This window comes from Rhinatrema bivittatum, chromosome 2 (genome assembly GCF_901001135.1).
Source record: "Rhinatrema bivittatum chromosome 2, aRhiBiv1.1, whole genome shotgun sequence".
NCBI lineage: Eukaryota > Metazoa > Chordata > Amphibia > Gymnophiona > Rhinatrematidae > Rhinatrema > Rhinatrema bivittatum.
The window spans coordinates 54,270,974-54,543,658 of NC_042616.1; the positions used below are offsets into that span (position 1 = coordinate 54,270,974).

The 272,685-nt window shown below is 44.2% G+C and overlaps 1 protein-coding gene across 1 annotated transcript; it reads left to right on the forward strand.

Moving 5' to 3' along the window:
- Window positions 1–6,526: 6,526 nt before the first annotated feature.
- Window positions 6,527–173,827, forward strand: LOC115083973 (zinc finger protein 182-like). The gene is made up of 6 exons (XM_029588154.1): window positions 6,527–6,803; window positions 79,502–79,666; window positions 128,843–128,963; window positions 141,206–141,307; window positions 146,784–146,828; window positions 170,003–173,827. Exons 1-6 carry the CDS (start codon window positions 6,753–6,755, stop codon window positions 171,409–171,411), a joined length of 1,893 nt encoding a protein of 630 aa, XP_029444014.1. The 5' UTR covers window positions 6,527–6,752; the 3' UTR covers window positions 171,412–173,827.
- Window positions 173,828–272,685: the final 98,858 nt, after the last annotated feature.

Sequence of the window (272,685 nt, forward strand, 5' to 3'; positions counted from 1 at the left end):
ACATTGACTCTTCTCTTCATTCACATCCTCTAGACTTTATGGATCCACAGTCTGTTCAATAAACATTAAAATGGGTATGAAACTGTCATTCTGTTTGCGAGTTTTCTTAAAATTACCTTGTGAAGACTACAAGGAGAAATGCAGTTTATTATAAAGACTGTAGATCCTTATTCTGATATAATTTTTCTGTGTGATTCTTATTCAGGCAATATCGGCACGCATAAAATGGGTGCTCACGATTGAGCACGCATAAAACGGGTGCTCATGATTGAGCACCAGCTCTCCTAATGAGTGCCGGTCAACCTCTCCCGGATGCTTGATTTAATATTAAAATGAGCTGCCATGGTAAAAAGGAGGCGCTAGGGGAAATTGTGCATCCTTAGTGTCTCCTTAGCATCGGGCACTCAGGAAAGGTTGCTGCAGGTGTGGGTTAGGAAATGGATGCTCAGTACGTCTGTCCGTTTTCTCCCACTACCAGCACAATATATACCCACAATATACACAGCCTGGACCTTTTATATTGTGGGTTTATATTGGGCACCCAGAAATGTTTTTTTCCGTGACTTTATTTTTTACATGATTCCGCTTTCTGTCATTCCTTCTACTTAGTATCACGACAATACTTGTAGGTGGAATCATAGAAAGCAGGAATTTTTGTTTTTCCCAATGAGCCCTTGAGTGAGGATAGCAAATGAGCCCTTGAGTGAGGATAGCAAATGTAACCCCAATATTTAAAAAGGGCTCCAGGGGCGATCCGGGAAACTACAGACCGGTTAGCCTGACTTCAGTGCCGGGAAAAATAGTGGAAAGTGTTCTAAACATCAAAATCACAGAACATATAGAAAGACATGGTTTAATGGAACAAAGTCAGCATGGCTTTACCCAGGGCAAGTCTTGCCTCACAAATCTGCTTCACTTTTTTGAAGGAGTTAATAAACATGTGGATAAAGGTGAACCGGTAGATATAGTATACTTGGATTTTCAGAAGGCGTTTGACAAAGTTCCTCATGAGAGGCTTCTAGGAAAAGTAAAAAGTCATGGGATAGGTGGCGATGTCCTTTCGTGGATTGCAAACTGGCTAAAAGACAGGAAACAGAGAGTAGGATTAAATGGGCAATTTTCTCAGTGGAAGGGAGTGGACAGTGGAGTGCCTCAGGGATCTGTATTGGGACCCTTACTGTTCAATCCTACCTAATAAACGAAGCTTGACCGACGTGCCGCAAATGCGCAGTAGAGAGCAGCTCTACCGCGCATGCGAGCACGTTGGTCACAGTGTGCCTCTTAAAAATAAAAATGGCGCTGTAGGAGCGGCGGCCCGAAGACCCGGAGCGGCGGCACCGGCCCGAAGACCCGGAGCGGCGGCACCAGCCCGAAGACCCGGAGCGGCGGCCCGAAGACCCGGAGCGGCGGCGGCCCCGGCCCGAAGACCTGGGCAGGAGCGGCGGCAGCGGCGGCCCGGAGCGGCAGGAGCGGCGGCCCGAAGACCCGGAGCGGCGGCAGCATGCGCGCGAGGGAGGGACAGACTTCCAGAAAGTCTGTCCCTCCCTCGAGCGCATGCCGCCGCCGCTCCGGGTCTTCGGCGGAGATCGACTGAAAGGAGGAGGGAGAGAGGAGTGACTGGGGGGAGGGAGGAGGAGGGAAGGGGGAGGGACTGAGGGGAGGAGGGAGGGGGGAGAGAGGAGTGACTCAGGGGAGGAGGGAGGAGTGACTCAGGGGAGGAGGGAGGGAGGAGGAGGGGGGAGTGACTGAGGGGAGGGGGGAGTGACTGGGGGGAGGGAGGAGGGGGAGAGAGTAACTGGGGGGAGGAGGGGGGGAGTGACTGAGGGGAGTGACTGGGGGAGGGGGAGATAGGAGTGACTGAGGGAGGGAGGAGGGGGGAGGGACTGAGGGGGAGGAGGGAGTGGGGGGAGAGAGAGGAGTGACTGAGGGGAGGAGAGAGGTGGGGGAGGTGGGAGGGAGAATGAGGGGGAAGGAAATGATCCAAAAAAAATGTTAATGTAGCCCGTTTTAACGGGCTTAACTGCTTGTATATTATAAATGATCTGGAAAGAAATACGACGAGTGAGATAATCAAATTTGCAGATGACACAAAATTGTTCAGAGTAGTTAAATCACAAGCAGATTGTGATAAATTGCAGGAAGACCTTGTGAGACTGGAAAATTGGGCATCCAAATGGCAGATGAAATTTAATGTGGATAAGTGCAAGGTGATGCATATAGGGAAAAATAACCCATGCTATAATTACACGATGTTGGGTTCCATATTAGGTGCTACAACCCAAGAAAGAGATCTAGGTGTCATAGTGGATAACACATTGAAATCGTCAGTTCAGTGTGCTGCGGCAGTCAAAAAAGCAAACAGAATGTTGGGAATTATTAGAAAAGGAATGATGAATAAAACGGAAAATGTCATAATGCCTCTGTATCGCTCCATGGTGAGACCGCACCTTGAATACTGTGTACAATTCTGGTCGCCGCATCTCAAAAAAGATATAATTGCGATGGAGAAGGTACAGAGAAGGGCTACCAAAATGATAAGGGGAATGGAACAACTTCCCTATGAGGAAAGACTAAAGAGGTTAGGACTTTTCAGCTTGGAGAAGAGACGACTGAGGGGGGATATGATAGAGGTGTTTAAAATCATGAGAGGTCTAGAACGGGTAGATGTGAATCGGTTATTTACTCTTTCGGATAGTAGAAAGACTAGGGGACACTCCATGAAGTTAGCATGGGGCACATTTAAAACTAATCGGAGAAAGTTCTTTTTTACTCAACGCACAATTAAACTCTGGAATTTGTTGCCAGAGAATGTGGTTCGTGCAGTTAGTATTGCTTTGTTTAAAAAAGGATTGGATAAGATCTTGGAGGAGAAGTCCATTACCTGCTATTAAGTTCACTTAGAGAATAGCCACTGCCATTAGCAATGGTTACATGGAATAGACTTAGTTTTTGGGTACTTGCCAGATTCTTATGGCCTGGATTGGCCACTGTTGGAAACAGGATGCTGGGCTTGATGGACCCTTGGTCTGACCCAGTATGGCATTTTCTTATGTTCTTATGCATTAGACCTTTACACCAGTCCTGGGCTGGCGTAAAATTTGCTACATTGCAATGGGTGCATTGGCCGCATAAGAAATTTTATGAATTGCGGGTATTAGCTAATAGCCTCCTCTACATGCACTATACATGTGATAAGCGCTATTCGCTACGCACTCGATTGGATGTGTGTTTTGGACACGATAATCCCCATATTTTGCATTGGGGGTTATGGCGTATGTCCAAAACATGCATCCAATTGCATTAAGCCAGGCTGCAGAACACGGTATTGCATCGGCCTGTCAATGTACACAATTCTAATAAAAAGAAGACATTCTAACTGCAGCAAACTTAGGTGGGGCGGTAACGTTTTCAATCTAATAAAGAAGTAAAAACGGCACCTTGTGATTCCTAATCTAATAGGAAATCAACCCTTGTCACTGCAGGTAAAAGTAAAATGCATTTATGGAGATTCTGCACATGTACTTTTACCCACATACAGGGTGGGCGTATTTTTTTTTTAAAGCACTGTTTATTCTTTGAAATGACTTTAAAATTGACCCTTTTGGTAAATAAATAAATAAATAAATAAATATGTAGTTATCTAAATCAATTGCCCTGGTTGAAAACTATTTCCCTCATAGGGGTTAAAGGCAGACACACACACACATGCTTGCACTTTTAGCCAGATTAAACAGAGCTAACAGCAGGGAGAGGATGAGACTTTTTAGTTCAAAGGAAGGGAAAAAAAGCAGACACTGTGCCACTGCAGCTGCTAGCAGAAACAGCAGGTGCACAGGAGGAAGGCAGTTCCCCTTTGAAAATTAGATACAAGGGGGCCCCTTGAAAATTGACCCCCTCCAATCGTGTCGATGGTTGGTGAGGAGAACGAAGCACGATTTTCGCTAGGAAAACCGAGCAGCTCTGAGGCACAGTAGGCAATCCTTTCCCCAATGCAAGCCTCTCGTTTATGGGTTGTGTGTGTTATAAGGTTGCATACCGCCTTCCTTGGGCATAGGTCCAACCCAAAGCAGTTCGCAAAACAGGGGAAAAAAAAAAAACTACAATTCCTGAAGCAACGTTTTAACGTTTTTAAGCCACCGACGTTACGATGACTTTTAAAAGCGTTGCTACTTCTTTAACCCGTTCCAGAGAAGAAAAAAAAAAAAAGCAACCCAAAACAAAACAAAACAAACCTAAAAGAAAAAAAAAAACCAAAACTAAAAATAAAAACAATAAGCCGGGCAGGCTGGAGCGCCACAGTTGTGTGAATTGCGGTAGGAGGAGGAGGAGGCAGGCGGGCGGGGGGAAGGGTGGGAGGGAAGGAATCGACGGTTAAGCTCAGGAGAGCAGCGGCGGCGGCGGCGGCGGCAGTAATCAGGCTCCACGCTTTTCTTTCTCTTCCGTCCTCTTCCTCCTACTTCGCCACCGGCTCCTCCTCTTCCTTCCCCTCGTCCAGCGAGAGAGAAAGAGAGAATCTCCGAGCTGCTGCTGCTGCAAAATGTCTGGCGCCGGCCCCAGGAAGGTAAGGAGCTGTTTCCCACCACGAGGCCGCCGCCGCTCTTTGTTGTTTTTTTTTTTTTTTTTTAGTTTCCGTTGCCTTTTACGTTTCTGTATTTATTATTTTGTTTTATTACCTCCCCTTCCTTTTCCTCTCCTTCTGTAGAGTCATCGGTCCTTTCCCGCAGGCCTCGGATGAGCTCCGGGCCCGGGAATGGGTCCGGTCGCTTGACTTTGTCTCCTACACCACCCCCTCCCCTCCCGCCCCCGAAAAAAAATAATCGAGGTGAATGGTCGGATTGGGTCGCAGTTGGCAAAATAGCTAATTAAGGGAATATTTATCTTTGTTTTTTTTGTACTTTGTTTCACGCTGGGATCACGTCCTAGTTAAATCAATTTACGATCAAAGACTTTGGCGGGATTGGGGTGGGGTAAATGCTCTTGATTTTTTTTTTTTTTTAACTCTTTCCTCTGCTGTATCTGTTCAGTTGAAACTGTTTAAAAAGAAATCTCCTCGGCTGAATGGCGACTGTGTCCCTAAGAGGAGTTCTGATAGATTAAGAAGAAAAGTAGCCCTGTTCTTGTAACGCGATTTTATTTTTCCAGATTATTGGTCTCAATTGCTGGGGCATGCGTAAGGACCTTCTCTCCCCTCCCCCCCCCCAAAAAAATATATATAAACAGAGAAAATAAGTGAACATTTTTTAATTCATTATAATAAACATAGATAACTCCCTCGAACAAAATTAAAAACTGTAAACAGGAGTCCCCGGGCAAGTGGCTGTAGAAGAGAAAGGGGACCCTAAACAACTTGGTTAAATCATTAGAGCGAGAGAGGGAAAGAAGCAATATAAAGCTTTGTACCTGCCTCAACCATGTTGGTAAAGCAGAAGATAAATGGTGGGGATGGGGATGCGTTCAGCTCTGTGCACAGCATATACAGTGCCAGGAGAGGGAGAGTGCTGCTGTAGCACCACATGGAAATAAAACATGTTCGTATATTTAGATCTTGTATGCAGGTTATTTTGTATTTATATGATTTTAGTATTTTTTTTTTGTAACTTATTTATTGTATTTTGAATTATATAGTCTTGTTAGGCTAAAAAAAAAGGCAGGATATAAAGGGTAGAACAGAAAGAAAACGATCAGAGCTAAATCACAGAGTAAATGGGACTGCTGTATTCCATTTCAGTGGGACTTAATACAATAAAAAGATATTGCCTACAGCTTGTTTGCTCTTGTTTCCATCTCTAACAGAAAAAGGGTAAATTATTTGCCTTGTGTAAAAGATCTTTCTATTCATGTGCTTGGAAATTATGCTCTAGTAGGAAAGCCCTTTATCCAAACATGTCTAATTTTGTTTTTAGTCTTCAGGGCTTTTAGTAATTTTTATTTTATTATTTTTCTGCTTGGGCTATATAGGATGCTGGAAAGGGCTAATTAGATTTAGGAGGCTTTGGTATATTATTCTGACCTTTGTGCTGGTTTGAAAAAATAAAAACATTTCTGTCTGCTGTTTCAAATGTTCAGTAATGATAGAAAGTAATTTTGTGTGGAAAACCGTTATGACGGCTGCGCCGAATGACTGTATATAAAACCGAACAAATACATAAATAAAACAGTTTTGCTGTGTGGTACGGCACAGGATCAGAGCAGCAAGACATTCCATTGAAACAAGACAAAAGTACAAGCCAAAGTCCCAAATCATGGAGGCAATTGGTTGCTCTTGAAAAAACCTGATTAAGCTAATTTTTTCCCCTCCAAACCTGTTACTATGCTCTGGGCTTTCAGATGTGATGTGCAATATAGTTTGAACTTGACTACACACCTGCAAAGTGGTGAGACTTTGCTTAGAAAGAAGTTGTTGCTCCGATAATGGGTTCCTTTAAAGCTGTTAGGAGAGACCGTTGAAGGCATTAGCACCTGAAGGAGATCGGATCACTCAAGTCAAGTCATACTAGTAGCTTCATATTGAGCCTGGTGTCTGTGGTATACCTTTCTCATGAGGATCTTCTCAGGTGCCCTGCATTCAGGCCCCATACTTTATCAAGGTCTGAGTCCCATGGAGGGTCACTCTGTTCTGCCTTATGGCTTGGCCCTCAAGAAGGCAAGGTTGTACAAGCAATATTACTCCAGGGCAATAAACACTGTTGAAAGCTAGAAAGAGTTCTACTTCCCTGGCCTATGACAAGACTGTGGAGGCTTTTCGGTGCTTGATGCCAGGTTTAACAGTTGCACAGCTATCAACAATCTTGGTCTTTCTGCAGGTGAGTCTGGATAAGGGCTTGGCCTTTAATTCTCTGAGCATATAGGGGATGGTATTGACATGTTATAAAGGTCAGTTTTTGAGGAAGTCCTTGGCCTCTCATCTGAATGTGATTCGATTCTTCAGAAGTGAAGCATGTTTGGCCTCCATTTTGGCCACTAGTACCTCCGTGGGATTTCAGATTGGTTCTTAGGGCTATGTCAGTCGCAGCCTATAAATCCTTAAGAAAAGTGACTCTGAAAGATAATTTCCATGTCTTCTGCAAGAAGGATCTCTGAGCCATAGAGTCTTTCTTGTGGGGATCCCTACTTGGTTTTTCTGTAAGGAAAAGGTCACTATCCATCCAGTTCTGTCCTTTCTATCCCAGGTGGTTTTGCACTTTTTCAATTGATAAGCAGGCTGAATTAATTAATTTCATGTGGGTGACATCATCCAGCAGCACCGAATGGATTTGTCTTTACATAGTAGAGCTTTGACTTTTGCTGAGCATGTGCAGTAGTTTACTCGTCAGTCGTCTTGGTCATTTTTTGTCTGAGCACAGCATGGATGTGAATTCTCTTATATTTTTTCTGTTAAAAAAAAAAATATCGATATTGTTACTTCAGTTTTCTTCTTAAGTTGCCTCACTGCCTGGCAGCCCTACAACAGCACCTTTCAGTTCTACACATAGAACCCCCCCCCCCCCCCCAGCATAACGAGGAAGCGTGGCCTTCTCTTCCATCATGTCTGATCAGAAGAAGAAAGGAACTACAATGAGTGGTTTTATAAGTTGTATCTGTGGAAAGATTATATTCCTCACCAATGTAATGAATTGTGTTATTGATGCCTCAGCCTGGAAGAGCTGCTGTGCAGGTGGACAGATGTCCCCACACTTGCAGAGGTCCGGGGCACTTAGCATTAAGAAGCTGCATAAATCTCTTCAGTAGGTCCTCCTCTTGCAGTGCACCCTTGTCTGCCACGCTGGGAAAGGAATTGAGCAGGAGCTTCTCTAAAACTTCCCCATCCTTTCAGGCTGAAGCCATGGGGTTGAGTTCTGCCAGCCACCCTGTGTGGAAGGTAAAGCAGCATCAATCACAGGAGCCATCGCAGCCTGCATTGAAGAAGCATCACCTAAGTGTATCAGTGCCAACAGCATCGGCGACACTTGGTGCATCAACTCGCCAGGCATAATTTCCCCCAATGCCATCAATGCACAGCGCATTGAAGTATTTGATGCTTGGAACTCTGATGCACTTGATGCATTGACATGCTCAGTGCTCTGATGCAGTGTGAATCTGTAGCCTCCATACAAGTCCCAGCAATGCATGGTGCAAGGACCCATGACGCAGCTTTGATGCAATTGACACAATATTGTCAACTTGCACTGGCTTCCTTGATGTGTATCTCTAAAGATTGGTTGAAGCATACCAAAGCATCCAAGTTCAAATACTCTACCCCATCAACAACATTGACACATCCACATTACAGTTTGATTTATCAAGCTTCTTTCTCAACACAGCTCTACACAGCCCATCCTAGATCTGTGAGAGCAGGAGTTAGGTTACTCCTGTTTCTGCCAATAACCAGGGCATTTACTCTGTTTAGACTAGTAGCAAACGTTCTTTGTCTGGAAATTGCAGACCCAGTGACTTCTCACTTCTAACAGGCTGCCTGTCCTGATGCAGGAGAACCTATCCTGGTCTTGCAAGAAGATATCCCACTACCTAGGCCAGGCCAGAGGACACATCAGTTGCTTGACCAGATTGAAGACTTGGTGAGGAGTTTCTTTACCTCTCTGATGGAAGGAACATTCCAGCCTCTCCTTTGCATTATTGTTATGGTGATGCTACAGCCTGGAGTCCGGATATCACCTTTAGGGGTGAACTCATCCATTGCAGTGGATTCTAGCAGATCAGAGGTGTTTTAGATCAAGCTGCTCCTTCTCTGAGTGAACTGGAAGCCCCTCCCAGTTTGCCCTCATTGTCACTGGAGGCCTGGGTAAGCAACCCATACCTTAAAGCTTGGATGAAGATTCTACTGGCATATACCCTCTTCCATATCCTTCAGACCATACCTCATCACCAGAGGATCTTACCTATTTTAAGTTTGTGGAAAAGATGGGTACTGCACTGGGCATTCATGTCTGCAAAGACAAAGATCCCTGCTCTGAGCTCCTTGCACTTCTTCAAATTCTGGACCCTCCAGCCGAACCAGTGGCCCTTCTAGTTCCTCTTTCCCTCCCACATTGTTTGGTGCTACATCAGGATCTATCTCATTTACCACAGTTTCGACTGGAAGTCCAATCACTTCTTCAGGAACAAGCAATAGAGCCAATCCTAGTGTCCCAGCATGCTCTGAGTTTCTTTCCTGATACTTCCTTATTCCCAAGAAAACAGGGATGAAAGGGGACTGTGATCAATTCTCGCCTTGAGATGTCTGAACAAATATACTCCGAGAAATTCAAACTGAGGTCCCTCAGCACGATCCTGCCTTACATACAGAAGGATGAATGGATGTGTGCATTGGATCTAAAGGATGCATATGCTCACATACCCATCCACCTTTCGCACTTGTGCTCCTTCCCTGTAGCATATTTGGGCGAGGAACAGCCAAGGAACACAGAGACTTGACTGATCTATTCTTGTACAAATATTTATTTACAGTGCTTCAAAGAAACAGAAATCAAAATAGCTCACTTTGCTTCAGATGCTGTTATTTAAACATAATCAGTACGGGCATCCGATGAGATCGTAGCAGCTTCCTGGACCCTTCCTGGTCCCTGATTCTTTATCCTACTAAGAAGGGAGCCTTCTGGGGCCCAGAATCCTTTGCGTGTCTGCACCTTAAGATGGACTGGGGAAGATGCCTACAGGCTGCGTGTTAGTGGTTTGAGGGAGTCTCTTGCACATTCCCTCATACTCCCATTCCAAGTGAATACTTCCTACTAATCCAGAGTACTCCCGTTTGGCCTCTCGATAGCCCATAGGGTCTTTACAAAGTGCCTTGAGTGTATTGGCAGCTTATCTCCATTGCCAGGGAATACAAGTGTTCCTGTACCTGACGATTGGCTCATCACAGTGAACTCAAGGGATAAAGTGTTCCGCTCTCTGAACTTGACAATAGGTCTTCTACACTGCTTAGGTTTCCTGATCAGTTTCAAGAAGTTGGGCATGGAGCCCACACATTCTCATTCATTGGAGCTTGGATAGACTTGATACAGGAAAGAATGTTCCTGCTCCTAACAAAGCGAACATCATGACATCACTTTTCCGTCACCTCCCCTCTTCACACTTGTCTGCCAGATGGCTCCTGATCATACTTAGTCACATGACAGCAGCCATCCTTTGACACATTTTTCACATCTGCTACGAACCCAGTGGGATCAACTAACTCAACCACTCTCGTCTCCAGCCACCATGAAATAGAAGTTATGTTGGTGGCTATGCTGCAAGTTCTTGAGGAAGGAACCCCTCATTGTTCACTCCCATATCCAGTGGTGCTAGTGTCTAATGCCTCCACCAAAGAGCAGGGCTCACACACTAGAATCCTTCGAACATAAGGTATCTAGACTCTTCAAGAGAGCTGCTATGAAATCAGTCTTCTAGAATTAAGAACAGTCAGATGCGCAAAGGTTGAATAGAGCGTATCTTAAAGGAAAGAACATCCGGATTCAGATAGACAATCAGGTTGAAATTATTTTACGTCAAGCAAGGAGGAATGGGATCATGGCCTCTTTGCTAGAAGCCCTAAAGATCTAGAATTGGGCAGAAAGAAGTCAAGCTGTTCTACAGGCCACCTCTCTGCCGAGCATCTCAACCTGCTGGCAGATATACATAGCAAAGTATTTCAACCACATGAGTGGTCTCTACAGCAATCAGTAGCTGATAAACTCTTCAGCTTATGGGGTTTACTGCTGATGGACCTCTTCACATCACAGCAGAACATAAAACTGTATCAATTCTGCTCAGGTCTGCTGAGTGATCAAACTAGCTCATGTCCACTTTCCCACTGTTACCACTTATTTTATAACGGTGCAGAAGTTTCTTCATGGCAGCGTTCATCTGATCTTCATAGTCCGCGCTCATCTGATTCTCATAGTCCCAGCATGACCCAGACAGATCTGGTATTCATATCTTGACTGTTCAGCAGTCCTCCCATACATCTGGGACTAGATCCTGTGGTGTTATCTCAGGAAGACAGGATATTGTACCGTCCCAACTTTCAGCTTGGATGGTGAGTGCTCAGTGATTGCCAATCTCCACTTATGTACAGAGATTGTGGACATACTAGCCTCATCTAGGAAACCTTCAACTAAAAGAAACTATGCTTTCAAATTAATTTCCTTAGCGTTCGGGTAGGTCAATCCCAACGAGTGGAGACGATGCAAAAGATGATGTCATGGCTATATAGTTCCACCCCGACATCACCCTACCAATATTCTCCATCTCTAGCAGATGGTAGACTTGCAGTTCCCTTCAGGAGATTGCCTGTGAGTGTGAACAAAAATGGAGAAAAGGAAGTTGGAAAGGAGACTTTCAGGTAGCACTGCTTGCATACTGAGGTGATACCATGTGGTCCCTCCCTCAGTAGAGTGTTTTCAGTCCAGTAGCCTTGACTGGCGTGGACCTGGCTTCCAGTTAGTGGTTGCAGGCCAAGAGAGGCTCAGCAGTGAAGGCTTTAGCCTTTTCTCCCATAGCTGGATCCTGTTCCTGCTCTTGGCCATGGAGAGCTGAGCTCAGGTAAAAGTTTTTAACTTTAAAATAAAAAAAAAAAGTCAGCAACAGGAAGACAGCAGGAGAAGGGTCTGTTTCTCTGTGTTTGGCTATCCTGCTCACGTCTCTAGGGAGTTATGTGAGGAGAGAATGCAGGCATAGCGGATTGAGCAGCCATTTGGCTAGGTCCCGCTCCCAGGCTCCTCCCATTTTGGTGCGTGGTAGGCCATGGGGTAACTGCGCTTTTTTGCTGTAGACCGTCTGTGCATACTTGCGTGTCAGTGTGTGTGCCCATTCTTGTCTGTGCGTGCAATTTGGGCGTACTTCCTTTTGGATGCACATCTTGTGTGCCCAGTTTAGGCGTCTTGTTCTGCGCATCCACTTTGGCATCCAGTAGGACATGTGTCCTAGATGCATGGGCTTGGACTCACAATTTTTGTGCGTCCATATTAGGTGCACTTGTACGCGTGGGAAAGCTAGGCACGAGCCTTCATTGGGCTGTACGCTTACAGCATGGTGCCCGCAGCGAAGAAACCTAAGTGCCTATCTGTCTTTGCTACCTGCCACATCAGAGCCATTAAGCTGGAGCTTTCTTTAAGCCTGTGTCAGTGCTGCTTGGATGCTCAGGGAGATTTGCTGAAGATGGTCCATCTCCTCTGTCTGAGGGAGACACTGCAGGGGTGTATCCTTCTCTGATCGCTCCATGGGTCGAGTCCTCAGGGGACACTGGCTCGCAGGACATCAGGTTTGGGCCTGTGGGATTTGGAATGGACCCAGCCTCCTCCTTCCAGGGATTGCAGACATTTTTACAGGGCTAGTACCCTGTAGTGGCAGTTCCTTCTAAGATAGGTCTAAGTGCTCCTCCGCATATCTCCACGATCAAGTGCCGTAGTGCAGTGCGATCTGACAGAGCTTGAATGCAGGTGGATCAGGATGATACCGATGATGACGGGGCTCTCCTGGTGAGGAAGGGAATATTCCCCCAGATTTGGAGCCATATAGAACTCTTCTATATTTTTTTTTAGAGAGATGAGTTTCCGGGTCTGATATCTCATACCCTGAAGACCCTCAGAGTGACTGGGCCTGACTCCTTGGGGATGCAGAAGAAGGATCCTATTTGGTCACCCTGCGCAAGGCTTCTTGTTTCTTTCCCCTCTTGGATGCAATCCAGGAGTTGATCTGAAATGGAATGTGCCAGAAGCATCCTTTAAAGGAGGATGTGTCTTAGCGGATTTAAACCCCTTGGATCAGTTGGCCAGAGAGCAGCTGCATTTCCCTAAGATGGATACCTTGGTGTGTTCTGTCACGAAGCGTACCACCATCCCGGTAGAGGGATGTGCAGCTCTGAAGGATGCTCAGGATAGGAGGATTGAAGCTATCCTGAAGCAAGCCTTTGAGGCAGTGACAATGAATTTGCAAATTGCTTCTTGTTGCGTCTTGGAAACTAGGGCTACCTTGCGGCTTTGTCAAGAGTCTGGTGGCATTGGGTCCGATTTAGGACCTATGGTAGAACCGGGGGATGCCTTCTTGGCTGATGTGGGCTGTGACAGCTGCCAGAGAAGCTGCTTCAGTTATTGTGGCCAGGCGACAGCTCTGGCTTTGCAACTGATCTGCAGATACTATTTCAAAGTCCAATCTGACTAAGCTGCCTTTCAAAGGCTCACTTTCATTTGGCAGTGAATTGGAAAAATGGCAAGTAAATGGAGAAAGACCCAGGTCCCGCTTTTCCCGGACTTTCGGGCAAGTGGCTGCTCTGACTACCAGCGTTTTCGGCCTTATGAGGGAGGTTATTCCCAGAGATCCCATCCTTTCTGCAGGTCTCAGTCCTTTTACCCCTGAGATCCTCAAAAGGATCCGGGCTCAGGAGGCGGAGCCCCTCTGTCTTCCCAATGAAAGTTTGCGTGCTCATCTGGTTGTGCGATAGATAGGTGGTCGTCATTCAAATTATCTGGGGCTGCGTAGCCCAGATAGTTCAATGAAGGCCGGCACTTCACAAATCATTAACACTTTAAACCTTAATTTTTTACCTTGATATAGAAAACACTCACAGTCTTAGTATTTCTCAATTAGTACTATTTATTATAGTAAACAAAGTAAACAGCCAGAATAAGAATATAGGAAAAGATACAGGTTTTCCTGGGAGTGTCTTATAGCGTCTCAACAATGTCGTATCTGAGTCTTCTCAGTTTCTTAGTTACACATTACCGTCTTTTATATACAGAATTTCGCTGACAGTGTTCTCTGGGATAGCCCCCCTTCTTGCAGTGGAGAATTACTGAAACTTGCTAACACTGGAAAATGCCAGGTGTCCTTATCTCAGTAGCTAGGCCTTGAATTGCAGACACTATGTAAAACTGCTTCTGTTTGTGGTTAGCAGTTTCTCTTACCCAGAATTGTTTTGCCTGCTAACAAAGACAAGTACATTCCATTCTCTTGGGCCAAACTGTTTCATTAATTTCATCATTTAATTATTTTAATCCTTAATTAACTATTTAAATCCCGATTATCATCTTAGTCTATCCCGATTTTATCAGAGGTAGGCTTAGATTACGTTGGATCAATGTGTTCTCAAAATGGTTCGGAACAGCTATGCTCTAGAATTTCTTCGTATTCCTTCGGATGCCTTCATGGCTTCTTCATGCAACTCCCCTCAGAAATGGGTAGAGGTGGAAGCGAATTACAACGGCTGTTGATTCTGAAAGCAGTGATTCCTGTACCCAAATCGCACCGAAATATGGGCTGATGTTACATTTATTTTGTCATGTCCAAGAAAGAAGGGACATTTTGGCCCATACTGGATCTCAAGGGAGTCAGCCAACATCTACGAATCATGCATTTCAGGATGGAAATGGTGTCTGTCATAACAGCGGTTTAAGCAGAGGAATACCTCATGTCTCTGGATCTGATGGCGTATCTGCATATTCCCATCTGGCAGAAACATCAGTGGTTCCTCCAATTTGCCATCCTGGATCGTCATTACCAGTTTCAGGACTTGCCTTTCAGACTAGCCACAGCACCCAGGACCTTTTCTAAGGTCAAGCCGTGGTAGTGGCAGCCCTTCACAAGGAGGGCATTCTAGTTCACCCCGGTTGATTGGTTGATTCGAGCCAAGTTATTGGAAGAGAGTCTTAATTTCCCACAGGTTGGTTTCTTTGCTACAGGAACTAGGCTGGTTGGTGAATTTGGCCAAGAGCAATTTGCAGCCGTCTCAGACCCTGGGGTTCGATTCGATACAAGACAGGGAAGAATCTTTCTGCCAGAGTCCCGGATCCAGTCGTTGATGCGAGTCTGATCCCTGAGGAGCTGTGTTCATCCATTCGTGTAGTCTTATCTACAGGTCCCTGGGTTGATGGCTGCCACATAGAAGTGGTTCCCTGGGCGAGGGCACATATGCACCCTCTTCAGCGTGCCTTGCTTTCCCAATGGAGTCCGCAGTCGCAGAACTATGCAGTGAGGCTGCTCCTTCTGTTAGAGGTGAAATCCTAGTTGAAGTGGTGATTACATGTGGACCATCTCAGGAAGGGAATTTAGCTGATGACACCAGAATGGTTAATAGTCATGACAGATGCGAGCCTCTGGGACTGGAGGGCTCAGCATCAGGAGTTGGTGGAGCAATGGCGCTGGAATGTATTTATTTATTTAAAATTTTTATATACCGACGTTCATCCAGGATATCACATCGGTTCACAGTGTAACGCAAACAGACGCCAGGCTGCCAGGGGAATGGCAGTGGAAAATCAACAGACTGGAGGCAAAAATGGTTCGGTTGGCATACCTGTGGCTCGCCGAGCAGCTAGTGACTAGGATGGTCTGGATAACGTCCAACAATGCGACAATGGTGTCTCACATCAATCAGGATGGAACCAAGAATCGACAGGTGTCGGAGGAGGTAGATGCGCTCATGGCATGGACGGAGCACTGTCTCCTAAGCATAGCCACGTCTCACATTGCTGGAAAGGACAATATCAGAGCCGATTTCCTTAGCAGAAGAAGCTTGGATCCAGGGGAATGGGACTTTTTGGAAGAGGCCTTTCAGCTCCTGGTGGACCGCTGGGGCCTACTGGATTTAGACCTGTTGGGGGTAAGCGCTCTTTAAGGCCCAGACGATATTGAAAGGCTCCCAGTGTGTGTATAATCTAGGTGCTTCTCATGAGGTGAGAAGCTGTAATGAATAGACAGGACTAGGCTCTGGGTTTTAGAGTAATAGTTCACTGATTGGAAATCATTAAAGTCCACTGTCCAGAAGTGTGAATTTACATCTGAATGAAGGAACATGTATGATTTTCCTGTGTAGGTAAGTGTCCTTGTATCAGACCTCTGGGTAGAGCCCCTGGTGATATTTAATGCACTAACTCTTTTAGCGGCTGTCTAGGAATCCTAGTGGATGGGTCCCCAACTTTACTGCAGAAATCTTACCTTAGTTCATCTTCTCCTCGGACACTCAGCTTGTCCTGATCCCTTGGTGTTTGTGAGAATATCCGGTTGGGGTCTCCCAATCTTTTTCTTCCATTCTCAGTTTATTATTATTTCGGGGGGACTTCTCTTGGGGAAAAGTCAGTGGGATCAGGCTAGTTTTTAGCATTGTAATCCCAGTGGTGAAAGCAAATCCAAAAGCCTCCTAACGCTGCTAAAGTCCAAAAAATACTTTAAAGGTTAAACTGGATATGTCTTCTGCCTTCATTGTCTCTTGCAGCAGGATCCATCACTGGTGCTTGTCCGCCAAGAGTTTAGAGTAGGTTCCCAGGTCTTTGGTCCCCTATAGAGAGCGCTTTTGCCCCAAAAGGTATCAGGCTTAAAATTTTAACTCTAAGGGGCCGATGCAATGTGGTGTGCTCAGCCGAGCGCACTCTTAACGAGAAGTTAGACACGTGAAAAATAGGCGCTAATCAATCCCCTAATGCAATAAAGGGATTAGTGCCTGTTTAACACGCGTCTAACGCGGAGTGAATGAGATGGCGCTCATCACATGCAAATGCATGTGAATGAGCCTATTATTTATTTAATTTATTTATTTAGCGATTTTTATATACCGACATACACTGAGAGTATCACATCGGTTTACATTGAAACAAGAACTTAGCTTAAAAATGCTTTACATATAACTCCTTATATATACGTGTAACATGAACTGAATGTAAATGAACTGAATTCATTCCCAAAGCAAAAGATAACTGAGCATCTCAGACGCACATTTATCGCTCAGATATTAACGCCTGCCTGGAGCAAGCGTTAATAACTGAGCACATTGAAAAGAAGTACAGAAAAGCAGAAAAAACTGCTTTTCTGTATTCTTTTTTTAAAGTAAAATAATAATTAAAACAGAGCGTCCGCTCTAACTGCCCCTTTACTGAGCCTGCCTCAGCGCTGTTGCTAGCACGAGCCCCCGGTAAGACGGGCACGGTGGGACTCACATCCTCCACCGTCTGAAACTCATCCATCTTTGACCCCGCTGCTGCCCTCTGCTTCGCTCACACACACAGGTTATGAAAACTGACCAGCCGTCTGCCAGTAATGAAAATGGCTGCCGATTAAACTCAAGGGTCGTTTTCATTACTGGCAATCAGGCAGCCGCGGCGGGTCGCGCTAGGAAGGAGGCGCTAATGTCGCACAAGTGACACTAGTGTCTCCTTCCTAGCGCGACCCTCTAATTTAAATACTACATGGTGCCCTGCGCGCGTTAAGAGAGTGGGCGCGTCTTTATTGCATCGTCCCCTCTGTAACTTAGTAGAAGAAGGACCTTCTGGCAGTGAATGCACAATGAGGTCATTTCTAACAGAAATTTCATCTGGGTGAAGCTGGGAGGCCTTAACAGAATGTGAAACTGAAGCATCCTTACTGTTCAAAGGTTTCCTCAAACTCATCAGAAAGTGTCTTAAAATGACTGGGCTAAATAGTGTTCAGGCATCCAGTACAAATCCTCCAGATGGGAGGGACTGAGGGGTATGAATGGTGCCTTAGAAGAGGGTTCTAATACAGGGACAGTGGCATTTGGTGGCCAGACCGGGAGGGTGTGCCACACGCATCTTTGAGAAGTACCTGTTGAAGATGCATTTTGATCTACTGTTGATATCTTTACGTCACACTATTATCTTGATATCCTCTCAAAGACTTACAGTAAATTTGGACAAGTAGTTTTATTAAATCTAGTCTCACCGTAGTCCACTTTCCACTGTAGGGGTCGTGTTGCAACCCTCTGCTTAGGACTCCTCACATGTAATGGTTAATTCAGCCTACTTATTGATGGAAAAAGCAAGTTTGCTTTATTGTAAATGGTGTTTTCCATAGAGAGCAGGATGAATTAGCCATGGAGTTTCCACCTGCCTCCCTGGAGAATTGACTAGATAGCTCTAGTAGCTCTGGTATAGACTGAGGAGACTCATGAGTCAACTCCCACATGAGAACTCCAGCATATGCTCAGTAGAGCTCAAAGCTGTACTAGCTTGGAGAGATGAGTGCATGCTGCCAGATAATGGCACCCACATGTAATGGCTAAGTCATCCTGCTATCAGCAATGTTTTAGGTTGCCAAACTTGCTTTCATCATAACTAAGTAATTTTTTTTACCAACATTCAAGGCCTCTGAGTGCATTCTGTTAGAATAAACACCTTTAATTCATAGGTATTTGCAAGATGGTGTTGCATTATCTGAATGTCGCTAATCCCTATCAAAACTCCAGCAGACTGTTTTTGTGCTTTTCTATGGGCCACAAAAAAAGGGGAGTTGGCATCCAAGGCTCTATCGCAAATGATTTTCGGATGGTATTGCAGGCTTTGATTCTGCCAAAGTTGGATTATTGCAACGCCTTACTACTGGGTGCTCCAATTTCCACAATTCGACCTTGCAGCTGGTGCAAAATGCCGCAGCACGGCTTCTATCTAATATTAAGAAATTCGATCATGTTTCTCCTGTTTTGATGAATTTACATTGGTTGCCTGTTCAGTTTCGAATTAAGTATAAATGTCTTACTTTAATTCATAAAGCGGTTTATGGTCATAATACTGAATGGCTTAATGCTTCGCATTCATGTCCCACCTCATAATCTTAGATCCTTGGGGCAGGCTCTTTTGACAATACCATCTCCTAAATTAACCCATCTCGCTTCAGTTAGTGAAAGAGCGTTGTCGCTAGCTGGACCGAAGATGTGGAACTCATTGCCAGTCTCCATTTGGACTGAGGAAAATATTAATAGTTTTAAAAAATTGATAAAAACCTGGCTCTTTGAACAGGCTTTTAATCAAGCCGACTGATACTCTTTGGAATTTGTTGCTTCATTTACTTAGCTGATTATTTATATTTTAGTTTTTTATGTTTTTTAAAATTTTTATTTGTTTTATTAGGAGTTTTTTATGACAGTTATTGTTAGTAATGTTTATTATGATACTTGTGTATAATTATGTTTAAATTTTAAATTTAATTTATGACATTTTAATTTTGTTATGAAGATAGTGGTAATTATGATTACCACCTCAGGGTAATAAGTGCTTTTAGGAATTTTTTGATGCCACTGTATGAAATGGATTTTATTGCCTTTTGATTTGTCATTGTAAACTGACTTGATATGAATTTGAATCTCTGTATATAAATTTGACTAAATAAATGTGGATTTGGGAAATGATTGCCTTGTCATGTACAGGGAAGGAGTTAGGAGTTTTGAATAGACTGAGGGCTCACTTGACTAGCCCTCAGGCCTCTTTGTGGGAGGAGTGTAGGTTTGGTCCCCCAGAAGATATTTACAAGACAGCAATTTTGGTCTCATTACTCTCATTCATTAAGCACTATAGGTTACATTACTCCTGGGGGAATTCTACACTACCTTGCAGTGCAGAATTTGTGCAGAATTCTCCTCCTGCACAGAATTTAGACAGCGGCCAGCAACACCCAACATGCCTTGAGCAGAGCCCATCCGTCTCATGGCTGAGGAGCAACAATGGTGCAGTGTTAGATCAGGAAGTTCTCCTGACCGGAGAACATCTCCCTGGTGTAGCAGAAAGTGATCCTGTAGTAAGTACCTGCTCTCCAGGTGATGCATTGTCCTTTCGTACCGAGGACAAGTCTCCCAGGGCTGCTGCCCAGGAGGGAAGGGTTAGGTCGGCCATCATAGTTGGTGATTCAGTTATTAGAAATGTAGATAGCTGGGTGGCTGGTGGATTTGAGGACTTCCTGAAAACCTGCCTATCTGGTGCGAAGGTGGCGGACCTCTAGTGTCACCTAGGTAAGATTTTAGACAGTGCTGGGGAGGAGCTAGCTGTCATGGTATATGTGTATAGCAGTAATGAAGAGGCCCAGACAGCTTTCATGGCAGGCAGGAAGAGAGAAGGCAAAGAGGGTTTGTCCTCCCGAGCCTCTTCCTTTTATTGTACATTCATACAAAGGCAGATGATGTGTCATTACATGATTGGCTACTTTCCCATAGCAACAGAAGAGTCATTACACCATTGGCTTTGGCTCAGGGGGTGTGCATGGATCATATCATTGGCTGCTGAAATCTATACCTCCTGACTTTGTCCTGCCTCTGACTAGGGAAAACCCAGCCCTTCTTTCAGGCTAACAGGATTAATTATAGGCCAGAGAAATACATGAAGTCAGGTATCCTCTCCTAGGCAGAGAGGCTTAAGCACAAGTGATGCTTTTATTCAGGCAAAGGTCAGGGAGAAGGGAAGTTAGTGTTTAAACCCTGATGAAATGGCTTGCTGGCAAGCGCATATTTCCCACATATGTGGGCGCCAGTGTCACAGGAAAATGTGGGAGGGGAGGTTCTAGAAGCCAAATTTAGGATTTTAGGTAAAAAGTTGAAATCCAGAATCTCCAGGGTAGCATTCTCTGAAATGCTCCAGAGTCTCAATATAGGGTAAGACTATGGTGCAAGAAAGAGAGATTCAGTTTTGTAAGGAACTGGGCAACCTTTTCGAGAAGGAGAAATTTTTTCCGAAAGGATGGGCTCCACCTTGACCAGAGTGGAACCAGGCTGCTGGTGCTAACTTTTAAAACGGAGATAGAGCAACGTTTGAACTAGAACAAAGGGGAAAGCCGACAGTTGCTCAGCAGTGCATGATTCAGAGGTAGGTATCGTCAAAGGATACTAATGAAACAGGAGAGTTAGGGCATTCCAACATAGAGGTTCCAATAAAAGCAAAAGTGGTCCATTTGCCTATAAGTAAAGAATCACCGGAGTTAAAGGATTCCAAATTATCCCTATCAACTGGAAGGCAGGTTAATACAAATAAAAAAAAAAAACAACGACTTTGAAATGTCTGTATGCCAATACCAGAAGTCTAAGAAATAAGATGGGAGAGTTAGTGTATAGCAGTGAATGATGAGATAGACATAACTGGCATCCCAGAGACCTAGTTGGAAGGAGGATAACCAAAGTGACAGTGCTATACCAGGTTGCAAATTATATCTTATTGATAGGGAGGATCAACTTGGTGGAGGGGAGGTACTTTATGTCCGGGAGGGAGTAGAATCCAAATCCAACATAAGTATCATAAAAGAGACTAAAAGCACGGGGTAGAAATCCCATGTGTATTGGGTAAGAGAATAGTGATAGGAGTATACTTCTGACCACCTGACCAAAATGAAGAGACGGACGATGAAAAGCTAAGAGAAATCGGGGAAGCTAATCTGGCAGTGCAGTAATGCTAGAGGTAAAATTCCTGGATGGAATAATTGTCTGGTTATGGAGCAATTGGTTCAGGAACCAATGAGAGGGGGAGCTATTTTAGATCTATTCTTAGTGGAAATCAGGATTTGGCAAGGGAGGTAACAGCGGTGGGGCCATTTGGCAGTAGTGATCATAACATGATCAAATTTGAACTAATGACTGGGAGGAGGAATTTATGTAAATCTACAGCTCTAATACTGAACTTTCAAAAGGGAAACTTTCATAAAATGAGGAAAATAGGAAAAAACTGAAAGGTGCAGCTGCAGAGGTTAAGAGTGCACAACAAGCGTGGACATTTGTTTAGAAATACCATCTTAGAAGTGCAATCCAGATGTATTCCATGCATTAAGAAAGGTGGATGAAAGCCAAAAGATTACCAGCATAGGTAAAAGGTGAGGTGAAATAGGCTATTTTAATAAACAAAACCCCCCCCCAACTTCCTTCCAAAACTGGAAGAAGGATCCATCTAAAGAAAATAGGAAAAAGCATAAGCATTTGGGTAGATTTTAAAAGGCCTACGCACATAAAACCCGAGGTTTACGCTCGCAGTTGGGCCTTGCATACGCTGAATGAATTTTCGAAGGGGCCCAGCCACGCGAGAGAACCTCGGTATGCGCATAAGTGCCGGGCCTCTTCGAAGGGGCGAGCCAGGGGGCGTGTTCTGGGCATGCTTGGGAGCTGAAGTAAGTTGTAAAACAAAGGACAAAAAAAAATGTAGGGTTTAGGGGGTGGAGAAGAGGGAAGGAATTTAGGTAGGAGGGTAGGGAAGTTCCCTCCCAGTCCACTCCTTAATTGGAGCAGACTGGGAGGGAACTGGGGAAGGCTTGAATGCATTACCGCGTAGAAATTGTAAAAAGTCCCCCCTCCTTGCGCATGCCGTCCGCACATGCGCATGGATTATAAAATCCGGCATGCATGTGTGCGCGGCCCACTAATTTTCGAACATGCGTAAGCCGGTCCACACATATTGGAAATCGGCACGTCCATGTGTGCGCACCGGGAAGCGCGCGCACATTTGAAAATTTACCCCATTGTCAAGTTAAATGTAAAACATTAAGACACGTTAAGTGAGAATTTGAAATGAAGTTTGCCATAGAGGCAAAAATGCATAACAAAAAGTTTTAAAAATGTATCCAAAGCAGGAAACCTGTGAGGAAGTTGGTAGGACCGTTAGATGATTGAGGAGTTAAAAGGTCTCCTAGGGAAGATAAGGAAAAACTAAATTAATTCTTGAATTCAGTGTTTACTAATGAGGATGTTGGGGAGTTACTTGTTTTGGAGACACACTTCAAGGGTAATGATTCCGATGAACTGAACCAAATCACAGTGAATCTGGAAGATGTAATAGTCCAGAGATCTATAAAATCATGAAAGGACTTGAACGGGTAACTGTGAATCGGTTATTTACTCTTTCAGATAATAGAAGGACTGCGGATACTCCATGAAGTTAGCAAGTAGCAAATTTAAAATAAATTGAAGAAAATTCTTTCACACTCAATACACAATTAAGCTCTGGATGTGGTTAGGGCAGTTAGAGTAGCTGGGTTTAAAAAAGGGTTAGATAAGTTCCTGGAGAAGGCCATAAACTGCTATTAATCAAGTTGACTTATGGACCAGCCACTGATATTATTGGCATTAGTAGCATGGGATCTATTTAATGTTTGGGTACTTGCCAGTTACTTTTAATCTGGATTGGCCACTGTTGTAAACAGGATGCTGTGCTTGATGGCCTGTTGATCTGACCCAGTATGGCAACTTCTTATGTTCTTAAGATACTGGCGGGCCATGAGTGGAGCCCATCTTGCTTGTGGCTGAGGAGCAGCGAAGAGGAGAGAGCCGCAGGCGGAACCCATCCTGCCTGCAGCTGAAATCATCAATCTCATCAAAAAGATGAAACCTGCTAACCATCCTTTGGATGAGATGCCTATTAAGTACCTTAAAACAGTGCAGGATATTATAGCTAAACCTGTGGCTGATATTATAAATATCTCACTCAAAGAGGGATTATTTCCAGATTCACTGACATGTGCTTCAGTGACACCTATTTTGAAAAAAGCTCAGCTAGACCCTGATATTTTAGCAAACTATCGCCCTATTTCAATTCTTCCCTTTCTGGCTAAATTACTTGAAAAGGTAGTGAATCAACAGCTTATGGAGTATTTAGAAGAAAACCATTTGCTATTTCCCTCCCAATATGGTTTCCGGAAGTACCATAATACAGAAACTCTTTTAATCTCATTAGCCGACTCTATTCAAACAGGTTTTGACCAGAATACGTCCTATCTCCTAATACTTTTAGATATTTCAGTGGCATTTGATACAGTCAATCATGAAGCTCTCCTGGTAAGACTTTAAGAAATTGGCCTGGTAGATAAGATCTAAACCAGGCCAATGTCTTATCTTACGAATAGGTCATTTACAGTCAAATTGGGAACAGTAGAATTGGATAGAGTAGATGTTAATACAGGAGTTCCGCAGGGCTCTTCATTGTCCCCAACCCTGTTTAACATCTATACGGCTCCCCTTTGTAGGTTCCTTGCGGGGCTGGGCCTTGTACATTTTTTGTTCGCCGATGATGTTCAAATTCTACTACCTATTAATGATTCTCTTCAGTCTACATTGAAATTATGGGACATTTATCATAAATCTATTAAACAGCTTCTCACTCATACGTCTTTAGCACTTAACAATACTAAAACTGAAATAGTGCTTATCACGAATAAAATTACAGAAAAAATAGTCTGATATCTCAGCTTGTGCTTTATCATACAATATTCGACGAGAAGCAAGAGATTTGGGTTGTGTGCCTGACACAGAGTTAAGTATGAAAGCATCAGTAAAAGCTATCACAAGAGAGGGCTTTTATAAATTACAAATTAAAAAAAAAATGAAGCCGCTTCTACATGCAAATGATTTTCGGACGGTATTGCAGGCCTTGATTTTACCGAAATTAGATTATTGCAATGCCTTATTATTAGGTGTGCCAGTATCTACAACTTGACCTTTGCAGCTGTTGCAAAATGCCGCAGCAAGGCTTCTATCTAATACTAAGAAATTCGACCATGTCTCTCCTGTTTTGATGAAATTGCATTGGTTGCCAGTACAGTTCCGGATTAAGTATAAATGTTTTACCCTAATCCATAAAGCTGTTTACGGTAATAACACTGAGTGGTTGAATGCTTCACTCCGCATTCTTGTTCCATCATGTAACTTGAGATCACTTGGGCAAGCCTTACTGACAATACCATCTCCAAAATTAGTCCATCTTGGTTCGGTTAGGGAAAGATCTCTCTCTCTCTGGCGGGGCCTAAAATGTGGAATTCACTTTCTGTCTATATCTGTACTGAGGCAAATAGCTTTAGGAAATTGATAAAAACCTGGCTGTTCGAACAGGCGTTCAATCAAGCTGACTGATATTTTTCTGAATCTGTGGCCTGGTCTATTCATTTATCCATCTAGACTAGCAATTAAACATTTTATTATTAGGTGGTTTTATTTTATTTTTTTAGGTTGTTTTAGTTTTATTAAGAATTTTATGCTACTGTATTATATTATGATTATTTTAAGTCTAGTTTTATGTTAAGTAATTTTATTATTTTGTTTGATATTTGTTATGCGAGAATTATTGTTTAATGTTAGAGAATTGTGTTTTACTATAATACTGATGTTGCTGTATATTATGTTTTTTGATTGCACTTTGGTTTTGTTATGTTAAATTTTGCTATTGTAAACTGACTTGAAATTAATTTGAATGTCGGTATATAAATTTGACTAAATAAATAAATGATGGTGAGACCTAGAATGAAAGTGCATGAGACAGGGTATGTGTGTCTGTGTATGTGAATAAGAGATTTGGAGCTTGTGCACCTGAGTGAGGGTGTGTGAGAGAGGGATTTTTTTTGTGTGATTGTGTGAAAGAGAGAGGGAACCCGTGTAATGATGTGTGGGGGTGTTTGCAATTCACGCCAGTGGGGGGAAGAATCTATCACTTCAAAGTCCACTGGGCCAAAATAACAGACAAATGGGTCCTGATAGTAGTTCAAAATGGATATCGTCTCAGTTTCAAATGTCAGCCACAGACACCTCATCTGGCATCACTTTTATCAAACTATACTCAAATCTCATTGTTGCAGAAAGAAGAACAAAAACGTCTTCAACAGAATGCCATCAGGGAGCTAGCCCGCTTGGAATACAATCAGGGCTATTCAAAATACTTCCTCGTAGCCAAAGATTGGGTGTTCTATGACCCATTTTGGATCTCAGATTATTCAACAGATTCCTACACTGAGAGAAATTCAAAATGACATCTCTGGGAACAGTCTTGCAATTTATCCAACCACAAGATTCGATGTGTTCTCTAGACCTCAAGGATGGATATGCATATTTCCCTATCCACCCATTTTGTTGGCCTTACCTCTGCTTCACAGTGGGAGATACTCCCTTTTATACTGTCGTCAGCTCCGAGAGTCTTCACCAAATGGCTAGTTGTGGCAGTAGCTCATCTATGTCGTTCAGGGATAAGGATTTTTCCCTATCTAGACAACTGGTTAATAACGGCCCTGCCAAAAACTTGTCTTGGGTCTCACTGAGTCCACCATACTTTGCCTGGAGACTCTAGGCTTCATAATAAATGACCAAAAGTCAAATTTGCTCCCAACCCAGTCTGTCCAATTCATAGGAGCCCAAATAAACTCCATATAATACAAAGTGTTCTTGCCAGAAAACAGAACAATCAAACTGTGACATCTGGCAAACAAAATACTACAGCATCTTTATACATCAGCACATCAAATACTGATGTTATTGAGTCTCATAACTGCAGCTATACATGTAATCCCCTTAACCAGGCTGCAAGTGAGACATCTACAGTGGGACCTATGGACACAGTGGAATCAGTTTCTACAGTCTCTATCGTCTCGGGTAAAAGTTACGAACTTTATGAGAAAAGATGTTAATTGGTGGCTAAATCCTGGGGTACGGGAAACCATCAGATAATACTCACATCGGACGCCTCAACTCTGGGCTGGAGAGCCCACTTCCTTCACTTAAAAATGCAAGGACTCTGGTCACCCCAGGAATCATATAAATTTATTTATTTATTTATTTAATAACTTTTATATACCGACGAATGTTGGGAACATCTCGTCGGTTTACATAGAACAGAACTTAGCAACAGGCTTTACAATTATTGCATAATTAAATAAGGAACATTCAGAACATACAAATAACAGATTAGATTATATAAGTAAAATTATCAAAGTGGGAAACGTGAAAGAGGTTATCTAAACGGGGGGGGGGGGGGGGGAGATTCTGATATATAGGAGGGTATCCACAATTAAAGGAGGTATATATACAGGTGATTGGGAACAAATTTTTATATACAAGTTTTTTATATACAATATGTAGTCCTGATATAATTCACTTTGTGGGGAGGTATGGGGGAAGAGGAAGTTTAAAGTAGAGGGAGGGGGTAAAAAGGAGGTGGAAAATAGGTGGGGGGAGAGGTTAGGAGTTGGAGGGGGTGGGGTGAGAGTGGTTGTGTGAATATTAGGGGTAGGAGTAATTGAAGAGCCAGGTTAGGTGACCCAGGTCTGCGGGTGGGGTGGGGGGGGGGGGTGTGAGAGTGAAAGTGTGAATATTAGGTGTAAGAGTGTTTGAAGAACCAGGTCTTCAGGTTTTGCCTGAATATTTTTGGGCAAGTTTCTTGGCGGAGGGAGGTGGGTAGCTTATTCCAAAGAAGCAGGCCTGCTAGGGATAGGGCCCTTTCGTTTGTGGTGCGGAGTTTAGTAAGCTTAGGTGAGGGGGTGTGTAATGTAGCTAGATATTGTTTAAATAAATTTGTTTAAATTGTTTAAATTTGTTTAAATTGTTTAAATAAATTTGCTAGAACTCAGAGCAGTTTGTTATGCCCTCTAGGTGTTCCAACATTTGCTCAAGAACAAGAATATGATGATTCACACAGACACCTAAGTAGCAATGTTTTACAAAAATGAGCAAGGAGGAACAGATTTTGGATTCTTTGCTAAGAAACTCTGGAGATTTGGCAATGGACCAAATTCAACCAAGCAACTGTACAAGCAGTCTACCTGCCGGGAATTGCAAATACAGAAGCAGACAGACTCAGCAGAATATTCCATCCGCATGAGTGGTCCCTATCGGACACTATAACAGTCTTTTCAGAAATGGGGACTACCATGGATAGACCTTTTTGCAACAGAGAAAAACAGGAAAGTGAACACTTTTTGCTCAGTTCGTCCCAGTCTATACAGAAATGCACCAGATACCTGTCTAATCTCCTGGTCGCAGGGGCTCCTTTATGCCTTTTTCCCTGATAACTCTCATAGCCAAGACAATACAGAAATGCATGAGAGATCGAGCCAGGCTAGTACTAATAGCTCCAAAGTGGCCAAGACAACTGTGGTATGCATATCTCATACAACTACTGTTTGCTTGACATTAAACTTACTGTTTGCTTGACATTAAACTATTGTAAAGCTTGTTGCTATGTTACGTTACAATGTGAACCGGGGTGATGTTTTTAACATGCCCCGGTATATAAAAAAATCTTTAAATAAATAAACTAACAGAAGTCCCTCCTTTCTGACTCTGGGAAAAGGGATTGCTTCTCCATCCCCTTCAATTTTCATTCAATGTAACAGCATGGATGTTGACTGCTCAGTACTAAAGCATTTGCATCTGCATAAAAACATTGAGGACATTATACTTTCTGTTAGAAAGCCATCCACGTGTTGTAACTATGCATCAAAATGGATTTGTTATTCTACATGGTGTAAGGACAAATCCATTGATCCTTTCACATTTCAACCCCAACAGCTACTAGACTACCTCTGTCTTCTTACAAAAAAAGGTCTGGCCATTTTATCAATTCCAATTCACCAAAACACGATAGCAGTTTTATCTTCTTCAGTAGGATAACCCAATATCAGTACACCCCCTTGTTTCTGAATTCATGAAAGGTCTGCTGTGAGTCCTCCCTCAGTTACAAAAATCACTAGTACCTTGGGACCTAAACATTATTCTCGCCACATTGATGAATCTTCCCTCTGAGCCTCTAGAATCGGCCGAGTTAAAGTATTTGACTTGGAAAATAGTCTTCCTGGTAGCGATTACTTTGGCTGGAAGAGCGAGTGAATTGCAAGCGTTTGTTCACTATCCACCATATCTATAATTCTTCTATGACAAAGTGGTCCAATGAAATCACCCTAAATTCTTACCAAAGGTGATATCAGCATTTTACTTGAAGCAATCTGACACGCTTCCTACTTTCTTTCCAAAACTTCACTCACAAGACAGACGTTAACTCTATACCCTGATTGTAACCAGGCGTTAACCTACTATAAACGTAGAAAGCAAAGTCATAGAAAATCCTCCCAGCTATTCGTGTTATAGAATCCTAATAGATTGGGAACAGCAGTTGCAAAACAAACTCCAGTTGGATAACCTCATGCATACAGTGCTGCTACCAGTCCCGGTCTATACCATCATGATACACTGTACAAGCACACCAGGTATGGGCTACAGCAGCTTCATTAGCGCATTTACACAGTATACCAATAGAAGAAATCTGCAAAGCAAATACCTGGTCTTCTGTTCATACCTTCACTACCTAGATAGGTTAGCAGCCGAAGATGGTTCACTAGGAAGAGCAATTTTAAACAAGTTCTCATCCAGATGATCGCAGTCTACGGAGGAGTCTGGGTTGTTTAGAAACACTGGCTTCTACAAATGGCCTCAAGTTTATTTTTAACAACCCTCAGCTTTTGGACTTCCCATGAAGCATGGCTAATTCAGCCTGTTTATCGATGGAAGAAAGCAAGTTTGCTTACCGCCCTCCTCCCTAGACAACTTCTCAAACATCTGGACTTTCATCTCTGCTTAGGAAAGAACTGAGGAGCCTTTTGGAATTTATCCTTCATGCAGGAACCACTGCACATGCCCAGTAGGGCAAACGTTTTGTAACTTTGAGAGACAGCTCAGCCTAATGTGCTGTTCAATGACGACACCCATGATGCATGGCTAATTCATCCTGCTATTTACGGAAAACACTGCTTATGATAAGCAAATTTGCTTTTCCTTAACATTACAAACATATCTAACCAATAAATTTCTTATTTCTTTCTTATTCCTTTCCTTTTTCTCATACATTTTTATTTGTGTCACACCATGGAACCAATCATGGATGGGGTTTATACCTCCAACCTAGATTACACTGATTAATAATCATCTGACATAATGCCCTTTCTTCTTCTTTACTATTTCTTGTTCTCCATTTTAGATCCAAGGAAAAAGTGTCCTTTGGTCCTCCATTTTGGAGAGAATCCATTTGTTGTTTCTCCTTTTCTTTGTTCAAAACATGTTTATCAGAAAGTTAAAAAGGGAATCTTCTGAGTGTGTTGGTGGGTTTGTTAATTCCCTGTAAATATAGAGTGCTGGTAGGTCAATGCAATCACATTTTGGCACAAAGTTAATTCTAAGATCTAACTTTTAAAAAAAATTTGTTTTCATTCTGCTGCTATGAAATAACTCAAGCTTTAGTTTGATATGATGTAGATTATTATACCTATGTTCTAAAACCTGAAACATTCATAAATGCCTTGCCACCAAATCTCCCCTCAGTAACTAGGACAGACATTGACTATCTGGTTATCTGGAATTCATCAATTTCAAAATTCCTAGACTCTAGCTCCAAAAAAATTATGTACCATCACTTCCAAGCCTAAAACTGTCTGGTTCTCACCTACTTTACTTAATATGAAAACCATGTTAAGCCGCCTTGAAAGATGATGCCGTTTTCATTATACTGATCTCTGATGCAATCACATTTTGGCACAAAGTTAATTCTAAGATCTAACTTTAAAAAAAAATTTGTTTTCATTATACTGCTGCTATGAAATAACTGAAGCTTTAGTTTGATATGATGTAGATTATTATAACTATGTTCTAAAACCTGTTATTTATTTGGGTACTCTGTTGCTAATGTCCATGCTTCCTGATCAGGTAATTGCCTTTCCTTTATCTCTTTTTCCTATCACTCAGGCCGGGAGAGCCTCCTTATTGGCGGAAGCGGCAGCTGTCAGCAGGTCTGACAGCCGATGCTTAATTTTACCGGCGTCGGTTGTCAAACCCGCTGACAGCCACGGGTTTGAAACATGGACGCCTGCAAAATTGAGCGTCTGTTTTCCAACCCGCATGCAGATGTTTTTTTTCCTGTCGATAGCAGGGCTGAACTAGCCATGCTGTCTGGGGAGCGTCGCGACCCCCAAGTAGGCAGAGTTTCCTCAGCTAATCACAGAGCTTTGACTCTGTGCAGCTGCATGGTGGTTTTCCTGCGCGATTCCCTCACCTCTTCAGTTTCTTTTTTTCCGTGAGCCAATTGCACGCTGGGTTTTTTCCTGACAGGAATTTTTTCAGCAATTTTTTTTCACAATTTTTTTCTCAATTTTTGCATACCAGATGGCTCCGAAGCCGTCCAGCTTCAAATACTGCCAATGTGGCAAAATTATGCCCATCACTGATGGACATAATCACTGCTACATTTGCTTGGGCCCAGATCATGACCAAGCGTCGTGTAGAGACTGCGGCTGCATGTCTCCGCGGGCCCAGTGTCAGCGGGCAGCCAAGATGGAGCGCCTAAGGACGGGCTCAAATGCCCCACCGGCGAAGAAGGGTAAGGCCCACGCAAAACGGGCTTCCTCCTTGGGCCCCTCTGAATTGAAACGGGTCGACCCCAGTACGGGCCAGAGTTTCACACACCCTTAGGGCCTTCTAAACCAGCTGGGGCTCCAGTGGCGGTACTACTGAAGAAAGGATCGGGAGATGCGTCGTCTGGCTCTCTGGCTTCAGGGTCGGGTCGACCCCATCCTTCAGCATCGACAAAGACGCACGGCTCGGTGCATGGATTGACGCACGGCGCAAAAAAGAAGCACAGTGCGCCACTGAAGCAAGGCGTTGGAGAAAAGCGTCATCATACGATGCATCAAGCACATTCTTCGCACACCTCAAGGAAAAGAGCAGACAAGAGAAAACATTCTCAGAACTCCCCACCAGGGGGAGCCTCTTGAGTGGAGAGAGGGAGAGGCCCCCAGTGTTCCTGGACGTGAACCGGACTGTTTTTCCATCTAAAGCGCCGAGAGAACCGCTGAGCCCCGATTTGAGGGGCGGGGCCAATGACGTCATTGGCAAGTGCCTGGCTTTAAAATCGCCAGGATAGTGGCGCACCGCCGGCGCGTGGCTTTGCCCGGCTTAGCCCGGAGAAGACCGGAAGTCCGGGAGAGCTGCCGGTGAGTTCAAACACTGTTTTTGGATATTGAAGGTTTTTTGTACCTTTAGTACAACCCATATTATGGGGAGGAAAAGAAAAGTCAAAAGCTTTCCTATATCCCCTATAACACCTAAGGGCCCGATGGACAACCACATTTTTAGACGGGTTGAATCGCCATTAGGGGACAGCTCAGGAGGACAGTTCTCAGCCTCCCTGAGCCCCGGCGCTGGACCATCATCCCCACTCCAGCCTTTGCCACTGTTACCAGATGGGTTTCTACACCTAGAATCAGCTAGTCCACCTAAAGGGAGTGATTGTGCAGCTTCTTGTGCTATTGAGACTTTAAATAAATCTGAAGGAGGGACAAAAGGGCCAGATCAATGGCCTATTGACCCACCGGAAGATGTAACATTAAAAGATATTTGGAAAATGATGGCAAAAATGAATGAAATGTCACCCAAATGAACATGTCATTGTCAGCTATTGTGAATTCTAACAAATTGCAAATAGGGGAACAAAAACAGGGTATTTCCAATTTAAAGGACGATTTGGTGAAGGTAACAACTAAAATAAAATTGTTGGAGGATACTGAAACAGCACATATACGAGACAGCCTATCTGTTCATAGGGAATTGGAAAAATTAGAAAACATGATGAGATTTAAAAATCTACGGATAAATAATTTCCCTCAGACTAGGCTACTATCTCCAATAGAAATGTTTAAAAAATATATGAAAGATATACTACAATATGAAGTAAAGATTTGCCACTAGTTTCTAAGATCTTTTATTTTCCGGATAAATTGGGAGAACAGAAAGGGGAGAAAATTGAGACTTCAACTATTGGAGTTTCAACGTTTCTAGAGGAATCTATAGATCTTATTCAGAAAAGAGCTACCCTATTTGTATCCCTACAATTGGAGTCTGACAAAGATAGGTTGTTTAGAGATTTTCTCAAACACAAAGATCTTAATTTTTGTGGTCAGAGAATATTTATGTTTCCTGATGTCTCAAGAGCCACTCAGGCTAAGAGGAGACATTTCCTCTCCTTGAAAAGTAAATTGCTAGCAATTGGTGCTAGCTTTTTCTTAAAATATCCTAGTATATGTCTTGTTACTTTTCAAGGAAATAGATTTAGTTTCTCTGATCCACTACATTTGGAGACGTTCTTACAAGATAAAAATGTAGAAGGTGGTAATTTAGATGGTTAAAAGAAATTAAATACTCTCCCTCCTCTCAATTGTGATTATGATATCTGATTATTTAAATTGATTTCTCCCCCAATTATTGGGTGTAATTGAGATACAAGATGTTTATGTATGTATATTACTTTTATTTTATGTCAATCTTATAGTATTAACATTACTTATGTTATGTTTTTGTTTAAAAACTTTTTGGAATGAAAAATTGAATAAAGAATAAATTGAAAAAAAAAAAAAAGAACTCCCCACCGGTCTCCAATATCTGCCCTGATGTTGATGTGGAAAATCTATCTGTTCTGGAATCCCACCCCTCAGCTCAGACACCAGTGAGTGAGTGCTCCTTTTTAGTCTCTCCTCCATATGTCGGTGCAAGAGAGACTCTCCTTCATTCCAGATCCCATTGACCAAACATTTTTGTCCATCTCCGATCATTCAACCACGGACCCAGCTCAAAAGGACATCACCTGAGGACATTTTGTTGGCTGCTATTTCAACTAAAGCCTCAAAGACTAGGCTTCAAATCCCTCCGCAAGGTACCCTAGCAGCTTCTGTGTTGACTAAGATTTCTGAAGTCCTAAGCTCCTTCTTTAAGGATCTAGAACAGTCAAAACAGTTACCACCAACAATTCCCCTCAAGATTCCCCACCTCCATCACCGGACATTGAACAACTGGACCCAAATATTGAACATACGCTGGTCCGACCAATAAGCCCTGTTTCTCAGATATCGACCTATTCCTCAAACTCTTCAACAAGAATGCCATCTGACCAGAGCCATATTCTCCCCCGGAGGACCTGACCTATGCAAAATTTATTGAAAAAGTAGTTAACCTCCTTCAAGTTGAAATGGGAACGGTTCCTTATCCCAGGACGGAAATAATGGGGATCTTAAAAATCTTTGAAGCTCCTCCTGAGCCCACTGCTTTACCACCGCATTCGGTCTTAGATAACGTTCTGTTAAAAATCTGGAAGACACCTTTTTCAACAACGGCAACCTCCAGGAAAATAGATATCAAATATAAAATGCGCAACTCAACCATTTATGAGACTTCTCAGCTTTCTCATCACTCCATTGTGGTTGAGTCAGCTTTATCAAGGGCAAAGCATATTAAATTACATTCAAACGCCCCACTGGGCCATGAAAATAAATGCCTAGATGACTTTGGAAAGAAAGTATATCACTCCTCCATGTTGGCGACTAGGATTCAGCACCATCAATTCTATACTATGCAGTACCTTTTTGAATATCTTCAAAAGCTTCGCCCAATTTGTTTATCGGAGGACAACACTCTTCTACAACCTTTTCTGGATATAGAAGATGGTCTCCGACAGGAAACAGAGAGTAGGATTAAATGGACAATTTTCTCAGTGGAAGGGAGTGGACAGTGGAGTGCCTCAGGGATCTGTATTGGGACCCTTACTTTTCAATATATTTATAAATGATCTGGAAAGAAATACGACGAGTGTGATAATCAAATTTGCAGATGACACAAAATTGTTCAAAGTAGTTAAATCACAAGCAGATTGTGATAAATTGCAGGAAGACCTTGTGAGACTGGAAAATTGGGCATCCAAATGGCAGATGAAATTTAATGTGGATAAGTGCAAGGTGATGCATATAGGGAAAAATAGCCCATGCTATAGTTACACAATATTGGGTTCCATATTAGGTGCTACAACCAAAGAAAGAGATCTAGGTGTCATAGTGGATAACACATTGAAATCGTCGGTTCAGTGTGCTGCGGCAGTCAAAAAAGCAAACAGAATGTTGGGAATTATTAGAAAGGGAATGGTGAATAAAACGGAAAATGTCATAATGCCTCTGTATCGCTCCATGGTGAGACCGCACCTTGAATACTGTGTACAATTCTGGTCGCCGCATCTCAAAAAAGATATAATTGCGATCGAGAAGGTACAGAGAAGGGCTACCAAAATGATAAGGGGAATGGAACAGCTCCCCTATGAGGAAAGACTAAAGAAGTTCGGACTTTTCAGCTTGGCGAAGAGACGGCTAAGGGGGGATATGATAGAGATGTTTAAAATCATGAGAGGTCTAGAACGGGTAGATGTGAATCTAGACCCGTTATTTACTCTTTCGGATAGTAGAAAGACTAGGGGGCACTCCATGAAGTTAGCATGGGGCACATTTAAAACTAATCAGAGTTCTTTTTTACTCAATGCACAATTAAACTCTGGAATTTGTTGCCAGAGGATGTGGTTAGTGCAGTTAGGATAGCTGTGTTTAAAAAAGGATTGGATAAGTTCTTGGAGGAGAAGTCCGTTACCTGCTATTAAGTTCACTTAGAGAATAGCCACTGCCATTAGCAATGGTAACATGGAATAGACTTAGTTTTTGGGTACTTGCCAGGTTCTTATGGCCTGGCTTGGCCACTGTTGGAAACAGGTTGCTGGGCTTGATGGACCCTTGGTCTGACCCAGTATGGCATTTTTTAATCTCAGATCTATTTATGAATCTTTTGAGTCATCGGCAAGAGCCTCCCCTTCCGCCATAACGGCCAGACGCCCCGCTTGGCTTAAAGTGAGTGCAATTTGGCCTGATGTGCATGAAAAATTGGCCGGGGGTGATAATCTCTTTGGGGATAAATTCAGGGACACAGTTTCTCATTTGAAAGAGCAGCCTGCGGCTGTACTCACCCTTATAACACCCGCAGATACATATACAACCCAGCAGAGGTTTTATCCTTCTTACCGTCGATGGTATTATCCATGACCATACAATAGGCCATGTTCACAATATAGGCCTCAGCCATATGCTCCGCCCAGGAACCCATCCTAAACTGCATCAAGGGGACAGTCTAGACAACAAAAACAAACACCGGAACCTCAACAGAAACAGCCACCGTCTTTTTAAGGACAATACAGCCACCACCACCACCATTCATAGGAGGATGCCTTCAATTTTTCCTAAATACTTAGGAATCCATTACATCAGACCAGTGGGTGATCAACATCATCAAGGACGGTTACCCTCTAAATTTCAGATCCATTCCCTCCCTTCCTCATATTTCTCTGATAAGGACAATACGGTCCCACTCAGCATCCCTCAAAGCAGAGTTAACCAACCTGCAAATACAAAAATCCATACAGATATTCCCTCTTCAGCAACGGCATCAGGGAGTCTATTCCCAATACTTCCTCATTCCAAAGAAGTCGGGAGGGTCTCTGCCCCATTCTGGATTTAAGACTACTCGACAAATATATCCAGAAAGAGAAATTCAAGATGACGTCTCTCAAGAATATCTTGCCACTGATACAACCCAACGATTGGCTATGTTCCATCGACCTGAAGGATGCATGCTCCCATATACCAATTCACCCATCCTCTTGGCGTTACCTCTGTTTTCAAGTTCAGAATACGCACTTCTAATACAAAGTTCTTCCCTTTTGGCCTATCCTCAGCCCCAAGGGTATTCACAAAATGCCTAGCAGTGGTGGTGGCTCACCTCAATCCAAATATTCCCTTAACTGGATGACTGGCTAATATTAGTGTCTGATCCGTCTACACTGAGAGCACATACGTTACGCACAATCAACTGTCTTCAAACATTGGGATTCCTTGTCAACTACGAGAAGTCACCCTTATAACCTACACAACTGCTTCAATTCATAGGAGCTCTCATCAATACGGTAGAGCAGAGAGCCTACCTTCTACGGACAGAATACAGACTCTTACAACGTTGGCTCACAGGCTACTCAACAAAATCCAAGCATCCACACGCCAAGTTCTTCAACTTCTAGGACATATGGCGGCAGCCATCTATGTGGTTCCCCACACCAGACTTCATATGCGGCACTTACAGTGGGGCCTAAAGACCCAGTGGTCTCAATTTCTACAATCCCTCAACTGCAAGGTTCGAATTACCAATGCAATGAAGGAGGACATTCGCTGGTGGCTCTCTCCCAGGAACATATCCGCAGGGGACCCCTTCCGTTTACCCCCTCATCAGCTCACACTTACCACGGATGCCTCCAGGAAGGGTTGGGGAGCCCACATAGGCGACCTGAAAACTCAAGGTCTATGGTCTCCTCAAGAGACTACATACCAAATCAGTCTACTAGAGTTACAGGCCATTTGGAAAGCACTTCAAACATTCTGTGCTCAAATCTGAGGATCAAGTCTAATGGTGTACACCGACAACCAAGTAGCTATGTTTTATATAAACAAGGAAGGAGGGTCGGGTTCCTGGACACTGTGTCTGGAAGCAACTCGAATACTTCATTGGACAATCAAAACCCAGGTATCAATTCAGGCCACTTACCTTCCAGGTCTCGACAATGTAACAGCAGATCGTCTAAGCCGAATTTTTCATCCACACGAATGGACTTTAAACCCAGAGGTTGTGGTAAACGTTTTCCCAACAGTAGGGTTTCCCCGCAATAGACCTCTTTGCCACGGAAGCCAACAGACAAGTTCAAACCTTCTGCTTCATTTATCCCAGCAGCCTACGGTTCACCCCAGATGGCTTTCTCATGTTTGGTACGCGCTCATTCAATACCGACCCAAAAATATCTGTGAAACAAATATTTTATTATAGCAAGAAAGGCAAGTAATACAGAGTTTCTTGCGGAGTAGCAGACTTCACTAGCAAAGAGGGGAAGTCCCAAATCTACTCAGTTCTGCTTCCACGTAGCCTTTACTTATATGTAACATATCTCTACAGTTTCTTTGTTTTGCACTTGTCACGCCTTGGCTGGTTTCGACACCTCTCCAATCACAGGCTGCCAGTTTTCAACTCAGGTTTCTGTATTCGTGCAACTTTCCTCACTTCAGCTCAGGTTAATGTGTATAGGGCGGCTCTCCTGGTTCCAGCTTGTATCATTCTTTATCACAATCGGCGTACAAAATCCAACAGTTCAGTGTCTTTCAGGTTTGCAGCATAAACAGTTATATACATTCCATGGACTCCAGGCTTAATGTATGCATACCCTCCCATTCCACTAATTTCTCGGACAATTCAAAAATGCATTCAAGATGTTGCGGATGTGATAATCATCGCCCCAGCATGGCCGAAACAGCCATGGTATGCGTATCTAATGCGAATTTTCCGTAAGATCACCAATACCGCTGCAAAACCAGCCCCCTTATTAAGGGGGCTCTCTCCTCCATCCAATGCATCAATCGCTTCATCTCACGGCGTGGAGATTGAAAGGCAAATACTAACTCACCTAGGCCTACCTACACAGGTAGAAGATATCCTTATTGCATCCAGGAAACCTTCAACCAGACGCAACTATACTGGTAAATGGCATCGCTATCTGAATTGGTTTAGCCCTAGGAACATAAATCATTTTTCAGCAGCTGCCACTCAACTGCTGCAGTATCTGCACACACTTTACGAGGCAGGTTTAGCCACCACCTCAGTCCGAGTCCATATCAGTGCTATAGCGGTGTTTCATGACCCTCATAATGATCTCCCAATTTCTAATCATCCGTTAATATCCAGATTCATGAAGGGCATGTTACGGCTTCGACCACCGGTGACTAAACCACCAGTACCATGGGACCTAAACGTGGTTTTGGAACAACTAATGCTGCCTCCCTTTGAACCATTGGACTCCAGCCACATAAAATATATGACATGGAAAACAGTCTTTCTGGTGGCTATAACATCCGCGAGAACAGTCAGTGAACTCCAGACCTTGGTTCACTACTCTCCTTTATCTAGAATTCTACCACGACAAGGTGACTCTTCGCCCTCACCCTACTTTACTACCTAAGATGGTCTCGATGTTTCATCTTAATCAAACCATAACTTTGCCCATTTTCATGCCACAATCTCAGGCAAATGAAAGTGAAAGATTTCTACATTCCCTAGACTGTAAAAGAGCTCTGGCTTACTATAAACAAAGGACCCAATCCACTTCAAGACCTTCTCAACTGTTCCTTTCCTTTAATCCAAATGATCCTGGACAGCCTGTCTCAAAAAGGACTATCGCCAGTTGGTTATCGCAATGCATTCTCTTTTGCTACAACAAACGTTCCATTAAGCTTAACAACAAGCTTCAGGCGCACCAAATCCGCGCCACTGCAGCATCAGTTGCCCACTTAAACAAAGTTCTGTTGATTGATATCTGCAAAGCGGCAACATGATCGTCCATCGACACCTTTACATCCTACTGTTGTCTACAACAACAAACTACCTCTGATGCAGCAATGGGCACAGCAGTCTTATCAACTCTTCAACACGTATGAGACTGTCTACTACTCTAAGGGTTGCTGTCCAAACCTTCAAGACCATATACCCACGGACACAACCCAGGAGCTTGGGACTCCCAGACAGCATGGCTAATTCTCAGCCCTGCTATCGACGGGGAAAAAGCAAGTTTGCTTACCGTAAACGGTGTTTCCGTAGATAGCAGGATGAATTAGCCATGTGTTCCCTCCCTCCTCCCTAGATAGTCACACAAGGGACACATACTTATAACTTACCTCTCGCTTGGCTACAAAGAAACTGAAGAGGTGAGGGAATCGCACGGGAACACCACCTGCGCAGCTGCACAGAGTCAAAGCTCTGTGAATAGCTGAAGAAACTCTGCCTACTTGGGTCGCGACGCTCCCCAGACAGCATAGCTAATTCATCCTGCTATCTATGGAAACACCGTTTACAGTAAGCAAACTTGCTTTTTTTTTTTTTAAAAAGATTTTTTATGTTTTTTTTATTTTTGGGGTCTCTGACTCAATATCGCTATGATATTAAGTCGGAGGGTGTACAGAAAAGCATTTTTTTCTGCTTTTCTGTACACTTGCCTGGTGCCGTCTGAAATTTTGCTTTCTGTATTGCGGGTGACTACCTAATAGGCTCATCAACATGCATTTGCATGTGATGAGCGCTATTAGTTTCAGGGGGGTTGGCTGCGCGTTTTCCACACGCTATTACCCCATACTGTATAAGGGGTAATAATAGCGCGTCAAAAATGCGTGGCCAAACGGGCTAACGGTGTTGTATTGGCCTGACTGATGGCACTGTGACTGTTTCCAGGTTTTTTCCTTTGAACTGCCTTTTGAAAGTAAGGGTTAATTCTGTTTCATTTAAACAAGTTTTTCTTTCTTTTCTTTGTATTAAGTATGCAATGTTATTTCTATTTATTTATACAGAAACACTTTAAGCACTTTCATTTAGGTAAATGAATAATAAGATTTGTTTGAAGCAGTATATTTGTATATAATTAGGCAAGATGGTGCCCGAACAAGAATGGGCACCCTTCCTCACTTCAGCGCTCGTGGTTTACATTTTCATTACATGAATGTGAGCTAGGTGCCCTGGGCGGGAGAAAGGCTCCTGGTTTGCATGATATTGTGAATGCTAAGTTGTTGTTTTTTATTTCAGAAAATGTTGAAAAAATGCAAGTACTAAAATGTTTTGCTGAGTTTTTTTTTTACTAACAGTCATTTGGGATAATTCAAGTGGCCATTTTTAGACTAGAAAACCTTGTATAGTATTTCAGAGCAAAAAGGTTAATGTCATCATGGGCATAGCGTCCATAGTGCACCGTATTGCACAGGCACCAACAACTTTTGAAGCGGGGTGTGCCATGCACCACCAATTGCGTGCATACCAGGAGAGTGACAGCGCGAAGAGGAAGGCCACTGGCGAACCCCATCTCGCCACCAGCTGAGATCAGGAAGAGTCCTGGGAGGCTGCTGGCAGTCTCCATTTTGCCAGTGGCCTAGGAAAGAAGAGGTCTGAGAGGCTGCTGCTGGCCAAGAAGAGTAGCAGGTCCGGAAAGCTGCCTGCGGTTGAAGAGAGGAAGAAGCGCATTCTTCTCTGTGTGCCGGCCTTCAAATCTTATGCGGCCAGAATGTACTCTATGCTGATCTTGTGCATCGCAAGATCAGCATAGAGGAAGTGCTAGCCCCGCGAGTCTTGAATAGTGCGGGGCAGGCATGCGAGGAGCAGTGGGAGAATGGGTTTCTTCTGCTGGTGGCCTTCCAGTCCTGCTACTTTTCTTGGCCGGTGGCATCCTTCCGGACCCAATGGGGAGCCTGCCTGTGAATGGTAAACTGCCTGGGTATGTGTAAATAGGAGCCTGCCTGGGAGTGAGTGTGTGAATGGGGGCCTGCTTAGGGGGGGATGTGAATGGGAGCCTTGCCTGACGTGTGTATATGAGTGTGAGAGAGAGAGCATGGGTATGAGCCTGTGTGTGGGGGAGGAGTAGTATGTGGGAATGGGAGCCTGAGTGTGAAAATGAGTCTCTGTGTGTGTGTACATATGTATGGGAATGGGAGTCTGCATGTGAGAGCTTTTGTGGCAATATGAATCTGTGTGAGATGTGTATCTATGGGGGGCATGGGAGCCTGCATGTGAGAGTGAGGCCTGTGTGTATGAGAAAGTGGCAGCTTACATGTGAGTGTGAGCCTGTGTTGTGTATGTATATATGGGAGTGGGAACCTGAATGTAAGAGCTTGTGTGTGTGTGACAGAGCATGTAAAGTGAGAGCCTTTATATGTCTGAGGGGGAATGGGAGCCTGTGTGTGTCAGCATGCGACAGTGAGAGCCTGTGTGTGTTTGTGAGAATGGAAACATGTATAAGAGCATATGAGTATGGGAGCCTGTTTGTGAATGAGAGCATGTAAGAATGAGAGCTTGCCTGTGTAGGTGGGAATGGGAGCTTGTGTGTGACAGCATATGAGAGTGGGAGCCCGTGTGTATATGAGAGAGCATGCAAGAGTGGGATCTTGTGTGAGAGAGCCTGTGTGTATGTATGGAGGAAGGAAAGAAGACAGGAAAAGAAGAGAAGAAACAGAATAAAAGAGACCTTGAAAAAGGAATAAGAAAAAGACAGACAAGGAGAAAAAAAGAGACTGGGACCAACTGATCCTTTCAGCAATTGGAATACGCCATCTTTGGGATTGTGTATTTCTTATATATTTGTATTTTGCTTTTTCTTCAGTATTCCAGAGTTCACAAGAGTCAGGTTTTGCCTGCATATTTCTGTTTCTAATTCATAGTCTTATTCTATATTAGGTAAGAGTCTGTCTGTGATGTGCACGTGTGACAGAGGTGCAGTATTTTGACTAGCATACAGTTTCTCTGTAGGGATTTGTAGCAGTCTGGCTTGTTCTGTTTGCCTGGTAGGTGATGTATTAGTGTTCTAGGGTTTGGTGTGTCACATGCAGGCATGTGGGAAAGAGAGGGAATGTGTGTGAGAACATTGGCAAGTATATGAGAGAGGGAATGTGTGAAAGAATGAATGTTAATATGTGTGTGTGAATGAGAGAGAGTTTTTGTGGTCCTACTCCCCAATCTGTGATAATCTCAGGGTGATTGGAAATCAAAAGGTCCCTGGTATGGCGAGCAGGAAATTTGTTAATCATTTATTATTTTTAATTATTGGGTATAATTTGATGTTTCTATTGTTTTGAAACATTTTATTGTTTTTTGGGGAAATATTAGAACATTTTAATTATTGGATGGTTTTATTCATCAGATGTTTTGAAATATTTTATTGGATGTTTTGGAAATACTAGAACCGATTTATGCAAGATTTTTAAAATTATTGGATGTTCATCGGCTGTGTTGACATTTATTCTTTTTATTATCATGGTTTTAATATTATGAATGCTTTACATCTCTTGATTTTATTGCTTGATGTTGTGTGAGGAATAATAATACAGTCGGGCTTCTGGTTTCCAGAACAGTTTTTGGTGGCTCGTTTCTATTTTGTATTTGGTGAGGGTTTTTTTGTATTTTAAAGGTTCAGTTCTTGTGTAACTTGAATTTTTGCTGTGACAATCATGGTACTTATCAATGGCATTATGGCCCTCTTTTTCATTTCTATTTTAAACAGAAGTTTTCTGTTTATAAATTTCATTTGCATGCTGAAAAATGGTTTTGAATGTTCTTGCAAAAAATGTTTTTCATTCACATTTTATTGTAACTGATGTTAGTAGATTAGATTATTTTAAGGGTTGGCTTTAGCTAATTTTCCCTCTAAGGATTGGGTTGCTGTGAGCATAAAATTGATAGGCTTTTTGCTTCCAAGAAAGTAGCGCTTATGTAGAAAGGGTGCTGTATTGTAGGGCACCTGATGACAGAAAATTTATGGTTCACCACCAACTTCAGCAGTCACCCTATGCCCCTGAATGTCATGAGCTGCAAAATATGGAGTAAAATATCTTGAAGCTGAGCATTGGCTTAGAAGAATGTCCCAGTTGATGTGAGTTGAAGACCACTTTTCACAACAATAAGGAAAATTAGTAGTGGTGGCAAGGCTTTGTAAGAGAATGAGATCAATCCACAGTTCTGTGACATTTTTCACTTATATTGAACATAGCCTATTAAGATTCAGGGCAGCTAATTTAAATAAATAAAGGCTATGCAAACTTTGAGCCTTTTATTGTGTTTAGACAGAGTCATGAATGATGGTAGAGTTTGCATAGGAATACATTTTGGTAACTTATAATGTTGCTTGATTTCGGGGGCTTTATACATCCATTGTTTCGTGGTGTAGCTAGTTGCCTGAGCTGAAAAGAGGGTGATATAAACAAGTAAACAAATCTTTCTTGGAAGGAAGGAGAGTGAACATAAGTTTAATAAAACTATAAGTTTTATTGACGAACTTAAAAGTATGGGTGTCTCACAGAAGTAGGCACCTCCTCACAGCACTGTGCCTTTCAATTTATACATTTTTCAGCCTAAGCAAGCTCCCTCCCTGGCCTACCCCCCTTTCCCTCCCCAATAACTCCCTCTTTGTTTTTACAAATTCCCTTTTTTGGTCATTCCCCTGTTCCCTAGCTTGTCTGTCCAGGTGCTGCTCAGCTCATGCCAACCTCTTTTCTTTACCTCCCCACTTGGTTTCCCGATTGGTTGACCTTATCTTCTCGGGGTCCAGTAGCCAATTACTGAACCCCTTTGACATGCAGCTGACTCGTGCTATGCTTATCTTCCTGACTCTTTCTGCTTGTTCAATCCTGTTCGACTCCCCTCCCTTTTCCCTTGTCAATGTACACATGCCCTTGCTCAATAAGATACTGTTCATGATGCCTTTGTCTACGTGCAGTTTCTAAGTTACGGTTTTCTGTGCAAACGTCCTTGCTAAAGCCAGGTGTGGGGAGGGGTACAGTCTTATCTCTGCTTGCCTCCTTCCAACTGCTAAAGGAGCAACATTCCTCTCTGACAATCCGTTATTCACATGCTCCCTCCCTTGTCTGTACTATATGTGCTACTATAAGCAGATTGTGGTTTCTAATTTGTTCTTATGCCTTATTGTTGCCAAGTAAGGAAGCAGGGGGGTTGCTGGGTTTCTCTTGTAAGTTGCTTGCATGTAGCTAAGCTAGTTTCTAACAGTTTCTAGCAACTTGCAGTTTCTCTCATTAACTCTACTTTTCTTAGCGTGTAGCAGATGGACTCAGGACCATGGGTATAGTGTGCTCCTGATAGCAGTTGGAGACTGAGTCAGATTTCAATCCAGTGCAGGAAGCTCTGCTCGTCAGTATTTCTTAGTCTCCTTAGCAGTTTGGGACTTTACACAAGCTTGCACAGCGTTAGAAAATCTAAACCAAAGAAGAAAATTCAAAAACAAGAAAAAATGCAAAATAAAAACTGAAAAGGGGTACAGTTCTATCCCAGTCTTAACCACTGAAATAGCAACATTAGTAAGCTTTTGCTCACAATTCCCTCCTGTCTCTTGATACCTTTTGTTGCTGTTTCATTCACAGTCCTCCATAAGTTGCTTCCAGGGCCTCAAGCATTTGCTGGGCCCTCTGTACCTCTGATTCCTCTGTTTCGTCTAATAATCGCATTGCATCATCATATGGAGGGAGCTCTAGGGGCATTTTCTTAGTGATTGCTGTTTCAATCAGTCTTTGCACCAATCCTCGCACACACTGGATAATACAACATCCTAATGCCACTAATACTTCCGCAACTACTATGAGGGAGGTGAATATTGACACTGCTAAATTCTTCCACTTCCCGAATTCTATCCCAGAATTTTCTGCTAGTTCGTCTGCTAGTGTTGTGAGACCTTGTAGGGCCCGTGTGATTATTCCATCTGGGGCAGTATTATTGGGTATAAAGAAAGGTACAACATCTTCCTCCCAGCATCACACATACTCCACCCTTTTCGGCTAACATGTCTAAGACCATCCTATTTTCCCAGGCCATTCTACTAGTAGCGTCTAATTGTTCTGCAATCCCTTTTACTGCATCTTGGGTATAATTAATGAACCTCTGCTGATTGTAATATATATAGTTTATCCAATCTACATTCTTATTTATCGTGGCCCACCCTGCTGCTATCTGGTTTTGGGCTTTGAACTCATCAGGGACTCCCCTGGGCACTCCTATAGAGTCTAAATATACCCTTTCATCAAAGGATGTCCCTAAAATGTCCCTTCGCATTCTTTTGTGCTCTATTTTCTCCCCTTTAAATACCAGGGTAAATGGAATTGCCAATTGTACTACCGCACAAGGGCCAGTCCAATTAGTGGGCAGTGTAGGTCTTATTACTCTTCCTCCGCAGTAGCACCATAAGTCTGCTCTGGCTACTCGCAAATTCGAGTAATTTCCAACCTCCAGCAATCCTGTCACATTCCAGGTTACGGTACAGGTATCCAGTTCTCCCACTTGCTAGTCGAACCCTGACCCCTGCCATGAGAGGCAGGCAGTGTGGTTCCCAGGACTTGTGGAAAATACTGGAGGTACTCACCGCCCCTTATGTGGCTTCAGAGCCGGGAATAGGAGGGCTAGAGACTTACAGGTGGCGTTGTTCCAAGCCATTTCATCTTGATATAATGCCAAGACACACTCCAATCCTTCCGGGTTGTCGTTCCAACCAAAAGGAAATGGCACTATCTGTGCTATAGGTTTCCCAGAAGCACAAGCATAACAGTTGCTCTTGTTCAGGGTTTTCACTGTATATTTTATCCATTCCACCCAGGCATTTACCTCCCCATATCCTGTTTCTATCTCTAGGGTCTTTCTTAAATCATTCACGGTTATCACTTTTACTACCTTAGGATCATATAAGGGGGGCTTGAAAGGCTTGGGGCACAGGCATAACTGTGGAAGCTGTCCTTGAGGCAAGTGAATTCTTAAGTATTGTAATACAGCAGTCGGTCAGGTCTTTTCCCTGTGGTGGATATCCCTATCCCAAATTCCCTTTCATTCATTGACTTCTGGACCCTTTTCCCGTTAATCTCTTCATACCATATGGCAATCAGGTCCTTGATTGGGGAGACGATTTGTGTTGTGCACCCATTTGGTTCAGTTGTCCAGAAGACATTGGACCAATAGGGGCAATCCCACTTAGGGCACAAATATTTATCATCTCCTGCATAGAGTCATTGTTCTTCTAGTCCCCCGCAATTTATTAGTGTGCAGGCGTCTATCTTTATAACCTGGGGCCCAGTTGTATCCTCAACATATACCTTAAGTAATGTGTGTGTTGCCTTATTCCCCTCTCCCAAGTAATCCCCCACCCCAGATCGGGATAGTAAATTCTTGCACTCACCCAAGCAGAATCATTCCCCACAGAGTAACCCACAACATCTTCCTTTTCTGTCCCACACAATGTTTCTCTGTAGACTCAGCAAAAGATAATCAGTCCAATAATTAGCAGTGGTACCAATATCCCAATTTCTAATTCCTCTGTCCACATGGGGATCGGAGGACTAATTTTGATTTCTTCAAGGAAAAGGCAGCCTTATGACCCCCAAAGCGGGGATCCCAGAGTTACTTATACAAACTAGCTCAAACAATTTGAGAGTCCTCTCTCCCCTTTTCCTTAAGAAATACCAAGGATACCTTCTATTTCCTAGGCCCTTATAAGTAATGTACCAGAATGTTACCAATTCCCCAGTGGTAGGTCTGGTTAATAATATGTCCCCTTTCTCAACTCTTATCCTCCTTAATCCACAGAAATCCACTGCCCACACGATGAATGTTCCTGGACCCATAGACCATATATCTAGTAATGGTTCACACAGTATATTGAACTTGGTCGCTGGATCCCAAATAGGGTTATCATTGGGGCCGGGATCCCAGCCCAAAAGAGCAATCAAAGTTCTTAGTCTTTTCTAGTGATTCTTATCTTAAGCGGATTGTCTGTGTTTGTCACTTTCCATTGGGAAGGATCTGCCAGCAGTTCCACGGGTCCCTTGACTTGGGAATGATGAGCCCACCCTTTCTCAGCTGTTCACACCACTGTTTCCATGGTCAGAAGGATTTGAAACTGTCCTTCCCACCTTGGCTGTAACTTAGACTCCTTCCACACCTTTATCAACACCCAGTCTCCGGGCCAGAACAAAGTCCAGTGGAGAGGTCTGGGCCAATAGTCCCATTTCCCTTAAATGAGATGAAGAAGGCAGTGCCAGTATATAATTCTTTAGGAATAGGTCTTTTGTTTCGAATACTGGCATTTCTCCAGTTCCCCCCCCACCCCCCCAGATAGGGCAGTTCAAACATCATCTCATAAGGGGATACTCCAAGATCCTTCCTGGAGTGGGTTCTTACCCAGAGCAATGCCAAGGGTAAGCACTTAGTCCCCTGCACCTTGGTTTCTAACATAATTTTGGAAATTTGTTGTTTTAGGGTTTGATTCATCCTCTCTACCCTCCCAGAGGATTGTGGATGCCAGGGAGAATGAAAGTGCCAATTGAGCCCCAGTCCCTCCATTACTCCTTGTAGGACTTTGACTCAGATCAAGGGAGTCATTTCACCTCCAATGTGTCCAACCAGCCCATATCTTGGGATGATTTGTTCCAAGAGCACTTTCATAGCCTCCCCAGCCGTAGAGGATGAAGTCATAGGGAAAGCTTCAACCCATCCAGTGAGGTGATCTACAATTACTAAAAGGAATTTGAGTCGTTTGGATGAGGGCAGTTCAGTGAAATCTACTTGTATACTCTGAAAGAGCCTTAGGCCTGGATCCCTCCCCCCTGGAGCTGCTTTCCTCACAACTTTCCTGTTAATTTTCTGACATATGGAGCTCCTCTCACATATTTGCTTGGCCACAGTGTAAATACCTATGCAACCATATTTCCTAAGGACTGTGTCACAAAGAGCTTGAGTTCCCCAATGGCTCCCCTGGTGGAGGATTGCCATAATTTCCTTTACCAGTGGCTTATTTAGCATCTGGTGCCCATCGGGGAGGATCCAGGCCCCTGCTTCATTCTGAACTGCCCCCATCTCAGTGAGTTTTGCCTGTTCCTCCTGGCTAAACTTTTTGCCATAGTCCTGATCGGGGCCAGGGCTGATACCAGTGTATACAGGCTTATGCAGTCCTTTTGTAACGCTGTCTCCTTAGGAGCCTCATCTGCTAACTGATTCCCCCTGGCTTCCGGGGTGGTAGTTTACTGATGAACCACTGCCACCTCTCTTGGTAACATCAGAAAACGTCGGACCGGACCATGGCTCAGGAATACCAGCATCAATGAAGGATTAATAGTTTCAAGGACAAGCGTGCATATCAGTGCTGTCTACTAGTTTTTGTATTTTTTTTTTTTTTTTTTTTTTTTACATTTCTGACTCTGGTCTCTGTAAAAATAAATACCCTGTTGTGCTTGCAATTTAGATGATTGAACAGCATTTTTCAACACACTCCTGGGCTAACTTATCATTCTAATGTGCCTTCATTTTTTATTTTTTATTTTTATTTTTTTTATTTTTTTTTTTTATTTATTAACTTTTATTTACCGACATTCGTGCAGCACATCATGCCGGTTTACAAAGAACTCAGATGGGCGATACAATAAAACATTAAAACAAAACGATGTATAAAGAATAAAATAAAGTAAAACCATAACAATGTAATCTTGGAGCAACATACTATTTCATAAAGCTATTCCCTTGTCTCTCTTGTAATGCCTCTAGAAGGCACTGCCACAAGTTGTGGTGTGATAACTGCTCTCCATCTAATTAAATAACTCATATCTTCGATCTATTTTCTTCTCTTATGCATTACCATGCCATAACTCACTCCATCTGAAATACGTACTCTTCCCTTCCAATAACTTGCTAGTAACCCTCTGTTCAAATAAACAAATTCTTCCCAAAAGGAGAGCTCTTTCAATTCATTTTTAAAATCCTTAAACCTTGTATGAATTTAAGATGTCTGAGAAATAGTTTATATTAGTGCTTTGTAACATGAAATTAAAACAATAACATGAAATTAAAACCATAACAATGTAATCTTGGAGCAACATACTATTTCATAAAGCTATTCCCTTGTCTCTCTTGTAATGCCTCTAGAAGGCACTGCCACAAGTTGTGGTGTGATAACTGCTCTCCATCTAATTAAATAACTCATATCTTTGATCTATTTTCTTCTCTTATGCATTACCATGCCATAACTCACTCCATCTGAAATACGTACTCTTCCCTTCCAATAACTTGCTAGTAACCCTCTGTTCAAATAAACAAATTCTTCCCAAAAGGAGAGCTCTTTCAATTCATTTTTAAAATCCTTAAACCTTGTATGAATTTAAGATGTCTGAGAAATAGTTTATATTAGTGCTTTGTAACATGAAATTAAAACAAATTGTTGCTGGATAGGGTAACAAAGGCTCTATTCCCCTCTTCAGAATGATTTTTGTGTAGCTCTTCATATTTAAGATAACCAAATGGATGCATTTTAACTTTTACCAGAATAAACTTAACTTTTTCGTACTCAGGAAAAAAAACAACTTTCTGCAGAGAGGAGTGAATTCCTGAGGGTGGGCCTACTCCTACTGCTACAGTAAATCAAACTTTCTTAGGCAGAAGTAACTCAAAGCTGATCAACATATTTCACTTTACACTGCAATCAGTTTATTTATTGACAAAACACTTTCCTGATTGAGATGTAAATGGATGGCATGGAGCTAGGGCTAGCAGCAGCTCCTGTAACTACTAAAAAAAACAAATCCTACCTTTAAATTTATCAAGGGCTCTCTGTAGGACTTTAGCACTTGTAGCCCCTGACACTCTTATTCGTTCCTGAACGGCCGGAGAGAAAGTTATCTCCTCTTACTGTATCCGGGGGCACTCCCTTTTAAAGTGTCCTACTTGTCCGCATTCAAAACTCCCCGCTTGATTAGGGTTCCATCCTCCTCTGACCCCAGGCTTGTTCTGACCCCTGCCTCTCTGCCCTCGGCCCCTTCCCCTCGGCCAACTTTCTCTAGCCCTTCCTCTGCCACTTTCTTTTTCCATTTCCTGCGCTCTCTTCTTAAATATCTCATTCACGGTAGTCGTCATAATTTTAGCTTTTTGCTTCTGCTTTTCTTCTTCCCTTCTTACAAACACTTTTTGGGCTTCCTTTAATAATTCCTCAGTTGATTTTTCATGCCAACCCTCTATTTCTGTAATTTCTTTTGAATATTAGGCCAGGATTTGGTGACAAAATTAATTTTCAACAAACCCTGGTTTACTGGGTCGTCCGGGGGTAAGCCAGAATACTGTCTCATCCTTCCCCGTTCCAAGAATGCTGAAGGGGTTTCTTCACGCTCTTGCTGTATTTCAAAAGTTTTTGCTACATTCTGGTTCCTAGGTACTGCTTCCCTAACTCCCCTTAAAATGAGATTCCGTAAGACACTTATATGAGCTCTGTCTGCTGCCTCATTATCATCCCATCGGGGGTCTGTGTTAGGGTACTTTTTGTTCTGCGGGGACTGCCGCCCCTGCATTCCCAGGTGGGTGCTCTTTCCCATATCCTCATACCTGCCACTCTAATCATAGCTCGTTCTCCAGTAAATAAGATGCTGAGTATTGACATCAGTTCTGCCCACGTAAATATATTAGGGCCCAGAAACTGATCTAACTGATCTGCTAACCCACTGGGATCGTCTAACAGGGATTTAATTTCCCTGTTAAAGTTTCTCACTTCCCCACTATTGAGAGGACCACTCACGTATCCAATATTACCACCCCTCAGTGGATACAGAGGGGTCCGGTTTCTCTGGTCTTTTATCTTCTAGCTCCAGGTCCTGGTGGATCTGGGAGCAGATATTGCTCTGTATACTTTATTAATTGTTTTAATTCCTTATCTAGTCCTGAGGCACGGTGCAGGTGCCTTTGTTCTTCTCGCCTTGGTTCTTCCATCTGTGCCCTGGCTGCCGCTTCTTCTACTGCACCCCAATCTACTCTGGGATCAACAGGTTCCCCACGAACCCCTTTAAATATTTTCCTACCTAGGTGTTCGTCTAATCCCTCGGCACCTTTGCTTTCATATGGCAGGACGGGGAGGGGCCCTATGGAGTGCAGGCACCAGCTCAAATGGTGGCAATTGATCCAGGGGGTCCCATTTCTTTCCCTCTATCTCCCAGGGAGGATCATTTTTAGGAACTGTCTTAGGTTCTGGTATTTTTATGGGCAACATTGTTTCCCTGTTGCCTATCCAACAGGCGGCATATTCCACCTCTTCCTGACAAAACGGTGTTTTCCTATTTACATACATATTTAATGTCTGACATAACCACTTCTCATCTGCCCCATATGTTGGCAAAAAAACCCTGCTGGCTGTTTTATTCTCTGTCTGGGCCATTCAAAACAATATTTTATCATTTTATATTTATTTTTATTTCTTGTACAAGACCTGTCCTCCCAGGACCCTTAACATCCTCCCCATAGGACTATCTGGAGGAATGTCTGAGGGGTCTTTCCAAGTCCGCTCCCCCTTTCTTCTTATCTCTGGCCATTTTATTTCCCATTGTGAACTCTCTGAAGCCCTCTAATCTCCACTCCCGTCGTAGCTATCTCTGGCTTTGGTCCCTGTGTCCTCGACACCTCTCAAATCCCTTCATCCTTCAAGGTTCACAATCCCAACCACCGAGGCAATATTTACTAGTCAATTTTCTTACCTTGGTCCGTGCACGGAGTTGCCTGGTTACAGCTGTGCCTATTTGATCTGAGACTGTTTCACTAAGTTCATCGCCTCAGGATCCCTTGTCAGTCGCGACATTGACCCCCAGTGTTGAGTTAAGGATTGTTGAAATTAACAGGAAGCGTCTTCCTTTCCTGTCACCGGTTCCCGGTGTCTACGATGAAGTGAATCCCGGACAGGCCCCCAGCTGATATAAACAAGTAAACAAATACTTCTTGGAAGGAAGGAGAGTGAACACACGTTTAGTGAAACAGTATAACTTTTATTCATGAACTTGCAAGTATGGGTGTCTCACAAAGTAGGCACCCCCTCACAGCATTGTGCCTTTCAATTTATATATTTTTCAGCCTAAGCTAACTCCCTCTGTGTGTTTTTACAAATTCCCTTTTTTTGGTCATTCCCCTGTTCCCTAGCTTGTCTGTCCAGGTGCTACTCAACTCATGCCAACTTCTTTTCTTTACCTCCCCCCTTGTTTCCCAATTGGTTATACCCTTATCTTCTCGGGGTCCAGTAGCCAATTACTGTACCCCTTTGTCCATGCAGCTGACTCGTGCTGGATTCATGCTGTGCTTATCTCCCTGACTCCTTCTGCTTGTTCAATCCTGTTCCTGACTCCCCTCCCTTTTCCCTTGTGTATGTGCAAATGCCCTTGCCCAATAAGATACTGTTCATGATGCCTTGTCTACATGCAGTTTCTAAGTTACTGTTTTCTATGCAAAAGTCCTTCCTAAAGCCAGATGTGGGGAGGGGTACAGTCTTTTATCTCTGCTTGCCTCCTTCCAACTGCTAAAGAAGCAACATTGCTCGCTCTCTCTCTCTGATAATCTGTTATTCACATGCTTCCTCCCCTGTCTGTACTATATGTGCTACTCTAAGCAGATTGTCGTTTCTAGTTTGTTCTTATGCATTATTTTTGCCAAGTAAGAAAGCACGGGGGTGCTGGGTTTATCTTGTAAGTTGCTTGCATGCAGCTAAGCTAGTTTCTATCAGTTTCTAGCAACTTGCAGTTTCTCTCATTAACTCTACTTTATAAAAAGTAAAATAAAATGCAAAATAAAAAAGGAAAAGGGGTACAGTTCTATCCCAGTCTTAACCACTGAAATAGCAATTAGGGATGTGAATCGTTTTAGGACGATTAAAATTATCGTCCGATAATTTTAATATCGTCTTAAACCGTTATGGAACACAATACAATACAGATTCTAACGATTTATCGTTATAAATCGTTAGAATCGTGAGCCGGCACACTAAAACCCCCTAAAACCCACCCCCGACCCTTTAAATTAAATCCCCCACCCTCCCGAACCCCCCCCCCAATAACTTAAATAACCTGCGGGTCCAGCGGCGGTCCGGAACGGCAGCGGTCCGGAACGGGCTCCTGCTCCTGAATCTTGTCGTCTTCAGCCGGCGCCATTTTCCAAAATGGCGCCGAAAAATGGCGGCGGCCATAGACGAAAAAGATTGGACGGCAGGAGGTCCTTCCGGACCCCCGCTGGACTTTTGGCAAGTCTCGTGGGGGTCAGGAGGCCCCCCACAAGCTGGCCAAAAGTTCCTGGAGGTCCAGCGGGGGTCAGGGAGCGATTTCCCGCCGCGAATCGTTTTCGTACGGAAAATGGCGCCGGCAGGAGATCGACTGCAGGAGGTCGTTCAGCGAGGGTTCCGGCGCCTCGCTGAACGACCTCCTGCAGTCGATCTCCTGCCGGCGCCATTTTCCGTACGAAAACGATTCGCGGCGGGAAATCGCTCCCTGACCCCCGCTGGACCTCCAGGAACTTTTGGCCAGCTTGTGGGGGGCCTCCTGACCCCCACGAGACTTGCCAAAAGTCCAGCGGGGGGCCGGAAGGACCTCCTGCCGTCCAATCTTTTTCGTCTATGGCCGCCGCCATTTTTCGGCGCCATTTTGGAAAATGGCGCCGGCTGAAGACAAGATTCAGGAGCAGGAGCCCGTTCCGGACCGCTGCCGTTCCGGACCGCCGCTGGACCCGCAGGTTATTTAAGTTATTTGGGGGGGGGTTCGGGAGGGTGGGGGATTTAATTTAAAGGGTCGGGGGTGGGTTTTAGGGGGTTTTAATGTGCCGGTTTTCGATTTTTTCGATTTTTAACGATTTTTCACGATATTTTACCCCCCCAAACGGCAACAATACGATTCCCTCCCCCTCCCAGCCGAAATCGATCGTTAAGACGATCGAGGACACGATTCACATCCCTAATAGCAATATTAGTAAGCCTTTGCTCACAAGGGGGAGGATGATATAGTGAAGGGTAGCATATAAATTGAAAATGTAATGTAATAGAAATCTGTTTGATTTATGGTTATGAATAAATGATTCTGATTTGGCCCACTCTATGAGAATCTCAAAGGGACATCTCGCTATCTTCACCTCCAAAGTCACATATGGCTGTGTAAACGATTGTCTGTGATGGTTTTTCTAGAAAGAGAGAGCCCAGTGTTTATGATAATGACTATTTTGTTTTTGTTTGTTTTTTATAATTGAAATTTTATTGATCCGTTCAACAAATATACAGAACCAACAGGCTATTGAAAAAGTACAAAGGTAACAAAATTACATTCAAACCATCTCTGCATTGTACAGAATAATAAAATGTAAACACAAACCTGTGTGTGTCTTGTTTTTCAGTTTATACCTCCCTGACCCCCTCCCCACCCCCAGTTAGCGGGATATAAACCAGCACATGGGTATTACGAAAAGAATGATACATACATGGTTTCTTAACCATCAAAGTTGGGCATACTTTCAGATTTCCATCTTAGGTATGGTGACCAAGTTTCCCTATGATGTGCTAGCCTGTCGGTGCGGACTGCCATGAGTTTGCTCATGTAGTATACCCTGTCTATTCTAAACTGTATGGTTCCTATGGTTGGGACCCCCGGTTTGTGCCACCATAGAGCTATTTCACATTTAACAAAGAAAACTACTTGTTGAATCCAGCATTGAGCATGCCTGGTTTCTGTTATGGTTTGAGGTGTTTGAGTGGATTCTTGGGTAATATGGCAGATGACCATGCCCTCAGGGAGGAGCCCTGCGGGGAGCCACAGTACTGGGCTAGACTCAGGATGTACAAACACAGAGTTTTCTTTTATTGTACAGCTGATGTATACCACCAGAGGTAGTAGTCCAGGGACCCTCGGCAGAGGAGACCCGTCTCACCAAGATGGTATAGGGATATCCAAGTGAAGGTTTCCCAGCACGGCAGAGCTGTAGATGAGACAGACTGAGAATTAGATTACTCACTAGATGGTAGCTGTAAGGTTGACTATTCCACCAGGCAGAAGTAGATGGTAACAGGCATCGAGGCAGGGAGAGCAGGCCCTCGAGGAGCGAGTACCTGATCCCAGTAAGGCACCTGAAAGAAAGCAGAGGGCCCCCTAGGAGCGGGTACCCAGGTTAGAAAATACCCCGAAGGGCAGAGAGAGAGCTTCCAGTGGCAGCACGGAAGCGGCAGAGTAGCTTAGACCGGAAGAGTCCAATCCATACGATCCGTATCACGATCCTTGCTAACTCAATGAGCTAGCAAACAAGCGTAAGCTAAATACCCGGATGGCGTGACGTCACTCGAGGAGGACGCCCCCGAAGTTCCCGCTATGATGTGGATAAAGACGTGGGTGGCATGTGCACCCTAAGAGGCCCTTAGGAGAAACATGGTGTGAGGCTTTGCCATAGCCGTTCTGGGGACGCCGGAGAATGCGGCTTGCAGAAGCGGCAGTAGCCATCTTCCCAAGGCTAGCGGGGAGAGCAGAGAAAAAGGTGAGGCAAAAGGTTGAAGCCGTCTGAGACCGGACGCAACAATTTCTTGGTGCGGAAAGATATTAAGCAGACAGATTTTTGGGTCCCTAGGGATTCGAAGGTGTAATACTGAGAAGATAAAGTCAAGAACGGCTTCCCAGAGGTGACCTATACTCTGGCATTCCCACCGCTGATGGTAGAATATTCCAATAGCGCCACAGCCCTTCCAGCAAAGATTACTGCCTCTCCCACCAAACTTGCTCAATCTGTCAGGGATGCGATACCATCTATATAGCACTTTATACACATTTTCTTTTATCGCCGCAGATACCGAGCATCTGCTGGTGGTAAGGAAAGATGGATCCCAGTCACTATCTTCAATATCTCGTTCCCATGCTATTTGAAATGTAAGCTTGCCTTGAGGGATTCCTTTAATAAGAGCCATAATTTTGGAAATAGGTTTGAAGACCTTGTCTGCGTGCGAACAGAAGTTTCCAAATAGGGATTTACCCTGTTTTAGGGCTCTCCCAATTTGGGCTGTGGAGAAAAACGGAAGGATTTGATTGTAAGCAAATAGCTCCTTGTCTGATAGGTGATGTGTGTGTTGTAGATCATGAAAAGGTAAAAGATTCTGGCCATTCCATAAATGCTCCCAAGTATATAACTCTCTCCCTTGCCATAGCCTAATCATGTTTGAATGTATGCCTGGGGTAAAGGATTTATCATAAAGGAATGATGTTAGATAATAGGCTTTTTTTCGCCAGCCAACTTAGACTGCTATTTCCCCCACATGGTTAAAATCAGTCAGGAGAAGGGGGACAAGCCTGCAACATCTATCCTTCCCCTTTGCCAGGCCCTAACATGTAAAGGAGGGTCACCTGCATCTGCAGAGGCTATTCTGACCCAGGGTTTTGGGGCCCCTCGGAGGTGCCATTGAATAAGTGTACTAATCTGGGAAGCACTAAAATACCAAGCCAAATTTGGTATTTGGAGGCCACCCCGAGACTTATCCTGGTATAAGGTAAATCGGGCCATCCTAGGTGGCCTGCGCCTCCAGATAAACAAAAAATGTTTGCGCTGCCATAAAGATAGTAGAGTGTCTGGAACTAATACTGGCAAGGTCTGAAAAAAATGGCATAGGTGGAGTAGGATATTCATTTTAACTATAGCTATTTTCCTAAACCAGGAGAAATCCCTTCGATCCCCAGCGATCCATATCTTTTAGAATGCTAGTGAAAAGCGGGCCGTAGTTCAGGCAAAATAGCTTATAGTGCTCAGGACCAATCTTAACACCCAGATATTTAACCCAATCTTTTGAAATGCAAAACGGCAGGGTAGCCTTGATAGTTTCAAAATTACCTGGTGTCATTGATATATTAAGAAGTTCTGACTTATCCTCATTTACTTTAAAGCCAGAGACTTTACCATAGGCTCGCATCTCCTGTAGCAAGAGCTGGAGGGAGGAGTTTGGGGTCATCACTGTGAAAAGGAGATCACCTGCAAACATAGACATTTTGTAAACAGAGGACCCAACCTGCAATCCTTGGTTTGAGGGATTAGATCTCACTAGGGGCCGCAAACGGTTCCAAGGATAATGCAAACAGAAGTAGTGATAGCAGTCACCCCTGTCTGGTTCCGGCTTCACCGGGAATGGCTGAGTGTATTCTCCGTTGATTTTTAGGCATCCCCTAGGGTTTTCATATAAACATTGAACCCATCTGATATAACTGGTGCCCAAGTTGAATTTTCTAAGGACTTTGAAAAGGTATGGCCAGTGGACCTTGTCAAATGCCTTTTCAGCATCCACTCCCAAGAGCACCAGGGGTATGTTCTCCTGCTTTGCCCTCCAAATGAGTTCTAACACTCTATGCACATTCAGGCCGATACAGTACAGTGCGCTCCAGCAGAGCGCACTGTTAACCCACGTTTAGACGCGCATTTTCGATGCACTAGCCTCCTGAAAAAGTAATTTCCTATTTGTTGGGGAATTTAGGCCCTTTACATTTATAGAAATTATACGTAGCCCTGCCATCTAGAGTCAGTAAAGCATATATATAATCTACCCCTGTTGGTCAGCCCCCTAGCTTGAATTGAGAGTCCTTCTACACACCCTTGCTGATCCAGAAATAATGCCCAACTATATACCTGTGATAAGTTCTCCCCCATTTTGTCCACCCCCCCCCCCCTTCCTGGAATTCCCTGATCATCGACCCATATCCCTCTGTGATGGGCCCACTCCTCCTGGAGGTATGAAGTCATCGGTGTTTCTGGCCCCTTCCTCAAAGGGTGCCGCCCCCCCCCCCCCCCCCGACTATAATGTGCTTCTAAGATAAAAGCAATGTAGTCTTGCCTCCTCTTTAAACTGAGAACAGAGAAGTCCGGCAAAAAGCAATGTCATAGTAAAGTCATCTCACTTGTGCCAAACATGACCTCGCTCACTATGAAAGAGAAAGGAGAATGTCGTGGCTTGTAACTCAGGGTGGTCATAGAACTGAAGAGATCCACTGAAGTGTTGCCGCAGGCGTCTGCCTCCCTTCTCGACGCGTTGCCATCACTTTGGGTTCTGGTAATGGTACGCAATTCAGAGGTGTCCCCTGTCGATGCAAGAGGCATGCCAGCTGCTTGTAAAATATCCGCTGCTTCCTCTATTGTAGATACCCATGAGGTTACTCTGGCGATGATGAAGCTCAGTCCAAATGGGAACAGCCATCGGTATTTGATGATATTGGTCTGAAGGATGGTGGTGGCTTTGCGAAATCCTCTCCATCTGCGGATGGTTGTCTGTGCTAAATCCTGGAAGATCTCCACTTTATGGTTCCCTCATTGTATAGAACCAAGCTTACGTGACAGCAATGCGATATCTTCTTTTTGGGAGTAGCTGTGGAAGCAGGCTATAATGTCCCTGGGTCTGTTGGAGCGATTAGCCCCCAGAGAGCGATGTGCCTGTTCTTTTTTTAATCGTTGCCGCTTCTACTGTCACGGATTTGGAGCTGAGAATTTGGGGCAGATGCTGCCAACCACTTGCTTGTAGTTGCTAAATTCCTGAGATTCAGTTATTCCCCGAAACCTGAGATTAGCTCTCCTGGACCTGTTCTCCAGGTCTTCAATCCTGTTCATGAGATCGTCATTTGCTTTTGTAAGTTTGTCCTGGGCCAGTTTGCAGTTTGAGAGTTCAGAGGCTTAGTCTTCCAGGCGAACCTCCGAGTCGGCGACTCTATGCCCCAGTGCTGTGACATCCTTTTGTAATTCGGCCATGACCTCTTGTAATTCTTTTTTTTAGCCCTTCCATGTCACCGTGGAGCTCCCCAAGCCACTGGATGAAATCAGTGCGGCTCAGCGGTGTTGCCCCAACAGTGCTGAACTTGCTCACCTCTACAGCCACGTGTGCGGCCTGCCCTGCGCTGTCCGAGCCAGCCTCCAATTGTGCTGCAGCTGTGGTGAAAGAAAATCATTGGGCTGCTATTTTGGTAGTTTGGCAGCCTTTAGCAGTGTTTTTGGGTTTTTTTTCCCGGGGATTACCCGATGAGGGCGGATTATTCGTGGTTGGGTCGGGAGCTCCCGATTCAGGTGGCCATTGCCAGCAGTGATGTTACTTCCTCCCCCATTGCCAGTGGTGATGTCACTTCCTCCCGATAGTGACTATTTTGTAGGGGGCAGGAGCCTAAGAAACAGGAGTCTATACCTGAAGCCAGAGACGCAGAAGTATTGAATCGGAATGCATGTCTTTGGATTATGGAGTGAGTCAGATTCAAGATGGGAGACATAGTAGCAGCCTACTGTGAGTGCTTCTCTGTCCAATGCTGTTATTTTGTTTCTCTTTACAATTTCTGTGTGGCCTTTACTATAATCAAAAGGAAAGTAAACAACTTTTCTTCTAGATCCTCAATTGAAAATTCCCTGAGACTGTCAATAATGTTGAAGCATCTAATTCACTTTCCTTTTACCTCCTCATTGCTGGACTTGCATGCTGGGGTGAGTATGGAGATAGCTCCTGACTTGACTCAGACGTTTGTTGAAACCTGGTGAGAGAACCATACCATCAGCTCTGAGGAGTTGATTTGGTGCTGTTCTGTGAGACATGCTGTCGCCGGGAAGTGATGGTGGTTTGGGATTGGGAGAGTGCTCTGCAAGAAAAACACTAGAGAGTTTAGCGCCAGAAAGGGAGAATATTTTGAATTCATCTTTACAGTGGAAGGATTGGATATCAGCGGGGGAAGAGGAGAGAGTTGCTGCAGCTTCAATTCTTGAGCAGCGTTGGTTGATATAAAAGTACAATCTGCCCTTGAATGCCCTCCTGTTATTACCTTGGGCCCTATTGGACAATTTTGGTCTCTGTATAGAAGTCAATTTCCACTCAGATGAATGTTTCTTCAAATGTTCTTACTCAGGTGCAGTGGCAGCTACTGCCTTGAAGGAAAGTGATGAGGACTGAGATTCTTGAACAACACGTTTTCCAAATGTCTGCAATTCAATTGGGACTTATTCAAGATAAGAACAAATTGAGAGCCTTGAATCTGCAATTATTGAATTGTCCTCAGACCTCTTGAATTTGAATGAGGTTTAGGGGAGTACAAGACTACTCCATGCCTTCAATAAGTAAAATCTTTTTCCTTCCATCTGGAAGGAAGGAAGGAAGACTTGGAGATGTGATTATTGCTGAGAATTTATGAGCGGACAGTTTAGATCTTAAATTCAGTTACAAAAGAGACTAGAACTACATTATTGGTATTCCTTGTCTTTCCTCATGATAGACAACATCTTATACCTGTACTTTTGCAAGTGTAATACTTTATTTCTGGGTCAAAAAATGTTTGTTTTTTTCTGGAACTCTGTAAGGCTACTCTGGCCCAGAGGAAAAAGTTGATATTTGTGATGAGGCCCAGTCTGTTGGTGCCTTTTTCTAATAAAACTTCCTTGTAAATGTTTTGTTTAAATGTGATGAAGCGAAAATATTTTTGGTTTTTTTTTTTTTAAACTCTTTCAATTGCACTGTTTTTTTATTGTAAGAAATGTTATACAGGAGTGGGTGGGTGGGGGGGGGGGGAGGATTTTGTTAATCCATATTCTACCAGGGTTATTATTGTATTAGAAGGGTTTGTTGAGTGATGATTTTCTCTTCTCTGTTTACATTATTATTGACTGCCTTGTTTTTTATTCTTGGATCCTCTCTTTGATGGACTCTATTTTAATTTCGTTTTCTTTTTTTTCTTATTGGCATTAATTACTGGATTGTTTGTTCAAGTTTATTTTTGATTATATAATGATAAAATGCAAATAAAAAGAAAATAAAAAAAATTATGTTGGTGTGCTTTGTAATATTTGCGTTGTATCAAAGAAAATCCTTTTTGATCTCATAAGGTTTAATATATACAGGCACCATATTAAGGCACACTTGAAAATTTTTTTGATGAGACTGATGGTGCTTAAGACATTTGAGACTATATCATTAGAGAAGTACCTTACTGCTTGAAAAATACATGTGCATGTATTGGACACCTACGGGCGGATTTTAAAAGCCCTGCTCGCGTAAATCCGCCTGGATTTACGCGAGCAGGGCCTTGCGCGTCGGTGCGCCTATTTTGCATAGGCCGCCGGCACGCGCAGAGCCCTGGGACGCGCGTAGGTCCCGGGATGTTTTGAAGGGGGCGTGTCGGGGGCGGGACCAGATGACGTGGCGTTTCGGGGGCGGGACCGGGGGCGTGGTCCAGCCCTCCGGACCAGCCCCTGGGTCTGAAGACGGCGCGCCAGCGGACTGCTGGCGCGCGTAGATTTACATCTGCTTCTCGCAGGCGTAAATCTAGGGACAAAGGTAAGGGGGGGGGTTTAGGTAGTGGAAGGGAGGGGGAAGGTGAGGGGAGGGCGAAAGAAAGTTCCCTCCGAGGCCGCTCCGATTTCGGAGCGGCCTCGGAGGGAATGGAGGCAGCCTTGCGTGCGCCGATCCAGGATTTTAGAGGATACGCGCGGCTATGCGCGTAGCTTATAAAATCCAGCGTACTTTTGTATGCGATTGCGCCTTTTTAAAAAATCTACCCCCTAGTGAGAAATGCTCACAATAGGATGTGTTCAGGTTGGTTGTTGCTGGTTATTATGTTAAGGACCCTATTTTATTTCTTCTGTTTGTGATGGTTATGTCTTTTTACTTGTGATTTCCGTACAATTTTTTTTTTTTTTTTTTACTGTAATCCTCAGGAAGAATGTTTCATGGACCTGCAGAATATGAATTTTTTGCTTGAATAAAAAAAGCAGCACTAAATTAACATGTTTTAAAACTTGTGAACCATGATGACTGATGCCACTATTCACAAGTTTCAAACTAGTACTAATTTAGCCTCTCTTAGTGTTCCTTAGTACTTGGTTATTCTTCTAAATGACATTAAAGTTTCACAGCATAGTCAGCCAGAGGTCTTTAGCTGACAGCACCCCCCCAAAGGTCAGGTGTGGCCTGTGCACAGACAGGGTGAGACTGGAGGGTTCTAATTGGAAAAGGGGCAGGGTATCTTCTGCCAATAATGGCCATGTACCCCTCAGGTTGAACCTTAAGGTGCTGGCTGCCGGCAGGACTAGACTTGGGCTTGAAACAAAGGCATAATTTAAGGCAATGTAGAACCCATACCTGGCGACATGAAGGCACCCACAGAAGCAGGGCAAGACCACTGAACGAAAACCTGGAGACACTAAGGTGCTCACAGAAGCAATGTAGGACCACTGGATGCATGAAGTAGTCTAGGACAAAAAAGGATTAAGAAATATAGGACTAAATCTAGGACCAAGCTCTGTCAGAGGGCAGGGTGTGAGCCTGGAATATAACTGTATCTAGACAGGAACAAGATGGTTGCCAATAGGAAGTGTGGGACATAGTGCTGGGAAGACTAAACAAAAAAAATCTGAGGCCCACCAAGGCCCTTTGCTGGTGAGAGGCAAGAACTGCCCGAAGGGCCTCACAATACTCCCCCCCCCCCCTCTAAAAGGGTAAACTCCAGATGCCCTCAAGGACCTCCAGGATTCCAGACCCACCTCAAGGAGGCAAAATCTTATTTGCAGATGCGATCAGAATCAGATCAAGACATGGCTGGCATAAAGTCAGGGACAGTTGAAATTAAAGTTTCTAAAACTGTTGACACCTGGCGCTGGACCTAGTGTCACTAACCTGACATGAGTGGGATCTGGAGTTGGAGAGATGGGCAGAGCTGACTTAAAGCTGGGTTGGAATCCTGATGACTAGGATAGGTTCCTTCAGGATTGCCAAATATAGTCCTGGAGGATGTCTATTAAGGTTTTCACAGGATCCACTTTGTTGGAGTAGCTAAACAGCTGGAGCAGGATTCCCCGGCACAGGAACTGGCCTAAATGCTGATAAAGTCAGAGCTGTGTGGGTAGCTGGATCTGGGTTCACCAGTACAGGAACAGGAGCTGTATAGACAACTGGTACTAGATTCACCAGTGCAGGAACTAGAGCTGATAAACCAGCTAGGAATGGATTTGGAATCACTAAAACAGATGGGGCTGGAACGACCTGAATTGGAGCAGCTGGAACTGGATTCACTGGTGCAGGAACTGGTTCTGCTGGAATTGGAGTAGGTAGGAATGGAGTTAGAATCACTGGAACTGGTGTTTGAAAGGTACAATTTGCCCTAGTTTCCACACTTCTCAAAAGGCATTATTTACAGTCCCAAAACTGTCCAATAAATACAGGTGGATGAGTGGCAACTTTTATGGAATAACTCGTATTTGGACAAAGATACTGGCAAACCACACAAATGGTAGCTGTGTTACTCTTAAAGCAAATATCACAGTTTCATGCCCCTCATTTCTTAATGAACTGAAATCCAAAATCGAGGCTTCCAGTAGTGGAATAATTTTTTCTATTCTGACGTTCTTTCGAATTTGCAAAACTTTGACCTGATATATATCTGGACATGCACGGGTTGAAGTCAATAAAATTCAGGCCACCTTCTTTGGGGTCCATTTGGCCAGAGCTTTATGTGATGGTGTAGTTGGCTGAAGGTGCCACTCCTGGCTTTGGGATCACTTGTGCACAGACAAGGTGAGACTGGCTGGCAGGATTTGGACAGGAAAATAGAAAACACAAGGCATACACTAAAGTGATATTGAACCCAAATCTGGAGACTTGAAGATGCCCATAGAAACAGTGTAGGAACACTAGATTACACAAAGCAATCTAGGCAGTGGCGTAGCTAGACAATTTGGCGCCTGGGGCAAGAGACTTCTTCGGCGCCCCCTCCCTCCATCAATGGTTTGCATTGAAATCGGTGCTATTTCTCTGCACTCATTTTTATGAGCGCGCGTGCGGCAAGAACAGGCGGCTCCGCGGGATGTATTTTATTTTTTATTTTCCAGCAGAGGGATTCTTAAAATTTAGTAATTTCATCTTTCATCCAACTTTTCAACAAAATCAGCACAAAAGTTGAGGTATATGTATTATCACACTTCATTTTTTTAAACTGGCAGATTCCTTTTTCACATACACATCACAATCAGAAGCTCCATTCCTTTCTTACATATACATCACATCACATACACATACACACACACACACACACACACACACACAGAGAAAGAAGATCGGCGCAGCCGGTCTAGCTGATCATGTGGCCGAAGAAAGGAAGATCGGTGCAGCCGGAGACCAGCCGCCGAGACTTAAGGGGCGCCGCGGCAGGCAGCCAGCCCCCGACTCTCCCTGCCTCCCCCCCAGTGCCACCCTCCCGACGCCCCCCCCCCTGGTGGTCCAGCGGAGGGCCCGGGAGCGATCTGCCGCTCCCGGGGCCTCGGCTGCCACTAAGCAAAATGGCACCGGTGGCCTTCAGCCCCTGACACATGGTAGGGGCTAAAGGTCACCGGCGCCATTTTGCTTAGTGGCAGCGGAGGCCCCAGGAGCGGCAGATTGCTCCCGGGACCTCCGCTGGACCACTAGGGGGGTGTCGGGAGGGTGACACTGGCGGGGCGGCAGGGCGAGTCGGGAGCTGGCTGCCTGCCGCGGCGCCCCCTAAGTCTCGGCGCCCTAGGCACAGGCCTAGCTCGCCTAGTGGTTCCGCCGGCCCTGAGGCAGAGCCAGGCGTTTTGGCGCCCCCTTAGACCCGGTGCCCGGGGCGGCCACCCACCCCTCGCTACGCCACTGAATCTAGGACAACAAGCACATGAAACATAGGACAAAGGGTAGGAGTGAACCTGGGACCAAGCTCTGGCAAAGTGCATACCGTGAGCCTGGAACAAAATGGCTACCAGCAGGAAGTCTGGGCCTTGGAACTGGGAGGATTAAACAGTCCAAGAGGCCTTAAATGCTGGTGGGAGGCAAGAACTACCCAAGAGAGCCTCAGAAACACAAGCTGGAAAGATTGTGGTTAATTTGTTTCTCTGGAATTAAGGCTAAATCCATAGCCCAAGGAGTTTATAAGAATAGTCAATGGCTTTAATATCAGACAGAACTAGAATGGTGATGGGGAATATTGGTAAATTTCTTACTAAATCTGTTTCATAGTAATTTTCTGTGGTTCCAGTATCACAAAAAAGGTACGATAAGTAAATGACAGCAAAGATTTAACGGGTATTAATATGTTTATTATCAGCTTACATTAGACTGAAAAACTACGGACCAAATGTAGTACCGGGTTTTTCCCAATTTGTCTATGGGGCCACTAAGCTACCATGCAGCTGAAAGCAATACTTGTTTGAACTTTCTTACTGACACTAGAATACCTTCTGCATATAGTCCCTTTCCCTTTTGTCAGTCAGTTCATCAGCTTGTATTTCTTAGCTTCTTTGTTTCATCTTTTATACCCAATTTTACCTCAGATATTTCTCCAGCATTTTCAGTCTGGTATGAAAGTGGAGTTACTGATAGGTAATTTTAAAGATATGCAGTTGTCAGTTTACTTTTCATACATCATTACTCATGTTTTTCCTTTGGAATGCTTTTGTGCTTTATGTTTAATCCCTTATATCCAAATGTCCTATTTAGAGGACAGCTTCTTAAAAAACAATTTGGGACGTAATGGGTTAATGCTTCTCTGAACCTGAAACATTGTTGACTGTATAAGTAACAACATATCAGTAAGTTGGCCCTCTTGAGAATGACTCTCTTGCCATAAGATCATTGTATTCTACAATTCTTGATACATAAAATGTTTTTTATGTTAAGCCCCCTCCTTTTTTCCTGTTTTCTCCTGAGTTTGTTTTATTAATGTATCAGAATGTGCTGATGCGGAACCGCTCTGGGGTTGTTCCAAGCATATCTTCTCTGAGGGAGAGTGTCCCCTTTTTTGCAGGGATCCTGGTTTTTCAGCAATTAGAAGTTGGTGGGGAAGTCTCTGGCACCTTGCGGGCTTGGAGAGTCTGGAAAGTTATCTGGCTTCTGGAGAAGTGTGGCCCCTAGAGAATCTGGAGATGGAAAAGGAATGGGGAGCTGGTGTTTTCATAGGCTGAGGGCTTATCAATCCTCAAGCTCTTCAGGAAGGAGGAATTAGCCTCCTTAATTTCCAGGTGATGAAGGTCTTAAGGATTTTGGAGCAACAGCTGGAAGAGTCTGGCAAATGTGATCGCATCTTGGAGGGGACTTGTAAGTCCCTTAGATCAGGGGTAGGCAACTCTGGTCCTGGAATGTCACAAACAGGTCTGGTTTTCAGGAGATCCACATGATTGTGCTTGAGATATATATTTGCATAGAGTGGAAGCAGTGCATGCACTGCTTCCTAGATATTTATTGTGGATATCTTGAAAATTAGACTTGTTCCTGGCAACTCCAGGATCAGAGTTGCCTACCCCTGCCCTAGATCCATCCCTTTCATAGGGCTATCAAGAAAGTGGAGATGACTGAGTGGAAGTAGATTGAGGCAAGATTCTGGGTGGGGAAGACAATGAAGAAGGTGTACCCACTCCTGGGAGAAGACATGAAGTTCTTGTGTACCCATAAAGTAGTTGCCCTGGTATCGGTGGTGAGGTGCAAGACCCCAATTCCAGTAAAAGGTGGAATGGCTCTCTGGGATTCCCATGACCAAAAGATTGAGGTTGTCTTCTAACAGTTCTTTTGAGGTTGCAGCCTTTTATTGCAGGCTTTGTTGTGTGGAGATTTTATGGTGAGAGCCCTTTTGTGCTGGATCCAACGGTTTCCAGAATAATTGGATGGTAGTGATGCACAAAATATATTACAAGTGGTTGCACATATGGAATCAGGAATGGTATTCCAAGTGGATGCCTAGTATGCCCTTATTCTGACTTTTTTCAGGAGCATGGCTTTTGTGGTTTTGGCTAAGAGGTTGCTATGGCTCAGTCATTGATTAGCAGACAGTGCCTTTAAGACATGTTTAGGTAAATTTCCCTTTAAGGGGAAACATCTGTTTGGTGAAGACTTTGGTTAAAGATTTGGCTGTGGCATCTGGCAAAAGATAAGTACCATGGCAGTCTGGTAATCAGCATTTCCAGGAGTCCTAGAAGTATTATGCTGGTAGGTCACATACCTCTCAAAAGTCACATGAGCTGGGTTGGAGCCAGTCCTTTCATGGAGGAAGAAAGAGGCCTAGTAATGATTCAGCCAGTTTTTCGGGTGGAGCCCACACTGTACAGTGTTGATCTGCAGGTCCCCTTTGGGGTAATTTTGGTAGACATTCAGCTTACCTGGTTTTATTGGGAATGGACCCAGATCACCTTGGACATTGTGAGGAATGGGTATGCTTGGGAATGGGCTTGCAGATGCCTTTAAAGTCTCCCCTTTCTTCTTGATTTCAAAATAGGTGATGGTAGAGTATGCTGTATGCAAGTTTATTCAGTTAAAGGCGGTGGGCTCAGTACCTGAGGCAGAGTTGGGGTTAGTACTGCCATGTCTTTTATGATCTCAAGATAGTCTAATCTTTTCATATGAAGATTGTGTTTGCTGATAGTGGTAGTCTGGTGGATTGAGTTCCTGACCTTGCAAAATCTATCAAAAGCCCATCTTCATATCCCCATCAGGCAAGATCATTAGAGATTACTATGTTTTATAGTTTTGGGGCAGAATTTCCAATTCAGGGCTCTTCCATTTGATTTGGCCACGGTTCTAAGAACCTTTTCCAAAGAGACCTGGTCAACTTAAAAGGAGAGACATACATTCTCTGGTCCCACAATTGAAAGCTTATAATTCATAGTCTGGGTTATACAGACCAATTATGCATCCATCTCAGTTTGTGATGTCACTTCCTCCTTGAACCTTTTCCAAAGTAATGGTGGTGGTAGTGGTGATAGCTACCTCTCTGCAGAAGGAGAGGATCCTAGTTGATCTCTTTCTGCAGAGTAATCAATCAAAGTCAGGTCGGAACAAGAATGTTACTAGTCCATCTATAGAGTTCAATTGCTGGACAGTGTTTGCAAGAGCAAGCTGATGCCCTCTCAGTCACTGGAATATCTGGGGGTTCTGTTTGACACCCAAGTGGGTAAAGTGTTTCTGATTCAGGAGAGGGTCAACAAGTTGCATACCCATATTCAGGGGCTCTTGAGTTTGAGTTCTCAGGGCATGGGATTATCTTGAAGTCCTTGAGTTGATGGCATCCACAATAGAGGTGGTCCCTTGAGTGAAAGCTCATATGTGCCTCTTACAGCGCTCTTTTCTGAGCAGGTGATTCCCCAAGATGCAGGATTTCGAGGAACATCTGCCTATACTGCCAGTAGCCAGAGTTTTGATTCTGACAACCTAACCAAGGGGATAAATTTAGACTCCCTGGTGTGAACAACGATTACCACAGATGGAAGTCTAGAGGGATGGGGGTGTCCATTGCCAGGACAAGATAACTGGAAGCTTGTGGTCCAGGAAGACAGCATTATGGTCGATGGGTGGAGACCAGGGCTATACAGCTGGCTCTTCTTCCTTTTTTTCCATTGATTCAAGGGGTGGCGAGCAGAGTGCTTTCCAACAATGCAACATTATCTGACAGCAGGCTTGGGGGTGCAGTGAGGAGGAGAAACAGGAGTCCAGGGGTAGCCTGGGAAGAGCGTATCCTCTTGCAATGGGCCGAATGTCATGTTTGGGCTCTGTTAGCATCTCACATTGCTAGTGTAGATAATATGCAGGTTGATTTTCTCAGCAGAAATGTACTAGATCTGGGGGAGTGGGAGCTTTTAAAAAAAGGCTTTTCAGCTCATTGTGGAGAGATGGGGCTTGCCACAGTAGCACCTCATAGTGGAAGGAAGGAATGCCAAAGTGGACAAGACTTCAGTTAAAGAAAAGTTCAGAGGTTGAGCAGAATAGATGCTGCTGTATGTTTTTCCCCTGTTGTCACTCATCATGAGAGTGGTACAGAAGGAAGAGATTTTACGTGCTGCATGGTACTTATCACTAAAGATTGGCTGAGAGGCCATGATTTGTTGATATTGTGCATCTCAAGAAGGGCGATCTGTTATATCTGTCGATTTTGAGGGGTCTTCTACAACAGGGGCCAATTCTCATGGAGGAGCCAGCTCCATTTTGTCTTATGGTCTGGCTCTTGAGAGGGTGGGGCTTTTCTGCTTCTGTTATTGCAATGATGTTAAAGGCTCAAAAATGGTCAACTTCCTTAGTTTACAGGTTTGGGGGCTGTTTGATGTCTGGTGTTAGGACAGTGGAATGAACTCCTTTAAGGCATCTATTTCAAGTATTCTGATCTTTCTTCAGTGGGGGTTGTTTAAAGGTTTAGCCACCCTGACTTGCTGCAGGGGCTGGATCCAGGGTTTTTCAGCACCAGATAATCTGGATGTGGTAAGGTTTGTTTTTTTTCTGAGAGACATTAAGTACATCTGTCCTCAAGTGAAAGTTGCAGTACTGCCCTAGGCTCTCAGTTTGGTATTAAATGTTTTGGGCCACTCAAAGCATCTTCCTTGAAGGCTCTGACCCTGATGGCTTTTTTTCTGGTTGCAGTTATTCCACAAAGCATATTTCTGAACTACAGGCTCTTTCCTGCAGGGAGCTTTGTTTGGTCATTTCGGAAGAGAAAGTTACTTTTTGGCCAGTACCTTCCTTCTTGAAGAAGATGTCTATTTTATTTATTTAAAAGGTTTTTATATACCGCGAAATGGCCAGGATCTGGCCATCTAGGCGGTTTACAAGAAACAACATAGTTTAAAATATCAAACAAATAGTGTACATTAAATCAAAATGTTCACCAAAACTGCTCCTGAATTGCCCTTGCTGATAATTGTAGTATCCTGTATTATCTCAGCTGCTGTTAAGCATTTCTTTACAGTCCACAACACATCACTTACCCTTCTGCTCAGTGGGACATTGGAGTCCTGCTGGAATGAGCTCTCAGGGCCTCCAGTACCGAAAATTCTCTTACAGATATATGTGGAAGCCACCACTTCCTTGATCCAATGAACAATGGAAGCTTTTGCAGCAGCCTCTCCTTTCTGTGGGCCACTGAACACCACAAAGTATTTGTACAGACATCATCATCTGGAGGTCTGGAGGATGTATTGTTAAGCTACATGGTTCACAAATGAATTTTGTATGTCTGTACAAATACTTTGTGGTGTTCAGTGGCCCACAGAAAGGAGAGGCTGCTGCAAAATCTTCCATTGTTCATTGGATCAAGGAAGTGGTGGCTTCCACATATATCTGTAAGAGAATTTTCGGTACTGGAGGCCCTGAGAGCTCATTCCAGCAGGACTCCAATGTCCCACTGAGCAGAAGGGTAAGTGATGTGTTGTGGACTGTAAAGAAATGCTTAACAGCAGCTGAGATAATACAGGATACTACAATTATCAGCAAGGGCAATTCAGGAGCAGTTTTGGTGAACATCGGTGATTCAATAGGTTAAATAGGTTACCGCCTCTAATTTGCATACCAGTAAGTTAGCTTCTTAGTTAACATAACATTTTCCAAATTGGCTGGTTTTATAATTTTATCTCATATATGCTAATTAGATAGCATTCTTGTAAGTCATGCGATTTCTTGAAGGCAGAAATAAAACTCAGTGCTGACACTTAATATACTTTTTGTCCTTTTAGATACTTTTCAGCATTTCAGCAGCTTTGGATACTTTTACAAATCTAATCAGTGTCAGGTCGATACAGTAACGTTGAGTTAAAGATTCCCGGTCTGTAATGTGCTGGGAGCGCACAATACAGACGAGTAAGGCCATCCAGCGATACAGTCTCCAGTTTCACGCGTCCTTAGCGCTTCCTAAACCCTTTCCTAAACCCTTTCCGCACCCAGCATGTAAATGAACGAAAAAGCTGTATAATGAAGGAATTAGCTATTCCCCTGCGATACTGTAACGGGCGCTGATATTATCTCCTCTGTAACCCGCTGTTCTGCCGCGGCCTTAACCTGCTAGTTTACCGCCTCCCCCTAGTAGGAGTTAGTGTAGTGTAGTGTAGTGTAAAAACATTGCTTACCCGCCCTGGTCCCGTCCGGTCTCCTGCAGCCCCGTCCGGTCCCCTCCTCCCGAAGCAAAAAAAAAACAAACGAAAAAGTAGCAAGGCTCGGGCCTGCTATGGTAAGTGTAAAAAGTGTAAAACGTGTTAAAAACAAAAAACCTGTGTGTTATATAAAAAAATAAAACAATTTTAAATACCTGTCGGAGGGCCGTGGGTCCAGGCGGCCGGTGGGCGGCGGGCAGCCATCAGCGGCATCCGGTAGTCCCTTCTCCCTTCCTCCCTCCCTCCCTCCCCTGCCTGGATGAGCGCCAAAATCGCACGGGCGGGTCGGCAGCGGGGGGGGGGGGGGCGGCAGCAGGATCCGGGAGCGGCGGGGGGGCAGCGGCAGCGGGGTCCGGGGGGGCAGCGGCAGCAGGATCCAGGGGCGGCAGCGAGATCCGGGGAGCGAGTAGTGGCAGCGTGTTCGATCGGGCAGGCAGATAGGTGGCAAAATAAAGATGGCCGCCTGCACGGGAAAATCGTGCAATTGGCCGCTGAAGACGTGACGTCACGACGTTTGGCGTCACGGGGTGTGACGTCACGTCTTCAGCGGCCAATTGCACGATTTTCCCGTGCAGGCGGCCATCTTTATTTTGCCACCTACCTGCCTGCCCGATCGAACACGCTGCCGCTACTCGCTCCCCGGATCTCGCTGCCGCCCCTGGATCCTGCTGCCGCTGCCCCCCCCGGACCCCGCTGCTGCCTACCCGCCGCTCCCGGATCCTGCTGCCGCCCCCCCCCCCCCGCCGCCGACCCACCCGTGCGATTTTGGCGCTCATCCAGGCAGGGAGAAGGGACTACCGGATGCCGCTGATGGCTGCCCGCCGCCCACCGGCCGCCTGGACCCACAGCCCTCCGACAGGTATTTAAAATTGTTTTATTTTTTTATATAACACACAGGTTTTTTGTTTTTAACACTTTTTACACTTTTTTACACTTCCTGGTGCCTGTCATTTCAAATGTCATTTGAAATGACAGGTACCAGCGCACCCAGGTTACTGTATAGGCGCTGTTACAGCGCCTATACAGTAAAATGGGTTGCGCGGGCATAACCCTTCCCTAACGCTTCACAGCCGCGGCATGCATTTGCATGCGATTAGAAGAGAGAATCAGGCATTAGGTCAGGAGAACTGTGCGTGCGGGGAGGAAGGGTGCGCCTGACACTGCCGCACTGTTTTTACCGCGGCCTTACTGTATCGAGCCGTGTATGTGCTACCAGCAGGTAAGATGAGCCTAGAGCTAAGATGGGATGAAGGCATTGACCTTTGGCAAAAGGTGTGTCCAAACACTCAAATTCATTTATAGACAAAACATGTCTTCAATGCATATAGTTTTTTTTAATGCATATAGTAATTTTAATGTTCATATATAGTACAGAATAGTCAGGCAGTCGTATCTGTAAAACTTAACATTCACAATTAGTCACAGCACTGTCTGTCCCCCGACATGGGTAGTGTCTTGCAGTGGCTGCATCAGGAGGCACAGAAAATGAGACAAAAAAGATCTTCAAATCAGTAATATAGAATCTTCAAGCAGGTGCAAAATGCTCTAAGGACTATCTCCTTTGGTAAATTTCAGCATTTCCAAGTACTTTTTCTACAGTGAATGTGCAGGACTAGTCTTCTTAGACATTCCGTTAGCAAAAATTTGATACAATCAATAAGAGTACTAACTTTTACTGTGGCTTGCCTTTGCCTTGTATCTCTGCCTCTTCACCACTTTTACAGGTATATTTTTCACAATAACTTTGCAGAGCACCCTTACAGATGTGCCTAGAAATTTACAGGGCAGCTACTTAGGCCTCCATGCATTCTTTCTCTAGACTTATTTATTTATTTAAAAGTTTGATGTGCCACACACTTCAAAGAAAATTGCTCTACGGGTAGGATGTGCAAGTGAGGTGGGGGCTGATTTTGGAGTAAGAATCTTGAGAGCAATCTGGTTCTCTTTCTGCTCAATCCAGGGGGGCTTGGGTTTTTCCCATGCATTGGTACTGGTCTTGCTGGATAAGGAAGGTGAAATTTAATCTTAACTGTTAATTTCCTTTATTTGAATCCTGCTAGATTAGTCCTGTTTCCCACACATGTAGGCAGACTCTTTTGGAAGTTGAGGTCTAAGTGTTTTCCCTTAGGGGATGTTTGATCAGCCTTCCAAGGTTTTGGAGTTGCTTCCTGTTAATTTTTTCTCTTTTGGATTTCCTCTTTAGCCTGGTTGAAGCCTAGGGAAGAGAGATCAGTGGGGGTATTTTTGGACTGTTCAGTTGGCAAATATGGTTCATATTAACTAAGGTTTTTCCCGTCGATAGCAGGCTGAATTAGCCATGCTGTCGTGGGATCTGTCAATCAGGTCCAGGAGGCGGAGCTACCAAAGTGATGTCAGAGCTTTGCTCTGAGGCTGCGCGTGGTTTCCGGCACTCGGATCGACTCTCCTCAGTCTATTTGATCCGCGCGCGGCAAGGTGATGTCCAGAACAGACGACCACGACAAGTGCTACAGGTGTCTGGGCCCAGCCACCTGATGGCATCTTGTCCACACTGCAGTAAGATGTCCCCGCGGGTGCGTCGACAGTGGATGGAGAAGATGGAGGCCCTAAAACTAGGCCGCATGGGCTCTTTTGCCCCACCGTCCGAGGCACAGTCGTCTCTGGGGCCGGCTTCCAGAGCGCTGTCCAGCAGTGTCGAGCTGCCTCGGTCAAGCCGTCCACGTCCAGGGCAGCTGTAAGGGAGGCGCATCCAATGCCATCCAGTGGCCGAGACGCCACTTGGGACCGAGTGAGGGACAGGCTGGAGCCACCTGCGTCGATGACGCGGCCATCACTGGAGCACGGGGCTCACAGACCGAAGACGCACAAATCTAAGATGCGTCCTGCATCGGGCGCCCGACGCGACGCAGCCGACACAAGTGATGCCTCCGCGTTCACTGACGCAGTCCTCGATGCAGATGAATCGCGCTGGGAGTCGACACTGACGCATCGCTCGACGCGTCCTACATCGAAGCAATCGCCGAGGCGCCCATCGACGCAATCGATGCATCTGCCAGAACAGGCGCATCAGCGCAAACATAAGACATCGGCATTACCTTCTGTAAAAGGCACGACACAAGGGGCGACATCTGATGTGTCCTCGTGCATGTCTAGAGACGGCTTGAAAAGGCGCGAGGGCAGGGACATCTCATCTCCCACGTACCATAAGCCTCACCAGTACATCTCTCTGAGGACTCCAGTGAGGATCTCGAACAGGCACACACCCCACGCTCTCTCTCTTCGTCCTCTTCATCTCTTAGAGCCTACTCAGACCTGTTCTCTGTCTCCAAGACGCGCTCACCTTGCTTCAGAAAGGCTTATTACCAGCGACGGCCTTACAGGCCATACCCAGCCTATCGTCCGCTGGTTTTTCAGCAGAGCCAACCACAGTCGCAGCAACAGCAGCAGAACCGTGGCAGGCAGCGGGGCCAGCATTAGCAGCGTCTACTGCAGAGCAACAATGCTAAGCCCCAACAGGGTTAGAGATAACCTGGGCCATTCCTATCACAGAGAGTGGGGGGCAGAGTGTCCTCCTTTTACCATTCCTGGGCAGCAATTGCCTCTGACTGTTGGGTTCTGAACATTGTCAGAGAGGGTTATCCCTTGAACTTCAAGAGCATCCCAGGTCTTCCGCACCTAGTGCGGCCTCATCAGCCCTGCATAGAAGATGGGCATTTGCTGCTGGAGGAATTCAACAACTTATTTCACCAATGATCAATTCAACAGATTCCTCACAACCAGCTGAACAAGGGATTATATTCCCAATTCTTCCTCATCCCCAAAAAGTCAGGGGGGGCTCTGCCCGATCCTGGACCTGCTGGCTCTCAAAAAATTTCTGTACAGGGAGAAGTTCAAGATGACACCTCTTAAGTCAATTTTACCTTTCTACAACTCAAAGATTGGATGTGTTCACTAGATCTCAATGATAAATCCTCGCATATCTCAATGCACCGCGTATTCTGGCACTACCTTTGTTTCCAAGTCAACATGTGCCATTATCAGTACAAAGTTCTACCCTTTGGTCTATCGTCTGCTCTGAGTGTCTTCACGCAGTGTTTAGCGGTAGTAGTGGCCCATCTCAGAAAGAAAGGAATCCAGCTGTTCCCCTACCTGGACGACTTGTTGATAGTGGCCCCACAACCAGCAACTCTACAGAGCAGCTTGGAAACAATGATCTATTGCCTAGAAGGTCTCAGTTTCATCATTAACTATGAGAAATCCAGTCTACAGCCCACACAGAATCTACAGTGTATTGGAGCACAAATAAGTTCTATGTTGGGAAAAGCATTCTTGCCAGTGGACAGAGCCCACACGCTTTGCACGCTGGCTGTCCAAATGAAGAGTTGCGGGCACACTTCGGCCAGTTGGATTCTGATTCTGCTGGGCCACATGGCGGCAGCAATATATGTTGTGCTATGCACTCATTTACACATGCGACGCCTGCAGTGGGGGTTAAAGGCACAGTGGACTCAATTCTCCCAACCACTTTCCAGAAGAATAAGTCTGACCCGATCATGCAGGGAGACCTGGAGTGATGGTTGCACTCTGCAGCTCTCTCCATTGGAGCGCCATTCTGCCCCCCAGCTCACCAAGCAGTCCTTACCACGGACGCCTCAACCAAGGGGTAGGGAGCCCACTTGCTGCATGTGCAGATGCAAGGACTCTGGTCCAGCTGGGAGAGAGGACCGTGAATAATCCTCTTGGAGCTCCAGGCGATAAGGAATGCCTTGAGCACGTTTGAAAACTTCCTACAGGGGTGGACTGTCATGATTCACACTGACAACCAGGTCAACATGTTCTACATAAACAAGGAAGGTTCTTGAATGTTAAGACGACTGAGGGGGGATATGATAGAGGTGTTTAAAATCATGAGAGGTCTAGAACGGGTAGATGTGAATCGGTTATTTACTCTTTCGGATAGTAGAAAGACTAGGGGACACTCCATGAAGTTAGCATGGGGCACATTTAAAACTAATCGGAGAAAGTTCTTTTTTACTCAATGCACAATTAAACTCTGGAATTTGTTGCCAGAGAATGTGGTTCGTGCAGTTAGTATAGCTGTGTTTAAAAAAGGATTGGATAAGTTCTTGGAGGAGAAGTCCATTACCTGCTATTAAGTTCACTTAGAGAATAGCCACTGCCATTAGCAATGGTTACATGGAATAGACTTAGTTTTTGGGTACTTGCCAGGTTCTTATGGCCTGGATTGGCCACTGTTGGAAACAGGATGCTGGGCTTGATGGACCCTTGGTCTGACCCAGTATGGCATTTTCTTATGTTCTTATGTTCTTAAGCAGGGAAGCGGGCCACATCCTGGAGTGGGCGGAGGAGTGTTCCATCACCCTCCACGTGACCTATCTGCCGGGTGTAGCAAACACCACAGTCAAAAGATTGAGCAGACTATTCCATCTGCATGAATGGAAACTTCACAAGGAGGTGGCGGACGAGCTGTTTACAACGTGGGGCTTTCTGCACATGGATCTCTTCACTACGGAACACAACAGGAAGGTGGAAAACTTCTGCTCCGTGTACGCCAGCAGGAGATGGATCGTGCAGGATGCATTCCTCATACCGTGGGCAGAGGGGCTTCTCTGTGCCTATCCCCCAATCCCACTCATCTCTAGGATGTATAGAAGTGTGTCATGGACGTGGCAGACCTCGTTCTAATTGCTCCAGCTCGACCCAGGCAACCGTGGTACGCCTATCTAGTGCGACTCTCCATCGCCCACCTATTCCCTTGGGTAACAGTGTGGATCTCCTGACATAGGAGAGCGGCGCACTCCTTACTACATTTCACTGCGTGGAGGTTGAAAGGACAGTATTAAGCCACTTGCAGTTGTCGACGGAAATCCAAGAGGTCCCGGTGTCATCCAGGAAGTATTCTACCTGGAAAAATTATCGAGGCAAGTAGCACCGATACTCGGCCTGGTATTGAGACAGGGACATAGACCCTTTCTTTTGCTCCCTGGAATTGTTGCTAAATTATCTCCATTCCCTGTATCTAGCAGGACTGGTGACGGCTTCAGTACGAGTCCATTTGAGTGACATCGCCTATCATCACCTATCATCGCCTCCTGGTGTCCCCTGGTCTCCCGGTTCATGAAAGGGATATTGCAGTTAAGACCACTGGTGCTGAAACCACTTGTACCGTGGGACCTCAGCCTAGTACTGGAGCAGTTTATGCTGCCCCGCTTCAAACCATTGGAGAGCAGCCACATGGAAGGTACTTTTCTTGGTAGTAGTAACCTCTGCAAGAAGAGTCAGCGAGTTGCAGGCATTGGTTCATTACTCCCCATATCTGCAATTTCACCAGGACAGTTACCTTGCAAACACATCCCTCATTTTTACCCAAGGTGATTTCGACTTTCTGCCTTAGTCAAACAATCACATTGCCAACTTTTGTCCCGAAGCCACACAAGACTGACAGTGAACGCCGGCTCCACACACTGGACTGTAAAAGAGCCGTAGGGTATTATAAGCGTAGAACGCATTCGGAAAACAGGGTTTCTCAGCTGTTTGTTTCCTTCAACCCGAAAGCCCCATGACTCTGTGTCCAAGCGAACTCTATCAAATTGGATTTCACAGTGCATTCACTTCTGCTACAATAAGAGATCAGCAAACCTTGCTAGTTTGTCAGAGGCTTACCAAGTAAGAGCAGTGACAGCTTCAGTGGTTCATCTCTGCAAGATTCCTTTTCTAGACATCTGTAAAGCTGCCACGTGGTCATCACTATACACTTTCACATCTCATTACTGTCTTGACCAGCAAGCCACATCGGATACAGCGCTGGACAGGGTGGTAATACAATCAGTGACCAGATAAAGAGACTGTCCGCAACTCAAGTAGGTTGGGCGCATAGCAATATTGTGGAATGGGGCACTACTCTCCTTCCACCCAGGAGTCTGACTGCGCGCTCAACCTTCAGCTGGGGACTCTCAGACAGCATGGCTAATTCAGCCTGCTTATCTGTGGGGAAAAAAGCAACTTTGCTTATTGTAAGTGGTGTTTTCCATAGATAGCAGGATGAATTAGCTATGCTGACCTATCCACCTGCCTGGACAGTCTCCACAATCAAGCTTCACAGAGACACTACTATATAGCGTGAGGAGAATCATGGAACTGTGCGGGAAAGGATGCGCAGCTGCACATAGAGCAAAGCTCTGTGATCTTTGAGAAGCTCTGCCTCGGCTGCCCCGGAGGGACATCACAGCAGCATGGCTAATTCATCCTGCTATCTAAGGAAAACACCGTTTACAGTAAGCAGACTTGCTTTTCAGGTTAGCAGGTTGCCAGAAAGTTAGAACTGGAGAAGCAGAGAATATTTTTCTTTCAGTGATTGTAGGTTTTTAATGATTTTTCTTAGCTTTTCTAGATCCAGTCGTATACAGAGAGTTCCTGCTCCACAATTCTCCTCTCCTTGTACGATAGAACAATTTTCCTGAATGTTTTAAGTAATGATGCAGTTTTCTTGGAGATTATTTTGCGCCAATAGCCTTTTCATTTGAAGGATTCAGTTAGAATTTTGAGGTATTTAGCCATTTCTTTTGGGTCAGAGCACATATGATGGTACCATGTAGCCTGGGTATGTATAATGAACTTTTTTGTTTGCCAGGAATAAAAACTAAAGCTGTGATGTTCTGTCAGGTGGTTTTCTGCAGACAAATCTAATTTAATCTTGGATTTATTTCACGCCTTTCTACAAAATATAAATATATCTTTAAAATGAAAATACATTGTAAAAATCACACAGTAATTATAGTATAGGAGCAATGCGGTCTTTACTGTCAATCACATGTGAAGACTATGTCTACAGAATGACAGATTACCCATCCTTTTTTATCTTTAGAAAATTGACTGTTTATTAACAGCACCATAGAAAGTTCTGGGCTTCCATAATACTGCTTATGAATTCAGTACTGACTTCATGTATATGGAGGGGAGCACTCCGTCAGAAGGTCTTCTGTCATGCACATTTCACGCAGCAATGAGATGTTAACTTGAAATTACAATTTTTCCAGACTTGCTGAAAACCATCTTCTCCTTTGTATAACCACAAGGTCAGTAGACATCTCATTGCTGGGTGCGATGTGATAATACAGGTAACTGCTCAGATGTCCAAACCCAGCAAGGTTTGCAAGCATAAAAACAGTGTAACTGAAAGGAGCTAAGATTTTAAAGTTTGTCAGTCAACATCAGCTACAGACCACCAGACACTTGCATCAGCCATTGGATAGGCATGGTGGTCAAATTAGCAAGGATTCTGGGTTTGATTCCCTTGACTAGACCTTCTTTGACCTAGGTAGGCATGACTAAGCACGCTTGAGATCATGGCCTATTGTAAGTCTGCCTGTTGTATAGAGGAAGAAGGAACTGTGCTGAAATTATTCTGCAAATAGCAGCTTGGTGGCTAAATTGTGTTAGTGATGTAGTTGGCACTTAGATGCATAACATAAGAATTTGCACGTGTAAATTGACTCTGTGTGTAATATATATTTTCAACAGCCTTAAAATATACATATAATTTGAGTCCATGGTTGCAGTTTTCCAGAAGGAATCCTGGTGCATGATCCTTGGCTGGGGACTGCCACAGCAATGAGTAGGCTAAGTGCACGGGAAGGAATGTATATGAGAAAAACCCCATGGAAGCTATGAATGAAGACTCAATAGTGCTGGATCCTATCCCCAGTTCTGATTGGACAGGAGGCCCAATGTAGAAGAGAAAGACCTTTGTATATCCTTGTACAGTGGTATTCTACAATGTAAGGCCTATAGGTCACTGATAGCTTCCAGGGACTCCTAGATCGGTTCCTGTTCAGGATCACTTGTTTTATTTTTTTCTTTTTAAGGTCATTGTCTGCTGCACTGGCTGATCACATTTTCTTTTTTTTTTTTTTGTTTAAGGCTGGAAGGAGGCGGGGTCGGCATGCACCCAGTGCCACACCAGGAGCAGTTCAACCAGGGCCAAAGACGCGTGCTGCCAAGGCCCTACCTCCATTTTCCAATGAGACCTGTGAACAGAAGAAGAGTGCCATGATCATCTCTAGCTCTCGATGTGGGACTGAAGAGGTGCTGCTTCCTTCATCATCCTCTTCCCACCTCCCCCCCACCTCTCTCTCATGGACAGCTCTTCTAAACTGTTCTGCAGCCACTGGCCCCTCGCCCCTCCTGCATAGGACTGAGAGTATCCGGTAGCAGCGGGAATGGGTTAAAAGCATTAGACCAGCAATCCTGTCCTTCAAGCTGGGCCAGATTTAGAGGGAAAGGAATAGAGTCCCAGGAAGCAGGAGGAGCAGCTTGAAGCTCCCAGGGAAGAGTGGGAACTTGGGGAAGGGGGCAAAAGCAGGGATTGGGTTGGAGAAGAGCTGGGACTGAGGGAGTAAGTGGGCACTCAGGTTGTGTGTTTACTGCCCCAAACTGTGTTGTCCTCTTGTAGCGCTGCCTCACAATTCCTTCCCTTTCTCCAACCCCACGTGAGGCAGGGACTTCAGCAGAAAATCAAGCATGGCCTGTCAACCCTTACCCGACAATATTTATTTATTTATGTGTTGGTTTTTATATACCGACATTCGTCGGAACATCGTGCCGGTTTACATTGTAACAAATGAACAAGAGAGTGAAATACAATAAACAGGGATGGGGAAGGGGGAGCAGCAGTAGGAAGGATAGAGAAAGAGAGATGTTATAGGAACATTTGAAATATAATTTAACAATAAACAATATATGTACAGGTGGATATTTGAAAAAAATATAAATTAACCATAGACAATATATGTATAGGTGGGCTGGTAGGTACCAGACCATTGATGTCAGTGAAAGGGATAGAAGGTGGGGGGGGAGGGAGGGATAGGGAAGGGTAAGCTAAGGGTGGAGGAGGGGAACTAATAACACGGTATTTACGGGTCTTTGCTAGGGGGAAGAAACACTGTATTTTGGAGACTTTGCTTGGGGGGGAAGAAAAGGGGAAAAAGAGGAGAGGCAGATAGGAGGAGGGGAAGGTGAGAGGGCTGAGGGGTTAGAGTGCAAGCTAAGTTTGGTCAACATCTGGATACGCTAATGTAAAGAGCCAGGTTTTGAGCCCTTCTTTAATTTTAGAAAGGTTAGGTTCTAGGCGGAGGGCCGTGGGCAGGGTGTTCCAGAGGGAAGGGCCGGCAATGGAGAAAGCCCTTTCTCAGGTTGAGGTGTGGTGAGCAGTTTTTAGGGAGGGGGTGTATAGAGTTCCAGCAAGGTTGGATCTGGAGAGGCGGGTTGATGATCAGAAAAATGGTGCATTCTCGAGCCAAGTGTGATTTTGATTGTACAATAGATTGTGGAGAATGGTGAGTGTTTTGTATTTTATGCGGGAGGCTATAGGTAACCAGTGGAGGTCTTTTAGGATAGGGGTAATATGATTGGATTTTACGTGTGTTTGTGAGAATTCTGGCCATGGCATTCTGTAATAGTTGGAGGGGTTTGATAGTAGAGAGAGGAAGGCCCAGAAAAAAAGAATTGCAGTAGTCCAGTTTAGTTAAGATACTTGCCTGTAGGACTGTACGGAGGTCTTGGGTATATAGCAGGGGTTTAAGTTTCTTTAGGATGTGCAATTTGAAAAAGCCTGTTTTTATGGTATTGTGGATGTGAGATTTGAAATTTAAATGTTCGTCAAGATAGACACCGAGATCTCTCACATTGCAGCTGAATGCATCGGGAGGAGGGTTGGTGTTGCTTAAGGCAGGGAGCGAGCGAGCTGGGGGATTGGAGATTGTGAGGAGCTCCATTTTAGTTACATTTAAAGCGAGATGTAGCTTTGAGAGGAGGGTGTTGATTGAAGTAAGGCAAGAATCCCAAAATTGTAATGTTTTGGGGAGGGATTCTTGAAGCGGGATGAGGATTTGAACGTCGTCAGCGTACATGAAGAACTTTAGGCCAAGATCAGAGAGGAGATAGCAGAGGGGAAGGAGATAGTTATTGAAGAGCGTGGAAGAGAGGGAGGAACCCTGTGGGACACCCTGTGTGAGGGGGATGTGGGATGATTCGCAGTTGGCTATTTTTACGGTGTAATTTCTGTTGTTGAGATATGACGAGAACCATTGCAACGCAGAACCTGTGACACCGATTTCAGCAAGGCAGGTGAGGAGTATGGTATGATTGACAGTGTCAAAGGCAGCAGATATGTCAAGTAGGGTCAGTATGTATGATTGACCGTGGTCCAATCCCTTGAGTATAGTGTCAGAAAGGGTAAGAAGGAGGCTTTCAGTGTTACGGGCTTTACGAAAACCAAATTGAGCCGGGTGAAGGGTGTTGTGCTCTTCAAGGAATTCGGTGAGCTGGATATTGACTATTTTCTCCATTATTTTTGCTATGAAAGGCAAGTTAGAAATAGGGCGATAATTAGCTGGGATACTGGGGTCAAGGTTAGGTTTTTTTTAGGAGGGGTTTAACTACTGCATGTTTAAGGGGGGTCGCGTACTTTGCCATGTGAGAGGGAGCAGTTTATTATGTCAGCCAGGAGTTTTGAAATGGTGGCAGGGATGGAAAGAAGAGTCTTAGTAGGGATTGTATCTGATGAATGAGTGGCAGGTTTAGCCTTTTGGAGGATTCGTTCAATCTGTTTAGGAGAGGCGAGTTCAAGGGACTCGAGGTTAGCACTTGAATTTTTGGGAAGGGAGTTGACAGGGGAGAGACCTCAAAGAAACAATGAGAGCAGGAGCCACTGCTGCTGACAGGGAAGGAGGAGACCAGTGGGAGAAATGGGGGCTTTTAGGCAGGTAAGGCAGGGAAGAGAGAATGAGTGAGTCTGGGTTGTGGTGGACAGGGTGGAGGTGAAGAGAAACAGAGGAAAGTTGAAGAGGGGATGGAAGGGTATGCTAGGCAGAAGGTTTCTCCTACCATCGATTTGGCCATAACATTGGTAGGTGAGTCCCCCTTATCCAACCCCTACCCCTACCCGGCTCCAGCCCCATTATATCTAACGTGGTCTCCACTTAAAATACAAAGAACTTATCCTCACAGTAGCCACTGAATTTATAAACAATTAGTGAATGTAAATGCAAGAGTTTTAAAATTATGACATGCTGCCTTTGAAGAGCAGCATGTGAATGTGACAAATGAGGTTTTGCTGTTGGAGATTTTTGACCAGTTTCAGACTATGACTTTAAGCCCATAAAGAACCTGTTTGAGTCCTCATCAGTAACTTATTCACACTTATTTAGGACTTTTCATCCAAATAAAATCTCAATGTGCTTTACAATTTTACTTGCATTCAGGGGCGCATAGGAAAAAGAATAGACAGACCCTTTCTGCAAAACCCTCTTTCACTCTCTCTCAGGCTCTCCTTCACCCGACCAGACAGCTTTATTTTCTAAGTCCCAGGATTCCAGTATGGGGACGACGAATAGTTCTTATTCCCAATTCCTTTTTACAATAAGCCCTTTCCCTTGTGCACAGCACTGATAACTGTCACACAAATGAGAAGGGTGGTTTGCAACTCCTTTACTGTTAGTTGATTAGATGTTGAATAATTATAGCTTCAATTTGTTTCTTGATTAAAGTCAATAAATAATGAGACAGCAGAAAGATTTAATAAACTTGACTCCACTTTTTTTTTTTTTTTTTTTTTTAGTAAAGTCTGGACTTTTCATGGAAAGCACTTAATTTATATTGAATTCCTTCCCCTTACTCCATTTCTCAATTTAACAAATTGCAATTAGTTCAATCCTTCTTCTTCCTTAGATTAACTTTCCAACTTTTCCCACTGAAGATGGTTAGAATAACAGTCCTAATAGTTCATCAGAACTTAGTCCCAGATTTAACTCTTCCTAAATTCTCTTGAATACTTCAGCTCCATGTGCAGCACCTGATAGACACCTTACTCTCTCCTTACTTCATATAGCAGCAACAAAGTTCTTGTTACCTTTACTTTGTATCCTTTAGTTTCCTTCCTTTAGTGCCATTAGCTGGGATCTTTTCCTCCACTCTTCTGTTTCTTTCAGAATTTATTTATTCTATCTATCTATCTATCTATTTATTTATTTAGATTTCTATTCCGCTTTTTGCGCTTTTTGCAGCACTTCAGAGTGGATTACATTCAGGTACTGTAGGTATTTCCCTATCCCCAGAGGGCTTACAATCTAAGTTTGTACCTGAGGCAATGGAGGACTCCACTCTCCTAAATGGTTTGGTTACTGAGTCCCGGGTACCAAGGGCCATCGGCTCTGTGGGAAATAAAGCACTATTCCCTCTCGGGAATGATAAGACTGTGAACAGAAAAGCTTCAGTGAAAGAAATCTTTATGTAACATTTGTAAATGGGTGCTGACACCGAATGCAAGCAAGCACACTTTTTTGGACAGACACTGGCTTCTTATACTTTTCTAAGTCCCTCCTTTTAGCTTTTGTGGTTAGCACATCTTGATATTTTTCCTATCTTATTCCTGCCACCTGTGACATACTTATTTTTTTCTGTTTCTGCTACAAGCTTGTGCAAGGGGGGTGTGAGTGGGCGAGGGGGGTTTGTGGTTGCCCTTTCTGTACTTATCTATATTTGGCCTGAACATAGGGGTATCTCTTAACTTGACGATCTACACCTGATTCCTTGGAACACAGGAAGGGGGGGTCCATGTAGAGGGGGCTTCTTTCAGCATTGCTTTTCTTAAGATATATATATATATATATATATATATATATATATATATATATATATATATATATATATATAAAACGAGGAACAGAAAGGGAGTTGCTTAATATAGCTAACTGCCTCTGCAGAAGGAGGTGATGTCACAAGAGCTGTTCAGGCAAATATGTACTTTGGTTCTGTGTCTCTTGCTTCTCTGCTTGTAGAGGCCTGTCATAGTTTTTATGACATGGAGGGATTTATTCAGGTTTTGTGTTTCTAAGAAGGGGTTTTGGGGAAAGGTGTTCTGGTTTTGTTTTCTGCTAGGATGAGGCTTCCAGCAGCAGCTCTGCACAGCCTGTTAGTTTCCTCTTTTCTGCAAAGGCTGGGTCAGATGTGATAAATGATTTCTAAAAGCAAGGATTATTCTTTCTTTCTTAATTTCTAAGCAAAAGCTACAATTTAAACATTTTCTTTTAATTCTATCTACTGTGTTTAGCAAAGCCACAAAGATATTCTTAGCAGTCAGTCCTTTCCCACCCAATTCCTAGCAGCATTCTGATTTATAGCAGCATAGAGGAGGCCTTTTTAATAACAAACACATAAAGCAGCTTATATCGGTCATTTCTGTTATTTTCTATGTAATAGCAACATTTAAGCCTCGTTTCTCACAATCCCTACTTTTTATTTTTATGCTTTTGTTACGACGAGTGAGGTCATCAAATTTACGGATGATACAAAATTATTCAGAGTAGTTAAATCACAAGAAGATTGTGATACATTACAGGAGAACCTTGCAAGACTGGAAGATTGGGCATCCAAATGGCAGATGAAATTTAATGTGGACAAGTGCAATGTGTTGCATATAGGGAAAAATAACCCTTGCTGTAGTTATACGATGTTAGATTCCATAATAGGAGCTACCACCCAGGAAAAAGATCTAGGCATCATAGTGGATAATACTTTGAAATCGTCGGCTCAGTGTGCTGCAGCAGTCAAAAAAGTAAACAGAATGGTAGGAATTATTAGGAAGGGAATGGTTAATAAAACGGAAAATGTCATAATGCCTCTGTATCGCTCCATGGTGAGACCGCACCGTGAATACTGTGTACAATTCTGGTTGCCGCATCTCAAAAAAGATATAGTTGCGATGGAGAAAGTACAGAGAAGGGCAACCAAAATGATAAAGGGAATGGAACAGCTCCCCTATGAGGAAAGGCTGAAGAAGTTGGGGCTGTTCAGTTTGGAGAAGAGACGGCTGAGGGGGGGATATGATAGAGGTCTTTAAGATCATGAGAGGTCTTGAACAAGTAGATGTGAATTGGTTAATTACACTTTCAGATAATAGAAGGACCAAGGGGCATTCCATGAAATTAGCAAGTAGCACATTTAAGACTAATCGGAGAAAATTCTTTTTCACTCAACACACAGTTAAGCTCTGGAATTTGTTGTCAGAGGACATGGTTAGTGCAGTTAGTGTAGCTGGGTTTAAAAAAGGTTTGGATAAGTTCTTGGAGGAGAAGTCCATTAACTGCTATTAATCGAGTTTACTTAGCTAATAGCCACTGCTATTAATTGCATCAGTTCACCAACTTTGAGCATATAAGGGAATACTTATTTGGTGGTTGTCTTGTACGGAGGTTTGTGATGAGGATAACCGATTTGCAGTTATCCTTTTCTTAACCTCCGTCTATTACTTTTTTTATTTAATTCAAAAAGTGTTTGTGAGGGTATTCAATTTTTTCTTGAGTTTTTCCAATTTTTCTTTAAATCCCTTCTCCCCTACTGCTTTTCCGACCCACTTCAGTTTCTATTTCATACTTATCTAGGTCGTCGCCTTTACTGATGTTTCACGGGTATGGAGCTGCACGTCCGACACGGGCCATGTTTCGGCACTGTGTGCCTGCTTCAGGGACTATGGGAGAATCTACTGTGTCCTGTGTAGGGTTCACAGCATTCAATTTACCTTCAATGTGTGAAAATATTAATGTAAACATAAAAAGCATTATTGCATAATAAATTCATAATAAATTCACCCTTGGATCTATTACCCACCTTGTGATTAAAAAACTTACTTTTCCAAGCTTCTTATGTCTAGCGTGCGACGCCTTCTGTGCTTGCCTGGGCGTCTAGTCTACTCTGACTCTTTTTATATGCCTGCCTAGGGAGTTCACCTCCTACTCGAAGTCAGATCAAGGCTATCTCAGGTGTCTGTAGTTAAGCTTATTTCAAACTCTATTAGCTTATATTTGCTTTCAGATATCTAAATGTGTCTGAAATTGATCAACCTACATTCTTGCATTGTGTAATGTGATAATTCTGTATGCTACCATACGAAAACCTAGCGATTTTTATTATTTTTCTATTTTCAAAATCGGCGGACCTAATGGTGGACTCCATCTAATTAATGTCATTTCCTTTATTCATGTCATGCGGACCTGGTAGAGAACCGGTCCGTACCACGTCCGCTGAACTTACTTATTGCTGGATTGACGTCATTGGTGAACAACGGGGGCGTTTCCCAGGCGGGGCTCGGAGCCGCGCCTAACTATAGATTAGCTATTCAATCGGCGCTCTCATTAAAGTTTCTACTCACTGCAATCAAGTATCTCGCGTTTTATGTATCTGCTACCAATAAATTTTGTCACTATTCTAATCGTTACTTGCTACTACTCTGTGTTTTATTTAACGGACCTGATAGAGGACTGCATGTCCGCATGGTCCGTACATTACTAAACCCTATTAGCTAGATCTTAATGAACTACCATCTTTCAATGAATATTGTGATTATGATCCCTGAGATTTGCACCAATTGATAATTTCAGTAAAATGTTCTTTCTTTCTTTTAGCATTGCTAATTGTTTGGGGGGGGAACATTTCAGAGATTGCCGACTGAATAGAGTACTGACAGATAGGCGCGGTTTTAAGCCCGCCTGGAAACGCCCCCAGAAACAATTAGCAATGCTAAAAGAAAGAAAGAACATTTTACTGAAATTATCAATTGGTGCAAATCTCAGGGATCATAATCACAATATTCATTGAAAGATGGTAGTTCATTAAGATCTAGCTAATAGGGTTTAGTAATGTACGGACCATGCGGACATGTAGTCCTCTATCAGGTCCGTTAAATAAAACACAGAGTAGTAGCAAGTAACGATTAGAATAGTGACAAAATTTATTGGTAGCAGATACATAAAACGCGAGATACTGACGTGATGCGGTGAGCCGGGTAAGACGCACTTGCCGGAGCTCTGTGGGTTCCCCCCCAACAACCTTGCTCGTAACGCGACCAAACTAGCCCCAGCATTAGCAGCATAGATCCTACCAGTTTGAGGAGACAACAGCAGTCTTGCAGGTGCGGCAGGCACGGGTCTCCACCGCGAAAAATATCCTCTAAAGCGCCTAGAAAAGGACAAGGCAAAACCGGCGGGTGGAGAAGATAAAATGGCGGACGCTGCTAGTACGCCGGAACCCTCAGCCCTTGATGATCGGGATATAGCGAAATTGACTTCAGCGGTTGTGGCCGCGTTAGATCATAAATTTGAGGGTATTTCAGAAAATATAGCGGCCGTGAAGGAATCTATGGGAGATATTGGACGCAGAATCGACATCGCGGAGGGCCGGATTGCCCTGGTCGAAGAGGACAACATGGCAGTTAATACAAAGATCGCAGCACTAACGGCGGCCTGCAAAGCGGCAGAGGAAAAGATTGAAGACCTGGAAAACAGGTCTAGAAGAAACAACATCAAATTCCTGGGCCTTCCTGAAACGGTGCAAGAAGGGGACTTACGAAAAACCCTGGAAGAGTGGCTACCCGCAGCACTTCAGCTTCCTGACCTGGTTGGTAAACTGCACATTGAGCGAGTACACCGGCTGGGGCCACGCCGCGATGCAGATACGAGGCCTAGGCTGGTTATAGCACGATTTCTTGACTGGGGCCAACGGGCAGCGGTCTTGGCAGCGTTCAGGAAGGCTAGAACTTTAAAATTCCAAGATAACCAGATTATCCTTTTTCAAGATTATTCGGCAGCTGTAGCAGCTAAAAGGAAGTTGTTTTCTAAAACATGCCAGGAGCTCTACAATCAAAACACCCGTTTTGCCTTGCATTATCCGGCGATCCTGAAGGTATGGAAGGATGGCAAAATCCACTCCTTCGAATCACCAAGCTCTGCTGATGACTGGCTGAAAAAAGTGAGAGGGGATGCCTGACGGATTGGACAGAACCATGGGTGTCAGTGCAGACTGGCAGTGGATATCTGTGAGTCTGTGAGCTTTTGAGTACAACCAGACTCAATCTGGGGAGCAGATAGGTTAAACGGTTGGCAAAGTTGTTAAGTTGCTGTGTGTTATGTGTCCGGCAGTTCACTAAACGGATATCTTCTGGGACTCTGTTGGGAGCAAACATTGGTCCGAATGCTTTAAAAATGTTTTTAAAATGTTCTGTTATGCCAGTATGTACAGGCAGGAGTTATTTACCTAACTGTGAGGGGGGAACCCACAAGCGCACATATTGCGGACCTCTACCCCAGTATATGGGGGTGTATGGGAGTTTTTGGGGCACTGGAGCCCTACAGTGGGACGGGGATGGGACTGCAGCATCGGGAGGGGGAGGCAGGGGATCTGGGAAGAGGGGGGGGAGGGGGGGACCTTTGAGAAACTCGGGGGCTGCAAACTTATGGCGGGAAAACAAAGGGGGTACCGACAGAAACAGCGGCAATGATCTGGGGGTCCAGGCTGGGGGACCTCTAGATTGCCTGAAGTTGGAAATGTATCAAGTGACGGGCAGTATAAATACGTTACGATGACTACACTGAGGGTTGGCTCATGGAACGTGGGAGGGATTGGCTCACCTATAAAAAGGCAAAAAATTTTGAGTGCCTTAGCGAGGAAAAAGATGGGATTAGTTAGCCTACAAGAAACCAGATTGAATGCTGAGGAGAACAAAAAATTGCAGAAGGGTTGGGTGGGACAGTGTTTCTACTCCCCAGCTTTCCAAAGGAAGGCAGGAGTAACGCTACTGCTTCATAAAAATAATCCGATGGAGGTTCACCAGCAGGTAACGGACGAGGAGGGCAGGTACCTTATCCTGGTGGGGAAAATTAGAGGTAGGGACTACACTCTGTGTGCTGTGTATGGCCCAAACTCCTATACGCATTCGTTCTATCAGACTTTGGCAGCCAAACTGATAGCGGTGAGGACGGGTCAGTTAATCCTTATGGGGGATCTCAATTGTGTACATGACATCCTACTGGACGCATCCGGTATGGGAACAAGAAAGGATGGAGGAATAGGCAGGGGGGTGGACTATTTGGCCACAGAGCTGGGTCTGCTAGACATTTGGCGCACTCTACATCCGACAGAGCGTGATTATACGCACGTGTCTAGGGCACATGCCACCCTCTCTAGAATAGACTACATACTCACCGCTGCTCCGCTACTTCCACAGGTCTTGAAAGCCGAAATAGGGCCTATTGAGATATCTGATCATGCCATCATATGGATTGATATCAAGGCTATGGATGAGGACACGGGCCCTAGGATGTGGAAATTTCCAGGTTATATGACAGGGGATAAAAAATTTCAAGAATTCTTAAAGGAAAAATGGAGGGAATATGAAAGTAATAATAGACAACACAAGGACGACCCGATTTTGTACTGGGAAGCCGGTAAGGCAGTGATGAGGGGGGAAATACTGGGATATATGAGTGCTCGAGCTAAAAATATGCACAAGAAAATTATACTGTTAGAAGGGCGGCTTAAAGATGCTAAATTGCAAATGTTGTCCCAAAATACTGCACAAAAGAGAGCTGAATACCATGCCATTCTGCACACCCTCAATGAGTTACTACACACGAAAGCTCAACAAGCCTTATTTTATGGGGAACATAAGTTCTTTCGTTATGGCAACAAGGCGGGGCGCCTACTTGCTAACTTAACTAGAGCAATAAGGGGCAAGTCCTACATAGCAAAGCTACGGGATAGGCAAGGTAATCCCATTCAGAAAGGACGGGACGTTTGCGCTGCTTTCCGAGACTTTTATATGAAACTCTATACAGATGATTGTGAGGGAGGACGGGAACAGGAGGTTGAATTTTTCAAGGACCTCCCCATACCGCAGATCACCCATGAGCAGCTGGCCCAGCTTAATCACCCAATACAATTATTGGAAATCGTTGGGGTCATACAAACGAGTAAACGAGGAAAGGCGCCAGGTCCCGACGGCTTTAGTGCGGAATATTACAAAAGTTTACTTCACCAAATTGCTCCGGACCTGCTGAACTTTTTTGCCTGTGCGCAAAATAAAGGAGCTTTTCCGGGGGATTTCACGAGGGCCTACATCACAGTCCTGGAGAAACCGGGTAAGGACCTGGCACTCACAGCCTCTTATAGACCCATTTCTCTATTAAACTATGAGGCCAAAGTATTTGCAAAAATAATGGCGGATAGACTGGGGCAGGTATTCCCCTCCATAATAGCCCATACACAAGTAGGATTTGTAAAGGGGAGATCGGTGTGCTCAAATATGACTAAGTTGCTTATTGCCCTAGAGGAGAGCGCAGCGAGGGACACCTCAGCGCTGGTCGTCGGGTTTGACTCGGAGAAGGCCTTCGACCGGGTGTCGTGGGCTTATTTATTCTCCGTATTGGCTAGATATGGCTTTCATGGCGCCATAGTCAATAGTATTAAACTGTTATACCAATCCCCAAAATCAGCCATTGTGGCGAGTGGCCATGTGTCGGAGGACTTCCAGTTACACAGAGGTACCCGGCAGGGATGCCCGCTGTCGCCCCTGTTGTATATCCTAACCATTGACCCCCTTCTTAGAAAAATTGAGCTGGATGAGCGGATAACTGGTTATAAAGGGCGAACGTTAGAATTTAAGGTGTCGGCCTTTGCAGACGACGTATTGGTCTTCCTGACTACACCGCAACAGTCGCTGCGACAGGTGCTAGCACATCAAGCTCTGTTTGGGACGTTTGCAGGTCTTAAAATAAACGTGGATAAATCAGAGGCTCTTGACATAGGACCGAAGGTACAAGATCACTGGGAAGGGGACTTTCCCCTAAAATGGGCGGGTAAGACGATGAGATACTTAGGAATCCAGCTGACCAGGAAGGTGGACCAACTCAAGGGTGCGAACATAGGAGAGCTCCTAAAGAGTATGGAACGTAGGCTAGGGGTTTGGTCGCGGTTACCTCTGTCTTTGATGGGGAAAATCAATCTCTTAAAGATGATTGAGCTGCCCCGCTGGCTATATGTGTTACAAAACCTTCCATTATGGCTGACTAACGTGGAAATGCAGCAGATCCATAGGATTTTAAACAAGTATATATGGGGGGGTAGGAGGGCCAGAGTCTCCCTGCGGTCTTTGATGCATCCGTACGAGCAGGGGGGACTGGCTTGTCCGCATTGGAGGGATTATAATTTGGTGTGCTCCTTACGACATATGCAGGACTGGTTCCAAGGTACGTCCTTATACTCCCCGCGGAAGTATATCAGAGACTGGCTGACCCCATTCCACCCAGAAAATCTCTTGCATATTAGGCCAAGAGACGTCCCGAGCCAATACCGGCACAGTATGTTGCTTCAATCATGTAGGAGAGCGTGGGCCTATCTGTGTAGATCTAGGTTACAGATTGCAGGTACGATCCTACCTTATGTCACTTTGCGGGGTAATCCGCAGTTTGAGGGGGGGAGGACCAGTGGTGTTTTTCACAAATGGGAGCAAAAGGGTCTTGTTAGGGTGCACCAGTTTTGGGATGTGCAACTTGGGCAAGTACAAAGTTTTCAAGCCCTGCAAGACCAATACACTTTAGACTCCAAGGACTTTTATGCCTACCTGCAGACAAGGCATTATGTGGAGTCCCTGGTTAAAAGGGAAGATCCAGGGGGACTCCAATTTAAAAAGCTACTTGGGTTCTTCACCCCGGTAGGGAAGAAACAGAACTCATGCTCAGTCTTCTCGCGGGCCCTCAGAGATCTGCCATCTCCTACAGTTTTGACTGAGATTCAGGGCAAGTGGGAGAAGCATGCGGGGCTACATTTGACCTTAAAGCACATAGCCCAAGTATTGCAGGATGTGGTAGGCATTACAGAAAACATTACCTTACGAGAAACGGGTTAAAAGTATTACGATGTATATACATATCCCGTGCCAGGGGGTTTAGAATTAAGTTATGTGACAATGATGTATGTCTCAAATGTAATCAAGAAGCAGGAACGCTTTATCATTCTCTATGGGGTTGTCTGAAGGTAGCACGGTATTGGGAGGGGGTCGTGAACTTTCTGACTCACATTTTGCAAACGGACATACCGAAAACACCAGAACTATGTCTGTTGAGACTTCTTACAGGACCGACGACACACTTACCGGAGTTCGACCGCGTATTTCTCCAAAAAGCGTTATTGGTGGCTCTGCAGCCCATACTCAAGGAATGGATTTCGAAGGACCCTCCACAACTAGACATGTGGAAGCACAGACTGTATAAAGTCTTCCGCTTTGATTATATGACAGCACAGCAAAACTCACCAGGAGCTAAGGTCAAGTGTAAGGCCATATGGAGCAGTTATTGGAACTCACTTTCGCCCACCATGCAGACATGTGCGATGGATAATTCGGCTTGAGCTGTGAGCGATAAGCCTTTCCTGGATGGACTACCTCAGTTGGCCTTTCGAGTGACTCTTTTCAGACTCTTTTCAGCCTCTTTGCAGATGGGGGAGGGGGGGCAGGGAGGGGTGAGGGATGGGAGGGAAGACAGAGGGTGGATATGTTTTTGGTTACGAATGTAGGGGACAGAGAACGGTGAGAGAGCATTCTAATGTGGGTGAATTTTATGGTACTGTCCTCTATTAGCTTGGTCTCCTAAGCGGGCAACAGCCCATATGTATACTGTTTCTTTGCACCATAACTATTGGAGTTACTTATGCCTTTTATCTGAAAAACTCAATAAACATATTTTCAAAAAAAAAAAAAAAAAAACGCGAGATACTTGATTGCAGTGAGTAGAAACTTTAATGAGAGCGCCGATTGAATAGCTAATCTATAGTTAGGCACGGCTCCGAGCCCCGCCTGGGAAACGCCCCCGTTGTTCACCAATGACGTCAATCCAGCAATAAGTAAGTTCAGCGGACGTGGTACGGACCGGTTCTCTACCAGGTCCGCATGACATGAATAAAGGAAATGACATTAATTAGATGGAGTCCACCATTAGGTCCGCCGATTTTGAAAATAGAAAAATAATAAAAATCGCTAGGTTTTTGTATGGTAGCTACAGAATTATCACATTACACAATGCAAGAATGTAGGTTGATCAATTTCAGACACATTTAGATATCTGAAAGCAAATATAAGCTAATAGAGTTTGAAATAAGCTTAACTACTGAGATAGCCTCACTCTGACTTCGAGTAGGAGGTGAACTCCCTAGGCAGGCATAAAAAAAGAGTCAGAGTAGACTAGACGCCCAGGCAAGCACAGAAGGCGTCGCACGCTAGACATAAAAAGCTTGGAAAAGTAAGTTTTTTTCTCACAGGACAAGCAGGATGGTAGTCCTCACAAATGGGTGACATCATCAGGATGGAGCCCTGTACGGAAAACTTTTCTGTCAAAGTTTCAACAAGCTTTGACTGACACTGGCATACTGGGTGCACTGAGCATGCCCAGCCTGCAATTATCCCTGTGAGCCACAGGTGTCTCCCTCAGTCTTCTTTTTTCCGCTCTGCAGTCAGCATAGCGGTTGGAGCTCTGTGAGGATTTTTTAACTAATTACCTCATGGAAACACTTAACTTTTCACTTCAAAAAACACTTTTCCCTGCACAGGTCTCCCTCCGTGTACGTTTTTACGACGCTCGGTGAGTACTAATTCTTATTTTTTTTGGTCGGTTTCTGTCACTATCTTAAGGCTGTTAACTGACTGAAGCCTTCCCTTCCCCCATTTTTCAGTTAGCTTTAAACAGCTTGCGAGTATCTCTGTGACACTCTGCTTGCTTATGCTAGTGGGGTAGGGATTTTTTCCTTAACTTTAGGACCTCTGTAGCTTCAAGTCCTTCGTTCCCTGGTACCCTCATGCAGTCGATACCCTATCGCTACACCGGTACCCTCCTAAACCGCCCTGGGCTTTTATATGTCATCAGCGCCCCTCCCCCCACGGTGCCCTGATGCCTTTATCCATGTTTTTTGCTTTTCAGTGCTACCAGGCTTTTTTCCTCCTATGCACTGTTTTTTTTCCTTGGGCTTCCTCGGTGCCGTCCCTACCCGGATGCATGCCATTGACGCACACGCTGTTAGTCGCTGCCATGCATATTCGGGTCGCCACCACCGTTGCCCAAGACACTTTTTAATGATCCCAGGGTCACTTCATGGATGCCACCCCCCTTTTTGGGGATGCCATCGATGCCCCATCCTCCCCACCGATGTCCAGCCCTTTTCCATCGGTGGGCATCGGTGCCACATCGATTTCGTCGGTGGGCATCGATGCCGGATGGTCCCCATCGATGGACATCGATGCCGGATGGCTTGTCCGTCGATGGCATCGGTGCCGGATGGCTTGTCCGTCGATGGCATCGGTGCCAGGTCCTTTTGCATCGATGGACACCGATGCCCAGGTGTTTCATCCATGGGCATCTGTTAGAATGCATCCATCGAGGGCAGTCGATGCCAGGCTGCTCCCATCGGTGAAATTCGATGCCCAGGTGGGTCCCATCGGTGGGTATCCATGCCGGCTCGATTCCGTGGATGGGCGTTGATGCCGGGATGGAATTCATCGACTGGGAGATCCATGCCATCGATTCCATACGTGCCCATATCGATGCCACCGACACACATGTCTGGGGCACCGATACCATGTATACTTGGAAATCTGAGTCTGTCCAAATCGATACCGTCAACGTCTGTGGCCCTATAGTTGATGCCCGTGGCCATGCCACAAAAGGCATAAATGCCCGCCTCCATGCATCGATGCCCTCGACACCTACGTTTTCCTTCGGTGTCCTTGACGCCCTATCGATTCGACTTCGACTCAGTCGATGCCAGTATCTTTTTCAATAACGGCAATGTTTTTCGATTATTCGATTCCACATCGTTTCAAAGATACCTATGCCAGTGCTGTCAGTGCCCGTCACTGTCATCATTCTCCTGGCCAGTCATCGATGATTTTTCATACCCATTTTGATGATATCCTCGAAGCCCCTTAGGTTGCCTTCAATATCGTCAATACCGACATAGCACCGCCACATAATACCCTCGCCTCCTCACATTGCTCCACGCTTTGGGTTCTTTTTTAAGCCCCGTATTAGCTTAAGACACTCCATTGTGTCAGGAGCAGAGCAGGCGTGCTGACAGTTCGTCATCGATCGCCTTCCAGGACGACGAGGGCTTCCATCTCGGCGCTGGAGAAAGACCGGGCCGAGCACCGTGGCACCCATCATCGCCGACATCGTGATTGTCCGCCGCTGACGCCATCCAGCACGTCGATGCCATCCTTCTCCAGGCTGGACAACGCTCGGGCAGAGCAACATCACCACTGCCATCAGCACTGTTCCTACAGTTTTGGCAGTCCTTGGTGATCCAGAACTTCCGGATCCAGGTCCGACGGCTTCTGCATTGGCGTCACGACACATTGAGCCGCTGCGACGAGGGAAGGGAACATGAGTTCCGTAATGGGCTCCCCTGTTCCTGGCGTGCCCCACCGTCAAGTGGTGTGGGACTGTGGCCATCTGTTACACTTAGCAGTCTAAGCGCCAATCACGCCTGGCCTGTCTCCTCTGTACCTGTGCCACCATACCGGGTTTCAGTGTGAGATGGACGTTTACGTCCCTGGCCTTCCCCTCGAGGACTCCGGAGACCGACGGAGTCAACAGTCTTCACCGGCTCGTCTTGCGGCGATCCACGTCGGATGGTAAGTACCCGCTTCGGCGGCATTCCCATAGAGTTGTGTTCTCCCATTCGGACCGTGGTTCGAAAAGTTCTGGGTCATGTGCCTTAGGAGCTGTATTAGTGTCACATATCGCTATGTTAGCTATGTTAGCCACAATACCAGGAGAACCCCTCTATCTTCTTGGGATTGCAGCAGGGCTTCTTCTCTTGTCAGTAACAAGTCCCTGTGCCGACCAATGCTCTGACTCTTGGTTCCCTCCCAACCAAAGTTCCAGCTGCATTGGCTGATCTGCTAAACATGAGATTCAGCAACCATTGCCCCATGTACAAGTCCACCTTGAAGCCTGGCCACAGGTCTCAGTGTCTCCTTGTACAGCATACAGAAATGCGGGTACCACTTACCGCTCACACTCCTGCGGGAGCCTACATGATATCCTCCATTGGGACACCTCCTGGTCTCCCATCTGGTCAGATATCAGAGCGGCCACCCCACCTTGTACCAAAGTCCCGGTACACTCCCCCAGGCGCTACGAAGTGCAGAGGGGAGAAGGGAGGGGGGTTGGGGAGTTTTAATTGCACTATTTTTTCTTTTAACAGAAAATAGTTACTCTCCGCACATCCTGGACCTAAGCAACTCCAACTTTCTTTAGAAGTCACAGGTACAATGGTATCTTTGGTTACCATCACTCCACATTGCAGTAAGTACATTATTTTAATGTTTCTATGTGCTTTATGGTGAGTCAACATTACAACCCCAAGCTCTGCCGTTGGCACCAGCTTCGGTAAGTGAACTGTCTCTTGCATCATGGTGAATGCTGTTTTCTCTGCGGAGTGTAACATCATTCACTTTCCTTGCATAGACTACTGCTAACCACTTTCAGTACATGCAATGAGCTCTCACTTTTTTCATGACTCACTATACATTTACTAACTGGGATTACTGTCACTGCCATAAATCCCTTCTGTAACACTTCTGGACACCACAGTCTTAAGACCCTCTTGTCCAGCATGCGCACAGACATTCTGATACATTCGTATATGTCCCTGTGCATATTTTCCATAACCTCAGCCCTTCAACTTTTTATGGTTGGGCTATGGGGTTTCTTCCCACTATGCATTTTTCTCATAATTCAAAACTGCTATGGGTTCTATTCAGTGACATTCTATACTCAATGGACCTAAGTGGTTTCATTGCTTTCGTCCCTGATTCTTATCCCAGTTCGAACTAGGACCTAGTCTCCTTCGACTCATGCTCGCAATTCCTTAGGGTTATAAAGTTTTTCCTGAAAGCTTTCAACCCATTATGCGTCTATTGCACTCCAGCATAGTTTCTCATAAACGTCCTGGACGTTGCACCCATGAGTTATGCCCTTATGCCTTCCAATACTGCTTTTGCAACAATTCTTTGTGCATACAGACAGACAGCATAGGGACAATGTGCTTTCCAACTCATAAGCACGCATTACCTCTTAGCTGCTCTGCTAGACAGCTGCGCAGCTCTACCCTTGGCCCTTGTTCACTTCATGCGTCCTTGGGCCACATATCTAAGAGATTTAATGAACGCTCTATCAGACCTTCTCCATGTAGGTTCTATCCTCTCGAATGGTCTCAATTACATGTGTACAGGGAAAATCTTTTAACGCTGAGTTAATTAAACTTTCCTCTGCGTCTGCATCATTCCATACGATGCACAGGTTCTGCTCCCTACACATGTTTCCTATGCGTTCCCTTAGATGCCTTTTCTTCCATCAAAGGCCTCTTCAATATATCTCTTCTGCTGCCTCTCGTAGCCAGCATTTTTTCTAATGTTGAACTGGGATGGGGTTCAGTATTCTTTTCCCCACTCCCTGACTGAGATCAGTATGCTTCCCATACTTCTCAATCCATCATATCAGTAACCTTTTATTCTCTCACCAGTCAGTCCCAAATCATAGACTTACTGATGTTCTTAGGTTCTGGTAGCGTCACAAAACCTTCTAAACATAAATCTTGCCGTTTAACATGGCAGGCTTTACCTCCTGACGCTAAAAAAAAAAAAAAAAGAGAGGTATTACTCCTTTTACTTTTCCACCATTTTTTCTTACTCCCTCGGATTCTGTTCTCCAGACATCCTCCACATAGTTACACCTTTCTCGTAGTAGGTGTATCGTTTTGGGAGTTGGGTTCCCGTTTTCGGTAATCCTCTCTGAGTCGGCTTACCATGGATTATCCACTGATCAAGCCGCCTCTATTTCTCTAATCACGGAATTAACATATATATTCTCCTTATAAGTCTCATACATTCTACGTTTGAGCCTTTCCATTCCTCTCTTCCACAGTTTGGCAAGGGAACTTCTTTCCCTCTTAATGTCATTCCTGCCAGCAGGGTCCGTGAGTTATGCACTCTTTCCATACTCACCTGACTCGTTCCTCCGTCACTGAGTGGTTCTATGCATTCATCTTTCTATCCTTTTCAGGTAGATGTTGCATCTCTCTTTACTCAGGAAATACTCTGCCAATTTTTCCTAGCCTCTCTCTCTCGCCCTAGGGAGAGAGTGGGTTTTCCACATTCCTGGACAGTAATGCTGCGCTTACATTCTATCTACATTGCACTGCATTCCATGTGAATTCCACTTGACTCTTTCCTCCATGCAAGAGTCAAGCTGCGACTTCCAGTGGCCACACAGATCTAATCCTTCTGACTAAGTGGTCTGTATTTCCTTTGTTACCAACAAGCAGACATTTCACTACAACACTGTGGGTATCCACATACTGTTGTTTCCGTCCTAGCCTTAACAGCTTCCCTTTGGATACTGCTGCTTGTACTTTTTTATCAGGCTGCAGCCTGGAGTCCTCTCCATACCTTCGCAGCCTATTATTGCTTACATTGACTAGCCGGCATGCTCCATGTTTGGCCAGTCCGCCTACTCTTACCTTTTTCAATTCACTACCCAACATCCTTCCACGAACCCATTATGGTGTTGCGGATGCCCTCCGTTCCCATTTCCACCTCCGTCATTACGCTTTCGCGTGTCTGCGGTGTATCTGGTGCATTCTCGGGCATCCTCAGCTCGGTACTCACCCATTTGTGAGGACTACCATCCTGCTTGTCCTGTGAGAAAGCAAATGTTGCTTACCTGATGTAACAGGTGTTCTCACAGGACAGCAGGATGTTAGTCCTCACGAAACCCGCCCGCCACCCCGCAGAGTTGGGTCTGTATACTTTTATTTTAGTTTCGCTTGCGCTTTTTAGCTATAAGACGAGACTGAGGGAGACACCTGTGGCTCACAGGGATAATTGCAGGCTGGGCATGCTCAGTGCACCCAGTATGCCAGTGTCAGTCAAAAGCTTGTTGAAACTTTGACAGAAAAGTTTTCCGTACAGGGCTCCATCCTGATGATGTCACCCATTTGTGAGGACTAACATCCTGCTGTCCTGTGAGAACACCTGTTACATCAGGTAAGCAACATTTGCTTAATCACAAGGTGGGTAATAGATCCAAGGGTGAATTTATTATGAATTTATTATGCAATAATGCTTTTTATGTTTACATTAATATTTTCACACATTGAAGGTAAATTGAATGCTGTGAACCCTACACAGGACACAGTAGATTCTCCCATAGTCCCTGAAGCAGGCACACAGTGCCGAAACATGGCCCGTGTCGGACGTGCAGCTCCGTACCCGTGAAACATCAGTAAAGGCGACGACCTAGATAAGTATGAAATAGAAACTGAAGTGGGTCGGAAAAGCAGTAGGGGAGAAGGGATTTTAAGAAAAATTGAATACCCTCACAAACACTTTTTGAATTAAATAAAAAAAAGTAATAGACGGAGGTTAAGAAAAGGATAACTGCAAATCGGTTATCCTCATCACAAACCTCCGTACAAGACAACCACCAAATAAGTATTCCCTTATATGCTCAAAGTTGGTGAATTGTTTAAAAGGGAAAGAGGTTGGTTAGTGACTAATTAATTGCATCAGTAGCATGGGATCTTCTTGATGTTTGCATACTTGCCAGGTTCTTGTGACCTGGTTTGGCCTCTGTTGGAAACAGGATACTGGGCTTGATGGACCCTTGGTCTGACCCAGCATGGCAATTTCTTATGTTCTTATTTCACACATACCTTTCAGGACCCACTTCCAGGGTTCCTGACATCACCTGGTACATGATCTCTTCCCTCGCCAGTTCCCAGTAAACCTTCTGCTTTCCCACCAACTCCTGATATATCTCTTGTTCTATATCCCTTTCCATGTTTTCCTCCAGCAATCTCATTGCATCTGAATAAGAGGGCGGACCTAGGGGCATCTTTTTGGCGAGTGCTGTCTCAATCAATCTCTGTGTTAATCCTCTCACACACGGAATTGTACAACAACCCACAGCAACTAGGACCCCTGCTACTATTCCCAAGGTGTTCAATATTTGCACTACCACATGTTTCCATTTCCCAAACACACTTTCAAACCATCCTGTCACAGGGGAGCCCTCGTGATTCATCCATCTGGGGCCGTATTGTTGGGGATATATATACAACACTCTCCTCTCAACATTACATATACCCTTCCTTTATCTGCTGATATCTTGTCCAGGACCATCCTATTTTATTTATTTATTTATTATTTATTTATTTTTAATTTTTATATACCGAAGTTCTTGTAGGGACTACAAATCACTCCGGTTTACATAAAACGAAGAACTGCTCAACAGAGAGCTGAGCTTTACATGGAACAGTAGAACATATGGAACAGTATAACTGGTTGACAATTTAACATAGAGCTAAATAAAGAAATAATAGTTTAACTGGTAATAAATAGTAATAAGTAAAGAAACATAATATATTATATAAGCAGTATAACTATTTAACGTAGCAATAAATATAAATATAAGCAATGCCAAATATATATATGAAATAAAGTAAATTTTTGATCTCAAAGATAATTGTCCAGTTGTAGATATTTTAGAATTAGTACTGGATACAGTGACCATAATTAGGGTAATTAGGATACTTAGTAATTAGGGAGTCTGTCTGTCACTTAAGCGTCTGGGAAAGCTTGTTGGAAGAGAAAAGTCTTCAGTCTTTTTTTGAATTCTTGATGACTGGGTTCTAGTCTAAGATCTGGGGGAAGCGTGTTCCATAGGTGTGGGCCTGCTGAAGATAGCGCTCGTTTGCTCAATGATGATTTTATTTGTGGAGCAAGCAGTGTTCCTCTGTATGCGCTTCTGATTGGTCTGGAGGAAGTGTGTAGTTGTAGTTGCGAGCTTAATGTGATGGGAGCTAGTTTGTTTGTCGCTTTATGGATGATAGTGAGTACCTTATAGAGTATCCTTTGTTTAATGGGTAGCCAATGTAAGTTCCGGAGGATTGGGGTGATATGATCTTTTTTGTTAGTGCTAGTTAGAATTCTAGCCGCTGAATTCTGAACCATCTGTAATGGTTTGATGGTGTTGGCGGGTATACCAAGTAGCAGGGAATTGCAATAGTCTAGCTTAGAAAGAATGATGGATTGTAGTACTAGCCTGAAGTCGGCGAAGTGAAGGAGGGGTTTAAGTTTTTTGAGGACTTGCAGTTTGTAAAAGCAGTCCTTTGTGGTATTGTTTACGAACTTTTTTAGGTTTAGATGATTATCAAGCCATGCTTGATAATCATCTAAACCTAGGTCATTCTACTAGTGGCATCCAGCTGTTCAACTATGCCACGGATAGCGTTTCTCGAATGATTGATAAACCTTTGCTGATTGTAATATACTTTATTTATCCCGTCTACATTTTTATTTACTGTGATCCATGGAAGGATAGACTCAAATCCGGCAGCTATCGGATTCCTTGCCTTAAATTCATCAGGGACCCCGCTCGGGACTCCTATTGCATCTAGATATATCCCATCATCAATCGATCCCTTCACTTTATTGTCCCCTCCTCTAGGTGTTAGCTCATCTATTATGGCTTGGCCACTGATGCTTCTTGTCTTTCTAACCCCACCTTTCTCTATGTCTGTTTTGAATGCCAGGGTGAAGGGAATTGCCAGTTGTACCACTGCGCATGCGCCGGCCCATTGGTGGGGGGTAACGTTACCCACAGCCTTCTTCCTCCGCAGTACCACCACAAGTCTATTCGGCCCACTTGTAGATTAGAGTAAGTCTTTCTCTCCTTTGCCTCTGACAAATTTCGCACAGCACTACAAGTACCCAGTTCTCCTAAGTGCTGGGAATGCAATACTACCTGCCTTGAGATGCAAGCAGCATGCTTTCCTGAGCTTGGGCAGAAAACTGGAGGTGTTTGCCGCTGCTGTGGTTTCAGGGCAGGGAACCGGAGAGCCATCTGGGTGCATTTGGTGTCATTCTAAGCTGTCTCCTCTTGGTACAGGGCCAGGATGCATGTCATGTCTTCAGGGCTGTTATCCCACCCAAAGGAAACCAGGACAATCTGGGCAATGGGTTTTCCTGCTGCACACACAAAGCAGTCACTTTTATTCAGGGATTTCACGGTATATTTCACCCACTCCATCCAAACATTCAATTCTCCATATCCTGGCTCTATCTCTAGAGTTTTGCTTAGCTCGTCTACTGATAGGGTCCTCACTATCTTAGGATCATTTAGAATAGCCTTTAAATGCCTTACTCTCTGTCGCCTCTTCTAGGGTATCTGTCTTGTTCAGAGTCAGGATTCTGAACCTCCCCCTCAATCCTCTTTCTGATGTGGCTACCCCTAAGCCATATACCCCTTCCACCCACTCACAGAGCGTTCCTATCTGCGCTTTGGCTGTGATTTGAGCTTTTATGTCCCAGATTTCCGGTTTAATTTTAGTATAAGGGGGTTACACTTTAGATGTCCACATGCAGGCTTAGTCTTTCCTCGGATTAAACTCATGGCCCTTTTCAGGGGTTCGCCTATGTTTTCTTCACCTTGAGAGAAAACATACTGAAATCATTCAAACACAGATAACCCTAAGAAATAACCAAAAAATTGAGCTAGCCGAAAAAGTAAGGAATCTGGGAGTAATAATGGACCCAGAAATCAACCTGAAGCAACACATATCTATAAAAGTAAGAGAAGGCTACACAAAACCTATGGTTCTCAGAAAATTGAAACCATTACTCACACCTGCCCACTTCAGAACAGTATTGCAAACACTTATCTTTTCCAGCACTGACTACTGCAATGCACTCTTACTAGGACTCCCAAGCACATCGATAAGACCACTCCAGATACTTCAAAATACTGCAGCCAGAATACTGACGGGAAAAAAGAGGAGGGACCATATAACCGAAACTCTAGCAGACTTACATTGGTTACCTATTGAATACAGGATAAAATACAAGGCCTTATGCACCATACACAAACTAATATATGATAAAAAAGCAGACTGGCTAAACACAGCCTTACGAGTACACGTTCCACAAAAAAACCTCCGCTCAGCAAACAAAGCACTACTAACAATCCCTTCAGTAAAGTCAGCAAAATTAACCCAAGTGAGAGAAAGGGCTTTATCATTGGCTGGGCCCATACTATGGAACACGATGCCCCCTGAACTCAGATTACAGAATAATCTCAAAACTTTTAAGAAAAATGTAAAAACATGGCTCTTTAAAAAAGCCTTCACTAAAGGGTGTGGAGGGTAGAGAATGAAAGTACAGGGTAATGCAGATGAGAATGAATTTACTCAATCCTACTTTTAAGAAGTAATATCTTAAAGAGATAGTAACTCAATAATATACCTGGACTTGACCAACATTACTCAAATAATGATTGTATTTATGAAATTGTAACCAAACTTTATTAGCACCTGTTAGAATGTACGATAACCTACATTTACTTACCTCAGTCTATGTGCCTATTTATAAACCGTTGCGATGGTATATAACTTAGCGACGATATAAAAAAGTTTTTAAATAAATAAATACTTTCAAGTCCCTTGGGTCCAGTGCTCCACCAACTAATCCTTTCCCTTGAACAAGGCGGGTCTTAAGACTGCCACTGTATTGTTTCTTCTGAACACATATATAGATCAAAAAGGGCCATCACTCTCTGATTCTTTAGAGAATCACAATTCAGTATTTGGCAGGCATCAAACATCAGAGTAAATGGTGCATCACTTCTTGTCACATTTATTTTATTTTATTTTATTTTATTTAATGGCTTTTATATACCGACGAACGTTGGGAACATCTCATCGGTTTACAGATAACAAAAATTTAGCAACAGGCTTTACAATTATTGCATGATTATATGAAGAACAGTTAAACCATTAGTTTTTACATATAACAAATTAGTCTTTACAAGTAACAAATATCTAAGGAGGTTATGTAATTAAGGTTAGCCTCATTGGTTACGTAATTAAGGTTAGCCTCATTGAACCATTGGTTTACCGGGTAACCTCCTTCTTCAAGGAACTTATCCTGGGCTCTGTAAGTCTCCAGATGCTGGAGGCGGTAATACGTCCAGGTGGGTATCCAGCACAACAGTGGTACAAGAATCTCCAGTATCCACACTTTCCTCGTCGTCTTTTTCTTTTATTTCTCCTGACCACCCCTATTTTTAAAAGCACCAGAAAATTTGAGGCCCTATGATTAATAATACTACTACTGACAAGACTATTACCGCTATTTCCAACCCTTCCCGGTCCCACATGGGTTCATCAACAAATTCTCCTGCCAGCTTTTACTCAAATATTCTACTAAATGTTCCTAAAAGATGTGAATCTCCCATATGAATTATTTCAAAGAATTCAATCACCCTCGTCCCCCGTTTTCTTAAGAAATACCAAGGGTGTCTCCTGCCGTCTGTACTTGTGCATGTGATGTACCAGAATGTTACTAATTCCCCTGTTCCTGATTTTGTTAGTGGTGTTGCCCCTCTATCTATTCTAATTGTTTCTGCTTCAAAATTCCCCTGCCATACAGTATATAAGGGCCCAATCAACCACCCATTAATCAAAGGTGCACATATAGCATCAAACCTGGTTACGGGGTCCCAGGTAGGATTGTCGTCTGGACCGGGATCCCAAGTTAAGAGTCTCTAGCAAATTATCATCCATATATAAATGAGTAGTTCTTTCAGTCTTTCTTGGCAATCTTTAACTTGAGCGGGTCATCTGTATTTTCCACAATCCAACGAGGAGGACATGCAATTTTGGAGCTGTTCACTTTTGACTCAGAGGTTTCAGGAGGCGGTTCCACGGGTCCCTTGGCACGAGGGTGATGTGTCCACCCTTTTTCCTCCATTCGGATGGCAGTTTCTGTGGTCAGCAGGACTTGGAATGGACCTTCCCACTTAGGTTATAACTTGGATTCTTTCCACACTTTTTCAGTATCCAGTCGCCTGGTTGAAACCGGTGCACCATGAAGTCCAATGGAGGGTCTGTGCCAATAGTCCTTTGTGCCTTAGATAGGATAAAGGAGAGGATAGTGCCAGTATATAGTTTCTCAAAAACAGATCCTTAGTTTAAAAGGTGGGGATCTCCCCCTTTCCCCCTAGATATTGTAACCCAAACATCATTTCATAGGGAAATGCTCCTATATCTTTCCTGGGGTGGGTCCTTACCCTTAGCAAAGCCAGGGCCAAGCACTTAGTCCAGGGCAATTTGGTTTCCAGCATTAATTTGGAAATTTGTTGTTTCAGGGTCTGATTCGTTCTTTCCACTTTTCCCGATGATTGGGGATGCCAGGGTGTATGTTAGTGCCAGTTGAGTCCTAGCCCTTCCATGACTCCCTGCAAAACCTTGGAAGTGAAATGACTCCCTTGATCTGAGTCAGTATTTTCCACCAAACCATACCGTGGGATAATTTGTTCCAGGAAGACTTTTATAACCCCTTGGGCCATGGCTGACGGCATGGGAAAAGCCTCCACCCATCCCGTAAGGTGATCCACTATCACCAGCAAGAACTTAACTCTCTGAGAAGGGGGCAGTTCAGTAAAATCTACCTGCACGCTTTGAAAGGGCCTTAGGCCAGGTTCTCTCCCTCCTGGCAAAGTCTTTCTTAAGATTTTCTTGTTAAACCTTTGACACACTGAACATCTTTCACATATCTGTTTTGCCACTGTATAGATTCCTATACAGCCATATTTCCTTAGAATCATATCACAAAGGGCCTGGGCTCCCCAATGGCTCCCCTGATGAAGAATAGCCATCATTTCTCATATGATCTGCTTATTCAACATCTGGCGTCCATCTGGAAGGAGCCAAGCTCCTGCTTCATTCTGAATTGCCCCCATCTCACTGAGTTTGGTCTGTTCTTCTTCACTAAATATTGGCATGGTTTTAACAGGAATCAGGGCAGGTACCAATGTACAGACTTATGCACTCTTTTCGCTCTAACGCTTTTCGTCTGCCAATCTATTCCCTCTTGCTTCTGGGGTGGTAGACTTCTGATGCCCTGGTACATGAACAATTGCCACCTCCTTTGGCAGCATTAAATGCTCTAGCACTTGGGTGACTAATTCTTCGTGTACCAGCTCCTTGCCTCGGCTGTTTATCAGCCCTCTTTCTTTCCAAATTTTTCCAAAAGTATGCCCTATACCAAAGGCATATTGCGAGTCTGTGTATATTGTTCCCTCCCCTTTTTCCATCAGCTGAATTGCTCGGTCTAGAGCATACAGCTCACAGGTTTGAGCTGACCAGGTGTTAGGCAATCTTCCTGATTCTACTATCTCCAAAGTTTCCCCATCTACCACTGCATACCTGCTATGTCGTTTTCCCTGAATGCACCTGGATGAGCCATCCACAAACAGCTTCCTTCCTGCGTGTAAGGCAGAGCTTTCCAAACTTTTCATGTTGGTGACACACTTTTTAGACAAACATAATTTCGGGACACAGTAATTCAGTCTACTAGCAAACCAGAGGTTAAAGTTTAACGAACGAAATGTATTTCGACAATTTATGTATGTTTCCTTAAATATATACATAATAAAATGTTTCATGACACAACCTATCTTGTGAAAACCTTTCATTTATATTAAAAATATATAATATTCCAAGATTAATGTTATTGTTATAATTTATGAGTAACAATAATAAAACAAAGTTATTGTGTTATTCAATTTACCTCTTTAATGAGATATATGAGCTTGATGGGATGAACACAGCTTTTGAATATTTGTTGTTAATAAGAAAGTCCAAAGGGTCTTCTGCGTAATTTTAAAAAGCTGGCCAGTTTCACACTTCTAGTAAAACTACTATAAAATTATTTGATAGCCTCATTCAACTAATTCTATATGGCTATGAGAGTGAAGTCTGGAATTTATAGGAAGGGACAGAATGTCAATATAAATCCTGCACCTCCAGTTCTGTAACTCTGTGCATCCACTGAAATTCCCCCAAACAATGGAGCTTGAATTGTTTCCCTTACAGCTCATCATACTAAAAGATATTTTTAAATTCTGGTGTCACCTCACAGTAACAGCAGCACAAACACCTTCCACTGCCAGGCACATTGTGAACGAAAATTAAACCTCGCAAAAAAAAGACACTCAAAATCTATACTGCAATCCTATCATAACATAACAGTAATAACACCAAGGACTCAAACAACAATAACCCTACCTGTGAAAAAGCAAGGGTAAATATTATACTAGGTCCTAGAATACCAATACACCACCTACTGAGGAAACAAAACAAACCAGATTGCTATAGATCCCTATGCTAGCAAATTTCTCATCATGGTCACACACACAGAGCAGAGACAGACCCTCACCAAATACAGAATACAAAATAAAGGAGCACAAATTAGACAAAAACTGAAATGGAAACCCCAAGAAGCCAGACTCTGTGTATTAATAATGGAAAAACAGAACCACCATTCCTCATAAAACAAATAAAATCAAGAAACATAAAGCATCAGTTATAATAGTAAAACCATACTAATAAAAGAATATTTTAAAACTACTGATAAATAGAATTTCTATTCATTAAAATCCTATACATTTTTTACAATTTCCCAAACACCAATAAAATATTTCAAAACAGCACATATATCAAATAACACCCAATAATTAAAACTAATAAGGATTTTAAAAAGCCCCTGCTGTCCATACGTGGGAGCTCTGGATTTCCAGTCACCCTGATATTGTCAAGGATTAGGAGGTTATCCTCTCTCTCTCACACATACTCACATTTCCATTCTCTCTCACACATACACTGTCACATTTTTTATTTATTTATTTTATTTATTAACTTTTATTTACCGACATTCGTGCAGCACATCATGCCGGTTTACAAAGAACTCAGGTGGGCGATACAATAAAACAATGAAACAATGTACAAAGAATAAAATAAAAGTAAAACCATAACAATGTAACCTTAGAACAAAATACTATTTCTTACAAAAGGACACATTAACCGATCATGATCAAAAAGAGATAAATTAAGCAGTAACATACACATTCATTCTCTTATACCCACCATAACCTCTCGCTCTCACAGACACTGACACACTCTCAAGCTCTAAGACACTCTCTCTCCCTCCACACACACCCCCCACACAAACTCTTACTCCCCTGGATTTTCTCATACACACTCTCTCTGGCTCCCTCACATACACACAAACACACACACCCAGGCAAGTTCCCAAACATTCTCACACAAACACACACCCAGGCAAGCACCCAGTCATTCTCACACACTGAAACTGACCCCCAGGCAGGCTTCCATTCATTTTCACACCACTCCCTCACCATCCCCCAGGCATGCACACATTCATTCTCACACACACAGACCCCCAGGCAGGCACCAATTCATTCTCACACACACACACACATACACCACACACAAGCCGGCATCTATTCTCACACATACAAACCCCAGGAAGACACCCATACATTCTCATGCACTGACACACCCTCAGGCAGGCACCCATGCATTCACACACATACACCCCCAGGCAGACTCCCATTCATACACATGCACACACTAAAGGCAGACCCCCTCTCTTTCTTTTGCCAGCAACCTCGGAGCCTCTCTCATTCCTCTGTTGCCACTGTCACTGATGCCGCATGGCTACTGGGGTGGCGCTGATTGCTGCTATTGGCACTGAAGCCCATTCTGCTGCCTCCTCTGTGCAGGCCCCGTGGGTTTCCACTTCCTCCATGTTGATCTCGTACATTGTGGGATCCGCATAGAGAAAGTGCTACTCTTGCACATTACCAAAGATTACATGTGCTAATCAGTAAAAAGTAATTTATTTCTTTTTTTTACCTTTGCTGTCTGATCTTATTTTTCTAGTCGGTTGGTCACAGGCTTTTTTGTTCCACCACCCCTTTCTTATTTTTTTGCCAATTCCTTTCATATTGTCTTTTTTTCTATTTCTTTTCTCTCCATCTATCTTCTTCCCTCAAACATTCAGTCAGGTTCTCATTCTCACATGCTTTCTCTCTCACACACACACACACACACACACACAGGCTCTCACTCTCACAGGCTCTCTCTCATACAATCATTCATTCAGTCTCTCTCTTGCACATGCTGTCTGACTCTCACACACCCAGGCTCTCTCTCACTCCCACATGCTGTCTTGCCCAAGCACAGGCTCTCACTGTCACATGCTCTCTGTCATACAATCATTCATACACACAGGCTCTCACTGTCACATGCTGTCTCTCTCACATGCTGTCTCTGCAAACATTCAGGTCCTCACTCCCACACACAATCTCTCAACTCACCTCATACACGCACACAATCGCTCAACTCACCTCATACATGCACACAATCGCTCAACTCACCTCATACACGCACTCTACGGGCCCTCAGCCTCTCTCTTACCTCTGGGCCTCCTCTTCACGGGTCGCTGCAGGATGGGCTCTGCAGCAGCCCTGATCTTCTAGGGCCGATCGCGGCGACAGCAGCGGCCCTGATCTTCTAGGGCCGATCCGCGGTGGGGACCCTACTATCGGGCCTCCTCCTCTTCTCGCCCGCTGCAACAACGCTGCTGCTCCTCTTCTGCACGCGCTGACGCTCCTCCCCTTTCTGCCCGTGCAGCTCCGGCAACATTTTTCTTCCGGGGCCGCATGGGCAGGAAGGAGGAGGAGCACCTGCACGTATAGACATGACCTTTTTCTTCTTCGGGCCATGGTGATGTGAGCTCCACCACGGCCCTGCCGATCTTCCTGCTGTGTGTCTCCGGCACACAGCACAGCGATATTTCACTGCTCAGCCGCCAGTGGGATGAGCTCTACCGGTGGCTGCATTGGCTCCCACTTGCCGGTGTGTCACGTGCACCGGGCTTGCGCGACACACCGGCACACTGCAGGCGACACACTAAAGTGTCACGACACACACTTTGGAAAGCTCTGGTGTAAGGGCTTATCAGACAGGTCCATTCTTACTTTAGTCTGGTATTCAGTTATATCCAGACAATCATATGCTATATCTGTCTCCCCTCCCTCCTCTCTCAAGAGGAATTCTGCGGGGTGTATGCATGCATCTGTGGTTAAAACCAAATCATCTTTTTCCATTAAAATCATTTCATACTTCAGTATCCTAGAATCTGTGAGCCACCTATGAGCCCGCTGTGTTAGAATGGACCTGACTGAATGTGGAGTGCTTACTACCAGTGCTCCTCCAAAGGTGAGCTTTCTGCCCTCTTCTACTTGCAGAACTGTTGCAGCTATGGCTTGCACACACACTGGCCACCCTCGTGAAACTGGATCTAGTAGTTTAGAGAGAAATGCTACCGGATGTTTCTTCCCTCCCCACGTCTGTGTGAAGACTCCTAGTGCTGCTCCCTCATCTATTGTTACGAATAAATGAAAAAGGCTTTGCGAATGATGGCAATGCTCACACCGGGGCAGTGATTAAATCTCTTTTTAAATCTTCCAGTATTTGTTCCTCCTCTTTTGTCCACTGTAAACTGTTTCCATCCCCTATTAGCTTGGCATAAAGGGGCTTTGTTTTCTGAGCATATGAGTCTATCCACAGTCTACAATATCCTACCAGCCCCAAGAATTTCCTCAATCCCTTCTTGGTATTTGGCACTGGTTGTTCTGTTATTCCCTGTATTCGTTCAGGATTTGTTCTCCTCTGTCCTTCATTAATCAAGTGCCCTAAATACTTCACTTCATTCTCTACGTACTGCAGTTTTGTTTTAGATACCCGCAGACCTTGCCTGCCCAGGAAATTGAGCAGCAGGTTTGTGATTTCCCTCACATTTTCCTTCTTTTTCCCTGAAACCAATAAATCATCCACATACTGCAATAGATGCATCCCCCGGGGTAAGAGGAATGCTTCGAGAACCTGTTCTAAAACCTGCTTTTCTGTACACCCTCCAACTTAATATCATAGCGATATTAAGTCGGAGACCCCAAAAAAAAAAAAAAATTAAAAAATCTGCCCACGGGTTGTAAAAAGGATGCTCAATTTTGCTGGTGTCCATTTTCCGAACCCATGGCTGTCAGCGGTGGCTGACAGCCGCCGCTTCTGTCAAAAAGGAAGGCACTAGGTACGCGCTAGTGTCCCTAGCGCCTCCTTTTTACCGTGGGCCCTAATTTGCATACCTTTCCTTAGTGAATTGCGCGCCCAGGAGAGTGGCCTGGGTGTGCGTCGGGAAAGCGAGTGCTCGCCGGCTCTCCCGCGCAGTTTACTATATCAGCGCGTTACGGATTAAGCATTATTTTTGCTTTTTGCTTCTGTCTCTCTTCTTCCCTCCTCACATACACTTTCTGAGCCTCCTTTAATAGCTCCTCTATGGGCTTCTCATTCCACCCCTCCAACTTCTGTAGCTTCTTTTGAATATCCGGCCAGGACTTTGTGACAAAATTTATTTTTAATAATCCCTGACTGAGGAGATCATCAGCTGGTAGGCCAGAATACTGCCTCATCCTGGCCCTGACCGTTTCCGGGAACACGAAGGGGTCTCGTCGTTGGATCTCGTACGCTTTCGCAACGTTTTGGTTCCTAGGCACTGCTTCTTTTATACCTCTTACTATTAAATTTCGTAAATCACTCGTGTCCCCTATCTACCTGTTGATTCTGATTCCACTCTGGATTCTGAAGGGGATATTTCTGTTCTCCCCGGGGGTCTCCATCTCCTTGGTGTTCCCGTTCCCATATTTTCATTCCGGCTGCTCTAATCGTAGCCTTTTTTTTCTGCCGTAAATAAGATTCCCAAGATGGATGTTAATTCCCCCTACGTATAAACATTAGGGCCGAGCAACTGGTCTATCTGTTCTGCTAGCCCTGCCGGGTTCTCCAGTAAGGACTTCATTTCTTTCTGGAAGCTTCTGACTTCTGCACTAGTAAGGGGCTACTAACATACCCTATATCCCTCCCTCTACCGGTACCTCCCTGAGGGGGCACATAGTCTCGGGCTTCTCAAGTTTTTCCAATTTCCTATTTTTCCTTCTTGAATCTGAATCTGAAGGTCTGGGAATGGGGAAATGTTTCACATCTTCCTGCAATCATTTTACCTCCTTTTTCAACACTAAGGGGGATTCTTCTTCTCTTTCCCTTTCCCTTTCCCTTCGCTCCTCCTCTTCTTCCTCTTCTCACTCTGCCTCAGCTGCCGCTTTTCTTATTTCATCCCACATATCAGGATTGTGGTCCAGGTCACCCTGCCCTCCCAGTATCAATTCGCCTTCCCCTTGTCATGGTCCTGGCACTATTACCTGCGCATCTACTCGTGCCTGTGCGTCCGCTTCATAAGCAGGGGGTAGAGGAGGGGCATTAGCGGGTAGATTCCCATTAACTATTGCGTCAAATGGTAGCAGGTGCTCTAGGGGATCCCACCTCTTCATTCCCATCTCCTCCCATAATTTATTACGGTGTTGTTGGTTCTTAACTCCGGGCTCCTTTACCCGAACTGGTAGCATTGTTTCCATGCCACCTGTCCAATAGGAGGCATAGGCTGACTCCTGGGAAACCGTGTTTTCCCATTTACATATAGATTAAATGTTTGGCATAGACAGTTTTCGTCTGCTCCATACCTAGGCCAATAAAAGGCCGGTGGCATTATACACTGCTTGGACCATTCAAAGCAGCAATATTTTATCATCTTTTTCTTATCTTTCCCTTTTGTGCAGGGCCTGTCATCCCACAATTTTAACATCCTTCCCATCGGGCTATCTGGAGGGATATAATCGGGACTGTCCTTCTCCCATTCCTTAGGTACCCTGTTCCCCATTTGTGAATTTACTGGAATTTGTCACACTCACTCAAATGTCCATATGCTTTGTCCCTCACTGACCCAGCTCCTCGCGGAGGTAGGGAAATGCAAATTAGGAATCCCAAGTCGCTTCGTACCTGGGGTATGTCTCAATCACCATTCACACCTTCCAGTTTCACAACTCCACCCACCACAGGTAAACCCTTAATAGCCAATAGGCTTACAGTGATGCCGATCGGAGATACTTCCTTATTGCGGCCATGCCTGCTTAGACTTGTTTCACTGAGTTCACCGGTCTCGGGATCTATCAGGCTGGACACGAACCTCTGATGGAGAAGTCGGGACCATTGAAATACAATGGGACGCGTCTTTCCAGTTTTCTGGCGTTAGATGCCCATATCCTGGAAGATATCAAATCCCGGACGAGCCCCCATCTGTGGGAAATAAAGCACTATTCCCTCTCGGGAATGATAAGACTATGAACAGAAAAGCTTCAGTGAAAGAAATCTTTATTGTAACATTTGCAAATGGGTGCTGACAGCGAATGCAAGCAAGCACACTTTTTTGGACAGACACTGGCTTCTTATACTTTTCTAAGTCCCTCCTTTTAGCTTTGTGGTTAGCACATCTTGATGTTTTTCCTATCTTATTCCTGCCACCTGTGACAGGCTTATTTTTTTCTGTTTTTGCTACAAGCTTGGGCGAGGGGGGGGTTTGTGATTGCCCTTTCTGTACTTATCTATATTCCACCTGAACACAGGGGTATCTCTTAACTTGACGATCTGCACCTGTTTCCTTGGAACACAGGAAGGGGGGGGGGGTCCATGAAAAGGGGGCTGCAATCAGCATTGCTTTTCTCATATATATATATAGATATATATGTATGTATATATATATATATATATATATATAACAAGGAACAGAAAGAGAGTTAGTGCCTCAGCAGAAGGAGGTGATGTCACAAGAGCTGTGCAGGCAAATATGTAACTTTGGTTCTGTGTCTCTTGCTTCTCTGCTTGCAGAGGCCTGTCATAGTTTTTATGACATGGAGGGATTTATTCAGGTTTTGTGTTTTTAAGAAGGGGTTTTGGGGAAAGGTGTTCTGGTTTTGTTTTCTGCTAGGATGAGGCCTCCTTGGTTGGCCAGCTTCCAGCAGCAGCTCTGCACAGCCTGTTAGTTTCCTCTTTTCTGCAGAGGCTGGGTCAGATGTGATAAATGATTTCTAAAAGCAAGGATTATTCTTTCTTTCTTAACTTCTAAGCAAAAGCTACAATTTAAACATTTTCTTTTAATTCTATCTACTGTGTTTAGCAAAGCCACAAAGATATTCTTAGCAGTCAGTCCTTTCCCACCCAATTCCTAGCAGCATTCTGATTTATAGCAGCATAGAGTAGGCCTTTTTAATATCAAACACATAAAGCAACTTGTATTGGTCAATTCTCTAATTTTCTATGTAATAGCAACATTTAAGCCTCATTTCTCACAGTTCCAAGTGGAACAAAAATAGCCTTTACATTCAAATAGGGGAAAAATCAAGCAGGAAGGGTGGAATAAAACTTTCTTACCTCAAACAGATAATGCAAAAAGACAGTTACATCAAAAATATAACTCCTCTGCATTAAGTAACTGTCAGCTCTGTCTTCTGAAGGAGAGATAGCACACTATAGGTCTTCCTTACCCCAGATCGGGTCTTGAATACAGGGACTCCCCAATCAACTACAATAAAGGGGACTGGTTCTCACAGGGAATTCTCAAAAATTGGCTTAAAAGTATCCAAAGCAAGCATAAAGGCCCAATAGACAAGTCAATGGGAGGCTGACCCCTAAATGGGAAAACTTCCTTATTCTTTTCCCATAACTCAGAAAAAAAAATTAGCAAGCAGGAGACAGAGGGCTTTTGTCAGCTTGAAACTGTAACTAAAACTCCACGAGGATAGATGGTGCTTTGGGATGATAAACAGCTAGGACAGCTGCTGTTCCCATATGGGGAAGCAAAACCCAAACCTCTTACTGATTTCTACACAGAACCTCCGCAATCAATTGATACACTCCTTTTTGTTCAGGAAACAAAAGGTTCCCTACATTAACATAAAGCTTAATTTAGCATGCAAAGTCTGATAAAATTGCACAGAAAAGAAGCAGAAATCATCCACACAATACAACCAGAATAAGAAAAAGAAAAAGTTAGTGAGAGAATTTTAAACTCTGGAATTTGTTGCCAGGGAATGTGGTTAATGCAGTTAGTGTAGCTGGGTTTCAAAAAGGTTTGGATAAGTTCTTGGAGGAGAAGTCCATTACCTGCTATTAATCAAGTTGACTTAGAAAATAGCCACTGCTATTAATAGCATCAGTAGCATGGAATATACTTAGTTTTTGAGTACTTGCCAGGTACTTGTATCCTGGATTGGTCACTGTTGGAAACAGGATGCTGAGCTTGATGGACCCTTGGTCTGACCCAGAATTTGTTAACCTCCAGCAGATATCATATATTATGTAAAATGCACTATGAGTGCTTATAACCATATACCAAAGTTCAACTTTAATGTAAAAATGTGACTTTTTTTTTCCATCGATAAGCAGAGCTGAATTAGCCATGATGTTGGTGACATCATCTGGCAGCACTGAATGAACTTCTCTCATTGCTTTAGTTCTACTGAGCATGTGCCGGAATTCCCGTGCAAGCATTGCCTTGTGAGCCTCCTCAAAGTAATTTTTTTGTTCTAGGACAGCATGGATGTGTATTCAGTTTCTCTGTATTTTTTCTCTCAATCCTTATATTTTTATTCAAATTTCTACTTATTTTCACTTCTCAGTTGCCTCGCTGTCACAGCAATACCCACAATTAAGAACCTCAAATCCCAAATAGTCTTGTGTCAAACAATAAACCAAAACAGGATCCAAAGCACTCGATGAACAGCACACAATTATAAGATCTATGATAAAGGGTTTCAGCAAGCCAGGAAAGCAGTCCATCATCCACCCATAGGAAAGTCACAAAGGGGTGCAAAGAGAAAATATATTTTTTTGTCTTTTTTTGAAATACATATAAAATCACATAATGATCTCTAGTCTAAAAGATGAGCAACAGCTCTTATTCAGTCTAGCAGAAACATGCCCTATGAAGGTGTAAAGCAACACTCTATAGCAGACAAAGCAAAACCCCGACATCAGCTGGCATTTCGTTTTCCCTGCATCAGAGGGACTTATCTGGTAATGAAGATTTCAATCACAATTCAGCCTGCTTCTATACGATCTCCCAATCTTATTCATCTTTGTAGAAAGCGGCATAAACCCGATCAGATCCCAAGCTGATATTTAAAGATGGTGGCAGTGGTGCAGGGATGCTGCATCCTAAGTGTGACATTAGAACCTACAAAAAATGAACTTTATTTAACACAGACAAGATTAAAAGAAAAAAGCATAACCAGATGATATTTAAAGGAAAACTGTGAAATCTAATTCTGAATTTAATCCTGTAGATGCTAAAGTTTGTAAATGATAGATCCGCTTCTGCTCTTATTGTAACAGCTGATGGGAGAAGTCTCCTCCCTACCACAATTCAGTCAACTAGAGATAAACACACAAAAATGGAGTTCTTCAAATGCATGTCCCAATGCTAAACAATGTTCAACTAGGGGTGCTGAAAGATGTTTCTTCTCAGGCAACTACGATATTCAATCATGCAGTTACAGACTTTATGGGTAGTTTTGCCCACGTAAAACACCCTTCTGGGCATTGTTCTGTATGGCATGAATACAGCTATTTTGGAAGTAACATATTTAGGTCGTGTGTTTCGGCTTTACCATACTACCACCTGTTAATCATATGGGGTAGTATATTTAATCAAGTGCCCTTCTTGCATCAAAAAAAGTGGCGTCACTCTGTGGAGCCAGTGGAGCAACCATGGACACATGGCATTTCGTCACATGGTGCCCCGGCACCATTGACATGGTGCCAGTACCCCATCAATGCATGGAACTCTGGTGATGTCAATATTGACACAATTGAGATAGGACAGAGGTTGCAAACCAGGGCGGTTCCCCTTTTAGATGTCAGAAGGACCCCTCCCCTTCCCCGATTCTCCATTTTCATCTGGCATCCTAGAGTAGTGTTCCCACACTCCTGGGGTCAGAAGAGGGGTCGACAGGAATACACTATGACCCATTCCAGAAGACTGGCCTTATTTAAAATTTTTAGATAAATTCGGAAAAACACTGAATGTGCACAGAGAATAATGATCCTCAGAGAGAAGTCTTTGGTCTCTGTCAAATTTTAGACATTCTCTCAGAACCAGCAGTTATCCCAGCTGATATCTTGCATCAGCTGCAAATGAGAATATGGGAAATCACTATCTCTTGCACCCCTACGGCAAGAAAGTTAGATCTCAAGTACAGTGTGCAAAAATCGCCAGGATTTAGACTAGTTCAGTTACCTCATCAATCTGTTGTGGAATCTGCCCTAGAAAAAGCAAAGAAAACAAGAATTTATTCAATATGCCTTCACGGAAGATCCCAGTCTGCATGAACTAAGTGCATGAATTTCTTCTCACCAGTTTTACATGGTGCAGTACCTACGTGACTGAATACAAAAGTTTAAACTTTTTCTTCACTCAACTGAAGGCAGAAATTATCATCTGCAGCTGCTTCTGGACGAGGAATAGAGCATGCATCACCATCTTAGATTGGTCTGATACTGTCTCACATTCCTCAACAACTACTATAGGAGCACAACACATGGCTTGGTTGAGAGCCAGCAGCATATATGACGATAATCATGGTGAACTCCCTTTTGGAGAAAAGCTGAGAGAAATGGTTCTGCAGATAAAAGCAGAATGTAGTGATCCAATCACTCTCCACAGGATCTGCTCCTACACTTTCAAGAGGCCTTACTTACGGAGACATCCTTCTGGCCTTTTCAAAGATACCTGGTCCTACCCCTTCTTTTTCAGCAATAACAGCAACTTCTGGCTTGTGGGCAGCCGAAAGCGACACAAGTAGTTCAACGCAAACCTAAACCTAGTTTTTAATCGTTGCATGTTGACCAGTAGCTCTCTGCAGTAGGGGAGAGAATCCATTCTTCCTGGAGGAGTGGCACAAGATAACCAAAGATTACTGAGTTCTCAAGATCATGGAATGTGGATATTGTTTGCGTTTCTCCCAACTACCATCTCATCCTCATTGTTCAACCTTTAGTCCGGGGATCTGTCTCAGTTGATGCAATGCCATCTGGACATGGAATCACTTCTTTAACAGTGAGTGATAGAACTGGTCCTTAGATGAACACAAGAACATAAGAAAATGCCATGCTGGGTCAGACCAAGGGTCCATCAAGCCCAGCATCCTGTTTCCAACAGTGGCCAATCCAGGCCATAAGAACCTGGCAGGTACCCAGGGATTCTACTTCTGGTAATTCCTCATCCTAAAAAAACATTTGGTAGACTTATATCTGTTCTGGATCTTAGAAACCTGAACAAGCATCTGCTCCAGGATAAATTAAAAATGAATTCCCTCCACACAGTTCTTCCCTACATCCAGAAAAGGGAATGGATGTGCAAGTGCAAACTCAAGGATACACATTTCCACATCCCACCCACTGGCATTATATTAATTTCAAGATGAATTATTCTCATCAATAAAGAGTACCCTCCTTTGGACAGTCAGCAGCTATGAGAATTTTCACCAAGTGCCTGGCTGTAGTAGCAGCAGCACATTTATGGAATCAGGGAGTCAAAGTTTTCCCATACCTAGATGATTGGTTTGTCATGGCCATATCCCAAGAAGGCATATGAATATCCATACAAAAGTCAATTCATTTGCATTTTCTGGTAAATTTCAAGAAGTTGGGATTTGGATAGACTCCATGAAGGAAAGAGCTTTCTTCCTGATGGAGCAGGCAGACACTTTGAGAGTGCTCATTCACAAGCCATTGAACATGCAGCACTTATTGGCCAGAGAAATCCTGGTTGTTTAGGTCATAGGCAGGGTCCATTCATGTAGTTCCACTAACCCGCCTTCATATCAGTCACCTGTAATGGGGTCTATACTGACAATGGGACTAGCTAACTCAACCTTCAAAAACCAAAGTACAATTTCAAGGGAAATGCAACTGAAATTACTCTGGTGGCTAAACCCCTGCACTCTTTAGGAAGGAGTGCCACTCCATGGGCTCCCTCATCAAGTAGCCTTAGCAATGGATGCCTCCATAAAAGGTTGGAGCATCCATACTGGATAGTTTTGAACCCAGGGAAATTGGTCCCTCGTAGAAAAATATTGTCAATCTTTTAGAACTGGGAGTCATCAGATACACTTTGTCGACTTTCATGCATCTTCTCCAGGGGAAGAGCATTCTAATTCAGACCAACAACCAAGTGGCCATGATTTTTATGAAAAAAACAGGGAAACATAGGGTCATGGCCACTGCCAAAAAGTGATGCAGAGATATGGGAATGGGCATGCAAACATCAAGCGGTCTTGCAAGCCATCTATTTTCTAGGGATCTTCAGCACATTAGTGGCCTTATCTCAGCAGAGAGTTCCGTCCACACAAGTGGTCTCTGCAATAATAGGCACTGACACTATTCAAATTATGGGGTCTTCCAACAATTTTTCAGAAAACTGGAGTGTTTTTTGCTCAGTTCTGCCCAACAAACTCAGGTTAGCTCAGGATGCTTTCCAGCTTGATTAGAATGCAGATCTCATGCATGCTTTTCCACTGATCCACTAATAGCCAGAACAGTGCAAAAAGTGCTAAAGGATCAGGCTTGGCTAATCTTCTTAGCTCCAGCATAGCCACTAGGCCCACATCGACAGCTGGCGAAAGCGCCCTGCGGTGGGACAGGTTGGAGCTTCAACTATACCAGCTGCCGCCTCCTGCAGGCTGGCAGGATTTAGGTGAATCCCTAGGGCGGTCAGGCAGAAGAGAGTTCAGGGACCGACCAAGGTCAGGGCTTGCAGCAGACAGGAGATACCAGAAATAGTAGTTTTGACTATGGGAAGTAGATGATTTGGCTACTTCCCATAGTCTGATCTTTAATATTGCTGGGCCCATTTTATGGAATGAACTTTGAGTTAATTAGATCATAAAATGATTGGCTTTATTTTCGTAAGTCACTTAAAACTTGCTTCTTTAAACAAGCTTTTCCAGGTGGCTCATGATCTAGTTAGTCTTGGTCCATGATATCCATGTTTGAGTTGCTTATTGTTTAATACAGTATTTTAAGTTTATGAATTGTGTTAATTCTGGTTTATTTGTATAATGATAACAACGTGTTCTTGATGTAGTCTTGTATTTTGTTATGCATGTGATTTTCCAACCCTGGAGTAAATTGTGGATTTCTCTGTATGGAGATATATGTAGTTAACCTGTGTGAGAGACATTCCAATTTCACAAAAGAGCTGATGCCTGGTGGCATGATTTAACAATTAACAAATCTTTTATGTCGCTGGGAACATCGTGATCTTCAACCTGAATCAATGCATTTAAAGAGATAGGACCTATTTAATCTTGCAAGGACTCTGTTGGTGAGTAAAATGAGGTGTCAAACAACCAGTCAACAACATGTCACAGCATACAGGCTAAATTATGATTGTAGATTGGGACAATTTGCTTCTCTTTGTTTGACTGGTTTCATCAAAGCTTCCAAACGAATTTTGGCTTTTTCCCCTTTCCATGTTCTTAATCTGTTTGTTAAATTCTCTAATATCCTTGTTTTATAACCAAAGTGGAAGCATTTGTAGCATATAAAGCCACCCAGGAGTGATCATCATATTTAACATTTGCACTCTACCTAACAAGGATAGAGGGAGTGCTCTCCATTTGCATAAAGACCTGAACATATTCTGCAATAATGGAGAAATGTTATGACTCTCTTGTATTTAATTTAATACCCTCTTCGGGCCTTTTTCTTCCAGCTGTTTAAGCTTCCAAGTTTACGGTCCTCGTTAAATGTAACTTTTTGTTTCTTCTGATTATAAAAAAGTTGTTCCTTCCGTTATAGTTATCTATCCCTGTTCGATGTAAACCGATCTGATATGATATTTAACCATGAAGGTCGGTATAGAAAAACGCTAAATAAATAAATAAATGTTGACCACATAAATTTGATCAGCTTCCTTAGGAATCCCCAAATATTTCAATTCACCTTCCACCCATTTCAAAGGAAATCAGATCACCGCTAATTTCCAAGGTTTCAGATTTGTATTGATTGATTGTAAGACCAGTAAATTCTCCAAACTGCCATTGGTAGTATAAAACCTTCAATAAGGATTTTTGAGGTTCTGTTAAAAGAAAACCATAACATTATCTGCAAAAGCAGCAGTTTTAAAAGAATGATTCTTTCCCACAAAGCCTCTGATTGTGGCATAATTATCTATCTTCCTCAACAGGGGTTCTATAGAAAGAATACAGTTGAAAGGAGAGAGAGGACAGCCTTGGCAAACCCCTCTGTTTACCAAAAAAATCACATGATTTATCCATAAGTAGATCACCCAAGAACCCTTAGCACTTCAGGATGGAGTGCTTGTATGGCCAGGAAACCCTGTTGAAGGCTTTTTCAGAATCAAAGCTAACAGCCATCGCTGAAATATTATTTCACTAACAAAAAGACATGGCTGTTATCAGTTTCACTATAAGGGAGCTTTTACAAAACCTACTTGATTTAGTGAAACAATAGATGGAAAACCAGGCTTAACCTATCTGCAAGAACTTTGGCAATTATCTTTAAATCACAATTTAACAGAGACTGGTCTATATGAAGTAGGTAAAGTAGGATCTTCCCCTGGCTTAGCTAAAGCTAAAATGTAGGCTTTGTTAAAATTTGTAGAGAAAGCTTTATGTCGAAACGCCTCAAGAAAAATATTGTTTAGGGGTTCAACAATTTGCTGACTCAAGATCTTATAATAATCATAAATGAAACCATCTGGACCAGGAGTCTTACAAGATTTACTAGTCTTGATAACTTTCATATCCTCATAAGCCTGGATAGGTCTATGTAAGAATTCTAATTGCTGGTCAGTGACTTTTGTGGCAGGTTAAGGTCCTGAAAGAAGCTGTCTTCCTCTTTTGGACCTCCAGTTCTGTCGTCTGAGTACAGTTTCCCATAAAAGTTTCACAGAACTTCACAAATGTCTGTCCCTTTTGTGACAAGTGCACCAGAACTATTTTTTTAACCTCTCAATGAAAGTTTTCTGTCTCCAGACCTTCACTGCATTTGCTAAATGTTTCCACCCTTTATTACCAAAGTGGAAGAAATTGTGTTCTGAGAGTTGTAGTGCACGCTGAACTGGTGACTATAAGAATTAAGAATCTATAAAGTATTAACAAATTCCTCCTTACGTTTGCTAGTGTGAAATGCTTCTAATCTTTTCTTTGCAATTTTAAGTTGATCTTCCAACTGGAGAATTGTTTTATGTAATCTAGCATTTCTCCCCAGAACATAAGAAATTATATCTCCTCTTACAACTGCTTTGGGCGTGTCTATATTGCTCATTACTATCTATAAAATTGGTCCATTTTTTACATAGAAAGACCTAGAAATCAATATCTCCTCTCAAATAATTTGGGAGCCTCCAAAGCTTTTCCCCTCTCCATTCATTGGACACTCTAAAATCGACCCATATTAGGGAATGGTCAGAATTTATGGGGAGACCAGTTTCTGCTCTTAAGTCCTGTGGAAAGAAATTTTGAGAAACTAGAATATAGTATATCCTTGACAGAGACGTATGAGCCCTAGAAACATGGGTGTGCTCCTTAACCTCGGGATTCAAGGTTCTCCAAATATCACATAAATGCAGTTCTTGACAGAGATAAGCAAACCCTTTCCCTTCAGACTTCCACAAGTGCTTGACTTGTGGAAGTCTGAAGTATATGAACTGTGTATATGATCCAGTAACGGATCATATACACAGTTGTAATCCCCTGTCATAAAGTACCACTCTAATTAACAAGAACAATGTTGACCAATTTAGTGAAAAAAGAGTGGGCATATTTGGGAGCATAGAGATTGCAAGTAGTGATGTCCCTCCCTTGAATTTTCCCATTGATGATAGTGAATCTATCTTCTCCATCATGGAACTCCTGTAATAGCTGAAAAGAGATATTTTAATGCAGGAGTATCGCTATTCCTGCTTTTTTCCCTTTCGCTGAAGAAAAATAACATAATTTTCACACATTTCCTGGTCAATTCTTTTACTTTCTAGTTCACAGAGATGTGTTTCCTGCAAACAGGCTATGAAAACTTTGTGCCTATTTAATGTTCGTAGAATCTTCTTCCTTTTTTTTCAGAGACCCTAGCCCAGTCACATTCCAGGAGATAAGACAAAGAATTAGCCATGGACTTTATAAGAGGCTAATAAAAAGGATGAAAAAAAAATAGGTGGAAGAAGTAAGGACACTCTCTAACAACCACAGGCGGTCCTGAGAACATTAACCCCTCCCACCCTCCCCCAACTCCCAACCAAGTAAACCCAAACTTCCCAACCCCTTAGGGTAACCCAACAAACCCAAAAGGAACAAAGCTGGAGCCCACCCCTGTGGGAACCTAATTCTGACTGAGGGCCCAGCCGTAGTGCATCCACCCCCAAATCCCAATTATCCCCCCTTCCCCACCCACCAAACTCTTTTCAAGGAACCCTTGGCACACCACCCCAATGCCCTTAGTGAAGCATCAAAAAGTACAACAGACTGTTCAGACTCAAAGCGGTACAAAAATACAGCGAAACATCCACATGGTAGCCTCGGCATGGCCAGGAAAAAGCAACAGATTTCGAACCAAATTCTCAGCACACTGGAATGGTGAAAAACAGCGGCTCTGATGCAGTTCAAGAAGTGATCAATCTTCAACCAGGGCTAGTAACAAGCTGGAAACAAGTTGTAAAAACATGAAAGAAGTGCGCCGAGAGAGCTATTGCAGAGGGTCCTGTTCTCTCAAAAATAAGCATGCTGGCAAGAGACAAATAGAGAAGGGGTCCAAACAAACAACTGGTGGTAATCTTCGTGCCAAAAGGCGCCATCAAAAGGTGTGAGCTAGAGTTCAGCATGGGGCAGCCAGGCAACTTTGCACAGTATACTGCCAAAACATGAAATGCTAATAAAAAGAGAACTCCGGTTAGCAACAACTTAGTTCAACTGAGCCTGCTAGCCTCACTCATGCAGGGCTTAAGCAGGATTGCGGTTGGCAATAAGTAAAGCCTCTGCGCAGTCATGGCGCGGCCAGGGGCTTAGTGCGGCATTTCACTTCATAGAGCAACTGTTCCGCATATTGTAAGGTAGAACACACACCCGTTTATTATCAATGGTGACCTTAACCTTGGTGGGATAGAGCATCGTGAATGGAACACCCATATTTCCGAACTCCCACTTCACTGCCCTGAAGGCCTGGCGATGTTTCTGCAACTCTGGTGAAAAGTCTCTGAAGATCATAATTTTTGCCCATGCAAGGATGCGCTGCTTGACCTGAAAATTATGAAGACGCACTATCAAGGCTTGTGTTGTCCCCCTCCAGGCCGGCATCAGTGCAGTTATACGGTGTACCCGATCAATTTTGATGGCGCCGTCTTTGCAGGGGATGTCAAGCAGCTGGGGAAGCCATCGTGTTACAAAGGCAATGGTATTGCTTCCCTCAGTTTTCTCCGGGAGGCCTATTACCCAGATATTATTACACCTTGACCAGTTTTCTAAATCATCCATTTTGTGACTGACCGTGGTTTGCTGACATTCCATTTTCTCTACCTTGGCACTCAGCAATGTCAACATATTTTCCAAGTCAGAAATGTGGGTCTCTGCTTCTTCCAGCCGCCTCAAGTGATCTCGCACAGTGTCCATAAGCTCGGCCATTTTGTTTACCACAATACCCAACCGGCTGTCCAGGTGCGAGGTAATTTTAGCTATAAATGCCTCCAGGAGGCCCTCAACTTTATCCTGGCCATTCGCAGTAGCCACAGGGACCTCGTTCGGCTCCTCATCAGATATGGGTGCCACCAGCTCTCTGTCCCACTCCAGCAGTTTGCCCCTTGCAAGTTTTTTAGGTGGTTTCGATCTCCGGTGTGCCCACAGCACTAGCAAAGAACCTTGGGAGGTGTCCATACTCATTGCCTCTAAAGAGAAATCAGCAAAAGGTATAAGGATTTTAGCAGGTGAGTACAAGTAGGCTCCGCAGGGGGAGCTCAGCAACACATGTCCGATTCTCTCAGAGCATAACTGGAAATCCCCTAAATGGTCTGTTTTCACAGTGGAAAAAGGTAAACAGTGGAGTGCCTCTGGGATCTGTACTTGGACCGGTGCTTTTAAATATATTTATTAAATGATCTGAAAAGGGGTATGACAAATGAGGTGATCAAATCTGCAGATGACACAAAATTATGCAGAGTAGTTAAATCTCAAGCGGATTGTGATAAACTGCAGGAGGACCTGGTGAGGCTGGAAGATTGAGTGTCTAAATGGCAGATGAAATTTAATGTGGACAAGTGCAAGGTGATGCATATAGGGAAAAATAACCCTTGCTGTAGTTACACAATCAGGCCGATTCAGTAAAAGTCGTTTGTCCGCTCTCCTGTGCGCGCGATTCAGGGGGGAAGAATATGCTAATGAAGGGCCGCGGTAAAAAGGCGCTAGGGACAAGTCGATGCTCAGTTTTGCCAGCGTCTGTTCTCGGACCCGCTGACAGCTACGGGTTCGGAAAAAGGACACCGGCATAATTGAGCGTCCATCTTCCAACCCACGGACCACCGGCCGATTTAAAATTTATTTATTTTTTTTTAATTTTTAATTTTTTTTTAATTTTGGTGCCTCCAACTTAATAGCGCTATGATATAAAGTCAGAGGGTGTACAGAAAAGCAGTTTTTTCTGCTTTTCTGTACACTTTCCCGGTGCCGGCAGAAATTAACACCAGCCTTTGGGCAGGCGTTAATTTCTGGAAGTAAAATGTGTGGCTTGGCTGCACATTTTACTTTCTGTATCGCGCAGGAATAACTAATAGGGCCATCAACATGCATTTGCATGTTGCGGGCGCTATTAGTTTCCGGGGGGGGGGGGGGGGGTTGGACTTGCGTTTTTGGCGCGCTATTACCACATACTGTATAAGGGGTAAAGCTAGCGCGTCCAAACATGATTCAACTCTTTCATTCAGAGCACAGATTAGATCTGTTGTGAAATTGGGTTTTTTCAAACTGAGACTTTTAGCAGGATTAAGACATCTTTTGTATGAAACTGATTTTTTGATGGTCGTACGGGCCATAATCTTTCCTCATCTTGACTATTGTAATAGTCTCTATATTGGTTTACCTAAAAATTCAATTCGTTCGCTTCAACTTCTGATGAATTCAGCAGCCAGGCTAGTGTCATCTTCTAAACGGCGTGATCATATCACACCAGTTTTAAGCCGACTTCAATGGCTCCCTATGGCAGAACGTATAATCTTTAAGATAGGTATGACCATCTTTAAATTACGTGCGGCCTCTTCTGATTTTTGGTTTAACGCTCTTCTTCGAATTCATAAGCCAGCCAGAGCACTAAGGTCCTCACAACTTGATTTACTTGAAGTTCCATCAGTAAAACTAGCCCGTTTACATTACACAGGAGAAACTTCCTTCTCAATAGCGGCTCCTAATTGCTGGAACATGATTCCTTTTGATGTACGATCTATCGAGGATGTCAAAAAATTCAAAGCTATGTTCAAAGATTATTTGCTGAAGCGTGTTTATAATTATTAACAATGTACCTGTTTAAGTCAGCGTATATGGCAACTAACGTTTGACAATTTTTCATGAGCCAGTCTTTACGAAGTTGTTTATATGTAGTTGTTTTTTTGTGTTAGTTTTTTATTATGTATGTAAATTTTTGTATATCGCTTAGACCTAACAGTGTAAAGCGATCAATAAATTTTATAAATGAAAAAAATGAAACATGGGCTAACAGTGCGCTCCACTGGAGCGCGCTGTACTGTATCGGCCTGAATGTTAGCTTTTATTTAGGAGTTACCACCCAGGAAGGAAATCTATTCATAATAGTGGATAAAACATTGAAATCATTGGCTCAGTTATGCTGTGGCCTTCAAAAAAGCAAACAATGTTAGGAATTATTAAGAAGGGAATGGCGAATAAAACTGAGGATGTCAAAATGCTGCTGTATCGCTCTATGGAGAGACTGTATCTTGAATACTGTGTGCAGTTCTGGTTGCCGCATCTCAAAAAAGATATAATTGCCCTGGAGAATGTTAAAGAAGGGTGACCAAAATGATAAAGCGGATGGAATGGCTCCCCTGAAAGGCTAAAGAGGTTAGGGCTGTTCAGCTTGGAGAAAAGATGGCTGAGAGGAGGATATGATAGAAGTCTACAAAATCATGTAAGGACTTAAACAGGTAAATGTAAATCGGTTATTTACTCTGTCAGACAATAAAAGGACTAGGGGGCACTCCATGAAATTAGCAAGTAGTTCATTTAAAACAAATTGGAGAAAATTCTTTATCACTCAGCGCATAATTAAGCTGTGTAATTCATTATCAGAGGATGTGGTTACAGCAGTTAGTGTAACTGAATTAAGTCCATAAACTGCTATTAAATCAATAAAGAATAGTAGTTTGGGATCTATTTAATGTTTGGGTACTTGCCAGGTACTTGTGACTTGGATTGACCACTGTTGGAAACAGGATGCTTGGCTTGATGGATCCTTGGTCTGACCCAGGATGTCATGACCTATGTTCTTATGTTATATCCAATTTTTGTTCTTATGTCATTTTATCGCTATGAATTCTGTACCAAGTTATGGCAGGGGTTGTTATTTCTTAGTGTTATGGATAATGGATTTGGGAGACGGAGAGACGTAGCCCAGCCAGCACTATCGTTGCGGCTGCTAGAGTTAATTATTCTTGGGCTGAATTTTTTGTACTTTTGATGAGGTTTCCTTATTGTGATTTCAACTGATTTTTCCTCATCTATCTCAATGTTTTCTCCAGCCAGACTTACCTGGATAAATTTAGCTGGATAGTGCTCAATATCCACACTATTTCTGGAATGCCTCTTTTTAGCTAACATTTACTCAGTTAAAAGTTTGCCAGTCAGCGGGGCAGAAAATTGAAATCTTGGGGGTTTTCTGAGTAACTTGTTACTAGGGCAAATCCGTTTCAATATTGACCTGTAGGTGGGGTAATTTTCAAAATCATTTAAGGGCATAAAACGTAAATGGGCTTTTTTTATATTATCCCATGGGTTGTTCATGTAAAAGTACACAAACGATTTTGTACATGCTTTTACATGTACTGAAAAGAGGTGTTCCCGAGGGCGGAGTTGGGGCAGGAAAATCATTTATGTGTGTACTTTCAAAAGTATACATACAAATGTATGCATTGATATTTACACCTGCTGTCTAGCAGTGTAAATGTGCATGATTATGCTGCACTAAAGTTTGCATGGTCCCACTAATTTTCAAAGCAGACTTGCATGTGTAAGTCCGCCTTGAAAATTCTGGCCGAAGTCAATGTGGAAATCGGCCCTACGCGTTGTTAGAAATTACATATTATACATGTTATTTTGTCTTACTGTTTTGTATTGTTGTCTTGTTTACTTTTAATATTTTTGTATATTTATTATGTTTTTTTGTATCTCTGCTATAGCTCTTAAAGTACATATTTTGTGTATTGATGAGTAATGTTTTAATAAATTTGTAGTTCTTAGATTGAAGCTAAAGTTAATGTGCACGTGATACTTCTCATTTCAGGCAACATTTGATGATGTGGCGATCTATTTCTCCTCGGAGGAGTGGAACCAATTAGATGAGGATCAGAAGACCATTTATAAGGATGTGATGACGGACAATTATGAAATAATGGTTTCGCTGGGTATGCATTAATTATAAATCACTAGGAATGGTGTCATCTCCGAAAGTGTTGCAATAAATTTCAGCATTGACTGGAGCATGTCCTGGAAGTACTGCAGTATCAATTGATTCATTCGCTGACCAGAGGAGATGGCATTTGCACTCTTCTGCATCCAGAAAGGCCTGCTGATAGCCTTCTGGCTCACTGTTGAGAGACTCTACCACAGGCTTCAGCTTGTATCATGTGGGTTGCACAGTAATTTCAGCATTGACTGGAGCATGCCCTGCAAGTATTCCCCTCTGAGACGATTAAGGTCCCTGCCTGATCGCCATCGGGTTCATGGGTTAGATTCCCTCCATCTTTCAGTTCAGAGGACAGGTCTACAAGAATCCTATCAGATCCTGAACCTGACCTACCAGAGCTTTCATCTCCACCAGAAGACCTCTTATATTCTAAATTCCTGGATTAGCTGGGTAAGGTGATAGAAGTAGACATCCATAGGAACAAAGATCCCTGTGCCAAGGTCTTCAGAATATTTTGGATTCTGGAAAAGCTTTCGAACCTGCACCAATCATGATCCTTCAATCCTGCAGAAACTCCAAATAAGATGAGTTCATCGTCCTGCCACCCAGTAGCCAGGAAATTGGATCTTAAATACAGAGTTCAACAGTCTCCTGGGTTTGGGGTGGTTCAACTACCACACTAGTTGGTGGTTGTTCAATTGACGTTGAAATGGGCCAAAAAGACCACATTCTTTTTCAACATCTCACAAGGGTAAAGATTTTGGGAACAAAGTCTTCTAGAGCTCAGTGCTCAACTCCCCCATTGCAACCCACATGATACAAGCTGAAGCCTGTGGTAGAGTCTCTCAACAGTGAGCCAGAAGGCTATCAGCAGGCCTTTCTGGATGCAGAAGAGTGCAAATGCCATCTCCTCTGGTCAGCGAATGAATCAATTGATACTGCGGTAAGATCTTCTGTGGCGGCAGTTGGTGCACACCAGATACCCTGGTTGAGAGCCAGTAGGCTGTGTGAGGATGTTCATGACAGGTTGGCCAATGTCCCATGTTTGGGTGACAATCTCTTCGGAAATAAAATCGGGGAAACTGTTGCTCAGATTATATAAAACCCACCCAAAATATTAAAATATACAAATCACCCAAAACCCCTATATAATGTATTGTATATTTTAATATTTTGGGTGGGTTTTATATGTGTATATGGTATATTTGATGTGTGTTGTTAAAGTGATTAAATATAATGTGACATGAGTGTATGTGGGATATCTGTATGAAGTTTGTGTCACATATTGTTTACCTTCGTTGTCCTTACCGTATTGGACCTAATTTTTGACAAGACTCAACCCTTAAAGGAAGGGGAGGATTTACCTGTTCCTTGAAGAGTGTCAGAAAATCACCAAGGATTGTTGGTCCTCAAAATTGTTGAATTTGGGTAGTGTTTGTGCTTTTCCTGTCCCCCAGCACTGCCCTAATGTTTAGCCTTTAATTCTGATCTGTTTCACTCAACCCAGCTCTGTCTCGAGGTGGTGTTGCTTCTTAGCCAGCGGGCAATAGACTTGACCGTTCCAAAGGTCATGGCAAGGGGCTATTTTCCTGCTGTTTTCTTATCCCCAAGAAGTCAGGGGGATTGAGTCCCATTCTGGATTTACAAAGATTGAAGTGGAGCTTACTTCGGAAGAAGTTCAAAATGAACTCCTTCATACCATCCTTCTCTTTATTCAAGAGTGAGATTAAATATGTGCCCTGGATCTGAAAGATGTGTATGCTCACATATCTATCCATTAGTCTAATTGGAAATACATCAGGTTAATGATGGATTGCTTTTATTACCAATACAACATTCTTCCTTTCAGGCTTTCCGTGGCCCTAAGGGTCTTCATGAAATACCTAGCAGTAGTGGCAGCACACCTTTGTCGCCAGGAGATTTGTCTTTCCTTACTTGAATGTCTGGCTGGCAATGGGACCTTCCCAAACAGAATACAATCCAGCTCCTTCACTGCTGAGATTCATAATTAACTTTGCCAAGATGAATCTTATTCTTAATCTCGAATCAAGTTCGTCAGGGCATGAATAGATTCCTTAGAGGAGAAAGCATTCCTCCCATTAGATTTAGCATGCTGTCTTCAAGCACTGGTCAAGAATTTACTACAGTCGGATCAAGTCCCAGCCCAGGCAATACTGGTTGTCTTCAAGTATATGGCAGCAGCTGTGCATGAGGTCCCCGTGCCTCATTGTGGAGAGTCCTTTATTGGTGCCTCCACTCCCCGTGGGATCATCTGCTTTTGCCATTGTCGCACCCAGTAAAGGTTAACAACCTTTGGTGTTAGATCCATAGGTCCTGAAAATAAGAGTTCCTCTTTGAAAGCTTCTTCATCAGGTAATGCTGGCAGTGGATGCAACTGCCAGGGGTTGGGATGATCACACAGGATCTTTCCTAACTCAAGGGATATGGTCAGTGGTGGGGACGTCTATTTCACATCAGTATCTTGGAGCTACACACCATTTAACATGTGTTGAGGGTGTTCTCGCATCTCTTTCAGGGAAAGATAATTCTGATCCAAACCGGCAACCAAGTGGTAATGTTTTACATGAACAAGGAAGGAGGCACAGGGTCTTGGACCCTCTGCCAGGAAACTTTGAGAATTTGGGAGTGGGCTCACAGTCGCAAAGCTTTTCTTGAAGCAACTTACCTTGCCAGAATTTCCAAAATGCTGGTAGATCGTCTCATCAGGGTTTTTTTGCTCCAACAAGTGGTTTCTGGACTAGGAAATGGCAGACAGGCTATTTGACCTCTGGGGTTATCCATCAATCGACTTATTCACATCATAGGACAACAGGAAAGTTATTAGATTTTGCTTCATTCTTCAAAGCAAGTTCATATCCTCTCTAAATTTCTGTTCAGTGGGAAACAGATGTGTTGTATGCCTTTCCTCTATTTCTGTTGGTGGTGAGGACAGTGCAGAAGGGGTACTATGGTATCATCATCCATATTTTGTAGCAAACAGGATTTGTTTCGCATATTTAGCCTTCTCCTGTTGAATTTTTTGGTGCTATAATGTGCTCCATCAGAAATTCATGATGCATACAACCTGAATCTGGCAGCTATGTGTTGCTATCATGTGATAGGGGTCTATTAGTATTGTCACAGTTTCCCTAGGGAGGCTTGGGAATTGGACTCAGATCTCTTGTAGGGCTGCTCTGGAACTGAGCCACTCTGAGTTCTGTTGCATAACCACTCTTTGCCCAGTTAACTTTCTGTTTTATGCTTGCACATAATCTGTTTATTTAAAATACTTATTTTCTGCCTTTATCAGACCAGCTATGCTAAGTGGATTACATTAATCAAACAAAAATTATAAAATCAAACCAAGCATATACATAGAACATATCCCTTATACATAGCTGACAACAACCCACAAAATTCACCAATCTCAAAAGCTTCCTGATATAGTAAAGTTTTTAATTGCTTACAGTATTGTAAAGATTCAGGTAAACTATTCCATTATGTTGGTCCTAGGACTGAGAAAACTTGTTTCCTAATTTCAGTTAAGTGACCAAATTTAATTGGAGAAATAGCGAGTAACCTCTTACCTTGACAACAAAGAACCCAGGAAGAGTTATAATCAGTAAGTAAAATGGACAAATAAGAAAGTTCACCCATTTCCAGGGCTTTAAATACCAAAATAAGTACCTTAAATTTAACCCATTATGGAATGGGGAGCCAATGTAATTGGTGAAGCAGAGGCGTTAAGTGTTCCCAAGGTCTGCTCCTTAAAATGAGGCAGGCAGCCAAGTTCTGAAGGACCTGCATAGAACTGATAAAGGGAGTCCAGCTTATAATGAATTACAGTAATCTAAGGTTGTAAGAGCAAAAGCCTGCATAATAGTATATAAATTTTTCTGATCTAGAACATATTGTAAATATTCTAACAACCATAGCTTAAAATCTCCTGACCATAAAAGTAAGTAAATGTCTATGTTAAATGGGAAACAAATTGAAAGCCTAAATTACAGGCAACATCTTTACTTTGAATCACTATACCATCAGTGGATAAAAAAAGATTACTAAACTAGGTTGGCAAGACAGAGAACCTCACGTTTTGAGAGATTGAGAAGTAATGAGTTAGAAGATATCAAAGTATTGATGATTGTTAAACAAATTGAAACATGAGAGACTTCAGAGGTCAGAGAATTCTTCACAGGGAAATATTTGTATGTCATCTGCATATAACATAAAATCAGTTTTTAATTGTTCTAATAAAAAACAAAGACCCCCTTAAATAAATGTTATAAGGTACAACTGACAATACAGATCCCTGAGGGGGGACCCCATGCTGTAGAGGAAATTATATCTTTTCCAGAATTTCCGCAAGGTTAGAGATGGGATGGTAAATGGAGGGTTAGAGATGGGATGGTAAATGGAGGGGAAATCTGCAGATAGGTTTGCTCATTTCAATATAGGTTGTACTAAGGCCTGTTTTAATTTATTAGGTACTGTACCCTCATATAAAAATAAATTGACTGTCTAGTCTGTTATCAGAAGTTTTACTAACATGAAATAGGCAACATTGAGTCATTAGCCTGGTCATCTCATCAAAATATTCAGTTGTTTGATAAGACACTCCCACTTCTGCCTGCCTCTTTATGAAATACCAAAAAGAATAAACCACAACTGGGTGATTAGTAAACAATACCAATATACAAAATATAATCACCCTCAATAACTACTACAAAAACTAAATAGCTCAACAGGCTAACAGTCGCTCCCCTTCTTGACTAGCAGACTTCAAACTACAATCTTGTAAGAGAGCATTTCAATAAACTGTATTATAAATATTTAAGGAGGGTGGCGGTTGGTTTCATACGATTACATCACCCCATGGTAATGTATCTGCAATATGTGTAATCATTAACCACTGCCTTCCTTCCATATTAATTTTTTTATATTATTATTTCATTATTTGAAGTGCTGTAATTGCTCTATATTTTCAGTTGCTGAGTCTAAAGTTACGAAAAGCTACGAAAAGCAGAGAGACGGTCCAGCTTCCACAAGTCTCTATAAATGTTGCAGCACCATTAAATAAATCTAACAAGAAAACAGGATCCTTTCCTCCCTATATGGCCATGTTTCAGACTCGCCGTCTTTCCTCAGGGGATGTTAGAAAGTGAATGACCCACTGTTTCCCGTGGTCTGTTCGTATCTTCGTGAATCGATGATTACTTTTACGCCAGCAAATTTGTCAATTGCACGGACTCTCTCCATTTAAATACTAACTCTGAAGTCTGTATACCAACCAATCAATGCTGCCGACAAAGCTGTCAGATGTCCACCAATCAGGCACTGCCATCGCCTGTCAGTCATTAAAACAACCACCCACCAAAACGGTTCCTGTACATTATGTGAGGGTTAACCAATTTATTTCATCATTTAACCCATTAGGAGTTGAAGGTTTTAATATGTAGATCCAAAAAGCTTCCCATTGATCTAACTGGGCTACTAGATTACCTCCATGGGCCAAAGGATAGTTTTGTTCAACTATTGTCCATTTTAATGAGAATAATTGTGATTAGCGTCCATCGGTGCCGTTACTTTGTATGTTTTATAACGCGGTTTGGTTTTGTCAGCCACAACTTTACTGGACGTCTGGTGCGCCCGATATAGATCTTAGAACACGGGCAGATGACTGCATAGATGACATTTGCTGAAAGACAATTCGTGGCTGCTTTTCTGTTGATCTTATATAATGTTCCTGGTGCCTGCCACTCTCTCCCAGTAATCACATACTCGCACCACTCACACTGTCCACATACTGAATGTCCTGGATCTCCCATAACTGTAATATGATTATTATTATTATTTTTATTTATATACCGACATTTGATCTCAATTGAGATATCACACCGGTTTTACATTCAGATACTGTAGGTATTTCTCTATCCCCAGAGGGCTTACAATCTAAGTTTTTGTACCTGAGGCAATTGTGCATGTACCACTTTGTCCCAAATATTTCTTCCTCTAGAGGTCGCAATCAGTGGTGGTTCTTTAAAAATCCCATGAAGGGACAACACATGCCAATGCCTTTTAATCGCAGCTGCTATAGCTGAAACACCCGTGGATTGTTTTAAAAAACACGTGATACGTGTTTGGTCTTTCACCAGTTTATATTGTGACAGTGGCTGTCTATAATTGTATTTGACACGTTTATACGCCCACTGAATTGCCTTCAATGGATACCCCCTGCTCTGAAAACGCTCCTTTAAGATATCTGCTTGTTTTTCAAATTCCACATTGGTGGAGCATATTCTCCTGATCCTAAAAAATTGACTTACAGGACGACCCATTTTAAAGCTTCTAGCATGATGACTGTGAAATCTCAATAAATTGTTTCTGTCGGTCGTCTTATGGTATACAGTCATTTCAATCCGGCTTTTGTTAAACGTGACTTCAACATCCAAAAGGTTAGCTTTACTACCTGAGTAATGAGCTGTAAATTGTAGATGTATATCTACTGTGTTGATCCATGTAATAAATTGTTCCAAAACGGTTTCCGAACCTACCCATAAGAAATATGAAGATGTCATCTATATACTAGTGCCATGCTTTGATGTATCGCCAGCATTTGGAACCATAAATGTGATGTTGCTCAAAGTGCGCTACATACAAATTTGCCACTGCTGGAGCCAATGGAGAACCCCATAGGTATACCGTGTATTTGATAGTAAAATTGTTGACTGAACAGGAAATAGTTATTAAAAAGAACCATGTCCGTTAGAGATACTAGAAACTCAGAAGGGATACGCTGTATAAAGGATCTTGTAAAACATTCACATACGATCTGTAAAGCACTTGAGGTATATTAGTATAAAGAGAGTTGATATCTAGTGTTACTAACCACACTGTCTTGTCTACAATTTGCAAATTTTGTAATATAGACAGGAAATGGGCGGTATCCTTTTATATGCGACGGCACCTGTTGTACATACAGTTGTAAGAACTGATCCACAAAGGACGCTGGTGCTTCCAATACTGACCCATTTAAAGAAACTATGGGTCTGATGGGAGGATGTAAAATATTTTTATGTATTTTGGGAACTGATTATATATCTGGAATACGCGGGTGTGCTGTCATTAAAATTTTTTTTTTCTTTTGCTGTCAATTCCAAACAGTTCTTTATGAGCTCTGATATTTTCTGTTTTAAATCACTGGTGGGATCGGCTCTTAACGGCACATAATAACTCTGATCGTTAAGGTGTCCCAACATCGTGTCAATATACTGGCATCTGTCCTGCACCACTACCGCACCCCCCTTATCAGCAAGTTTTATGATAAGTTCCTCTGAGTTTGCCAATGTCTCCAATGCTGAACGCTGCTGGGGAGTGAGATTATGGGGACCACCTGATGTGTTGAGCTTCAAACTGTTTGAAGTCTTGTAAAACTAATTGATGAAACGTTTGAATGAAAGGGTCAACTGGACCTGGAGGATTCCAGTTAGAGTGGGTATAAATGACAGACTCATCTATTACATTACTAGGATGTTTATGAAAATACAACCTCAAGCTCAACTTACGGATGAATCTTTGGATAGCAATTCTACTTTCAAATTCTGAATGGTGAGTGGTAGGCACGAAAGTCAGACCTTGGTTCAATACGTCCAATTGATCACTAGTTAATTCAATAGAAGATAAATTAACAACCTCAGATGTATCCACATTAGTGGTGCTGCTCACGTCACCAAAATTTATAGTGGTTGTTTGGACTGCTGGTATGTTATTCGAATTGGATCGACCCCCTCTATCATTTCTGCCTTTTGATACCTGCCTCTGTAATTCTGGTGAGGTCCTCGTCTGCCCGAATGGTTGTCTAAAAAAGTTTTCCGGGAGTGTCCACCCACTCTGCATTCATCCATCTGTGGGTCATCAGAACCACTAGAATTTTCGTCAGAGGAAAACGTGAATCTGACACATTTACCTTGATCTTTTTTATTGGTCCAGTTATATAACTGGTCTAGCTTATAATCTGACTGATCTCTCTTTATCAATTTTTGCATTCTTAATAGTGGTCTTAAACTGTTCTAACATCATTTGAGCTTCACTTAATTTATCTTCATAAACCTTCATGTCCATTGCCTTTTTAATGTTCTCCATGATGTCATCGTGTTGCGTTCGTGCCTCTTCTCGCTCCACCCTCTCTACCTGGGATGCGACTCCCTTCGGCTCTGACGGACAGTTGCAGCCGTGGCTTCTCTCTGCCTCTTGGTCCCAGTTCCCCCGGGCTGGCCTGACGCTATGGATCCGCCATGTTCCTGATGACATAAGAGCGCGCGCTCCAGAGTTTGTACCAGCAAGGGCGCGAACCTTGGAGGCGTCCCCCCGTAGTGACGTCATCCATTTGCACTTTAAAAGGTCTTTGTTTGCTAACCTCTAACGAGTTAGCAAGGAACTCCAACAGGACTTGCTTCGGCAGTCCACGATACTTGCAACAACGATCCGAGTCAGCGAGGGGAATCCTTCTCCACTACTCGGTCTTTTCAAACTTACCAGGAGAACCCGCTCCACGGGGGCTCCGCTCTCTCTTCTTGATTTCAGATTGCCAGAACACTTGGAAGACTCCTCATTGCCTGGAAGCGATTGTGGACATGAACACAGTGAGTTCTATTACATAGGAATCTGTACTCGCTCCACGAGGGCCTACATTCCTATTGCTCTGAAGACTCCCTTCCTTCCAAGACGTTATCACAGGTACAGAGATCAAGAGTTACATTGGCAAGATTGCAGATAGGAACCGGTACTCACTCCACGAGGGCCCATGTTCCTAGAATCTTTTACAGACTCTCTTCTGCTCTAGAAGCCATTTCATATACAGCAATTGTGAGTTCATATTACAGACTGTGGGAACCAGTGCTCGCCTACGGCTCCTGTTCCTGAATGTACTGAAAACTCTCTGTGGCATAGAGACCATTGCAGACATCTACTATTGTGAGTGTATCATCTTGTATCCAGTATACCCTGTCTACTCACTACTTCGTCTCTTTCTACACATCAGCGACCCAGAGATTATATTCCAGTATCAGAAGGACTTCAGCCTTGCCGGACACAGCGACTTACTACTGCCACCTCTGGTGATCCAGCTTCCAGTCTAATAAAGAACTATTGTGTTTATCTCATATTCTAGCCTAGCCAGTGGTTCCTCTCAGGATCTCCTCCTGGGGGCGCTGTCATCTGCCATCGGCCCAGGGATTCACCATTTCTTCCAAGTGGTCATTCCTTTCCCTATTGTCACTCTGTGGGAGCCAACCACTACAGACCACTAACTCCGCTCACGGAAGTATTATATAGACAGCTACTCCTCTTTCTCTGAGACTTGCCAGCAGCTTATATATACAGACTGCTACTTCGTAGCGGAGGCATGATAGATTGCTATCTCAGTAGCAAAGTACAATATACCTATTGTTAGTTCCTCTCCTCAGAAGAGTGTTCTTATACAAGATTGCCAACTCCTCTTCCTTGGAGAGTTGATCCATAACAGATTGCTACTCCTTAACAGATTGGTATCAGAGTGCTACTTCCTTTCCTTGCAGGAGCATCTAACAGCAGTTCGCTAGCAGATCTACAGATAGCTAACTCCTCCCCTCTGGAGGAACAGGTCATGTCATATCGCTACTTCTTCCCCTTTCAGGAGAACAGCTTGCTAACTCCACCCTCCTGGTGGGGTGAGCGACAGCAGATTGCTAACTCCTCCCCTCTGGAGGAGGAGAGCGTAACACATGGATTTGTGTGGTCAACTCTTCTACACATTTTTTCACTCGCCCCACTATCAAATTTAAATCAGTGGAGCATTTATTTAATATAGCTGTCCAGATATGCATAAACTCCGGGTCCTCGCTGAACAGCATTGGTTCTTTTTGGATCAATTAATCTGGGGGATTAATGTTTAATATACTCTACCAGGGTGGCACCGTGTAACTCGGCTCGTATATGTGTTTATTTGACGGTGCCGTAACATTTATAGAGACTTGTGGAAACTGGACTGTCTCTCTGCTTTTCGTAGCTTTTTGTAACTTTATACTCATCAACTGAAAATATAGAGCACATCAAATAATGAAATAATATAAAAAAAACTCGTGTGGCAGGAAGGCAGTGGTTAATAATTATACATATTGCAGATACATTGCCATGGGGTGATGTAATCGTATGAAACTACCACCACCCTCCTTAAATATTTATAATACAGTTTATTGAAATGCTCTCTTACAAGATTGTAGTTTGAAGTTTGTTAGTCAAGAAGAGGAGCGACTGTTCGCCCGTTGAGCTATTTAGTTTTTGTAGTAGTTGCTGACGGTGTTTATATTTTGTATATTGGTACCTCTTTATGAAGCCGTGTTGTCTATGAGCCTGTATGCCCTACCAGTTATAAGCCATTGCTTAGTCCTGAGAGTGAGCAACAAGAAATAGATCTACTTTTTGGGATCTCCTAGGTACTTGGGATTTGAACTGGCCATTGCTAAGACAGAATGCTGGGCTTGGCGGACCTTGATCTGACCCAGCATAACATTTCTTATGTTCTTATGATATGCTGGAGGACACTTCCAAAGCCCAATGTTAAATAACTTTTTATAAAAACAAAGTATGCCTCGCTAAGTTGGTGAGAGTCTCTTGTTAAGAACTGGCAGCACACCCTTTTTCTTTAGTTGTATTTCATAACTTGGCCCTCTGCTGAAGTTGGGCTGGCAGACCTGTAGTAACCTGCCTCTTCCTTATTTCCACTTTTGTGGTGTGGGACTATATTTGTTCACTCATCTCTTGGAATCTTTCCTGTCTCTTGAAGACTAATTGAACAGAACAGTGAAGGGTGCAGTCAGCACTTAAGCTTTTTCAGTAGCCTGTAGCATACTCTGTTAAGTGCCATAGCCCTATTTCTTTTCAGTTATGTTATTACCTTATTTACTTCCTCCTCTGTAAATGGATTTGTGACCATTTCACAATTATTTGTCGCTGTTTCCTGCCTTTAACACAACTCCTCCTCCTTCCTCTGTGTGTGCCAAGCAAAAAGAACATTTTTATTACTGTCAGAATTGCTGGGTATGTGTAACTTGTGGAGTGTAATAGGCCACCATTAGAGTCCATGTTTCCTCTTTCCTCACAGCAGCATCTGCACAAAACCTAGCCAAAATCTGCACAGACAAACATAAAAAAATGAAACTGAGGGAGAAATCATGAATCATTCTTTTCCTTCATTCATGCTTCAAGCTGAAAAAAAAGGCAGCTGGACTGGCAGATAAGAACAAATGTAAAGACAACCAGCAGAAAAGTTAGGAAAGCTGCAGGCTACAAGTCCAAGCTATACAGAATATCAGAGTAGGATCAGTCCCAACTGGTCTTCATTGTTAATAAAAAGGAGTGGTTACAGCAGCAGGCTATGAACCGGCATTTTTAAAGGAAGAAATACATTTATCATATGTTATAAAAGAAACACATTTTTTTACATTTTTTGTTTATTTTATTTATTTATATTCCACTTTTCAGCACTTCAAAGCAGATTACATTCAGGTACTGTAGTTATTTTGATTGAAAATTGCTTTGCCACTTTAACGGTGCCCAAGGCAAGCTCACAACAATATATAAGCAAAACAAAATCTCACAATAGCAATAAAACATAGTGCAAGCAGCCAAAAATAACATCAGCATGTCCATACAGTAAATAATAACAATAATACTAACAAAAACAAATCATACATTACCAATGAAATTAGTACTAAAAGTTAAACAATAATACATTAAGATGGCATTTAGCAAGATAACCCATCAGATTATGTTAAGTAGAACTATTCCTCTGTGATATTAGTAACAGAGCCAATGCGTTTACCCTAACTGATATTACCTAAAGTGCCAAAACCTTGGAATAATCACAGCTGTTATCACCAATAAATCTTCTACTCAATGTGTTAACTTAAAAAATATTTAAGCTCAAATTTTCTATTTTCCCAGAAAGTGTACATTTTTGCTCCTTTTAAGTAGGCATTCTCCCATTGAGTTTGAGCTTTTGCATCTCCTACTGAAGTCATTATGGACCAGAATGCCACTAATGGTGGCTGGGATACCTTGCAAGCTTAGTGCCCCTTTCTTTCTCTGCAGCATAACCTAATCCAGCTAGTAATGAAAGAAGCAGACACCTTTATTACTTTTTTTTTTAAAGAGAATGATGAGTGTTAGCTTTGTGTAATTCTGTCCATTTTAAACACTCAGGTTATGATATTCCAAAACCTGAAGTCCTGGTATTGATGGAACAAGGGCGAGATCCCTGTATTGGGGATTCAGCAGGCGAGAGTATTGATATTGTGCTCATAGGTAAGTGTGTGACGTAAGTATTAAATACAAATAGCCCACATGATGAAGAAGATATACTCTGTGCTTTTAGTCAGGTTTATACTGGAAGCTGAATATTATCAGCTAAGAGATTTGCAAAGAATAAACACACAGTGGATTTCAGGGGTTGAATTTTATTTTTTTCACCCAGTAGTTTTCTTTTACTCCTCTATACCTCCTGCTCAATTGGAACCAAATGTATATTCTAGTCTAGTGCCATGAGCCGCCTTCGTTTGTAACTACCCAAGATTTTTCCCATATTATATATTCCCTCCCAACATAAGTTTAGTCCAGGCATTGCAATGACATTCCTGGGCTGGAGGCCAGGCACTAAGACTCCATCCAGAATCTTGCATTCGTGGGCCCTGAATTTGACCACCAAGTGTTGCCCTTAAACAATGGTCATAACTGACTTCCTCCTACTTCAGGGACTGTGAAAACTGCCTCCACAGTATCCCCAGCTGACCTAGAGGAGGGGAAGAAATGGCCTGAGGATTGAACTGGGAACTTTCTGCATGGCAGTGCACTGCATTTGCTGGGGGTTGAATTTTAGTCAAATCTTTTACAGGAAGTCAGGCCAGCAAGGGTAACCAAGGTATACAAGAGTACATGAAAAAGTGGCAGCCTACTTGAATGAAATTGTAACAAGGTGAATGACAATAACTGGTTTTGGATCATAGCAATGAAGTTTAGTTGCACAATCCATTATTTTCAATTAAAAATAGTGATTGGTGCTTATAATTTTAGAATTTTACCTACAGGAAACAAAATTGAGGTCTATATTCAAAAGCCATTTATATACATATACATATATATATATATATATATATATATATATATATAAACATTTTTAATTTATATTCTCATTTGTCTCTTGAACTCCATGGTATCCTTCCTTTCTAATCACTGTTCCTGGCCCCTGCCATCAGAGATACACACATGCAAGCAGCAAGTATCATTCCTATATGTCTCTTTCCATATGTCTGATTGGAATCATGATATACAGTTCCTTCAGTACTCGAAAAGAAAAATTTCAGTGAAGGTGATGCAAAGAGACTGAATTACAGACATGTCACACAGATAAATCCAAAAGTGTAGAATTAAAAGAATATTGGAAATACAACTAGCTGTATCAGCATTGCAGAAGCAGGTAAAGTGCAAAATGAGGTAATAGAGCAAGCCATGCTAATAAAGTACAATTAAATAGCTATTTTCTTTTAAGAATTAGGAAAGTGAATTTGAAAAGGCATTGCCTCGTGAGCCTCTTCAGTCATTTATTTTGTCTGAGCTAAAGCATGGACTTAGTCTCTCCTCTTCATATTTTTTCAAAATTAAAATTTTGGGGGCAAAATCAGATTTTGCCTTGCCTCTCTGTTTCTGCAGCCCCACAACAGCACTTCTAAGTGCTAACAAAAAGAACAATTTTTTGTCAAGTAAAGAGAGTTTGCATCGAAGGAAATGGGCCAGAAGAAAAAATCCACAACAGTAAGTGGTTTTAAGAACTGACCTGCAACAAGATAATGTCCCTCACCGGCCATGATTTGTTGTCAGTGCCTCAGGCTGGACCATGACCAGCAGAACTGTTAAGCTTATGGACGGATTCCCCCACGCTTACAGTGCTCCAGGGCCTTGCATATGGAAGAACTGTGTAAATCTGTTTAGAGTCACAATAGGTCTTTCTCCCAAAGTGCGGCGTCATCTGCCTCCTCAGATAAGGGCTTGCACAGCAGTTAATCTAAAACACTCCCATCTGCTCAGGCTGAGACCACGGTGTTGAGTTCGCCCAGCTTAGTGGTTAGAGCAGCAGGCTATGAACCAGGATGTTATGTTCTAGTATGGTCGTGAACCCTGGATCTTAGTGAGAGCTGACTCCACGCACAGGGAGGAGCCCTGTGGGGACTCACCACGATACGTGTGGTCCCAGCAGAGAAGGACACAGCTAGTAAAGAGACTTTATTGTACTGGAACGTAGATGAAATGCCCACCGAGTGGGAAGTAAGACACAGTCCAGAGTAGCAAGGTTGCCCTGCGATGATATCCCTGGTAGTGGCCCACAGAGCGGGGTATGCCGGGGAATTCCTCCTCCAGATGACACACCTTGTAAAGTAGATCTGGTAGTGGCCCGCAGCGCGGGGTACACCAAGAATCTGCACGGTCATTGGTAGCAAAGGTGAAGGAGGCCAGCAGAGCTGGGTAGATGATGGTACTCACTCCGAAATGTAGAAGATGGTTTGCTGAGGTGAGCACGGTAGTGGCCCGAGGCATGGGGTACACCGGAGGTTCCGTCAGCAAGATGGTAGTAAACGAGAAGCGTACTCACAAGGCTGAGCCCCAAGCGAGAGTAGATAGGTTCTCCAGGCAGGAAGGCCCTCCGAGGAGCGGATAGCCAGGACGCAACAAGGCCCCCGAGGAGCGGGTACCTATAGCGTCCAAGTCCCGGAGCACAGGAACGCAGTTCAGAGTAGCGAAGCAAAGTGTCTCCAAAGTAGAGTGGAATTCAGCAGGAAGGAAGTCCTTGCTAACTCGTAGGAAGCATAGGACGAATTGCTTAAATACACTGGTGAGTGATGTCATGCGAAGGGGATGCCCCCGAGGTTCCTGCCATGACATGTATAAGAGAGGGCCTGGGCTTGCCCTAGGTAATCCCTGATTCAAGATGGCGAACGGGATCACCGGGGAAGGCGAAGTTTGCAGGCAGAGGTCTCCATTCTTCCAAGAATTGCTGGTGCAGGGAAAAAAAGAGGTGAGCATCAGAGGTCGCAGCTGTCTGCGACCGGGCGCAACACAGGAAGGTCAGGGATCAAATCCACTGCCAGCCCTTGTAACCTTGGGCAAGTCACTTGACTCTCCATTGCCTCAGGTACAATTAGATTGTGAGTGTTTGAGGACAAGAAAATACCTACAATACCTGAATGTAAATCTGCTTTGAAGAGGCTGAAAGGTGGAATCTAAATTAAATAAATTCTTAGAACTGGCCCTACCTTCTGCAAAGAAACATTAAGGATTGAAGCAGCTGTGCATTGGCACTGGTGCAGTCAGACTATCCCTCTTCAGTACCGGTAGCACATGGAACATCCTTACAACAGATGCTTCTACCAAGGGTTAGGATATTTGTGGGATCCTTCCACACGCAAGAAACTTGATCCTTTCATAAGAGACTTTTTTCAAATCAATCTTTTGGAGTTAAGGGCAATGTGGCATATCCTCATCACATTCACACACCTCCTCCAAGAGAGGAACATTTTAATTCAAATGGACAATCAGGTCACTATGTTCTATATCAACAAACAAGGGGGAATGGGATCATGGCCTCTCTGTCGAGAAGCACTGAAGATATGGAGCTGGGCAGAACGCCATGTGGCAACCCTTCAGGCTATCTACCTACTGGGCATCTCCAACATTCTAGCAGAGTGCCTCAGCAGAGTATTTCGACATCATGAGTGGTCAAAGCAGCAATTGGTAGTAAAAAAAACAAAAACATTCGACTTCTGAGGTCTACCAACAGTGGATTTGTTTTCATCTCAATGCTCATTTCTACCAAGAGGCCGCAGACTAGCACAGGACACTTTCCTAATCTATTAAGGTCAAAGCCTCATGTTTGTTTTTCCGCTGATACCCCTCATTGACAAAAACAGTGCAGAAAGCCCTTTAAGACCATACCCATCTAATCCTAATTGCACTGGTGTGACCCAGACAGATTTGGTATGCATATCTCATCAAGCTTTCCAACAGTCCTCCCATACCGCTGCTCTTCTAACTCAGGATGACAAGACATTCTTTCATCCCAATCTCTGAGCCCTCCATGCATGCAGTGATAGCATAACTAAAATTGCCATCAGAAATTGAAGATGTATTAGTTTCATGTAGGAAACCTTCAACCAGAAAAAGCTATGCCTTCAAATGGAGATGATGATTCCTATCCTTTTTTCATGCAAGCCTTCACAACTCTTGTAATGCTTGCTTCACCTCTCTAACCCAAGCCTCGCCACTTTCTCAGTGAGAGTTGTTCTGAGCGCCATCTCAATATACCATGCCTTCTTAGACAACAAACCAATGTCGATTCACCCGCTCATATCTCTTTTTATGAAAGGGCTCTTGCACATCAAAACCCCGATACCGAAGCCTCCTGTTCTGTGGGATCTCAGTGTGTTCCTTACTTGCAGTCACTTCGACAAGAAGGGTTAACAAACTCCAAGTTTTCATCCATTATCCTTTGTATCTATAGTTTTACCACAACAGATTGGTTCTTCAAACCCAAAATTTCTACCAAAAATGGATTCAGCTTTCCATATCGATCAATCCATTGTTCTGCTTATATTCTTCCCAAAGCCTCGTGTGCATGAGGGCGAGAAAGCCCATCGTACTCTTGACTGGAAATGTGCCCTAGCATATTATGAGAGATGCACTCAACCTCATCGTCAAGCCAACCAGCTCTGTCTCCTATGAACCTAACCGTTTGGGGATACCAATAGCTAAGCAAACTTTACCCAGCTGGTTAGCTGAGTGCTTTCCTCATTGCTACAACTTGCCAGGATTACAGATTATGGACTCAATTAAAGCCCATCAGGTACTAGCCATGGCTTCTGCGGAAAGTACCAGTTGCTTACATATGCAAAGCTGAAATATGGGCTTCAGTCCACACATTTACATTCCATACTGCTTTGGTAGCATTTCGAGAATAGAGAGCAAGTTTGGACAAGCAGTTTTGTGCAATCTATTCTCACTGTAATCCACTCTCCATGGTGGAGTCTGGGCTGCTTATCAAGTATTGATCTGCTCTAACCCTTAGCTTGGGACTCCCCATGTATAATGGCTAATTCAGCCTGCTTATTGACGGAAAAAAATGTGTTTACCATAAATGGTATTCTCCATGGATAGGATGAATTAGCCAGGGTATACCCGCCCACCTTCCTGGACAGCTGACTGCATAGCTAGATTCAGCTCTGATACTGACTGAAGAGGCTCATGAGGCAATGCATGGGCAGGAACGCCCACACATGCTCAGTAGAGCTCAGAGCTCTACAAGCTTGGAGAGAGAAGTCCTTATGGTGCTGCTGAATGACATCACCCACAAGTAAAGGCTGTTCATCTATGGAAAAAGCTGATTACAGTATGTAAACTTGCTTTACAAACTGTTACTGCTGTGTTGCATAAACAGACTGTTCAAATTAGTAAAATGCAGGCGTCAGGAGGGGAGCAGAAAGAGGTAAAAACATGAAAACCACTCTGAAGCATCCTTTAAGTACAGTAAGAACATTTAAATAAAGGAAATACTCCCCAAGTTTTCTATCCTTCAGAAACCACTTCCAAAAGTTCATCCCCTATCCCTTTCCCAACCAAATGTGTTATTGTCCATGTCAAAATGAGAGGATGCTGTAAGTTAAAATGGATACTACTGTGCCTACAGAATGATCTCTGACAATGGATGCAACTTTTTTTTTTCTTTTGGGTGATTCAGATGAAGATGACGGGAAGGATCCCACGGAGGCAAATTTGTTTGAAGGTAAGTTCCTTTCTGAGTTTGTCATCAGGTAAGGACTTGTTCCCAGAACAATGCTTCTTAAAACTCACAATCACGTATAGATGATCAAATTAAATATTTGAGGACCTGGCAGTTTTCTCCTGCTTCATATTTATATTATTTTTATTGAAGTTTTAACATCAGTAAAACACACAAATGCTTAATATAATCTTCTTTAATCAAGCATTACAGTAAATTAAAGGGGTAAAGTAAAAGATAGAACAAGAGAGGGCAAGAGACCCACATACCTGGATCTCATATTCCATTATTCTTTCATCTGTCATCACCCATATATTTTCACTGTGACACCAACAGGACTGGCAACCATGTTCTGTGGAAGATTCGCTTAGCATAAAATTACTATAGGTGAAACACAAATATTTTTAAATAGTTTGTCATCTTGTTTGTAGATCAGTTGTTCATAAGAAACTAGTTTAGTCATTTCTTTCTACCAGTTACTTTTGGAGGCAATAAAGTATTCCAGAATCTTAGAATAAAACCTTTGATGCATATTGCAGCTAGTATAGGGTAGTTTCTTTTAAGTTTATCTAATTTCTTGAGATCAAAGTAGTCAGAGAAAAATAGCTGTAGGTTCCTGTAACTCTTCTTCCCATCTCATGTGCTTTTTATGTCCCAGAAGTTTGCGTCTGCTTCTTTGTACCTTCAGCTCAATTGGAACCAGGGCTGGGATCTAGCGCTGAGAACTTTTATTCTATCTGGGGAATTTCCTTTCTATTATATATCACTTTCCCCTGCTGAAGTACCTAGTCTGGTCATTGCAAATAAAGAGATTCAGTAATCTAGTCTATAGCTAAGCATATTCTGCTTGTTTATTAATTACCAGATTAATTACCCCTTACTGAATAAGGGGTAAAAATAGCACGCTGAAAACGCGTGGCCAAACCGGGGCTAAAGGTGCGCTCGGCCGAGCGCACCATACTGAATCGGCCTGATTATGAGCACAGAGAAGCCAGGCAAAATTACTAGCTGCTCAGATTAAAAAGCAGCAAGATCCTCTTTTATTCCTGTTACTGCTGTACTCTGTTTCCTATTATCCGAAGGTTTTACTAGTCTGTTTTAGTTGCCTGCCTGATCTTCTCATTCTGTAGATTGTCTGCACTTTGCTTCTCATTGTATAATTTATGTGCATTCTCAGATACTTCTCCAGTGATGGAATCAGGATTGTGTCAGCCCCAATGATATCACATGGGGGAACAGTATACTTTCTCCAATAATTTGATTGCCTGATCATTTTCCTGAATGTTTTTTTTCCTCCCCTGTCCAAGAAATCTAACATCTCAAAAGAATAGCCCTTAATGCAGACCTATTTCCCTACATCGTTGCCAATCTAGGGTAAAAGTTTCTCTCTCTGTTTTGCAACCTCTAATTCAGGATTTTACTAATAAAATACTAGTTCTGGTCTCCATTTCATTGACTTCTTACTTCTGGGTTTTCTCAATAACTCTTCTCTGTCTTTCCAGTTGAGGAGCCATCCAGTCCATGCACATTAAAGTTTCTCTTAGTCTGGATGGGATCTCAAGGCTAGGTGTGCCTGCTCAGTTACTTTATGGCACGCTGCTATAAGGACCACATTAATCAGTAAATCAAGTACAAACTGTATTGCTGCAATGCTTTATTCTAGTATGCTATGTATATGAATATGGTTAGATCCACAATCCAATAGGAGGACTGAAAGGAGAGGATCACCTTGCTGGTGGCTCAAAAGAATCAGTAAGTACTGCTTGGGGAAATTTATAAAACTTAAAAGTATTGGGGAGATGTAACACTATTGGGGTATATTTAGTGTGTTTGTATGTCTGTATTGAATAGCTAGTCAGAGGGCAGGCAAAAACCAGGAGTTTTGTGTATTTTGTATCAAATAGGTAGCCGAAAAGGCAGGCAAAAAACCAGAAGTTTGTGTGTTTATATTTACCAACCCTCCCATCCCTCTCCCTCCCACCCCTAACTCATCCTTTAATTTACAGGCAGGTGACACTTTCACACTAAAAAAAATAAAAATAAAAAACTTAATCAGCCTTTTAACTTAAATTCAGAAATTCCCTACACCTTATCAAGAGTTTGATCATTTCCTTGTAGGTCACTACCAGAATATATTGGTGAATACAACAAAACATTTAAAGGACCCTAATTGTACGCAGTCCTACTCCTGTAGCAACCTAAAACTTAACTAAGAACTGAATAAAATTTAAGATGAAGATAGCAGTCCATCAGCAAGAGGGAAGCTTCCCAGTCTTCTGCATCGAGTGTCATATGTATGATTTTTTTTACCCGCCGGTGAGAAATTATACATGTGCATCCAATGCAAGGAGCTCCTGTCTCTCAGAGAACAAGTCCGATCTCTGGAGGCTAGAGTGCCAGACCTGGAGGAGATGAGGCAGACAGAGGTATATAGATGAGACCTTCAGGGACATTGTAGCCAAGTTCCAACTCCAATCTGGCAGTTCTGGTGCTGCCTTGGAGGAGGAAGGTCTCGTGATTGGAGAGCATCAACCTGGTGCAGCAGGAAATGATCCTGTAGCAAGGACCTGCTCTCCAGGTGGTGCATTGTCCTGTTGCACTAAGGATGTGTCTCCCAGGGCTACTGCACAGGAGGGAAGGGTTAGGTCAGCCACCATAGCTGGTGATTCGATTATTAGGATTATAGACAGCTGGTTGGCAGGAGGGTGTGAGGATCGCCTGGTAACATGCCTACCTGGTGCGAAGGTGACGGACCTCACAAGTTACCTAGACAGGATTTTAGACAGTGCTGGGGAGGAGCCGGCTGTCATGGTACATGTGGGCACCAATGACATAAGAAAATATGGGAGGGAGGTTCTGGAAGCCAAATTTAGGCTCTTAGGTAGAAAGCTGAAATCCAGAATCTCCAGTGTAGCATTCTCTGAATTGCTCCCCGTTCCATGCGCAGGTCTCCAGAGGCAGGCAGAGCTCCGGAGTCTCAATGCATGGATGAGACGATGGTGCAAGAAAGAGGGATTCAGTTTTGTTAGGAACTGGGGAACCTTTTGGGGAAGGGGGGGCGGGGGACTCTTTTCCGAAGGGATGGACTCCAATTTAACCAGGATGGAACCAGGCTGGTCACCGCATCTCAAAAAAGATATAATTGCGATGGAGAAGGTACAGAGAAGGGCGATCAAAATGATAAAGGGAATGGAACATCTCCCCTATGAGGAAAGACTAAAGAGGTTAGGACTTTTCAGCTTGGAGAAGAGACGGCTGAGGGGGGATATGATAGAGGTGTTTAAAATCATGAGAGGTCTAGAAAGGGTAGATGTGAATCGGTTATTTACTCTTTCGGATAATAGAAAGATTAGGGGGCACTCCATGAAGTTAGCAAGGGGCACATTTAAAACTAATCGGAGAAAGTTCTTTTCACTCAACGCACAATTAAACTCTGGAATTTGTTGCCTGAGGATGTGGTTAGTGCAGTAAGTATAGCTGTGTTTAAAAAAGGATTGGATACGTTCTTGGAGGAGAAGTCCATTACTTGCTATTAATTGAGTTGACTTAGAAAATAGCCACTGCTATTACTAGCAACGGTAACATGGAATAGACTTAGTTTTTGGGTACTTGCCAGGTTCTTATGGCCTGGATTGGCCACTGTTGGAAACAGGATGCTGGGCTTGATGGATCCTTGGTCTGACCCAGTATGGCATGTTTTATGTTCCTAGGCTGCTGGCACTAACCTTTAAAAAGGAGAGAGAGCAGCTTTTAAACTAAATCAACAGTTGCTCAGCAGCGCATGGTTCGGAGGGAGGTACCTTTGAAGGATACTAATGATGCATTAGAATTAGGGCATCCTAACAGAGAGGTTCCAATAATAAAAAAAAAAAAGTAGTCCGAGTGCTATAATTAAAAGCTCATCTGAGCTAAAAGATTCCAATTTATCCCTGTGAACTTAAAAGCAGAATGTTAATTCAAATAAAAAACACACTTTGAAATGTTTTTATGCTAATGACAGAAGTTTAAAAAGTAAGATGGGAGAATTAGGGGTAGATTTTAAAAGCTTGCGCGCAAGCATCCATGTGCATGTGCTACCCGGTGCGCGCACATGGACGTGTGATTTTATAGCAGGCGCGCGCATGTTATAAAATCGGGGGTCGGCGTGCACAAGGGGGTGCACAATTGTGCACCTTGCACGCACACCGAGCCGCGTTGCCTTCCTCCGTTCCCTCCCCCAACCTAACCTTGTCACCCCTTCCCCTAACCTTTCCCCCCACTAGCCCTACTCTAATCTCCCCCCAAAATGTTTATCCTACCTTTTGCGCCGGCAGCCTGCGATCCTTACACACGTCCCGGGGCTTTACGCATTTCGCCGGGCCTTTTTAAAATAGGCCCAGCGCACGTAAATCCTCTGAAAATCTAGCCCTTAGTGTATAGCAGTGAATGATGACATAGACTTAATAGGCATCTCAGAGACATGGTGGAGAAAGGATAACCAGGGTACAAATTATATACAAACAGTCTAACTTCAGTTAGTCAGCCAGAGTGACTCACTGCTCTCTTGATTAACAAATGTTGGTACCTAATCAAACCAAATCACATTACCTTAACACCTTTCCAAGGTGAGTAACTGAACTGAACTTTTCAACCTTTTTACTTAGGTATACACTGCTCCTAGCTTATTTCTAGCTTCTGGCTTTTTTTTTGGGGGGGGGGTTTACTATACAAGCACTCTAACTTCTGCTTACTAGCTGCCTTATTGACTGACTATTTAAAAATACAAACAGTCTAACTTCTGTTTATTCACTGCCTTTACTGACTTTGAAAAGCACAAACACACAATATTCCCAAATAGTTAACTTTGCCCCAATACTTTTAACAAAGAAAATGTCCCAAGCAAAAACTTACTGTTTCCTTTCAGCCACCAGCAAGGTGATCCTCTGCTCTCAGTGCGCTGAGCCTTCTGTTCTACCTGGATCCAGCACAGTCTAGAGTGTTGTCTTTCTTATCCGTGCAGAGTATTTCAGTGCAGTCTAGAACATAATCCCCCTGGTACTGAGTAAGACAGCACAGTCAATGTTGTTGAAATAGAGGGGGTAACGCCTTGGAGTGCCAGTGTTTCTACATGAATTAGAAGGGGAAGTGGGTGGGATCAACTCATTCCAAGTTCCTACCAGTTCTCTCCCCTTCTGATCAGCAGAGGTCTCCTCTGTGTTCTTCCTCTTCATTGTCAGGGTCTTGGCTGAGCATCCCTCCATGGTCAGGTGAAGATTCTATGCGGATTTCTTCAAGTCACTTGATGGATATTTTCCCGAGGATATGTCATCCTCGAAAGATCTCAGCTACTCATGATTTCTGGAAGATGATATCCATCAATGTGAGGAAGCAGTAGGACCTAAGAATGGATATTTTTGGCTTGTTGCATTTCCTTCAGCCTCTGGTAGATTCCACATCCACCCCGAAACATAATCTACTCAAGGATCTGCAAATGAGGATATAGCAGGTTCTGATTATCATATATTCAAGAAGCTTGAAAAATTGATTTGAAGTACAGAATCTAGGCCTCACCAGGGTCTGATGTAATTTGATGTAGTGCAGCTACCTCTCTACTCAGATGTGGTGGAGTCAGCGTTGAAGTAGGTGACGCTCGCTAGGGATCACACTAATACACCACCCAGAAAGGATCCGAAGGTGTTGGATACGTTTTGAAAGGAAGGTCTTCCAGGATTTCATTCTTAGCATTCTGATTGCGGCTCATCGATTGTTCATGGTGCAGTATTTATACAAGAATGTGCAAAAGCTGAAGCATTTCATGGAATTGTCAGACCCTGAATATGTGAAATTTCACCAAGCTGTAGAGGATGCAGAGGAGTGTGAGAAGCATCTCATTCGCTGTATGCACGAGACTTTAAACACTAAACTAGAACCCAACTATCTCTACAAGAACCCGGAGACTTAAACATGGTTGTGAATGAGAAATCTTTGTGAAAATATACACAGCCACATAGTGAATATGCCCTGCATGTGGGAAAACATTTTCAAACACAAGGTGCAGGAGACTGTGGTTCTGATTAAGGAGCATCAGTTCACTTTACAGTGGCTGTCTGCAGCAGTGGGAGATCAGCCTGATCCTCCTAGACACCAATACTTCACCTACAAGCGCTCATTTATTCATAGGTACCCCTTCTAGCATTTTGCATATCATCAAACTCTTCCTCCTCCTCTGCCACAGCAGATGCCTACTAGAAGGAAAGGCATAGCAGCAGTCACAGCCTAAGCCCAGAATAAGTTTTAGTCATTTCTGAGATTGCCTCTTCATCTCCTCTGGTGGGGTTAAGGGTCCAGTGCTTCCTTCTGGAATGAGTCTATATCACCAAGGACAAGTGGATCCTGCTAATTTTGGACTGTGGCTTTCGCTTAAGCTTCTCACCCTCCTCCAACCCAAATCAAACTTTGGTTTGGATCCCTCCAATCAGCTCAGCTGCAGCTGGAAATAACATTTCTTCCTCAACAGAAGGTGATAGAGCATGTCGCTCTTCAGGAATGTAGTCGTGGTTCTATTTCTTATACTACTTAATCTCCAAGAAGTCAAGGGGTTTTAAGGCTCATCCAGGATCTGTGGAAGATGAACATATCACTAGTCTGAGAGAGGTTCAAGATGAACTCCCTATACAATTCTGCCTTTCATTCAGCCAAGGAATTGTTTGTGGACTTTGGATCTTAAAGAAGCTTATGCACACACATACCCCACCCCATGGGAAGTTTATCAGGTAATGGTGGAGGGTGTGGACACTGTCAATATAAAGTGCTTCTATTTGGCCTCTTGGCCACTCCAAAAACGTTCATGATGTTTCTCACGCTAGTGGCTGCTCCGCTTCACCAGCAGGGAATCTATGTTTTAAGTGCCTGGATGATTGAAATGGGCACATCTCCAGAGGGCATTCTCGAGGTCCTACAAACAACCATCTAACTTCTTCCGTCCCTGGGATTCCTGGTCAGTTTTCCAAAGTCCAACTTGGCACCATCCAAAAGGATTGAATTCATAGGGACATAGACTCATTTCAGGAAAAGGAATTCCTCCTGTCTGAAAAGAATGGAGTTTTGATGAGCTCGTGAAGTTCTTTCTACAACAGATTGAGACATTCGTAGGCCTTCTGAGTCATATGGCTGCAGGAGTGCATGTAGTTCCTCTAATTTGTCTACACATGGGTGGTCTTCAGTGAGCTGTATGAAATTAGTGGGATCAGCTGTTTGAGCCACTATCTCACCAGATATTGGTGACTTTCAAGATGCAAACTGCCCTCCAGTAATGGACAAACCCATAGGTTCTAGTGCTAATTCTCTCAATGCGCATCCTGACACATCCTGATTCCTCCACCAGAGTTGTCAGGCACACACTGGTGATGCTTGGATACAAGGGATATGTTTCCAAGCATAATGTCACTTACAAATCAATCTTTTGGAGCTGAAAGCCATCTGTTATGTGCTAAAGACCTTCTACCACCTACTCTTAAGTCAAGAGAATCTTGATCCAGGCAAGAGAATCTTGATCCAGACAATCAGCTGGCCATGTTCTGCTTCAACAAATTAGGAGGAACGGGTTCATACGCCATCTGTGAAGAAGACCTTTGAATCTGATCATGGGCCAGTCATCACAATGTGCAGGAATGTACGCTATCTGAGAAGAGGCCCTTCGAATCTGGCTATGGGCCAGTCATCGCAATATCCATCTCTAGGCAACCTACCTACCAGAGTCCAAAATTCTGTGGCAGACTATCTCAGCAGAGTTCTATGATGACAAGAGCGGTCCTTATATTAAGAGGTTGTGCATGACTTGCTTCATCATTTGGGAATGCCAGTATTCAACTTGAATACCTCCAGATTGGAGTTTTGCTCCATGCATCCAAGTGACAACATATCAGTTCCTGATTCTTTTGTGCTAAACTAGAACATCTGTCTACTCTTGTGCATACATGTGAATTCCTCTTATCACCAGGATTGTCTGGAAGGTCCTTCAGGTCAAGGGGAGACCATCTAAAACCCACTAATTGAGAATGGACTATGGGGTAAAACAGCTATACAGAAATGCTCGTCAATTATCTTGTTTCCCTGGGTCATGCTATCCAGACAGTAATGGAAGCAGCCCTGAGATGAACCACTGAAGTTGCCATGGCTCTCATTTGATGAACCTTAACAGAGTCTGTAATCTTAGTTTCAAATGAAGGAAGTTCTCTACTTTGTGTGGAATCAGTTACTGGATCCTTTCTCCTGTGGCCTGAGGAGAAAGGATACAGTTGACCAATTCCTGGCTGAAAACAGCACTTGCTTCACCTACTTAGGAAGTTGTAAAGATAATGGTGGCTGTCGATGGCTGGTGGGCACCAAATGTACTGCCACCCTGGGGGATCAACTATGAAAGAAAAGTTACCGTAAATGCTGAAAAATCTAAGATTCTCAGTGACTTCCCTGTGACTGGATGTCTCCATGCTCCCAAAAGTCCAGGTCCTGGAAAATGGAGGAACTACATAAGTCTCTCAACTACAGTCTACTCTCTTCCTGGAGGAGAACAGAATCTCATCTGGCTCCCCTGATGTCAAGTTGAGCAGGAGATCTTTAAGAATTCTCCCACTGAGTCCTCTGGGTTGAGCAAAAGAAAAAGACATGGGGTGCAATAAAGAAGAATCTGCACCATTTTGTAGAGTTTGTGGTGAATCCAGTATCGAAAAAACATCCAGTCTCTGCAAATGGTGTACCAGTACCATTGATGCATCAGATTCGGGTGCTATTAACACATTAAGAGTGTTATGATTCAAAGAATTGGTGAACCCTTTGGGCCACAATGACAAGGTGTGAAAGGCTTACCCTGATTCCTTGTTGGCGGGAGATGGACCTCTGGGTAGACAGTCGTCGAACGAAGTCCACGGGTGTGCAGAGAAGACGACAAACCGGAGTCGGGCAGGTGGCGATGAGACAAGGTCCAGTATTCGAAGCAGGGATCAAGGCATGTGGCAGGCAAAGCAAAGTCCAGTATCCGAAGCAAGGTTCAAGGCAGGCGGCAGGCAAAGCAAAGTCCAGTATCCGAAGCAAGGTTCAAGGCAGGTGGCAGGCAAAGCAAAGTCCAGTATCCGAAGCAAGGTTCAAGGCAGGCCAGCAAGGCAGGACAACACACCAAGCAGGACCTATTGCAAGGCACTGGAGAATCTCCGAAGCCTCCTTAAATAGTCCTGGAGAGGAAGTGGTTCCTGGAGCCTAAGACGACTTCCTGCTGCAGCTCCTTTAAGAAGGGGGAGGAACCAAGCGCCTGTGTCTGGCTGAGGCTAAGGCTGGCCTTGCTGAAGCCATGCTGCTGACTTCCTGCCGTCTCTGCTGCCGAGGAAAGCAGCGCAGGGAGCATCGAGGAGAGCTGCGTCTGCCACTTCCTGCAGCCATCAGCTGGACCCAAGGAGAGCCGAAACAGCCGCGATGCAAGGGCTGGGACACCGGCTCCCTACCATGGCCATCGCTGCTGGTGAGTGCGGTCGGCGGTGAAGGTCGGCCCCTGCCGATCGCAACAGTACCCCCTCCTTTAAGGCCTCTTCCAGGAGGCCTAGGCTTCTCCGGATGATTGGTATGAAAATCCACAAGGAGTGATTTATCAAGTATATTCTTCATGGGTTCCCAGGAATCTTCCTTTGGGCCGTACCCCTCCCAGGCTATGAGGTACTCCCAATGCCTCTTATGACGGCGGACATTCAGGATCTCTCTTACTTGATATGTCTCCTCCTCCTCAGTGGAGATCTGGGGAGCAGGCGGCTTTCGTGCAGGCCAGGACAGGATCACTGGTTTCAAAAGGGAAATATGGAAAACGTTATGGATTTTGAATGATGGAGGAAGACGTAGTTGATAGGTGACAGGAGTGACCTGTCTCAGGACTGGAAAAGGACCCACATAACAGGGGCAAACCTCATGGAAAGCACACGTAAATGCAAGTTGCGGGTGCTAAGCCAAATGTTTTCTCCAACCTTAAATTGCGGTGCTGGCCGCCGATGTTTATCTGCAGTAATCTTTGTTCTTTGGGCAGCTTTGCTGATCATAGTTTCAATCTGAGTCCATAGTGCATGGAGATCCTGAGCTGTCATCTGAGCTGCAGGGTAGGGCACGGATTGGAAGAGGAGGAAGCGGATGTCTCCCATAAATGCAGAGAAAGGGTGAGGATCCCGTACTGCGTTGGCATGTCTGTTATGGGAGAATTCTGCCCATGGGAGAAGGTCAGCCTAATCATCCTGACGCTCATTCACAAAAGCTCTTAAAAAGGGTCTTTAATGTGCGGTTTGTCCGTTCAGTTTGCCCTTTGGCCTGGGGGTGGTAAGCTGTAGTGAAATCCAATTTCACCCCAAATTTGCTGCACAATGACAGCCAATATTTGGCCGTGAACTGGGATCCCCGATCTGACACAATATGGCGAGGTAGTCCATGTAATTGAAAGATGTGAGTTGTGAACAACTTGGCCAGTTCTGATGCGGAGGGTAGTGCTGGAAGGGCAGTAAAGTGGGCCATTTTAGAAAACTGGTCAATGACCACCCAAATTACCCGATTACCATTGGAAATAGGTAATTCTACCACAAAATCTGTAGCAATATGAGCCAAGGCTGCTTGGGTGCCGGCAGAGGCTGTAACAAACCTCAAGGACGTCCTACTGGAGTTTTCTGCCATGCGCAGGTTGGGCACAAGTCTACATAGGCTTTCACATCCCGGAACATCTGTGGCCACCAATAATATCTTTGGAGGAGCGAGAGAGTTCGAGCTTGGCCTGGATGTCCCTCTACTTTAGAATTATGTGCCCATTCCAATAAGCATTGGTGTAACCGGGTTAGAACGACAGTCTTCCCAGGGGGAACTACATGGGTAGTGGCCAATAGAATACGTGCTGGATCGATAACGAATCCTGGTGGATCTGGATGATCTTCAGCCTTGGAGGCATGAGAAAGGGCGTCTGCTCTGATGTTCTTGGCGGCTGACCTGTACTTTACCAGAAAATCAAAACGGTTAAAAAATAAAGACCAGCACGCTTGATGGGGGTTAAGACGTTGGGCTTGACGAAGGTGTTCTAAATTCTTATGATCAGTATAGACCGTAATGGTATGCTGAGCTCCTTCCAACCATTGTCGCCAGGCTTCAAAGGCCAGTTTTATGGCCAGGAGTTCCTTATCTCCAATCCCATATCCTTTTTCGGCAGCGGAGAATTTGCAAGAAAAATAAGAACAAGGATGAAAAACAGCTTTACTGGAGATTTGACCCAAGACAGCCCCAACAGCAGTTGAGGAGGCATCCACTTCTAAAACAAAAGGACGTGCAGGATCCGGATGGTAGAGGCAGGTTTCAGCGAGAAAGGCCTTCTTAAGCCTGGAAAAAGCATCTAGTGCCTCCACTGACCACTCCCTGGTGTTGGCACCCTTATTAGTTAAAGCGGTTAATGGGACCACTAATGATGTTATCACGAATGCCGGTATAGAAAAAATCAAAATAAATAAATAAATAAATAAATAAATAATTGGGAGTAATGAGGAATGAAATGTCAATAGAAATTGGAAAAACCCAAAAATCGTTGTAGGGAGCGCAAACCGGAGGGCTGGGGCCATTCTTGAATGCAGGCCACTTTATCAGGGGCCATTTGGAATCTAGTATTGGAAATAATATATCCCAAAAACGGCAAAGATTTGGCTTCAAAGATGCATTTCTCTAGTTTTACATAAAGCTTGGGAGCTCGCAGGCGTTGTAGTACTTGTTGGACCTCTAATTGGCCCCCAGTTCAAATTCTACAGAACCCAGAAGATGAACAAGGAGATTCCATACTGATATCTGAAGATGATGTTTCATCTCCCACACTCCTGCACTTCAGCCCTTGGACAAGATGAGAAGCTGTTAAAAACTTTATTTACCTCTCTAGTGGCTAAGGATAAGGAGAGTAATTGTTAACTTCTCCTTTCCAAAATATCAGATATACTCCCACAGGATTTCATATGCCATCCTATTCATTCCATTTATGAAACGTTTGATATGACAGCCCACATCTCTTCAGCATCAATTGGAACACGCTAGATGGTTTTATAGAGAGCCAGTAGCTTGCATGATTTATTTATTTATTTAACACTTTTCTATACCGACCTTCATGAATAGATTCATATCAAATCGGTTTACATGAAACATAGGGACTAACCATTTAACAAGAGGCAAAAGTTACATATAACAAGGAGAAAGAACTTGGGGGGCTAGGGTAGCCGGAACATGAAAGGACAGCATAACTAGGATGAAAACATAACACTAAGACTAGGCGGGGGGTCTAGTCAGGTGAACGGAGTCTGATTGGGTGGTATATTGACGGTTTAATCTACTACTATCTACTAGATAGTAGATACAGCTTATTGTGATGACTATCACAACAAGCTAGTAGATGACCCCTATCTAGGAGGACATCTGTTTGGGGGGGGAACTCGAGGAAACAGTTGCTCAAAATAAAACAACAACATATGGTAGTTCAGTCCCTCTCCACAAGCTTGGAGTAACATTCCACTTCAAAGCAGCCCTACTATGCTTTAAAAAGTTTGTACTTCCAAAATGCTCCTTTTGGCAGTTTCAGCAGTATCGAATCCTGCGCCTGCTTTCACAGCAGCAATAGAACTTGTTCTGCCCCATCAGCATGGCCAGGAGTTCTACTCTTGCTACTTTGTTATCCCCAAGAAAATCAAGGCATTTATGCGCATATACCTATCTATTCCTCCCACTGGCACTGTTTAAGCTTTGTGGTGAATTCTCCCTAGCAGTACCGAGTACCCCCTGTAATCTATCAGTGGCAAAAGGGTCTTTACCAAGTGCCTAGCTGTAGTAGCAATGCATGTTCGGTATCAGGGAATTCGGGTCTCACCTTACTGAGACTTATAACGGTAACTTCCCGGGAGTCTGTGCTAACTTCCCTGCAGAAATCAATTCAACTCCTACAATCATTGGGATTCCTGGTGAATTTTGAGATATCAACTATGAATACCACCCAGAAAATCAAATTCATTGGAGCATTTATAGATTCTCCGCGAGAGAGAGCTTTCCTTCTGTCAGATCAGGCAAACACTCTCAGGATCCTGGTTTATAGGCTGCTGAACACAGATCAAGTGTTACGTTTCAGTCACTGGCCCACTTAACCCCGAATGCTGCCGAGGTCATCGCTCTTCTCTGCGGCAGGATACCACTAGGCCGTGCCTCTCTAGGCACATGCATACCACACTTCCTACCTTTTAAAGGCCCCGTGGCAGGAAGGTTGTCGGCAGTGCTGCCTGACTGTCATTCCTTCAGCTCTATATAAGGGCATTCCAGTCTGTGCTTCTTCATCTCAGCAAACGGGTCCTTGCCTTGTCCAGCCTGCCCTCCAGCCTTGCCATGTTTGTCTCCTCGCCTTGTCTGTCCATCTTACCCTTGTCTTCAGAGTCTGCTATTCCTTGTCTCTTGGTCTTGTCCTGTCTGTTCCCCTGTGTCCTCTTGCCTTGTCCAGCCTGCCAAGCCAAGCCTGCCTCATCCAGCTTGCCGAGCCTCGCCTGCCTCGTCCAGCCTGCCCTCCAGCCTTGCCATGTTTGTCTCCTCGCCTTGTCTGTCCATCTTACCCTTGTCTTCAGAGTCTGCTGTTCCTTGTCTCTTGGTCTTGTCCTGTCTGTTCCCCTGTATTCTCTCTCTTCTGGCCAGCTTCTCTAGTTCTGACCTCAGCCTTGTACTTTAACATACCCTTTGCTTGCCGCCTGGACCTAACCCTAGCCTTGAACCTGGACTGCACCTTGCCTGCCAACAGCCCTGACTCGAGCTGCCTCTGGATTCTGTCTAGCTCCTTGTAGCTTCCAGTCCTGCTGGCAACTGGATCCCAAAGGCCCAACCTGCAGGGGAGGCAGCTGGTTCAGGTGAAGCCTTAGCCTGTACCAAAGCATGTTCTCCAGCTATCAGCACGGGCCTTGAGGGTCCACCTGCAAAGCAGCATCAACTGTGCTTCAGCAAGAAGGGCTCATGCTCAAGCCATTCCTTACATCAAGTAATGGGCAGGGGATTTCTGGTTGTTCAGGGCTGCATGGCAGCAGCTATTCGCATATTTCCACTAACCCATCTTTATTTAAGTTCTTGCTCTCCTTTTCTTCCACCTGTCTAAGCACCTCATTAGTGAGAGTACATCTCAGTGCCATAGCAGCCTAGCATGCTTAAATTGAGAATAGACCAATCTCCACTCATTCATTGGTGTTCAAATTCATGAGAGGTTTATGGCATACTAATCCTCCAATTGTAAAGCCACCTTTATCATGGGACCTGAACATGGTTGTCACACAACTGATGAAGCCTCCCTTTGAACCACTGGAGTTGGCTTCTCTCAGATTTCTCACATGGAAAGTATTATTTCTTGTGGCAATCACTTCAGCCAGAAGAGTCAGTGAGCTCCAGAGTTTGGTTCACTATTCTTATAGCTCCTCCTCAGCTCAACCATCCCTTATTTCCGCCTTTTTACTTCCTACATATTTATGCTGTTGATAGCAGCCTTGACAGATAAGATGTTTATAGATGTACAAGCCGTTAAGCCCGTTAAAACGGGCTACATCCCTCTGTCTCTCACCTCCCCCTCATTCTCTCTCCCCTCACTCTTCACCACCCCCTACCTCCCTCCCTCTCACCCACTCCTCCCTCTCCTCTCACTCAGTCCCTCCCCCCTCTCTCCCTCCCTCTCACTCACACTCAGTCCCACTCACTCTCCCTCAGTCCCACTCCCTCCCCCTCCCCCTCAGTCTCACTCACTCCCTCCCCCCTCTCTCCCTCCCTCTCACTCACACTCAGTCTCACTCACTCTCCCTCAGTCCCACTCCCTCCCCCTCTCCCTCAGTCCCACTCCCTCCCTCTCTCAGTCCCCCTCTCTCAGTCCCACTCCCTCCCTCCCACTCTCTCTGTCCCACTCCCTCCCTCCCTCTCTCTCCCTCCCTCTCTCTCCCCTCTCACTCAGTCCCCCCTCTCACTCAGTCCCACTCCCTCCCTCTCACTCAGTCCCACTCCCTCTCTCTCCTCCCCTCTCACTCAGTCCCTCCCTCTCTCTCTCCTCCCTCGCTGCCGCCGCTGCCATCCGATGCCGCTGCTGCCACCCGCTACCACCGGACGCCGCTGCCTCCCGACGCCGCCGCTGCCACTGGACGCCGCTGCCACTCGACGCCGCCATTTTTTTTCTTTTTTTCTGGCTCAGACCGATGTGCTCGCCCGCACATGCGCGGTAGAGCTGGTCTCTACTGCGCATTTGCAGCACGTCGGTCATCCTTCGTTTATTAGGTAGGATATAGTTCCTATTTCATTCAGTTCCTATCTGGTACGCAGTTCCTATTGTATTCAGTTCATTATTGCTTTCCATCTCCTTCCTTTATTTCCACCTTTATCTCCTTCCCCCATCCCTCATCTCCCTTTTCTTGCCTGCCCAATCTCCCCTCCCCTTGTTTATTGTAATTTTCCTCCTTTTCAGTTCATTGTAAACCAGCATGATGTGTTTTACGAATGTCGGTAAAGAAAAGCTCATAAATAAATAAATAAATAATTCCCTGTACGTACCAGGATCATTCCAGACGGTGGGTTATGTCCCCTGTCCAGCAGATGGAGTCAGAACAGACTTCGAGGGGCGTTACCAAAATAATCAGTGCACCCTCTGCTGGAGCTCCACTAACTGGATAGTGCACTGGAGCAGCACTATCTGCTGGAGTCTTTCTGACTCCAGCAGATGAGAGTTGGGGAACCAGCGGCTTCCCCAGGGTGGCAGGGTTTTCAATTTTTCTTCTTTCTTTCCTATCCTGTCACTCCAATTTTGGATCAAGTTTTTGAGTTTTTAAAAAAAAAAAGTCTGTCAATTTTTGGGGAGGCGTGGCTAGCTCAAGTCTGTTCTGCCTCCTCTCTGGCTGTTCTTAGCTCCTTCCCTGGCTGGGGTAAGTGAGGGGTTGTTTGTTTTCCTTCGCAGGATTTTCCTTTTTAGATATTTTCTCTTTTCTCAGGCTTCATCACAGGTGCCCCGCGGAAGCCGGTGGGGCCGGCCTCTCCGTGCGTTAGGCGCCATCCCGCGGTCCCGGAGCGATTTGTTTCCTCGGGCCCGCTGCCGCTGGGAGATCAATTCCCCGGCACGCAGGGACCTCCTCGGCGGGTTGTGCTGGCCGTTTCGGGCCCCCCCCCGCCGCACCTCTTGCTCCTCTGGGCCCCCCCCCCCCCCGTGGCCTTAGTTTTCTCCCCCGGCTGCTGTCATGCCGTGGCCGTCCCGATGCGCGGCCTGCGGCGAGCCAGGGTCGAGAATATCGAGGGAGGGAATTTGCTCTAGGTGCCTCCCAGGTGGGGAAGGCACCTCGCGGCCACCTAGCGCCTTTTCTTTTCTTCCCTCCCCACGGCCAGGGCGGCACGGGCCGGCCACTTCGCCGCCAGTGGCGGGAACGGCGGCCATTTTGGATCCCCAGCGAGATGCTGCCACGTTTTCTGAGCAGGAGCATGGGGATTTTCGGGAGGTTCCGCCTCCAATTTTATCCCCGGAGGGGGGCTTGCCGGCCCAGGGGGCTTCTGAAGTTCCTGCCCCAGGGCACCCCCCCAGCATGCCGAGATTTTCACCGGAGTTTATACTCCTCATGCACAGTGCCTACTTACAGGGCCTGAAGGCCCCCGGGGGTTCACCCTCGGGTCCCCCTCCGTCTAAGACTCCTAGGATTGCCACCGCTCCGCATGGGCCCCCCCCTGACCTGGTGGGTTCTGGGTCGGGGGCCACGGGTCTGCCGACCCGGGTATGTACTACCCTGAGTGGGGCAGGGGTCCCTGCGCCCTCGGGGGAGGACCCCCTGGGCCCGCCGGACCCTTTGCAGCCGGACACGCAGTCAGAAGGGGACCCCCGCGTGCTCAGGATTTTCCAACGGGAAGAACTGGATGACCTCATTCCTCAGATTCTCTTGGAGTTGGATCTTGATCCACTGCTGGACCCGCCAGCACCAGTTGCTCCCGCCGTCGCCACGTCATCCAAGAAGGGGGATCCAGTCTTCGCCGCCCTCCGGCCTAGAGCTCGGGCTTTTCCCACTCATGATTCTTTTCTGCAGCTACTCACCAGGGAGTGGGACGCGCCAGAAGCGCCTCTGAAGGTCACTCGTGCCATGGAAAAATTGTATCCCCTGCCAGAGGATTTCCTGGAGCTTATTAAGGTTCCCAAGGTGGACTCTGCAGTGTCGGCGGTCACTAAGAGGACGACGATTCCTGTCACGGGCGGAACGGCCCTGCGGGACACCCAGGACCGCAAGCTGGAAATTTTCCTCAAAAGGGTCTTTGAGGTCTCCGCTCTGGGGATGCGAGCTGTCATGTGTAGCTCGCTCGGGCAAAGGGCCAGTCTTCGCTGGGTTCAGCAACTCCTTACCTCGCAGGACATACCACCCGAGGAGACTGCCCAGGCGGACCGCCTGGAGTCGGCCATAGCCTATGGGGCTGATGCTCTTTATGATCTCTTCAGGGTGCTGGCGCGGTCCATGGTGTCGGTAGTAGCGGCTCGGCGACTACTGTGGCTGCGTAACTGGGCGGTGGATGCCTCCTCCAAGTCAAGCCTGGGCTCTTTGCCCTTCCGGGGCAAGTTTCTTTTTGGAGAAGATTTGGATCAAATCATCAAGTCCCTGGGCGAAAATGCAGTCCACCGGCTACCCGAGGACAGGCAGCGGTCTTCCCGGTCCTTTGCCTCTTCCAGAGCGCAGCAGCGCTACAGGGCTTATAGGCAGCCTGGGCATCGGCAAGCCGCCACCAGATCCCAGTCCTGGCCGCGGTCCTTTCGTCCCGCGGGACGGGGTGGGGCAGGGAAACTCCACCCCAAAGTCTAACCAATGATGCCAGAGTCGCCCACTCCTCCACTCCCAGAATTGGGGGTCGGGTAGCGGACTTCTACGAGGAGTGGGTGCGAATCTCCGCAGACCAGTGGGTCCTGGACACCATAAGGAATGGCTACGCATTGGAGTTTGTCCGCCCTCCGAGAGACAGATTTCTCTTTTCACCCTGCGGCTCGGATCTCAAAAGGGCGGCGGTGCAGCAAACACTGGACAGGTTGCTGGATATAGCAGCCATCTCTCACGTCCCTTTCGGCGAGGTGGGCTTGGGCCACTATTCCATCTACTTCGTGGTGCCCAAAAAGGACGGTTCTTTCCGGCCCATCCTGGATTTGAAGGAGGTCAACAAATCCCTGCGTGTCAGCAGGTTCCGCATGGAGACACTACGCTCTGTGATTGCAGCAGTACACCAGGGGGGGTATCTCGCCTCCCTGGATTTGACGGAAGCCTATCTGCACATTCCAATCCTTCCAGCTCACCGCCGGTTCCTTCGCTTCAAGGTTCTGGGTCAGCACTTCCAATTCAAGGCACTACCCTTCAGCTTGGCAACTGCCCCCCGCACCTTCACCAAGATAATGGTGGTGGTAGCGGCGGCCCTACGGAGGGAGGGCATTCTTGTACACCCCTATCTGGACGACTGGCTGATTCGTGCGAAGTCCTTCTCTCACGGCCAATCCTCGGTAGCCAGGGTAGTCCAGGTCCTCCGCTCCCTGGGATGTGTGGTGAACTTCTCCAAAAGCTCCCTCGTGCCTTCTCAACGCTTGGACTTCTTGGGGGCGAGCTTCGACACGCGCCAAGGCAAGGTGTTTTTGCGCCCGGACAAGGCTCAATCTTTGCGGGACCATGTACGTCGGTTTTCTGCGTTGTCAGAACCCACCTCCTGGGATTACCTTCAGCTGTTGGGAGTGATGGCCTCCACCATCGATATGGTACCCTGGGCATTTGCGCATCTGCGTCCTCTACAGGCGGCTCTTCTTTCCCGATGGAAACCTGTCTCTCAGGATTATCAAGTGGTTCTACCCCTCCCACCGACGGCCAGGGACAGTCTGAGTTGGTGGTTGGACCCGTCTCACCTGGCTCACGGCGTCTCTCTCAAGGCCCCCAATTGGGTGGTGATCACCACCGATGCCAGTCTCGTGGGATGGGGCGCTGTCTGCGATCGAAGCGCTACGCAGGGGACTTGGTCGCCAGTGGAGGCGACGTGGCCGATCAACCGTCTGGAAACCAGAGCGGTCCGCCTAGCACTATATCACTTCCTTCCGCTGGTGAAAGACCGAGAGGTAAGGATTCTCTCCGACAACGCCTCCACCGTGGCCTACATCAATCGACAAGGAGGAACAAGGAGCAAACATGTCTCACTCGAGTCGACGCCCCTGATGGCATGGGCGGAAACTCATCTCGCCCGGATCGTGGCTTCACATATCGCCGGGGTGGACAACATTCAGGCGGACTACCTGATCGTCAGCAGCTAGACCCCGGAGAATGGTCTCTCTCCGACGATGCGATGCACCTTCTGATCCGCCGATGGGGTGCGCCGCACGTGGACTTGATGGCGACCGCCCTCAACACCAAGGCCCCCGCTTCTTCAGTCGCAGGAGAGAGCGGGGCGCGGAAGGGGTAGATGCTCTAGCTCTGCCTTGGCCGACACACCAGCTGCTTTACGTCTTCCCACCCTGGCCCTTAGTGGGCAAAATTCTTCGCGGAATAGAAAACCACCAGGGTCCCGTGATCCTTGTCGCCCCGGAATGGCCCCGCCGACCTTGGTTCGCAGACCTGCTACATCTGGCGGTAGACGGTCCGGTTCGATTGGGACATCTTCAGCGCCTACTGCACCAGGGTCCGGTATTTTTCGAGCAGGCAGAACTCTTCTGTCTTGCGGCATGGCTTTTGAACGGCGTCGCCTGCGACACAGAGGCTACCCCAAGGCGGTAATCTCTACTATGCTGCGGGCCCGCAAGCCTTCTACCTCGGTGGCTTATGTCCGAGTTTGGAGGGTCTTCGAGTTATGGTGTTCCAATCAAGGGGCTCAGGCCACGGAGGCGTCGGTACCTTTGATCTTATGGTTCCTTCAGGATGGTCTGGACAAGGGCCTCGCCTATAATTCCCTTCGGGTCCAGGTGGCAGCCCTGAGTTCTCTTGTACAGAAGGAAGGTTCTCTCCTCCTCCAGCCGGATATCTCACGCTTTCTCAAGGGCGTCAAGCACTTACGACCTCCGGTCAGGGATCCTTGCCCCTCTTGGAATCTCAATCTGGTACTGCGTGCCTTGTCAGGCCCACCCTTCGAACCGCTCCGTGGAGCGACGATTAAGGATCTCACGCTCAAGACGGTATTCCTTGTGGCCATCTACTCTGCATGACGCATCTCGGAGCTTCAAGCATTGTCCTGTAGAGAACCTTACCTCCGATTTACAGGCTCGGGAGTTTCCCTTCGCACTGTTCCTCCATTTCTCCCGAAGGTGGTTTCTTCTTTCCACTTGAATCAGACAGTGGAACTTCCTGCTTTTGCTCCAGACGAACCCCTGTCACTTCGTCGTTTGGATGTCAAGCGCGCTTTGCTCCATTACTTGGAGGCCACTAATGACTCTTTTCGTACTCTGGTTGGGTCAGAAGAAGGGGTCACAAGCCTCGAAGACGACAATTGCGCGCTGGCTAAAGGAAGCCATTTCCGTATCCTACATTGGAGTGGGACAGGTCCCGCCTCAAGGCGTCATAGCTCACTCGACTCGTTCGTAGGCGGCGTCCTGGGCGGAGGTCCGCTCCGTCTCCACACAGGAAATTTGCCGGGCAGCAACATGGAAATCGCTTCACACTTTCTCGAGGCATTATCAACTACACCTAGTGTCGCCAACCTCTAGGCATTTTGGCGATCAGGTTCTCCGAGCAGGTCTTTCAGGGACCCACCCGATTTAGGGAAGCTTGGGTACATCCCACCATCTGGAATGATCCTGGTACGTACAGGGAAAAGAAAATTATTCCTTACCTGCTAATTTTCGTTCCTGTAGTACCATGGATCATTCCAGAAGCCCACTACTCTGGGATTCTTGCTGTTCCTGCTCGGGTGCTTTACTGTCGATGTCCTCTGTCTGTTTTCCATTTCTTCCCTATGTTCACAGCTCCCTACAAGTTGTCCGTTTTTTGCCGATAGTTGGCTGTTTGAATTTTCATTCATGTTATTTAAACTTGATCCAGACTGTTATTGTTCTACTGGGGCTTTGCTATACGTTATACTGAGCTCCAGCAGAGGGTGCACTGGTTATTATGGTAACGCCCCTCGAAGTCTGTTCTGACTCCATCTGCTGGACGGGGGACATAACCCACCGTCTGGAATGATCCATGGTACTACAGGAACGAAAATTAGCAGGTAAGGAATAATTTTCTTATATGCAATTCTTCTACAATAGAGTGGTACTCCGCACTCATCCAAAGTATCTACCAAAGCTGGTCTCGGTTTTCTATATAAATCGGGCCATTGTCTTACCTACATTATTTTGGAGACCACATTGCATGTGAGGGTGAAAATGCCCTCCTTTCGTTAGACTGTAAAAAAGCTTTAGTTTACTACAGAAAAATAATTCAGCTCCATCCTCTGGCCTTGCAACTATTTGTCTCTTATGATCCTAACTAACTGGGCATAGCAGTTGCCAAACGTACATTGTTCAACTGGCTAGCAGACTGTATTGCACATTCAGGCTGATGCAATACAGACGCGCTAAAAACGTGCATCCAAACTGGACGCACTTTTTTTAACGCGCACACAGTCACCTCCTGGGCACTTAATGCAATAGGCAATGAGCCGCCATGCTAAAAAGAAACGCTAGGGATAAATTGTGCATCCCTAGCGCGTCCATGGCATTAGGCGTCCAGGAGAAGTGGTTGTGCGTGGGTTAGGAAAACAGACACATCCGTTTTCCTAAACCTCCACGATATTAAGTCTGAGGAACTACAGAAAAGCAGTATTTTCTGCTTTTCTGTAAACTTTTGGGGCTCCTCAAGACTTAACATCAGCTCCTGGACTGGTATTAATTTTTGAGAGTAAAAATGTGCACGTCGGGAGCACATTTATTTTTTATATAAGGGGGGTACTAGCTAATAATCTCATCAACATAGCATTTACATGTGATGAGCTCTGTTAGCTATGCACTGATCCTCTTATTACAGAACTGGTTATGGACGTGCATCCAAAACACGCATTCAACTGCAGGTTAACCTGTGCGCTAGCCTGAGTGCATGGTAGTGCGTCGGCCTGATTATGTGCTAGCAGGCCTACAGATTGCAGATTCTATTAAAGCTGATTAAGTTAAGAGTCATGGCTGCATCAGTAGCTCATCTGCAAGCTGCACCTCTCAGACATCTGCTAACTTACAACTTGGTCATTAGTGCACATTTTTACATCCCATTACTGTATCGACAATCTTTAAAAGAGTGACAGTAAATTCAGACAAGCAGCTTTGCATAGCTTGTTCACCCAGTAGTCTATTCTTCACAATGGGGTCTGGATTGCTTTTTAAGTAAGTGCTGTGCTGCAACCCTCAGCTTAGGACTAATGTGGGGACATGTCATGGCAAATTCAACCCTGCTTGTTGACAAAGCAAACTGTGTTCCAACTACTTTGCTAAATTTAACTCTAAAATTGACTGAGCAGGGTCTTGAAGCAACACCTGAGCAGGATTTCCCACACATGCTCAATAGGGCATAAGTTCCATGAACTTAGAGAGAAGGGCCCACTTGATGCCATCTAATGATATCACCCACATGTCGAGGCTAATTCATTCTGTCTACAAAGAGCACTGTTTACAATAAGAAAACTTGCTTTTCCTTTCAGATTTTGTTTCTTTGCAGGTTTGTTACTTTATTGGACCACTGAAAATGTATACAGATACTGCAAGTGATCTTTTGAGATCACACAGGTTCCTTCTTCAGGTTTCATTATATACAGCAAGATCTCTGGATAACTGCAGAATTTGAAAGTATTGCACTGAGGCTATATTTAAAGCTGATCCTTGGAAAGGTTCATGTTTAAAAATGTGTGTATCTGTGTAATTTTAAAACTTAGGGCTGAACTTATATTCAGTTACTGAGCTTGAGGGGGCAGAAAATCAAACTCTGCCCTGATTGAATTAGGTAGTTTGAGTGAGTACATGGCCCTGCTATTTTAATAATACTGGATACCTATATTTAGTGACTTCAGTCAGAGACCTTTACCACAGAGACACATTCAGTATAGGAAGTTCTCCATACATATCGCATGCTTATTTTGAGTATATTAAAATTTGGGGGGGTGTTAGGCCATACATAACAAAATATATATATTTTTTTTTTTTTTTATTTTATCTTTAGTGTCTGATTGCCCAAAGGAAAGCAATCAAGTGGAATTTGAGAACACCCATCCTGAAGTACAGAACTTCAAAACTAAGGAAAGTCTGTTGACACTGAAAAGAAAAGAAAATGCCCTACAGCAGTCCACTGGTAGGAAGCAATGGAACGATGATGGGCGAGACTTAAGTCAGAGGGAAGTGGTTGATGGGCATAATGAAAACTTCAACCAGCCGTCCAACTCTGCAGAGCATCTGTTAATCCACCAAGAGAAGAGAAAGAAAGAAGTGATAGAGTGTGAAAAGAAGGTTGATGATCAAACAAAACTTGCCTTAGGTCAGAGAGATCATAAAGGAGAAACCATAAATCAGTTCCATATAGATGGGAAAACCTTCATAGTACGTTCAATTCTTGCGGAAAAGCAGAGAAGCGAGGACCACTACAAGTGCCAGAAATGTGAGAGAAGCTTTAGCAAGGAGTTACACCTGACGGCACATGAAAGAACTCATCGAAAAGAAAAAATATACCAGTGTACAGACTGTGAGAAGAGTTTCCATCATAAGTCTGGTATCTTGGCACACCAAAGAATCCACTCTGGTGCCACACCCCATCAGTGTGCAGAATGTCAGCAGTCTTTCAGTTATAAGTCCGCACTTATTGTTCATCGTAAAATTCACAGCAAGAAGCCAGTGCAGACACCCCAGCTGATTCAGAAGCTACAGCTAGTGCAGATGCTACAGCCACTAGATAAAACGAATCCCCAACCTGTAATCCAAATAGGAGATAAGCCACACAAGTGCTCCTCCTGTGAGAAAAGATTCAATGACCCAGCTCTCCTTGTTGCTCACCAAAAGGTTCATGCAGAGGACATGCCCCATCGATGCAGCCAGTGTCCTAAAGAATTTGAGAATGCGGCTCTCCTTGTTGTTCATCTGAGAACTCATATGCCCGATAAGCCACACAAGTGTGACCAATGTGATAAAAGCTTCAATAACCCATTACTCCTGGTCAATCACAAAAGAACCCACACTGACGAAAGCCAGCATCCATGCAACCAGTGCACGAAAACCTTCAATGACCAGGCATTACTTTTGGCTCACAAAAAAATCCACATAGAAAAGAAGCCCCAGTGTGGACAAGGCAAGGAGAGTGGTGGTACGCCCATTCAAGAGAAGCCTACTACAGTAAAACTGCCCTACAAGTGCAACCAGTGTGACAAAAGCTTTAGTTACCAGACAATGCTAAATGAGCATCTGAAAGTCCATGTAGGAGATAAACCACACAAGTGTGATAAATGTGAGAAAAGCTTCAATGACCCAGCCCTCCTTGTTGCTCATCGAAAAACACACACGGACTTGAAGTATTTGAATGCAAAACCTGTGCAGACACCTCCACAAGGCAGTCAGCCCTCAATCACAAGTCAGAAGACTTAGGAGTGGAGCTTTCTCTTGTTCAAATACTTCATATGGCTCATATTTTGTTTAGTGTTAAAACTCAAATGCAGTGGTTTGATTACATTGTTTAGCATTGGCTATCTTGCTGCATCTATATACTGTTCATAACCTCAGCAACAGCAAGATACGCACTTTTTTTCCTCTAGAACACTGGAAGCTTTTGTCTGCAGGACTCTTAAATTATGTCATTTCTGCTGCACAAATAATGTTTTTTTTCAAATCCAAAAGTAAACCAGTCACAATTTTAAAATTGTGATTTTACGCAAGCTCAGACACCCAGGGAAAAGGGAAATTAAGATATTAGAAAAAAATACTTATTTGGAAAAGAAAATGCATGTAGAAAAAAGTCTGTCATATTTACTTCAAATTGCAAACATGTCTTTTCACTGGTTTTGTTTTTCCCCTTACTGTTGTTCACAGTTCTTCCTTTATTTAAAACAATTTCTTATGTTCTGGAACAACTATAGATGTGTAACAAAAAAAAATACAAGGAATATGGACATAGTTTCCTCTGGTGCTGCTGTTCAGATGTTTATACTGTGCTTATATTCTCTGACTTTAGTTATCTGATGATAAACAGCACAGATGCACCCTGATTTTTTTTTTTGTGAGGGGGATCTAATTATGGGAGTACCACAGGAGAAAGAGCTTTTAAGAACATACTTTTTACTTTTGCTTTGTTTTTGTTCATGCTGCTTGCCAAATGATTTGTTTGGTAGTACTGTCGATTCAAAGACCAGGCCTATGAATATAAATAATATCTTAAATGTAGAACTTAAAATCAGGGGATTTTATTATTTTGCAAGGCTCAGGGCTGATAAGGGCTCTGAGTTACTAATGCCACTGAGTTCGTGATTTCAGTGGTTGGGTCAGCACTGTAGTTTCCGTAGCTTTCATATCAATCTGAAAATAGTGGAAACCACAGTGTGTTACGTTTCTGTTTAACTTCTATGAAGAGCATGGAATCCCGCCAGTATTGTGACTGCAGAGTTCAGAGGATGAGCCTGCAAAGGCATAAAATGGTGCTGGCTAGCCCTCCTTAAAATAGCTATAAACTTTATTAAACTAAAACCTAAAGGAGCGGGATTAAATCATAATGCATTCCAGAATGTCAGAATCCTTGGAAGTCTTCCTTCAGATATTTAGAAAGTTTACCGAAAAATTTAGGTTTCCTGTAATTTGTTGGAAAAAGGACTGTAAATTTATTTTCTTTTTCTGTTGGATCTGAGGGTAGTTTGTCTACCTTCCCTATGTAGTCCAGCACCATTTTGTTGAAAGGATTTCCCTATTGTTGATAATTTATAATCAGTTTGCAGCAACAAAGCTACAGGGATATTGTTTTGTATCACAGGTATATAGCGAGAAACCTTTATAGCATCCCAATATGTCAGTTTTCTGACTATTTCCTTTCTCAGCTAGCATGTCCATGATTTCATCTTTTAAATATTTTTTTTAGTATCTTATTGCACCAAATAGTATTGACATTTCACTTTCCTTTTTTGACTGACATTCATTATCCTCCAGTAAAGCATGATGCGCCATAATCTGGCATGCGGCCTTGAAGAGCAAGATGGAAGTCAACCAATTTCCAGTTCTTTCTTTATTTTCCATCCTTTCCCTTTCCTCCCCCCAATTTTCCCCCAGTGGTCTTTGAAACTCTCCTCTCCCCAAGACGCATGCCTGAGTGACGCAGAGGACTGGCCCAGATGTTAGAGGGGCATTTCCTTCAATGTGCACCCTCAATGCATGGTAGCAGTAGTCGTCTTCCCTTCCTCAGCACACCACTATCACCACATCCTAAGCCAAACTGGTCCCACAGGACAGGATTCAAGCCTAGATCCACTGCAGCATATAGTGCTTTGGCTTGAGCCATACCCACGTTTCAGGATTTTTTATTTTTTAAATAATTTTTCCATCAAAACGCCAGAAAATTATACAAATACCTAAATCCCACCCAAAAAGAAGGTGACGTTTTTTTTATCTTTTGCAGACACTCCCTAGTTTTGCAGAAGTGCATTTTTCTTACCTAATTGTTAACTGAGTGGCGTGATGCTGGTTTTCTGAATTTAGATATTCTTCTGTAGCCATATTGAACTTTAATTGTTTTATACATTTACAGTTTGCAGAAGCATCCAAACACCATTTTTTATTTTAAATATATCTAAAACTCTGGAGAAAAACACATTTGTCAAAAATGTATATAAACTCACTAGATGGCATAGTTATCATTGATGGGATGTTTCTGACCTTTTTGTGTTATAAAGACTTCTGGGTAATGAACCATGGTCAGAAAAGTTGAGGATGATCATTCCCTCATTTTACTGTTGGAATTTTTTATGAAAATAACATGTATTTTACAGGTTACTTAATAAAAGCATGACAACTTTATCTTGAAGAATCTTGGTACTTATGGACAGTCACAACGTTACTAATCAATGTGAGTTCTAAATTGGTATTCTAAAGTAAACCAAACAGAAATAGAGGCTATATTAATGTTTTGGCTTATTTTGTTTTTCCACGGCTTTGTGATTTGGGGCATAGCAGTTTCATTCTGATGCTTTAGGTTTCAAGCGCAGTCAGAACTGGTCTTTACAGGGGAAATGGTGCTGTGATCCTTCATGTTCAGCTACCCAGGAGAGGGGAGGAGAGTTAATCACATTTGTACCCTGTCCCATCTTGAAACCAGCCATACAAACAATCTTTCTCTGATTGAGAAACAGATCACAGTTCCCTCAAGAACTCCACATAAGGTCTCTTTTACCCCTAGATTCATCAAAATGCTATAATTTTCCCATGGATAACTCCCCTGATAAGAAAAAGGAGTGTGGCTATGTTAATTTTAGAATTACCACACCGTTAGTGCTTCGCATAGGTAGTTTATCGTGGGGTGCTTTAAAGTGTTCACACCCCGCGTTACTTGTACTTCGCTACTCGCAAAGTGTCGAGAGAGACTTTATAAGGCCTTCATTGTAGTCAATTATTTATATCACTTACAGGCTGATACAGTACAGTACAGTGCGCTCCGGCAGAGCTCACTGTTAACCCGCGTTTGGACGTGCGTTTTCGACGCGTTAGCTTTACCCCTTATTCAGTAAGGGATAATAGCGCATCGAAAACGCGCGTCCAAACCCCCCAAAACTAATAGCGCCCACAACATGCAAATGCATGTTGATGGCCCTATTAGTTATTCCCACACGATACAGAAAGTAAAATGTACAGCCAAGCCGCACATTTTACTTTCAGAAATTAGCGCCTATCCAAAGGTAGGAGTTAATTTCTCAGAGGACAAGCAGGATGGTAGTCCCCTCATATGGGTGGCATCACAGGATGGAGCCCTGTACGGAAAACTTTTCTGTCAAAGTTTCTACAAAGCTTTGGCTGACACTGGCGCACTGAGCATGCTCAGCCTGCAATTATTCCTGTGAGCCACAGGTGTCTCCCTCAGTCTTCTTTTTTCTGCTCTGCAGTAAGCATAGCGGTTAGGAACTCTGTGAGAAATTCTAACACTTTTTCCACACGGAAACACTTAAACTTTTAATTCACAAACACTTTTCCCTGCACAAGTCTCCCTTCGCGTACGTTTATTCGACGCTCGGTGAGTACTATGCCCTGTTTTTTCGGTCAGTTCCTGTCACCTTCCTGGCCTGCCAACCGACTGCGGCCTTCCCTTGCCTATGATTTCAGTTAGCCACACATAGCCTGCGAGTGTCCCTCTGTGACACTCTGCCTGGTTATTAGCGCTAGTAGGACAGGGACTTCCACAGTTTCCGTTGCTGCCAGGGCCCCTGTTGATTCAGGTCCTTTGATTCTTCGGTACCCTCGCGCAGTCAATGCCCCATCGCTACCGTTGGTACCCCCTTCAGACCGTCCTGGATTCTTAGATGCCACCCCCCTGCGGTACACTAATGCCATCGGTCCCTGCATCGTTTCTATCAGTGCCATCCATGTTTTTCATCCATGGCACTGATTTTTCCTTGGGTTTAATCGGTGCCATCATTGCCCAGATGGATGTCATCAACGTACACCTTGTCTCATCGGTGCCATCCATGCCCGGGTTGATGCCACCGTTGCCTGGGGCACTTCCGTCAATGCCAGGGTCATTTACATCGATGCCATCCTTTATTTTATTGATGCCATCGATGCCCAGGTCCATTCCATTGATGCCCAGGTCCATTCCATCGGTGCCCATGTCGGTGCCATGGATGCCATTGGTGCCAGAGTCGATTCAATCGATACCGTCTATGCCCATGGCCATGCCGTTGATGCTCGTGGCCATGCCACTGATGCCGTCGGCGCCCGCCTCCATACATCGATGCCCTCGACCGTCCGCCACTGACGCCATCCAGCACATTGGTGCTATCCTCAATGCTGGACAATGCTCGGGTCGAGCAACATCACCACTGCCATTGACACTGTTCCGCACAGTATTGGCAGTCCTTGGTGCTCCAGAAACACCGGAACGAGTTCCGAAGAATTCTGCACTGGCTTCACGAGACATCGAGCCGCTGCGACTTGGGCTGGGTTCACGAGCTGTTAATCGGCTCCCCTGTTCCTGAGGCGTGCCCCACCGACATCGGTGGGGGATTGTGGCCCTCCACAAAATACTACCATGGTAGCGCCAGCCAGCTCAGCCTGTCTCCTCTCTACCTGCGCCACCATACCAGGCATCAGAATTGAGACGGGCGTCTACTCCCTCGATGACTCCTGAAATCCATGGAGCCAGCAATCTTCACCGGCTTGTCCTTCGGCGATCCATGTTGGATGGTAAGTACTCGCTTCTGCGGCATTCCCATTGAGATGTGTTCTCTAATTCGAGCCACATGGTTTGAAACGTTCTAGGTCATGTACCTTCCAAGAACCGTATTAGTGTCACATATCGCTATGCCAGCTATGTCAGCCACAATACCAAGAGAACCTCTCTATCATTTCTTTGGGATTGCATCAGGGCATCCTCCCTTCTTCAGCAACGAGGCTCTGTACTGATTAATGCTCTGGCTTCTGGTTCCTGCTTCAGAACCAAAGTTCCAGGTGCATTCGCTGATCTGCTAAACATGAGATCCAGCAAATACTGCCTCAAGTGCAAGTCCACCTCGAAGCCTGATGACAGGTCTCGATGTCTCCTTGTACAGCACACAGAAATGCGGGTAAGACTTTACCGCTCACGCTTTCGTGGGAGGTTACATGATATCCAGATTACATCAGCCCCTCCAGTTAGACACCACCTGGTCTTCCACTGGCCGGATATAAGAGCAGCCACCCCTCCTTGTACCAAAGTTCCCTGTACACTCCCCCAGATGCTACAAAGCGCAGAGGGAAGAGGGGAAGTTGGGGAGTTTTAATTACACTATTCTTTCTTTCAACAGAAAGTAGTTACTCTCCGCCCATCCTGGACCTCAGAAATACCAACTTTCTTCAGAAGGCACAGGTAAAATGGTATCTCTTGTCACCATGCTTCCATATCACAGTAAGTACATTACCTCTAATCTTTCTATGTGCTTCATGGTGAGTCAACAATATTACAATCCCAAGCTCTGCCGGTTGCACCAGCTTCAGCAACTGGGGTATTCATTGAATCACTATCGGTGACTGCTGTTTCTCTGCGGAGTGCAACATCATTCACGCTTTTCCTTGCATGGACAGCTGCATAACCACAGTCAGTCCACGCAAGGAGCTCTAACTTCTTCATGACTCACTATACATTTACTAACTGGGATTACTGTCACTGCCATAAATCCCTTATATAACACTTCTGGACACCACAGTCATAATGACCTTCCTGTCCAGCATACGCGCAGACATTCTAATAAATTCTTACATGTCCCTGCGTGCCTGTTCCATAACCTCAGCCCCTCAATTCTTCATTGTCGGGCCATGGGGTTTTTTCACCATGCACTTTCCTCATAGATCTAAAACTGCTATGGGTTAGATTCAGTGAAATTCCATTATCAGTGGGTCTAAGCTGTTCAACCGCTTTTGACCCTCATCTATATTGCAGATCTAGAACCAAAATCCTAGTCTGATCCTGCTCATGCTCGCATTTACTCAGGGTTGTAAGTTTGACCTAAAATCTTCTCAACCCAATATGCGTCTACTCCGCTCCAGGCACAGTTTCACATAAACTTCCTGGATCTTGTAGCCATGAGTTATACCCTTATGCCTTCCAATACTGCCTCTGCAACAAATCTTTGTGCATACAGACAGACAGCACAGGGTCAATGTGCTTTCCAACACACAAGCACGCACAACATCTTAGCTGCTCTGCAAGGAAGATGCGCAGCTCTACACTTGGCCCTTGCTCACTCTACGCATCCTCGGGCCACTTATCTAAGAGACTTACTGAACGCACTAACAGACCTTCTCCATATAGGTTCCATCCTCTCGAATGGTCTCGGACTACATGTGTGGCAAGAAAAATCTTCTGGTGCTGAAACATACGGTGCACAGATTCTACTCCCTACACATGTTTCCAATGTGTTCCCATAGACCCCTTTCTTCCATCAAGGGCCTCTTAAAAGTCTCTTCCGCTGCCTCTCATAGCTAGCACTCTTCTAATGCTGAACCGGGACGGGATTCACTGTTCCTCAGACCCACATCCTGGCCAAGACCAGTATGCTTCCCATACTTCTCAATCTATCACACCAGTAACCAATTCACCTTCTCACCAGTCAGTCACAAATCGTAGACTCACTGATGTTCTCAAGTACTGGTAGCGTCACAAAACCTTCCATATATAAATCCTACCATTCAAAATGGCATGATTTACCACATGACGCATACAAAAGGGTATTACCCTTTTTTCTTTTTTCTACACCACTCTTTTCTCTTGCTCCATTGGATTCTGCTCCCCAGACATCCTCCACATAGGTACACCTCTGTTCCAGTTGGTGTATCGTTTGGGAGTGGGGATACCCGCTTAACGGTAAACCCCTTCTGAGTCAACTTATCATGGATTATCCACTGATCAAGCTGCCTCTATTTTCACTAGTCACGGAATGGAACGCATATTTCGTGCTTACAAGTCTCATACGTTCTCTGTTCGAGCCTTTCCATTCCTCTCATTTCACAGTATGACATGGGAAATTCTTTCCCTCATAAATGTCATTTCAGCCAACAGGGTCAGTGAGTTACACACCTTGTTACATACTCATTAGACCCTGCGTTTCTTCGTGACCGAGTGGTTTTACGTATTCAACTTCATATCCTTCTTAAAGGTAGACTTTGCATCTCACCTTACTCAGAATATACTCTGCCCATTTTTCCCAACACCTCTCTCTCACCAAAGCGAGAGGGCTTTTTCCATTCCTTGGACAGTAATAGTGTACTTGCATTCTATCTAGATCGCACTACACTCCATAGGAATTCCACCTAATCCTTCTGTAGCAAGAGTCAACCTGTGAGTTCCACTGGGCAAACAGACCTATTCCTCCTAATTGACGGTCTGTATCTCTTTTCCTACCAACAAGCAGGCATTTCACTACAACACTGTGTGTAACCACACTCTGTTGCGTCCGTCCCAGCCTCAATAACTTCCCCTCGGCCGCTGCTGCTTGTACATATTTATCAGGCTGCAACCTGGAGCTCTCTCCATACCTTCGCAGCCCATTATTGCTTAGATACGACTAGCTGGCATGCTTCATGTTTGGCCAGTCTGTCTACTCTTATTCTTTTCGGTTTAACTACCCAACATCCTTCCACCAACCCGTTACGGGATTCAGGATGCCCTCCATTCCAAATTCCACCCCATCATTGTGCCTTTTGCGCGTCGTGGGTGCATTTGGTGCACTCTCGGGCATCCTCAGCTCAGTACCCACCCATATGTGAGGACTACCATCCTGCTTGTCCTGTGAGAAAGCAAGTGTTGCTTACCTGTAACAGGTGTTCTCACAGGACAGCAGGATGTTAGTCCTCACGAAACCCACCTGCCACCCCGCGGAGTTGGGTCTCTATACGTTTTTACTTTTATTTTAGTTCCGCTTGCGCTTTTAGCTATAAGACTAGACTGAGGGAGACACCTGTGGCTCACAGGGATAATTGCAGGCTGAGCATGCTCAGTGCACTCAGTATGCCAGTGTCAGTCAAAGCTTTGTAGAAACTTTGACAGAAAAGTTTTCTGTACAGGGCTCCATCCTGTGATGTCACCCATATGTGAGGACTAACATCCTGCTGTCCTGTGAGAACACCTGTTACAGGTAAGCAACACTTGCTTTCTCTCTGCACCGGAAAAGTGTACAGAAAAGCAGTAAAAACTGCTTTTCTGTACACCCTCCGACTTAATATCATGGCGATATTAAGTCGGAGGTCCCAAAAGTTAAAAATAATCAAAAATTTTAAAAAAATAAAATTTTAAATCAGCCCGCGGCTCACGGGTTGAAAACCGGACGCTCAAATTTGCCGGCGTCCGGTTTCCAAACCTGTGTCTGTCAGCGGGTTTGAGAACCGACGCCGGCAAAATTGAGCGTCTGCTGTCAAACCCGTTGACAGCCACCGCTCCTGTCCAAAAAGAGGCGTTATGGACGCGCTAGTGTCCCTAGCACCTCTTTTTACCGCGGGCCCTAATTTGAATAATTTTTTTTCTGAATCGCGTGCACAGGAGAGTGTGCAAACTTTACTGTATCGGCCTGTATAGGAGGGCCAGCTAGTAACTCAAGGTGAGGTTTTAGTGGTGGTGTAGGATTTTGGAGACAGTTTTACATGCAGAGGGGCCGATGCAATACGGTGTGCTGAGCCGAGCGCACTATGTAACTTGCAGTCGGACGTGGGTAGAATAGGTGCTAATCAATCCCCTAATGCAATAAGGGGATTAGCGCATATTCAACGCGCATCCAACGTGGAGTGAATCTAATAGCACTCATCGCATGCAAATGCATGTGAATGAGGCTATTAGGCACTTCACGCCCGATGCAAAAAAAAAAGTGCGTCTTGGATGCACATTTAACTGTCATCTATTAATGCCTGCCAAGAGCAGGCGTTAATAGCTGTGCGTATCCAAAAAAGATGAAAAATAAAAGGAAAAAAACAAACTGACTGTCTGACCCATCAGGAAAACTGATGCTTAGTTTATCGGCCTTGGTTTACTTTACCTGTGGATAACCATGAAATCAGACGCCGATAAACTCGGCGTTGTTTTTTGTGACAACTTGTGTCCATCGGTTCCCGACACCCTCTCTCTACCCTTACCTCTTTGGCGACTCCCTCTTCGACCGCAAGAAGATTGGCTGCCACGGTGTCCTTCTGCCGAAGTCTTCCGGCGTCCCCGAACCGGCTAGTCGCTGCAACCCGCCATGTTTCCTGGAGGCCAAGGGGCGCGCGGGCGGCCCCAACTGAAGTACCGGCGATGGCGCGAACCTCATGGGTGTCCCCCTTAGATGACATCACCCGCGACGGATATTAAAGGTCTTAGGATTTGCTAACAGTTTGAGTTAGCAAAGGTTACTCTACCTAAGCTACTCTGCCTCCTCGGACTTACCAGGGGTACCCGCTCCTCGGGGGCTTCGCTCTCTCCTTTGTTTTTCAGGTTACAGTCTGGAACCGGTACTCGCTCCTCAAGGGCCCTCGTTCCCAGACTTGCTCCGTATTCTCTTCTACCTGGAAGTCATCACTACCAACTGCATCAGTGAGTTACCATCGCTCTCTCAGAGCTTTCCCTGGAACCAGGTACTCGCTCCTCGAGGGCCTATACATTCCAGCTCCTGGGCTTCCATGAGACCATTGTGTGAGTGTTACCATCAGGTTCGGTACATGAACTCTGCATACCCTGCCTACTCACTATTTTCAGTTTCTCTACAGCTCAGCTTCCAGGGATCGCTATTCCAGTATCTGAGGGACTACAGCCCAGCTGGGCATTCCAACTCACTACTGCCACCTCTGGTGGTTCAGTATACTGTCTAATAAAAGAACTAGTGTGTGTCTGTCTCCATACTCTGAGCCTGACTGGTGGTCCCTCTCAGGATCCTTCCCCCGGGGCCGTGGTCATCTGCCACTGGTCCAAGGATCTACCCACAACTCTCCTAAACAACTCCCTAGCAGACCGCTAACTCCTAACAAATTGCTAACTCCTAACACAACTGTTCGCTGCTGAAAACCAACACTGAGTTTATCTGCATCTGTTTTCGTGGCTGTTCGCCGGTAAGGAAAACTGACGCCGATAAACCCGGTGTTGGTTTTCGTGACTACCGTTCGCCGCTAAAAACCCCTAGCGCATCCTTGCTAATGCGACCCCCTAATTTTAATATTGCACGGCGCCCCCCCCCCCTCCCTTGGGAGTGCCATGCTCGCATTGAGAGTGGGCGCTGACTGTTCAGCACCTGCTTTCTACACGACTTTATTGCATCGGCCCCAGAGTGAGATATACAAACAGCACAGTACACCTCGATGAAGATTTGATATCATTTGGAGTGAGGAAGTCACACAAAGATGAGACTTCTATAATGTTCTCTCGCCCTAGCTTGATGGCCTCTGTACCAGGGTACTATCAAGCTAGGGTGAGAAAACATTATAGAAATCTCATATTTGTGACTTTCCTCACCCTAAATGATGTCAAATCTTCACCGAGGTGTACTGTGCTGTTCGTACGTCACACTCTGCTTGTAAGTCTGTCCCCAAAAAAGAGCACAATTTAAGCTCGGGAATCTAAACCAGATACTATTAATAGATTTTATTTATTTAGTTACTTTTTTTTATTCTGGCCTTACAAAAAGATTGAAATGGAGTGCAAATATACATAAAAAAATAAAAGTATAAAAACACTGAGTGACAAATCACAAACATACAAAATATTAAATTAGTCTTGATCAGCCAGGGCATCACTTAAATGTAAACTAATGAAATCCAGAAACTTTTAACTGTTGCATTTCTTGGTTTGATAAGTGATGGATTATTAAATTGATTGCCCATAAATTACATGGAAATACCGGCCTGGTCCCCAGAATTGCCTGTACTGGTAGTAGATTTAGAAATATACATGAGATTAGTTTGCGACTCCCTACCCCCACCCCAAATCACCAGTGTTTTCCTTAGTATGGGAGATGCAATATAAATTGATGTAGCTATAACCCTGCCTAGAAAGAATTTGCTGGTACCAAGGAACCATTTGGATGTACAACCCAAGGAGGTTCTTTTCAGAAGGATTTATACACTGAACCCGAGTTTTACATGTAATCTGCTTTGTAGTGCTGAAAAGCAAAATATAACAAAAATGTGTAAATGCACTTTTGAAAATTGCTGCAGTATATTGCATTGAATTGTCAATAGGTTTACATGCATAAGAGCACTTTAATTGCATAAACAGGCTTTTGAAAATTGTTCCAATAATCAGTTATATTTACACATGTAACTCCTTTGAATACTCACTGTGGAGCAAATTAGATGAAAACCTTAAAATCTCCACGGTTTCAAAGTCTCCAATAGCATACAGGTCTCCATTCATCCAAGTTTGTCACTTAGAACATTTCCATTAGAAAGCCAGTCTTCATTTTTGTAAATAAAAAAAAAATCAGAATTTACAGAAAAAAAAAGCCAAAAACACAAGCTACATACATTGAGAAAGTATCTTATAAACTTAAGTATACCTATTTTCTGTAACCCTGCAACCTCTTGAAAATCGAACAGCTGACGCCAGGACTCTCTCCCTGGGCTGGAGCCCAGCCGTTTTCCAAGCGCAGCTCTTTTCCTCCATCAGCTGGCCCATGCAGGTCTTCTTCCTTCCTTTATTCATTTATTTGATTTACTAGCCGTTAAGCCCGTTAACAACGGGCTACATTTTAAAAAAAAATTTTCGGTCCATTTCCTTCCCACTCCCTCCCCCTCGTTCTCCCTCCTCCCTCTAGTCTTCCTCCCTCTCCCCTCTTCCTCCCTCTCCCCTTCCTTCCCCCTCCTCCCTCACTCTCTCCTCCCCCCTTCCCTTCACCCCTCTCCCCTTCCTCACCCCCCCTGTCCCCTTCACTCTCTCCTCCCCCTCACTCTCTCCTCCCCTTCCCCTCTCTCTCCCCCTCCCCCTCACTCTCTCCTCCCCCCCTCCCCCTCATTCTCTCCTCCCTCTCCTCAGTCACTCCCTCTCTCTCAATCCCCTCCCCTTTCAGATCATCCACAACCGGCAGACGGAAGATCTCCGGGGGGGGGTCCCTCCCGCGCGCGTGCGGCGCCGCTACTGCTCCTCCCACTCCTCCTCGCCGCCGCTCCTGCGGCCCCAGCACCATTTTTTTTTTCGTCGCTGCCGCCGCTCCTACTCCTCCCACTCCTGCTTCTCGCCGCCACCACTCCTGCTCCTCGCCGCCCGCTCCTGCTTCTGCTTCTCACCGCTGCCGCTCCTGCGGCCCCAGCGCCATTTTTATTTTTCGGGCACGCTCGGCTCTGACCAACGTGCTCGCCGGCGCATGCGCGGTAGAGCTGCTCTCTACTGTGCATTTGCAGGCCGTCGGTCAGAGCCCATTTATTTATTTATTTATTTTCTTTATTGAATTCTTAAATTTATAACAAGCATTAAATACATGCCATTAAATTTCAGATAGTACATCGCAATAAAGCAAATACGGATATTCACTGATAATAAGGGAGAAAATACAAAAAAACCCAGCAAAATTCTGAGTTACCCATAAACTTCCTAAACATATATTTTCACATGCAAACCTCCATCTACTATCTGATTTAACCATGCAATTTGGGAGAACAAAATAAAGTAAACAGAGCAGCATTTACTAAATATATATTAACAAATTATAAATAGAGAGTGGTAGGTAACCTAATTTATACCTGTACTACTCGATGGAACTGGGAGAGATTCACTTTTCGAATCTAGAAAAATTCCTAATTGGTCAGGCTCCATAAACACATATCTATTATTTTCAAAACTCAGGATACATTTGCAAGGAAATTTTATCATAATTTTAGCTCCAATTTGCCGGGCTCTCGGACAAAGAGAAAGAAATTTCTTCCTATGGATTTGTGTGGTTTTTATTATATCTGGAAAAACCCAGATCTTCTCTCCAAGATATAGCTTATTTCTATTTCTATAATAAGCTTTTAATATCATATCTCTATCCTCCGCATAAACAAATTTTGCAAACAATATCTCTCTTTCCTCAATTTGTTCTTCCTGAGTTGTCTCAAGAAAACCCGTCAGGTCTTCTAATGGCGAGGAAGTCTCTGGACGCCTGTTCTGATGATCATTGTCCCCTTTCTCTCCGCCATTTTCCTTTTTTTTGAGGCCTTGTTACAAAATAAGCTTTTTGAATCTACGGTATTTCTCCACTAGAGATAGTGATTCTTGAAAGAAATTTTTTAATTGTTCTTTGGGTGAGATTAGCTTACATTTTGGAAAGTTAATTAATCTCAGATTATTATATCTGAGATTATTCTCCAGGAATTCCATTCTTTTCTCCAGTCTGGAGTCCCCTTGAATTAATTCAGTTTGTACCTGTTTAATTTGGTGGATTTGTAGATCCATTTCTTGTATTTTAGTTGTATTTGACAAGACAATTGGATTCACTACATTAAATTGTTCCTGAAATCCTTTTACCATTGTTGTAAGTGAAATAATATCTTTTTCTAAAGTAGCTATTCCAGTCCATAACGAATCTAGGGTTACATTTTCAGGTTTATTTACGAGCTTAGACTCAATAGAGATTACCGGTATGTCCAAGTGTTGTCTCGTACCCTCAGAGTCCATCTGCTTCCTTCCAGCGGCGGTATTCAACGGCAGAGAACTGCCCAAACCGCTCGCCGTGCCGGTGTTCAATTCTCTCAGAGCATCTAAGATCCTCTCACTCTGAGATTGCCCGGTCACGTCTGCTGGAAACTCCACCTCAATCGATTTCTCCACATGCTGCACTTCTGGCTGCAGTGGGTTCATCGGGTCCAGCGCGTCTCCTCGGGCAGGGTGGGAAGGAGTATCCGGTGCGCCAGGGCTCAGCGATATTTCGTCGATTGACACTGAAGCCTGCTCCAGCTCCTGTGCCACAGCTGACTCTCCTGGCGTTGCGCCTACCGCGCCAAAGAATTCCTGGATCCTCGTCTGAACAGGAGTATGTCCAAGGGGGGTTGAGGTTCCCTCCCTTAGTTTCCCCTTTCTTTTCGTGTGGGGCATTTCAGAGGTAATTATTTCTCATGAGGCCGGAGCTCAATTTGACGCGTCCTCTCTCTACGACGCCATTTTGTTCTCCTGCTCCAGAGCCCATTTATAAGATAGCTAGCTCCTCTTCTTGACCAGGGAAAAGTACAGTAAGATAAAAATATGTAATAAAATCCAAAATAAGCATAAAACAATGATTCGTAAAATAAAAGAAATATGATCAATCAAATCAGTGCAGCCCGAAATGAGTTAAACAGCTGACAACTTCAGCAAACCAAAATGGAGCTAACTCTGATAGATGATCCTAGTATCTTACTAGTTGCAACAAATCTAATAAAACGCTAAACAGAAACATGTTTTCAGGCTTTTTCTAAAAATAATATTGGGTGAAAACCAAACTTCCTTTGGAAGTGAATTCCCAAGAACAGGTGCTGCACCAGAAAAAGCCCTCTCATTGGTTTATTTATATTTAGCTCATGCCTTTTCATTTGCTTCCAAGCAAGAGGGTCACCTGTGCCTCCATTAGAGGCTGCTCTCCGTCTCAGGTATCCTGTTCCCACTAAAAGTAGCAACATTCAAGCAACATGTGTACATAACCAAGATCATCAAGTGAGTAACATTGAAAATAATATGACTACAGTGTAACCATCAATAAACCTTGCCACTAACCATGAGGTAAAAATGTTTTTTATACATGTAACTGAGAAAAGGAGAAAAACAAAACAATGGAATTGGGTGGGAATGCCATCCGTACTGCAAATATGGAGGATGCCGCTCAGGGAAGTCTTGCCTCACAAATTTGCTACATTTTTTTGAGGGCATAAATAAATGTGAATAAAGGTGAGCCAGTTGATTATAGTGTCTCTGGATTTCCAGATAGCATTTGAGAAAGTCCCTCATGAGAGACTTCTTAGGAAATCAAAAAGTCATGGGATAGGGGGCAGTGGCCTATTATGGATTGTCAACTGGTTGAAAGAAAACAAAATTATTGGGGTAAGATTGTGTGCTACTTGCGGCAGCTTTTGAATATTAATCTACCACTTTCTCCTTATATGCTCTTATTTGATTGCATTCCCCGACCTCTGGTCCGAGGTGCAGGCATAAGACTATTTTTGAAGAAAGCAGCAGCCGTGGGGAAGAAGGTTATATTACTTAGTTGGCGGGAGCTAGAGCCCCCTTCTATTTGGATTTGGCGGATTCATCTCCATCGCATGATGCAAATGGACAATTTGGACTCGAAAGCCTGTCTACAACGCCTTCGTCGGTTCCTGCAGATTTGGGTTGCCTACCTACAGGCTCTGCCACATCGTTCCAGAAGCTTGGTGCTTAATGATTGTAGTTTGTATGGACTGACCTGCTTGCTCGTGGATGCTCGATGAGAGCGACTGGATGATATATACTGAAGTGGCCTTTGGGAAGAGGGTGGGGGGGAGGGGGGACAGTTATAGGTAGAGGGGTAGGGGTGGGAGAGAGAGACCTGCAAGCATTGAGGGAAGGGGGGAGATGGGGGTTGGGTCCTTAATCTGGGCCTCAGTACTACGACTGGGGCTATATGAGAACGGTTCCCTTCTTGGTTAATGTTTTTGTTTCTTAAGGTGTCTTGGGTTAATAGGATTGTCGGAAGGCCAAAGAAGGATACAGATGGGCTTGGAGGGAGGGAGGGAGGGCGATTGTGTATGTTTATAAATGAGCTAAGATCTGACTGTTAAGTGAAATCGGCTCCGGAGCTGTGAAAGTGTCCACAAGGCTCAGGTGGCATGTATTTCATTGTTGCTCAATAAAAAAATCATTTGAACATAAAAGATAGAAAACACAGAGTAGGGCTAAATGGTAAATCTTCCCAATGGAAAAAGGTGAATAGTGGAGTGACGCAGGAATCTGGTTTTTGGTCTACTGCTTTTTAATATATTTAAAAAGTGGCCTGGAAATGGAAACAAGTGAGGTGATCAAATTTGCTGATGACAAAATTATTCAAAGTTGTTAAATAACAAGAGGATTGTGAGAAATTGTAAGAGGGCATTGCAAAAGTGGGAGACTGGGCATGCAAATAGCAAATTTAATTTAATGTGGAGAACTGCAAAGAGATGCACTTAGAGAAGAGTAACCCAAATTATGGCTACACAATGCAAGGTTCCATAATAGGAGTCACCACGCAGGAAAAGGATCTAGGTGTTATCATTGATAATACATTGAAATTTTCTACGCAATGTGTAGCAGCAACCAAGAAAGCAACTAGAATGCTAGGGATTATTAGGAAAGAGAATATCATAATGCCTCTATATCCCTCTATTGTGGGACCTCATTTCAAGTGTTGTGTGCAGTTCTGGTCACCCCATCTCAAAACAAAATTTAGCAGAATTAGAAAAGGTACAGAGAAGGGCAACCAAAATGATAAAAGGGTTGGAATAGTTCCCCTATAAAGAAAAGCTAAAGAGAGTAGGACGCTTCAGCTTAGAGAAGAGATGGCTAAGGGGAGATATAGAAGTCTATAAAATGATGAGTGGAATGGAATAAGTAAGTGTTAATCAGTTGTTTATTCTTTCGAAAAGTACAAAGATCCAGGGGCCACACAATGAAGTTACTAGGCAATACATCTGAAACTAATAAATGTGCCTAATTAAGCTCTGGAAGTTGTTGCCAGAGGATGTGGTGAAAGCTATTAGTGTAGCTGAGTTTTAAAAGATTTTTGACAAGCTCTTGAAGAAAATGTCAATTAACCATATTAAGGCAGAAATTCACTGTTTATTCTTGGGATAAACAGCTGGGAATCTATCCCTTGGGATCCTGCTAGGTACTTAAGATTAGGATTGGCCACTGTTGAAAGCAGGATACTGGGCTTGATGGACCTTTGGTCTGACCCAGTATGTCAAGTCTTACATTCTTAACATGTAAAACTTAAAAGCCCATGTACATTGTCGTAGTGTGACCCCTTCCCAGACCTGGCTGGTCCTTGCTTCCTTTACTGACATTACTCAGGATCAGGACAGGGGGGGGATGCACGAGGAAAGTTTGCAGCATGTTTGAATGGGAGGCTGGGCCTGACATGCGATGCCATATTAACAAGCTGATACAGTACGGTGTGCTTGGTTGCACATTTTACTTTCAGTATCCCAGGTGACTAACTAATAGGCTCATCAACATCAAGTTGGAGGAACCACAAATTTAAAAAAAAAAAAAAATCTGCCCATCAGTCAGCGGGTTAGAAAAACGGACACTCGATTTTACCTGCATCCATTTTCCTAACCATGGCTGTCAGCAGGTTCAAAAAAGGGTGCTGGTAAAATTGAGCATTGGTTGTCTGATCTACTGACAGCCACTTCTACCGCTAATAAGGAGGTGCTAGGGACGCGCTATTGTCCCTAGCGCCTCCTTATTAGTGCGATACCTCATTTAAATAGAGAATCGCGCACCCAGGAGAGGTGCCTGGGTGTGCGACGGGAGAGCAGGCGCTCAACACAGAGCGCTGGCTCTCCTGCATTTTTTTTATAGTATCAGCCTGTAAGTGAGGGCTTCCGGGCCCTGTGTCTCCATTAAAGATTGCACCCTAGCTTGCATGCTCCACCACAGGCATGAGATAGGGAGGGCCTTAAGCTTTCATGCAGCTATCTTCAGCTTTCATGTTTACTGACAAAATATGTTCTCTGAAGTCCCCTGCAGTGCATAATTAAGAAGATTATACCCAATGTCTGACAGATATATTCTGCCCGGTCTATACAGACATTTGCATTTATTGCCCATTCATAAAAAAATTTGCCAATTCTCCCATCTTTGAACCCAAGCACCAATCTGACAATTCACTTTTTTATTTCCTCATTTCCATAACTTCAGGTTGCTCCATTTAATATGTGGAATGGTGTCTGACCATAGCAAATATATGTGGGTGAAAAAGGAAGCTAACTCCACCACATTTATTTTCATCAGTTGTATCAATTACCTACATGGGAAATTCCTGAAGTCATTGGCACCAAGGGGTATTATTATAGCATCAGGTCTGGCAGCTATATCCTTTCTATGTCTTAAAACTGGAAACAGTTGTTCCCCTCAAATGCTGCATTTTCCCATCCATGAGATACGAAGTCCATGGAACTCTAGTGCATAAGTACAGTCTTGCTGAAGGAATGTCCCACAATCCAGACCATCCTTCATCCATGGGCAGATCTGCAATGAAAGTTCAATTGTCATAAGTAGGAATTAAGTGCGGAAGACTTCCATCTCCCTATTCTTTATACCATATCTGTGTGGAGATCTGCTTGAGTCGTGCAATTGACTGCCCCTATGCTAAAGGAGTGGGTACCAAATTTGTTAGCATCCAATCCCAACCTCGTCAGAGCTATTCTAAAAATCATGGAGAACTGGTTCCTGGTAAGGGGAACTGGAGCCTAATTTATTAGTAGATACCTTTAGTTCAGGTAAATATGTAAATTCTTCATGGGGCAAGTAACCTGAGATTCCATCAGCGCTAGGCAGTTTGTGGCACCCTGACCTGCTTGATCCATTTTCAGTCTGTGGATGACAGTGTGGAGTGACTGACTTGTAGTTGCATGTTTTGCATAAGTATGCTATTGTAACACATGTCCTCCTTAGATGTGGCCACCAGCTTGCTCCCAGCACCGTGAAAAAGGCCAGAGAATGCTAAACAAAACAATATAGTTTCAAAATCAGATTTGCATATAGATGGTAACATATGCCATATTTTAACTAATAGGTCATGTGTTATAGGATGCCTTGAGTCCTTCATGGACCCAACTTTTCTTGTCCAATCTGTCAACATCTTTTTTTTTACCATGAAAGAAGGCTAGTCCTGCCAACTGATTAGTAACAAAACCCCTGGATGACCCTTTGTTGTTTGCAAAGAGGTATATTCAATAATGAAATCATCAGCAATGGGCCCTGTGTCCCATCTGTGATCAGTCAAGAAATTGTGCATGTGTTCATAGCCCTTACAGTATTTTACATCAGGTAGCTGAGACTACTGATCTCTGCAGAAGGCCCTTGGTTTTTGCACTCCAATCTTCCATAGATGGGCCAAGTCTGGGATTCCTATCTTCATCTGCCTCAGGGATCTGTTTTCAAAACAAATCCCACTTAGCATGAGATAGAGAGTCTTCAGTACTATTATTGATGCCTGGGATGTTACATGTATGTATTATCGTATTAAGTCTTAAGCAAATGCGACCACTTAACCACCCAAGGGCACCTGGCAGATTCTGTTGATGATCTCTACTAAAGCCTGATTGTCGCACCAGAAGATTATGGGTTTGTTTCGTAAACTATTTGTACAGACAACCAGCATGACGAGGATTGTAAATAATTCAAGGAATGTAATATTTCCAGTTATCTCCACTTCCACTCGTTACAGGCCATGACATGATGCACTAAAAGCCCTGACAGTAAAGCCCCAACACCTGGAGTCATCCAAGTGTATGTCCAAATCTTAACTGGATGCTGGTGGTTCCTGCCACATGGAAATATTTATTTATTTATTTATTTAAGTTTTTCTATACCGGCATTCGCGATAAAAATCGCATCATGTCGGTTTACAATTAACAAGTAGATAGGGAACAAAAGGCAATAAATAACATTGATCTAAGTAATAATAATAATAAAATAATAGTAATAGTAGTAAAAAACATTAAACAAGAGAAGGCTAAGGAATGCAGTTACAATAAAACAAGGGAGTAATATAACTTGGATCAGAGAAAAGAAGCAGGGGTTTAAATATATATAACATATATGCCAGTCAATGTGCTTATAGCGTTGAAGAATTGCCCTTATGAGGTAGGGATATTAATTACTATGATTAAGGCAAAGTCTGAGCGAATAGGTAATAATGGAATAGGTTTAGTTTAGTTCAGGAAAGGAAATATTAAATTCATTGAGAATGGCCAAATCATCCTTAAGGGGTCTCAAAATCCTAATGAAATGATGAGTTCAGGTGGTGGGTGAGATTCTTGTGGCCAGTGTGTTTGCCTGATAAAAAGAAACGGAAGGTACCTGATTAGCTTTGAAATGGTGTGAATGAAATGTGATTGATTTGACTAGGTATCAAAATTAAACAGGAACAATAGCAGAGGATCCCTCTGGCAAACTAATTGGTGTGTATCATCAAAGGGGTTTGTTAATAATAAATTGCCTTTGAAGCTCAAGATTATATAGCAGGGGAAAAGCTTGGTAACCCTCAAAGCTGAGGGAGTATTGAGCACAGAAAAAGATTTTGCTGGTGGCTGAAAAGGATTGGTGAGTATCGCTTTACTGGGTAATTTTGGGATTTAAAGTTTGGGGGAGAATGAGATTGCAGAGTAAACTAATCTTTAGTTTGCATCATTAAAAAGGAAAGGTATCAAAATTAAACAGGAACATGGCTTTTTGAACACCAAGCCCATGCATTACAAGAGGCCTAATTCCATATGGGTTCCAAGTGTCTTTTTTGCAGGGTTTTCTGGTTGGCACACAATAGTTTCGGTAAATATACATCTTGATATTTTTACCTCAGAAATCTGTACTTTGTCCTTTATCATATAAAATCTTATAAATGCATAATTTTTAATTGTGTGTGGACTGGGCTGGGGGGCAGAGGGGAGGAAGCCAAGGTCAGGGCTGAGGGGTTAGGGGTGCAATGCTGTAAGGTTTGCTTAGGGCACCTAAAAGCCTTGCACCAGCCCTGATGGAGGAACTGGGAATTCCATTTTAGGTGGGCTGAGAAATGTTTTAAATATTTAGGGATGAAGATAACGATAGATAGAAATCAGTTATTGTAGGTGAATTACTCCCAGTTGCTTCACTCTATATTTAAAGATCTTTCATTGTGGACAAACCAGGATAATCTCCTGGTTAGGGCAGGTAATGGTGATAAAAATTAAAGTTTTACTTCAACTCTGTTGCCTTTTTTAGACACTGCCTATTGAAATTCCTAGGGTTATGCTTAATAGGATATGAATCAAATGATCAATTATTTGTCATTAACATGATAATAGCATATTCGGAAACACTGGATTACTTGTTAAGAGGAATGATTTTTATAATATGAGCAGCTCAGAGATCTAATATATAGGGCCCCCAGTCTCTTTTGAAAGGCTGCAGAATCTGGCTCTCACCATATAAGATGGGGGGCCAGGTTGAGTAGCAGCAGCACTGGCCCGCATACCCCTCCCCCACCCCACCAGCTGCCAATCTGGGCTTGGTAATCTGATGACAGCAGTGAAAACATCTTGGGATGCGTTCTTTTCCTAGCCTAGGGCTAGAGTGTCGCAATTTACCCGCACAGTGCAAAACATGTCAGCGTGACACGCTGGCTCCAAGGAACAGGGGATAAGGAAGCAGCTCAAGGCAAAGCCGCAACTGTCCTCAGGTCACCGAACCTGAATTGGTGAAGGATCAAAGCAAAGAGAGAGAATCGGTAATGGTGACAGAATGGGGATGGGCGAGAGAGGGAGAGCAGATTGGCAGTGGAAACTTAAGGTATTTAAGGTGTGCGTGTGTGTGTGTGTGTGTGTGTGTGTTTGTGTAAAAGATGGGCTTGGCAGGATCCCTCGCTCTTTCTCTTCCCCCATTCCTCTCCTCCATCCTGCTTACCTCTCTTCACCTTGCATTGATCACTGAGGCTTTCCAATACAGTCCCAAGTGAGGCATAGCGTGAAAGAGAGGAGCAAGAGCAGTGCCATACATGGAAATGACAGGAAGGAAAGAGAATAATGAGCACTACTGGAGAGCTATGAGATCTCTGGGACTTTTCATAGTGAGAAGACTCTGAAGTGGGCTCCTGATATTGGGAAAAGGTTTACACTTTCTTCAGATCTGAATACATGGAAAAGGGAAGTTAAATTATCAAGGAACTGGCTATTATATATATTCTGAAGATATTTACTAGAAGAGTAAGGTCATGAATTCATTGCATCTCTCAATGATGTGCATCAATTTTCTTTAACATCAAAGGGCTGTCAACAAATTTCACCCCTTTGATCAACTATCAGTAAAGGCAGTTGGAAACCGTTCAACTTCCAGAGTATTTACTGCTGTCATAGACTTAAGAGCTTGTCAGTGCTGTTTACAAAAGGGCGTAAGGGGACGTGAAACTGTGATGCGTGCAAAAGGGTCTGGAAGCTGTACTTCCCCCAACAGGGAGCCCTGGACCACTCTGAAGTTAAGCTATCCATGGAGAACTGGGCAATAGGGCCTATTTTATTTTTATGTGCCCAGGATTTTAACACACCCAGAGGTTACGTGCAAAATTGATCTTTAATATACTGTATAAACCTATATCAATGTATGTGAGCACAGCACTAAAACTCTATAAGCCTACATGGTCTTTAAAATCTTGTGGCTATAATCTGCTAGAACAGATGTTCCTTCGATGTGCTATGTCAGGCCTGCTGAATCCTGGGAGAGAATGTTTTTGCAGGTTCAGGCCCCTCTTCTTTGGAATGATTTATTGCATGAGCTGAGAGCTGAACCTTCTGTTTGATTTTTCAGGAAACAAATAAAAGCTTTGGTATTTCTTCCGGTCTTGGTTACCTTAGAAGAATAGTTGCTATGTACTCTACAGAAGAGAATAGATAAGTAGATCTGTTTTCGCAGAGGGTAATTCTGAAAGTATACCTTTTGCAGTGAGAGCTGACGATTAAAAGAGCTGATTCCATTTTGTCTGTATTTAAATGGTTAGGTTTTGATAGGTGTGAGAAATGAGATTTTATGTTTGTACCTGTATATAATAAAGAGAATGACACAGGCAATTAAACAAGGATAAGCAGCATAGAGCACACAGCGCTTAATTACCTAATTTTAACTGTAACCAACCATCAGGATGAATTGCCACCAAACTCAATTCCCCATGTGAATTTCTTTAAATGAAAATGCCTTATCATATACCATATTATTCATAATATTATTTGTTACCGAATATTAATGGCACCACCTATGTAAATTATGATCCACTTTTTTCTTTGATATAGGTGCCCTATTGTAAACCGTTATGATGGTAAATAACTTAATGACGGTATATAAAAACTCTTAAATAAATAAATAAATAAATAAATAAATAAATTTATTCCGAATTAACTGTTACCTGCCTAGAATGGCAGATAGAGCAAGCCATTCATTTTTTAAATAAATAAAATGTACCATAGAATTGCCACATAATTTCAGAAACTTTGCTATAGATTTTTCTGATATTGACACAGAATCTACCTTTTAGTTGCTAAAACGGTGCTGATTTTTAACTAAATGGAAATATTTATTATCGTGGGTATTTCTGGGGGGGAAGTTTGGACTGGGGGGGGAGGAGTCTTCTACATTTAGAATAAAAGGACTTTGAGTGCGTTCTCTTTTTAAATACACTTACTTTGATGAGAGACGCAAAACCAATTTGTTTCCATCAGCTTGTGCTCTACAGGACACATCTTTGGCCATTTCCGCATCTTCTTTTTTAATCAATGACCATTTCTCCCTACCGTTCCCCGATGGGGAGAAGAACATTAGGGAAAAATCAGGGCCAGCTTTAAGATTTTAGAGCCCATAAGCAGGTCTGGGGGCAGGCGGGAGGAAGGGAGGAGTAAGATGGGTGTGTGTGTCGTCTTCCCCCCCCCCCCCCCAAAGATTGGAAAGAGAGAAAGGGGAGGCCAGAATGCTATAGTAACACCTCTTTGGCGGTGCTGGTACATGGCCCTAAATCAAGCAGGAGAAGGCCTTTTTCCACCAGGGTATTTGGCTCCTTAAAAATCTGACACCTAGGCATGTTTCCTATGCCTAAATCCGGGCCTGGGAATAATGGCGGCACATAGGAAGCTTATGTGTCCTAGACACATATAATATGACAGCAGATAAGGACTGGAAGGCTCCAACCTGCTTCTTTTTGCAAAGCCCCAGAGATCCCAGTTCATCTCTGACATTCCTTTTACATCAATGCAGTTCAAAGCACTGGGGCTCTGACAGGCAATGGGAAGACACAACAAAGCCAATGGCCAAAGAGCTGAAGTCAGAAGATGGAATAAGGCTCAGGAATAAAAATGTTTTCAAGCATTGTTCATCTTTTTGGTTGTAAAAATAAGATCAATCCAATTTTATTAAAAAAAAAAAATAAAAATAAAAAAATATATATATATCTCCCTCTAGAAAATTCCCCAATTACAAGAATTTATACATATAAATAAACCACTATCAAACAGAATTTTATATTATACCCCAAAATCTTTTTAAACAGAATTCTAAAAAAAATGTTTTCCCCATAACTTACTAAAAGCCACTTCCACTCTCACCAGCATATGCACTCACACACACACACACACACATACACATCACTCTTAAAATCTCATGACTCAAGTACTGAAACTTGAAGCTCACCATCATACACACACAAAAATTCAAAAACAGTATTCCCAAAATGTCAAAATGTGTAACAAAGCAACAAAACTGAACACCAAAAAATATTCAATACTTCTTTACTGCAACTATTGAGAAAGTAATGGGGACAAACCAGGTGTGGCGGTCAATTCATTGCTGCATAAAAATGAAAGTGGATGCTCTGGAGTGATATGTAAACCACCCTGGTGAGCAGGGCCGGCGGAAGCACTAGGCAAACTAGGCCTAGGACCCCGAGCATTAGGGGGCGCGAGCAGGGAACTACTACTGTGCTGTGTGCCAGACACACACAGCAGGAAGATCAGCAGGGCCATGGTGGAGCTTATCTCACCTCGGCCTGAAGAAAAACGTCACGTTCAAACCTGCAGGTGCTCCTCCTCCTTCCTGCCTGCGCGGCCCTGGAAGAAAAACGTTGCCAGAGCTGCGTGGGCAGGATGGAGGAGGAGCATCGGCAATGTACAGAAGAAGAGCAGCGTTAATGGGCCACTGCATATCCCACGTCATAGAAATTTGAGAAGAGGAGGAAACCCAGTAGCAAGGCCGCTGTGGATCCCACATCGCGGGTGGCCAGATAAGATCAGGGCCGCTGCAGAGCCCATCTTGCGGCAACCCGTGCAGAGGAGGCCCAGTGGTGAGAGGCAGGCTGAGGGCCTGTAGAGTGTGTGTGTATGTGTGTGTGTATGAGATGAGTTGAGAGACTGTGTATGGGAGTGAGGGCCTGAATGTTTGGAGAGACAGCATGTGAAAGCCTCTGTGTGAGAGGGACAGCATGTGACAGTGAAAGCCTGTGCTTGAGCAAGACAGCATATGGGAGTGAGAGAGCCTGTGTGTGTGAGAGTGAGACAGCATGTGCTCGAGAGAGACAGTGTGTATGTATGCATGAGAGAGAACATGTGAGTGAGACCTGTGGATGCGTGAGACTGCATGTGAGTGTGAGAGCCTGTGTGTGTGTCTATGAATGTGTGTGTATGTATGAGATAGACAGAGTGTGAGAATGAGAACCTGATTGTGTGTTTGAGGGAAGAAGACAGATGGAGAGAAAAGAAATAGAAAAAAAAGACCCTGTAAAAAGAATTGGCAAAAAAACAAGAAAGGGAAGGTGGAAAAAAAAAGCCTGTGACCAATCGATTAGAAAACTAAGATCAGACAGCAAAGGTAAAATAAATTACTTTTTAGTGATTGGCATATGTTATCTTTGGGAATGTGCAAGAGTAGCACTTTCTCTATGCCGATCTCGCAATGTACGAGATCGGCATAGAGAAAGTGGAAGCCCACGAGGCCTGCACAGAGGAGGCAGCAGAATGGGCTTCAGTGCCAGTAGCAGCAATCAGTGCCTCCCCAATAGCCATGTGGCATCAGTGACAGTGGCAGCAGAGGAATGAGAGAGGCTCCGAGGTTGCTGGCAAAAGAAAGAGAGGGGGTCTGCCTTCAGTGTGTGCATGTGTATCAGGTGCCTTTAAGTAAAGTGCAGAAAATGCAGAAAGATTCCAAATTACCCCTGCGAATTAATGAGCAGGTTTTTAATACAAACAAGAAACACACATTGAAATGTCTGTATACAAATGATAGAAGTCTAAAAAAATAAGATGGGAGAGTTAGAGTATATAGCACTGAATAAAGAGGTAGATATAAATGGATACTAGGAACTGGTAGAAGGAGGATAACCAATGGGACCTGTGATATCAGGGCAAAATGATATTGAAAAGATAGGATGGATCAAATTTGTGGAGGGGTGACACTAAATGTTAAAGAGAGCATTGAGTCAAACAGGATAAAAGATCTGCAGGAAACAAAATGCAATGTCGAATCTTTATGGATAGAAATTCCAAAAAGAGAATAAAATAGTAATGGGGACGTATTACTGCCCACCTCGCCAGAATGAAGCAACAGACAATGAAATGCTACGAGAAATTAGAGAAGCTAACAAAATCAGCAGCACAGTAATAATGAGTGCTTTCAATTGCCCCAGTATAGACTGAGTGAATGTTATATCAGGACATTCTAGAGAAGTAAAATTCCAAGATGAAATAAATGACTGCTTCATGGAGCAACTGGTACAAGAACCAACAAGAGGGGAAACTGTTTCAGACCTAGTCCTTAGTGGAAAACAGGATTTGGTGCAAGAGGTAACAATGTTGAAGCCACTTGGCAATAGTGATCAAATTATCAAATTTAACTTAACTGGAGGGAGTGCAAAAAAGAAATCTACTGCAACAGCATTTAACTGGAAGGTTGCCAACGTAATGCCAATTTTTAAAAAAGGAATCAAGGGGTGATCCAGGAAATTACAGACCAGTGAGTCTGACGACTGTGCCAGGCAAAATGGTAGAAACTATCATAAAGAACAAAATTGCTAAACATATAGATATTTAGATGAGCATAGTTTAATGGGACAAAGCCAAGAAGGATTTAGCCAAGGGAAGTCTTGCCTCTCAAATTTGCTACATTTTTATGAAGGCGTAAATAAACATGTGGATAAAGGTGAGCCAGATGATTTAGTGTATCTGGATTTCCAGAAAGCATTTGACAAAGTCCCTCATGAGAGACTTCTTAGGAAATTAGAAAGTCATGGGATAGGGGGCAGTGTCCTATTGTGGATTGCCAACTGGTTAAAAGATAGAAAACAGAGAGCAGGGCTAAATGGTAAATTTTCCCAATGAAAAAAGGTGAATACTGGAGTGCCCCAGGGATCTGTTCTGGGACTGATGCTTTTTAATATATTTATAAATGACCTGGAAACGGGAACAAGTGAGGTAATCAAATTTGCTGACACAAAATTATTCAAAGTTGTCAAATCACAAGAGGACTGTGAGAAACTGCAAGAGGATACTGCACAACTGGGAGAAGGGCATGCAAATGGCAAATGAAATTTAATGTAGACAAGTGCAAAGTGATGCACTTAGGGAGGAGAAACTCAAATTATAGCTGCAAAATGCAAGGCTCCACATTTAGAAGGGCAACCAAAATGATAAGGGGAATGGAACAGCTCCCCTATGAGGAAAGACTAAAGAGGTTAGGGCTTTTCAGCTTGGAGAAGAGACGACTGAAAGGGGATATGATAGAGGTGTTTAAAATCATGAGAGGTCTAGAACGGGGAGATGTGAATCGGTTATTTACTCTTTCAGATAATAGAAGGACTAGGGGGCACTCCATGAAGTTATCATGAGGCACATTTAAAACTAATCGGAGAAAGTTCTTTTTCACTCAACGCACAATTAAACTCTGGAATTTGTTGCCAGGGGATGTGGTTAGTGCAGTTAGTGTAGCTGGGTTTAAAAAAGGATTGGATAAGTTCTTGGAGGAGAAGTCCATTACCTGCTATTAATTAACTTAGAAAATAGCCACTGCTATTACTAGCAACAGTAACATGGAATAGACTTAGTTTTTGGGAACTTGCCAGGTTCTTATGGCCTGGATTGGCCACTGTTGGAGACAGGATGCTGGGCTTGATGGACCCTTGGTCTGACCCAGTATGGCATGTTCTTATGAATAGGAGTCTGCCTGGGGGTGTATATGTGTGAATGTATGTGTTGCGATTCCGGGTCGGCCCCGGAATCGCCGCTCACCTCGGGGCAGCCCCGGTTCCTGGCCGCCTTCCCCGCGCCTCCGGGGGCCTCTGCCACCGCAGGCCCGGCGCGTTTCCATCTCGCCCGGGCCTGCAGGCTCCCCTGCCGTCGAGTCCTCGCTTCGGCGGAGCAGCCGGCGTCTCTCCACGGCTGGCTCCGCCCCCTAGACGCGCGCGCGGCTGAGCTCCCTTCTTAAAGGGGCCAGCGCGGGAGAAGCTGGGGACGGCCTCCGATGACGTCAGACGCTGCAGGGAGAGAATCCAGGGGCGTGAGAGCTTGTATGTGGGGGGGGGGGGGGGGGGGGGAGAGAGGGTCTTAGAGCCTGAAAGGATGTCAACATCTGTGAGAGAGAGGGAGGTTATGGTGGGTATAAGAGCATGTAGGTGTGTGTATGTGACAGTGTATGTCTGAGAAAGAATGAACATGTGAGTATGTATGAGAGAGAGGATAAGGTTTGTGCGCTCCCCTAACCTTATCCTCGACAATTTCAGAGTGACTGGAAATCAAGAGTTCCCAGGTATGGACAGCAGGGGCTTTTTAAAATCCTTATTAGTTTTAATTACTGGGTGTTATTTGTTATGTATGCTCTTTTGAAATATATTATTGGTGCTTGGGAATTTAAAAAAAATGTATTTGATTTTTATTAATAGAAATTATTCTATTTATCAGTAGTTTTAAAATATTCTTTTATTAGAATGGTTTTACTATTATAACTGATGCTTTATATTTCTTGATTTTATTTATTAGGAATGGTGGTTCTGTTTTTTCATTGTTACACTCAGAATCTGACTTCTTGGGGTTTCCATTTCAGTTTGTTTAATTTGTGCTCCTTTATTTTGTATTCTGTATTTGGTGAGGGTCTGTCTCTGCTCTGTGTGTATGACCGTGATGAGAGATTCTGCTAGCATGTAGTGTCTGTGTAGGGATCTATAGCAATCTGGTTTGTTTTGTTTCCTCAGTAGGTGGTGTATTGGTATTCTAGTACCCAGTGTAATATTTACCCATGCTTATTCACAGGTAGGGTTATTGTTGTTTGAGTCCTTGGTGTTATTACTGTTATGTTACGATGGGATTGCAGTATAGATTTTGAGTGTCTTTTTTCGCGGGGTTTTGTGTTAGTTCACAATGTGTCTGGCAGTGGAAGGTGTTTGTGTTGCTATTACTGTGAGGTGATACCAGAATTTGAAAATAGTTTTTTGTTTGATGAGTTGTTGGATGAATTTCCATGGATGCACAGCATGTTACAGAAATGGAGGTGCAGGATTGATATTGACATTCTTTTCCTTCCTGTATACTTTCCAGACTGTCAAGAAGGGGGGTGTTTAGTGTGCCCTTGGGCCTCAGCCCGACCCCAGACGGATCCAGGACCGAACCGAGGGTTGACGGCATGTTCCAGCATGGCTGACGGGCTTACCCTCTGCCAGGCCTGCAAGCTCCCAAGGCCAACAACATGATGATGTTGGAATGTGAATGGTCCTCTGACCATTCCGAGCCCTTTCGGACTTGCCGCTTGGATCGGCATGGAGCAGCAGGCCTGGCCTGAGGATGAGGGCAGACGGGCCTTGACATGAAGACATAACACTAAGGTCGATGCTACGGCATCGCAGACAAAGACATGACACCAAGGCTGATGCGGACGGCATCAGAGATGAGGGCTGGCACAAGACATGACACCAAGGTAGTTGAAGAATTGACACCAAGGCTGAGGCGAAGACATCACGGACCAATGGTCGATGCGATGGCATCCCGGACCAGGGTCGATGCGACGACATCAGGAATAAGATGTTGACATGATACCAAGACTGATGTAACAGCATCCAGGACGAGATGAGGAACTTGACTGGTCGCGGACCACCCTGTCCCACTGCGCGCCCTACACAGCCCGAGGAGGCTGGTCACGGACCACACTGAGAACGGGACGAGCGCAGGGAAGAATCCAGTAGAAGTGGGACTCTGACGACAGAGCCAGATGTCGCCCGGAGCACCACAAAGGCTGGCAGGACATGACGGCTCAGGAGGACAGGACACCAGTCCACCTGCCGGCCACTCCACGCTCGGGAAAGACGTCATCCGAGGGAGTCGGGCCTGACAGGACCAGAAGGCTCAGGAGCGCTGAAGCAAACACCAAGAAGGGCAGAACATCAAGAAACCTGGGACATCAGGAAGCAGAAGATCAAGACGAGACACCAGGACACCTGGACGGGGACCTCAGGCACGATCATGACTTGACATGACGAGACAAAATGAAGAGGAGCTCCACGAAGAAGACCTGATGGAGCTCTGGCAGGCAGGAGCCTCCAGAGTGAAGCAACTCTGATGCAAGGCGAAGACTGAAGTGACGGAGCAGCCCTTTATAGGGCTGGAGCAGGACGTCCAATCATAGGTGGGGCCAGCACACTTCCTGTTTCTGGCCCTTTAAATCCTGTAGAGAGGCGCGCACCGGCGCCTAAGGAAGGAAGCAGGAGCTTGTGCAGGACCGCGGACAGCGGCCTGCACCGACGTCTTCGACGCAGGAGGCAGGGCTGGCCTGAGAGGCAGGCCTTGATGACGGCAGCGGCTCCAGCCGCTGCAGGAAGCCCTGGGGGCGGCTCCAGCCGCCACTCGAGCCCGGGGACGCGGCCTCCGTGCCGCGAAGAGGAGATGACGTCGGCAGTGGCTTCCAGCCGTGAAGAGGAAGAAAGTCCGCGGCTCGGGCCACAATAAAGGCAGGCGATACGGGCGGCATCCGGGCCGCAAAGGGCAACAAAGTCCGCGGCTCTGACGGCGCTGGAAGGTCCGACGTCGGCGGCATCCATGCCGCGTCGGGTGAAGAGAGGTGAGCAGTGCCTGCTCGCGGGGGGACCCACGGGCAGGGTTCCATAACACAGACTTCACTCTCATAGCCATATAGAATTAGTTGAATGAGGCTATCAAATAATTTTAATAGTAGTTTTACTAGAAGTGTGAAACTGGCCAGCTTTTTAAAATTACACAGAAGACCCTTTGGTCTTTCTTATTAAGACTTTTTTTATAGCCAATTTTAAAGCAGGGGGCTATGTTATGGAGGTGGGTGTGATGAGGAAATGCTATTTTGGTTCTCTCCCCCCCCCCCCCCCAAATTCTTCTGTCTAGAGATGCCACTGATTTTCTGTGGCCTTAAGCAATAGTACAAGAAGGATTGGGGGGTGCTTGAGATGCACACAAATGCATTAGCTCCTGGGTGCCGGAGACCCTTGGTGCGCCACTGGGCGCGAGTCATATGAGGCCGCAAGCGGCAGCAAAGAGGAGTGGAGGCAACGAGCAGCGCCCAACCTGCTCGCAGCCCAGAAAACCACACACTCAGCGGGCACAATCGAGAATGAGGTAGGAGTTGGGGCCGAGACCATGGGGTGGCGGCGTGACCGGGAGTGGGGTTGGAGGCACAAGGCAGAAGGTTCGCCTAGGCTGCCTAATCCCTTTGCACTGGTCCTGCTAGTGAGATGGGATCCTCTCCTGCTATCTGTTAGGTGTCCTTAGCCGAGTGATACACTTGGGTTTCCTTGATGTTACACACTAGGGGTCACTTCCAGAAGCCCCCTCTCCAATTAGGTATAAACAGAAAGGCCCGTAGCCCACCCAATCTAGTCTCCCGGTGGTAGGGAGGGAGAGCGGGGATAAAGAAAGGGTAAGGGAATGGATTAAAACTAATAAATTCACTATACCAGATATTCTATCCAGTGTGTGTTATTTTTATTACACTTAAATCACACGAACAATTTCTAATACTTAACTTCTTGTCATTGTTTTTTTCTAGAACTGGTTATCTATCAACTACTGCTGAGAAAACATCAGATAGTACAATATTTTTTATTTATTTATTTTCAATAAACCTATTTTTTTAAATACTACTAATATCTTATGCTATATAAGAAATTGTCAAATTGAGTCTTTGTGCTTTCTTTGTTATGCTCAGGCTTGTGGACCCTTGGGCCGATGGGAGGATGGTGTACCTTAGGAGGAAGATCCATAGGTTCTCCCGTTGGGTGGTGTGGCAGGAACAGAAGATGTGACCAGCTGACCCTCGGCACTGGAGATTGAGGCGACTGTGGAGGCAGACGAAGGGTCGTGACGTCGAGGAAAGGAACTGTGTATTCGCCACTGGAATCCCACGGTCCCCCCAGGAGGAGCCCGCAGGGACCCGGACCGCTGGGACTTAGATGGATCTTTGAGAGGTCAAGGAGTCGAGCATTCGGTGCAAGGGCTAACTGGAGCTTCACCCCTGGAAGCCCGCGGTCCCCCCAGGAGGAGCCCGTAGGGACCCAGGCCGCTGGGACTTAGGTGGGCCCTTGGAGACGATGGTCAAGAAGAAGTCCAAGGTCAAGTGCCAGAGGGTCGCCGTTTACCAGTCCGAGGTCGTATACCAAGGGATCGCCACTTGCCAGTCCGAAGTCACACACCAGGAATCACCGCTTGCCAATCCGAAGTCAGGAACCAGGAATACCAAGACAAGACAGGAACAAGGATCCGAAGTACAAGAACTCACCAAGGCAAGCAGACCTGACTAAGTGGGACGTTGCCAAGTCGAAGAATGGGCAGAGGAAGCTTCCCTTTATACTTCCTCTACTCTGGCCCATTAGAGACAGCTGTGAGTAGTTAAGGGGCCTGGCCCCTTTAAATCTGTGGAGGAGGCGCGGCCTTGCGCCTAAAGATGGCGGTGGCCATCTTGGATTTCCTCCGCGGAGGAAAGACTGCAGAATGCCACGAGGGAGGAGCAGGGATGGCTCCCCATCCAGCAGCCAGACCGGGGACCTGCGCCGGAGCGACGGGCACTGGCCCAGGGGAATAACTAGGAATTGCTGTGGCGAGTCGCCGCCACGGGTAAGGTAGGGGGCCGCGCCCGTGGCCGTCCACGGGCACGGAACACAACATTCTTTATATTTTTCAGGTAAGCAGGACCTTTGGAGTTTATCTTGGTACGAATATCACATGCATTTCTTTCTCCTCTTTTCTTTCAGTCTTTTCCTATTATGTACTTTACTGTCCTTTACTGTCTCTTTAATATCTATTTGTCTTTATTCTATTCTTTATATATTTTTTTCTTCTGTATAGTGATGGTGTGTGCACACACTTATCTGGCTGCTGTTTCTTCTTCTTTCCTATCTTCTTTTTCCTTTCATTCGATGTCTCTTTTGTTGTCTTCTTCTTTAGTTACTGCGCTATACTATAAATAACATAACAAGAGAAACTACCTCCCTGTGACCAACCATCTTCCGCAAGCTATGAAGCAGTGGGTTCCCTAGGTGAATGTGTCCACGACGTCTTATTGTTGACCGAGACTATCTAAATAAATAAATAAGTAAAGAAATAAATGATAATTACAATTGCCCTATCTATGGATAAAGGCAGGTCCCTAATTGAAGTTTCTTGCACTCGCTGCACAAGCTTACCATATTTGACTGTCTCTGGTAAGTGTTTCTTTATTCAATTTGAAGTATTCTCTATTATAACATCTCAGTTCCACAATACTGAGTGTCTCTTGGTGCAAAGGTTCCTTTTGTCCACCCTGTATAACTCCTTGTCATATGGAATTCAGCCACACTAATAGGATTTTATTTGGGTTAACTTATAAATAAGCTTAACTCCTTAGTAAGCTGTCATATCTTTGTGGCACTTTTTTTTTTTCTTTAAGGTTACTAGGAAACAACGTGCCTTCTCCTTCTTAGGATATTCTTTTGCAAAGTCTCTACCTTCATACATACATCAGCCTGTCTCAGCTGACGATAATGTCGCGGGTCAGCCACTTATTAACTGTCTCAAATTTAATTTCTTACCCTGACTGGAACTTACATTAAAAATTATATTTCACGCATACATTCACTCATTCTCTTGCTTCCTCGCTGCCCCTTGTCCATATAATTGTGTCTTTGCAACTTTTTAAGCCCTAGTGACGAGACCCAGAGATGTGCTCCTGCTCTCATGCAATCTCACGGGTTTCTCCTTCTCTAAATTCTAAACTGGCACAGCTCTGAAGGAAAATGACTGTGTCCCCTCTCTGATGATGCCACTGGGCTCATAGCGCCCGAGCCATCCTGGTTCCCTAGGAGGCCACAGTTTCATCCTTTCTTGTTCCGGCTATTCAGAGCACTGAGCGGCGCTGCTAATCCCTTACTACTAAAAATCACTGTTTAACTTGCAGTTCCTGCCAGAGGGTCCCACCGCTGTCTGCCTCTCTCGTCCAGTTGCAGGAGGCCAGCGCAGTTCCCACTCCAAGTCACTGACAAGCTCAGGACTCAGGTAATTGTAAAACTTATTTATTATTAATTTTTTTTTAGCACCCCTTTACATTCCCTCCTGCTTTGAACTGAATGTTGACCTCAGCATTCATCATCTATCTGTTATACGTATCATTCACATGATACTCACTCTCCTCAGTCAAGGTAAGTATTAAAACTTATAGTTGAATATTCATACTAAACATTTTCATACACTTAAGAGTAGTTCTCTCAACCTTGATTTGTTGGGAAAACTTTACAATCACTTGATCTCATTTTTCTAGCTTCTCTCTCTCCTTATTTATTGCCAAGGATACGAAGTATTTAGCTTTTAACACAATACTTTACTTAATATATCTGGTAATGTGTGTGTAAAAACTGAGGTATCTTTCCCTTATTCTCTCTTTGGGACCTACATATAACATTGTTCTCTTCCGTTTCTGTATTTTCATTCCCTATTATGTCACAGTTAGAGGGACATTCTTCTAATTCTAGGGACTCTATTATTTCAGTTTGTCATGGTTTATGGCCTAGTATGTCTTTGTCAATTCTAACAGAAACACCACAAAGAGCTGAAGTCAGTCCTGCATACAAAATGCCAAAACACAAACAAAAGGACTGTCTCAATCAGATTAATAATCCTGCTGGGACCCCACGGATGTAAAAAATATATATTAGATATGTTCAAACCGCATCAGCAAGCCTGACGGCGTGCTTTAATATAATCAAAGCCGCCCGGACCTTTCAATCATTTGCGGTTATAAGGGAACACCACTGTGCTTCAAAAAGGTGTGTACAAAAATGTATTTGATAATAAATTCTCTGTCTATGACCATGAATAGTCTTATTGTAGTGGACCCGACAACGGCCGGTGTTTCGCAACAAACAGTTGCTTCTTCAGGAGTCACTACATAGGAAGAAGTAGCCTTATGCCCAAAAAAGTTGTAACAATGTCTCTGCAATTCTCTTCTTTTGGACGCCTAGTCAGGGACTTTTGAAATTTTCAGAGACTAGGCGTCCGAAAGAAGAGAATTGCAGAGACATTGTTACAACGTTTTTGGGCATAAGACTACTTCTTCCTATGTAGTGACTCCTGAAGAAGCAACTGTTTGTTGCGAAACACCAGCCGTTGTCGGGTCCACTACAATAAGACTATTCATGGGCATAGACAGAGAATTTATTATCAAACACATTTTTGTACACACCTTTTTGAAACACAGTGGTGTTCCCTTATAACCGCAAATGATTGAAAGGTCCGGGCAGCTTTGATTATATTAAAGCACGCCGTCAGGCTTGCTGATGCGGTTTGAACATATCTAATATATATTCTTTTACATCGTGGGGTCCCAGCAGGTTTGTCAATTCTAAACCATAAGGTTTCTCTTGCTCCTCAGGTTCATTCTCTGTAGTTATTACTTCTTCATTAAAATTCCCTTCCCTTTCTTGACTTAATACTATTGGGAATGGACAAATTCTTAAATCACTCCTATGTACCAGAAACCGAAACCAGAACCAGAAACTGAAATCAAATCTTTTGGTTTTAATATTTTTATTACTGTATAAGGGTCAGATTCCCAAGTATTCTTAATTTTAGATCTTCCTCTGTGTCTATGGTTCATAAGCAGTACCGCATCACCCACATGAATCAGCGCACCCCTTGCTCTTCTATTAAAGTGTCTTTTCCTAATTTGGAATTTTTTATTTGATTGTTCGGCTGCAATTTGACAAACCCTCCCTAGTCTGTCGTGATGAGCTTCTACACAACCATCCAGCATGGAATACTTTTCTGTTTCCTCGGTTGGTGTCTCTACTCCCTTCCAAACATCTGTTAAATGGAGCATATCTCGTGGATCCATATATATGACTATTAGAGATGTGCATTTGTTTTTTCCAAATTGGAAAATTGCAACGAAATTGTCCAATTCGGCATGTTTCAGGGAGCCCGAAAAAAATCAGGATTTTCCCGTTTTTCGCAAAAATTCGTTTTTCCGATTAGTGCGCACTAATGGGAGTCAGTGCGTGCTAACTCCCTGTTAGTGTGCACTAACAAAAAGTAACAAAAAGTAACAAAATCTAACGGTTTTTGTTAGTGCGCATTAACGGGGAGTTAGCGCGCACTAATGGGGAGTTAGCGCGCACTAACTAAAAATCGATTTTTCGCGAAAAAAAAGACCTGAACCGAAAAAAACCGACAATTTCCATGGCGGCCGAAAAACGAAGAACGACACGAACACAAAAAACGATGCACATCTCTAATGACTATTGTAGGCTAATGTCAACTCTGGTAGATATTCTGGGCACTTATTTTTCTTTTTCTCTGATAAAGTTTTAAGCATCTCATGCATAGTGGTGTTTGTTGTGGTTACGTGTGTTTTGTTGGATCCTTTGGTGCTATGGAGATGAGCAGGCCCACGGGGAAGAGCCCCATGAGGAGCCACAGCACTGGGCTAGACTCGTACTACACAAAACTCAAGATAGTTCTTTATTAGACAGCTTGAAGAGAGCCACCAGAGGTGGCAGTAGTGAGGCAGTCTCAGGGACCTCGGCAGAGGGAGCCCTTCTCTCCTTGATGACGTCAGGAGGTTCCGCAGCAGGTCTCCCAGCGAGGAGATACTGTGGATGAGATAGACTGAGAGTTAGAGTACTCATTAGGTGGTTGCTGTTGGTATTCGATTCCACCAGGTATGTTGTAGAAGGTACAGGCAGGGAGAGCAGGGGAGAGCAGGTTCTCGAGGAGCGAGTACCTGTTCCCTGTAAGGCACCTGAATAAAGCAGAGGGCCCCCGAGGAGCAGGTACCCAAGTTAGCAGTTACCCCGAAGGGCAGAGAGAGCGCTTCCTGCGTCAGCACGGATGCAGCAGAGTAGTGTAGACAGGAACGGATTTGAGTCCTTGCTAACTCAATGAGCTAGCAAACTAGTGAAGGTAATATACCCGGATGGCGTGACGTCAGCATGAGGGAACGCCCTCGAGGTTCGCGCCAAGGGTGGTACAAAGTTGTGGGTTGCATGCACGCGTGCACCCTAGTAGATACCTGGGAGGAGCAATGGCAGGAGGCCAGAGAAGTCTGCTTGTAGACGCAGCGGTAGCCATCTTTCCCAGGTAAGCGGGAGGAGCCGTGAATAAGGTGAGGCAAATGGAGCGAAGCTGTCTAGGACTGATGGACGCAACACGGTTGAAGCGTTCACATTGTGAATTGCCCTGTGGATAAAGTGTGGTTCTTGTTTTCTTAATACCATATATTTGACACAACTCTTTAATTATTAAGGATTCAAAATTTCGTCCTTGGACCGAGTGTAATTGGGCTGGACTCCCATAATAGATTATCCACTGCTGAGAGATTATTTTAGCTACTGTATTAGCTGTCTAATTACATGTTGGAATTTACATCGTGTATCTGGTAAATATATCGTTAGTACCAAAACGTGTTAAATTTCATTTGTACTTGGTTCAAGCATAGTGAAATCTACTGCAAGTCCAATGGATATTGTGCCTCAAAGTATTGTAATTCAGCCCTCTCTATTGGGTATCTTTGACATTCTTTTATCCATTTTCTTCTATCTCTATTCATCTCAGGCCAATCATAGCTCTTTTTTAAACTTTTCATGGTGTTTTTCTCTCCAAAATGTCCCGCTAGATCATGTTTTGATTCATATATTTCTTTCTGAATTTTCAATGGTACTATAAATTGATAAACTGTAGCACCATCTCTTGGATTTTGGATTTGCCAATACCATAACCCTTCCTTACAAATGAGCTTGTTTCTTTCCTGCCAAAGTTTCTTCTGTGACTCTGACCAGGTACTTTTGTCAATGTTCTCTTTGTTTCCTCTCATTCTTAATGCCAAATATAAATCAGAGTCTTTATTCTGCAACATTTTACAGACTAGCTACTGAGCAGTCTGTGATCATCTGGTGTTTAATTCATCTAATCTTTACTTTTTCAGTGTTCTGTTTTGTCCACAATAATTCTTGTACTTTATCTGGTTTAATCACAAGGAAATCTTTTTTCCAAATCTTCAGTCTCAGGTTCATGTGTCTGTCTCTGGCATCCTTCAGAGTGCATCCAACGATTCCTCAATTTGAGGTAAACGGTATGCATTCTTTACTGTCACCTGGTTTAATTTCATATAATCACAACAGAACCTTACACTGCCATTTTTTTTTTCTAATGACTACTGCTGGTGCAGCCCAGGGGCTTTTGCTTTCCTTTAGAATTCTATTGGCTACTAAAGGGTAGATTTTCAGACATGTGCGCGTGCATCCATGTGCGCACGCTACCAGGTGCACACACATGGATGCCCAATTTTATAACATGCGCACGTTATAAAAAATGGGGTCGGCACACACAAGGGGATGCACATTTGTGCAACTTGCGCCTGCCGACGCCCATGGCTTTCCCCAGTTCCCTATTCTAACCTTCCTATCCCTTCCCCTAACCTTCCCATCCCCTAGCCCTAACCTAACTCATCCAAACGTTTTGTTGTACCCCTTGAGCCTGCCTCGGGGCAGGTGCAGGTTGCGTGTGCCTGCACCCTGCGGCACGTGATCCTCCAACACAGCAAATGCCGCAGTGCCAGTGGCCTCTAGTACCAAACTCCTGCAGCAGTAACAACCTACCCAGCCCTTCCATGACAAGCAACCACAGCCCCCCTCCCTGTGAGTGATAGAGGCACATTGGAGTACGGAGCACAGTGTTATGGTTAAGCGGTGTTTGGGTGGATTCTTGGGTACTGTGGCAGATGACCACGCCCACAGGGAGGGGCCCTGTGGGGAGCCACAGTACTGGGCTAGACTCAGGATGCACAAACACAGAATTAGATCTTTTATTGTACAGCTTGAGGTATACCACCAGAGGTGGCAGTAGTGAGGTAGTCTGGATGTAGCAGTCTCGGGACCCTTGGCAGAGGGGACCCTTCTCACCGCGTTGGTATAGGGGAATTCCGGTGTAGGTTTCCCAGCAAGCAATGCTGCGGAGGAGACAGACTGAGAGTTAGATTACTCACTAGATGGTAGCTGTAGGTATGCGATTCCACCAGGCTGAAGTAGATGGTACTGGCACCGAGTCAGGGAGAGCAGCCCTCAAGGAGCGAGTACCTGATCCATGAAAGGCACCTGAAATAAAGCAGAGGGCCCCCGAGGAGCGGGTACCCAAGTTAGTCAATACCCCGAAGGGCAGAGGAAGAGCTTCCAGCGGCAGCATGGAAGCGGCAGAGTAGCTTAGACAGGACGAATCCGAGTCTTTGCTAACTCAGTGAGTTAGCAATTGAATACAGGCTAAATACCCGGATGGCGTGATGTCACTAGAGGGGGACGCCCCCGAGGTTTGCGCCAATGCTGGAATAAAACCGTGGGTGGTGCGCGCACCCTAGTAGGACCTTGGGAGGAGCATGGCGGGAGGCAGCACCATAGCCACTCCGGAGACGCCGGAGAGGGAGGCTTGTAGACGCGGCAGTAGCCATTTTCCCAAGGTAAGCAGGAGGAGCCGTGAACAAGGTGAGGCAAACAGGGCGAAGCCGTCTAGGATCGATGGACGCAACACACAGAGCACAGCAGGGACAGCAACAAGGGATGCTGGGATACTCTCTGCTACTCGGCTATATGAGAGAGGGTCCTGGAGAGAAAGATGAATCTCAGTAAGCAAGTCCATGTAGCCCCTGGGAAAAATAGTTTAAAATAAATGCTGGGTATTGGAGTAACCAGTGCTAGTCCCCATCACTTGTGCAAGGCTGATTTGGTGTATTTATGTGGCCAGGGAAAGCCCCTGTGCTGGGACTCCAGTCTAAGCAAGAATCCAATTCAGGATTTCACTGTGACTTCCATGCTGAGATTCAGGCTTGGCAGCTTGCCAAGTAATTAGAAATTCCATAAGGTGTTCTCCATATGAGAAAATTCAATGAAGCGACAAGTAGAAGGATACCCTATTTTCTGCAGTGCTTCAGTTTAATTAAGGTTACTGAAAGTTATTTAAATGATCTACACTGAGCCAAAAATGATCATTCCTGCTGGCTGTTGTAAGCAGGAGGAAAGGGAAAGGATGTTGTAATTGTACAGGCTACCCCTGTGGACCCCAGGTACTATTTTCTCTGATGACATCAGTAGAGGATGGGTACCCAGGTCAGAAAAAAAGGGTCTGGTTACATGTGCTGTTACCAGAAAGAAGGTAGTATCTGAGAAGCAAGGCAGCAGTTGAAGCAGGCTGGAGAAAGAAAGAAGCAGAGAGAAAGAAAGCAAAGAAGGAAAAGCAGCTGGAACAGGACATAGGCAAAAGCATTGGTCTGCCATTCCACAGAACCTGCTTCAGTGCCAAAAAGAAGAAGATACTACAAAACAGTGAGTATATTTGGTTTATTGCTTATGCTGAGTACAGAAGATAAAAATCAAGAATTAGTTAATGGTAATTGCCCAGCTGAAGACACGTGATTTTTCAAATTCATCGTATTAAGACAGAACTGTATAATCTTTATTGTTGAAGAATTTGAAAGTGAATATTTATTTAATATCATCAGTTCTGTTGAGAGAACCAAGTTAATTTGTAGGAGTTTCTTAAAGAACTCACTATTGTTGTTACTCCTGAATAATTTAAGAATTTATCTCTGAGACTGTGTGAGATTGAGTTTTACTACAGCCAGTCATATTTATAAATGATCTGGAAAGGCTGGAGCAACCTGCAACCTCAGAGACTGTTAAACTTTACCCAGGACAGTCTCTGAGGTAATTTGATAACCCTAAGCAAAGGAAATCTACGTTAACTGCAGAACCAGCAAAGGTACTTTTTTCCCAGTTATTGTGCAAGGGAAGGAATATGCTGTAGACACAAACATTGTGAATGTTACAGCCTGTGCAATTGCTGTAAAAGACACTAACCATCTTTTTATTCTTTCCCACACACAGGCCGATGCAGTATGGAATGCTAAAAACGCACCCATCCACCTTTCCTGGGCACGTGATGATATATGCAAATGAACAGCTGCATTAAAAAGGATGCACTGGGGAAATTGTGCATTCCTAGCATGCCTTTGGCATCGGGCACCCAGGAGATGTGGCACAAAGCCATGGGTTAGAAAAACGAACACTGGTAAATTGAGCATCTGTTTCTTGCTGCCGTGAAGACTTTTATTTTTCATGTTGCTGCTTTCTGTGGTTCCTCCTACTTAATATCGTAATGATATTAATATCGTAATGATATTAAGTCGGAGGAACTACAGAAAAGCAGTATTGTCTGCTTTTCTGTTGATGACTTTGGACAACTTAACGCCAGCTCTAGGGCTGGTGTCAGTGGCGGATTGGCCTATCCGGTCTTCAGGCATGCTCCAGTGGGCCAGTCAGGCCAGTCACGTGACACTGGTGTTGATCACAATGGCCCCTATACCTGCGGAACAGCTGCGATTAACATCCGGCCCACCACAGCTGTTCTGGCAAAACGGTAGCCTCCACCAAGGCTTTCCACTCATTTCTGTTTTTGTTTTGGGTTTTTTTCTTTTCCTGCGGCTGCAGCCACGGTTCCATGGCTTTTCATTTCTTTTTCGTCTCCACAGTTGCAGCGTGGCTCTATAGGCCTGCATTTTTGTTTTGTTTTTTCATTTCCATGGCATTGCTGAGCTCTGTGGGATTGCTTCCTGCCCCTTCCTTCATCACTGTGGCAGTAGGAAACGTTACCAAGGACTTTCCTCACACACTCCCCCCCCCCCCCCCCCCCCATCGCCTTCTTTCTCTTGCAAGGCTACCAACAGACCAGACCTCTTGCTGTTGCCTCACCAAGGCCTCAGGCTCTGACTGATGGCCTCTCTTATGTTGAGGCCTCGGCAAAAAATAACTCCACCCCACTACATTGGGCCTTTCTACCTACCTCTTCCTGCAGCAAGGCCATCAGCTGGTAGCCCTGCCTGGATCCATCCTGCCTTGCAATGTAAGCAATTTTTTTTTCACATATTCAGAAGCGGGCAGGGTAAAAGAGAGTGGGAGTGTGCGAGGGAGCATGCATGTGTGCATATGTGTCAGTTGGTGCAAGGCAGTGTATGTATGTCAGCGGGTGTGACGGAGCGCATGTTAGTGTGACTGACGTGTATGTATCAGTGGATGCGTGCATGTGTGTGTGTGTGAGTGAGTAAAATGTGTCATGGGGGTGCGAGGAAGTTTGTTTGAATGTATAATGTGTGTGTAAATAGCATTCGACGTGAGGGAAGAGAAAGTTTGTGTGCTCCCTCATACCCACTAATCCAGAACAATCTCAGGATGACTGGAAAATATAGAAAGCGAGAGATTTTTACAATTATTATTGGTTTTAATTATTGGGTATTATCTATCTGCTTTTTTAAATATTTTATTGATTTTTGGGAAATTTTTAAAAGTTTTATGAGTTTAATTATTGCATGTTCAACTGTTTTCAAATATTTATTATTTTTATTAGTAAGGCTTTACTATTGCTGTTTTATATTTCTTTATTTGATATTTTATGAGGAATGCTAATATTTCTCTTTTTCCATTGTTGCACTGCATACAGGATCTTGTTTATTGTGGTTTCCAATTCAGTTTTTATCTGCACATTTCTATTTATGCTTTATGGTCTCTACTCTGTATTTAGAGAGGATCAATCTATGTTCTGCATTTGTGACAGAGGCAGGGGTGGCTCAAAGCAATCTGCTGCCTGAGGCGAGGGATGAGATGGCGCCCCCTCACCCCACCCCCTCTCCCTTTTCCACACACATCCGTACAAGCATACCCACATATATACTCATTCACTTCTCTCCCTCTTCCATACACACACACATACAAGTTTCCTCGCTCATGTGGAGCCTCTTCTCATTCTTCGGCCCAGTAAGCTTGGCCTCTGCAGCATCCCTCCTCTCTTCAGTTACCGCCAGCCCGGCCTCCAGTGGCAGTCTGCAGCAGTGTCCCTCCTCTCTTCAGCTGCCACCGGCTTGGCTTCCAGCGGCGCGACTCGCAGCTTCACTCCTCTCTTCCGGTGGTGGCCTGTGATGTCATTCCTCTCTTCAGTGGCCGCCGGCCCGGGTCAGCAGCCGTGGAAGGGGCAGGCAGTGTAAGGCATACTCCACAGTGGCGTTCTAAGAGAGGCATTTTTTTGCCACCTCAAAATTCTGCCACCCTGAAGCGGCCGCCTAACCCTGCCTCTTTATAGAACCGCACCCCTGGACAGAGGTGAAGTATTCTGCTGGCATGTAGTTCTGTGTACGGACCTAGAGTAGCTTAGCTTGCTCTGGTTTCCAAATTGGTGGTTTAGGCCATGGTTGTGTAACATTTGTAGCATTGCCTTCTCATAGATAGAGTGTCACTGTTTGAATGCTGGTGTTATTGCTGTTTTGGTATTGGAGTTTTATTATTTTAATTGTAATTCAGTTTACCCAAGGCTTTCTGAGAGCCGAAGCACCATACCCAACATGTCTATATATGCAATATGGGATCCAAAGTGTCTCTTTATTTTTTATGTTGCAGAGTTTCTGGTGGCACCACCAGCAATGCATGTACAATATAATGTACCTGCTGTAAGTGGATACTTTTACTTCATAAGACTGTACTTTGAATGTCCTTTTTAATGTAAAAACAGTTATCAATGCATAATTATTAATTGTGTGTGGGGAGGAGGGGCTGGGGGGTTCAAGGCTGTATGGTTTATCTATGTCACCTAATACCCGTGTACCAGCTCTGGCTGCATGGATCCACATGGAAAAGCAGGAATCTGGACTGTACTGCTTTGGGGGGCCTGTGGCTTTTTTCCTAGTCCTAGCCAGGGCTTCATTTTTTCTTTTTAAGCCCTAGAGGAACAGACTTACGTCTGCTCTCCCTGCCCCTCCCCTGGTGTAGGTAGGCACTGAAGAACCTGGGGAACCATAAAAGCAGCAGACTGGGTAGCACTTAAGTCAATGAGAATGCGCTGGAATGGTGGTGGGGACAGGGAGAAGTGGAGGCAAGCTACAGTCCCAAAAAAAAGGGATGGGGTGTAAGTGCCTGCGCAGTGTTGGGAAGGCCTCTGTAGGCTGGCCTTTCCTTCTGAAAGGGTTAACTTAGCTGTGAAACCAGTGAATCTCCCAGAGTGGGGGTGCCAAGAAGGGTGGAGGTGGGAATGAGAAAGGAAGAGGATTGCTGCAGGCTGACAGCAAACAAAAAACCTTTTACAAGACACCTATACACACTCTTTCTTTATGACACACCCTTACACCAAGTGCGAGAGTGTGTGTGTGTGGGTGTCTTTGTGTCAGAGAGAGACACCCACACATACTCTCTCTCAGACTCAAAGAGGGTGTCTGAAAGTACCGTACGTGTGAGCGTCTTTGTGTCAGAGAGAGACACCCACACACATACTCTCTCTCAGACTCAAAGAGGGTGTCTGAAAGTACCGTACGTGTGAGCGTCTTTGTGTCAGAGAGAGACACCCACACACATACTCTCTCTCAGACTCAAAGAGGGTGTCTGAAAGAATGTGTGGGAATTTGTGTCTGAGAGAGTTACTTGGCAACTGGTTCAAGAGCTAATTGGTTGGCAAGAGACTTTAATAGCAGCCGAGGAATCCAAGCTATATGTGGAGAGATGTAACTAGACTTGGGGGCAGATGGCAATCGATTGCATGGATGGAAGAGGGTGTGTTCTACTACTTAGTTATTTAGGAAAAAATGTGAAATTTTTGTAGGAGCTGTTTTGGCTCAATTCGGCCAGGTTCCAGGTCACGATGTACCTGTGAAGGGATAGTTTGGTGTGCTTTTGGGAACTGTTGAAACACATCCTGCAGGGAAAGCGCACAAGGGAGTCAGACAGTTTTGAAAAAAATCCCCCAGGCTGATATTTTCCTGCAGTCCACCCCTGGCTGGTGTTAATTTTTGAGGGTTAAAAAGTGCACCCCGGGCGCATAGTGATTTTTTACATGGGGGGTACTAGCTAATAGACTCAGCAACATGACATTTACAATGGCATCACAATGAGCGCTACTAGCTACGCACAGGTTTGGACAGGTGTTTCGGTCACTCTAATCCCATTAAGAACATAAGGACATAAGAAATTGCCATGCTGGGTCAGACAAAGGGTCCATCAGCCCAGCATCCTGTTTCCAACAGAGGCCAAACCAGGCCACAAGAACCTGGCAATTACCCAAACACCAAGAAGATCCCATGCTACTGATGCAATTAATAGCAGTGGCTATTGCATCGGGAGTTATTCTACTATGTCCAAAACGTGCATCAAGTTGTGTGCTAGGCTGAGCATACTATAATTGCACCAGCCCCACAGAGAATAGGGAAAAAGTGCTTATCCTTTTATTTGTACCTTTAGCTAGAAATACAGTACCAACAAGTCTTTAGGGTCACAATGAGATAACACTGCTTTTAAGTACACCTTCGGAAGATTGTCATGGAGAGGTAGTGAGTCCCCTTCCCCTCCCATTTTATTTAAAGTAAAACATAGGTAACTCATTGAAGAACGAAGATCTAAACATCACAGATCCAGTATCCACATCGACCTGCAGGGATCTGGAGAGAAGCAAAATACAGGATCAGGATACCAGGCACCAGCTACAAGGAAACCAAGCTACAGACTTTGAGCTAAGTATATTTGCACCACCGCCTACAGAGTAGCTAGACCAACTCACAGGAAAGATACAGGCTCAAACAAAGAGTGTACACTTGCATAGACAAAGCAAGAGACAGCTACAAGACAACTCTGAGTAGAAAAGGTTTAATGAAGGAAAACACAAATAAGACACGACTACAGTCTTAAAGTAAAAGATACTTACCTTTTTGCTATTGCCTGGTAGCAGGAACAGGGACACCTGTAAAAAAGGACAGTGAATACAAAGTATTAAATTATAGAACCTCCTGTTCATACTTTGGGTTAATACTTAAAGTACTTACAGAATACTTATCTGACAGTTATTCTTGAACAGTCATTCTTGATTGAAGGATAGTGATCATACTACCATCTCGGAGATAGTTGTATCTTTAATGCATATAAAAACATCTTGTATATAAAAGAAATTTTCAGTTTCGTTATCAACATTGTTTATGGTTCTTTGCATTTTATTGCTGTTCTTGCTAATAAATCTTGTTTACCTTACAGCAAAAGAAATCCAGTCATTCAGTACCTTTCCCCTTTTCCCCCTGCTCTCCCTCCCTACCTGCGGGAGATGATATTGGGTGAGGTCCAGTCCCCTCACTTGCAACACCCAATTGGAGAGAGGGCTTCTGAGAGTGTCCCCCTGCCCAGCTTCATCGTAAGTCTCTGCCTTATATACCCTCGGCCCCACATACAGGACACCTAGCAGAAGAGACTTCCCCTGGCAGGGCGGTTTACAAGTGTTATCTTGTAATCCCAACTGAACAGATACTAGGAAGGTGCGGAATAAAAGATTTTTAAATAAATACAATAAATAGACCTGGTAGATGGCCCATGTTTAAGGCTTCAACAATACAGAGGGTAATACACTTAAAATTTTCCCTAAACTGATACAATAACCCACCCACAGAGAAAGTACAATCTTGTATGAGAGGGTGAAACAGAGATTTCTATGTTTTAGACAACGAATTAAGGAAAGAGCACGCTGATATTTGGTGATCAATTTTAGGACATGATATTTGATAAGCTTTGCCATATATATTTATATGTTTAGGAAATTTGGTATAGAGGTAACTGTTAAATCATATTATAAATATTTATAGTTGATTGGATATATTTTTTTAACTTGTGTGTATGTATGGAGTAGTGTGAATGTGATAGTTTCTATTTGTAGAGATAGGAATTTGTGTACTGCATAAATAAACAATTATTATCAATATTTAAGATTGTATTTTCTCCGTGGGAGGGTTATTGCACCATGTTTAAGGCTGGCAGACTTCATGATCCCAGTCAAATTGAATGAAGTCCCCACCCAAGCTTTGATAGACTCAGGGTGTGGCAAGACACTGGTGAGGGAAGACATAAGTAAAAGATTAGGGGTTAGCCATAAGAGAAGCAAATCCTTACCTGTGTCCACGGGGATCAACAACAGTATCCCACTGGTCAGCTGATACTGATGTGGGTGCTAAGGGCCCTATTACAGTCAAGCTTGTGATGGAGAGCAGTGGTGAGGCAGTGAAACACTTTTTGGCATGCCACACAAGGCGTCACGAGTCTTGTTCTTCTAAGTTTTTGACCATAAGTAGCATTATAATTATTCATAGGCTTGTGCATTGCTTTTGCTAGACAGGCAGACATCACAGAAGAGAATATGCTAGACAAAATGCTGCATAAACTAGAAAATGTACTGCATTATATTATGGCCTAGCTGCAAGCTCATCCTACACATAGATAATATTTGCATACGGAATGATAAAAATGTACATATAGCCAGCCAGTCGGATTAATTGTTTAAATTAATATAGCCAGTCATAGAAATATTTTCACAATTGTGTAACCCAGTTATTGGTTTGGGGTTGGAGGTGAGATGAGGTGTAATTCCTTTATAATGCTGGTATCGGTAAATCATCTCTGAGAGAGCTCTGTACTGGTCTTGCATAGCATTCTGATACTCTCCATACGGTATATCTTATATTTGTAGCATTTAATTTAAAAAAAACCAAAACATTTTTTCTCCTCAGTTGCTGGCTCTAAGCGTTTCTTCAACCACAACAGTTGGCGACCCGATGAAATCTGGCAGAGGGTGAGTGGGAGCTTGCCTGCTTAGCTGCCCTGTTTAAGGGAATTGGAGACACAATTTTTTTCCTTGCCTTTGTTCTCCCTCCACTGCTAAACTGGCCTTTTCTCACCTCCTCCCAGGTAGGGGAACCCATCTGATCTGGGCTTTTGTCTTCCCAGAGGTCAATACTGAGCATGGTCCAGACGTGGTCAAAGCCAGAGGTCAGTCCAACAAGGCAAGGAAGGGACCAGGAATGGATCAGGAACAGGAACCAGGAACGGAATCAGGATCAGGAACGTAGACAGGATCAGGAACCAGGAACATAGACAGGATCAAGCAATGAGCACACAAGAAGTGTGGAGACCTGTTGCCAAGGCAGGGAACCAGTGGCGGACCCTGCCTTAAATAGCAGGGCCCGGCGACATCATCATCCAGGGCGGCGGGTTGGATTCCCACCGCGGCCCCTTTAAAACCTGGCAAGGCGCACGCGCATGGAGGACAGCAGGGCACTTGATGGTGGCGTCTCCCTGCGGTACACGTGGGAGGCCCACCGGGTGGCAGAGACGTCTGCAGAGGAGCTGGGGACGGCAGAGGAGGATCGGGAGCGTAGGCGGCTGCCCACAGCCACGAAGGAGGACAGACCAGGACCGGGAGCTGGGCGCCGAGGGTAAGTGGGCCCAGACACGGGCCTGCCGCAGACGGGACACGCAACAGTAGTGTCCTGGGAGGCTGGACTCCTCCTGACCCTGACTCTTCGTCTCAAGTTCTGAGCCTTCCGCGTCTGCTGAGTCTTCGTCCGAGTTCCATGTCATGCCATGTCCTGTCCTCAGCCTTCGTCTGTCCTGACGCACAAGCTGTTCCCAAGTGGCAGGTCCGAAAGGGCTATCCAGTGGCCGAAGGGCTACCCCAGAGACCAGCATTGCATTCTTGGGTCTCACTCTGTGCGTTCAGGCTCAGTGGAGGATCGAGTGAGCTACGTTCCAAGCCCAGCCCATGCCCGAACCGCTCGCCTCCCACAGTGCCTTCCTTGGAGCCCTGTCCTGAGGTTGCGCCATGGTTCAAGGGCTCACTCTCTCTCGAGCAAGTGACCCGCATTCCCCGCGCCTGCAACAGAGATGAGGAGGGCCAAAGTGATTAGAAAATGTCCAGACAACAAAAGTAGCAAAAAATCATTTTATTTTCAGGTTAATGATTGTCAGTTTTGGGAATGTGCATGTAATGACATCTTTGTATTTTGCAGAGTACAGGAAGAGATGCGTTTCTGGTTCCAGATCTCTGGCGTTACACTGCATGCAGATTCTGGCTTCTTCATATTTTTGTTTGTCTGCTTCTGTTTTTATCTTGTGGTTATGTATTCTCTATTTGTGGATATCATCTGGGTTTACAAGTACATTCCCTCCTTTCTCAACCCCTACTGCTTAATAAGGTGTAAGGGACATACTTGTGTCTTTTTATGGTGAAATCTGAATCTGTAGAGTCTTACCTATCAAAGGGGATTCTCTAACTGGGTCTGGGTGCTTAAAATAGACAAGTGAACTGTAATTCCTAACTATTCCTTGCTTTGTTTCAAGGCATTTGCACCTCACAATCTGGGGAAGTCTGCACAGTTGGGGGTCTTCTCCCTTAAAATCTTTTTTTTTTTTAAATCTACATGTGAGCAGGTCATTTGGTTCTTTATCTGGACTGACCTCTAGTGACACTTATTTTGTTATAGTTTGATCTCTACTGGCTACCAGGAAAATAGCACCGGATTTTTTTTTTTTTATTATTTCAGTATTGCTGTGACCTCTGGTGGTTGGATAAAATATTTCAACCTATTGTGCATTTGTTGTAATATATTGAAAATGAAAATGATTTGCTTAATTTTTGTTTTTTTATACTGCTTGCATGCTTTTATATCTTATAAATAAATATCCTAATTTACTTGAATATTGCACAATATATTTTCTGCACGTTGATGAAGAGTGCTCACAGTGTTGAATGTATTAGAAATTGTTTTGCTCTAGCAGCATTTCTGGTACTCTAGCAAGAGGGGGGTAGAGGCAGTGTTGGGGCTAATTGTGATAAATAGCAGATCAGTTGCAGAACAGAATCCAGGACCTGTGGCATTGATGAGAGGAGTGTGGTGAGGAGCGTGGTGTTAGAAAGCAGGAGAGTGCAACAGGGCTACACGTGACCTGGGAGTCTTGTTGAAACAAAATCAGACATTGACATTTTTTGAAACACTTACAGTGCATCTTTCTCAGCAATGCTGTTCAAGGCAAATTACCTTATCTTATAATCAGGAGGAGGAGGAGCTTTTTTGGCCCAAGAGAAGCGAACCCTAGGGAACATGTCTGTGTAGCCCCTGCACAGTAAAACGAAGTGCTCCATTAATTATGGGACCTCCCTCCCCCAGCTTTCCCTCTTCTACCCTGACCCCAGCGTCAACTCTCTCCTTGGCTTTTTTTCTCTCTCTCTTTCTCTCTGCCCCCACCCAGGTTCAAAACCCCTTTCTAGCCCAAGCTTTCTCTTGTTCCTCTCACCCCCTCAGCAAGTTCCTCAACTCTTTTCTCTCCTCATCCCCCCACCAGTTAGATCCTTCCCAGCTCTCTGCTTCCCCTACCCTCTGCAAGTCCTCCCGCTCTCTCTCTCATTCTCTTTCTCCTCCGCCAGAGCTGCTCTCTCCCAGGCTCCACCCCCACTGCTTCCTCTTCCATCTTCTGCCTCCCCCCCATCCCCCAGCTGCCACTGATGTTCCTTCCATTTTTTGGTGGCGTGTGCCAACATTGCCACAGATGCCCCCATGTCTTTTGACCCATGTGGTGGCAACAGCTACCTCTTATTTGCTGGCTGGTGCAACTTACATTGCCACTGAAAACTTCTGTCTTCCAAGCCTCCTGTGCTATAACTTTGGTGGCTCCTGGTCCCCTACGCCAAATTCTTCACACCGGAGGAGAATTCTGTGTAAATTCTGTACTATGCAGCTGTGCAGAACCCGTACAGGAGTAATATGGAGTGCAGCCAAAGTGTTTCCATTTTACAGCCTCATGTCTGTGACCTGTGACCTTATACAGGACTTCCACTTAACACAATTGCTTCACTATAAGCGGAATATACCGTAGGTTCTAGTAAATAAATAAATATTGGACTTGGTTTGGGGAATCTCATTCTGAGAAATCTCGGGCTCAAATTGCCATTTATTTATTTATTTATTTATTTAAAAAAATTTATATACCGTTTTATAAAAATAAATTTTGTCAAAACGGTTTACATTGAATAAAAATGAAGTGCCTTCCACAAATTGATTTGCATTGGCACAAAAACCAGGATAGGGCTCTGTTTTACTTTGATACTGACACGAAACAGAAACAACTCTTTAAAAACTGGGTTTGATCTCTGCTTTATCTTTTGTATCCAGAATGGCAGAAATCTGGATACCTGGAAACTGCAAAGGGGGGGGGCTGTTATGCAGACTCTATCTTCCTCCTCCCATCTCTATGGCAATACATTTTTGTTAATACACTCTACCTGACGAACTATCCTGTCTCTGGCTCGATTTTCTGGATCAGCATCTCTTTTTTTCTCATTCTCTGCCCTTAACTCTGTTCCTAAGTTTTCTGTCTTCTTTGTACTTTTCTGCTTCCAATCTCTCTCTTAGAAATATAGAAATGACGGCAAAAAAGGACCAGATAATGCACCCAGTCTACCCAGCAAGCTTATGCCAGTATCTGCCGCACTGTGCAAGTTACCCTCATGCTTATCAGTTTCCCAGACTTTAAAATTCAGGGCCCTCGGAAGCCATCCAAATCCAGTTTTCTCCAACCCCTGCCGTGGAAGCAGAAAGCAATGATGGAGTCGCTGCCGTGTTTACTAATGAGGATGTTGGGGAGATACCAGTTCCGGAGATGGTTTTCAGGGGTGATGAGTCAGACGAACTTAACGAAGTCACTGTGAACCTAGAAGATGTAGTAGGCCAGATAGACAAACTAAAGAGTAGCAAATCACCTGGACCGGATGGTATGCATCCTAGGGTACTGAAGGAACTAAAAAATGAAATTTCTGAACTAATAGTTAAAATTTGTATCCTATCATTAAAATCATCCATTGTACCTGAAGACTGGAGGGTGGCCAATGTAACCCCAATATTTAAAAAAAGCTGCAGGGACAATCCGGGTACCTATAGACCAGTGAGTATGACTTCAGTGCCGGGAAAAATAGTGGAAACTATTCTCAAGATCAAAATCGTAGAGCATATAGAAAGACATGGTTTAATGGAACACAGTCAACATGGATTTACCCAAGGGAAGTCTTGCCTAACAAATCTGCTACTTTTTTTTGAAGGGGTTAATAAACATGTGGATAAAGTTGAACCGGTAGATGTAGTGTATTTGGATTTTCAGAAGGCGTTTGACAAAGTCCCTCATGAGAGGCTTCTAAGAAAACTAAAAAGTCATGGAATTGGAGGCGATGTCCTTTCGTGGATTACAAACTGGTTAAAAGACAGAAAACAGAGAGTAGGATTAAATGGTCAATTTTCACAGTGGAAAAGGGTAAACAGTGGAGTGCCTCAGGGATCTGTACTTGGACAGGTGCTTTTCAATATATACATAAATGATCTGGAAAGGAATACGACAAGTGAGGTTATCAAATTTGCAGATAATTCAAAATTATTCAGAGTAATTAAATCACAAGCGGATTGTGATACATTGCAGGAGGACCTTGCAAGACTGGAAGATTGGGCATCCAAATGACAGGTGAAATTTAATGTGGACAAGTGCAAGGTGTTGCATATAGAGAAAAATAACCCTTGATGTAGTTACACGATGATAGGTTCCATATTAGGAGCTACCACCCAGGAAAAAGATCTAGGCATCATAGTGGATAATACTTAAAAATCGTCGACTCAGAGTACTGCAGCAATCAAAAAAGCAAACAATGTTAGGAATTATTAGGAAGGGAATGGTTAATAAAACAGAAAATGTCATAATGCCTCTATATCGCTCCAGGGTGAGACCGCACCTGGAATACTGTGTACAATTCTGGTCGCCACATCTCAAAAAAGATATAGTTGCGATGGAGAAGGTACAGAGAAGGGCAACCAAAATGATAAAGGGGATGGAACAGCTCCCCTATGAGGAAAGGCTGAAGAGGTTAGGGCTGTTCAGCTTGGAGAAGAGACGGCTGAGGGGGGATATGATAGAGGTGTTTAAGATCATGAGAGGTCTTGAATGAGTAGATGTGACTCGGTTATTTACACTTTCGAATAATAGAAGGACAAGGGGGCATTCCATGAAGTTAGCAAGTAGCACATTTAAGTCTAATTGGAGAAAATTCTTTTTCACTCAATGCACAATAAAGCTCTGGAATTTGTTGCCAGAGGATGTGATTAGAGCATTTAGTGTAGCTGGGTTTAAAAAAAGGTTTGGATAAGTTCTTGGAAGAGAAGTCCATTAACTGCTATTAATCAAGTTTACTTAGGGAATAGCCACTGCTATTAATTGCATCAGTAGCATGGGATCTTCTTAGTGTTTGGGTAATTGCCAGGTTCTTGTGGCCTGGTTTGGCCTCTGTTGGAAACAGGATGCTGGGCTTGATGGACCCTTGGTCTGACCCAGCATGGCAATTTCTTATGTTCTTAAAAGTATCAGGTTTAATGATTAAGGGTAGTAAAAGCCACATCAGCAAGTTACCCCCATGTTTATTTGTTCCCCAAACCGTAAAAGTCGGGGTCCTCATTGGTTGCTGACTGAATCCAATTCCCCTTTTCCCACTGCTGTTGAAACAGAGAGCAATGATGGAGTTACAATAAACCTTGATACTGTTATTTATTAAAGGTAACAACTGCACACCAGCAAGTTACCCCCATGCCCTCTTTCCTTTAATTCTGTCCTCTAGCCTTTAGGGATCTACAGTGTTTATCCCATGCCTCTGTGAATTCCTTCACTGTTTTGTTTTCACCACCTCTTCCGGAAGGGCATTCCAGGCATTCACCATCCTCTCCGTGAAGAAATATTTCCTGATGTTGGTTCTCAGTTGTTCTCCCTGGAGTTTCATTTCATGACCTCTAATTCTATTGATTTCTTTCCAACAGAAAAGGTTTGACAATTGTGCATCATTAAAACCTTTCAGATATCTGAAGGTCTGTATCCTATCTCCCCTGCACCTCCTCTCTTCCAGGGTATACATATTCATATCCTTCAGTCTCTCCTCATAAGTCTTCCAATGCTGACCCCTCACCAATTTGGTTGCCCTTCTTTGGACCGCCTCTATCCTGTCTTTATCCTTTTTGAGATATGGGCACCGTACTGAACACTACTCCAGGTGAGGCCTTGCCAAGGACCTGTACAAGGGCATTATCACCTCTTTTTTCCTACTAGTTATTCCTATCTTTATGCAGCCCAGCATTCTTCTGGCTTTAGCTATTGCCTTGTCACATTGCTTTGCCGCCTTCAGATCATCAGACACTATCACACCAAGGTCCCTCTCCTAGTCCATGCACATCAGTCTTTCACCGTCCATCACATACAGCTCTTTTGGATTGCCGCATCCCAGCTGCATAACGCTGCACTTCTTGGCATTGAATCCCAGCTGCCAAATCTTTGACCACTCTTCAAGCTTCCTTAAATCACTTTTCATTCTCTCTACTCCTTCAAACGTGTCCACTCTGTTACAGATCTTAGTATCATCCGCAAATAGACAAACTTTACCTTCTATCCCTTCCACCAGGTCGCTCACAAAGATATTGAACAGAGCCGGTCCCAAAACCGATCCCTGTGGCACTCCACTTAACACCGTTCTTTCTTCAGAGTAGGTTCCATTTACCATTACACACTGTCTCCTGTCAGTCAACCAGTTTGCAATCCACCTTGGCACCCACTCCCAAGCTTTTCATTTTGTTCAGGACTATCCTATGCCGGACCGCATCAAAAACTTTACTAAAATCCAAATAAATCACATCCAGCGTTCTTCCCTGATCCAATTCTCTAGTCACTCAATCAAAAAAATTAATCAGATTTGTCTGACAGGACCTTCCCCTGGTGAATCCATGCTGCCTCGGGTCAAGCAACCTACTGGATAGTAGATAGTTCACTATCCTTTCCTTCAGCAGAATCTCCATTAATTTTCCCATCACTGAGGTGAAGCTAACAGGCCTGTCATTTCAAGCCTCCTCTCTGCTCCCACTCTTGTGAAGCGGGACAACCCCTGTTCTTCTCCAGTCTTGTGGCACCACTCCCGTTACTAGGGATCTATGAACAGGTTCTTCAGTGGACCCTGACAGCACATCTCTGAGCTCTCTCAGAATCCTAGGGTGTATCTCATCTGACCCCATGGCCTTGTCCACTTTCATTTTCCTAGCTCTTCCCATACATTCTCTTCTGTAAACGGAGTATTGTCTATTCCACCCCATCTACAGTCTTGTCAATTAGTGACGGTCCTTCTCCAGGGTCTTCTTTAGTGAATACCGAACTGAAGTATTTGTTTAATATTTCGGCCATTTCTTCATCTCTCTCCACACATTAATCTTTGTCATCTTTCAATTTCACTGTACCACTTTGGACCTTTCTCTGATATATCTGAAAAAAGTTTTGTTACCTCACTTTACCTCTTTGGCAATCCTTTCTTCCACCTGACTTTTTGCTTTCTTGATTTCTTTCTTCGTCTCCCTCAGTTTCAGCAGATATTCTTCCCTGTGTTCCTCTTTTTGGGATCCTTTATATTTCTTGAATGCTGCTTTTTTGCCTTTATTTTATCAGCCACAATCTTTGAGAACCAGATTGGTTTCTTATTTCTCTCACTTTTGTTTACTTTTCTAACATATAGATTTGTTGCTTTTGTAATTGCTCCTTTTAGTTTGGCCCACTGGTGTTCCACCTCTCTCATTTTCTCCGTCTTCTAGTTCTACCTCCAGATACATCCCCTTTTGACAAAGTCCGTATTTTGAAATTCAAAACTCTGGTCTTTGTGTGACCTCTCTGTATCCTATTTGCGATATCAAACTATATCGTTTGATGATCACTGGTGCTCAAGAGGGCACCCACCTGGACATTAGAGACATTATCCCTGTTAGTGAGCACTAGGTCGAGTATAAGTCCCTCCCTCGGGGGTTCCATTACCATTTGCTTGAATAGAGCCCCTTGCAGGGCATCCACTATCTCTCTACTTCTGGTAGATTCTGCAGAAGGCATTCTCCAGTCTACATCCAGCAGATTAAAATCGCTAACAATCAACACTTCTCTCTTCTTTCCCACCTTTTGGCTGTCTTCAACCAGATCTCTGTCTAGTTCTTCCATTTGAGTCAGAAGCCTGTAAACCACTCCAGTAAAAATGGATGCACCATCTTTTTTTTAGGACGACTCATAATGCTTCTTCTCTACCCCACAATTCTTGCAGTTCAGTTGCTTGGATATAGTTTTTGACATAAAGACTAACTCCTTCCCCATTTCTGTCCTGTCTGTCCTTCCTTAACAAGATATAGCCTGTTATGGCCATATCCCAATCATGAGACTCAGTGAACCAGGTCTATGTAACAGCAACTATGTCCAAGTCTGCTTCCACCATTAAGACCTGCAGGTCTGGTATTTTATTGCCCAGACTACGAGCATTTGTGTTCATAGCTTTCCAGCTCGTCTCCCTAGAATTGCTGCTCTTCTTAGTCATCTTTTCTGCTATTTTGTTGTTTTCTTCTCCCAATTCCTGTCTTACTTGGGGGTGACATGGCAATTTCATTGGCCACCTCCTGCTGCCTGCACCTGCTAGTTTAATGCCTCATAGTATATGCTCTGAATTTCTCACTTACCATCTTCTTTCCAGCCAAGGACAAATGTAGACCATCCTTACAGTATAACCTTTTACTGTTCCATACATGGCCCCCATCCACCAATGTAACCAAAACCACTTGATTTACAGCATGCTTGTTATTAAAGCTCTGTTGTTAAAGCTGGGAATTAGCAATCTGATATTAACGGAGTTGCTGGAGATAGCAATCTGTTATTATTTAGAATAGTTGTGGGTGGATCCTTGGACCAGTGGCAGGTGACCACGCCCACGGGGGAGATCCTGAGAGGGACCACTGGTCAGGCTTAGTGTAGGAGACAGACACACACTAGTTCTTTTATTAGACAATATATTAAACCACCAGAGGTGGCAGTAGTGAGCTGGAAGCGCCTGGCTGGGCTGTAGTCCCTCAGGTATTGGAACAGCGATCCCAAGGTGGCTGAGCTGTAGAGAAACTAAGAAAGTGAGTAGATAGGATATGCAGAGTTCTGGAACAAGTCCTTGATGATAACACTCATGCCATAGTCTCTTGAGGCAGCCCAGGAGTTGGAATGCATTAGGCCCTCGAGGAGCGAGTACCTGATTGCAGGGAAAGCTCTGAGAGATAGATGGAAACTCACTAATGTTGTAAGCAGTGATGACGTCTTAGCAGAAGTGGTATTCAGGAGTTGGTCCAGGACGTGGGCCCTCGAGGAGCGAGTACCGGTTTCGGACTGCGACCTGAAAAGAAAAAGAAAGAGTGAGACCCCCGAGGAGCAGGTACCTCTAGTGAAGTCCAAGGAGGCAGAGTTGTGGAGAGCGAATCCCATCCGCAGCGACCTGGAAGAAGCTAGGTAAACCTATCCCTTGCTAATTCATCTTGTTAGCGAAAACTGAGACCTTAAATATCTGGAGCTGATGACGTCATCTCAGGGGGACGCCCCTGAGGTTCATGCCAATGCCGGCACATCAGTCGGGTGGCGCGCGCGCTCTTAGGCATCTGATCAACATGGCGGCTTGCAGCGTTGAGCCGGTCTGGGGACGTCGGAGGAGGATGGCCTGGAGACGCCGCAGCAGCTAGCCTTCCATCAACCCCGGAGAGAGTCACCAACAAGGTAAGGTGGGCAGAGCAGAGACATCGGACAGCGATGGACACAACAATGCTTTAAGGCAAACATTGAAGTTATCTATATGGCAGAACCTTTCCTTCCCCTTTCCATTCATAGGTAATAATTCTGAAAAGGCAGTGGTCTTTGCCATGTGTCTAATCTTCGTCCCTAGGTTTTGGAAATCTTTCTGCAAGGATACCATGTCTAGCAAGGTCATTGGTCCCCAGATGTATGATAACATTGATATTGGAGTCTCTACTTGTGTCTGTAATTGCGTTGACTATCTGGATGGCATTTCTACTAGCTGAGGATCCTAGAAGGTATTTAACTGTTGTGTCCCCATCAAAATTATTACTCAAATTGGTTTCTCTGATGACTGAGTCTCCCAGCAGAAGAAACTTCCTTTTATGACCTTTGATAATTTTTAAGGGTTTCTGGGTGTTCAAGGTAACTACTTTCCTTTCAGATATCACCTCATTTTCTATTCCTGGAGCTTCTTCGTTATCCAATGTGAAAAGGTTTTATGTAAGAGTAACGGTCCCTCCTTCTTTGTCTCTTTTCTTCAGCAGCAGATATTTTAATACTTTCTCTTCTTTTTTTTTCTTTCATCCTTGTCTTCTTTTCCTATTCTTTCTGCCTGGGCTCAGGCCCACTTTTACCTATGGGCAAGAAGGGCAGCTGCCCAGATCCTGCATAGCAGGAGGCCCATTGCATGAGCACACAAGCTCTCCTTCAATGACTTTATTGGTCACTGTCCCAAATTTCAAGTAGAAGAGAACAGTCCTTGCTTCCTCCCCTCCCAGACAGCTCCAAGGAACAGGAGAGGAGGAAGGGAGCCTGTAGCAGACAAAACAGAGCAAAGAAGAGCCATATGCTCCCTAATTCAGCCCAGCCTATCCGGTCATTCAGGGAAAGGAGAGATGGAGATGAGCCTGGAGTAGACACAGCAGAGAATCTCTGCTCCCTAATCCAGCCCACTTTGATTTTTAATCCTCATCCCCCTCCTGTCTACAGGGATCAGGAAAGGGAGGAGTTAAGATGGAGTGGACAGCATAACAAAGAATAATTCAATTTTTGTCTGCATATTTCTAATTTCTGGTCACTTATTCTGTATGCAACACCAACTAGGACACACAAAATAAAATCAGGTACAAAGGAGTATTCTTCTGTAGCACTGGTGAGTGGGTTCAAAAGGTTGTTGAGTAGCTGTTGAAATGGACCTAGCTCAGACTATTTCTGTGAGAGTAGTTCCTTACTGGATCAGCAAAAATATGAATTTCCCTTCTGTGACTCTATATAAAGTCCCCCAAAGTGGATCCCAGGGTTAATCAAACCATAACCCTGTGATTAAGGAGAGGTGTCCTTACACAGATTTTTGGTCCAAACGAGTTGAAATGTGTTAATAGTCCAATCAAAGTGAAAAACACAACCTAGCAGGAAACAGCAGAGAAAACAGTAGTCACAGACTCCTCAGTAGGAAAAAAAAAAACATAAAAAGCAAGCAACAAGTCCAAAAAGCCCAGTACAGTCCCTTCCTGTGGTTCAAAACTCCATATGGAAAAAAATCATGGACTTCCCAAATAATGGACAAAAATTGAAAAAATAAGGTGAAATTTCAACAAGATGATGCATCTACTATGGAATCTATTGTTCCTCCTAGGGCTCCACGAGTAGAAACTTGGCAATAGCATCTAGGGTTAGCTTTCTGGACCTCCAGTACCGATGATAGAGCATAGGCCACTTTTAGATTTTGGCAACCCAAAGGCTTGGACTGGAAGACTCCCTATAAGATGACAAAAGGAGTGGGCAATGGAGTGCCTCAGGGATCTGTATTGGGACCCGTACTTTTCAATATATTTATAAATGATCTGGAAAGAAATACGACGAGTGAGGAAATCAAATTTGCAGATGATACAAAATTGTTCAGAGTAGTTAAATCACAAGCAGATTGTGATAAATGGCAGGAAGACCTTGTGAGACTGGAAAATTGGGCATCCAAATGGCAGATGAAATTTAATGTGGATAAGTGCAAGGTGATACATATAGGGAAAAATAATCCATGCTGTTACATAATGTTGGGTTCCATTAGGTACTACCACCCAAGAAAGAGATCTAGGCGTCATAGTGGATAACTCATTGAAATCGTCGGTTCAGTGTGCTGCGGCAGTCAAAAAAGCAAACAGAATGTTGGGAATTATTAGAAAGGGAATGGTGAATAAAACGGAAAATGTCATAATGCCTCTGTATCGCTCCATGGTGAGACCGCATCTTGAATACTGTGTACAATTCTGGTCACTGCATCTCAAAAAAGATATAATTGCGATGGAGAAGGTACAGAGAAGGGCGACCAAAATGATAAAGGGAATGGAACAGCTCCTCTATGAGGAAAGACTAAAGAGGTTAAGACTTTTCAGCTTGGAGAAGAGATGGCTGAGGGGGGATATGATAGAGGTGTTTAAAATCATGAGAAGTCTAGAACATTTAGATGTAAATCGATTATTTACTCTTTCGGATAATAGAAAGACTAGGGGGCACTCCATGAAATTAGCATGTGGCACATTTAAAACTAATCGGAGAAAGTTCTTTTTTACTCAACGCACAATTAAACTCTGGAATTTGTTGCCAGAGGATGTGGTTAGTGCAGTTAGTATAGCTGGGTTTACAAAAGGATTGGATAAGTTCTTTGAGAAGTCCATTACCTGCTATTAATTAAGTTGACTTAGAAAATAGCCACTGCTATTACTAGCAACAGTAATATGGGTAGACTTAGTTTTTGGGTACTTGCCAGGTTCTTATGGCCTGGATTGGCCACTGTTGGAAACAGGATGCTGGGCTTAATGGACCCTTGGTCTGACCCAGTATGGCATGTTCTTATTTTGGCTCCTGTGTTGCCTCAGTCTCATGTGTGCTGGTCCCTTGCTCTTTTCTTTTAATTTCTGCTTTTTCTCTACTAAAGAAAATACACTCTAATACTGGAGCCTTCTTCCATCCCTCTCCCTTCTTCTTCTCCCCCAATCCTGGAGCCTTCATCCCTCTCCCTTCTTTGCACTTAACCTATACACTGCCCCCCCCCCCCCCATTCTGGACACTTCCTACATCTGATCCTAGAACAGACTTCCCTCCCTCCATCTTCTCTCTTCTCCCTCCAATCCTGAAAACTCCCTCCCTGCCTCACTCCCCTCACCTTATCTTGAAGTCTCCCACCCTTTCTCTTCCTTCTCTTCCCCCTCCTTCCCCCAATCCTGTAATATTCCTTCCTCTCTCTCTCTCCTTCTCCCCTCCTCCCCATTCCAGATTCTGGGACCTTCTGCGTTTCTTCCCTCCTTTCCCCCCAATCTAGGTACATCCTACTCCCCCCACCCCATCCCAGAACTTTCCTTCCTCCCTTCCTCCTTTTCCATTTTTCAATTGCCTCCTGCTCCCGTATTCTCCCCATAATCCCAGAATTTCTCTTCTCTTCTCCCCACCCCCAATCTTAGAACTTTTCTTTCTCATCCTCCTCTCAGAACTTCCATCCTGATTCTAGAACCTGTCTCCCTCTTCACCCCCCATATCCAGTCTCAGAATCTTTTTCCCTCCCTTCCTTCCTCTCTCCATTCTTTTCTACCCCAATCACAGAATTTTCCTCCCTCCCACTCTGATATTGGAACCTCCATTCTCTCCACCCCCTCAGAACTTTCCTCTAGCCCTTCTTCCCACCCCCAAATCCTGGAACTTCTTTTTCTCCTTTCTTTCCATCTTTCGATTCTGGAGTTTATCTGCCTCTCCATCCTCTCGCTTCCCACTTTGTCATCTCCCGCCATCCCTGATATCCATCTTCCTCTCTAGCTCCCTGTTCCCAAGATCCCCCTTTATGCAGATTTTCTCCCCTTCCTTCTCCACACTGATACCTGAGATTCTTCTTCCAACCCCACCCCCTGCCATAAAACCAACAAAGGAACAAAATTAATTATGCATAGTAGATGATGGCAGAAAAAGACCAGAAGTTCCATTCAGTTTGATCAGATATTCGCACAAGCAAGATTTGAAAAATGCATTATTTTTACATTGGAAAACAGAAGTCTATATTCAGACACAGTCCAGATAACAAAATTAGCTGGATAAACTTTTCTGGCTAACTTTGGAAGCATATTCAACAGTCCAGCCACACTATTATCAAAATGCGATGTGGTCTTATTGCGTGCATTAGGGCCTTATTGCATTCAATAATGCCCTACCGCACGTGATAACTGATGCCTCGTGGCGGTATTATTTAAATGAGGGGAAGGGGAGGAGTGTGGGCGGAGTTTGGGCGTGGTTATGGCCCGGCAGCGATGTGGGCGATAATGTTTTCCACATTATCGTCGGCAGCACCGCAGGAAATAACTACACCTTTTCCCATGGCGCTATGGGTGCAAAAGTGCGCGGCCCGCCTGCAACTGTAGTGTGCAAAATGAACCTCCGCAATGCGGCCAGCTGCACATTCTCACCCCCCTTTTTTTTTTACCTCGGCCCATCAATCCGCTGTACTCATCGTGGAATGATGAATCCCAGGGCTAATTAGTTAAGCCCGATAACTATAGCCGGCTAACTTCAGGACAGCTCTTTGACTCGATAAGATTTAGCTGGCTAAGTCATCCGGCTAACTCTGAATATTGGAGTTAGCCGGTTAACTTAGCCAGCGAACTCAACTCCTCCCAGTTACACCGCCGGACCACCCTTAACTTATCTGGCTACTTTCTAGCCTCCTATCTTATTAGCTGGCTCCAATTTAGCCGGATAAAGGCTGAATTTAGCCAGTTAAGCCATTTAGATGGATAATTATTACACTGCCCGTCTAAATGGCTTTTGAATGTGGACCTCAATCTGTATATTTAATATGTGAAATGATTCAAATGTATACAATTGCCTCAGAATATTGGGAGCTTTGCTGCCAAAATCTACCCCTAAGCTGCTGCAAGGTATCTTGGGGGCTGTCACTTTAAGCAAACAGGATGCTTTGCCAGTTGCACATATGAACTTGCAGTCCTTCCTATGAATAGGAACAAACAGAGCTGGTGCGGCCTGACATTTAATGTCTTGGATACATCTAGCAAACCGGGAAGGGACAAAAAAATGAAAAATATATTAAGTATTTTTGCACTAGGGTCCCTTACTGTCTTGCTGCCATATTGATTTACATTGCGCCAGATCCTCAGAGCATTATCAGAAGATCTGTCATATGTAACTTTTTATAGAGAGTTGATAAAAAAAAACCAAACAAACAGATTTTTCCTAGGGGATAAAGGCGGCCCATAAATAATGACAGACAAGCCTAAGTTTACATTGCTGACTTCAAAGAGACTGGAGGAGGGAGGGAGGGAGGCAAGAACAGGAAGAACAAGTCTAGAATTGTATGACAGCTTAAGAGAGCATGTTTTATGACACCATAACCTGCATGTGCCTGTTACAATTGCTTCAAGTGTGTGGACTTTGCAGTTTCTCCAAATAGGGTAAGATGTGAGTCTGTGTGTGTGTGTGTGTGTGTATGGATTAGGAGGTAGATGGGGGAGAGGGGGGGGAGGGTATGGATAAGGAAGTAGATTTACCGCTGAAGTGTCTTGCAGTGTCACCCACGCTCCTACTCCATCCGCACACACCCCGTCCTCCATCAGGTCTGCCTCGTCTGCCCCGCTATTCCGAACACTGGCTCCTCCTTCTCTTCAGCTGCTGGGGCCTGGGGAACCCCACCAACCCCAGCCTCTCCTGACACTGGATCCTTTTCCTCTTTAGCTGCCCGGGCCTGGGCACCCTGCTGCTTCCTACTCTTTGACAGGTATAGCCTGATGATTTCCACCAGTGGATCCTCCCCCTAGTTCTTATACAGGACCCCTTTAAGATCCCTACTAACCAGTCTGCCCTTGTAGAAGGGTCATGCAATGCAATGTACATTACAGGAATGTACTATTTTTGCCATAGCATTCCCATGGGAGTCTGCTGTAATGGTTTACTCCATGACACCTTGTCTCTGTATAGATTTTTCAGTTGAAGTTTAAGGGAGCATCTCCTGTTCCTCGTTACTTGCTTTTGTAGGCCCGAAGTCTTGACTTAGAAAATAGCCACTGCTATTACTAGCATCAGTAGCATGGGATAGACTTAGTTTTTGGGTACTTGCCAGGTTCTTATGGCCTGGATTGGCCACTGTTGGAAACAGGATGCTGGGCTTGATGGACCCTTGGTCTGACCCAGTATGACAGGGGTGGGCAATTCCGGTCCTCGAGGGCCGCAAACCAGTCAGGTTTTCAGGATACCCCTAATGAATATGCATAATGGAGATTTGCATACAGCTGAGGCAGAGTGCATACAAATCTCTTTTATGCATATTCATTAGGGATATCCTGAAAACCTGACTGGTTTGTGGCCCTCGAGGACCGGAATTGCCCACCCCTGCAGTATGACATGTTCTTATCGAGCGTTGAACGTGCTTTAAATATTGGGCCCCTAATGTTTTGTGGCTGTGCCAGAGTCTTTAGTTTCCTGCTTTGGGTTAGACACTATTTTAAAATGCTCAATTGTTTTCTTATCCCCAACAGTGACAGACAGAGCAGAGTGAACTGCTGTCTCATGCAATGTGCTTACTCCCCTTACATCGCAGCGACCTAATCCCACTTTTAAGAAAAATTGAAAAAAAAAAAATTAGCTTTAAAATTGGATTTGAATATCTGAGAAAGCCCTGCATTACTGGTGTCCATTCTGGCATTCAGAATAAAAATGTTTTCTTTTTTTTTTTTAAACAAACTTTCCTCAGTGCAAACAGAAGAAAGCACCAATACTGAGTAAAGGAAAATACAGAGATTCTTCTTCTGTGCCAACAGGCCCAGCAAGCTTTTCATTTGTGGTTTTCTCTATTTTTACCAGTGACGGATTTAGGATTTTGCCACCTCTAGGCACTGTTGGTGCTTTCGCCCCTAACCCCCCCCCCCCCCCAGGTCAGCCAATAGGAAATAGAAGGTTTAAGACGCAGCAACACAGTTTCCTGTGGCAACTCAGGGGTAGATTCTGTCGCAAACTGTTTAAAATTCTGAAGCACATTGACAAATATTTCCAGATTTTATTTTACATCATAAACATACATGTGATGGACCCTAGAATCACGTCACCATTAAGACCTGGTTGAGTCCCTGTTTCAGCTAGAGAGAGAAGGTTAGAGTAGAGGGAGGAACAATTCTAATGCAGCTCTTCCTCCTGTGGAGTCTGGAACGCCCGTCCCCCTGGAAGTCTGCTTAGGAGCGCGCCAGAGTGAGCTGGGAAGGCAGACCCGTTCTGTTAGCACAGAGTGCAGAGGTGTTAGGAGTTTAACTTTTGTTGTTTTACAGGCCCAGTCACTAAAGGCAGGCTAACCCGGTCTCTTGGTCCTGACCAGGGTCTTCCTTCCAGTCTACTCACAAGCTGGTTGGGATATTCCTCTGGGTCTAGGTTTAGGGGTTTTTTTGAGATTTTTATTAGGAGCCTCACTGGACACCCAGGCCTGTCTTGCACGCAGGGATTGGGGAACCTGTGTGTGAACCGCTCAGGGATAGAGAAGATACACCCCTGACGTGGTGGTGACCTGCTGTGAGGGGGGGACTCTGCAGTTAGTTTCTGTTCCTTTTTGTGGAAAGAATACTTTTGTTAGAAGATCCAGGAGGAAGGTTTTTTGGCTGCCCCTTCCTTCCTGCCAGAAGCAAGAGAACTGCTTGTTTCAAAGAGGGTCCCTTACATCAAGGATCCAGAGAATGTACTAAAGTTCTGCATGCCAAGGTCTTCTTGGCCAATCTGGGGCTACTGGCACAATCAGATGTTTTTCTTTTCTAGTCTTCTCAAGATCCTCCCTATCAGAGGCCAGGGAGAAAGCGCATACACTAAATCCCCTCTGGGCCACTGTTGAACCAGGTTGTCTGTCCCTTCAATTTTGAACTCCTTGCCTTGGTTGAAGAATCAGAGAGCCTTAGCATTCTTGCAAGTCACCATCAGATCTATGTAAAGAGTGCCCCATCATTCCACTATCCCCTGAACAGTTTCTTGGCTGAGTTCCCACTCACCTGGATCCAGAAGATTTCTGCTGAGAAAGTCAGCTTGAACATTCTCCAGCTGTGCAATATGTGCCACTGAGAGCTGCTGGAGATTCTGTTCCACCCAATGAAACAGAAGATCAATCTCTTCAGCTCCAGTTATCTCCTTACCTGTTCAAATAAATCACTGTTTTTGCATTGTAGGAAAGAACCTGGACTGTCATTCCCTTTACCAAGGGTAGAAAATGTAACAGGGCTAGTCTTATAGCTGTCTCCAACGTGTTAATGGAGCAAAAGGCCTCCTTCAGAAACCAGAGCCCGTGAGCTACCTGATCCTGACACTGCACTCCTTACCCTGACAAACTTGCATCCATGATAATGAGAATCCATGAGGGATGTACCAGGTTCACACTCTTCTCCGAATTCTGAGGCATTGGCTACCAGGAAAGACTCTGTTTCAGTGGACCCAGGATGAGCAGTTGCCATTCATAATCCTAAAACTGAGGAGACCATTGAGAGAGAAGGAAAGACTGCAAAGGCCACATGTGGGCTCCAGTCCAAGGCACTAGATCTAAGGTGGCTGCCGTATTGCCTAGCAGTTGAAGATAATCCCAAGCTCTGGAGGCCCCCTGGGCAGAAACTTATCTGGTTACCCTATAATTTTGGCCACCCAATCTGACATCAGAAAAACACAGCCTTTCTTCATATTGAACTGAGATCCCAGGTATTCTGGATCTTGGGAAGGAATAAGCTTGCTCTTTGTAAAACTGATGTTCTAGCCCAAGACTTCTAAAATCTGAGCAACTCTGTTGGAAGCTGTGATGCATTCTTGATAGGATTTGACCCTGATTAGCCAATAATCTAAAATAGGGATTAGCCATGATTCCCTCTTTTCTCAAAAGACAGCTACAACCACCATTACTTTGGTGAAAGTTCTTGGAGCCATGGCAAGCTCAAAGGGAAGAGCTCTGAACTTAAAATGCTTCCCCAGAATATGAAAACTAAGAAACCTCTGCTGGTCCTTTCTGATGGGAATATGAAAATATGTCTCTGAGAGATCCAGAGACAAGAGAAACTTGCCCTCTTGAAATGCCACAAATGAAGAACCTCCATATGGAAATGAGAGACGTGAAAACTGCCGTTTACTTCTTCAGACTGAGAATTGGTCTGAAAGCTCCATCCATGACCTTGCTGCTTGTGTGGTACTAGACTCAATTCCTTTAAGAATTGAAGTTTTTGAGCCTTTACTGAATTGCCAACCTTCTGGTGAGAGAAACACAAAGAGAAACAAAGGCATCAGGGACCAGAATGGCAAATTCTAGGGTGTATCCATACTATATGACATCTAAGATCTACTGATCTAAGGTTATGTGGGTCCACTCCTGGTAAAACTGCTGAAGGAAACTCCCCATGGAAAGTACCAAGGGGGAGGACCTGCTCTCCTTCGTTGGGCAGCATGACTGCCCCTGCTGATCCAGCTAACTTGGTCCTAGGCTTTTTTTTTAATTTTTAATTTATCACCTTTTCATATTACATAATCAAGAAGTTCTTGATATCTTTATATCATATGGGTTAAACAAAATTCTCTATATAGAAGAAATAAGACAAAAAACAAAGAAATTATACTTAACCATAGTTTCCAAAGTCCTCAATAGAAGGAGTAGATCATATGCATTTGAAGGTTATATAATCATAGAGTATATCGAAGAAATTACCACGCAATCCTACCTAGGGAGTTTAATTACTAATTTATGAGAACATCCGTAAATCGCTAAACCAGAAATTTCATCCTTAGTTCTCTCTGTTATGAATTTTGTCAATTGTGAGGGTTGGAAAAAGCAATACTTGATATTTTGATAAGATACACAACATTTACATGGAAACCTTAACTTGAACAAGGCTCCCATCTGCAATAATTTTGGCCTCATTATAAAAAACTGTCTTCTTCTTTTTTGTGTTTCTTTAGTTACGTCAGGAAATATTCTCACATTTAACTGGTAGAATTTCTCTTTAATATTTCTAAAGTAGAGCCTTAAGACACAATCTCTATCAGTATTTAACAACACGGAAATAATCAACGTGGCCGGTTGGGCCTCCCCAATATTAGATGATTCCATTCAAAGCAGCTATTTCTTGAAAACCTTGGGCCTCCCCAATATTAGATGATTCCATTCAAAGCAGCTATTTCTTGGGCCTCCCCAATATTAGATGATTCCATTCAAAGCAGCTATTTCTTGAAAACCTTGATCCTTTTCCGCCTTCTTCCAGCAGGGAAGGTAATAGATTTGATTCAAAGGTGGTAAAGCTTGCTGTGGAATTTTCAAAAATTTTATTGCAAATTTATTCCACATTTCTTTTGCAGAAATAGTTGGCAATTTGGGAAAATTGACCAATCTTAAGTTTTTATTTCGGATCTGGTTTTCAAGATTCTCCATTTTTCTTACTACATATTGATTTTCTTTAATTAACATTGCATTCTGTTCTGCCAATTTCCTCATATCTACCTTAATTGATTCAATAGCTTGATCTCTTTTAATATCATCGGATATCACCTTATTAACTTTAGTATCAACATTTTCTATTCCTTTTGCCAAAAGCAGATGTAAGGCAGATGTAAAATTTTTATTTATCACAACTAAGGTTTCCCAGATAGATTCTAAAGTAAAGACCAGCGGTCTAGTTATAGGCACAATATCAATTTCACATCCTAAAGGCTCATATTAAACATTTTCTACTTGGTGTAGCATCTGCCCCTCATTTACATTACCATCTGAACCTCCAGGAGGAGACCCTCCCTCCATGTCTAATATCGTTGATGTCCTGGGATTTCCCTCTGTCACCATCAATGGTGACGGGATCTCCACATTAGATATTGTTCTTATTGTCGCGGGATTTTCAGGTGGTGTTCTCACAACCGGGGATAAAGAGATTATAGAGTCATGAAAGGAGTCCACACCTTCCTGGTTCCCTTCAAGCGACACCTCACCCGGCAACATCACTCCCCTGGGCCTAGGCTTTTTAGTTCCCTGAAAGAACTGGCTTCTTCCTTTGAATCTGAATGGTTAATGTTAACTGTTTCCCCAGTCTATATCTTCTAGAACTTTGAAATTGACCACGGCCCCCGTTAGACTGTTTAAAGGACCTGTCCTTGTCATCAGGGAGCCACGGAGGCTTTAGCTCTTCTAATCTTTAACCAACTTCTCAAATTCTCAACTTCCCCAAATAACAATTTCTTTTAAACAAGAGAGCAGTGCTGGAGCTGCATAAAAGTGAAGTATCAAGCCTAATTGGTTAGGGGTTGTAACCACCTCAATAAGCAAGCTACTCCCACGCTTTTTTATTTACCCAGACTATGCAACTCAGTCCTTGTTGGTAGTTGTCTGAATGTACATCCTCTTACCTTCATTCCCCCCTGCCGTTGAAGCAGTGAGCTGCGCTATATATGTATTCAAAGTGAAGTATCAGGCTTAATTGGTTTGGGGTAGTAACCGCCGCAACAAGCAAGCTACTCCCATGCTTATTTGAGAATGCAAAACCTTTGGCCCACATTTCCTCTTGCCGTTGAAGCATAGAGCAATGTTGGAGTCGCATTAACTGTGTGTATGTTTATTGAATAAGGGTATTAATCACCAGGTAGTAGCCATCATTCCCACAAGCCACCCCCATGCCTCTTCTCTGCTAGAGTCTTTTTTGACCAGAAATTCTACAACATCAACCAAACCCCAACACTCCATTAAGCATTTTAATTGAATCCTGTACATCTTGACCATTATTCCAGTCCGGTTGAATTACCTGTTGTGGGCATGGATACTTAGGCCGAGGTGTAGTTGACACTATCTGCAGAAAGGAGCACGGCAAGGCCCCCATTGTTGGCTGGCGGAGCTGGCTGTGGCAGAGACCCAACTGGAGTTTCACTTATACCAGCCCTCGTTCCCCTTAGGTTGAGCCCTTGGGTGCCAGGGCCGACAGGACTCAGGCGCAGGCCTTTCTGATGACAAGGTGAAGATCTATAGTGGAGTCACAAGCCAGGGTCCAGGGCAGGCTGAATACAGGCAGAGTTAGAATCAGGCAGCGGTCAGGGCAGACGGCATTCAGGTTGATCAGTCAGATAGTGGTCAGAGGCAGGCAGAGTTCGATGGTAGACAATTCAGACAGTGGTCAGTGGCATGCAGAGTTCTATCGTGAACAAGAAGCAGGCAGTGGTCAGTGGTAGACAGAGTTCAATCAGAGTCAATGTTGTGTTCCGCGGCCATGAATGTCCACGACCGCGGCCCCCTACCTTGCCCGCCGCAGCAGCACCGGGGAAGGCTCCTGAATCCGTGCTCGTCGCTCCAGCGTGGGTTCCCGGGATGGCCGCCGGGTGGAGAGTCGTCCCTGCTCCTCCCTCGCGGCATCAGGCAGCATTTCCTCCGTGGAGGAAATCCAAGATGGCCACCCCCATCTTAGGCGCGAGGCCGTACCTCCTTGCTAGATTTAAAGGGACCTCATCCTTTAACTACACTCAGCTGTTCTCAATGAGCCAGAGCAGAGGAAGTATATAAGGAGACTTCCTCTTCTCATTCCTTGACTTGGCAACGTCTCTTGTAGCGCTGTTTAAGTCTGCTTGCTTCGGTGAGTCTTCTAGTCCTTTGAATCCTTGTTCCTGGTTCCTGTCTCGTCTTGGTGTTCCTGGTTCCTGACTTCGGATTGGCAAGCGGTGATTCCTGGTGTGTGACTTCAGACTGGCAAGCGGTGATTCCTGGTGTGTGACTTCGGACTGGCAAGCAGCGATCCCTTGGCATGTGACCTCGGACTGGTAAGCGACGACACTCTGGCACTTGACCTTGGACTTCTTCTGGACCATCGTCTCCAAGGGCCCACCTAAGTCCCAGTGGCCTGGGTCCCTATGGGCTCCTCCTGGGGGGACCATGGGCTTCCAGGGATGAAGCTCCAGTTAGCCCTTGCTCCAAACTCTCGACTCTTTGACCTCTCAAAGGTCCACCTTAGTCCCAGCGGCCCGGGTCCCTACGGGCTCCTCCTGGGTGGACTGTGGGCTTCCAGTGGTGAAGACACAGTTCCTCTCCTCGACGTCACGACTCTTCGTCTGCCTCCACAGTCGCCTCAGCCTCCAGTGCCAAGGGTCAGCTGGTCACTTCCTCTGTTCTGCCTCGCCACCAGACGGGAGAACCTATGGATCCACTTCCTAAGGTATACCATCCTCCCATCAGTCCAAGGGTTCACAAGCCTGAGCATAACAGTCAATGTCAAGCAAGCCGAAGTCAGAACCAGAAATTCATCCGAAGGGAGTCAGGACGGATAGGCAGACAAGGAGGCGAGGAACAGCATAGGCAGGTAGGAGAAGACACTGAAGAACCAAGACTGACCACAAGAACAAAGACAAAGAACTGAAGACTGACCACAGGACTGAACGGAAGAACTCGAGGATGAAGACCAGAAGCTGACAAGACAATGTCTAGGAACACAGGATTGAAGAGAAGGAACTCAGGAATGAAGACCAGGAAAATGCTGGGGCAACTTGCTTCTTCCAAGGTAGTTACCTATTGCCGAGGCAAGGAGCAAGTGCTGGAGTGGCCTTTTATGCCCAGGATGGTCTTGTGAGGCAAGATTTCCCTTGGGTAAATCCATGTCTGTTTATATCTTCTGTGATTTTATTCATTATAATTGTTTCCACAACTTTTCCCAACACTGAAGGCAGGCTCAACAGTCTATAGTTTCTCGGATCATCTCTGCAGCTCATTTTATATATCACCTTCCAGTCTTCAGGTACAATGGATGATTTTAATGATAGGTTACAAATTACTTGTAATAGGTCTGAAATTTCATTTTGGAGTTCCTTCAGTACCCTAGGATGCATACCATCCGGTCCAGGTGATTTGCTACTCTTCAGTTTGCATGTGTGACCAAGGCTAGAGATTCTTTTAGCATGTAGGCTCTATGTAGGGATCTATAGCAATAGGTTTGTTTCATTTCTTGCATTGGTATTCTGGGACTCAATGTAATATTTACAGTGCTGCTTTTTCACAGGTAGAGTTCTTGTTGTTTGAGAACTTGGTATTACTAGTTATACTATGATAGATTTACTGATTAAATCTTAAGTGCCTTTTTTGCAGGGTTTTGTGTTAGTTCACAATGTGCCTGGCAGTGTAAAGTGTTTGTGCTACTGTTACTGTAAGGCGACATCAGAATTTGAAAATATTTTTTTGTATGATGAGCTATAAGGGAAACATCCAAGCTCCAGTGTTGGGGGAATTTTTGTGGATGAGGAGTGTGTTACAGAACTGGAGGTGCAGGATTTATATTGACATTCTGTTCCTTCCTGTATATATTCCAGACTTCACCCTCATAACCATATAGAATTAGTTGAATGAGGCTATCAAACCATTTTAATAGTAGTTTTATTAAAAGGGTGAAACTGGCCAACTTTATAAAATTACACAAAAGAACCTTGGGACTTTCTTATTGAAACTTTTCTTTAAGCCAATTTTAAGGCAGGGGACCATTTATTTATTTATTTATTTATTTATTTAGAGTTTTTATATACCGGCAATCATGAAAACATATCTTGCTGGTTTACATGGAACGGGGGTGCAATAAATACAAAAAATGATAATAAATACATGGAACTAGAACTGTGGTGACAGAAGGTACAGTTACATTTAACAAGGGAAGCCGAACTTGGAAGGAAGAAGAGAGGAGAGACTAGTTAACAAAATACAATATAAATGTAGTATAGAATAAATATTAAATACAAACGGCAAGGTGTTTTATGACATTTTCACACATCACATCCACCACCATGCTATGGAGGTGGATGTGATGTGTGAAAATGTCACTTTGGCTCCTTCCCCCCGTTACCCACCCCAAATTCTAGTCACACTACTGATTTTCTGTGACCTTAAGTATTAGTAGAAGAAAAATGGTGGGGGGAGGGGGAGCGCTGGAAAGACGCACAAATGCATTGGCCCCAGGGCTGCCGGAGATCCTTGGTATATGCCACTGTTGTTAAATAATAAAGACATCCTTCAGCAGACAGAGTCTGATATATATTAGAATATCTGAGCATAAATGACACTGCTGACACGATTCTGATAATCCTTTTGGATTGTTTAAAAGTATCTGTCGGGCAAGGGTTAATCTCGTGCTGCTTTCCTGAATAAAAGAAAAGGAGAAGCATAAATTGGCTTTATTCAATTCTATTAGTATTATGAAAAGTGAGCACAAGGCTAATCCCACTCCTAAATTATTGGCAAAGTTGGAGGTGGATAGAAATGATTACTTTCAGCTAAGGAAATCTCTTTTAATTTGGATTTTACTAAGCAAACCTATTTGGTAACAAAGCTGGCAAACTACTGGCTCAGTAACTTAAAGTTAAAGTTACTCGAGGTCAGATTATTAAAATCAAGGATCATTTGGGCGATTTACTCTTTGATACCGATTGGGCCTGCTTCATCTTTGCCATGACCAGAACAGGCTCTACTCATGGCACACAATGCTTCTCTCTGAATTCTGCGCAAAAACTGGAAATTCTGCACAAATTCTGCACTCCACAGTAGCACAGAATTCCTCCAGGAGTATAGAAGACACAGGGATAGAGGGAGCTGGAGAGCAGATTAGGGATGGGAGAATGAAGAAGGAGAGAGGACTCAAGGTGGCAGAAAACAGAGGCTGGAGCTAGTGGCAAGGGTGAGTGACAGGAAAGGCACGAGTTGGTGAGGGGTAGAGAGGCAGAAGAATGTAGATGGGGGCAAGTATTAAGTATGGAAACGGGGGAAAAGGAAATGGATGAAAGAAAGGGAAAACAGGAGATGAGAGGGAGTGAGAATGGGGGAAATAGCAGATGAGAGGGGAGAACATCAGTAGCATGGGTTCTTCTTAGTGTTTGGGTGATTGCCAGGTTCTTATGGCCTGGTTTTGGCCTCTGTTGGAAACAGAATGCTGGGCTTGATGGACCCTTGGTCTGACCCAGCATGGCAATTTCTCATGTTCTTATGTTCTTATGATTAGGGAAACATCCCTAGGTTGGATGTTGAGACAGTATTTGAATGGGACAATAACATTTCAGGAGGTTGTCAAAATCATTAAAGATCTGAAACCTGGGAAGGACCTGAGCCTTGATGGATATTCTGCCAAATTTTATAAGACTTTCTGTCCTTTGCTGGCAGCAGCTCTGGCTCATAAGGGTTTTTTGGGTTTTTTTTTTAAATATTATCTTTATTGTTTTCAGTATCAGCAAACAGATCAGGTAACAGAAACATGTAGATTAGTACTCTTGCTTCCAGTAAGTACCAAAATAGAATAGAAAACGTTAGAATTCTGACATTAATAATCAATACAGAAAAAGCTCTTGTCACCACGCAGTGGGTAACATGTACACCAACCCAAAACTGATTCCTAATTCCATCCAACCCACCCTCCACCGCTTTCCCTAACTGGGAGAAATTGCCACTATTCCCCACTTCTGTTGTATGAAAATTGTGCCTAAACAAAGATCAGTAGCATCTAGGTGTGGGATTAGCCAATCTTCTCTCTCAAATCTGCAGGTAAAGGGAAAAAATAGAGCTCCCAAACACTGCGGAAGCCATGAAGAGAATTTGGATGCAAAGGATCCACAGACTTATATTCTAGTAAGAGTAAATCCAGCATAGTCAGTTTCCACACATCTAACATCAATCCAGCTTTTAACCAGTAGGAGTTTTCTGTTTCTTCATAGGGCATCAGATTTATCAGAATGTCCCAAGATACAAAACTGGTGTGACCACTTAATGTTTGGTATGGATAATGATGTAAAAAAGTCTCCAATATCCTTCCAAAAGACTTGAATATAAGGGCAGCTCCATAAGCCATGAAGAAAAGTTACGTCAAGTTCACTGCCTTTTTGGACATGCAAAAGACATTGAAATTCCGGCTTTAAATGCTTTAAGTGACCAGAAGTACAACCAGTGCAAAATTATATATTGTATTTCTCACAAAGTTATACTTGTACTGCTTTATTTGTAAGTGATGTGCATGCAAGAATATCCTCTGTGATTTCAGTCTCCAAGTCTTTACTCCAGACATCAGCAAGACAGTTTAATAAGTTATAGACTGTGACAGAATATAAATATTTATAAAACATTGATAAAAAAAAGGTTTCCTCTTCTGATATAAATGGCTTAAACATTGAAATGGACCAGAAGTATACAGTCTATATTGCGCAAGACCTTTATCTAAGTAACTTTTTAATTGAAAGTAACGAAAAATATCTATATGTTGCATCAGAGAATTTGAAACCAAATGTGAAAAAGGATACACTTGTTAGTCATAAGGCCAATACATTTTTTTTTTTACCACAACTCTGCCTGTATCTCATAGTTTTGTGAACAGGAAGTACATATTACCTGGGGAAAAATCCAAATTACCAGCCAGGGAGGGTATAAGGGGAGAATACACAAGTGAGATTCAATAAACGTCAGATGTATTTCCAAGAGACTCTTACAGATTTTACCAGAATGCAATGCGCTACATGACTCGGCAAATGCTGCCTTTTGGAATACAGATCAAATCCTGTATCGAGGGGTGCAACAAAATGTTTTTCATAGAATAGACTATGAAAATTATGCTTACCCCCAACCATTCCCTGACAGATAATAGATTACATAATATATTATAATATTTCAAATTAGAAACCCTCAGGCCACCCTCCTCCCTTGGAGCCATTAAATTAGATAAAATCAAGCTAGGTTTCTGCCCTTTCCATAGGAATTTGGTAAATAACTGAAAAATCAAATGAAGATCCCTCCGAAGGAGAAGTAAAGGGGTCATTTGAAACAAATATTTAATTTTGGAAACTAAAATCATCTTCACTGAAGCTACACGGCCCATTAGAGATAGTGGAAAATGTAGTCATGACTCCAGTCACCTCCTGAATTCACCAATGCATGGCTTAAAATTACTTTTATACCAACGTGAGGGGTCTGGGTGTATTAAAATACCCAGAAAGCGAATAGAATTGGTAGCCTACATCAATGGGAAAGATTGCCAATGAGATTGGAGTTGATCACTAACATCCAATCCTTCTCACTTACCCAGATTTAATTTCAGTCCTGAAAATCTCCCAAATACTTCAATGGTATGTAAGACTATTGGGAGGAATAACCTGGTGTTTGTCAGAATCATGAGCATGTCGTCCGCAAATAATAATATCTTTGAAGTCTCAGAACAAACCTTCATTCCTTGAACCCTTATGTCCCTTGTAATTTCCGAATAAAGGGTTCTAAAGTTAATATTAACAAAAGAGGGGATGGGGACAACCCTGTCATGTGCCAAGGGATAACCCAAATGGAAGGGAATTTGTCCCATTATCATTAATTAAAGCGGTCAGGTTGGAGTACAATAAAGTTCTGAAGGAACTAAAAAATGAAATTTCAGACCTATTAGTAAAAATTTGTAACTTATCATTAAAATCATCCATTGTACCTGAAGACTGGAGGATAGCTAATGTAACCCCAATATTTAAAAAGGGCTCCAGGGGTGATCCGGGAAACTACAGACCGGTTAGCCTGACTTCAGTGCCAGGAAAAATAGTGGAAAGTGTTCTAAACATCAAAATCACAGAACATATAGAAAGACATGGTTTAATGGAACAAAGTCAGCATGGCTTTACCCAGGGCAAGTCTTGCCTCACAAATCTGCTTCACTTATTTGAAGGAGTTAATAAACATGTGGATAAAGGTGAACCGGTAGATATAGTATACTTGGATTTTCAGAAGGCGTTTGACAAAGTTCCTCATGAGAGGCTTCTAGGAAAAGTAAAAAGTCATGGGATAGGTGGCGATGTCCTTTCGTGGATTGCAAACTGGCTAAAAGACAGGAAACAGAGAGTAGGATTAAATGGGCAATTTTCTCAGTGGAAGGGAGTGGACAGTGGAGTGCCTCAGGGATCTGTATTGGGACCCTTACTGTTCAATATATTTATAAATGATCTGGAAAGAAATACGACGAGTGAGATAATCAAATTTGTAGATGACACAAAATTGTTCAGAGTAGTTAAATCACAAGCAGATTGTGATAAATTGCAGGAAGACCTTGTGAGACTGGAAAATTGGGCATCCAAATGGCAGATGAAATTTAATGTGGATAAGTGCAAGGTGATGCATATAGGGAAAAATAACCCATGCTATAATTACACAATGTTGGGTTCCATATTAGGTGCTACAACCCAAGAAAGAGATCTAGGTGTCATAGTGGATAACACATTGAAATCGTCGGTGCAGTGTGCTGCGGCAGTCAAAAAAGCAAACAGAATGTTGGGAATTATTAGAAAAGGAATGATGAATAAAACAGAAAATGTCATAATGCCTCTGTATCGCTCCATGGTGAGACCGCACCTTGAATACTGTGTACAATTCTGGTCGCCGCATCTCAAAAAAGATATAATTGCGATGGAGAAGGTACAGAGAAGGGCTACCAAAATGATAAGGGGAATGGAACAACTCCCCTATGAGGAAAGACTAAAGAGGTTAGGACTTTTCAGCTTGGAGAAGAGATGACTGAGGGGGGATATGATAGAGGTGTTTAAAATCATGAGAGGTCTAGAACGGGTAGATGTGAATCGGTTATTTACTCTTTCGGATAGTAGAAAGACTAGGGGGCACTCCATGAAGTTAGCATGGGGCACATTTAAAACTAATCAGAGAAAGTTCTTTTTTACTCAACACACAATTAAACTCTGGAATTTGTTGCCAGAGAATGTGGTTAGTGCAGTTAGTATAGCTGTGTTTAAAAAAGGATTGGATAAGTTCTTGGAGGAGAAGTCCATTACCTGCTATTAAGTTCACTTAGAGAATAGCCACTGCCATTAGCAACGGTTACATGGAATAGACTTAGTTTTTGGGTACTTGCCAGGTTCTTATGGCCTGGATTGGCGCCACTGTTGGAAACAGGATGCTGGGCTTGATGGACCCTTGGTCTGACCCAGTATGGCATGTTCTTATGTTCTTATGTTCTTATATACCTAGCGAAACCATAAGGAGTTAAAACATAACGTAAGAATTTCCATGACACCCTGTGTCAAACATTTTTTCAGCGTCAAAGCTTACGACTAGTGGGTCCAAATTTTGAAGTTGCTGATAATCTAATTTACATAAACAGAGAGAGGACATGAATAGTGAACAGGTGTCCTTGTCTTCAGTTTCTGCTATATAGAGGTTTAAGTAAAATTCTCTAAATGTTGCCGCAATGGCTTGTGGGCTAGTACAATTTTCATAAGCCATAGACTTCACGTCATTCACGAATTGCGACCCTCTCTGTGCTCTAGACAAATTTGGCTAACATGTGCTCAGAATGATTATCATTAGCGAAAAAATGTATGCTTTAATGCAAACAAAGAAGCAGTGGCTCTCTTATGAAGCAAATCATGTAACAACTTCTGGGTAGATTGATATTTTAATTTTGCTTCAGAAGACCAAGAACCATCTGCTTTTACTTCATTGGCATTCAATTGCCTTTCCAAGGCTAAGATATCCTTATTAATCATCTTTCTGTCATGACCTACAAAACTAATAATCTCTCCTCACATAATTACTTTCGCTGTTTCCCAATAAAGAATGGGATCTGAGTAATGTTGTGCATTGGATTCCACAAATCTTAATCACTTTTCTTCCAAACAGGCTTTAAATGTCACATCAGTGGTTAACCAGGGAGGCATGTTCCAAGATGACAAAGCTTTGGATATATTTGGTGGATAAAAAGAACAAATAACTGGACTATGGTCTGAAATCAGTAAGGGACCATAATTGTTTCTGTAATATTTGAAAACAGAAATTCGGAAACTAAAATATAATCAATTCTGGAGCATGAATCGTGGGCCCTGGCATGGTGAGTGAATTCCTTAGACCCAGGATTAAGGGTTCTTCAAATGTCTATAAGTTTCAAATTATTACATAAAAACCCCACTCCTTTTTAATTATGGACATTGGTCATCACATGGGTCCCTTATCTTATCTAAGCAGGGGTCAACCTCACTGTTTAAATTGCCTCCCAGTATAAGAGGGGCTGAGCCCATTGCAAGTATATCAGAGAGTAATCTAACAAAAAACGTGATGGTTATATTGATTGGGAGCGTAGATAGAAGCCTATTCCACTTGTCTACCAAATAACTTATCGCTAACTATGACATATCGGCCCTCTGGGTCTGTGTGGCACTAGGATAGCTACCCCACATCATTTAGCGGAACCAGAAGCAGAGAAAACTTGAGAGACTCCTCTTTTCCTTAACTTTGCATGTTCTGAACTTAATATATGCATTTACTGCAGGAAAATTATGTTACTTTTCAATCTATTTAACTGTGATATTATTTTTTTCTCTTTTAATTGGGTCCCCCATACCTGCAACAATCCAGGATACCACTTTAAGCTGTGTACCCATTAAATTTAGTAGGCAGTAGTATAAAAACTATAAAATTAGAATAATAAGAGAAAAGGCTATGTTGTCCCAGCATCAGCCATAGCCTCCGAACATCTATAACGACAATATACCAAAACATCAGGCACTTGACCATCTTGACCACAAGGACTGCAATCACTCTCCCCACCCTCTACCCTACATACCCCACCCAAACCATCTCCTGCTAGACATAGTTACAGTTCCCCAAATCTGAATAGAATAGTATCAGAAAGTTAGTATCGAGAACCCAACCCCTGGTTAACAGAAAAATCAATTTTCCCAACATAAAACCACTCTCTCTGCCCATAGAGTGTTGCGTCCGTCAGTGCTAGACAGCTTCGCCCCGTTTGCCTCACCTTATTCACAGCTCCTTCCGCTTACCTAGGAAAGATGGCTACCGCCGCGTCTACAAGCCCACCTCTCCTGCATCCCTGGTGCTGCCTCCCGCCATGCTCCTCCCAGGTACCTACTAGGGTGCGCACGCGTCCCATGTCTTTATGCAACCCTTGGCGCAAACCTCGGGGGCGTTCCCCCCCTTACTGACATCACGCCATCCGGGTATTTAACATCTTCTATTTTGCTAGCTCGTTGAGTTAGCAAGGACTTGACTCTGGATACGTTCCTTCCTGTTTACGCTACTCTGCCGCTTCCGTGCTGCCGCTGGAAGCTCTCTCTCTGCCCTTCGGGATAACTGCTAACCTGGGTACCCGCTCCTCAGGGGCCCTCTGCTTTATTTCAGGTGCCTTACAGGGAACAGGTACTCGTTCCTCGAGGGCCTGTACTCCCTGCCTCGGTGCCTGCACTTTCTTCTACAACCTGGTGGAATCGCCTATCTACAGCAAACACCTAGTGAGTACTCTAACTCTCAGTCTATCTCATCCACAGTACTTCCTTGCTGGGAAACCTGCTTCGGAACCTCCCAATACCAATGGGGTGAGAAGGGCTCCCTCTGCTGAGGTCCCTGAGACTGCAACTACCAGACTGCCTCACTACTGCACCTCTGGTGACACTCTTCAAGCTGTTTAATAAAGAACTAACTGTGTTTGTGCGTTCTGATTCTAGCCTAGTACTGTGGCTCCTCACGGGGCTCCTCCCCGTGGGCGTGGTCATCTGCCACAGTACCCAAGGATCCACCCAAACACCATTCATTCATAACAGATTTCTAACTCCATGCATCCGGCTCAGCTCACCGCATTGCAGGCCATTCCAGGCCTGATCCAGCGAATCTCCAAACAGCAGAATGCGCTGGAAGGCTTGACCGCTGCATTCAACCTACTGCATACACAGATGAACTCATCTACCACCACAGGTAAAGAAGCTATACCATCTGAGGTGACGGTCTTGACTATTGTACCTCTATCTGCTCCTACCCGCTTCTCGGGGGAAGTTTGGAAATGCAGAGGTTTCCTTAATCAGTGCTGCATGCACTTTTACCTGCACCCCAGCCATTTTCCCACAGCTTATGCCAAGACTACTTATATCCTGTCGTATCTAGATGGACAAGCATTGTCTTGGGCCTCCTCGCTGTGGGAGCACGAGGATCCAATTCTTCATGACCTTGAAGGATTCCTCGAATTGTTTAAATCAGTTTTTGATGACCCTGCCCAGTATTCCACTGCAGGATCTTCCTTGGTTCACCTTGAAGCAAGATAATAAACCATTAGCTGACTTCACTATTGAATTCAAGACACTGGCGTTTGAATTATCCTGGGACCCTCTTCTTTGAAGGACTGAACTCTCGTCTGAAGGACGAGCTCATCGCTCGTGAGATGCCTGAGACTCTGACTGAACTAGTGAAATTGGCAACAAGGATTGACCGCCAACTTCGTGACAAGGTTCAAGAGACCAAGACTTTCAGAAAACCCTTCCAGGGTGAAGCACAAGTTAAGTCCATACCCAGGCCGGTTCCTTCGGTTCCCGTTGCTGGCGGAGAAGAACCTATGCAATTAGGCCGCAGCCATCTGACGTCCAAAGAGAGAAGAACACGGAAGAAACTGGAGCTGTGCATGTACTGTGGACAAGCTGGCCATGCTGTTCAATCATGCCCTATATGTCCGGGAAACTGGCAGACCTATGTCTGTGGGAGGACTCTTCTTAGGTCTTACTGCTCCTTCTCCTCCGCTCTCTCTCCCTGTATCCTTGATCTGCAGACCTTTAGAGTACCAGACTCTTGCCCTGGTGGACTCAGGGGCAGGAGGCAATTTCATTCTACAATGTTTAGTGGAGCACTACGGATCCCCACTACCATTATGTAGTCTCCACTACTTCTGTCATCCATTCATGGAGAGCCCTTACCGGGTGAAGTAACCCAACTCACCAAGTCAGTATGTCTATGGACCGGTGCTCTCCATTCTGAAGATATCTCCTTCTTTGTTTTAGAGAAGGCCATGCACCCTATAGTACTGGGATTACCGTGGCTGCAGTAGCATATACCTCAGTTCAACTGGGCTACACTAGAAATTTCACGTGCCTGGAGATAAATGCCTGATGGAGGTCGCTCCTATACCCTGCATGCCAATCACCCCAGTAATGCCGGGGTTGCACCTCAATATGCATCTTTCCAAGATGTCTTTTCAAAGGAGGCTGCAGACGTACTACCGCCTCACAGAACCTATGACTGCGCTATCAGTCTGAAGCCTAACACTGAACCACCCAAGGGACGGGTGTACCCTCTCTCCGCAGCAGAGAATAAAGAGAGAGCCATGTCTGAATATATTCAGGAAAATCTCCAAAAAGGCATCATAAGACCCTCCAAGTCTCCTGCTGGCGAAGGTTTCTTCTTTGTGGGGAAGAAGGATGGAATTTTGCGTCCATGTATCGATTACAGGGGTCTCAACAAAATAACAGTGAAAGATCGTTACTCCCTGCCTCTGATCTCAGAGCTTTTCGACAGACTACAGGGAGCCAAGATCTTCTCCAAGCTTGATCTGAAAGGAGCCTACAACTTACTTTACATTCGAGCTGGTGATGGGTGGAAAACGGCCTTCAACACCCTGGATGGTCACTGAATATTTAGTGATGGCCTTCGGCCTGTGCAATGCCCCGGCTGTCTTTCAAAATTTAATGAACGACATCTTCCGGGATCTCCTCTATAGGTTTGTCGTTATATATCTGGACGACATCTTGATATTCTCTCAAGACATAACCACTCACAGACAGGATGTCAAAAGAGTACTGCAAAGACTCCATGAGAACCATCTCTATGCCAAGCTATCCAAGTGTGAATTCCACAAGGAATCAGTGCCCTTCTTGGGTTACATCATTTCCAACAAAGGCTTTCAAATGGGTCCACAGAAGCTGGAGACTATCAAGAAATGGGCACAGCCCACTGGTCTAAAGGCTCTCAGACGTTTCTTAGGTTTCACCAACTATTACAGGACTTTCATCAAAAACTACTCCTCACTCACAGTTCCGCTTACAGCTATGACAAAGAAAGGTCCCAACGTTACAAACTGGTCTCCGGAGGCAATAGCTGCATTCCAAAAATTAAAAGATGCCTTTTCAAGCAAGCCATGTCTCTGACATCTGGATCCCACCAAGCCCTTCATCGTGGAGGTCGATGCCTCAGATGTGGGCGTAGGGGCTGTATTAAGCCAGGCCAGTGATTCAAAGGTTCCACAACCATGCTCATTCTTCTCCCATTGCTTCTCTCCAGCAGAGAATTCTCTCCAGCAGAGAAAAATTACGGAATAGGAGATAACGAGCTCCTGGTTATAAAGATGGCATTCGAAGAATGGTGCCCTTGGCTCGAAGGAGCGCAAAATCAAGTCACTATCTTTTCAGACCATAAGAATCTGGAGTACCTCCGCCACGCACAGTGCCTAAATCATAGACAAGCGAGATGGTCTCTGTTTTTCAACAGATTCAACTTTGTGCTAAAATACCGCCCAGAGCAGATGCCTTGTCTCACTCATTCCTCTCAGAGGACATTCCAGAGGAACTGCAACACATCATTGACCCAGAAAGGGTTATTTTGGCAGCTACTCATTCAGTACCTGCAGGAAAGACTATCGGACCCAAAAACCTCAGGAAGAAGTTGTTAGCATGGGCTCACGACTCTAAACTGGCAGGATACCCTGGCCAACACAGAACTCTGTCTAAGCCAGCGCTTCTCAACCGGTGTGTCGCGACACACCAGTGTGTCGCCAAGCACTGGCTGGTGTGTCGCGTGCTCCCGGTCTCTCCCACTGCTCTTTCTTCCCTGCTGCCGTTGCCGCCGGGCTAGCAGCATGTTCAAGCCCAGTGGGAACGGCAGCACTGCTAAAAGAAGCTGTGGCACCCGTGGCTGGCCTTTTCTTCTTCCTGTTCCTGCCCCCCCCCCACCCCCGAGACCCGGAACAGGAAGTGATACGCGGTGCGTGGGAAGGAGAAAGAGCCATGCCGCATGATAAAGTAGCAGCGCCGGCTGCAGCATCGGCCCCCGAGCAATTGAAGCAGCCGGTAATCGAGAAAGGAGACAGCAGCGTGAGCCTCCCGCGGCCGATGGGATTCTACTTTCTTGGCTTGCAGGGGCTGGAGAAGGAGGCTGCTGCAGCTACCATTTGTGCTCGGGGAGGGGTGGAGAGAGGAAGTGAGTGAGAGAAAGAGAGAGAAGCAGCCAGCCAGCCAGTGTGTAAGTGAGAGAATGTATTTGATTGAGAGCATGTGTGTGATTGAGAGAAACTGGTCAGAGAGCTGATGTATGTGTATATGTGAGAGACAATGAAAGTGACTGCTCAAGGAGATGACTGATGTGTATGTGAGAGTCTGAAACAGTCAGGGATGTGACTGATATGTGTGTGTGTGTGTGTGTGTGTGTGTGTGTGTGTGTGTGTGTGTGTGAAAGAGAGAAAAAGCATGGAAGTGAGAAATCTGGGTATGTGAGAAAGCATGGGAGTAAGAAGCCTGGTGTTGTGGGGGTGTGTGTGAAAGAAAGCATGGGAGTGAGAAGCCTGATTATGTGAGAGAGAGCATGGGAGTGGGAAGCCTGTGTGTGTGTGCATGCATGAGAGAGAGACTGGTTGGTAAGGTGACTGTGTGTGTGAATGTGAGAGAAAGAATGTGATTTAGGGAATGCGAAGCCTGGGCAGTGGAGAGCAAGCATGGAAATGAGAGACTGTTGTGTATGTGTGTGTGTATGTGTGTGTAACAGAGAGAAAGTGATTATGTGAATGAGAAACCTGTGCATGTGAAGAGAGTGAGCATGGGAGTGAGAAACCTGGGTGTGTGTGAGACACAGCATGGGAGGGAGAAGCCTGTATATGTAAGACAGAACATGGAAGTGGGAAGCCTGTGTGTGTGTGTATGCATGAGAGAGATCAGGTGACTGGTGTGTGTGTGTGTGTGTGTGTGAGAGAGAGAGAGAAATAAAGTGATTATGGGAATGAGAAGCCTGTGCATGTGAAGAGTGAGCATGGGAGTGAGAAACCTGAGTGTGTGCGAGACACAGCATGGGAGTGAGAAGCCTGTATATCTGAAAGAGAACATGGGAGTGGGAAGCCTGTGTGTGTGTGTGTATGCATGAGAGAGATCGGGTGACTGGTGTGTGTGTGTGTGTGTGTGAGAGAGAGAGAGAGAGAAAGTGATTATGGGAATGAGAAACCTGTGCATGTGAAGAGTGAGCATGGGAGTGAGAAACCTGGGTGTGTGTGAGACCCAGCATGGGAGTGAGAAGCCTGTATATCTGAAAGAGAACATGAGAGTGGGAAGCCTGTGTGTGTATGCATTAGAGAGATCAGGTGATTTGTGTGTGTGTGTGTGTGTGTGTGAGAAAGAGAGAAAGAAAGTATTATGGGAATGAGAAGCCTGTGCATGTGAAGAGTGAGCATGGGAGTGAGAAACCTGGGTGTGTGTGAGACACAGCATGGGAGTGAGAAACCTGTATATCTGAAAGAGAACATGGGAGTGGGAAGCCTCTGTGTGTGTGTGTGTGAGAGAGACAGAAACTGGTCATGGGTGCATGACTGGTATGGTGTGTGTGTGAGAGACATGAGCACTAAGGAAGAGGACCATGAGTATAGAGCTTAGCCTCTACTGCTGCTTCTGCTGTGTGCTACGGTCTGCATGGAAGAGGAGTAGGAGAGCTGCTGGAGGGGGTAAGTAAAGGTGGCTTTTTAAGTTTATTTTTCTTGATTGACTGCCATTTTAATTATTTAATATTATGTGATGTGTCTGCTTTTTTTTAAATATTTTATTGGTGTTAGGAGAATTTTTAATAGTTTTTATGAGTTTTTAATTGTTGGATGTTATTCTGTTCATAGCTGTTTTGAAACATTTATTCTGCTTATTAGTATAGATTTACAATTATTTCTGTGTGGGGATCTATAGCTGCTTGCTAGTTCTGTTTTCCTAATAAGAGGTGTATTGGTTTTTAGGGCCTGATTTAATATTTGTAGTGTTGCCTTTTCATAGATAGGGTTGCTCCTGTTTGAGTGTATTCCATAATACAGGTGTAACTGTGTGCGGATTAGTTTATTTGCATTACTACAGATCCTAGGAGTATGTTAGGTCGGTTCTGTGTCTGTTACCGAGATGAGATATTTTACTAGCATATAAGCATTTTATCAGTCTTATTTGTTGTGTTTTCTGAAGAGGACATACTGGGAATGAGAAGCTTTATGTACTCGTACATAAAGTTAATAGTTATAGTGCAGGACTCATCGTAACAGAGAGATGAAAAACAGTGTATGTTCAAACTGTACAAAGTTCTAACTACTGTGGTACATTCCGAACTATCCACCATAGGTACACATGTTTTATACATATAATCCCTGAACCCGATACCACCCTCCACCCTCCCCTCCCCCTGACCCCACTGTTCCAACTGATAGGATAGAGGTACAGCATAATTCCCAAATCATCTATATGTAATATCAAGGTTTGCCTGACTTCCAACCGAATTGTGCTCTGAGTATGAATGTGAATGCCTATGTTTCACTTCCCAGAAAGGCATCTGTGGCGGAACCCAGTGCCTTCCAGACATCATGGACTTGCCAAACTTCCCTGAACCGGGAAAGTGCATTGTGTTTGTGTGCAGATACCTGTGTTAATAAAAAGATTGAGTCTGCCCGTTGTTGTATTTCTTTAAGACGTGGTAGGGTTTTTGCTACCCAATTCTTTGCAATTTCACATCTGGCGGCTGTACAAACATGACTTATCAGCATATTGGTACATGCTGGTTCCCCCTGTCTCAGCACTCCTAGTAAGGCCTGTTTTGGAGTAAGAGTGCCTCCAGCTACCCCCATTGTCACAAACCAGCCATCAATAGCGTTCCATAGAGCGCGGACAACCGGACAGTCCCACCACATATGGAAGAACGACCCAGGTGTGTTACAGTCCCTCCAGCATAAGGGGCTACAAGTCTTTGTCATCAAGTGAAATTTGGTAGGGTATAGATACAAGCGACAGAGTAGTTTAAAGGCATTCTCCAGAAGGGTGGCAGCGATGAGGCCTTTGCCTATGAACTTGTATACAGGCTTCCACTCTCCAGGAGTTATTGTGTGATCAAGATCCCGCTCCCACGCTAAAATGTCAGTAGGCTGTGGTTGAGCCTTCAGACGCAACATATTATATAATAAGGATACTACTTTGGTAGTCCGGTCAGCCCTAGAACACAGTTTTTCAAAATCCGTCTCCTCTTTTGTCAGGTGCCCACCCAGCATAGCCTTGACTGCAAAATGCTGCATTTGATAATATGAAAATATAGCTTGATCAGGTAGTCCAAATTCTGTTTGTAAACCCTGAGACGACTTCAGTTTTACCCGCTCCCCATAGCTGACCCCCAAGTCTTGATTCCCTTATCCTGCCATTCCTGAAAGGCCTGGTAATCAAACCCGGGAATAAACAGTTCATTAGCATAAAGGTAAGTGCTGGGATAGTATTCTCTTTCTCCCTGGAGTCGGTTCCCCGCCTGATTCCATAAGTCTAGAACAAGATTGATGGAGGGGGGGGTAGAGTCAAGTTCGTATCTACCATCCACATCTTCCTGGGTTGCCAAGGAAAGCACGTGAGTGGTATTTTTCCTAATAGTTCCTGGCTGAACAAGGCCCATAATTTTGGAGTGAGCCGACGGTGCCAATCTATGATCTTTTTGAGCTGGGCCGCTATGGAGTAGCGTGCTAATACCGGGACACTAAGTCCCCCCTGGTCTCTACCCTAGTATAGCACCTTTCTGGCTACTCGTGGGCATTTACCCCCCCCCCCCCCCCATATATATATAGTTCATAATTTTTTTCTGCCAGATCGCCAGCTGTTTAGCAGGCACCTTGATCGGCAGAGTTTGAAAGAGATACATAAATTTGGGTAGCATGGTCATCTTTACCACTGCCATGCGCCCCCACCAGGAAATTTGATAGCGACTCGTTCGAGGTCCTTAGAGATCGTCTGCCAGAGTGTGTCATAGTTAAGAGTGAACATGTCGTGACTTGTACTTAGATATACTCCCAAGTATTTCAATTTGATGCCCGCCCACTTGAACCGAAATGCCCCTCGTAGTCTGTCCACATCCAGAGAGTTGATGCTAATGTTCAAAATCTCTGATTTGTCCCAGTTAATGCGGAACCCAGACGCCCTGCTAAAGTCCTCCATCTCCCTTGAGATGGCCTGCAAGGACATGAGGGGCTTTAGTGAGTAGGATTAGAATGTCGTCAGCAAATAATGTTAATTCCGTATGCAGGCGCCCCACGTTTAACTCCCGTATGTTAGCATTCTGACGTACTCGTATAGCAAAGGGCTCGAGGAATAAAGCAAATAAGAGCGGGGATAGTGGGCAGCCCTGCCGTGTGCCCCTCTCGACATTGAATGTAGGGGAGTATCCTCCATTGACCTTGATACAGGCTTTCGGGGTGTGGTATAACTGGCCTATCCATTGCAGAAAATGTTCCCCAAATCCCATACCTTCTAGTGTCCGAAACAGGTAGGGCCAGTGTACCATATCGAACGCTTTCTCCGCGTCCACAGCCAGGGCAAGCACTGGGATACCTCTTTTTCTAACGAACCACATGGCATCTATGATTTTATGGATGTTGTCCGCCGCCATGCATCCAGGTATGAACCCCGCCTGATCAGGATGAATGAGTTGAGCTATGAAGCAATTGAGTCTGTTTGCCAAAAATGTTTGCCAACAGCTTAATGTCAATATTGATCAGTGATATGGGTCTATAAGAGCCACATAGTGCGGGGTCTCTACCCAGTTTCGCCAGTATGGTAATACCAGCTGTGTTGGCTGTAGAGGAGATCTCCGCCCCGGACTTCAAGGAGTTAAAATACCTCCCCAATAGCGGAGTAATTTGGGGCAAAAAAGTTTTATAAAATCTCGAGGTGTAGACGTCTAAGCCCGGGGATTTGCCTAGTTTGAAAGATTTTATAGCTTCCTCTATTTCGCCTGCTGTGATACCTTTATCTAAAAAAGCCTGCTGGGTTGCCGTGAGCCCCGGTAAAGGTGTATCTTGTAAGTAATCAGGTATGCTTTGAAGCTGTATTTGTGGATCAGCACTATAGAGGTGGGAGTAGAATTGATGGAATCTCTGCCGGATTTCCTTATTAGTGTTGAGGAGTTCTCCCTTCTGATCCTTTATTTTTACTATCGTGGCCTGAGCCTGCCTATTCTTCAGGGTACGAGCCAGCAGGTGCCCTGCTTTATTGCCCCCTTTGAAATATCTATGTCGGGCTAGTTCCATTTGATGGGCAATGGCAGCCGCATCTAGAGCTAGAATTTTATTGCGCACCTCCCGCAAACCGCCCTGAAGAGTCTGAGTTTTGCCCCCAGTTTTGTGCTGCTGTTCTAATTGTTTAAGGGTGGTGAGCAACACGTTACGCTCTCTGTCTCTTTTCTTTTTGAGATGGGATCCTCGAGCAATAAAGGTGCTTCTAAGAACCGCCTTGAGACAATCCCATAATACTCCCACCTTAATGTCTCCCACATCATTCCGTTTCATGTAGTCTCTTATTTCCTCCCGTACTTGTTTTACAAAGTCCTTGTCACCAATGAGAGAGTTGTTAAGCCTCCAGAATTTTTGTCCTGTGTCAGAGTCCTTAGATTTCAAAGAAAACCAAACGGGTGAATGATCCGACCATAATATGGGTTCTATATCCATTTCCAGTACAGAGGTCATAAGCTGTTTGCTAATTAAAAACATATCTATCCGGGAGTGACAATCGTGAGGGTGAGAGAAAAAAGTGTAATTCCTAGATAAGGGGTTGCGAGTTCTCCAAACATCCACCAACTCATCTAGGGCCATAAAGCTTTTTTTGTGTATAAAAGTTTTTATTGGCAATCAAAGCTACAACATAGCAAAAAAACAGAACAAGAACCGGAAACATGAATCAGAACTCAAATACAAATGAAGTCGTAGAGGTCCATGCACGAAAAGATAAAACCTCAATTGACCAATTTTCATACAGTGTATAAGTATATCCTATCCCCAAAACCCACCCCCCACCCACCCACACACACACAACGGGACATCGAAATACAAGTGTGCAAAACAAAAAAAAAAAGATAAAATGAGGGTAAGATAAGAGTAAGAGTAGAAGGACTAGAAAAGGGGAAAAGTAAGGAGGACAACAGCTTGAGGAAAAATCGCCCAATATGTCCAGAGTGAGGCACCCCAAACTGAAGGATCATGGAGGCACATGAGACATACTAGGGAAAAACCAAAGGCCGAAAAACATCAGTAAGCTCCAGGGAGCCTCATAAACGCTCAAGAGGAAGGAGCATGGGGAACTGAGAGTGCCTGAGACCCAAGCCAGTGAACATAATGAACCCATATTTTCTCAAAAATACCCAAACGATCCCTAAGAACAGCAGTAAGTCTACTGAGTTGATAAAAGGTGTGTAACCTATGTTGTATTTTAGCCATGTTCGGCACTGTGGCCCCTTTCCAGTGTAATGCAATTTCCGAGCGAACAGCAATAAAAACATGTGTCAAGAACCTCTGAGTGTGTTTATTGTGTCCGGGAACTGGAAGGCCTAAGAGCACATGCCAAGGCTCAGCTGCTATCGGGTCCGGGATAAACGTGGACAACCAATCGAACACCTCCCGCCAAACAAGAGCAATCTGCTGGCATTCCCACCATAAATGGTAGTAGGTGCCAGTGATCCCGCACCCCCTCCAACAGCAATCCGATAGGGATGGGCGATACTTATGTAATTGGACCGGAGTATAGTGCCATCTATATATAAGTTTATAACAGTTTTCCTGGAGACCCACCGACACTGAGCATTTATGAGCATTAATATATATAGCATCCCAATCCTGATCGTCCAGCTGACACTGAAAGTCCCGGTCCCACAGACCACGATGACGGGGGGGATCCCTTACCAGTCCATTAAGAATGCCATACACTTTAGAGATAACGCCTCGTATGGTGGATGCATTCTTGCAGTAGTTTTCAAAAAGGGTACCCTTTAATGTCAAGTCACGTCCACGAAGGCCCCGCTGAACAAAATAGTACAGCTTTGCATAATGCAAGAAATCTATCGCAGGCAAGGAGTACATTAAGCAAAGCTGATCACGAGTCAAAAGAGACCCTAACTGTTGGACGTGGAACAAACAAATAAGGCCCCTAGACGCCCACTGACTCAGGGTCGCCGAGTTATCCTGGGTAGAATATACTGTGTTAGACCGCATATGGGTCATGGTAGAGTATTTCTCAGGACCAACAAGGGCAAGTTTCCAAGTGCGCCAAACACGAAGAGTCGTGCGGAGTGCAAACGGAAGATAGAGGAGTGGTCCCCACGTAACTTTGGGTTGCCAGGGTAGCGCAGATATGGGGAAATCCCCTAGAAGTGACTGTTCTAAATGCACTGAAGAATATGTCTGATTAAGACAACCATGATTACCCAGACACCTCTGCTCTACGGTAGCTTGGCAAGAGGTGAATGACCTTTGGGTGCTTTTCTGAAGCATGACTTGCAGAAAATCTCTGAGACAGATTTGCTGGCAACAAAAGGAGAGAGGCCTATTTTAATGGCCACATTTACTTCACAATGCAGGGATACTTGTTCTGCAGGAAAACCAGGATGCAAGCTTTTATCTTGCAGATGCAACAGAAACCAATGTGAAAAGGAGATCTTGTGAGGTGACAGTTTTGAATGAATCCTGGTGCCAAGCTCTATTCAAGACCCAGACTGTGAGGTGTTTACAATAAACAAAGAAGAACAACAGAAGACAAGAAGAGAATACTTGCATCAAAAGCCAGCATGATACAGGAACTTGTTTACAGTGGGAGGAGAAACAGGGTTAGAAGAATTCTTAGTTGAGGGAGGTCCTCACAAGCATTTCCTATACAGGATAGATTGTCATGATAAACAGTATCATGTGTTTGTGGGCGGTTACACTTTTCTGGAAGCTTCGAGAATGTTGTATTTTGATTATATAAGTCAGAGCATGGCAGAGCTTCACGGAGATGCTAGTTGGTATAGATAGAGGGCATATTGCATCTCCCAGAACACTTGTCTTTGCCTCATTTTTAAAAAAGCCAAAATAAACTAAATTTTAAAACCTCTTGCTGAATTGCAGTGTTCTTGTGCCCTAAGCTATGAGTCCCAAAATTAGACAGCACCCACTGTGGAATGTCATGAGAGCGATGGATGGCAACCAGAGCTCGCAGTTGCGCAGCGGAATAATACCATAACAAATTTGGTAAGTTGACACCCCCCCTGAGTTTTGGACGATACAACGTGTTCCGTGCCACCCTCGGAGGTCGCTTGCGCCAAATATAGCTGCACAAAATTTGTTGCCATTGTTTGAGAACACTGGTGGGTAAATAAATGGGAATAGTGGTAAAAAAATATAAAAATCTGGGGAGGACATTCATCTTAATGACAGCCAAGCGGCCCAACCAGGAATGCATTTGATTCTGCCAACTACGTAAATCCTGCAGTATTTTTTTTATAAGAGGGTCATAATTCAGGGAGAATAATTGACTGTTGGAAGATCCCAAGCGAACCCCCAGATATTTCAGGGCAGGCTGGGCCCATTTAAACGGAAAGGCTTGTTCTATCAGTTGTGCCTCTGAAGGCAATAGAGTTAAATTGAGAAGTTCTGATTTATCATAGTTCACTTTCATGCCGGAGACGGCAGTGAACCGACCCAGCTCTGTCATAACACCCCTAAGGGACGTTTCCGGATCAGTGAGTGTGAGCATAACGTCATCCGCAAAAAGGGAAATTTTAAAATGACGACCGCCCTTCTGTACTCCCACTATATCCTTGGATTCCCGGACGGTCGTGGTGAAGGGTTCTAGGAACAGAGCGAACAAGAGAGGGGACAATGGGCACCCCTGCCTTGTGCCCCGATTAATGGGAAAGGATATACCATAACCCCCATTCGCCTTTACCCGAGCCAAAGGATGGTCGTATAGTTTCGCCAACCAAGACATAAAGGAGGAGCCAAAGGCCATGGACTGCAAGGTTTTAAATAAAAAGGGCCAGTGAACCAAATCAAAAGCCTTCTCAGCATCTAAGGAGAGAAGGACCGCTGGCTGCCGCTGAGTGTGTACCAAATCAATAATGTCCACTATCCTCCTAACGTTGTCCGCCGCCAGACGACCTGGTACAAAACCCACTTGGTCATTGTGCACTAAGGTGGGCAAGACCCCATTAAGCCGTACTGCTAAAACTCTGGCCAACAATTTAAGGTCTATGTTAATTAGCGAAATGGGTCTATATGAGCTGCATTTAGTGGGATCTCTACCCGGCTTGGGAAGCACTGTTATCCCTGCGGTATTGGAATCACTACCGAGAGAGGCACCCTGTAAGAGAGAGTTAAAGGCGTCCGTTAGGGGACCCACTAATATATGTGCAAATTTGCGGTAGTAGGAGCCCGTGAATCCATCGAGGCCCGGGGCCTTGCCTGGCTTTAAGCGTTTGATAGCCTGGTGGACCTCATCCTGGTCAATGGGTTTGTCTAAATATGCCCTCTGCGAATCCGTGAGCTTAGGTAACTGGACCGAACGGAGATAGTCATCGATAGCAGTGTCAGTTACCACGCCATCAGGGGCATACAACTGGGCATAAAATTTAGTGAAAGCTTGCCGGATACCATCAGAGGTGGTAATGTGAGATCCAGTCCCTAAATCCAATTTTTCAATAGTTGTTATGGCCCTGGCTGCACGCAGTCTATGCGCAAGATAACGCCCCGCCTTGTTACCCCCTTCAAAAAACTGTTGTTTTAATAAAAGGAGACGATGACTGATAGCTTCATCGTCCAGTGAGCTAAGTTGACTCTTAATTTGTAATATGCGTCGGTAGACTGATTGAGAGGAGGTGGCAATGTGTTGTTTAGTTAAGGCTTCCAGGTCGGACAGTAATGTAAGCCTAGACTGGGCCCTAGTTTTGTTACAATAGGCAGCCTGCGATAGAAAGTGTCCCCTCATGACAGCCTTAGAACACTCCCATATAAGCAAAGGACCAGTGCCCTCAGTAGTATTCTCCTGGAAGTAATGTTGTAAATGGGATTCCATTTTAGTGAGAAATCCCTGATCTTTAAGGAGACCCTCGTTAAGACGCCATGGTCGGTACCCTGGATCTGAATCATGGAGGGCAACCTCAATCCAAATGGGAGCATGATCAGACCAGGTAATGGGTTCTATCCCTGTCTGGAGTACTCGGGCCTGAATCTGCACTGAAACAAATAAATAGTCGATTCTGGTATAGCTGCCATGAGGATTAGAGTAGAAGGTGTAGGATCTAGAATGCGGGTAGCGTTGCCGCCAAATATCAACAACGCACCATTTGGTCAGGAAGCGACACCATCTAGTACGAAATCTAGTGGCTAGCCCCGCGCCAGTACTGTGATCCATTTTAGGAGACAAGGTGGCGTTAAAATCGCCTCCCAGGACCAGGTCCCCCTCTAAATGTTGTTGTAAAAGATGGTCAAGTGAACTAAGAAACGCCACCTGACCCGTATTTGGAAAATAAACGTTAAGGAGGGAAATAACACTGGTACCCACCCTAATCTGTAGAAAAATATACCTGCCCTGAGGGTCAGTAATGGTAAGCAGGACTTCATGCACACAGGTATTAGAAATCAGTATCCCCACTCCCACATACTTGTGAGCCTTGGAGCTAGCCGCCCAACATGCAGTAGAAAAATTTGGAAATGTCAGCAGCCGCTCATGGTGCCTACGCACGTGAGTCTCCTGCAGGAAGGCTACTCCCACCTTCTGACGCTGGAGCTCCCTAGCAAGTAACGAACGCTTGCGAGGGGTGTTCAACCCTTTCACATTAAGTGAGAGAATCTTAGTAGCCATTGGTCATAGGAAAACAGCTAACCAAGAAAGATAGTGAGATTTCCCCAACCCATTGCACAACCAAAGAGAAAAGAGATACCCCCATCCAAACCCCCTCCATCCAAAATAACAGAGAAAAAACAAATGCCCCCGTGTGTGTTCCCATAATTACACCGTATCCCAGCATCCGCCCCAGGGATACACAGATAATGGGAGCCGTGGTCTCCCGATATACAGCAGTTACAAACCCCCAAAACCCTCCCTCCCCCGAGCCCGCAGCCTAAAGTAAGCACAAAACAAAAACCTGAACAAGAAACCCACTTGCTTAACAAAAATGTAGTGTGCCAGAAGAAACCACACATTCAGCCTGGCATGGTAATAAGAAAGGGTCTCTGGGAAAAAGTCAGTCCAAAAACAACAGCAAGTCCGCACCTCTGTTATAAAGCAGCAACACAGAAGTGAAACCCACAAGTGTAGAAAAAAAACTGTTCAAAATAAGATTTCACCCTAGGTCCTTCTGTGGGGAGCGGCGAACATCAGATTGCCTCCTCAGCCTCTTTCCCCCCTTGTCTGCTCGTTGCCAACAAGGGGTGGCGTCCAGTTTTCCCAGGGGAACCGCCATCTTAGGGACCTGGAACGTGGCTGGAATTTGTGCTTTTTGAAAGGCTTCCGCGGCATCAGCCAAAGTTTTAATCCTATAGGTAACTTCTTGAGCCTGAAAAAGCAGGCCAAAAGGGAAAGTCCAACGATACTTGATATCCTTGGAGCGTAACGCAGCTGTGGCCTCTCGCAAGGCATACCGTTTCTGAAGGGTGACGGGTGCAAGGTCTTGAAAGACTGAGATGGTCAGATTGCGCCAATGTATGTCCTTCTGTGAGCGAGAAGCAGCATACACCCTTTCCTTTATCAGAAAGCTATGAAAGCAGATGACTAAGTCACGGGGCTGCTGATCCCGGCGCTGACCCAGCGCACGGTGTGCCCGCTCCAAGCGCACCTCTGGGGGGTCGGCCGGTGAGGCAGCGTTACTATCCGGGCCACCAAGGAGCAAATGCTGGCAGATTTGGGTAGCCACAAGCGCCGCATCGGAAAATTCAGGAGTCTCAGGGACGCCCCTTATACGGAGATTAGCCCTCCTGTTTCTATTTTCCAGGTCCTCTATTTTCTCCTGAAGCTCCAGAATATCAGACTGATATTGGGTGCCCTGAGTTTGTAGCGTGTTGAGGGCCTCGCCATGAGATTCCACCCGGGTTTCTACGTCATCGACCCTGTGCCCCATAGCCGCCAAATCTTCTTTTAGATCTGCTACAGATGCCATAATGTCCTGTTTATGCTGCTTCATATCTTTTCTGAGGTCCATAAACCATTGCCGTACCTCCGTTCTTGTGAGATAATCAGCTGTCGAGGGAGCAGCCCCGCCGGGCGCCAGCGCGCGCGTTTCCTCGGCCTCCTCACCTTCCCCCGCGCTGAAGTCGCCGTCCGAGGCGCCATCTTGCTCCGGATCCGGCGGTAATTTGTTGTAAGAAAATTGCCGAAGATCGGCTGGTTTTCGCTTGGTGGCCATCAAAAAAGGTACGCGGACCCTGAGTGCAAGTCTTCCAGGCAATTTCGCAAAAAATCTACCCGGTTCGCTGCTTTTGGGGCAGATAGCGGGCTCGTGGGGGAGCGGAGCTCAAGAGCTATGCGTCTGCTTTCATCGGCTGCGTTAACCACGCCCCCGCCATAAAGCTTTTTAAGGCAGCTCTTGCTCTCTTAGGGTCAGCGCTATGCCCAGAGGAAGTATCTAGTATGAGAGAATCACTGGATTTTAATTATAATATGAAAAGTTTTGATTGATAGTGATCATCTAACAGGCCAATACAGTAAACTTGCGCAGAAAACAGGCACTTAGAATTGAGCGCCCGCTTTCCTAACGCGTGCCCAGCCACTCTCCGGGGCGCGCGATACCATATTTAAATGAGGGGGTTGCACTAAAAAGGAGGTGCTTGGGACAATAGCGCGCCCCTAGTGCCTCCTTAGCAGCAGAAGCCCAGGACAGGTGGCTGTCAGTGGGTTTGGAAAATGGATGCTCGTAAAATTGAGTGTCTGTTTTCCTAATCTGACCTGCCGGCACACTTTTTAAAATTTTAACCTTTTGCTTCCTCTGACTTAATATCACCATGATATTAAGTTGGAGGATTTACAGAAAAGCAGCGTTTTCTGCTTTTCTCTACTCTTTTTCAGGCTGCTCAGAAATTAACGCCTACTCTTGGGCAGACATTAATTTCTGATAGTAAGATGTGCGGATCAGGTGCACATTTTATTTTCTGTATCTGGGATGAATAACTAATAGCCTCATCAACATGTATTTGCATGTGATGAGCACTATTGGTTTGTTTGGTTTTTTTGGGGGGGGGGGTTGAACGTGCTAAACCCCTTATTGTATAAGGGGCAGTGGACACATGTTCAATACGCGTGTCCAACCATGGGTTAAACGGTGCGCTCAGCTGCGCGCGCTTTACTGTATCGGCCTGTAAGTGTGTACAGGTTCACCATAGAATTGTACATGGTTCTGAAATAGCTGAAGCTGGACACTAAGAAAATGTCAGATGCATAAAGAAAAGTACAACTTGAAGCTATGTTGTTAGCCAACTGAATGTGGGCTATTAAAAATGTAAATCGGTAGAATCCCCTTCTACCATGCACAAGGGTTAATGTAATTTGAGAGGGGATAAAAGTTGTAAACTCTGGAATTTGGAGTTGGTTCCTGTTCTCCTGTGAGATGAGAGTATGAAAGGGGTGAGCTAAAGAGTAATTTGTTACTGGTTATGTAGTAGTCACTTTGACAGCCTGTTAAAGTAACATTATAGTATCCTAAGAGGTTTCAAAAGTAACATTTATTTGTGGTTACTGAAACATGAATGACAAATATAATAGTGAGAATTGTATTTATAGTTAAAAGTACTGTATAGTTTAGTACGAACACTGAGAATAGGCATAACAGTATGAGTAAATTGCAACAGATACACTTGTGGGGACAGAGTTTTTTTTATGTAAGTTGTAGACACAAATGTATAAGAGAGAAGTAGATTAAATATCAATAGGCGAAGTCATGACCGGTGCATCCATTAGGCGAACTAGGTGATTGCCTAGAGCTCCAAAATTTTAGGGGTGGCAAATTCCTACCAGTGAAAAACCAGAGCTGCTTGTGGAGCCTCTCTCTAATGTTGGGCTGGTTGTAGGACAGTCCTGTGACTGGCCAACTCACCCCAGGACACCACGAGCTCCATGGCGGCAGAGCACCACCATCTTGACACCTCTGCGCTCCCACCTCTTCTCCTTAGGTGCATGTGCACCACCGCGCAAAACTTAAAGGGCCCACAGTGGGAAGTGTGCTGTTCGGCGCCGGATGATGATATCAGCGTGAGCTGGGTATTTAAAGTCCAACCACACTCCCAGTCGATGCCTCAGCAACAGGTCCTCCCGCCTAGCCTGCAGTGCATGTTGCTGCGTTGCCTGCCTTGCCTCCTGTCCAGCACTGTGGGTCCTGCACCTTGTCTCTTGCTCCTTCCTTATGGCGCCAGTCCAGCCCCTGCCTACCAGTTCCAGCCTGTGTTTTGTCTGCCCCGGTCCTCATCTTCACCTCTGATTGATTCTTGGTTCTGACCTCATCAACGCTGCCTGATTGCCGCCTGGTCCTGACCTCTGCCTGGATGCCAATGTTGCCTGATCGCTGCCTGCCCTACCACTGCCTGGATATTGGCATTGCCTGCCCTGACCTTTGCCCAGACACACACTTTGCCTGACCTCTGCCTGTCCTGCTTCCAGACTCTGCCCGACTGCTCTCTATGGGAAGCTCACCTAAGCCCTGCTGGCCCCTGGAACCCAAAGGCTCAACCTGCGGGGAATGGGACTTGATATAGGTGAAGATCTGACCTCCCCAGTTAGAGCACGTCTACCTGATGTAGGTGTGGGCCTAGTGGATTTGCATCCTAGGCTATACCAACCACACCACAGTCGAGAGCTCATATCCTGTGACACCATTCCACCAGTGGCTGGAAAACAAGAAGAGGTCTGGGGACAAGGCTTCTGAAGAATGCAGGAGGCAGCATGGAACTTCCCATTAGAAGGAAGAGAGAGAGAGGGAAATGAATTCTGCTTAAGTCGGGAAGGATGGAAGAGAGAGAGGGTACAGAAAAAGAAAAAAAAGGTGCTGGGGAGTGGTGAGAGTGGGTGCTGGGAGTAGAAGCATGGGAAGAGGGTGATGAGTGAGTGGGGGTTGGAGAGTGCATGTTGAGGGGGTAGGGAATGGACATTGTTGACAGGTGGCAGAACAGAGAAAGCAAGAAGGTGCTGAGCGGGTGGGGAATGGAGAGAGAAGGTGCTGAGCAGCTGGCAGGGTTGAGAAGAGAGGGTTCTGGGCACAGAGAGAAGATACTGATACTGTGGAAAGAGGGCAAAGAATGGGATGATGCTAGTAGGCTAAGCAAGGAGTGGAGGAGAGAAAGAAATGATGGAACAGAGAGAGATGATACTGGGCACTACGAGCAGGGAAAAAAAAAAAAAGAGGGGAGATGCTGGGCAGAGGGTGAGGAAAACTGAGAAGGGCGCTGTGCCAGAGCCAATGCTGCCAAAGAAGTGCATTCTGTGCTGGAGCTGCCACCAGTAGGTAAGTCGGGGGGGGGGGGGGGGGGGCAGCACAAGACCCAGGGTCTGCCTAGAGCACCTAATACCCTTGCACTGGCACTGGGTGAATCACTGAAGAGTCTGCCCAGAGGGAGCACTCAGAAACCTCCAGCCTGCCACATCATCCTCTTCTTCACCAGAGCATTATCCAGAATGAACACATGAACTCACTACAAACAAATCCTTTAAATAACTCAGAATTATTTTAACTATTTCGCTAAGGTACCTATTGGTGCCCTTGGGATTATAGGACTAACTCTCTGAAGCTGTTAAATATTGGCTTTTGTTTTGTTTTTTTTTTAAACAGGAATCTTCAGAAAAAGTTCCTGTAGAATAAAAATATATAAAAACTGGTGTGATCTCTGACTTGGATTGCATACTTTAGAAAGAGTGTTAAGTGTATTTATATGTTTATAAATGAACTGATAGTCAGTTAAGAAGTAACAAAAAAAAATCCCATAAATAAAATACTTAACTTTATATGTGTATTTCTGGTAGGAAAGGTAACAGCGTTGTTTCATGCCTTCTTACTCCTGCCTCTCCTCCCTACCTCTGAGCACAGCACTGAACGTGGTTAGCTCTTTTATTATTATTACACAATTGAAAGGTAGAGGGAGGGGAGATAGGTCACTCATGGAAAATGTTAGTGAACTGGATTTACGTCCTAGCACACAGGCTTTAATTAGTCATCCATTTAATCTTGAAGGTGACCTTGCCAGGGTAAATGCTTTAAGAAAGTGATTTATGGTACTATGGGCAGGGCAGTATAGGCCAGCAGAGTGTAGACATGGTAAGCGTATACTCTCTGTTCCCTTGGCTGCTCATCCCCCATGGTGCACTGTTCCTCTGTAATCATGCATAAGAGGGGAGAAGAAGCAGGCACAAAAATGGGATCACAAAAATATGTGATCCCTGTGTCACCATGCAGTGTTGCTGGTCTTCTTCCACTGTGGTTGAGCTGACTGCCAGCAGGAAAGGAGAGGAAGGCTGCCTTTTAAATGTAATATTGGGTGTGTATCAGTAGGCAACCCTGCACACATATTTTACCCTTTGCATTCCACGGCCTTTTGTTACCTCTTTTCCACCAGAACTCCATGCTCTGTCTCTCTCTTCCTCCACTTCTCTGAAAGCAGCAACAGCAGAACAACCAAAAAACTCTGCTGCTGCCCTCCTCCTCCATACATATTCCCATTTTAAACAAGCAGCCCTCACCACAGAGACAGATTTGTGCTGTGTAAATCCAGTAGCACTATAGAAGTGATTAGCAATAGTAGTAGACAAAGGAAGGGGCCACTATATGGAGATAGGATTATAGCTCTTTGATTGTCCCCAAGCTATATACTGCGGGCATTTTAGTTTTGAAAATTACACAGCTGCTCTTGGCTACATCTCCTGCTCCATTCCTTTTTTGTGCAGCATCAAAGATTGATATAGGGAAGTAACTAGAAAGGAGTGAAGTCATCTAAATCTCAGGAGAGTTGGACTGTCTACATGCCTGGAAACTTTCTGGGTTTCACCAGAAGACTGACATTTTGCATACATTGCTGGGTCTGTGGAGGAATGCCGCACATCTTTGGGTACTGGCTGAATTGACCTGTGTGGGCCAAAATGGAAAAGGGGGCATCACTGGCCCACACAGACTGGAAGGAGGAGAAACCAGCAGCAGCTAAACAGGTAGTAATAGTTAAAGGCTGGTGTGTTTGGATCTGGAGGCAGAAGTTTTGGACTTGAGCCTGGGGAGGAAGAAGCTAGTGTGTCCGTAAGAGAGAGAGTGTCGTGGGGAGAGGCCAGATAAAGTTTGCAAACCTCTTCCCTCACACTCCCCAAATCTGAGTTGCAGGTGGAATGTTTATACATACCAATCCTGCTCCCCAAGTAATCCATACCAGTCTCAGCATGTCCAAAACCCAAAAGTTTCCTGGTATGGTTCTCTCTTTCTGCCACAGAGCCAAAATCATTTTAACAGAAAAGTTTTAAGTCCTGTCAGAGGTTCAGTTTACATTGTAAGTTTCAAAAGTAATAAAAATGGTATGCATCCAAATTAGAAAGTGTCCTTGCATATGAAGTCACAATTATACGAACAAGAGCCCAAATTTAAACAAAATAAAGTTAAAGAATACTTTTTAAATGCTTTATCCTCATTATCTTTGATTTGTTGACATTTTTACGCATACTCAGACAGAGGGCCATCAGGCTCAGCATGAGCCAGCCCCAGCTTTTGCCCCATTACCTGTAGGGACTTGTAGTTCTTCCCTTTCTCACAACAATTTAA

What these genes read in the sequence shown, in the direction of transcription:
- LOC115083973 (XM_029588154.1), top strand. Translation starts at nt 6,753, where the DNA reads ATGCCAGGTTTAACAGTTGCACAGCTATCAACAATCTTGGTCTTTCTG. An exon ending in CTCGATGTGGGACTGAAGAG is followed by an intron (nt 79,667 to 128,842) that starts GTGCTGCTTCCT and finishes TTCTCATTTCAG; the next exon opens with GCAACATTTGATGATGTGGC. An exon ending in TGAAATAATGGTTTCGCTGG is followed by an intron (nt 128,964 to 141,205) that starts GTATGCATTAAT and finishes TTAAACACTCAG; the next exon opens with GTTATGATATTCCAAAACCT.